General features: G+C 46.7%; 3 protein-coding genes, 1 long non-coding RNA gene and 3 other non-coding genes across 10 annotated transcripts; 5 read left to right on the top strand and 2 right to left on the bottom strand.

Annotated features, from left to right (window-relative positions):
* Positions 1 to 11178: 11178 nt before the first annotated feature.
* On the top strand, positions 11179 to 16666 carry LOC123950352. Its single transcript, XR_006820224.1, has 4 exons — positions 11179 to 11403; positions 12518 to 12604; positions 13929 to 14049; positions 14944 to 16666. It is a non-coding gene; the product is annotated as an uncharacterized LOC123950352 (long non-coding RNA).
* Positions 16667 to 47021: 30355 nt separating this feature from the next.
* Positions 47022 to 57095, top strand: NCL (nucleolin). The gene is made up of 14 exons (XM_046019476.1): positions 47022 to 47184; positions 48318 to 48434; positions 49757 to 50246; positions 50833 to 51030; positions 51251 to 51337; positions 51536 to 51677; positions 52343 to 52467; positions 53052 to 53175; positions 54035 to 54192; positions 54609 to 54732; positions 54982 to 55115; positions 55724 to 55850; positions 56215 to 56438; positions 56619 to 57095. Exons 1-14 carry the CDS (start codon positions 47167 to 47169, stop codon positions 56693 to 56695), a joined length of 2145 nt encoding a protein of 714 aa, XP_045875432.1. The 5' UTR covers positions 47022 to 47166; the 3' UTR covers positions 56696 to 57095.
* Positions 51381 to 51449, top strand: LOC123951278. Its single transcript, XR_006820422.1, has one exon. It is a non-coding gene; the product is annotated as a small nucleolar RNA SNORD82 (small nucleolar RNA).
* Positions 55264 to 55344, top strand: LOC123951279. The gene has a single exon (XR_006820423.1). It is a non-coding gene; the product is annotated as a small nucleolar RNA SNORD20 (small nucleolar RNA).
* LOC123951274 lies at positions 55907 to 56041 on the top strand. The gene has a single exon (XR_006820418.1). It is a non-coding gene; the product is annotated as a small nucleolar RNA SNORA75 (small nucleolar RNA).
* Positions 57096 to 87801: 30706 nt separating the features above from the next.
* On the bottom strand, positions 87802 to 92555 carry B3GNT7 (UDP-GlcNAc:betaGal beta-1,3-N-acetylglucosaminyltransferase 7). The gene is made up of 2 exons (XM_046018063.1): positions 92337 to 92555; positions 87802 to 90290 (listed from the first exon to the last, which is right to left on the bottom strand). The coding sequence occupies exons 1-2, from the start codon at positions 92345 to 92347 to the stop codon at positions 89102 to 89104; spliced, it is 1200 nt and encodes a 399-aa protein (XP_045874019.1). The 5' UTR covers positions 92348 to 92555; the 3' UTR covers positions 87802 to 89101.
* Positions 92556 to 116624: 24069 nt separating this feature from the next.
* Positions 116625 to 275392, bottom strand: ARMC9 (armadillo repeat containing 9). 4 transcript variants are annotated; one of them, XM_046019594.1, is made up of 24 exons: positions 274990 to 275392; positions 260852 to 260939; positions 259149 to 259274; positions 254024 to 254194; positions 252111 to 252266; positions 245558 to 245650; positions 243832 to 243856; positions 236762 to 236919; positions 230343 to 230441; positions 218485 to 218519; positions 214977 to 215088; positions 211714 to 211806; positions 206787 to 206877; positions 205224 to 205347; positions 201453 to 201592; positions 200178 to 200254; positions 197463 to 197537; positions 192858 to 192948; positions 187455 to 187510; positions 146869 to 146973; positions 136468 to 136583; positions 130518 to 130654; positions 126125 to 126236; positions 116625 to 117410 (listed from the first exon to the last, which is right to left on the bottom strand). In XM_046019594.1, the coding sequence occupies exons 2-24, from the start codon at positions 260900 to 260902 to the stop codon at positions 117143 to 117145; spliced, it is 2511 nt and encodes an 836-aa protein (XP_045875550.1). In that variant the 5' UTR covers positions 260903 to 260939; positions 274990 to 275392; the 3' UTR covers positions 116625 to 117142. The 4 variants fall into 4 exon arrangements, with proteins under 4 accessions (XP_045875550.1, XP_045875548.1, XP_045875551.1 ...); XM_046019592.1 differs by lacking the exon at positions 274990 to 275392 and adding an exon at positions 270343 to 270410; XM_046019595.1 differs by lacking the exons at positions 146869 to 146973; positions 274990 to 275392 and adding an exon at positions 270343 to 270410.
* Positions 275393 to 287464: the final 12072 nt, after the last annotated feature.

Here is a 287464-nt window from a genome sequence, read left to right as displayed (position 1 = left end):
TTTCAATCATTTGCTTTACAAAACAAACTGCCTAGAACCATCAGGTAGAAAATCAATGGTTATAATGGATGATGAAGCTGAAAACAAACTGTCAGATTGGTTTTTAACATCACTAAAGCAGGACAACAAGATGTTAAATGCCCCCTACAGGGAGGCAAAAGAACTACATGCCACCAATCATGAATTCTTCCTGCAAAAAACCCCCGAGCTTTAATCTAATGGAGGCTCCAGATCTAACTACCAGTTTACAAGAACACTGAGGACGGACGAATATGTTCAAGATACCTTGAAGGGGTCAGCCAAATCCAGAATAAGGACAAATTCTACAGGACAAATGACTTGGTTTCTTCAATAAATAGCATTTAAAAGAGGTTCTCTACTTCCACCTCGGTGGCAGCAACTTCTCCCTAGACACGTCTCCAAAGACAAGAGAAACAAAAGCAAAAATGAACTATCCAGGACATCATCAAGATAAAAAGCTTCTGCACAGCGAAGGAAACAGTTGACAAACCAAAAGACAACTGACAAAATGGGAGAAGATATTTGCAAATGTCTTATCAGATAAAGGGCTAAGTATCCAAAATCTAGAAAGGACTTACTGAACCCAACACCCAAAAAAACAAATAGTCTAGTCAAAGAATGGGCAGAAGACATGAACAGACATTTTTCCAAAGAAGACATTCAAATGGCCATCAGACACATGAAAAAGTGTTGCACAGAACTTGCCATCAGGGAAATACAAATTAAAACCACACTGAGATACCCCCTCACACCAGTCAGAATGGCTAAAATTAAGTCAGGAAACGACAGGTGTTGACGAGGATGTGGAGAAAGGGGAACGCTCCTACATTGTTGGTGAGAATGCTTGCTGGTGCAGACCCTCTGGAAAACAGTATGGAGGTTCCTTAAAAAATTGAAAATAGAGCTACCCTACGACCCAGCAATTGCACTACTAGGTATTTACCCAAAGGATACAAACACAATGATCTGAAGGGGCACCTGCACGCCAGTGTTTATAACAACAATGTCCACAATAGCCAAACTATGGAAAGAGCCCAAATGTTCATTGACAGATAAATGGATAAAGAAGATGTGGTATATATACACAGTGAAATATTACTCAGCCATCAAAATGTGACATTCTGGGGTGCCTGGGTGGCTCAGTCAGTTGGGCAGCTGCCTTTGACTCAGGCCATGATTCCAGGGTCCTGGGATCAAGTCTTGCATCAGGCTTCCTGCTCAGTGGGGAGCCTGCTTCTCTCTCTCCCTCTGCCTGCTGCTCCCCCTACTTGTGCTCTTTCTCTCTCTCTCTAATAAATAAATAAACTCTTAAAAAAATAAAATCTTCCCATTTGCAACAATGTGGATAGAACTAGAGGGCATTATGCTAACTGAAATAAGTCAGAGAAAGACAAATATCATACGACTTCACTAATATGTGAAATTTAAGAAACAAAACAGAGGATCAGATGGGAAGGGAGGGAAAAATAAGGCAAAATCAGAGAGGGAGACAAACCATAGAGACTCTTAACTATAGGAAACAAGCTGAGGGTTGCTGGAGGGGAGGTGGGTGGTGGAATGGGGTAACTGGGTGATGGGTATTAAGGAGGACATGTGATGTAATGAGCACTGGGTGTTCTATGCAACTGATGAATCTCTGCACTCTACCTTGAAGCTAATAATACATTGTATGTTAATTAAGAAGCTAATAATACATTGTATGTTAATTAAGTGAATTTAAATAAAAGCTTTAATAAAAAGTTTCTCTATCATATATATATTTAAAGATTTTATTTATTAGAGAGAGAGAGAGGAGGAAGAGGGGGAGAGGGAGAGAAGCAGATTCCCTGCTGAGTGCAGAGCCAGCCATGGAACTGGACATGGGGCTCAATGCAGGGCTCATTCTCATGACCCTGAGATCACGACCTGAGCCTAAATCAAGAGTTGGACACTTAACTTCCTGAACCACACAGGTGCCCCCTATCATATATATTTTTAAGTTTATTTATAATCTCTACACCAAATGTGGGGCTTGAACTCATGACCCTAAGATCAAGAGTTGCCTGTTCTTCTGACTGAGCCAGCCAGGCACCCTGAGGTTCTCTATTATAGATTTTAAATGATTTAAGACATATTAACCAAATGTAATATGTGGAAATTTTTGAAATTTTTTTTTTGAAATTTTTGAATTCTAGTTCAAGAAAACTTAAGGTAAAAAGACATTTTTGAGAAAGGAAATTGAACACAGACTAGCTATTAGATGGCATCAAGCCAATAGCACTTTACCATACATAATAAAGTGTTTATAGGTGGAATGATAGGATGCCTAGGATTCACATTAAAATATTCAAGAAAAAAAAAAGGGAGAGGAGAAAAGTGAGGCAAGGAATAGTTTGAAATAAATTGGCAAAAATACTGAAGTTTTGAGCGCCTGCATGGCTCAATAGGTTAAGCGTCTGCCCTTGGCTTAGGTCATGATCCTGCGGTCCTGGGATCAAGCCCCACATCAGGCTCTCTGCTCCACAGGGAGTCTGCCTCTCCCTCTGCCCCTCCTTCCATTCTTTCTCTCAATCTCTCTCTCAAATAATAAATAAAATCTTTAAAAAAACCGAGGTTTAAAAAATAAATATTGGGGTGCCTGGGTGGCTCTGGGTTAAAGCCTCTGCCTTTGGTTCAGGTCATGATCCCAGGGTCCTGGGATCAAGCCCGCATTAGGTTGTCTGCTCAGCAGGGAGCCGGCTCCCCCCCCTCCCCCGAGCCCCCGCTGCCTACTTGTGATCTCTGTCAAATAAAATCTTTTTAAAAAATTTTTTTAAAGATTTTATTTATTTATTTGACAGACAGGTCACAAGTAGGCAGAGAGGCAGGCAGAGAGAGAGAGGAGTAAACAGGCTCCCCGCCGAGCAGAGAGCCTGATGCAGGGCTTGATTCCAGGACCCTGGGATCATGACCTGAGCCGAAGGCAGAGGCTTTAAATCACTGAGCCACCCAGGTGCCCCCAAATAAATAAAATCTTAAAAAAAATATATTGATGTTTTCAAGCTGGGTGATGGGTAAAGTGGATTCATTTTTTAGTCTACTTAGTGTATGTTTGGAAGTGTCCATAATAAAATTCTTTTTAAGTTTGCAATAAAGATTCACATATTTGTCTGTGAGTGTGACTGCTTCTCTAGGCTAGCTACCTGTAAGTGGAATTCCTAAATGTAAGGAATGAGAATTTTTACCTTGACTGGAAATTTCTCTCCTGGTATTTGTAATAAGAGGATTGAGGACAAATTACCCCCAAATATGGTACCTTGGCATACTGAATATTTTCAACTAAAGGAATTTGACACAAAGCAGGTGCAGAAAGGACTCTGACCTTCCCTGAGGCAGGTCATAGGCTCCCATGTGAGAGGTGCCCTCCCTATACCCAAAGGAAAGGAGCACCATTTTCTCCAAGACACGGAGAGGATTCTGAACCAACAGGCCTTGCTGTTTCCTCCAGTTTACTACACTGAGCTCATATTCCTTTGTCCCATCCCATGTTCCATAAGTCTTTACTCTTCATCAAACAGCATAAAAACACTCAGGCTTACCTCCTTCTTCAGGTGATCTCCTTTTGAAGGCTCCTATATTACATAAAACTTATGATAAGTTCACATGCTTTTCTCTTGTTAATTTCTTTTGTTACAGGCCCCCAGCCCAGAACTTAGAGGGGGTAGACCCCCCAAAAAAATCCTTCCCTACAGTAGCAATTTGCAAGTTTCCCACAATCCCAAAATACTTGTTTGATGTTTTAATTTCTGTTAATCTGACAGATACAAATAGTATATTATGTTATTTATATTTTTACAAAGATCATTTGAGAGAGAGTATACAGGATGGGGGAAGGGTCAGAGGAGGAGGGAAAGAGAATCTCAAGCAGACTCGCCACCCAGTTTGGGACCCCACTAGGGTTCCATCTTACAATTCTGAGATCATGACTTGAGCGGAAATCGATCAGATGCTTAACCAACTGAGCCACCCAGGTGCCTCAGTATCTTATCATTTTAAATTGTATTTGCCTGATAGTTGTATAGTTGAGCATTTTTCAGACCTTTACGTGCTACTTAAATTTCTCTGGAAAATTGCTTTTCATATTCTTTGCCCATTTTTGTCTTATACTGATTTATAGTTATTTCATATTCTGATACTAAGCTTTTGTTATGTATGTCATAAATATCTTTCCAATTTATTCCTTATATTTTAATTTTTTTAAAGATTTTATTTATTTACTTGACAGACAGAGATCACAAGTAGGCAGAGAGGCAGGCAGAGAGAGAGGAAGGGAAGCAGGCTCCCCGCTGAGCAGAAAGCCGGATGTGGGGCTCTATTCCAACACCCTGGGATCATGACCTGAGCCGAAGGCAGACCACTGAGCCACCCAGGCGCCCCTATTCCTTATATTTTAAATTTGTTTGCAGACATTCTTGCACCCAGAAGTTTTAAATTGTAATGTCAAATAAGTCTTAATTTCATTTACAGATTTTGCTCTTTGTTCCTTAGGAATGACATTCAAGTCCCAAGCTCTTATTACTGATTAAAAAACAATGATTATTTTTTAAATTTTAAGTAAACTCTAGCCCGTGGGGCTGGAATTCACTACCCAGAGACTAAGAGCCTCATGCTTTAGAGACTGAGCCAGCCAGGCACCCCTCTTATTACTGATTTTAATAAGAATGCTTCATAATTTGTAATCAAAAGTTTCATTTTTACAGATAAGACTTTATTTCAAATGACATGGTTTTTCTTCCTTCAGTCTGTTAGTTTGACCTATTTCTTTACCTTAAAACATCCTTGCACTCCAGAGTTAAAACCTACTGTCAATATTTTTTTTTTACTACACTGCTTGATTCAATTTGCTCAAATTGCTAATATTTTACTTGAACCTTGCATCTTTATGCATAAGTGAAATGGGCTTCTGCTGTCTTTTGAGTTGTCATTGATTGGTTTACTTCGGTAAGTCCTTAGTGAGGTACCAAATCTAAAATATGTAGGCAAAATGTTTTCCCGGTTCTCCTTCCTTCCAGTTTAGGACTTTTCTGAAGCTAGGACCAGCCCTCCCCACTCTCAACATACACACATATCCTAAGGCACCCTTTTACAATCCTAGTATGAGGATAATTCCTAGCATTTTGATCCTGCTGCCGGGCTTGCCGGTACTAAGGGTGATTGAAAGAGCACATTAGTGATGGTTTTAGCTCAAAGAAATATTAATTAGTAATTGAGGATGTCGGTCAATAGCTGTGAGGTTCCCTCTCTGTGAGCCTCGATTTCCTTACATGGAAAACAAAATCATTAAAACATCCAAGACAAGTTTAGAGACGTGCATAAAATGTGTGGAAAGCAACAATGCCTGAGACAACACAGGTGCTAACGACTCTGGCTATCACCGTCCCCGCTGTCACTGCTTCCGCTACAACGGCAGACGCGGGCGGGCGGCGAAGGCGCGGTGCCCACGGTCAGCAGCCCGACCCCCTAAGCCTTACTGCCGGGTCCTGGTCTCTGCTCTGACCGCGTTAGAAGACCCGTGTCTCCCTCGCGGCTGAAAATGAGAGGAATCCCACCCGCCCCACTGAGCGGGTGGCGGCCCAACCGCGTTCACCCACGCGAACGCCGGGAACCTATCTAGCCTCGCTCGCGAACCCGCGATGAGTGGCTGCTTTTACGACTGTTATTCACTTTCTCCAGGCCCACCAACAAAGGTGTGCGGACACAAGTGGCTGCCGACAATTTCCCTAAGTTATGGGAGGGAACTGCACCTGCCCGCCCGCCCGCCAACCCGGGCCGAACTGTACGCGGCGAGGGAAACGAGACAAGTCGACTAAAATGTCCGCCCTGTGCGCAGGCGTAGCACTGGCGGCCCTGGCTCGAGGCCCCGCCCCCAAGCTCGCGCTTGTCCTGTCCCTCCTCGGGTTTGAAGCTCGGGATTGGCCCAGAGGCGTTTGGGGCTCTGATTGGTCGAAGTGGAGACACGAGGGCTCCCTCTCCTTCCGGAGTTTGTGTGTGTTGCACGGACCTCAATGGCCAGTCGCGGTTGGGAGGGCGCTCTCGACGTGTTGGCGCCTCCGGGCTACTGCGGGCTGCTGCGGGCACCACTGGGACTTCGCGCCCCAGTCTGCAGAGCGCGGTGGCTCTGGGTGGGCGGGGCCGTACACCCACTGTCCCCTCTCCAGGCGGGACGAGGCTGTGCTAACGGGTTACTTTGAGAAGTGGCGGTTCTAGGTTCTGATGTCAGACTCCTTATTTGGGCAGTATATTTGGATGGCTCAGAAATGGGCGCCGCTCCGCTTAACCCCGAGTTCTCAGTCTGGAAAGGTAAAGACACTTGAATTGTAGGTAGTGATCTTTTAGCCGTAAGGGGGCTTTATTTTGGCTCTGTGTGCTTTCCTTTGAGCCGCTGGTAGTGGAATCAATTTTTTAAAAACCTCGAAATTATTTGAAAACGCGTGTTGAAGGGAACAGAAAGAGGGAAAGGGAGGAAGTCTTGCAAACTTGCCTAATACTTGGAGGAGTTAACCATTTCTAGACCGTGGCAAAAGGCAAGGTATAGGGCATCTGACCTACAAATAAATGCCAAAAATTATCTTTTTCTATGCATTTTGATATTCACTAGTGTGAGTAAAAGATTCCATATGAAAGTAACTTTAGGGTGAGGTTTGCCATGTCTATGACAAATAAAAACTTATTCCAGATACTAGAGGAAAAATACGCATAGTGTGGAATGTTGAAGGCCTTGTGATGACCCCAGTGGTGGTGTTCACTTTAAGCAGGGAAAAGGTCCAGGTAAATTGAAGAAAATGAGTCTTTTTCCTAAGGAGATAAAGGTGGGGAAGGTGAGACCCTGTAAAAGGACAGTGACTGTAGAGATGAGGTAATTGTGTATATACAGTGCGGAGCAGAATGACTTACTAATGTCAACAACCAAAATCCAGAGTAAAACAGTTGAACTGCCTTGTTTAATCTTAAGAGTGGTATTGTGAACAGTTTCTGACTTACTTTCACAAGTCCACCCTACCTAGACTCAATACCAAATTCTGACCCAGTCATTTTTAGGGGGAAAAAAATCGCAGACCTCTCCCATGAACATAGATTCAAAAATTCCAAACGAAGTGGTGGCAAATTAAATACCAGTGTCAACTGAAAAGAAGAGTACATTGTGAGAAGTGAGGTTTGTTTTGGGGGAATGCAGAAATATTTTTTGTTTGAAAAGTGGTATTGGTTGCCCAGAAGCACTGGTTTGATAGAAAATCTCTTGATTCTTTTTTTTTTTTTTTTAAGATTTATTTACTTGACAGAGATCACAAGGAGGCAGAGAGGCTGGCAGAGAGAGAGGGGGAAGCAGGCTCCCCACCGAGCAGAGAGCCCGATGCGGGGCTCGATCCCAGGACCCTGGAACCATGACCCGAGCCGAAGGCAGAGGCCCAACCCACTGAGCCACCCAGGCGCCCCCAAAATCTCTTTATTCTTAAAATTGCTTCATTAAATTCCGTTAGTTTGTGTGCCTGCCAGACATCTGTGTTTCCAGATTTATTTGGATAAATATTTAGGTCCCTACTATGTTCTCTGTTTCTGGTTGGGAGCCTCTGTGTGAGTATTTGAATATGGATAGGTTTAAGTTGACTCCTAAAAGAATTGAGGTGGATGAGTGGGTACACAGCCTATGGTAATAGGTGACAGAGAAGGGATTATACAGGGTTTTGCTGAATCCAAAGCCCCTACCCCTTCCTGATTCATTTTTTTTGTACCCCCCCCACCACCACCCCCACCCGCCACCGCCCCCAAGCAACTTGTTTTGAAAGACAGGCAGCCACTTGTATAATAGAAACTTTATTCAACCCTATTCAGGCTAGTAGTTGTTGTGTGTTTTTTTTTTTTAAGGATTTTTATTTATTTGACAGAGAGATCACAAATAGGCAGAGAGGCAGGCAGAGAGAGGGGGAAGCAGGCTCCCCGCTAAGCAGAGAGCCCGATGCGGGACTCGATCCCAGGACCCCGAGATCAGGACCTGAGCTGAAGGCAGAGGCTTTAATCCACTGAGCCACCCAGGCGCCCAGGCTAGTAGTTGTTTTAATCAATCAAAGGTAGATTATCCATACATACCTTTTGATTTTAATGTAAAACATGTTAAATGTGGGGGTGCTTGGGTAGCTCAGTTAAGCGTCTGCCTTCAGCTCAGGGCGTGATACCGGGGTCCTGGGATTGAGTGCCGAGTTGGAGGACTGCTTTGCTCTCTCTCGCTGTCAAATAAATAAAAATCCTAAGGAAAAAAAAAGTTAAATGTCTATTCATTTATGAATATTTTGTGTGGGACTAAGGCCTTGTTTTTGACTTTGGATTCAGTGTTGGAATAGTTTGTCTCCCAGTACAAAGTACTCCCGTAAGTGCAGCTTCTGTAATTTGAAATCTGTTTCTTTTTTTCTTTTTAAGTTTTTATTTAGGTAGTCTCTGTATCCAACGTGGGGCTGAACTCACAACCCTGAGATCAAGAGTTGTATTCTTTTCCAACTGAGCCAGGCAGGCACCCCAAAGTTTGTTTCTTTAAAGCAAAGCAAAACCTTAAAAACTGCTGGTAAAGTAATTTCAATACTCCTACATTTTTACCATTTTTTCCCATCCTTTTATGTTTGCTCACCCACACCTAATTTAACTACAGTTTGTGTGTGTTTTTTTTTTTTTAAAGATTTTTTATTTATTTGACAGAGAGAGATCGCAAGCAGGCAGAGAGGTAGGCAGAGAGAGAGAGAGAGGGGAGGAAGCAGGCTCCCTGCCGAGCAGAGAGCCTGATGCGGGGCTCGATCCCAGGACCCTGAGATCATGACCTGAGCTGAAGGCAGAGGCTTAACACACTGAGCCACCCAGGTGCCTCTTAACTTACTTTTTGCATTGATTTGATTGGTTCATATCATTTTATTATGTAATCGAAACTGCAAATACGACAGTCAAATATGGATTGGGAACAAACACCATCGATGCTTATTGGGGATGTACTTTAGCCTACGACAACAGACATGACCAGGTGTTCTGTGAGTACCATAGAGGAACCTGCTAGCCACACCTGCTTGGCATTTCATGGACCTCAAGTTAGTAAGTCCTGTTTGGAATGGAGACTGTCATTTAATCTAGCCATAGATCTAGGTTTGTATGTTTTGGTTAAGTAGACATAGTTAGACACAGTTATGAGAATATCTATTGTATTGTAATGTTCACTATACACTGCATTAGTTTATGTAGCAATAAGCCAGAAAATTCTTGGTGAATGCAACTTTTGCTTTAGAACTCAGACTCTTATTCTTGGAAGAAAACGGGAGTAGTCACGTTATATCCTCCCTAGGCTGATATGCATATGATGTGGTTCTGGACTGTTCACAGTGGTCACCCTTGGTCATTCCCTTTAAAAGTGTGATTGATTGATTTTTAAAAAGATTTTATTTATTTATTTATTTGTCAGAGAGAGCACAAGCAGGGGAAGCTGCAGCCAGAGGACGAAGCAGGTTCCTTGCTGACCAAGGAGCCCAAAGCAGGACTTGATCCCAGGACCCTGAGATCATGACCTGAGCCAAAGGCAGACGCTTAATGGACTGAGGCACCCAGGCATCCGTAAAATGTGATTCCTATAACAGTTTTCTCTGATCAGTGCAGCATATAGAAGTATGCTCACAGTTAGATGAACTTTTAGGGTATTCAGACCCTAAAATTGGCTCATCGAAATTATTTTGTTAAAACCCTCATCTCTTCGGATGTCTGGCTGGCTCAGTTGGAAAAGCATGCTACTTTTTTTTTTTTTTTAAGATTTTATTTATTTACTTGACAGAGAGAGATCACAAGTAGGCAGAGAGGCAGGTGGGGAGCGGGGGAAGCAGGCTCCCCGCCTAGCAGAGAGCCTGATATGGGGCTTGATCCCAGGACCCTGAGGCCATGACCTGAGCTGAAGGCAGATGCTTAACCCACTGAGCCACCCAGGTGCCCCAGATTAGGGCCTACTCTAAGGATCCCATTTTAACTTAATTGCTTCTTTAAAAGCCTGTCTCCAAGTACAGTAACATTCTTAGATACTGTGGATTAATACTTTGACATATGGATTTTAGTGGGATATAGTTCAGCTTATAACACCAGTAATGCCTTCCCTCCATTGTGACATTGTTCCTAGTTAACACTGGCAAGGTGAAGACATTTGTTTTATAGTTCTTAATTTTGTCCTTCTGTGTATGGTGAGAAATCATTCAATGTTTTGCTAAAATTTTAATCTTAAAAAAAAAAGATTGATTTATTTGAGAGAGAGATTGCGTGTGCTTGCACGTGAGTGTGAGGGGAGGGGCAGATGGAGAGAGAGAAAAACTCAAGCAGATTCCATGCTGAGTGTAGAGCCCAATGAGGGGTTTGACCTCACGATCCTGAGATCATGACCTCAGTCAAAACTAAGAGTCAGATGCTTAACTGACTATGCCACCCAGGCGCCCCTAACATTTTTATCTTTAGTTTTATAGTACCATACCCAGTTATCAGTAGCTGTGGGTTGGAATTGATGGTACAATTAGGAAGCATGAGGCCCAATCTTTGAGGCTTGGCTCTCACTCCTCTGTTTGTTCCAGGTGCCTGTTGTGGGGGGCTTTTCACTTAGTGTTTATTTGTATGTGAAGAGTTGGCACTCCGGGGGTGCCTGGCTGGCCAGTTGGTGGAGCGCGTGACTCTCGATCTCAGGTTTGTGATTTCAACCCCCACGGTAGGCGTAGAGATTACTTAAAAATAAAATCTTAAAACAAAAACAAAAGCAAACAAACAGAAAAACAAAACAAAGAGTTGGCCGTCTAGTGGCGTGTGGAACCACCCAAACAGTAGTTGACTTGGTATATTTTCCTAGGCCAGTAGTTTTGGAAACTTCTAGAAACCTAGTTCCTTCCCTCTAAAGGGTTTGATAGCTCTAAGTGTAGTCTAGGATTTTTTTTTTCTTTTCCTATTTCTTTAGACAAGCTTGCTAGGTGATGCTGGGAGCTCTCTTACTACATGCTGAGAAACTCGTCTCCGAGAGCTCAGCGTAGACACTGACACACGTGCGTGAATGAATCGTGTACTTGCTGACCGTACAGCATGGTGGTAACCTCGTGGGCTCAGGGAAGATGAACTTTCAGTGTTGCTGCTTCTCCTCTCCAAGTTGTCACCCTTCAGAAGAGCGGTGAGAAGATGACTACTGCTCCAGAGAAGAAAGGAGAGGAAAAAAGTCTGTGGTGCCGTGTTTGCTGAGAAACCAGTAGCACCACACAGGAAGGCGGCCACATGGGCCCTATTGCCAAAAGACAGAAGTGCCAAGTTCAAGGACGATGAGAAGTGGGAGTTATGAGGAGGAAGAAGATAAGAATGCTGAGTTGGGCCGGGATGAGGAAGGTGAGGAATCGTCTTCCGGGGGCAGCCCTTCCACATCGCTGCTCGAGGGGTTCTGGGAAGTTCCCACCCTGCAGAAAGTTGCCTTGGCAGTCCCTGGCTGACTTTTCCGGCATGGCCTCGTGGATGCGGAATCTCAGTGGACCTTTGACCTCTGCTGTCCACGCGACCAGCATCAAAGTTTTCTTTGACTGTGACCCATTGACTGGTTCTGTCTTGGGTCCATATGAGCCATGTAGGTTAGTGATCCCCCAAACATAATTGTACGTGATTTTTTGTCTTGACAGAGTCTGTACTGCTACCAAAGAAGTAATTTTTAATATTTTTATTTAAATATAATAGCAGACATTTAAAATTATTTCAAAATAAGTGGTTAAAGTGGCAAGTGGCATTGAATTTTTTCCTTTGGCTCGTGTATTATAGTCAGATTTACAAGCATTTCTCTGAAAGAAGAATTTGTTATGCTCATTCTTTTTTTTTTTAAAGATTTAATTTATTTATTTGATAGCGATCACAAGTAGGCAGATGGAGAGGGGAAAGCAGGCTCCCTGCTGAGCAGAGAGCCCGATGCGGGGCTCGATCCCAGGACCCTGAGATCATGACCTGAGCCGAAGGCAGAGGCTTAAACCACTGAGCCAACCAGGCGCCCCCAGGTGCTCATTCTTAAAAGTCTGGAGGGCAGTAATTGATCAGGTGGGTCTTCATTTAGATTCTGAAAAAGATGTGTATTCTACACGGGCCAAAGGAAGAACAGTTCCTTCCTTTGGGGGAGATGAGCAGGACAACAACAGTGATGACAAAGGCTGTGAGGAAGAGGAGGAGGAGGAAGGCCAGAACGACCTAAATCCGTTCAGTTGAGGGCTGGTCCATATCAAGGAATGGGAGTTGTAAGGGAAGTCCTTGAGCAGGGGCTGTGGGATTTCTTTTAGGAACCTGAAGAACGTTCTAATTGATCTTTGAATGCTTTTAAAAGTACTCTGACAGACCTAAGCCATAGGTCTTGTGAAGAGAAGGCACTGCCGTAGGTATGATACTTGTGGATGGAGTTAAAGCTCCCAGTTTACTCATGAGTGGTACAAACAGATATAAAGTACAATATTCTGGCTTTTGCCCACAGAGCCTGTCAAAAAACACCTGGTAAATGGAAAGAAGGAGATGGCCAAAAAGAAGTCTTCCCCTGAAACCAAAAGACAGAAATTGGAAGGTAACTTCTTTGCTGTGTTTTAAGGCACGAGACAAAACACAGAGAAATTCATACTAATAGAATAGGCGTTGTGTAGGTACGATATTTGGGACACAGTAAAAGCCCAAGTGGAAAACGAGGGGATTTTTACTGCCGTTTGGCATTAAACAATGCCAGAATTTCAGTGGAATTTTCTTTTAGCGTCATTGTTTCTGAACTGTTTGAGTTCTTTTTTTTTCTTTCTTTTTTAAAATTTTACCTTCTTAGATGGCTGCTGGTGGCAAATATCGGTCCTGAATCACTTCTGCTTTTTTGCCCAGTTGTGTTATCTCTTTCTCACTTCTTTTGTATCAGAAGAGTATTTCCGGGGTGTGAGCATATTCTATAGTACTCAGACCGTCTTGGTAAAAACAAAAAGATAATAATAATAGTAAACATTCATTGAGCACCCACTGTACCGGGCATTGTTCTTCGTTCCTTATTTAGATGAATTCATGGAATCTGTGAAGACAGCCCTCAGTGGTAATTATTGACATCGTCCCCATTTCACGATGGAGAATATTTAGGCACAGAGAAGTTAAGTGACGTGCCCAATATCACACAGTTAGAAAATGGCAGAGCTAGGATTTGAGCCCAGCACTTTGGGCTCAGAGCCTCTGCCACTGCTTTCGTCAGCTGTGTTTTTTGTGTTAACTGTATTTTATAATATTGTTGCAATTTCAGTAAATAAGATTTCCATTTGCATTTAAAAAGTCTTCTAGTATTAGCACTTGGGTTTGCTAACACATTCTTCATTAGGAGTGATTTTTTTTTTTTTTTAAAGGAGTGATATTTTTGTTCCTACTCACACGTGCAGATGGCTCTTTCTTCAAACAAAAAATTCCAAACCTTATAATTTTAAGCTTCATTTTCTATAGCGTTTAGTTAAATTCAGTCAGTTGCTGAGCAGAAAAGTGGTAAGGATTTCAGTAGGTGAATTTGCACTGACTTTTAGTCCTTGCTCTAGAACAGGGTTTCTTGATTTTGGCGCTATTGACACCAGATAATTCTTTGTTGTGGGGGACCATCAAGTGGATTGCAGGCTATGTAACAGCAGGCCTGGATTCTACCCATGGCATTCTAGACGCACTCTCTAGCCCTTCTCAGACTCACTCAGGGGTGAGAACCACTCCTCTCTGGTTACTTTATGGCATTTGTGTTGCTAGTAGCTGGAGCCTTGGTTTTAACTTGTGAATGACTCACTGCTGATTTCTACTTTCATATCTAGTAAGACTAGCCAACCCGAAGTCATGTGCCTTTTGATCTTACCTATGAGTTTTTTTCCTTTTCTTTTACATCTCTGTAGGAAGTTCGGTTATGAATTTTAAATTTGCTAATGACCAGGGAAGAGCCTTGAGACTTAGTGAGACAAACGTCCTTGGATATGAAATTAAATTGAGAAAACCGAAAAGAAGGATGTAAGAAAGGTATGCAAACAAGTTAATTTGTTGATAGATACCTGTGTATTTAGCCGACTCTGGGTCAGGAATGAGTCTCGGATTCTTACTCTGTGCAAGTAGTCTGTTACCACTGGGTCACCTCCTTGCACAGCGCAAACTTTGCATACATTACTCTCGCCCTCTGTGCTGGAGCTGCATGGCTCACCTCCCCTGTCATAATGTTCTTTGTCTCCAGGACTCATTCCCTGGCTACCTGCAGCTCATCCATAGAATCTCAGCTTAAGGGTCACTTCCTCAGGATCAGAAAAAGTTCCCCTTACTTCCAGACTAGGTTAAGTCATTTTGGGGCAGGGGAAGGGTGCTTGGGGGAACTTTTTTTTTTTTTTTTTGAGAGAGAGAAAGTGTGTGTGAGTGTGGAGGGGCAGAGGGAGAAGGAGAGAAAGAATCTTTAAACAGGTTCCACGCTGAGCGTGGAGCCCAACATGGGGCTCAGTCCCAAAACTCTGAGATCAGGACCTCAGCTGAAATAAAGAGTTGGATGCTTAATCGACTGAGCCACCCAGGTGCCCCTCTTCTTCTTTTTTTTCCACTTTATCTATTTATTTTAAGTAATCTTTCCACCCACCATGGGACTCAAACTCGACCTGGAGATCAAGAGTCTCATGTTCATCTGTCTGAGCCAGCCAGGTGCCCCTAGCTTAAGTCTTTACTGGGTGTTCTCATTTCCCTTTTTACTTTTCCTTCTTGGCACTCACCAGAGTTTGTAATTATATGACTATTTGCTTAATAGCCTTTCCCCCAACAAGACCACTTTCCTGAGAGTAGAGGCCAAGTCTGTATTTTCGTAGAGCATGTAGCACGAACTTTGGATACTTCATTAGATCTGAACTTGGACTAAAAATACTCTTTTGTGTTATGTAGATCAGAATGTCGGAACACTTTTGATCAAGAAACTGCCTGACAAAGTCACTCAACATGAGTTAAAATAAGTGTTTAAGGATGCCTTTCAAGTCAGATTGGTGAGCAAGGATGGGACAAATAAAAGGTGCGTTTTGTACCTATGTTGAAAAAGAATATATTTCTACTGGATTCAGACATAACAGAATTTTATTACATTCTCCTTAACCACTTAAGTCTGATTTTAAAGAAGGAAAAAGTAGTTATCCAACTTTTCTACCAGCAGGCATAAAAAAACTAAAGGGGGGGGGATCATAACTGGACAGCCAGAAGCTTCTAGAAAACTGTAATGGTGTCACTGAGAAATGAAGACTTACTCTACGAAGTTCAAGATTGAAGATTAAAAGAATTCAGCCATTCTTCTCTCACCAGGGTTGATTCTAGTAAAACAACACACTTGCTAACTTGCCTGGACAGATACCAAAACAGAGCATTGAATTGGTCTATTAGAACTATGTCGTAACAATTAATGGAACACTAGCACTATGTAGCAAGGCTTTGGTAGAGTAAGAGGGAGAATGTGGTAAAATTAGAAAGGATGGAGTGGGATGTATTTTGAAGAAGTTTTCTTTTCTTTCTTTTTTAAAAATATTGTACTTTTAAGTAATCTCCACACCCAACATGGGGCTCAAACTCACAACCCCAAATCAAGAGTTGCACACTGCACTACCTGAGCCAGCCAGGCACCCCTATTTTGAAGGAATTCTTAATGAGGTGCAGCTTGGATATCAAGGATTTCAGATACATTTGAGTGAAAATTGTTGGTGTAGGTGAACCCTAAAATAATATATGCCCGTATATTCTAAATAACGTAATCCCTAGAAAAGAATCCTGCCAATTCAGAAAACAAGCCTGAGAGGATAAATGGCATATTGTTAGCAATTTGCTATTGCCAGTGTTTCCGGTGAGGAGATTTGGGAGCTCTCTGCTGTACGGGTAGTCAGCACCACTGGAAAACGAGAAAACAAAAAATTGCCGCCAAAACCATAGAATTTCTCTAATGTTAATTAAGTTTGGATTACATATATTTAAGTCTTTAGAATTACTCCTTTACATGAGGAATTATTACAAAGGGGAGTTAGGAGATGCCAGGGAATCCATGACCATATTAAATAAAGCCTAATACCTATGTCAGAAGTGAATGTGGTGCATTCTTCAAGAATATTCTTACTCAACAGATCCTTACTCCATATCTTTCAGCAAAGCAAGTTACAGGTTCATCAAGGATTACAATGAAAAGATGAAAGAGGGAGACATAGAGATTGTTTTGTTTTGTTTGTTTTTAATAATCTGCCAGAGGGGGAGGCCTGTTAAGTGTGACAAATCCTGGAAGTCCTAAAAGAACAGGTAAATTTGACTGCATAAATATAAAATACTTCTACATGAGGGAGAAAAATCCCATAAGCAAAGTTGAAAAACAAGTGATAAACCAGGAAAAAAAAATTCATGATTTCTATAAAAACTGACGCTCCCTGGTGCTCTAGTGGTTAGTATTCGGTGCTCTCTATCAAAATTGAGGGCTAATTTATTGAAAGAGAAAGTGCATCTCACAAATCAGAAAGACCCAACAGGGGCGCCTGAGTTGTGCAGTTGGTTGAACGTCTGACTCTTTGTTTCAGCTCATGTCATGATCTTGGGGTTGTGGGATCAAACCCCAAGTCAGGCTCTGAGCTCAGCATGGAGTCTGCTTAAGATTTTCTCTCTCTCTCCCTCTGCCAGTCCCACTCATGTTCTTTCTGTGTCTCTCTTCAAAATAAATAAGTAAATCTCAAAAAAAAAAGAAAAGAAAAAGACTAACAACCCAGGAAAAATAGTGGCAAATTATAAACAAGTAGGTCACAGAAAAGGAATTTTCTTTTGAACATAAGAAAAGATACTTATCCTCACTCATACTAAAAGAATTATAAATTAAAATGCAATTTTAATTAATTTATTTAGATGTAACATTTTACCTATTAGATATTAACAATCAAAAAGTTATTCCAGCGGTGCCTGGGTGGCTCAGTGGGTTAAAGCCTCTGCTTTCGGATTGGGTCGTGGTCCCAGGGTCCTGGGATCAAGCCCCGCATCGGGCTCTCTGCTCAGCGGGGAGCCTGCTTCCTCCTCCTCTCTGCCTGCCTCTCTGCCTACTTGTGATCTCTATCTGTCAAATAAATAAATAAATTCTTTAAAAAAAAAGTTATTCCACAGTATCGAAGAGGGTTGGAGAAACTGGCGTGCTTGGACGTTTTTGGTGGAAGGGAAATTGCTGAAGTCTCTGTAGAGATGAGTTAGTATCTATCAGTTGTGTTGATTGTACCATTTTATGGGGCAGTTGCAATCCTAAGAATTTATCCCACAGATAGACAAGTGTGACATAATATATTACAGAGTTGGCTGATGCAAAATTAGAATTAGCCTGAATATCTATCAATAGAAAACTGGCTAAAATTTTCTGGTAGGTCAAAAAGACATTATACCATGCAGTTGTAAAAAGAAGTGAGACATCACTTTGTGTGCTGATGGGAAATAAACTCCAATATAAAGGCAAAATATAGAACAGTGTGTATATGATATTCTCTTTTTTATGTAAAAACATAACGGAGGACAAATCTACACAAAAATGAACTCAAAATAGATCAAAGACCTAAATGTAAGAGCTGAAACAAAACTATGGTGAAAACACAGGAGTAAATCCTTGTGATCTTAGGTTAGGGTGTCATGCAGGCAGTGAAAGATTGACAAGTTGGGCTTTATCAAAATTAAAAACATTTGTACTTCAAAGGACACTACACAAAAATCAAAACAACTCTGCAGACTGGGAAAAAATATGGCAAATTGTGTATCTGATGAGAGCCTTGGTTCGGAATATGTGAAGAACTCTCACAGCTCAGTCTTAAGGCTACCCAATTGAAAAATGGGCGAAAAGCTTGAATGGGCATTGCTCCAAACAAAGTATATGAATGGCCAATAAGAACATGAAAAGATGCTCCAGGAGTTGGTAAGGAAATGCAAGTCAAAACCATGATGTGATTCTCACTTCCCACCCATCAGAGTGGCTGATGATGAGGGAGGCAGACAATAGCATGTGTTGGCAAGGTGAAGGGGACATTGGAACCCACATTCATTGCCAGTGGGAACGTAAAACAAAATAGTGCAGTTGCTGGGGAAAACGGTTCAGCAGTTTCTCAAAATGTTAAATAGAGAGTTGCCATATGGTGCGGTAATTCTACTACCCAGTGTGAACGTAATGAAAACCTATAGCCACTCACTTCTACACGTGTTCAGATCACCTTCATTCGTAATAGCCGAAAAGTGGAAACAACCCCAAATGTCCACCAGCTGATGGATGGATAAATAAAATGTGTCATTTCCGTACAAGGTGACATTATCCTGCCATAAAAAGGAATGACGTACTGACACATGCTACATCTTGGATGAGTCTGGAAAACATCAGGCCAAGTGAAAGAAGGCAGGCACAAAAGATTGCACATTCATGTGATCCCATTTTTCCGAAATGTCCAGAATGGGCGAGTAGCATGGTAGTTGGGCCAGGCCATGGAAATGAGTTGGAGGGAATGAGGAGGGACTGCTGATGGATACTTTGGGAGAGGATAAAAATATTCTAAAATTAGATCGTGGTGATGGTTATAGAATTCTGTAAACATACTAGAAATCATTATACACTTTGTTTTTATTTTGTTTAAAGATTTCATTTTTAAGTAATGGCTACACCCAGTGTGGGACTTGAACTCACAACCCCGAGATCAAGAGTTGCATGCTCCACCGACTGAGCCTGCCAGGAGTCCCTCACTGTACACGTTAACTAGATGCATTTTATGATATGTAAATTACATCTCAGGCAAACTTTGAAAGGTAGAGTGTGTATGTGTGTACATTTATATGTATGGCGTGTTGCCTGTAAGGATAGAAATTGGGCAGAAGGCACACTTTACCGTATTCTTTTCTCCCTTTTGCAATGCAATCCTGCATGTGTATCACTAATTCAGAAGATGAAAGGACTAAATGTTGACTCTCTGTTCTTCTCTCCCCCCCACCATCTCCACAACTGCAGGATTGCATATGTTGATTTCAAGTCACAGGCTGATGCAGAAAGAGCCTTGGACTAGAAGCAAGGAGCAGAGGTCAGTGGGCTTGCCATAGTTCTGGGCCACGCTGGAGAGAAAAGCCAAGGCCAAGAAGGGAGAGGCGAGATGCACAGCACATAGAGAAGTAAGGGATGTTAACGTGCTGTAGACCGAGGCTTGCCAGGGTTGTCAGCAGGGTCCCCCAGAGAGGGGCTTGCAGGGGGAGAGGGACACTTCCATACAATGTCTCCCTGTATCAAAAATGTTTAAGTCATGCTCCTATCAAGCGAATGAGTAGTGTCCTAGTTAACTGTAACCACAAAATCTGCAAAAACATGGCACTTTGAGGTCCATCAGCTTAGCTCCCCTTCTTGGGTACCCTCTATGATTCTGTTTGGACAGGTTCTTAAACCTGTGGCTTTAGAATTCGAGATTTAATTCTCTTCAAGTAGAGTTTTTGTCTCCTTTAAACCAGAGATCCCAAACCAGTGTCCCTAAGCTGCCTAATTTGATGGGTAGATGCAGTATATATAATATTTTCAGGAAAAAAAAAATCTATTATGAATCATGAAATTTCACATTGGTAGTGTCCCTCGTCTGCCTAATCTGATGGGTAGACGTCGTAGCTTATCTAGCATTTACAGGAAAAAACCCCAATCTATTACTAATATTTTTAAGAATCAAGGACTTTCAGGTAGAAATCTGGATTTCCAGCTTCTTTTGCTCGGGCCTCAAAATCGATGGCCTGGGGCTGCGTTCCTGCGTGTCTGCTGTCGTCTGCACAAGGACAATCAGAGATTTCTTCTTAGTCGTGCCCTACAGCCCCCAAGCCCCCACAATTTACTCAGTTCTCCCCTACTTCGAAGGAGTGAGCTGCACGCTTCCGCTTTGCAGAAATAGTCTCTACGTTTCTCTTGCAAAGTACTTTTCTATCCGTAAAGGTGACATTTTAATATTTCTTATGTGTTTGTGTCTTCCAAAAGTGGGAAAACAAAAGCTAGAACAAGAAAGCCACGTGTGTCAAGAAAAATAGGCGTGAGCTTATTTCTTTGGGAGGTCAAGAATGTTCCTACGTGTTTAATATGCAAAGTGTGCCTGTGTTGATGGAATTGAACCTCAGACGCCATTATGAAACAACCCACAGTAGGAACCACGATGGATATACCCAAAAGATGTGTGCTAAAAAACTTTAATGAACTGAAAAAAAGACTGAAATTTCAACAAGACTTACTTTTGAATGTTAATAAAATAAACACCATGACTAAGAAATGCAGTTATATGTTAAGTGAGAAAATTGCCCAGGCATCGAAACCTTTAACAGATGGTCTAAGTTTTTTTTAAGTTTTTTAAAAAAATTTATTTGACAGAGATCACAAGTTGGCGGGGGTGGGGGGGTGGGGTGGGGTGGGAAGTAGGCTCCCTGCTGAGCAGGGAGCCTGATGCAGGGCTCGATCCCAGGACCCTGAGATCATGACCTGAGCCAAAGGCAGAGGCTTAACCCACTGAGCCACCAAGGCACCCCCAGATGGTAAGTTTATAAAGGAATGTCTGTTGAGTGCCGCGGAACAGAGACAAGCATTTGCCAGTCTAAGACTAAGTGGTAATACTGTTAAGCAGCATGTTGACAGGCTCATGAAAGGGGATGGAGATAATGCCCCCCCCCCCCAGTTGGCTATATTTATTTGTGCTGTTGATGACGCTTTCGATGGGACGGAAGACCTTTTGGATGTGGTTCCCATGACAGGGACCATGTCAGGAAATGACTGACTTGTCTGTATTGAGGAAGGTCTTAAAAAATTTAACGTAGCCTGGTCACAGTTAGTAAGCATTAGCACAGATGGCAATTTGGCACTGGTCGGTGTTGAGCAACTTGTTACGAAACTTAAAGCTAAAGTGTCCAGGCTCTGCAAAGACAAAGAACTGAAGTCCATGCATGGCCTCATTCTCCAGCAATCACTTTGTGCTAGGAAGTTAAAAATGGATCATGTCGTGGACATAGTGATTCACACCATAACCTAGGTCTGTTCCCATGGCTCAGACCACAGAAAGTTCAGTGCTTTGTTCAATGACTTAGATGCTCAGTATGGAAGCCTGTCATTCTCCATGGGACATAAGTGGCTGACTTGTGGCATGGTGCTCAGGTGGTTTTTCAAACTGTTGGAAGAAATTGATTTTTTCATGTCTTCTAAAGGAAAATCGGTTCCTCAGCTCACCAGCAAAGATTGGGTCTAAGACTTAGTCTTTCTGGTTGACATTATGACTTGCCTAAACATGTTGGAGATTTCCTGCAAAGGCGCTCACAAGTAGTTACACAGATGTACGATTCAGTTCTCTCCTTCCTGATGAAACTGTGTCTTTGGGAAGCTCATTTGGCAAGGAACAAGCTGGCCCACTTCCCTACACTGAAATTAGTTTCTGAAAATGAAAGAGATGGCCTGAACTGTATTTCCTGAATTAGGGAGTTGAGACTGGATCCCAGAAACGGTTCTCCGATTTCAAACTTAACGAAAACCAACTGATGTCGTTCAGCTCACCTTTCTCGATCAACATTAATAATGTGAAAGAAGAGCTACAAATGGAAGTTCTTTTTTTTTTTTTTCAAAGATTTTATTTATTTGACACAGAGAGACACAGTGAGAGAGGGAACACAAGCAAGGGGAGTGGGAGAGGGAGAAGCAGGCTCCCTGCAAAGAGCACCATGCAAGGCTCGATGCGGGGCTTGATGTGGGGCTTGATTCGGGGCTCGATCTCAGGACTCAGGGATCATGACCCAAGCCGAAGGCTGATGCTTAACTACTGAGCCACCCAGGCGCCCCCAATGGAAATTCTTGAATTGTAGGGCAACACACGACTGAGGACGAAATACGATGGTGTTGGGATCCCAGAATTCTACAAGTATCTTCGGTACGGTTACCCTAAATATAAAAACCACTATGCAAAGATTCTGTCCATGTTCAGAAGTACCTATGTTTGTGAGCAGCTTCTTTCTGTAATGAAACAGCATAAAACTAAATATTGCTCCTGGTTAAAGGACTCAGAGGTGAATTCCCTGCTGCACGTCACCGTGCAAGATTCCCAGCCTGACCTTGCTTGACACCTTGGGGCTTAAGAAGGGAATATCAGGTGTCAGGTTTCAAATCTAAGGACAAAAATATTAGGAAACTTTAAATATTATTTCTACTTCCAAATTATATTTGTTCAGTGTGAAATTTGAGGTACAATCTCTGGGATCCTGTTTGTTTGTTTGTTTTTAAAGATTTTATTTATTTGAGAGAGAGAGTGAGAGCATGAGAGGGGGAAGGTGAGAGGGAGAGGTAGACTCACCACAGAGCTGGGAGCCTGATGTGGGACTCAATCCTGGGACTCCAGGATCATGACCTGAGCCGAAGGCAGTGGTTTAACCAACTGAGCCACTCAGGTGCCCCTGGGATCCTGTGTTTGTATTTGTCAAATACGAAATAAAGTTTGATAATACCTTGGCAGTTTCTTTTTCCTATACTTGGCCTTTCTAGCCCTTAGAGCCATTCAAGTAGATAAACCTCTGCTCTAAAAGCAACCACACCTTTCCTAAAGGCACTCATGAGCCAGGGATGTGAACCAGGGAGGCAGCTGGATGAATGGGATGTTGAGATGCCTCTCACAGCTCTGTCCCCAAGGATGACAGACCTGCCACTCTGATCTTAGGACTCAGGCCAGGATAACCACCGCCGCCCTGGACAGCATGGGGTCAGCATAGCCAGCGCTCACCCCTGGGCTTCTCTTTTGGTGTTTCCATTTTGGATTTACACATTTTGAAATTTCCACATTGGTGGTCAACATTAGGACAAGTTGTGGCTGGCCCCAGAGCCATTCTGCCTCCGGCAGGTGGGGATGGGTCACCCTGAGGGGGATGCAGAAGGAGGCCCATAGCTACCTTCAGAGTCTTAAAGAGCTCCGTGATCTGAAAGGTGTTTTTCCACTGTGAAACTGGGACATGACTCTCACTGTCACAGAAACTGTAGCTTAAAAAATCAGTCCAGTTATAAAAGTGATATATACTTATTGTAGCACATTTGGAAACTATACAGAAATAGGAAAATCTATAATCTCAACAACCAGAGGTTATCCTTATAAATATTTAGGTATGTTTGTTTCTTTCAATTTCTTATGAATTATTTTATATGGTCAAATGCATTAAATCTGAATCATTTTGTAATCTGCTGCCCTCCTCCCCTCCTCCCCCACTTAACAGTGAGATCCTGGGGTGCCTGGCTGGCACTGTCAAGTTGAGCAAGAAACTCTTCATCTTGGGGTTGTAAGTTTGAGCCCCACATTGGGTATAGAGATTACTTAAAAATAAAAAATAAAATCTTAAAAACAAAACCAGGGAAATCCTAAATACCGGTCAGTCTTCCAAGCTCAGGGTGAGTATATTTGATTGCATCAGGTGTGTACTGATGGGCCTTTGCCGACCAGCGTGAGTTCTCTTGGCATCATAAAAGCCATAGGCTTGATGTCCAGGTGTGGGATCTCTTTTCTGTTCTGCCAGGTTCTGAGAAGGCCAGAGAAAAACCCTGCTGTCCGGGGAAGGAGAGGAAGAGTGCATTGATGACACTCAGGACAGCCTTTTTGGACAGAGGTTCTGAGACCATTAATGAGTGTGAAGAAGCCCCACTTTTTAGATCTGACCTTAATCTCTGCAGCATTTGATGCCACCGCCCACCCCTTCCCTCCCTTGAAATCTCATTCCCATTTTCTCCTTCCTCTGTGAATTCTTCTTCTCAGGCCCTCTGCTTCCTCTGTCCCTTAAATGTTGATTTTCCTCCTATGACTTTTTCTTCCTACTGCTTACCAGTGACTTTGAATCTTTTTGAGTGGAAGGGGACAGGGAAGGTCAATCAGGGCTCTCTTCAAGCAGCAGTTAAGATACACCAACCCTCTTCCAAGAATTATGCACATGTGTACCTACACCTGTGTTTTTATTACACTTTCAGGAAGTCCCCAGACCCTAGAAGCCCACATTGGGAACATCAAGTCCCATGGCTTAATTATGTGCAAGTCTTCCATCATGGAATCTCCAGCCCCGCACTTCCTTCTTCTTCTTTTTATTTTTTAAATTTCCTGTGTTATTTATTTATTTATTTAGAAAGATTTTATTTATTTATTTGACAGAGAGAGAGAGATCACAAGTAGGCAGAGAGGCAGGCAGAGAGAGGAGGAAACAGGCTCCCCGCTGAGCAGAGAGCCTGATGCGGGGCTCGATCCCAGGACCCTGGGATCATGACCTGAGCCGAAGGCAGAGGCTTTAGCCCACTGAGCCACTCAGGCGCCCCTTTCTTTCTTTTCTTTCTTTTTTTTTTTTTTTAAGTTTATTTATTTGAGAGAGAGAGTGAGCAGGCAGGAGGGGCAGAGGGAAGAGAGAGAATCTCAAGCAGACTCCATGTTGAGTGCAGAATGCGACACGGGACTTGATCTCACAACCCCAAGATCATGACCTGAGCCAAAACCAAGAATCAACTGCTCAACCAACTGAGCCACCCAGGTGCCCTGGCTCTTCCTTCTAAATGCCAGCCTGGAAACTGCTAGACCTCTCCACTGGGATGTCCCATAGGCCTTTCTCAATGTATGGTGTTGATGATTGAATTCATCATTTCTCTCCCCAACTACTAAATCAATTCACCCCTGGTTTTCTTTATTTTAGTGAATGATACCATCGTCCACCCAGTTCTGGCTCAAGCAGAACCCTGACGGTCATCTTGGACTCCTTCTTCTTACTCATTTCCCATTTCTATGTAGTTGAAAAATCTTGTTGATTATACTACTTAACTAAGGTTTCAAATCTTCCCACTTCTCTACAATCCTATTTGTAGTGAACACTCTTCTAACTGGGACCATCATAACCTCTTGCTTGAATTTCTACAAAAACCCCAAAATGGTCACCCTTCTTCTAGTGTCTCCTTCTACAACTCTCTGCCTTCAAAGCATTCTCCACCCAATAGAGTGACCAAAAAATAGGGCAAAACTAAAAGCTCAAATTAGGTCCCGTTACTCCCCTGCTTAACATTCTCTGCTACTTCCCTTCATCATTTATAATAAAACCCCAACTCCTCTAACACGACGACAAAAAAAAAAAAAAAAAACAATTTAAAAATGGGCAAAGGATTTGAATCGGCATTTCTCTGAAGACATACAAATGGCCAATACACACATGAAAAGATGCTCAGCATCACTGATCAATAGGGATATGCAAATGAGATACCAACCACCTCACACTCAGTAGGTGGCGACTATCACCCTTGTTCACAATAGCTAAAGCGTGGACACAACCCAGGGATCTCCCCGCAGATGAATGGTTAATCTACTTGTGGTATAAACATACGACGGAATATGATTCAGCCTTAAGAAAGAAGACAATTCTTACACATGCTGACACATGCTAAAACATGCATGAACCTTGAGAACATTATGCTGATTGAAATAAGCCAGGCGCAAAACAAACATACAGGATGTTTCCACTTATATGAGATACTTAGCATAGTCAGAATCCCAGAAACAGAAAGAATGTTGGTTGCCGGGTCTGTGGGAGGGGGGATGCGAACTTCATGTTTTTTTGTTTGTTTGTTTTTGTTTTTTTTTTAAGATTTTATTTACTTATTTGACAGACAGAGATCACAAGTAGGCAGAGAGGCAGTCAGGGAGAGAAGGGGAAGCAGGATCCCCGCTGAGCAGAGAGCCTGACTTGGGGCTCGATCCCAGGACCCTAGGATCATGACCTAAACCGAAGGCAGAGGCTTTAACCCACTGAGCCACCCAGGCACCCCTGTGAACTTCATGTTTAACAGGTATAGAGTTAGCTTTACAAGATGAAAAGGGTTCTGGAGATTATTGGTGGTAGTAGTTGCCCACCATGATGAATATATTTCATACCATTGAATTATACACTTAAGAAATAATTAAGGTGGTCAATGTTGTTATGTGTAGTTTACCCAGTTATAAAAATTTTAAAAAAAAAGGAAAAAAAACACCACCAAGCTCCTCACCTACCATGGGATTACAAAGCCATATGTAATAGGAGGTCACCAGTCTCCCTGATCTCTTACCCACTTTGCCTGATACTTGCCTTCTTTCTGTGCCTTGAGTCCTTGGACAGAGCTGTTTCTGGAATATTTCTCTCCAAGTCTTCTGACCAGGCAGGTCAGAGCTTCAGTGTTGCCTCCTCAGAGAAGCCTCTCCTGACCCACCTTAGAAGAACCACCTCCCCAGTCAACCCTTCTCTCTCCTCTTTTGTTTCCACTTACATGATATCCTTACCCCAAAACGTTGTATCCTTCTGGGTATATCATATCAGGAGGCATGTGATGGCCATTTGTCCCATTCCTGGGGATGTAACTTGGATCATTTGCTTAAGATGGTTTTGGTCAGGTTCCTTCACTGTAAGATTACTTGTTTATAAGTTCTCTCATGGAGAGATACTAAGAGACTCTCTAAATATCCTGTTCCTTATCCTACTTTCCTCTAGTAATTTTAGCATCTATTGCTGATTCTTGCCAGAAACAATTATTACTAGGGTGTCTGCCAAATGGCAGTTTTCAGTTTTCCTCATTCTACCTTGATTGGTTGGAATTCTGTGGGGAAGACTTTTCTCTTCACCCTCACTTATTTTTTTTCTTCATTCATCAAGCATTTATATCTGTGTGGACTCACAGATTCTTGTTTTATTCTGTAGTTTCTCTTTCTATGGTTTATAATCCATTATGACCGTTATTTATTTGTCTGTCAGATTGTCCCGGATTTGGCATGGAAGCCTATTCAACTTGCCTCCTATGCCCATTGACACGGGTCCACATGTCCCTGTTAGGATTTGAACCCTTCCTTACCTTCTAGCACCACAAAATGTGGGAGCCTCATCTTGTAACTTCCTTGCTGGAGCCCTGAGGATATGGCTATTCCCCAAGAAGCCTTGGTGCCTCTCACTGCGGAAAGGCAGAAGACACCAAGACCTGGGGGCCAGGTGAGGGCATTGGTATTGGGCATTAGGATTTTCAGACTCTCTCAGTGGACAGTCAGGAAATAGACGTACGTCTGAGTGAAATAAGTCAAGCAGAGAGAGTCAAGTATGATATGGTTTCATTCATTGGTGGAGCATAACAAATAACATGGAGGACATGGGGAGATGGAGAGGAGAAGGGAGTTGAGGGAAATTGGAAGGGGGAGATGAACCATGAGAGACTATGGACTCTGAAAAACAACCTGAGGGTTTTGAAGGGGCGGGGGGTGGGAGGTTGGGGAACAAGGTGGTGGGTAATAGGGAGGGCACGTACTGCATGGAGCACTGGGTGTGGTGCAAAAACAATGAATATTGTTAGGTTGAAAAGAAATTTTTTAAAAAGTGAAAAAAAAAAAAAGGAAATAGACGTACATACGCATGGGTACCTACCAAAAGCTATTTGTTTGTTTGTTTGTTTAAGATTTTATTTATTTATTTGACAGACAGAGATCACAAGTAGGCAGAGAGGCAGGCAGAGAGAGAGGAGGAAGCAGGCTCCCTGCGCAGCAGAGAGCCCGATGTGGGGCTCAATCCCAGGACCCTGGGATCATGACCTGAGCTGAAGGCAGAGGCTTTAACCCACTGAGCCACCCAGGTGCCCCTACCAAAAGCTATTTGGACACGTCTATCTGTGTTTTGAAAACGGTAAGTTCACAATGATGCCCCTCTCCTTCCAGTCCAACCCACAGTGTTTATTCTAGCTGACCCCTCTCTGTATTTATAACTGATTTTTCTGATAGTGAGAAATCTGGCTTTCATCACAGTATATTTACTTATCTCTTTAATGCTGGAATACACATATTTTCTGAATTTATTTTTTTTAAAGATTTTATTTTAAAAAGATTTTATTGATCTATTAGAGGGAGAGAGAGACTGTATGTGAGTGCAAGAAAGAGCAGGGAGGAGCAGAGAGAGAGAGGGAACAGCAGAGTACAGAGTGCAGAGCCTGACGGGGTTCAGTCCCAGGGCCCTGAGATCATGACCTGAGCCAAAATCAAGATCAAGAGTCAGACGGTTAAAAAAAAAAGGGGTGGGGCACCTGAATGGCTCTGTAGGTTGGGTCTCTGCATTCCTCCAGGTCATGATCTCAAAGTCCTGGGATTGAGCCCCACATGAGGCTCTCTGCTCGGCGGGGAGACTGCTTCACCCCCTTCTCTCAGCCTGCCTACTTGTGATCTCTCTCTGTCAAATAAATAAATAATATCTAAAAAAAAAAAAAAAGAAAAGAAAGAAAGAGTCAAATGCTTAACCAACGAAGCTACCCAGGTGCCCCCAAAAGATTTTATTTTTTGAAAACTTTTTAAAAAAGATTTTATTTATGTATTTGACAGAGGGAGATAGAGCACAAGCAAGGGGAACAGCAGAGGGAGAAGCAGGCTCCCTACTGAGTAAGGAGCCTGATGCAGGGACTTTATCCCAGGACCCGGGGCCCATGACCTGAGCCAAAGGCAGACGCCCAACCACTGAGTCACTCAGGTGCTCCAGAATATTTTATTTTTAAGTAATTTGTATACCCAACATGGGGCTTGAACTTATAACCCTAGGCTGAAGAATTCCGTGCCCTCCCTACTGAGCCAGCCAGGCACCCCCAATATTTTTAAAATTTCTAACACACACTTCTCTGAAAAATAACCTACTACTTAGAGTACAATACTGTACAGTTTTTCTCCTTTAGTCTTAGAGTATATGGTCAACAAACTCTTTTCTAAAGTTGCTTGGGTGACTTTCCCCCCTGTCTTCGGGGCTATCATTCATTTATAGTCCACTTGGGGCTGTTTGTTCCTGTTTATATTCCTCTTCAGGTCATCTCCACTCCCCCTCTTCCCCAGTTCCTTGTGGATTAAAAAAATGTGTTCAGAAGGATGAGATGTAGTCATGATCTTAAAAGTCAGAACCATACAGCTGTGTCCAGAGAAGGCCTCCCCAGGCCTCCTGTTCTCTCGTCTTCATACTCCGGTTGTCTGCCGTGTAACCAGTCTCAGTGTCTGCTTTAGCTCTACTGTTTTTCTTTTTGCACGCCATGTATTTTCTGGCTCCCCTTCTTTACATGGGAGGGAGCCTATTACAGATCCCTTTTGCACTTTGCTTTTTACACTTAACCGGTTTCTCGGAAATCACCAGTGGGCATTTTGCGCTATTATACTGTGGTGCCACTTACCCACCCACAGTGTCATTTCATCAAGTTCACTGTCAGTTTGTGAAGTTGTTGAATAGTCTTGCCTCTGGCACAGGAGAAACAGCACCGACTGTTTGGGGGAAGTGCAAGGCCCTGAGGAGGGGAGGCAGAGGGAGGGGAAGCTGGAGAGACAGGCAGATGCAAGACTGGCTGACTGCCCCCGCCCAGGTGCTTGCAGTATTGGGGGGTCCATACTGGCAGACTGGACTAAGGCAGGGCCAGGGCGGGAAGACAGGGAGACCAGCCAGAGGGATTCCTGCTGGGGTGTGGGTGGGCAGGGCCTGAAAGGAGGCCTTACAGGAGGGGACAGAGGAGGGTGACTTCTGGATATGGAGGGACGCCAGACAAAGTCAAAGATGCCTCCCAGACTTCTAGCTTGGTGACCAGTGGGGAGAATGAGGGCAGAGGAGCTGGTTTGAGGGATCCCGAGGGGCCTCAGTGGTCAGCGGTGGGTGTCCTCAGCAGAGACTGGTGTTTTCAGCTATGGCTGTGCCTGGAACACCAAAAAATAAGATTCAGCAGTGGGAGTGGCCTGCTGGTAAATGAAAGAAGCCAGACCCCAAAGGCTACCTGCTGTATGGTTCCATTTCTGTGACCTTCTGGAAAGGCAAAACCATAGAGACAGAGTAGAGCAGGGGTTGTGGGGGCTGGGAGTGAGGGGAGATGGACTATAAAAGGGCGTGAGGGAAACTTTGGGGGGCAGACATTTTTCTGTCTGGATTATACTGTGACTGTACGTGTTTACTAAAGCTCTTTGAATTGTACGCCCCAAAAGGTTGAGTTTTACTGTATGTAAATTACACCTCCGTAGGTGACTTTTTGAAAAAATGAAAGCAGCCCAGGGGACACTGATGGCTGTGAAGCAGTGAGGAGGGACCCAGGGGAGAATGAGGTTAGTCCTGAGACTGGAATAGAGTCAGATTCCAAAGGGTCAAGTAAGATAAGACCCAGAAGGTTTCCAGCAGCTGTAACAACCAGGAGGCCATGGATGACCTCACCAGAGAGATTTATTTTTTTCCCCATGTAGGGTCCCCATCCTCGCCCTGTAGGGCTCTTGTCCTTTTTAAACTTCCCAGTAGATGGTGAATGGCTGCAAGCAAGCACAATCAGGAGCCCCAAGAAGGCGAGGAAAGGCCCAACAAAGGGGGGGACCCAGCACACTCCTGAGAAATAGCAGTGATGATGATCCCCGAGGCAGTATGAGTTCTGCCAACAGCACGACAATTGTGGGGCCAAGTGCAAAATGAAAATGCAGGGCTCCTATTTAACAGTTGTTAAGGATTTCAAGACAGCAACTAGCAGAGCATGGAACCAATCCCAGTGCCCTTCAAAATATGGGCCACACACCCATGGAGCTGGCCCTGCTGCCATCTGAAAGTCCGGGTTCCCAAGAAAATACAGCAGCTATAAGATGTGCTGGAGAAACCGGCCACTGTCTCTCCAAAGAACAGGCTCACGGCTTGGCCAGAAGCAGGATGTGTCTTGGTGCTGACACCTGCTGGCCACATCATGCCACTGCGCCTCCCTTAGGAGAGCTGGACCTTGGAGGGTGGGAACGGTGGCTCTAGTGACCAGGTGACCTAGCCCTTCCTTTCACTGAAGAGAAAACATCCCCAGTGGGCATTCTGCCCAAGGTCACACCAGCCACAGCACCCAAGTGATGATGGTAGCATTTAACTGTTACATTTAAGCCTCTCAGTTCTTTAAAATCCCAAAGTAGAGATGATACCCCTCATCGATTAGTAAATGAAAGTAAGAATTTGAGTTTTCAGCTACTGTGGTTGTCTCCCATGACCCTTCTCTGTTGTCTTAGTCCCCTGATCACTTTTGAGGGTACCCACTGGTCCAAGTGCTTACCCACCTGGGCCCAGGTGGCCCAGGCGCACACAGATCAGTATCGTCCCATTACAGGGCCACAGGGTGGGCCTCCAATCCCAGGCCGGTGGAGATGAATTTTTTTTTTTGGCTGGGGCTGCTGGAAAAAATGTTTTCTAGTGCCTTCTGGACCCTAGGGTATATAGACATGAGGCTCATTGCTTGACTGCTACAAAAGACACTTTGCCACCATGATTAAAGGTACCACCATGATGAAAGCTGACATGGAAAGCTGATAGGAAAAGAAAGACAAAAAAAGCAGATACTGGATGCCATTTCTGAGCTGCTGGATCAAGCCAGTCCTGAAGTACTGAGAGTCAGGGTACCCAGGAATTTGTTGTGCTGAGAGCCAATGAATCCCCTGGATATTTAAACAATTTTGAGCAGCTGCTTGCAATGAAAGTTGTCTAATCCCTATCTGCCTCTCCAGCCCCATCTGCTGTAGGTTCTCTTCCTCTCCTCTTGATCAGGAGTCTTCAAGTCCCTCAGTCTCCCTTGAGTCCTCAGCATGGCACTAGCCCTCTCTCTCCAGGGCCTTTATACATGCTATTGTCCTATCCAGGCCACTCTCTCCTCACCTACCTGGCTGATAGATCCCACAAGCCCTTAAGGTCTCAGTCTAGATGACATCTCCTCAAAGAGGCTCTTCCTAATTCTAATTCATTCCAGAAACATTTGTTGAGCTCCCGCTCTGCCAGGCACCAAGCTAGGCCCAGCACCCCGTGGCAGCTCTGGAGATGCTGATGATTTTAGCGGAGGCAGCATGAATCAAAGGCTCATGCTTGGGGCACCTGGGTGGCTCAGTGGGTTAAAGCCTCTGCCTTTGGCTCAGGTCATGATCCCAGGCTCCTGGGATCAAACCCCGCATATGGCTCTCTGCTCAGCAGGGAGCCTGCTTCCCTCTCTCTCTCTCTGTCTGCCTCTCTGCCTACTTGTGATCTCTATCTGTCAAATAAATAAATAAAATCTAAAAAAAAAAAAAAAAAGGCTCATGCTCATGTCCCCAGACAAAGAGGAAACAGATCTGGACCAGGAAACAAGAGTGTGGCTAGGAGAGTCTGGAGATTTCATAGAAATCTGGAGCTGGAGAGCAGAGTTGGGGGGCTGAGAGTGGATTTTACTGTCATGGGAGTGTCAACGTGGTGAGGAGGGTTAGGATTCTAGACATGTTGTGAAGGGAGTCAACAGGACTTCCACGTTTGCCAAGCTCCCTTCTGGTTTAGCTCCCATTGTCGGTTGACAAACAATACAGTCCTGGTCCAGTGAGAGCTGTAGTTCTCCTTGAAGGTTCATGTATTTTTTTTTTAAGATTTTATTTATTTATTTGAGAGAGAGAGCTTGAGAGCACGGAGGGTCAGAGAAGCAGACCCCTTGCTGAGCAGGAAGCCCAATGCAGGACTCATCCTGGGATTCCTGGATCCGCTTGTCAATTTCTACAAAAATAGCTGGAACTGCTTTTTAATAGCTGGCATTTTGGTAAGGATTGTATTGAATCTGTATATCAGTTTGGGAAGAATTGCCTTCTTAATAAAACTAAGTCTTCTAATCAATAAACACAGGGTTTCTTTTTTTTTTTTAAGACTATGTTTATTTATTTAACAGACAAAGATCACAAGTAGGCAGAGAGGCAGGCAGAGAGAGAGAGAGGAGGAAGCAGGTTCCCCACTGAGTAGAGAGCCCGATGCGGGGCTCAATCCCAGGACTCTGGGATCATGACCTGAGCTGAAGGCAGAGGCTTTAACCCACTGAGCCACCCAGGTGCCCCAACACAGGGTTACTTTTAATGTTGCTTTGTAGTTTTCAGTGTACAATCTTACCCTACTTTTGTTAAACTTACTCCTAAGTGGTTTCTTTTTCTTTTGAAGATTTTATTTATTTATTCATGAGATACAGAGAGAGGCATAGCAGAAGGAGAAGCAGACCTTCCGCTGAGCAAGGAGCCCAAAGTGGGACTCGATCCCAGGACCCCGGGATCATGACCTGAGCTAAAGGCAGACACTTAACTGACTGAGTCACCCAGGCGCCCATGTTTTATTTTTCTTCATGTCAGTGTAAACAGAATTGTTTTCTTAATTCCATTTTTGATTGGGGTGCCTACGTGGCTCTGTTGGTTAAGCATCTGAATCTGGGTTTCGGCGTAGGTCATAATCTCAGGATTGTGAGACTGAACCCTGTGTTGGGTTCCTCACTTAGCACAGAGCCTGCTTAAAATTCTTTCCCTTGGGGCGCCTAGGTGGCTTAGTTGCTAAGTGTCTGCCTTTGGCTCGGGTAATGATTCCAGGGTCTGTTCAGTGAGAAGCCTGCTTCTCCCTCTCCCACTCCCGCTGCTTGTGTCCCCTCTCTCACTGTGTCTCTCTCTGTCAAATAAATAAATAAAATCTTAAAAAAAAAAAAAGATTCTCTCCTTTTCCTCCTGCCCTCTACTCTGTCAGCCCATGCACTCTCTGTTTCAAAAAATGGTTAATTCCACTTCTTTTTTTAAAAAATATTTTATTTATTTAACAGACAGAGATCACAAGTAGGCAGAGAGGCAGGCACAGAGAGAGAAGGGGAAGCAGGCTCCCCGCTGAGCAAAGAGCCCAATGCAGGGCTCGATCCGAGGACCCTGAGATCCTGACCTGAGCCGAAGGCAGAGGCTTTACCCACTGAGCCACCCAGGTGCCACTGTAATTCCACTTCTGATTGTTCATTGTTATTTTACAGAAATAAAATGGATTTTTGCACACTTACATCTTATAATCTTGCTGAACTTTTCTTTAGCTCTAATAGTTTTGGGGGGAATCCTGTTGGATTTTCTATATATCACATATTATCATCTGCAAGTAGAGGTAGTTTTATTTCTTCCTTTTCAAATCAGATGCTTTTCTTACCCCTATTACCTTGGATCAAAACTCCAATACCATGTTGATAGAAGTGGTGAGAGTAGACATCGTTGTCTTGTTTCTCTTAAGCGGAAAAAGCTTTCAGTCTTTCACCATTGAGTGTGATGTTAGCGGTGGAGATTTCTAGGTGGCTCAAGTAGTTACCTGTGCAGGATAGAGGAATAGGAACCAGGAAATTTTTTTATTTTTTGGTTTCTTGAATGTATTTCTTCTTTAAAAAATCAAATTATCTTTTTAAGGCGGCTTAAAAAGTGGCTCAGTTGGTTAAGTGACTGCCTTCGACTCGGGTCATGACCCCAGGGTCCTGGAATCAAATCCCGCATCAGGCACCTGGCTCAGCGGGGAGCCTACTTCTCCCTCTGACCCTCTCCCCTCTCATGCTCTTTCTCACTCTTTCTCTCTCTCAAATAAATAAGTAAAATCTTCAAAAAATAATAAAAAATTAAATTATCTTTTTAAAAATTGTGGTAAAATAAACATGAAATAGAATTTACCATTTTAAACATTAAATGTATGGTTCAGTAGTGTTAAGTATATTAACTTGTTGTACAACCAAACTCTGGAAGTTTTGCATCTTGCAAAACTGAAATTCTATACTTATCAAACAGTAAGTCTTATTTTATTTTATTTTTAAAAATTTTTTAGTTTTTATTAACATAAAATATATTATTAGCCCCAGTGGTACAGGTTTGTGAATCGCCAGGTTTACACACTTCACAGCACTCACCATAGCACATACCCTCCCCAATGTCCATAACCCCACCTCCCTCCCCCTACCGCCCTCCTCCTAGCAACCCTCAGTTTGTTTTGTGACATTAAGAGTCTCTTATGGTTTGTCTCCTTCCTGATCCCATCTTGTTTCATTTATTCTTTTCCTACCCCCCAAACCTCCCATGTTGCCTCTCAACTTCCTCAAATCAGGGAGATCATATGATAATTGTCTTTCTCTGATTGAGTAAGTCTTTTAAAAAAAAAGATTTTATTTATCTATTTGACAGAGAGAGAGAGCAAGAGAGGGAACACAAGCAGGGGGAGTGGGAGAGGGAGAAGCAAGCTCCCCATGGAGCCGATGTGGGGCTCAATCCCAGGACTCTGAGATTGTGACCTGAGCTGAAGGCAGATGTTGAAAGACCGAGCTACCCAGGTGCCACGTGTGCATCTCAAACAATAACTCTCTATTTCCCCCCACCTCCCAGCTTTTGGTAATGGCCATGCTATTTTCTGATTCTATGAGTTTACTCCGGATAACTCATGTAAGTGAAAACATACAGTATTTATCTTTTTCTGACTCTCCTATTTCACTTAACATAATGTCTCCAACACTCATCACGTTGTAGCATGGGTTAGAATTTCCTTTCTTTTTTAGAGCCTCAATAATATTCCCACTATAGGTATATATATGTGTGTGTGTGTGTATATACCACATTTTGTTTATCCATTCACTTGAAACATTTCTTTAACATTTATTTGAGATAGAGAGAGCATGAGCAGGAGGAAGGGCAGAAACAAACTCTCCACTGAGTGGGGACCCCTGACTTGGGGCATGATCCCACGACCCTGAGATTATGACCTGAACTGAAATGAGACACTTAAGCAGTCAGACACTTAACTGACTAAGCCACCCAGGTGCCTCATCTGTTCACTTGTTCATGGACATTTGGGACATTTTGGCTCTTGTGAATAATAGCCAGACATGATTATTGAACATGAGTGTGCAAATGTCTTTGAGACCCTGTTTCAACTCTTTGGATATATACCCAGAAGTGGTATTGCTGGATCATATGGTAATTCTATTTTAATTTTTTAAAAACATTTTATTTATTTGACGGGGAGAGAGAGAAAGCGCACAAGCAGGGGGAGTGGCAGGCAGAGGGAGAGGGAGAAGTAGGTTCTCCGCCAAGTAGGGAGCCCAATGGGGCTCAATCCCAGGACCCTGGAATCCTGACCTGAGCTGAAAGCAGATGCTTAACCAACTGAGCCATCCAGGCACCCCTCTATTTTAATTTTTTCAGGAATCATCACACTGTTTTCCATAGCAGCTGCACCATTTTACATTTCCACCAATAGTGTACAAGGGTGCCTGTTTCTCCATGTCCTCTTTAAAAAAAACAAAAAACAAAAAAACACCTTTTTTTTTTTTTTAAAGTGTGAGGTGTAAATTATCTCTTTAAAGTTCAGGTTTCCTAATCTACAAAGCTGAGGTCTAGACCCTCATCTACTTTCAACTTTACTTTTTTTTTTTTTTTTAAGATTTTATTTATTTATTTGACAGAGAGATCACAAGTAGACAGAGAGGCAGGCAGAGAGAGAGAGAGAGAGGGAAGCAAGCTCCCTGCTGAGTGGAGAGCCTGATGCGGGACTCGATCCCAGGACCCTGAGATCATGACCTGAGCCGAAGGCAGCGGCTTAACCCACTGAGCCACCCAGGCGCCCTCAACTTTACTTTTTTTTTTTTAAGATTTTATTTATTTATTTGAGAGAGAGAGTGAGAGAGCGGCAGGAGGGGGAGAAGCAGGCTCCCTGCTCAGCAGGGAGCCTGATGCGGGGCTTGATTCCAGAACTCTGGTATCATGACCTGAGCCAAAGGCAGAGGCTTAACCAGCTGAGCCATCCAGACACCCTGTGAACCTTACAGTTCAATCATTTGACAGGGCAGGGCCCTAATTCCAGGAGGACAACCAGAGGACTGGACAGGGACAGAGGCTGAGGCCAAGCCAGGGACAGCGGAGAATCAGGAGGGAGAGTACCTGGCTGGGAAGGGTGCCACTGGTCTGACAAGGTGGGCATGGGCCGGGGTTAGACTGTGGGACCTGGAGGCAGCTGCCTGGTTCTTCGGCATCTGGGGTGTCCAGGGTCTCTGGAGCACCGGTCGGAGTTCTGGGGCTTTCCATGGCGAGTCATGAAGTCCCTCCCGTAGCTCTACAGCATGTGGGTATCATTCGTGGAATCAGTATTTATTGAGAACCAATAAAAGGATGAATCCTTTTAGGGTGAATTGTGCAGAACCCCAAGAAGCTCACTGCTGTAAGCATACTCACCCATATGTGTTGTGACTGGTGTTTTAGGGGCAAAGAAGGGCACTCAACCCAGTCTAACAGGAGGACTCCTGGAAGAGGTGGTTGAGTCCTAAGGGTTCACCAGGAGGCCAGGGATGGGGAGGGTCACCTCAGGCAGGGGCCAGTAGTCCAGTTGGCTGAATCCTGGAGATCATAGCAGGGCACAGGACCATGGGTAGAATGAGGGCAAACAAGGCAGTTTGGTGCAAAATTTAAGGCCAAAACCTCAGTAATCAACATGATATTATAATGCAAGATTTAAAAATCAAAATTGATATAAGAAAATACATGAACGGGGTGCCTGGGTGGCTCAGTCAGTTAAGCATCTGCCTATGGCTCAGAGCACGATCTCAGGGTCCTAGAACCAAGTCCTGCATTGGGCTCCCTGTTCAGCAGGGAGCCTGCCTCTCCCTCTCCCTCTGCCACTCCCTCTGCTTGTGCTCTCTCTCTCTCTCTCTCTGTATCAAATAAATAAGTAAATAAAATCTCTGGGAAAAAAAGAAAAGAAAATATGTGAATGAAATATCAATTTATTTTTATTTTAAAAATTTATTTTTCAAGTAAGCTCCATGCCCTGCATGGGGCCCAACTTGAGACTTGAACTCACCACCCTGAGATCAAGAACTGAGCTGAGACCAAGAGTTGGACACTTAACCTACTGGGCCACCCAGGCACCCCCAAAATACCTCATTTTAAATAAAGATGGGATCAGTAACAGTGCCGTACCAGCCATAGTGGAGCCCGAGGCAAAAGTAATATCAGTATTACCGATCCTGTGTTTTCAGTGGTGGGCTAAGGCACTGGATTTTATCCTGCTCCCTATGAGAAGTCATTGGACTCTTTTAATTAGAAGAATGTATTTGTATCTGTTGATTAAACAAGTGAGGTGGCTACTGTACAGATAAATCAAGATATGGGGCAAGACTGGTGTCAGGGAGGAAGTGATAGGGCTTGAAGAGAGAGAAGCTGTGGGAAGAATGCGGACTGATTACAAAGACCCGTGAAGGCCAGGCCCTGGGGGGCATCAGCTGCTGGAGAGGAGGGAGAGGGTCTGGTCGACCACATGTCTGCTTCTTGGCCGGGAAGGTCGGGAGGGGGGTGAGGGCAGGGGCTGCTGGCTGTGTCCCCTTGTCTGAGCTATGAAAGACTGCCGTTCAGCATGTAGGGAAAACTGACTTCAGTGTGTGGCACTCTACATTTGGAGATTTATAGGACACCAAAGGGTGATGCCTGGCAGGCCAAATGGTTAAGGAGTCTGGAGCCCAGGAGGAAGTTGCTCGTGGAGAGATCCTGGTTTGGGCACCATCAGATGGCCGTCATCCACTGGGGGGTGGAACCATGATGACGGAGTTGTGCAAGATGCGGGAGTATCCACAGAAGGGAGCTGAGGCCATGGGGACACGGAGGTGATCCCAGGAGAGGATGAAAAAGAGGAGGAGGGAGGCAGAGGAGAAGATGTGGTCAAGAGAAAGAAGCCGCAGAGAGGTCCAGAAAGATAAGATCTGAAGTGCCCTTTGGGCTAGCAACCAAGGGGGTACGTAGGGTCCCCCAGAGTGAGGGTCTGGACACCCCTGTAGGGTCTGAGAGTGACTGGTGCAACTTCTCTCAAGGATTCCAGAAGCTTCCTCTCGTGAAGGGTGATAGAAGAGAGGAGGTGTTGAAATGGTAGGGGTGGCTGAGGGAGATCACTGTGATGGGCCCCCAGGAGCGGAGGGGAGGGCTCAGGAGAAAGGGTGTGGTTTTAGAAATGATTCCAGCTTCCCCAGATCCTTGAAGGGGAGCTAGGGACTTGGCTAGGTGTAAATCAGGCTGGAAGAGTGCCCTGGGGAGGTCTGTTTTCCTCTGTGAAGTAGAGGGTAGTATAACAGTCCAGAGGGAAAGGAGGGGGGAAGGGAGGGGCCCCTGGAGAGAAGAGGCTGGTTAGGTGCTGGGGAGGTGGGAGTGAGAGCCATCCCTCCCTGGGAGCTCAGGGAAGGCTTTCTGGGCCCCTGCTGGGAGAAGGATGGTTGTCATTCAGGATTTCTCGGGGGGGGGGGGGGGGGGGGGGGGTGGGGGGGGGGGGGTGGGGGGGGGTGACAGGCCTGGCCGCTGGTGCGGTGGGGAGCTGAGGGCTGGCTCTGGGCTGCAGACACCCCAGGCTTCTGGGCTCAGGCTTCTGGAGTTGAGGCTGTGAATTCCTCTCAAGGCCAGTGGGGTGCCCTGGCTGCCTCCCATCCTTCCTTCCCCTTCCCCTGCCCAGAGCTCTGACCTTCGGCTTTAGGTAGCTGCCCCGGAAGCAGCCCCCAATTCCTCCCCCGTGGCCTTTCAATGGACTAGTCTTCCATGGGACCACAGTCTGAGGGTGGAGGCATCTTTCTGCCTGTGCCTTATGCCCCACTTGGCTTCCCAGCAATTCTGGGCAATTCTGTCAACCAACTCCTTGCTTTAAACTCCCTCTGTTTTAGATACCTGAGGCGATTTTTCTTTGCTGGTTGGAGCCTTACTGGGGCATTGCTTCCTGGAAGTCTGGATCTGGGAACTGGAGTCTGAAGATGCATAGACTTCCTCCAGTGGGCTGTGGGACCATGCTGGTGTGAGGCCCACTGTGGCCGGCTGGGTCTCAAGGGTGCAGAGGTGCCCTTGGGGGCCCAGAGTGGGCCCCTCAGTGCAGAAAGATGTAGTCCATAGTGGGGGGTGACAACAGGGCTGGCAGCGGGGAGAAGAGGTGGCCAGTGGCTCTACAAGACAGTACCAGATGGAGGCCATGGGCTGGTGTCAGAGGCTGTTCAGACTCCCAGTATGAAAATTCGAGGGAAAAAATGAGAGCGATACCCCAGCGGATGTGGTGACCTCACACGCCTCCCCCACCACTCCTCCTCTACAGAGATGTACAGTGCAGTCTCAGCCTGGAGCTCTGAGGGCAGCGGAGAGCAGCAGCAGCCAGGGCAGGGGGGATCACCCTTGGCTGGAGCTGCCACCGGAAACCCCAACCAAAGGCCACACTTGGGAGAACATTGATGGAGATGTGAAAGCCATAACCTTTGACCCCACTGTTCTCCATTTAAGTATTCTACAGGTATAATTAGATATGTGCAAAATAAAGTGTGTAAAAAGTTTATTGACTCTGGCAGTTTGGAGAAGCAACACATAGCAAACAAACCCCAATGCCCAGAAGTAAGGACAAATAGTGAAATAAAGGATCCTTCCACATGAGCAACGCTCTGTAATTATTAAAAAGGACGATGGGGCGCCTGGGTGGCTCAGTGGGTTAAAGCCTCTGCCTTCGGCTCAGGTCATGATCCCAGGGTCTTGGGATCGAGCCCTGCATTGGGCTCTCTGCTCAGCGGGGGGCCTGTTTCCCTTCCTCTCTCTCTGCCTGCCTCTCTGTCGACTTATGATCTCCGTCTGTCAAATAAATAAATAAAATCTTAAAAAAAAAAAAAGGACGAAACAGCTGATGTGGAGTTCCAGGATAAATCTAGTCGATAAAAAAGAAGGGCATATTCCTATGAGTGTACAGAATGTAAATAGCATTTGTGTTCAATATAATAAATACGCACATGTCTAGTTGCAAACGTGATGCCTGAATCTGGAAGTATACGTGAGAGACTGCTGCTGGCACTGTCCTGGGACACGGTGGCCAGGGGACAGGGAGGGAGGAGACCACTGACTGTGTCTCTTTTTGAACTGTTTGTACTTTATACCATGTGTGTGCTTTGCAATACAACAAATGAGTCATTTTTAGAAAATTAAAAAAAAAACCAGGATTTGGAAACAAAATTCCTATGCTTCTGCCACTCTACTCTGCATAGACTCTGTAGTCCTAGTTATAGACCCTGCAGTCATGGTCATCCCTGTACAGGGATAGAGGAGAGCACTGGAATCCTGGCGGCAAAAGAACCACACTGGAGGGAGACTTACTTAAGTTTCTGGGCATTTGGGTAAGCCACCTATGGTTTCCTTTCTAGAATCTCTGATTTAGAACCCCGGAGATTGTGGATCTAAGTCATCTTGGCTTTACTCTTAATACTCAGCCATATCCTTGGCAAAGGGAAAAATAATTCCCGCCTTCGATTCATAGATGAGAAACAGAGAGGCAGAAGGGCACTGAGTGGAGAGGTAGAACCTCCTGTCCCCCCCCCCCCCCATTAGATGCTAGGGCAGGTTCACACTAGTTTCCCCTCCTCCAAGGTCTAGTGTATTTGGACCTTGCGAGGGAAGTCCACCCTGAAGGACGTCATCTTGTTCAAAGGCATCGTCTGCTCTTCCCTGTTTTGGTTACAAGCAATTTATTTCATCTGGCATTTTACTTACCTTTTATTTATTTTTAGATGCTCTGCATTTGTCTTTTAAATTTCAGCTTTGAGGTACAATTGGCATTTAAAATTGTCGGATATTTAAAGTGGATGTGTCATGGTGATTTTATATATGTAGACACTGAAGGGGTTCCCCCCGTTAGTTAATTGACACATCCATCACCTCAGACACTTATCTCTTCTGTTTTGGTGAGAATGCCGAAGTTCTTTTTTTTTTTTTAAGATTTATTTATTTATTTATTTGACAGAGAGAAATCACAAGTAGCCAGAGAGGCAGGCAGAGAGAGAGAGAGGAGGAAGCAAGCTCCCCGCTGAGCAGAGAGCCCCATGCGGGGCTCGATCCCAGGACCCTGGGATCATGACCTGAGCTGAAGGCAGAGGCTTTAACCCACTGAGCCACCCAGGTGCCCCGAGAATGCTGAAGTTCTACTCTTAGCAAATTTCAATTCTACGGTATTTTTTTTTAAGATTTTATTTATTGATTGATTGATTTGTCATAGAGAGAGAGCACAAGCAGGCAGAGTGGCAGGCAGAGGCAGAGAGAGAAGCAGGCTCCCCACTGAGCAAGGAGCCCAATGCGGGACTCAATTCCAGGACCCTGGGATCATGACCTGAGCTGAAGGCAGATGCTTAATGACTGAGCCACTCAAGCACCCCAGGAGTTAAAGATTTTTTTTTCTTTTCTTAGAATTCCACATATAAGGGACAACATGCAGTATTTGTTTTTGTCTGGTTTATTTCACTTTGCATAATAACCTCTGGGTCCATCCATGTCATCCCAAATGACAGGATGTCTTTCTTTCTTTTGTCTGAATAATATTCCAGTTGTGTGTGTGTGTGTATCATCACATCTTCTTTATCCATTCACCCATTGCTGGACAGTTAGGTTGTTTCCGTATCTTGGCTATGGTGAATAAAGCTTCAATGAACATGGGTGTGCAGATATCTTTCTGAGATCCTGTTTTCATTTCCTTTGGAAATATACCCAGAAGTGGATTGCTGGATCCTATGGTAGCTCTATTTTTTAATTTCTTGAGAAACCTGTATATCATTTTCCATAGCTGCCACACCGATTTACATTCTCTTGGATACCTTTTTTTTTTTTTTAAGATTTTTTTTAAAGCAATCTCTACACCCAACATGGGACTCAAACTCACAACCCTGAGATCAAGAGTTTCATACTCCACCAACTGAGCCAGCCAGGCACCCCAACCTTTGCATGCCTTTAAATTCAATCCTTGGGCATTTAAGAGTGTCCCCTCCTTTTCCCCTACCACTCTGTGCTCATTAAACTCCCATCCTACTCTGTCCCCTTCCTTCTGGAAGACAACCTCCAATTCTCCCAAAAGACAGGAGCTACCATGATTCTGACGCCAACACTCTGTGCAACGAGTGGATGTTTACTAAGCACCTTTCATGCACCAGGCACTGTCTGGGCACTTGGGAGACACTTACTGTGCTAGACTGACAGGTCAGTCTTGCTACCGCCACCCCCCCGGCCCACATTCTTCTGGGATAGACTTACTGGGAACTACACAGGTACTCTTACCTTTAGTCTCAAATTGGTCTGGACCTTTATAAAAGAATCCTTCCTCACTTAATCTGTCCTCTCGTTTTCTTTCTGACCTTCCAAATCTCCCTCTACTGGCTCCTTCTCCACAGGCTATCCCAAAGTTCATCTTCCTCCTTGGACAGCGTCAGTAGAGGGAACATTCCCTCTCCCAAGGGCGCTTTCTCCAAGGGCACCCTGTACTTAGCACCACTGCTCTCCGTCCATGGTCAGAGTGACTTCTACCCCATCACAAGAAAACAAGCCTTGACAGCATCTCCCTCATTTCTCAATACCAAGTCTAGAAAACCCTCTGGGACCTCACCTTATTTGACCTTCTTATGACAGTGAACACTGTTCTTTCTTTCCTTTTTCTTGAAACCCTCTCTTTTCTTGGCTTCTGAAACTACCCTCTCTGGTATGGCTCAGTCAGTTAATTGTTTGACTTTGACTCAGATCATGATCTCAGGGTCCTGGGATGGAGCCCTGCCTTAGCAGGGAGTCTGCTTATCCCTTTCCCTCTGCTCCCACCCCTCACTTGTGCTCTGTTTCTCAAATAAATAAATAAAATCTTAAAAAATAAATAAAAAATTAAACTCCCCTCTCTGGCTCTGCTTTTGCCTCTGATCCTTCTTCAACTTCCAGATATCTCCCACCAGGCCTGGGCTGCTTCCTCTCCTCACTCTGGCTATTCTGGGCGGTCCGCATACAGCCTGTGGCTGTGTTGACCGTCTCTGCAGGACCAATTGCTCTAAGCAGTGGGTATCCCTCATGCACTCAGCATGTCCAACACGGAGCTCATTAGTGCCTTCCAAGACCTGCATCCCTCCTAGGGTCACTCCACTTACATACAAACTCAGCAGATACTGGAAGTAAATTATCCTTTCTCCCTCTTTATCCAAGTCACCAAGTCTGTCAATAGTAACAATGGCTAAAAATTAATTGAGGGCTGGGAGACTTGGGTGGCTCAGTCAGTTGAGCGTCCGACTCTTGATTTTGGCTCAGGTCATAATCTCAGGGTCATGGGATTGAGCCCTACATTGGGCTTCCCACTCAGTGGGGAGTCTCCTCGAGATTCTCTCTCTCCCTCCGCCCCTCCCCCCATTCCCCTGTGTACTCTAAAACGTAAATATTTTTTAATTTTTTAAAAGATGTTATTTATTTATTTGAGAGACAGAGAAAGAGAGTGAGATAGCATGAGCTGGGGGTGGGAGGGGTGGGGGGAGAGGGAGAGTCTGGCTCCCCACTGAGCTGAACAGGGACCCTGAGATCATGACCTGAGCCGAAGGCAGACACTTAACCGACTGAGCCACCGAGGTGCCCCAATAAATAAATCTTCAAAAAAATTAATTCAGGGCTTAGGGCTTATTATGTGCCCTCAAAAAATACATGCAGCATCTTACTTAATATCATAATGACCCAAGAGGTTGGTACTATTATGATCCCCATTTTATAGATGAAGAACCTGGAAAAACAGAGTAGGGTCCTAGCTCCTCTACTTACTAGCTGTGTGACCCTGGACAAGTTAATTTACCTCTAGTAAATTAGTTCTGTAAAATAGAGGAAGCTTCTTGTAAATGAATCAATATGTAAAGAAACTAGAATACTGCTTGGAACATAGTAAAGTGTTATATAAATGTTAAGCATTACTACTTTTCTATCCCAGACTGACTCCAAAGCAAGGGACTTGAACATTAAACAATACTGGATCTCCCAACTACTTCTTTTTTTTTTCCCAACTACTTCTTTTACCTAAATCATTTTTTTTAAGATTTTATTTATTTGACAGACAGAGATCACAAGTAGGCAGAGAGGCAGGCAGAGAGAGGAGGAAGCAGGCTCCATGCTGAGCAGAGAGCCCGACGTGAGGCTCGATCCCAGGACCCTGGGATCATGACCTGAGCTGAGGGCAGAGGCTTTAACCTGCTGAGCCACCCAGGTGCCCCCTAAATCATTTTCATTCATTCATTCATTCATTCAATAAATAATTTTCACCTCTATTTGTGTCTGCTAATGCTTTAGGTGCCAGGAATATAGCAGAGAACAAAAACCTATGTTCTCATGGCTGCGGAGGGAGCAAACAACCAATAAACAGTCAAGAAACATGCCAGGCAGTAATATGTACCTGCAGATGACTCAGGGTGATGTGATAGGGAGTCCCTGGGTGGCATTTTTCATTAGAGTATCAGGGAAAACCTCTTAGGAGGTGATATAAACAGATCTGAACAAGATCTGCCAATGTTTCTAGAATATTTTCACTCGATCATGCCTTACTGCTTATCTCTCCAGCCTCTTCCTATGAGTGCCCTAATCTTACTCTGTGCCAAACTGCTTGAAAATATCAGAGTCTTCGGGTGCTGGTGGTGGCTCAGCCCGTTAAGCATCTGCTTTCTGCTCAGGTCATGATTTAGGGGTCCTGGGATCAAGTTGCTCATTGGGTTCCCTACTAAGCAGGGAGCCTGCTTCTCCCTCTCTCCTTGCCCCTCGCCCCATGTTCTCGCTCTCTGTGTCAAATAAAGTAAAATCTTTAAAAACAAAACAGAAACCAAAAAAACCAAAAACCCACCAGGGTCTTATTCCACCATGCCTTGGCCCATGCCGTTCTTTCTGTCCCCCATAACCCAGGAAGTGTCTCCTGGTCCCCATCTCAGGTTCAGAAAATTAACTTCCTCCAGGGATCTCCACCGGTCAGAAAGCAGGGTGCTGACCCCAGCACTGGCCCCAGCTTCGTCCCTGATCAGGGCCCCCATGAGTAGCTGTGGATTTCCTATATACTCAAGTCCCAGGAGTATGCTAGTTAAGAATTGCAAAATAACTTGATTGCTCACAAGAAAACCCATGGGCCCTTGTTAAAATACAAAATCCTGGTCCCCAGCCCAAACCTCTTTAATTAAAAATCTCCAGAGGTGATTCTGAACAGCAGTTCAATTATGGAAATACTGTCATAGCCGAAGGTATCGGGCATGGTTTTGTAGAAACATTTAAGGTACCAGATGCCCAGGATATGCCCTGGGCAGTCTCTATACTGCAGGAAGTGCTCTGCGTTAAAGTTGGCACGAGTGAAGTTTGCCCACAGTGGGCCCATCAAAGTAATCGGCAGAAGCACAACGCAAAGAACCCTCTGTGCCTCTGCCATTGAGGGAACTTTTCCTTTGGCTCTTTTGACCGACTCCTATCGGTCCTCCTATCACCATTTGGTGATACTGAATTCAGTCACATTTTAATGTATGCTTTAGTTTCAAATAACAAAAAGGGAACTTGTGAGTGGTCAAAGGGTTGGCTCTGTGCTTGGTCAGGTTCCTCTCTCCACCCCAGTTATGACACCTGGCGATCACCAGAAAGTTCTTTCTCTGGGCCGGCTCCTCAATGGGAGAAATACCTAGTGCGTGAGGTTACTTGACATTAAATGTGCTATTTGTGCACCAGCTCAGACATCCGCGACTGTTTTTATTAACGGCTCTCAGGAGGCAGTTTCGGACACGTGGCCCGGGAGAGAGCCACCTGCAGACGGGGAATTTCTGGTCCCTGGTTCGTTGGCGGACAGGGCTGACGTGGGCCTCCGACCAGGGCGCTGTGAACCTTTGCGGTCCCCGAGTTTCCGAAGATCTCGGGCTCATCAGCGGGGAAACGGGGGACGAACGGCTCTCTCCACGGCCGCCGGACGCCTCAGCGTGGAGAGCGGGCCGGAGCCGCGCAGCATCTCCAAGGCCTCCTCAGTCGACAGGACCTCGACATATTCGGGAACCCGAAACCACCCCTAGTCAGCCGCCCGGGGCTCAGGAACAAGCGGCGCCAAAATCTTCAGTGCCACCGCGCAGACGCCGGGAGAGCAGGCCGCGGAGAGGCACTTCAGGAACCGCGCGCCCACTACCCAATCGGCGCCGGCCTTGCACAAAGCGAGACCCGCCCCCAGGGCGCCGCTGCCGAATCCCCTCCCCACTCCCCTGCCCGCCTCGGCCCGCCCTCTCCCGCCTGCGCCCCGCCTCGCGCCGTTCTGGGGTAGAGGCTCCCGATTGGTCCAGGGGATGGACGCAACCTCTGATTGGCCGACACGGAGTCACGAGGGCTCCGTCGTCGCCTTTCCAGAGGCGATTACTGGGCAGGCTCAGTCTTTCGCCTCAGTCTCGAGCTCTAGCTAGCAGCCAAGGGTACGTGCTCCGGGATCTTCTGTACCAGCGGCCGCCATCGACGTCGCTTGGGCTCCTCTAGGCTCCTCTGCGCCACTCGCCCGCCACACACTCTGCCGGCATAAGCCGCCATCATGGTGAAGCTCGCAAAGGTAAGAAGACGGCTTGCGCAAGCATGGACGTCGAGGCCTGCTTTCTGAGGAGCGCGCGCGCGGCGCCGCGAGGAGGAGGGCCTGCGCGCCGTCCCGGGCGCGTTCGAGGGCGCCATGCTGCGGGAAATCTCGCGCGATTAGTGGGAAGTCTCGCGGCCTTTGGCTATTCGGTGGCGAGGTGAAGCGCTTCGGCAGGTTTCGCGGGTGGTTGCTGCGGCGCGGAAAGACTTCGGGACTGAGTGGGGAAGGGGCGCTGGGCCCCTGGATGGAGGGACGATGCCGAACTCTTGCGACGGGCCCAAGCGGGGCCCCGCCTCCTGACGCACGTGCCCCAGTGCGCGGCCCGCCACGTGGGCCGCGCCGCGTGTGTCCCGGCGTCTGCGGAGGGGACCGGGCGGTGAGGTGGGGAGCGGTGGGATTGCTTTAGATGGAGGCTCTGCGGCCCACGGGATGTTGGCCCCGGCCAGTCGAGCCGACAAGAGGTGGGCTGCAGAAGGAGGCTCTTCCTCGTGCTTTCTGTGCCGTGCAGCGCGCACATGGTGACCTGCGGGCTATCCCCACGTGGCTCCGCCGGGCCTGGAAGGGGCGGGGTTGTTAACCCCCGGGAAGAACTTAATGGGAGGACCGAAGGTAGTAGGGTTGAGGTCTGATTTTTTTTTTTTTTTTAAAGTTGTCTAAAAGATCCTCCTCCGAATGTGGATTCAGGCGTTAGTCTGGGACCTGGTGCCAGAATTTACCGGAGGCTTTTTCAGGTGTAGTTCCCTGCCCCCGGTGAAGGGCTATGTGTTGGCCGTTGAAATTAGATTCATGCGTGAGGTCATGGTTGATTTTGCAAGTATAGTTTTAAAAAGCGGATGTGCTTAACGAAGGCAGAAGGAGAATGGACATAATTCGTTGTAGCTGCTTTTTCATTCTTGGGTTTTTGTAAAACCTGTCAGGAATAATGGGGTGGGGGTTGACAGTTTCTGTTTTAACATTGACCTCAGTAATGGGTTTTCATGTTAATTTTTATATCCGGCAGTGGAAAAGACAGGGTTTTAAGAAAGGGAGGTGACTGCTTTTTACTCTGCAGAATGATGGCAAAATATGAATGGTCTGAGATGTACCTGTAATGTGCTAAATATCTCTTTTAGGCTGGTAAAAATCAAAGTGACCCCAAGAAAATGGCTCCTCCCCCAAAAGAGGTAGAAGAAGACAGTGAAGATGAGGAAATGTCAGAAGATGAAGATGATGATAGCAGTGGAGAAGAGGTAATTATATGCAACTTAATGCAGATTTGTGTTCCACTATGAAATGGAGAGTTAAAACAGGGTGTATTGGATGTCTAAAAATAGTGACAAAAGTAAGATTACATTCATTCATCCACGGCCTGCTGAGATGATTGTTTCCCAAGCTCATCCTTGACCTTTTAATAGAGGTAAGTATTTGAATTTGAGAGAAAAGATTGGGAGTCTCCTTTTCATGAGCACTGTGGAGGGCTTGGTGTTAGTGTTGTGTCAAGTTGTGACATTTAGTTTGACTCTGTTAATCTAACATACTAGATGAGTAAAGATCCTGTGACTGTTAACTGTTAAGTGAGTGGCTTTGCTGTGCCTTGTATTCAGGTTTGAGGTTAGCTTTACCAGAATAATAATAATAAGAGTTGTTATTGTTGTAATTATTTTCCCAGCCTCCAAGTAGGATTTAGTCTCTATTCCATTGTCTATGAGTTTTCTGATAACTGTTTACTATACCTCTTGGTGTGGGTTGAGAGTTGCTACCTCTCTGTGTTAACCTGTTACCACTCGTGGCTACTGTTTTCTCACCTGTGAAGACAACTAACTAGTATATTTGTGCTCAGATTTCTTGTGTAGAGTTTAATCAAGGTTTTACTGATAATACATTACCCAGTAAAACTGGCAGTGAGCAAAAAGTATAACTTAGATGTAGTATATTAGATGTAGATAAATGATTTTTATTAAACTTAAGATGCTCACTCTTTGCATTAGTTTTGTAAGGGCTAACTGTCCAGTATATTTGATACTCATTTTCTGGTTTTAAGAGCGAACCTTCAGTGAACTTCATACAACACTGCCCACTGTAGGACCTCTAAATGATTTAGTAGCACTTAACAAGTAGAGCTTTTTATTTGGAAGACTTTAAATTACATCTGTCAACTCACAATTTCTAACAATATGTGAGGTTGGTGCTGTTACCCTTTAAGAGGAGGGAAAAAGTTAAGGCTTAAAGTGAAAAGCCTTGCCTAAGGCTGTCACACTGTGGCAGGTGGGATGCAAGCAGTCTGTTGTCATAGTCCATGTTAGGCTGTGCTGCTTTAAAGATGGGGTTATAATGTATGAGATATTTTAACTGTTAGGAGGCGTTCCTTACGCTTGAGTATTTCACTTGAAGATGAAGGCTGTGATTTCAGGCACATGGAAGGACCCATGTCATGGCCCTGTAGTTTAACATACATCCAGTGCATGTGGTCTGGAGCCAAAACCAGTTCCAGAAGTTATTACTCATTCATGAAACCAAGGCCGTCTTTCTGGGTTTGGAAACAGCCTTATGTTTTGTTTTATTTATTCTTCAGGTTATCATTCCTCAGAAAAAAGGCAAGAAGGCTACCACCACTCCAGCAAAGAAGGTGATGGTTTCCCCAACAAAAAAAGTCACAGTTGCCACACCGGCCAAGAAAGCAGTTGTTACCCCTGGCAAAAAGGCAGCGGCTACACCAGCCAAAAAGACCGTTGCACCTGCCAAAGCAGTAGCAACACCTGGCAAGAAGGGAGCCACACCAGGCAAGGCATTGGTAGCAACCCCTGGAAAGAAAGGAGCAGCCACCCCAGCCAAGGGAGCAAAGAACGGTAAGAATGCGAAGAAGGAAGACAGTGATGAGGAAGAAGACGATGACAGTGAAGAGGAGGACGAGGAAGATGAGGATGAGGATGAAGATGAGGATGAATTTGAGCCAGCGGTGATGAAAGCAGCTGCTGCTGCCCCTGCCTCCGATGATGAGGATGATGAGGAGGAGGAGGAAGATGAAGACGATGAGGAGGATGATGAAGATGAGGATGAAGATGGTGAGGAGTTCTTTCATTAGTTCCTGGGCTACTTTTGTAAGATAGATTGGGGTGAGGTTTTGGCAGTAATGCTGTGTATTCCATGACAATCTGGAGTTAGATGAAAGCCATTCCAGGAGTTTCTGTGGTGTTTGTGGTACACTAGACTTAAGTTACCCAAAATGATTGCCTGCCCCTGAGAAAATGCTTATTAAAATGGCACATTTTGTGAGTATTTAAATGGCAGGTTTTGCTTCCAACCAATCTGTTAATTTCCTTCCATAATTTGTTAAGCACAGTGGTATTAATAGAATTATATTTCCTTTAGATTTTCTTTTTTTTTTTTTAAGATTTTATTTATTTGACAGAGGGAGAGAGATCACAAGTAGGCAAAGCAGAAGGCAGAGAGAGAAGGGGAAGCAGGCTCCCCGCTGGGTAGAGAGCCTGACACGGGGCTCAATCCCAGGACCCTGAGATCATGACCTGGGCTGAAGGCAGAGATATAACCCACTGAGCCACCCAGGCGCCCCTCCTTTAGATTTTCTTAGAACTTATAATGTTTTGGTAGAATTCTCTTGAGTTTTTTACTAAGTTGCATCACTTTCAGACTCTGAAGAAGAAGCTATGGAGACTGCACCAGCCAAAGGGAAGAAAGCCCCTGCAAAAGCTGTTCCTGTGAAGGCCAAGAGCACAGCTGAGGACGAAGATGAAGAGGATGATGATGAGGATGACGATGAGGAGGAGGAGGAGGAGGAAGATGAGGAGGAGGAGGAGGAAGATGAGGAGGAGGAGGAGGAAGAAGAAGGTATTCAAGTTAGATTCTTAAGTACACCCTAAAATTTTTATTTGAAGGAGACAACTTCAGGGCATCTGGCTGGCTCAGTTGGTAGAGCTTGCAACTCTTGACCGTGGAGTCATGAGTTGGAGCCACTTTGGGCACAGAGGTTACATTATCCAAAAAAAGGGAGGCACTTCATTATGTGTGGCTATTGACTGGTAACCAGATTGTTTGAAATCCTGTCCAGAGCCTGTTAAAGAAGCACCTGGAAAACGAAAGAAGGAAATGGCCAAACAGAAAGCAGCTCCTGAAGCCAAGAAGCAGAAAGTAGAAGGTAACTGGGGAATGGGAGATTAGGGAGGGTTAGGACGCCTAATAGCACAAGTGATGAACAACAAAGGGACTTAATACTGAAACCTGATGTGATATTGTGATATCTGATGTGCTCTGTAGAAATGGCATAGTGGAAGTTTAAGTTCTTGCTATACTTTACAGATGGAATAGACTAATTTTGAGTTTATTTTTTGTATAGCTACAGAACCAACTACATCATTCAATCTTTTTGTTGGAAACCTGAACTTCAGCAAATCTGCTCCTGAATTAAAAACAGGCATCAGTGACCTTTTTGCTAAAAATGATCTTGCTGTTGTGGATGTCAGAATTGGTGTGTCTAGGTGAGTATGAGGGAGTTCTACACATTGCTTCTGGGTTTGCAAGTCTTTTAAATATTAGACACAAATGAATTAAGCTACTAGATTATCAAAATATAAAATCCCAAATTGAAGTTTCGAAAATCTCCTTTAAATATTGTTAATGCACTAAATTCTGAATAAGTTGACGCTTATGTTTCTAGAATAATCTAAAAATACTGGAGTTGGGGCACTTGAGTGGCTTAGTCTGCCTTCAGTCATGATCCCAGCATCCTGGGATCCAGTCCTGAATTGGGCTCCCTGCTCAGTGGAGAGTCAGCTGCTTCCTCTGCCTCTTTACCCCATGCTTGAGCATGCGTGCTTGCCTTCTGTCAAATCTTTAAAAAAGAGAAAAAATGGGTAGTGGATTTGAAGAGCTATAATTGTTACTGCTTTTAGATAGGATCTTCTTAGTGCTCAAAACAGGTTCTTTTGACAGTTAATATCAGTTGTTATGAGCAGTATGGTTACTGTGACGTCAAAGGTGAACTCACATCCCTTCCCCATATTTACACTTGCACTGTAGGTGCTTTTTTACTTGTTTGTTTGCTGCCTCAAATTAGTATTACTGCTCTCCAGTATGTGTTCTGTAGTTTGTGTTTTTATGGGGTTTTCCCCCACTCATACTTTTTCACCTTACCACCTTAAAGGAAGTTTGGCTATGTGGATTTTGAATCTGCTGAAGACCTGGAAAAAGCTTTGGAGCTCACTGGTTTGAAAGTCTTTGGCAATGAAATTAAACTAGAAAAACCAAAGGGAAAAGACAGTAAGAAAGGTATGTAAGGCTTCAGGTCATTGTGATAGTGCTCTCTCCTTAGTTTTTAATGGGTATGTATCTGGTCAGGATGTAAGTGGCCAGACTAAGTACTTCAGCTTTCTTCCCTTGGTTTCCTTATAATGTGAGGAGTCAGTGAGTTCAAGTGTTAACATCACTGCTTGCTGGTGATATAAATTCCCAAATCTCAGGTAAGCAAGAAAAGACTTCGATAAAAAAAAGAATTGGTTAAGATAGACAGTTCTTTTCCTCACTGGAACTAGATTAGGTCCCCCAACTACTCTTTCGGTATCCTTTACCTTTTCTCTGTTCACTTGTCTTGTTTTAAAATGTTCATAATTTTTTAATTCAAAAAATACTGAGCACCTGTTTTAGTTTGAACTGTGTTCTAAGTATTGAATATATAATTTGCTTGAATTATGATAGCATTTTGTTGCCACTGCTGCATCTCCATACTGGCAGAGTGCCTTGTGTGTTGTATCTCAGGTTACTTGTTGAAAAGAACTTTTCCATTAGCTGATATTTGTGGGTTAAGGGAATGTCTTTTAGGCCATACGTTTCCAGTTTTTGTCTTTTTTATCTAGATCGAGATGCAAGAACACTTCTGGCTAAAAATCTGCCTTACAAAGTTACTCAGGATGAATTAAAAGAAGTATTTGAAGATGCTGTGGAGATCAGATTAGTCAGCAAGGATGGAAAGAGCAAAGGGTATGTTTTGTGTCTGTGGAATGTTGAGTTTTATTAAAATAATTGCATTTCCCTGGTTTCGTAATTTTGATCTCACTTTCCAAGGCATGTGATTTTTGGCAAATTAACCTTTAATCAGTGCCTCTTTCCTATGTGTACAGTGGAGATAATATACTTAATCCATACCGTGATTTTAAAAGGCGAGCTCATGTATAAAGTATTGTGCAGTGTGCTTAGTTTTAAAAGTAATAGTAGTTATGCAGTGAGGTGGGGTTATCGGGAATAAATTTTCTAGGTATACTTGGCAGTCTTTTGTAGTATGGGAAGAAAGTTTTCATTGGAAAGTAAAACATGGCAAAAAACAAGAACATTTCAGTTTGAAACAATGCTTTAATTGTACTCATTTGAAACAAGGTTCTGTTGCTGAGATTAAAACATTTGTGTTAAAAGAATATGGTTTTTAGGGGTGCCTGGGTAGCTCAGTCGTTAAGCATCTGCGTTCGGCTCAGGTCATGATCCAAGGGTCCTGGGATCAAGCCCTGCTACACGGGAAGCCTGCTTCTCCCTCTCCCACTACCAGCCCGCACCACCCGCTTGTGTTCCCTCTCTTGCTGTGTCTCTCTCTGCCAGATAAATAAAACCTTAAAAAAGAAATAACGGTTTTTAGGGACATCTGGGTGGCTCAGTCATTGGGTGTCTGCTATCAGCTTGGGTGGTAGTTCTAAGGTCCTGGGATCAAGCCCTGTGTTGGGAAGCCTGCTTCTAACTCTCACTCCCTCTGCTTGTGTTTGCGTGCTTGCTCTCTGTCAAATAAAATCTTAAAAAAAAAAAAATACAGTTTTTAAAATCGAGTTTTTCATGATATCCCCCATTGTTGCAGGATTGCTTACATTGAATTTAAGACAGAAGCTGATGCAGAAAAAACCTTGGAAGAAAAGCAGGGAACAGAGATAGATGGGCGATCTATTTCCCTGTACTACACTGGAGAGAAGGGTCAAAGTCAAGACTATAGAGGTGGAAAGAATAGCACTTGGAGTGGTAAGAATTTATAGGATTCTGGGATTGATGGGTTGAAATCTTTGTATTTTAAGTTAACTAATCAGATGTAGAAAAATATCAAACAAGTTATGCCTCTATTTGTAATAATTCAGTGTCTTGAGTGAGAGCTGTACGAAGTCATTTTGCATAAGAACATAGATGAGCTTCCTTCGTGTGTATGCTTTTTACTTCAGCTTAGTGTGTACTGATAAATTAGAATCTAGGAAGATGTAGACAAGTAGCGTTTATGTCTCCAGGTAACAGGACTGAAACAGTGCATGATTAGTGCTCAGTCTGAGTAATAGGTGGAAGTCCACCTGTGTCACTGTTTAACTCTTCCGAGGTGTGGAAGGTATTGTAGCTGTGACTAAACTGGTGACCATTGCTTCAGAGTCTTCATTTGTTGTTTTTTGTAGGTGAATCAAAAACGCTGGTTTTAAGCAACCTTTCTTACAGTGCAACAGAAGAGACCCTTCAGGAAGTATTTGAGAAGGCAACTTTTATTAAAGTGCCCCAGAACCAGAATGGCAAATCTAAAGGGTAAAATAACTAGTATCTGTAGGTTACCCATTAATGTGCTTGAAGAATGTCTTGCATAGCTCTAAAAAGGGGGGTAAAATTACTGTTTTTCCTGGCTGTTACTGGAAGCTGAATCGTCTTAGCTCCACAAATTTGTATAAAGAGCATCATTTAGTATCTCCTTGAGGTAAAAGGCTTGGTGGTGGTAGATGACAGCATAGGAGCCATGTGCTTGGTGACTTGATGTAAGTATTGATTGTTTGTCCTCAGGTATGCATTTATAGAATTTGCTTCATTTGAAGATGCTAAAGAAGCTTTAAATTCCTGTAATAAAAGGGAAATTGAGGGCAGAGCAATCAGACTGGAGTTGCAAGGACCCAGAGGATCACCCAATGCCAGAAGCCGTGAGTTATATTTAATAGGGTATGGTGTTGTGGGTCAGCAGTTCTTGGTGTGTTGCTATATTGGAGTGTTTTGTTTTTTGGGGGGTTTTTTGGGCCCAATTTAGAGATGAACGTTTTTGTTTATCTCTTGTTGCTGAGTGAAGGATACTGGATATGATGACTGATTATCTGAGAAAATAATTGATGAAATCTCAAGAAAATTCCTCTAGATAGTCAAGTTCTGATCCAGCTGTCTTCTCCAAGCAGCACATCTGCCCTGGTTACTGCCCTGTGTGATCATTGTAAAAAGCTTCCTGCTTAGGGATTGCTCTCTGTCTGGTTTGCATTGCTTCTTCTGCTTTCCATAAAGGATCTGAGACAGGATCTCAGCTGCTCTGGTAATCAGTGTAAGTTTAAGATGATGCTTGATGTAGGTCTTTTGTTTTAATTCACGAGTTTACTAAGTTGCTTTTACCTGCTTTTCTTTCAAATAGCCTTTAAGTGAAGGGCTTGCATCTGCTAAGATGAGCATTCTTGGCCAGTAGTCTCATACTGGACAATATTGAAAGCCAGCATCTGGTAATTGTGAATTGTGGCTTTAGGTAAAATGTACAATTTTTCTTCCGTAGAGCCGTCCAAAACTTTGTTTGTCAAAGGTCTGTCTGAGGATACCACAGAAGAAACATTAAAGGAGTCATTTGATGGCTCTGTTCGGGCAAGGATAGTCACTGACCGGGAGACTGGGTCCTCCAAAGGGTAAGCTAAGCAGGGAATGTTCAGCGTCTGCTAAGTGGAGACCTCCCATGTGGCAGATCTTCTCATTGAGCTCCTTTCTGTCGATCGGTGGCAGTTTATGGATTCGCACGAGAAGAAAAGACAATTCACAGTTAGCATTATTTTACCTTCTGTCTTCTCAGAGGTACATTTTGCTGTTTTGTGAGACATTTCTGAGGTTCAAACAGTAAAACCAGTTTCCGCCTTCTGGGGTAGCTCCTATTACTGGCGTCTTTCTCCGTTGATCACATCTGTTTCTTATGGGATCATTGTCCATCATGTGAGGTTAATCTGGGCACTTGATCAGTAGGTCTTCTGTAATGGGCAATTTTGTTTGGCCTTTTAGGTTTGGTTTTGTAGACTTCAACAGTGAGGAAGATGCCAAAGCTGCCAAGGAGGCCATGGAAGATGGTGAAATTGATGGAAACAAAGTTACTTTGGACTGGGCCAAGCCTAAGGGTGAAGGTGGCTTTGGAGGCCGCGGTGGAGGCCGAGGTGGCTTTGGAGGCCGAGGTGGTGGCAGAGGTGGCCGAGGTGGATTTGGTGGCAGAGGCCGGGGAGGCTTTGGAGGTAAGGAAGCTGGGGGCTTCGTTTTGTATGTACTGGGCACTGTGGCACATGCACTAAAGAATGTGCCCAGAGCCCAGGGTCCCTTGTCTCAATCTCCAGGTTCTCACTGGTCACTCTGGGGAGGGGAGGGTTCCTGGCAGCTTTGCACTTGTTCTTTAATGATGTCTTACCTTCCTATAGGGCGAGGAGGCTTCCGAGGAGGCAGAGGAGGAGGGGGTGACCACAAGCCACAAGGAAAGAAGACGAAGTTTGAATAGTTTCTTCCATCCCTCTGTTTTTCCCTCTTCTGTTTGAAAGAAAAGGACTCTGGGGTTTTTACTCTGTTACCTGATCAATGACAGAGCCTTCTGAGGACATTCCAAGACAGTACAGTCCTGTGGTCTACTTGGAAATTCGTATAGATAACATTTCAAGGGAGATACCCTGTTGGTTTTGACTGGATATTCATATAAACTTTTTAAAGAGATGAGTGATAGAGCTAATCCTTATCTGTAAGTTTTGAATTTATATTGTTTCTTCCCATGTACAAAACCATTTTTTTCCTACAAATAGTTTTGTTTTTGTTTTTTTGCGTTGGGGGGTGTAAAGGAAAGCAGAATGTTTTATCATGGTTTTTGCTTCAGCAACTTTGGGACAAATTAAAAGTCCTAAACTCTGGTGCCAGACTTGTACTTCCTAGAGTGTTTCTCCTGGACTATAGTGAAGGTGGAGCATGGCAAAACCAGCTCTGCCACTCCAGGTCCACCCTGCCACCCCTCCTGGAAGTGCTTGATAAATTGGTTTCAAGTATCCTGGCTACAAGTTGTGGTGAAATGGCTGGTAAGGTGAAATCAAAGGCTTGTTGGAATTCTGCTGTGCCTTATCCTGCTTGTAGGAGGCCTGAGAATATCAGGTATCCTGAAGAAGTCTGGAGAGGGGCCAGGAGCTGATTGGTCAGGCCTCCTGAGGCATGCCGCAGAGAGCGTGGACTCTGGAATTGGCAGTGACTCAATAGAATTTGTGCCAGATGACTGGGCCATGGGGGCTTTGGGACTGTGAGTGAACCTGAAGAGGAAACTACCAGTGGGTGGACCTCATACCTTTTCTAAGTCCTCCAACAACCTCAGGTTAAACTGATGAGAAAGGGCTTTGGTATTAGCCTATGTTCGGTAGTCCCTAATTTAAGTACTCCTTGTTCCCTCTACCTCTAATAAAAGTTAAGGGACATATGAAAGGTCTGTGCCAAGGGATTAACAGGATTACTTAAACAATGCCCCAGATGCTACAGAGCAGAAATCTTTTAACCTAGCCATCCAAATCCAAACACCACATGGACTCTAACCACCCGTTTCCATCAGATGTAGAAGGGGCACCTGGCTAGTGGAGCATTCAGCTCTTAGCTTTAGGGTTTTGAGTTTGAGCCCCACATTAGGTATAGAAATTACTTAAAAATCTTTAAAAAATTATTTTAATTAACCTATAATGTATAATTTACCCCAGGGATACAGGTCTGAATTGTCAGGCTTACACATTTCACAGCACTCAACTATATATCACATACTCTACCCAGTGTCCATAACCCAGCCACCCTCTCCATACCCCCTCCCCCTAGCAACCCTGAGTTTGTTTTGTGAGCTTAAGAGTTTCATGGTTTGTCTCCCTTCTGATCCCATCTTGTTTTCATTTTTTTCTTCTCTACCCCTCCCCAACCCTACCTCTCAAATTCCTCATATCAGGGAGATTGTGATAATTGTCATTCTCTGATTTATTCCACTCAGCGTAATACCCTCTAGTTCCATCCACATTGTTGCAAATGGCAAGATTTCATTTATTTTGATGGCTGCATAGTATCTCATTGTTTAAATATTTTTTAGAAATTACATACATACACATACACACTGGAGAATTGTTTAGGCTTAGAGGGCAGCCTAAAGGAAATCAATGGACAGTTTAGTTTTGTCCTGTTTGAGTTGCATTATGGGGTGAGGAGACCTAAGTTTCACATATCTGTGACCTGAACCAGTCCTGTTGCATGTACTGTGGATGGAGAGGACAGATGGCCGCCTTGGAGGGTGGGCTTGCCAGTGGCAGTTTGGTGCTGCTGTGAAGAAAACCACCCAGCAGAGGCATGTTCTCTGACCAGTCAAACCTAAAAAAATGTTGGCATTCTGTTGCTTTAGAATCAAAAGTTTGAGTTGGAGCACATGGGTTTAAGTCTGTTAGCTCTTAAACTACAGCAAAGATGAGTGGCATTCAAAGTTTTTATCAGTGGCAGGTGAGTGTCCCAGCACTGGACTTGCAGGAAGGCCCCTGAGGCTGATGTTAGGCTCTCTTGAGACCCAGCAAAGGATCATCTAGGGCCTTCGTGGTCCTACAGCCTTTTCTTACGGAGGTGCTTATCCTGGTTGTCTACTCTCATGCTCTCATAGGTCTGCAGGTTTAAGTAAACCTGAAAACGGTATTTGGCCATTAGGAACATGAGTTGGGGTTGCTGTTGGCCAGGCCCAGCACAGCGGTGCCCAGGTACTCTTCAAATGCTGTGAAAGAGGATTTGACTGCCCCAGGCGTCAGATGGGTTTGTCCCTTTCTTGCTGGAGGGAAGGGAAACTTAACTCCCACCATTAAGAGTTGCTCTTCTATGTATATTTCTTAATTTGAGAGAGTACAGAGGAAGGGGAAGAAGCCAATTCCCTTGATGAGCAGAGAGCCAGTCCTGCGGTTTGATTCCAGGGCCCAAGATCATGACCTGAGCTTAAGTCAGATGCTTAACCAACTGAACCACCTATGTATACTTTTTAAATTTTATTTTTAGATGTTATTTGTTTGACAGCGAGGGAGGGAACACAAGCAGTGAGAGTGGGAGAGGGAGAAGCAGGCTTCCTGCCAAGAAGGGAGACCGATGCGGGGCTCAATCCCAGGACCTTGGGATCGTGACCTGAGCCAAAGGCAGATGCTGACGACTGAGCCACCAGGTGTCCCAATATACTTTTAATAAAAGAGTGAATGTTCTGGGGCGCCTGGGTGGCTCAGTGGGTGAAGCCTCTGCCTTCGGCTTGGGTCATGGTCTCAGGGTCCTGGGATCAAGCCCCATGTCCAGCTCCCTGCTCGGCGGGGAAACTGCTTTCTCCTCTCTCTGCCTGCTTGTGATCTGTCAAATGGATAAATAAAATCTTAAAAAAAAAAAAAAAAAAAAAGAATGTTCCTGACACTGCCTGGGGTGTACCAGACATTTTCCTCAGCCCCTCTATAAACCTGCTGTGGGCAGAAAATTAAGGTTCGTTCTCATTTTCTGCTACTTAGTTCATCACCATTAAGGAAGGGTGACAGTCCAGCCCTGTTACTGCCGGTAGTTCCAGAGGTGGTCTGACTTGGGTGGAATGGAAGGGAGATTGGAGGGTTGTCGGTAGCCCTGAAAGGCAAAAGAGGAACCTTCAGCTTTCTATACAGGGACGAGAATCCTTCAAATAAACGTTTTAATCCTAAACCTCCCTGACAACTGGTTTTGGATTTCGTTGGTTGGGGGAGGATTTTGCAGCCATTTTAGAAAAGCATGTTCCCTTTAGCAAATGGTTGTCGCTGCTTTTGTCATCCTTCCAGCAGGTGGCAGCACATCCACAAGGATGTGGAACCCTGAGGGTTCGTTTCAGGCCAATGTGTTTTTGACTTCAAACTTACTCGGGTTAAGTGCTGAGGCTTGGGCATCTTCAAGGAAGTCCACTTAGCACACTTGAGAGATGCTATAGAATCAACAGACAACTCCATTTTATTGAACCCTCGTCTTGTGCTCTTTCTCAGCGTTAACCCCATTTTTCTGTGCTTGGTTCACTTAATGATCTCTTTTGGTTTTGTTTCTTTGCTGTAAAGATTTTTATTCATTTATTTAATAGCACAAGCAGGGGGAGTGGCAGGCAGAGGGAGAGAGAGAAGCAGGCTATCCGCAGAGCAGGGGGAACCCGATGAGTCCGGGACTCAATCCCAGGACCCTTGGGTCATGACCGAACAGAAGGCAGATGCTTAACGACTGGGCCACCCAGGTGCCCCTAATGATCTCTTATATCTCAGTCTCTGTCTCCTCTCAGTCTAAAATAGTCCCAAAACTTCTCATTAAAAAAAAAAAAAAAATTGTCCCCTGGGGCGCCTGGGTGGTTTAGTCAGTTAAGTGTCTGCCTTTAGGGTCCTGGATAGAGTCCCATGTTGGGCTCTGCTCAGGAGGAAGCCTGCTTCTCCCTTTCCCTCTTGTCTACTGCTCCCCCTGCTTGTGCATGTGCGTGCACTCGCTCGCTCGCTCTCTCCCTGTCAAATAAATTTAAAAAGATGGTCCTCTGACCTGACCTCCCCACCCAGTTATTTTCATTTCCTTTTATTACCAAACTTTGAGAAGAACCACACTCCTGCCTCCACTCCTTTTTCCCAGCATTGTGGCTTCTGTCCACCTGCTTACCTGCAGTCTCTGATAGATGATCGCTCCTACCATCCTGAAAGTCCCTTCTCCACCCTCAGAAAATGGGCAGGCACAGTAGTGTGGAGGCTTTGTGATACCGGGCTGAGGTGGAGAGGGAAAGAAAAGAACAAAGAGTCCTGGGATTAGATCCTTTCAACAGACTCTGCAATTAATAGCTGTGAGTCAGTGGCTGTCCCCCTCAGGTCAGGTAACCCAGCCACTGAGGGCACAGGCCCAGAGAGTTCCTCTATTACCAATCCATCCACATGGAAACATGAAAGGAACACATAAGTCCCTGCCAAGCTCTGAGTAGAGCGACTTGGTTTTGTTCATTGTTCTGTCTCATGGGCCTAGGACGGTGCCTGACATGCAGTAGGTACTCAGTGATGAACAAAGGAAGCCTGGAGAAACTCTTTCCCCCAGCTGCAGGGAAAGCTGTGATCGCCGGAGATAACCAAGGCCAGATGTTCTTGTTCTTAACATGTATTTTTAAAGTTCTTCACATTTGTGTATAGGGTTTCTGGTAAAGCCTTTGAACCTCTTAGAATAATCTCAAGATTATTTATTTAAAAAAAAAAAAGATTATTTAAAAGAAAAGAGTACAGGGGTGCCAGACTGGCTCAGTCAGGAGCATGTGATTCTCAATCTCAGGGTTGTGAGTTTGAACCCCATGTGGGGTGTAAAGATTACTTTAAAAATCTTGAAAAAAATAAGGATTACAAAAATCTTGAAAAAAATAAGGATTACAAGGGAAACCAATTATATTGAGGTAAAATCATTAAAATTTTTATTTTTATTTTTTTAAAGATTTTATTTACTTGACAGATCACAAGTAGGCAGAGAGGCAGGCAGAAAGAGAGGGAAGCAGGCTCCCTGCTGAGCAGAGAGCCCAGATTCCGGGCTTGATCCCAGGACTCTGGGATCATGACCTGAGTTGAAGGCAAGAGGCTTTAACCCACTGAGTCACCCAGGCATCCCCATTAAAATTTTTTAAGCACAACTTTTGTGATAGAATTTTATGTGTGTTCACTAATGCATTAGATAAGATGTCTTTGCATTTGAAATACAGTTAAGTGGGGTGCCTGGGTGGCTCAGTCTGTTAAGCAGCTGCCTTTGGCTCAGGTCATGATCCTAGGATCCTGGGATCAAGCCCCGAGTTGGGCTCCCTGCTCGGTGGGAGGGAGTCTGCTTCTCCCTCTCCCACTCCCCCTGCTTGCATTCCCTCTCTTGCTGTCTCTCTGTCAAATAAATAAAATCTTTAAAAAAAAATACAGTTAAGTTAGGGAGTTTGGTTCTGGTAATGACGGAGTGGCTTAAAACAGACTGACCTTCCTGTTGATAACAACTATAAACTCTGTACAAAATATAAATCAACTTTTAAAGATGTCGGACAGGGGCACCTGGGTGGCTTGGTGGATTAAGCCTCTGCCTTCAGCTCAGGTCATGATCTCAGGGTCGTGGGATGAGCCCTGCATCCAGCTCTCTGCTCAGCAGGGAGCCTGCTTCCCTCTGCCCCCCACCCCGCGCCCCCCCCCCCGCCCCCGCCGCCTGCATCTCTGACTACTTGTGATCTCTCTCTCTGTGTGTCAAATAAATAAATAAAATCTTTAAAAAAAAAAAGATGTTGGACAAATCATACCAGATAGAAACTGGAGCAGATGTCTGTCATCCTTGAAAGAAGACAGGAGTACTTTGTCTTTCCTGGGATAGTTTTCCTACCCTCTGAGGGTATCCCCAGTTAGCATGACTCCTCAGACATAGTTTAAGCAGAAAGGAGTTCTTACTGCACTGAGGAGTCAGTTTGGAGTTTGAGTCTGGAAATTTTCCTGAAAATACAGGAGACACAGAGCCATAAAATCTGCATACTCAATAGCCTTCAAATTCTTGGCCAAGTCCTAAATCGTCTATGCTTGGGGAAGTATCTCATGAGCCCAGGGGAAAACAGCAGAAAGGTAAAAGAGGAAAGAGCTGGCTACAGATGCCAGCAGCTGCCTGGGGCTAGTGAGAGACAGTTGGGAGTTCAAGTTCTGCCCAGTTAGAAGGTTTTGATGAGCACTTCAAGCTTTTCTTCAAAACTTTGAAGGGCTATACTGTAGAAGTAACAGCCACATCTCAGGCATAAGGACTGAGCCTAGGACTAAGAGCCAAATGCAAAACCAAAATAGGTCCACCCTAACAAAGTCTAAAGCTTGAAACTAAGCCTCCACATTATTAAGGTGCTCTGCTGGGAATTCAGTTGCCTACTAGAACAAAATAGTGTTCAGAGGAGGATAATGGAGTTCAGACTCTACAGAGCAACGTGTCATGTCCAGTAAGAAAAAATTACTAGGGGTGCCTGACTGGTTCTATCTGTAAAGCATGTGGATTTTCATCTCAGGGTTATGAGTTTAAGTCTCATGTTGGGCATAGAGTTAACTTAAAAAAAATTAAGCATGCAATGAAGTATGAAAATGTAGTCCACAATCAAGACAAAGTGTCAATCAGTAAGCACAACTCTCATGTTGAAATTTGTAGGAAGGACTTTAATCATTACAAATATGTTAAATATGTTAACGACTGAGCCACCCAAGTGCTCCAGAAGAAAGGATCAGTTAACCAGAAAACAGATCAATAGAAAATATTGACAGAGTTCAGGACATGCTACCCCAAAACATAACATCTTGACATACTGAATATCTCAAGCTGAAGGAATTTGAGAAACAGCAGATGTAAGAAAGACTCTGTGGGGGCGCCGGGGTGGCTCAGTGGGTTAAAGCCTCTGCCTTTCGCTCAGGTCATGATCCCAGGGTCCTGGGATCGAGCCCCGCATCAGGCTCTCTGCTTGGCAGGGAGCCTGCTTCCTCCTCTCTCTCTCTCTCTGCCTGTCTCTCTCCCTACTTGTGATCTCTATCTGTCAAATAAATAAATAAAATCTTAAAAAAAAAAAAAAAGACTCTGTGACCTTCCCTGAAGCAGGTCATAGACCCCCAAGTGCAAGGTGCCCTCCCTGTAGCTAGAGGAAAGGAGCACCTTTATCTCTGAAGATAGGAACACCAAGAGGAACTTGAAGAACAGGCCTCACTGACTTCCCCAGGTTAATGAACTTAGCTCATACCTTCTTCTTGGTCCTATCACGTGTTCCCACAACTCTCCACTCATCATTGAACCTAACAAAGACACTCAGTTGACACTACCCCCCACAATATCCAAACTGAAACTCAAAGAGAAAAAATATCGAAGAAAAAAATGAAGAGAGCCCCCATAATGACAGTATCAAATTGCCTAATGTGTAACTGAGTCCATGAGGGAGAGAAGAGAATGAATGGGGCTGAAAAACATCTCTTTGGAAGATAATCCTTGAAAATTTCTAAATTTGATGAGAAACAACCCACAGAGCCAAGAAGGAAGCCACATCTCTGCACATCATAACTGAGTTGTTGAAAAACAAGGAAAAATTTTAATACCGCCAAACAAAAAAGATTACCTGCAAAGGAACCGCTGTAAGAATGATAGCTAAATTCTCATAAGGAAAAATATAAGAGAATAGATTTTTTTTTTAAGATTTATTCATTTATTTTAGAGAGAAAATGTGAGTGAGGGGAGGAGCAGAGGGAGAGAATCTTCAAGCAGACTCCCTGCTGAGCATGGAGCCCAGAGCCCAACAAGGGGCTTGATTCCTTGACCCATGAGATCATGACCTGAGCTAAAACCAAGAGTTGAAAGTTTAACTGACTGAGCTACCCAGGTGCCCCAACAATGAACAGTATCTTTAAAGTGCTAAATGAGAAATATCAATCTAGAATTCTGTATCTACAAAGTATTCTTCAAAAGTGAAAGAGAAATAAGTCACTTTCAAATAAATAGGGATGAGTGCATTCATTAGCACACTTGCAGTTCAAACCACAGGGACACTTGGGTGTCTCAGTCGGTTACATGTCTCATTCAGCTCAGGTCATGATTTCAGGGTCCTGGGATTGAGTCCCATATTGGGTTCCTTGCTCAGTGGGAGGCCTGCTTCAACCTCTGCCTGCCATTCCCCCTGATTGTGCTCTCTCTCTGACAAATGAATAAATAAAATCTTAAAAAAAAAAAGTAGAAACAACCAGTACAATTATTAAAAGTGAATGATAAAACATTTTGGGATGTAGCTAAAGCAGTATTTAGATGGAAATTTATAACTCTAAATGCTTTATAAAAAAAATGGAAAAGAGGTTTAAAATGAATGATCTATGTTTTTAGCTTAAGATAAAAAAGGAAGAGGAAATTATGCTTAAAATATGCAGAAAAAGAAAATAATGAAAATTGATAACAGAAAAATCAAGGTAAACTAGTTCACTGGAAGGATTAAAAGGATTAGGACAATAGGTAGCAAGACTGATAAGAAAAAAGAACTGAAAACACAAATAGCCAATGTCAGGAATGAAAGAGGAAATATCACTACAGATTTTGCAAATATTAAATATGATGAGGGAATATTATGGACAGCTCTGCTCCAATAAGTTTAACAACTTAGCCAAAAGGAACAAACCCTTGAAAACACAACTCTGCAAAACTGACACAAGAAGAAATGGAAAATCTAGGGGTGCCTTGGTGGCTCAGTCATTAAGCATTTGCCTTCTGCTCAGGTCATGATCCCAGGGTCCTGGGATCCAACCCTGCATTGAGCTCCCTGCTCAGTGGAAAGCCTGCTTCTCCTTTTCTCACTCCCCCTGCTTGTGTTCCCTCTCTTGCTGTCTCTGTCAAACAAGTGTAAAAAAAAAAAAACTTAAGAAAAAGAAAGAAGAGGGGCACCTGGGTGGCTCAGTGGGTTGGCCTCTCTGCCTTTGGCTCGGGTCGTGGTCTTGGGGTCCTGGGATCGAGCCCCGCATCAGGCTCTCTGCTCAGTGGGAAGCCTGCTTTCCCCTCTCCCTCTGCCTGCCTCTCTGCCTACTTGTGATCTCTGTCTGTCAAATAAATAGACAAAATCTTTAAAAAAAAAAAAAGAAGGGGCGCCCGGGTGGCTCAGTGGTTTAAGCCGCTGCCTTCGGCTCAGGTCATGATCTCAGGGTCCTGGGATCGAGTCCCACATCGGGCTCTCTGCTCGGCAGGGAGCCTGCTTCCCTCTCACTCTCTCTGCCTGCCTCTCTGCCTACTTGTGATCTCTCTCTGTCAAATAAATAAATAAAATCTTTAAAAAAAAAAAAAGAAGAAGAAATGGAAAATCTTGAATAGCGAGGCCTGCATCTATGAAGACATTGAACTTATCATTTAGGACACTCCCACAAAGAAAACTCTGGGCTCAGACAGCTTTATTAGCCAATTCTATCAAGTGTTTAAGGAAGAAATAACACCAATCTTACACAAACTATTTCAGAAAATAGAGGAGGGAACACTTTCCAGTCTGTTTTATGAGCACGGATACCAAAATATGACAAGGAAATTACAAGGAAAAAAAAGGCTAATGTCCCTCATTAACAAAAACAAAAATTCTTTTAAAATATTAGCAAGCTAAATCTGTCAATATATAAAAATGATAATATGTCATGACTAAGGGGTGTATATCCGCAATTCAAATTTGCTTAATATTTGAAAATTGGTGTAATTCACCACATTATAGAATAAAGGAGAAATACGAATGTCAGAATAAAAATAGGAAAAGCATCTGTCAACATTCAACAATCAATATTCATAATAAACAAAACTCAAGAAACTTAAACTGATGAAGAACACCTATGAAAAACCCACAGCTAGCATCACACTTCATAGTGAAATGTTGAACCTTTTTCCCCCTAAGACAAGGAACACGACAAGGATGTCTGCTCTCACTATTTCTCCTTAACACCATATTGGAAGTCCAGTGCAATAAGCCAAGGGAAAGAAATTCAAAAGCATAAAGTTGGGGAAGGAAGAGTTAAAACTCTTGATTAACATATGATATGATTTGTCTATGTAGCAAAATCCTAAGGAATCTACCAAAATAACTACTAGAGCTAATAAGCAGAATTATAAAGTTTACAAGGACATAAGATTGGTATAAAAATCAGTTCTATTTATAAACAAAGCAGCAAGCAATTGGAAAATAAAAATTTTAAATTAGCATAACTGCATTAAGAAAAAATACTTAGAAATAAATTTTGTGTGTGTATACAGACACATTTTCTTTTATTGTAACAAAGACATTTGTACAATTTTTTTTTTATGTAGACTCCACGCCCAGTGTGGAGCCCAAAGTGGGGCTTGAACTCAGAATCCTGAGATCAAGACCTGAGCTGAGATCAGGAGTTGGATATTTAACTGACGGAACCACCCAGGCACCCTGAGACACTCGTACAATTTTAATTTTTAAAACTGATCATCCTTGGGGCACCTGGGTGGCTCAGTCATTAAGCATCTTCCTTCAACTCAGGTCATGATCTCAGGGTCTGGGATGAAGCCCCCCATCAGGCTCCCTGCTCAGTGGGGAGCTCCCACTCCCCTGCTTGTGTTCCCTCTCTCGCTGTGTCTCACCCTGTCAAATAAATAAAATAAAAAAATCTTTAAAAAAAACAACAACTGGTCATCCTCTTTCCAGTTAAACAAAAAGAAAAGTTTTAAGTAAACAGGAACGAACCCATAATAGAGAATGTCAGTTCCAAGTAAAACCTACAGGTTCTGCTGTTTCTCTTACCAACTGGCAGGGCTCAAGTTATTCTCTGGAGAAAATTTCATTTTATAAGTGTCATTTTAGGGACTCCTGGGTGGCTCAGTCGTTAAGCTTCTGCCTTCGGCTCAGGTCATGATCCCAGGATCCTGGGATGGGGCCCTGCATTGCGCTCCCTGCTCAGAGGGAAGACCGCTTCTCCCTCTCCCACTCCCCCTGCTTCTGTTCCCTCCCGCTGTGTCTCTTTCTGTCAAATAAAAAAATTAGTAGTAAACTAAAAATATTTAAAATTGTTTATATAATTTATATACTATATAACATAATTATATTACATAATCTATATAAATATTTAAAAATATTTAAAAATAAAAGTATTTTTAAAACTAAAATTAAAATAAAACTGTCATTTTAGACTGCAAAGACATCCATTAAACATTACAATTAAACATGCCAAAGGAGAAGTCAAATGTCAAAAATGCCTGCTTAATTCACCGAACCATCTCAAACCCACCTTTTGCTGACCTTTCATAGCCCCATCTCTTTAAAGTTAAACAAATTTTTTTAAACAGGAGAAAGTGGATAGATACATGTCAGTAAATATCACATGTCCATATTCACATGGAAACAGTGTAATTTCTCAGCCCATATACAGAGATAGGGAAAACACTAGAATTCTCTGCACTGCTACCCAGGGTCCTAGCACCCTCCAGCTTCTGGCGAACTCAGGGAGGGGAAGGTGGTTTTGTTTTGTCCCCCCCTCCCGCCCCCGCCCCCGCAAATGGTGGTGTTCATTCCATAAGTTTTTGTTGAGGCAGGAAAGGATGAAAGTGAATTTGGAACAGAAAGGAGTAGAGATTTTTTTCCCAATGTGTTGGGCTCAAGGTTTTTTCCTCCCAAGATAGTTGAGAACCTTTCCTGGTATAAAAGAGACTTCAAAAAACAGGGCAACAGAGGCGCCTCGGTGGCTCAGTAGGTTAGGCCTCTGCCTTTGGCTCAGGTCATGATATCAGGGTCCTGGGATCGAGCCCCACATCGGGCTTTCTGCTCAGCAGGGAGCCTGCTTCCCCCTCTCTCTCTGCCTGCCTCTCTGCTTACTTGTGATCTCTCTCTCTCTGTCAAATAAATAAATAAATAAGTAATCTAACAAAACAAAAAACCAGGGCGACAGAACACAAGTGGGGGTGGGGGAGGGGTGGGGGAGGGGTGGTAAGAAAGACGGCAACTTGCTCCCAGGGACTGGAGAAAACTTAAAAAGGAAGGCTGGAATCTGTGTGTTCCATTACTTCTATTCTCCTTCAACTTCCTCTCCTCCCTCTCCACATCATCTTCATCTTCTTCACCTTCATCCTCATCCCCTTCTTCAGCAATATCTTCCCATCCTTTTTTATCATCATCGCCTTCTTCTCCTTTCTCATCCTCATCGTCCATGTCGCGAGCCATGGAGCACTGTCATGGACCGGTCAGGTATCCTCTCCTACGACCTGTCCGCCCTCGCCTGCGCCTGTGTCTGGGCAGCCACCCGGCGCAGCCGCTCTCGGGCTCCCCACGCTGTCTCTTCCCGTCGGCTTTATTCTGCGCCAGACTCGATCGTTTTGTCAAATCCTTTCCAGATTTCCACTTGACTTCAGTAGGCTTTGAGGGTGGGGCAACACTCATGAAGTCCTTGGAAGGAACTTGGTTTTCGATGTTAGGGTTTTCACCAAAATTAAAATCTATGCTGTAACTGGATTTAATATCTTCAAATTCTGTCCATTCAACTCTTGGCAAACAATGCAGCGCCCGGCCACGATCCTCCCTGAGCCAGGGCAGATGGCCGCCAAAGGTTGTTACCCGCAAAATGTGCGATCCAGGCCATCATCTCCAACCTCGTGGAGAAAATGGTTGGTAGGGTTTGTTATATTTCTGTTCTCCTTTCAAAGGCTCACTGGTTGTGCAGTAAGTGCCTATTGCATTTTGTGCTTTATCCATATGTTCAATTGCTTCTTGCTGTTTTTTTTTTCTGAGGGCTCATGCGCCCCGTCGTGGTTGGTGTTGGTTGCCGAGCCCGAGGTACTGCTCTGGGTTGGGGATAGGGGAGGGGAAGAGGACATACAGAAGGGCATCAACCTGGCTCACTGGCCCATCTCCAAGCCGCCCAGCTCTCTGGCGCCGCCCTGGCGGTCACTACTCACGGCTCCCTCCCTCCCTACCCCCACCGACCGCCCTCCCTCCGGAGCTTCCTCTCTCCCCTCTTCCTCACCGCCAAAATATATTCAGCAAAAGATGAGGAAGACACTGTGGGTAGAAATGAAATAACTAAACTGGAGAGACAAACCAGTTTGTGGGTGAGAAGACGCAATACTGTCAAGATGTCGTCCTCTCCAAATTTATAGACAACCCAATCATCATAATCTCAGCAAACTTTTTAGTAGAAATTGACAAGATGATTTTAAAACTTCTATGGAAATGCAAAGGAGTAGACTAGCCGAAACAATCTCAAAAAATAAAGAAACAAAACTGGGGAACTTACACTGAATGATTTCAAGATTGATTATAAGAGTAATCAAGGCTGTGGGCTCTTGTTGTAAGGATAAATATGGGATCAATGAAACAGAGGAATCATTCCTGAAGTAATCCCTCATAGACACAATTAGTTGTTTTATAATGGTACTTAGGCATTCTATGGGGAAGGGACAGTCTTCTCAACAAACAGTGTTTATTTTTTATTTATTTTTAAAGATTTTATTCATTTATTTGACAGAGCAACAGCCAGAGAGGGAACATAAACAGGGAGAGTGGGAGAGGGAGAAGCAGGCTTCCTGCTGAGCAGGGAGCCCGACTCGGGGCTCAATTCCAGGACACTGGGATCATGACCTGAGAGGAAGGCAGAAGCTTAATGACTGAGCCATCCAGGTGCCCCAAAAAATAGTATTTAGAAAACTAGGTATTCGTATTTTAAATGAACCTTAGGGCACCTGGGTAGCTCAGTTGGTGAAGAGAAGCGATGGGCTCTTGGTTTCAGCTCAGGTCATGATCTCATGAGATCCAGCCACTTGGAAGACTCTGAGCTGAGCATGGAGCCTGCTTCAAAGTCTCTCTCTCTCCCTCTACCCCTCCTCCTCCCCTCAAGCACACGTTCTGTCTCTTTTGAAAAAAAAAAAAAAAAAAAAAGAGGGGTGCCTGGGTGGCTCATTTGTTAAGCTTCTGCCTTCAGCTCAGTTCATGATCCTGGGGTTCTGGGATCGAGCCCCACGTTGGGCTCCCTCCTCTCCTGGAAGCCTGCTTCTCCCTCTCCCATTTCCCCTGCTTGTGTTCCCTCTCTCGCTGTCTCTCTCTCTGTCAAATCTTTAAAAAAAATGAACCTCAACTTTTACTTCACACTATATACAAAAATTGATTCAAGATGGATCACAGACCCTAAATACAAAATGTAAAACTATAAAGCTTCTAGAAGAAAACAAAGGAGACTATCTTTATGATTTAAGGGTAGGAAAAGATTTCTTAGGATACCAAAGGCATTAACTATAAATGGGAAAAAATGCTAAATTGGACTTCATTAAAATTTAAGTATCTGCTCATCAGAAGACACTGTAAAAAAATGAAAAGACAAGCTACAAGTTGGGAGAAAATATTCACCAATGTATTTCTGATAAAGGATTTGCACACATAAAATATAAAAGATATCAGATCCATAAGAAAAAGACAACCCAATAACAGGACTAGTTTTAAACAGACACTGTATAAAAGAAGACATCTGGATTTGGAAGAAAAGCATGTGAAAAAGTGCTCAAAGTCAGGGGGCCTGGGTGGCTCAGTAAGTAAGCCTCTGTCTTCGGCTCAGGTCATGATCTCACAGTCCTAAGATCGAACCCCGAATTGGGTTCTTTGCTTAATGGGGGGCCTGCTTCCCCCCTCTCTCTCTGCCTGTCTACTTGTGATCTTTCTATCAGATAAATAAATAAAATGTTAAAAAAAAGTGCTCAATGTCATTAGTCATCAGAGAAATACAAATCAAGACGACAAGCAGATACCACTACATATCCACCAGCATGGCTAAAATTAAAATGGCTGACAGTCGCAAGTGTTGCCAAGGCTGGAGAGCTGGACCTCTCGTTTACTGCCGATGGACTATAAAATGGTACATCCGTTTTGGAAAGTGGCTGTTTGTTATAAAGTTCAACATCCCGCTACACCAACAGTTTATGGTACTGTAAAGTCAAACATATACCTGCCCTGTGACTCCAATTCCACAGTATCTACTCAGGAGAAATTAAAACATAATAGGTCCACACACACAAGAAAATTGTATGAAAAGGGGCACCTGGGTGGCTCAGTGGATTAAAGCCTCTGCCTTTGGCTCAGGTCATGATCCCAGGGTCCTGGGATCGAGCCCCGTATCGGGCTCTCTGCTCAGAAGGAAGCCTGCTTCCACCTCTCTCTCTGCCTGCCTCTCTGCCTACTTGTGTTTTCTCTCTGTCAAATAAATAAATAAAATCTCAAAAAAAATTGTATGAAAATGTTTGTACCAGCTTTCTTTTTTCTGGTGTAAGTCCTGAAAATCTTGATTTGCATAGATACTTATCTAAGCAACCAGCGCTTGCTTTGCTAGGTGAAGACATGGTTTTCTCGAAGAGTACTAGAATTCTTCAAGGCTCCTTTTGTTAAATTCTACTTGTAAAAAGTATTTTTGTCCTAAGAACAGTGAGTTCATCCTTAGCTGGGTCATAACTCATAAACACATTATCTCAGAGAGGAAAGAATTATGGCTTTATGGCTCGATTTCGATTGAAACTTACAGACTTCGGAAAGAGTTATGAAGTATTTCTGGGAGTTGGCAAATGGCTCTCTGTGAGGAAGTTGGTAGAGCCTTTGTGTCTATATTCTGTCCTGGTAAAACTCTTCCCCAGCTTTTGATCATTTGCAAGGATATTGCTGGCTCTGTTTTCTTCTTCTGTACTGGGCAGCTCAACAAGAAAACTTGTAAATTTTCTAGCAACATTACAAATGTTCATTTTGGGGCGTTGGATAGGAAGACATCTCCCTCATATGGCTAAAAAATAGCTGCTAAGTAAGATAACCCAAGGATAAAATCTTTTCCTTCAAAGGATTTCCAGAAGTGGCGTTGCTTTCTCATTCAGAAAGAGTAAGACTTCCATGGTTAGTTTGAACAAATGCTTTAGGACTTGTCCTTTGACAGCCAGTGAGATGTTTAAACCTTTCATATACAGCTTTCCCATTTCCTGGTAAAGTTTTACAAATGCAGTGATTGCGAGACCTGCTTCTGAAAAAAATTGATGACTTTTATGAATGTTGATAGAACCTCTTGCAGAGATGTGGGGAACGTCTTTATTGTCTGTGCCTGTCTGTGTAAAAGGCATTGAATGACAATGACAATGAAGAGTTTTCTTTATCACTTAGGTTCACAAAATCAGCTTTGCAGGAGGTCCATCTGAGCAGAGAATGAAGCATTTCTTTCCAGGCAAAATGTATCTGGCAAAAGCCCTTTCTACGATTTCCAGAACTGTCGACAGCCTTTGTAGTCTGCATGGGCGACTTGCAAAGTAAGAAAGCACCAGCACACCCATAGGGACCCCAAGCAACTCCCTTGAGAGGTGTCTGTGGTTTCCTCCAGCATGCAAGTCTGTTGTTTCCTCAACGACCTGCTTCCAATGTTAAAAGAAACATCATCTTTTCTAGAACATATCACACCACTTGACAAGGGAATGGCATCCACTCTTTTCCTACTGTTTCTACCCACCCCAATGAAGAAAGTCAGTTCTTTACAATAGATCTCAGTATAGATACAGCGATCGTCATTATTCTTGGATTTCATGTTTGCAAATTCAGCTACTTGCTAAAATTTAGTGTATCCATTCAATGAATAGGAAATGAAAAGGAGCTATTGAGTGCGCCTGGCCAGCTAAGTGGATAGGTCATGTGACCCTTGATACTCAGTTTGTGAGTTCAAGCCCCACGTTCAGTGTAGAGCTTATTTCGGGGGGAAGAAAAGACTGAAAAGGAGCTGTTGATGATAGGAAGCAGATTAGTGGTTGCCTGAAGAGCAGGGAAGGGGAGAGGTATGCAGAGAAGGAAGAAGAGAGAGATTCGATGGGGGTACGAGTGATGGATAAGTCCACTGTCTTGATTGTTGTCATGGTTTGACATGAGTCTGTATGTCACAGCTAGTACCTTATACACTTTCAATACATGAAATTTATTACATGTCAATATACTTCAATAATGATGTGTCTTGGTGGGAATTATACTAAGGGGGGGGCCTAGGTGGCCCAGTTGGGGAAGTGTGTGACTTTTGGGGGAGTGGGCTCAGGTCCCACACTGGGTGTGGAGATTACTTCAAGATAAAATCTTTAAAAAAAAAAAAAAGAATTGTATTAAAACCTGAACATTACTTTGGAGAGATAGACATGGTTCCAATACTCTGTTCTCCACCCCGGAACACGTGTTTCACACTACTAAGAAAAACATTTACATTATTTCACGTGTTTCTTGCATTTATTATTAAGGCTACTCCTAATAATTTTTTTGTTTTTTACTCCTTTTTTTCGCCCCAAATTTTTATTTAAATTCTAGTTACTTAGGGGCACCTGGGTGGATCAGTTGGTTGAAGGTCTGAGTTGGTTTTGGCTCCCATCATGATCTCGGGTTGTGAGATCGAGCCCTGCAACAGGCTTGATGCTCAGCAGGGAGTCTGCTGAAGATTCTCTCCCTCTTCTTCTCCCCCACGCTTTTTCTCTCAAATACATATATAAATCTTTTTTTTTAAGATTTTATTTATTTATTTGACAGACAGAAATCACAAGTAGGCAGAGAAGCAGGCAGAGAGAGAGTAGGAAGCAGTCTCCTCACCAAGCAGAGAACCCAATGCGGGGCTCGATCCCAGGACCCTGAGATCATGACCTGAGCTGAAGGCAGAGGCTTAACCCACTGAGCCATCCAGGTGCCCCAAATCTTTTTTTTTTTTTTTTTTAGATTTTATTTATTTATTTGGCACAGAGAGACACAGCCAGAGAAGGAACAAAAGAAGGGGGAGTGGGAGAGGGAGAAGCAGGCTTTCTGCCGAGCAGGGAGCCTGATGCAGGGCCCCATCCCAGGACCCTGGGATCACGACCTGAGCCAAAGGCAGATGCTTAACGACTCAGCCACCCAGGTACCCCTAAATATACAAATCTTTGAGAAAAATTAAACTCTAGTTAGTTAACATTTTTTTTTTTAATCCTAATATTTTTTTCTGGTTATTTTCATAGGGTCTTTCCCACCATTATATAATCTAATCGATTGTTATTAACACATAAGAAAACACATCTGTTCTTCCTATGAGTGCTGGTCTTGCATTCAAGCCTCTTTGCCCCACTGTCATAAGAAATATTGCACTTGGTTTGGATTTTTTGGAGTAGCCAACTGTATCATCCTCAAATCATATAACCTCCTTTTCACGAGTCATATTTCTCGTGGCTGTTTTACTGTTTCGTGTCTTTTTGCTTCGTGAGCTTCCAGCCCTAGTTAGGTCATGATTGTGGGTGTGCACGAGTGTTTTCCCCTTGATCATGATGAGAAGCACCCTAGTGTTTTACCATTACATAGGATGCAGCTTTTAAGTTGAAATTAACATGTTTTTTCCCTAGATTTTATTTATTTGTCAGAGAGAGGGAAAGAGAGCAAGAGAGAGCACAAGAGGGGCAGCGGCAGGCAGGGGGAGAGGAAGAAGCAGGCTTCCCTCTGAGCAGGGAGACCAATGAGGGGTTTGATCCCAGGATCTTGGGATCATGACCTTAGGCGAAGGCAAACGGTTAACTGACTGAGCCACTCAGGTGTCCCTGAAATTGATGTTTAAAAAAAATCTGTTATGGGGCGCCTGGGTGGCTCAGTGGGTTAAGCTTCTGCCTTTGGCTCAGGTCATGATCTCAGAGTCCTGGGATCTAGCCCCACATCAGGCTCTCTGCTCAGCAGGGAGCTTGCTTCCTCCTCTCTCTCTGCCTACTTGTGATCTTTCTCTCTGTCAAATAAATAAATAAAATCTTTTAAAAATGTAAAAAAAGAAAAGATCTGTTATTAGGGACATTGTCAAGCATATATTAAAGTAGAAAGACTAGAATAATCAACTTTCTAACCCACACCCCCCAGCTTTGTTCACCTTTGTTTCATGTGTCCTTCTTCCTTCTCCCAACTGCTGGAAAATTATGAAACATATTCCCAATATTCCCAATATTATTTCATCCATATTCCTAATTTCCCCAATATTTTGCCCATATATTTCCAACATTATATTGATTTGTCTGAGATATTTCAATTTTTATCTTTGAAAGTTAATGATTCTTTAATAAAAAAAAGTAAGGCTTTTATCACATGGTAGAAATTGAACATAATCCCTGGATATCACCAACCATTCAGTGTTCAGATTTCCTTGATTATGTTTTTTTTTTTTTTTTTTTCACTTGGCTTTAACAAATCTACATTCAAAGGAGCCATACATGGCTCTGGAGTCTCTTTCAATCTGTGAATTTTCCTTCCCTCTTTGCATTTTTCTTGCTGTTTGTTCACTGAAGACATCAAGTAATACGCCCTGCAAAATGAACATCTTCTTGGTTTTGCCAATAACAGCCCTATGGTGTATTTACCATGTTCCTCTGCCCCTCCTATTTCTAGAGAATAGATCAGACTGAGGTTCAAGTTTGGGGGCAAGTGTAGGCAGTGTTCAAGGGCAGGTTGTGGGGACCCAAACTCTGAGAGGGAGACTTTGCTGAAGGAGGTTTACTGGGCGGGGGTCTCAGGCTCAAAGCCTCTGTGGGAGTGGGGGACGCGGGAGGTGACAGAGGAGCCGCTGGGCAGGGATGCAGCTAGGACAGAGGTCTCAACGCCCATGGGAGCTCTGGAGCTGGGACAACACCCAGAGTGTTCTGGAGGGAGGTGATGGGCGGGGCTTTTGTACCCTCTCATTGTCCTGTCTCGGGGCAGGAGTACAACCGAGGGACACCTGCAGGAAGGGATCCAGGTGTCAGCCGCAGACCAGACTGCACTTCAGCGGCTGGGGGAATGCCTGCTGCAGTCCTAAGGGCGAAGCAAACCTGAGCAGCATTTGGATGGACACTCCCTACCGCATCACACGCAGAGACACCCCGCCTGGTTGTCTCTCTTAGGATATCAAGATTAACCAGTGGGGTCAGCTGTTGCTAACCTGCCTGGTCTAGCTATTGTAGGCGGCCCCATCGGCGTTTCCTTAGTTTAGACAGCCGCTGATGATCATATTAGATCCATTTTTTTCTTGACTCACAAAATCATGATATTCTAATTCTACTATTTGTTCCTTATTTATTAGCTGGAAGTCTATAAGTAACTTTTTCTCCCAGACTCTTTGGTTATCCTGAGGTACAGTTCCTGCGGCAGAGACAGAACACATGCTTGATTCTCTCCCTTGATTTTCCAATTAAAACATATCTAGTGGTGCTGGGGCGCCTGGGCGACTCAGTCGGTTAAGCAGCTGCTTTTGACTCAGGCTGTGATGGCAGAGTCCTGGGATCCAGTCCCAGGACAGGCTCCCTGCTCACCTCTGCCTTTCCCCCAGCCCTCAGTGATGTCCTGCTCAGCGGACTGCATTCTCTTCGCCATAAACATCGCTTCCGGCTTAGGCTTATGACACATGCCATCCTCATGAGGATCTCTCCTTGAGTTTTTGCCGGGAATATCACAAAGATACTCATTTTGTTTTGTGTGTGTGTGTGTGTGTGTGTGTGTGTTTTTAAAGATTTTATTTATTTATTTGACAGACAGAGATCACAAGTAGGCAGAGAGGCAGGCAGAGAGAGAGGAGGAAACAGTCTCCCCGCTAAGACAAAGGCAGAGGCTTTAACCCACCGAGCCACCCAGGCGCCCCAAAGGATGAACATTTAGAAAGGGGAGCTTTGTCATCGTGGGTGGAGGCCGGCACAAGGTCACGCATGAGTCTTAAGGAAACATGCATACACATAGGATGTTATGTTAATGACCTTGTGAGCCTTCTTGGGTGGAGATTTGACCTCTTCTTTGGGCAGAGGTAACAGTTGGACAAGAAGGGGCTATGGGCAAGCTCCAAGAGCGGAGAGCTGGAATAAACTGGACGGGGTCTTGGGGTCCTTATCTTGGGTAAGGAATGCAGGGCCTTGCTTACCTCTGGAACAGCACTGGGAGTTTTACCACTGATTGTCTCTGGTATGGTAACGCTATTTCCTGGCCTGGTAGAGACTCTTAGTTTTCGCATTCCTTTTAAATCCTTAACTACTGAGTTTTTGCCTTTTTTTTTTTTTTTTAAGTTTTTTGCCTTTCTTGCAATTCTGACACCTCATAGGAAGTTCTGCAAGAAGGGTGTTTAGGTGAGAAGGGCATACATTACGGGAAATAGCTGGGGGTCTTAAATGACTTCTCTTGTGTCATGAAAGCCTTCTTTTTCTGAGGACACCTAACTCCTTCTGTTTATTTATTATTATTATTTTTTTTTACTTTTGGGAGTGTGATCTGGAAAGACCATCTAAGTCTGAAGCTGCCTGCTAGAGAATCAAATCGACTCAGAGAAAAGAAAAGTTAACAGGGGGGCGCCTGGGTGGCTCAGTGGGTTAAAGCCTCTGCCTTCAGCTCAGGTCATGACCTCAGGATCCTGGGATCGAGCTCCGCATTGGGCTCTCTGCTCAGTGAGGAGCCTGCTTCCGCCTCTCTCTCTGCCTGCCTCTCTACCTACTTGGAATCTCTGTCTGTCTTTAAAAAAAAAAGAAAGAAAGAAAGAAAAGAAAAGAAAAGCTAACAGGTGAAAAAAAAAAAAACCCCACAATCATTTAAGCACCTGGACCGAGCCATGCCTGAAGCTCTAGAGATCTGCTACATCCAGGAAAAGTTCTTTTTTTCTTAACCTAGTTTGCAGCTGGGTTCCTACCACTTACCTACAAACGGACTAGGGGAAGTCTTTGGGGCAAAACTGAAAGAACCATATTCTTCCAGGGACTTGAGAAATCTTACCGTGAGACCCACTCCCCTGGTAAGAGAATAGGATATGAGAAGGGGAGATGTGTCTCAGTTAGGTGCAGATACAGAGGTGCTGGTGTGAAAGCTGCAGGATGGACTGAGAGGTGTGTGTGTGTGTGTGTGTGTGTGTGGAGGGGAGCAGTGACAATCTCCATAAGGGGAAGGATGGACACTGCCTAGTCCACTCTCTCTAGCAGAGACCCAACAGCAGCAACCCTAGCTTGCAGAAGGTCCCCAAGGGAGCCTTCTGGTCCATAGCCTGTCAGCAATGCCCAGGAGTTGCTGGAGAGTCAGAGGCACTCTGTGGCACTGTGGGCACAGGGAGGAGAGTGAATAGCCATGTTTAAGTCAATAAGAGTCTCGAGGAAGACAGCAAGAAAATCCAGCTTTGGTAGAATGGTCCAGAACACCAGCCCTTTGGGGGCCCCAGAGATAAAGTGAAGGCTGGGTCTTCCCTGGATAAGGACTATTGATCAAGAGGATTTAGGGACAAATGGGAGAGCAAGTACCTGGTAGTTCCAGTTCAGGAGCAGGATGGGGGTTCTTTTTTTTTTTTTTTTTTTTTTTTTTAAGATTTTATTTATTTATTTGACAAAGAGAGAGACAGCAAGAGAGGGTATACAAGCAGGGGGAGTGGGAGAGGGTGAAGCAGGGAGCCTGACGCGAGGCTCAATCCCAGGACCCCGGGATCATGACCTGAGCCAAAGGCAGATCCCCAACAACTGAGCCACCAGGCACCCCATGGGCAGGGCTTCTGACCGTGTGCAGCCTGCAGGAGTCCCAGGCCAGGCAGCTGTGTCCTTTCTGCTGGGTTTGGCAACCAGCTTATACTAACTTCATACAAGGAGTTGGGGAGTTTGTCCTTTGCCATGGCTTACATAGGCTGGAGCGACTTGTTTCTTTGGAGTCTGAAAGAACTTACTGCCCAAAGGATCCCAGAGATTCTGGGAAGTTGATTCTTTGATGATGCTTTCAAGTTCTTCCTCACTTGTGGGAACATAAGGATTTTTGGTTTTTTGAATCTGTTTCTTTTATTACTTTGAACCATAGTTTTCAACAAGATTTAAAAATCTATTCACATATTCCTATGGGAATTGTAATTCTTCTAATTTTACATTATAATCTGCATTAACTACCTCAACTTGCTAATTATATTTGAACTTTCTCACCTTTTATTAAGTTTGGCATAGATCTAATGCTTTTTTTTTTTTTTTTTTTTAAGAATCTACCTTTGGGGGGCGCCTGCATGGCTCAGTGGATTAAAGCCTCTGCCTTGGGCCCTTGTCATGATCTCAGGGTCCTGGGGTCCAGCCACGCATTGGGCTCTCTGCTCAGCGGAGAGCCTGCTTCCTCCTCTCTCTCTCTCTCTGCCTGCCTCTCTGCCTACTTGTGATCTCTGTCTGTCAAATAAATAAATAAAATCTTAAAAAAAAAAAAAAGAATCTACCTTTGGGGCACCTGGGTAGCTCAGTCATTAAGCATCTGCCTTAGGCTCTGGTCTTGATCTAAGAGTCCTGGGATCTAGCGTCAGGCTCTCTGCTCAGCAGGGAGGCTGCTTCCCCACCCCCCTCTGTCTACTTGTGATCTCTGTCATATAAATAAATAAAGTCTTTAATAAATAAATAAATCTTTAAAAAAAACTCTACTTCTGGATTTCTTTATCAATTTTACTGCTTTCACATTCACCAAATTTAACTTTCATCTTTATGATGCCTCTATGATTTCCTTCTGGCTTTGCTTGAGTCTGTTTTACAGTTCCCTCCCTGAAATTTTGAGTTGAAATGTTAGATCAGTTAGGGTTATTATTTTTTTCTTACAAAAGTGAATGCATCAAAAGTTGTTAAATTTTACAGTGTTCAACAGTCACCGCTTTTGGACCAAGTCCTGACACTTAACACCTTTGAATCATAGTGAGATCAGTTGGTATTATCCCATAATGATATGGTATTCCTAATTCAAAACAATCAGCCATTATAGTTTCTATTTTCTCTTTTTTTAATTTTTTAAAGATTACATTTATTTATTTGAGAGAGAGAATGAGCAGTGGGGAGAGGCAGAGGGAGAGACAGACAGACAGACAGACAGACAGAAGGAGACTTCCTGCTGAACAGGGAGCCCAAAGTGGGACTCGATTCAGGATCTGGAGATCATGACCTAAGCCGAAGGCAGACACTTAACCAGCTGAGCCACCCAAGTGCCCCTCTATTTTCTCTTTGGCTTTACAGCTACTTAAGAAAGAGGCTAGGATTGTTGTCATTATTCTTCTTCTCCCCCTGCCTATCCCTTCTTGTCAATATTCTTGTTGTTTGCTTTACTTTTTGTGAGTATTTTCTGGTTTATTTTATCACGGACCTAGCGTTTGGTCTGTCCAATTTCTGCTTTGGAGAAAATTTGGTGTTTTCTTTTATTATTATTATTATTATTATTATTTCTTTATTATGTGTTTTCTTGCCTCTTAATACACATAGGTGGTGAAAGTTTCATGTGCAGAAGGAAGGTAAATGCTGTGCGCGGTACAGAGTTCCGTATGGATCTTTGATTCAATCTTATTCACGAAAATGTGGCATCTTTGATATCTTTAATTTTTGTCCGTTTACTTTATTCTGGGTCGTGTATTTAATCACACTTTTATAAAAAAAATCACACTATTTAGTATGTGACAGACTCTCACTACTTTTGTGTTTTGGGCAACAGCTGGACTGGTGCAGGATGTCCGGGTCCTCTGCTCGTGCCACAGTCAAGGTGTTGGCTGGTTGCATTCTCATCTGAAACTCAGGCTCCCGCCCCAAGCTTATTTCTGTTACTGGCAGAATTCAGCTCCTTGGAGTTGTCGGACCAAAGTCCCTAGTTCCTTGCTGGCTCGCCACCAGGGGCTGCTCTCAGCTTCTGGAAGCTGCCCTCATTCTTGGTCACTTAGCCCTTCCATCTTTAATCTGCAATGGCATCTGGAATCCTCTGCCAGCTTTCAATCACTCTGACTTCTCCTTCTGCCACTGGCCAGGGAAAGCTCCCTGCTTTGAAGGGCTATGGGATTAGATAAGACTCACCTGGATAATCTCCCAGTCTTAAGGTCCACTGGGCCATACGGTGCAACAGAATTAGAGGGGCGATGTCTCATCACAGGCACAGGTTCCTGGGAAGCAGGCAGGTTGTCCGTTGCGGGGGGGGGGGGGGAGGGGAGGGCAGGGTGTGTGTGTGTGTGAGAGAGAGAGAGAGATAGGCATACTGTCCTGCATAATGGCTCTTCATGATACAAGATATATTTTATGAGAAACTTTCCATTTTTCAAGTGCCAAACAGCACAGCTTTAAATTACATAAAACAAATCCAGCAAGAAATGTTAGATCAGGTCTAGGTGAGCGGGGCTGATGGGAGTCCTGCCTTTCACCTGGAGCTGGTTTTGTTAGCTACAGGTGGCTGTCGTGGATGGTCAGCTGTTTGGCGACCTGCCTCTGTCTTCCCAGATCACAGGCCTAGCTTCTGGGGGCAGCAGTGCTGAGCTTTGGCCGCCCAGCAGCTTGAATGCAAATCTCTTGGGATCACCTAGGGTGGCCTGCTTCAGCAAGGGGCCACGACCCTTGTCTCTCCCAGCAGAGCAGCCGGATCAGACAAAGCCTGCCACAGGAGGCCCATGGTGTTTGACTTGAGCTGAATTTTATGTCACTTGCAACCAAACATACCCTGATCAACGCTGGTTATACCCAGTGTTAGCTTTAATATAAAAATTAGAGTACTGCATCCTGTCTGAAAGGGCTCAGACGCTAAAGAATGACAAGGACAGCAAACTCTGCCCTGATTATCCAAGACCTTCGTTCAGACCTCAGAAGGCCCAGGAGGGTGGGGAGGCCAGCCAGCGATTTCCGTCCACCAGGAGGGGCTGCACTCATCTCCTCGGTGGGTAAAGCAAGAGTAAGTCCTCCTTCCCCTGAAAGAGCCTCCCTAAGGTGGCCCGGAGGACCTCAAAGCCACCACGTCTGTCCGGATGTTGGCACACTTCTGCCTCCTCAACTGTGCCTCTCAGCTCGGTGAGACACGCTCATGGGCTCATGGTAGAGAGCCTTGTACAGGGGCGCCCGGGTTAAGTCTGATTCTGGATTTCCGCTCAGAGGGGAGTCAGCTTGTCTCCCTCCCCCTCCGCCCCTAGCCCTGCTCGCAGGCTCGCGCTCTTTTTCTCTAGAATAAACAACTCTTGAAGTTAAAAAAAAAAAAAAAAAGCCTTATACAGATAAGCCAAAAGGAAAGAACAAACCCCAGGGAATCCCACTGCCAGCAAACAATTCCTGTTAAACAGTTTGGTGGGGATTTGGGGTCCCAGTAAGGCAAGTTACAGATTTCCACAAAACCAGCTCCAATCCTCCCTCTCCTCCTATCGTCACGCTCTCCTACGTGGTCAGTAGGGGGCGCTCCCCGCCCTCTCTCGGGACTTTCGGGGAACCGAGGACCCCTTTGGCCCTCCGGCCCCGCCCCGCGCGCTCGGTCCCCGCGGGGCCCCGCCCCGACCAGGATACGAGAGGGAAGGGCGCTGTCCCCCGCCCCCGTCTCCCGTCCCCCACCGCAGCCGAGTCCGCAGGTGCGCCGCGCTAGACCCCCAGGATTCGGCGGATTCTATCACCACTCACCGCCCTCCGCCCCGCCCCGACGGCAAATTGCGACTGTCCCCACTAAAGCCCGGGGCCGTTCAGGGATGGCCTCTGGGGCGCCGATCAGGCTGACGGCCCTCGGACTCCCGCGCCCTCCAGCACCTCCTTCCGGAACCGCGATTACAAGCCCTGGGGGGCAGCTGCCCAGCCTAGGGGCGGGGGCAAGAATTCCAGGCATTCCTGCTAGATTCGGATTAAAACAAAGCCCGAGGAGATTCCTGATAGGTCCCCTGCTGCCCTACAGGGTCAGTAAATCCCTGCCCGGGCCTCGGGTTCCCCGCTGGGCCGCTCGCCCGAGCAGCGGGGGACGTTGTTTAAAACAGTTGGACTCGCGCCCCCTGCGGAGGGTCGCAAGTAACCAGCCTGGGTGCGGGCCTGGACGCGAACATTTTTCAGAACTCCCTGGGGAGCTTTTCCTCAGGGACTTGAGTCGAGCTGTGGGGCTTGCGTCCCGTCGGAAGGGACTGAGCTTTGTGCGTGGCCTCGCCTGCAAGGTGTAAAATTGGTCCCAAGAGGCGAATTTTGTCGTAGAAATACATGCAAAAATGTCATTCCACCCCATTATATGTCTGTGTTCGTTTTGATATAAAAACAATTGTTAAAAGAATCTTCAGAAAGATTTAAATGTTATAATTCGTACTGATATAAAAATGACCTTGAGGTAAAAATGTATCTTATTCACCTGAGGGCAAGCACATGCAACAGCAGGTTCACAGGAGACGTTAAAAAGCACAAATTTATATGGAGTGAAGGAATTAAATTCCAAGCGGAGGCAAAACTGGTTTTTCCACAGGGGGGAGAGAAGTCACTGGCAGCTCCTGGGGCCACCTGTTTCCCTAGCCACCAGAACCTGCAATTTAAAAAAGGTGTAAAATAGCTCATGGAGAATGAACCGGGCTAGGAGCAGACAGATTGGGGGTTGTGCTTTAAAGTTAGTGTAATTTTGAAACAAGTTTTTCTTCGTAATATTTTAAGTAACTATCTGGAAAAAAAAATTTTTTTTCTTTACAGTGCTAATACTGCTGGGCTCCCCCAAATACCAAAATATTAGATTTCAAATCAGTCACTGGATGTAATATGTTTCTACTCTTTGGGTTTGGGGGCAAAAATCCACAAATACACCCAGAAGTTACTCCTGAGGGAAAAAGGAGAGCTTGAAGCTCTTGGGAGACTGTAGGGTGACGGGTTAAGGAGCACAGACTTAAGTTCAAGTCCCGCCCTGTCAGAACGTAGCTGGGGACCCGTCTGGGAGCCTCTGTTTCTTCACTTGACTGTGGCATATAAGGGGGTTCCAGAAGCTTCCCTCCCCGCTGCTCCTCAGCCTGACTGGATAGAGTAAGTCACCTGGAAACAGGCTTTCTTTGTTCAGGCTAGGGTTCTTTGAGTGGTCTGTGGCACCCATGGCTACCCCTCCGCACATCCCTTTGTAAGGCAGAACTGGTGGCTGGGGACAAAGTGGGAACGAACATGAGAGTGGGGACGAAGCTGGTGGATTGTATTCGAAGCCCAGGGCCTTTGAGACCCATCTCCCTGTCAGCCTGCTCCCCAGGATCAGGTTGAGGACGGACTAAAATTTAATGTCATGGTTAAGAGAAGGACCTCTTTGTGTGTGTGAATTGTGGGCCCCTCTACAGCTTGTAAGAACGCGCGGAACTGCGCCGGCCCACGTTCCACAGCGCCACCGTGTGGACAGACAGGCAACAACTGAAGAGGGCGGATCCCAGGCTTTCCGGAGTCGCCGGACTTGTGGACTTGGCACTTTGGAAGCCCTTGAAGTTCAGTAGTTTGGTAGTGAGTGGGCTCCAAGAGGGAGAAAACATAATTTTTCTGAGACCTCCCTGGACTAAAAGACAGACGCTTATAGACCTGTATACCTCCTGTATGCATGGATGATACCCAGGAAAACGGAAAACTCTGTAAAATGGAGGAAGCCACCACTGATGGGTGGATGTTGGGGTGGAGAGAGAGAGAGTGTGTGTGTGTGTGTGTGTGTGTGTGTGTGTGTGTGTGTGTGTGTGTGTGTGTGTGTGTGTGTGTGTGTATACGTGTGTACGTGTGTTGGGGGGGTAGTCACTTATGGGATTTCAGACCCTGCCTTCTGCATTGATGCTTCCCCATCCTCCTCTTCTCCGCATAGAGAGGGAGACCCAAATGGAGATTTCTTTTACAAGGTTCAATGCCCCTTACAAAAGGGTCACATCTAGGGGCACCTGGGTGGCTCAGTGGGTTAAGCCTCTGCCTTCCGCTCAGGTCATGATCTCAGGGTCTGGGATTGAGTCCCACATCAGGCTCTCTGCTCAGCGGGGAGCCTGTTCCCCCACCCCTATCTGCCTGCCTCTCTGCCCAATTGTGATCTCTGTTAAATAAATAAATAAACTCTTAAAAAAAATGGTCACATCTAACAGTTTTCAGAGCTTCTCCTGCATCTGCTGTTTCTTAAAAATAACCAGATCAAGATAATTCTCATGCCACAGAGACATTTTGGAGTGTCATATTCTTTTTTTTTTCTTTTAAGATTATTTATTTATTTATTTGACAGAGATCACAAGTAGGCAGAGAGGCAGGCAGAGAGAGGAGGAAGCAGGCTCTCCGCTGAGCAGTGAGCCCGGTGTGGGACTCGATTCCAGGACCCTGAGATCATGACCTGAGCTGAAGGCAGAGGCTTTAACCCACTGAGCCACCCAGGTGCCCCTTGGAGTGTCATATTCTACTTCAATTTTCTGCTAACGGGGTATAGGAGAGACTCGGACTCCAACACTCAATGAGAAACATTAAAATATATAGGCCTCAGTGAAGGCCTACCCGTGCCACATGTGAAATGCCAGGCAAATTGAGTAAGTTCCATAAAGTGGCCGTTGCCATCATTGTTACTGGGAAGCAAGATTGTTAAGACCCGAAAGGCCTTTGTGTCTGTTTCCCAAAATGATCAGCAGCAGCCCTTAGAAAGGCCGAGGTCACCCTCCTTGGAGGCAGCCAGGTTATACTCCCAGGCAGATGGAGGAAACGAAGGCCAGCTGGGTGGAAGGGTATCCGCAATTTTCCCAGTCACTAACCCCTTCTTTCTTGAAGCCCTGTTCCCAGGGAGAGGAGGCAGAGAGAGTGGTGGGGAGGACTTGGGCTCATGTACCACGTTCCCAGCTGATGTTCCTGGGGCCTGGGACTGGCCGCCTCCCCATGCCCCACAAGAGGGTCTGGGGTCAAGGGCATGTTTCTAGGGTTCCCATCTGATCTTGTTTGTTTCTGGCTCTGGAAGCTGGAATGAGTCCTCAGTGCCTGCAGAAGGCATCCTAAGCCTTAGCCAGAGGAGCCTTTTTACCGGGACAACCCCATCCCTGGCCCTCCCATCTCTACACTGTCCACACCAGGCAGCAGGCGCTTCTCCTGATGTCCCAGTGTTCTCACTCACTTCTGGGCTGTTGCACATGTTCCCGGCCTGGGAACCATCCTTCCTCGTCTACCAGGGGAGTGCTACTCCTCCATTAAGACAGAGGTGAGACGTCAGGCCCAGGGCTGAAGCCTGCTCTCCACCCTGTGCTGGGGGTGCCAGTTACATGGGTCCCCTTCAGAGGGATCCCTGACCTTCCTCCCTCCTTCTGGGGAGCTAATGCCAGCACCCCACCCCTCTGCCAGCTCTGTCAGCCCAGGCCTGGGCCCTGAGATCTGAAATGGACTCAGGAGCAAGGCTGCCCGTGAGGCCGGATGCTGAGGCTGAGGCAGTTTCCATGCTGGGAATGTGCAGTCTCTCTGCTGAGAGCTCCTAGTTCATGGGGCCCAGCTGGAGACAACCCAGTGAGCCCAGAGGAAGGGGGTGCACACCCAGGGCCCCTGTTCCTTGTCCCGTTGCTCTCTCAGGATCAAGTCTGAACACCTTCCTGAAAACCAGAGGGCCTCACAGGCCCTGCCTCCCTCAGGGGCTCCTGTCCCTTCTCACACCGGGGCCCAAACACCCTCCCACGACTCCCCACCCCTGGGGAGGAGCTCTTTTTCGATTCAGCCTTGCACCTGCCTCCTCCAGCCCTTTGTATGAGAAGTCCTTCCTTCTGCCTCCCTGTTCAGCCCTCAGGGCACAGCTGAACCCAGCACTGACCCTGGAGCCCCCCACCATTTAGTCTCAGGCTCCCTTCTGCCCTCTAAGATTATATGAGGACCCAGCCCTTCCTTTTACTTCTCTGAAGGAGACCCAGTGTAGACATCTGGGGGCATCTGCCCTACTCCGTGATGCCTCGAGCTGGGCGCAGGCGGGGAGCTTGCTCACTCCGGCCCCAGTGACTCTTCTGGGATAGCTGTTCTCCCCACGCTGGAGGTAAGCAACTTAGGCCGAGGCTCCCTAGCCATGGCAGTCCCCTGCGACTCCCAGCCCTGGACCCCACTGAACTGCTGTTTCGGTGCTTCTTGTCAAGCTTGTCAACGCTTCCAGGTTGACTGAAGGGACATCAGGGAACCCACCCCCAGCCTGTAACATCAGGCTCCCCGGGAATGCACCGTTAGCCGCCCTGTTTCTCCCCCATACCGCCTCCTCTGGGGGGGCAGCTCTCCAGACTCTGGCCCCTGTGGTGTCTGCTTTAATCCTGGCACCCACAGACCTCTAAAGCCCTTCAAGGTGTCCTTGTGCACCCACCGGCCAAAAGCAAGGAACAAGCTGTGTCTTCAGAAATCTCCGGTAACCCCGGCCCCAGACTCTCTTTGATGGAGATGGTGACAGAAAGTCGCACACCAGAAGAAAACCAGCCCCCTTTTATTGAGAAAATAGAGTTGATCCCTCCATCTTTTCCTCGGTGCCTCCCCACTGATGTGAGGGGGTGTCCTTTGGCACCCGTGCCCAAGTACACCTGAGGGTTCACTCCATCCCTTTACGGGGGCCCACGTTGGTCTGCTCAGGCCCTGGAGAAGTAGGCAGGCAGGGAGGGCAGGGCTCCGGAGGGGGACTGGAACAGGCGTGGGGGTGCCCTGGGTGGAGGGTGAGTGGCCGCGGAGGTGGTATCTTGCTGGAATGAGGGAAGGGAGAGGAGGAACACCACCATCTCCCGAGGCCTGGCACTCTCTCCCTCCAAATTCTTCATAAATAAGACTTCACAGTAATAGAGGAATGTCCATCTCCAGGGCCAAACCGGCTGGTTTCCGGGTGGGGAGCCAGGCCTCGGGGGCACCACACCCGTCCCTCGGAGGGCTGGGCAGCACCGCGACTGCAGGGGCTGGAGCACTGCTCTCTGGCCCTGGGTTGGGGGGTGGGAGGGCGCTGCAGCCCATCAGAGGTTCGGAGCATTGCTGAGGTAGTCAGGGCGGCCAGCCGCGCTTTCAGATGGGGCGGATGGAGCATCACAGGACACAGCCGGGAGCAAACCCTCCTGTGAGCAGAGACGAGCAGCAACTCCAGGCAGGTCTTGTGGTGGTGGTGGTGGTGGTGGTGGTGGTGGTGGCGGGGGAGTTGTTGCCGAAGGTCTTTCCAGCTTCCATCTCCTGGAGGCCCAGGGGCATGGGCTGCAGGGGTGGGGGTCAGGGGAGGGGCCTGTGAGCCTGCACAGGGTTGAGCTTCTCCTGAAAGGGCTGCCTGGGCCCATGGGGGAGACTGAGGCATTTCGCGGGAGGTGGAGAATCTTCTCTGTGAAGATGAGAGGGTCACCCCTGTCCCATCCAGGGCCAGACCTAACCCGGGTACCTGAGCACGGGGGTTCCTTCAGAGGTCACCAGGGCCTCTCCCCAGGTCACAGGGAGCCCAAGAGAGAACCCAGGTTAGGAGGGCTACCAGAGGCCACCCGCCTTGCTCCCAAGATGACCTTCCGCAGGCGGGGAAGGACCACTTTCTGGGTAAGGTCCACGCAGTGAGGGCCCCTTCTGGCTCACCGCGCCCCATCACGCCCAGGGGCCCACAAAGCCCCATGCCCCCCACCCCACCTCCCTGGGGGGGTGGGGAGCAGGGAACCACGATCTTTGCCCCGACATCGCAGCTCCAGCCCCAGGCCGCCGGGGGGCGCTCAAGAACGCGTGGCGTGGCCCCGCCCCTCCGGGGATCTGGCCGCCGTCAGAGCACCTGCAGCTTGCGGGCGCAGGTGAGGTTGCCATGCACCAGCCCCCACATGGCCAGCAGCTCGGCGGGCAGCAGCTTGTGCACCACCAGCATGGAGCGGAAGAAGCAGGGCTCCTTGTTCATGCGGCTGTTGCGGTTCCGGGAGATGCCGAATGTCTTGAAGCCCTCGTGGGCTGTGGGCTGCACGCTCAGCACCTCCAGACACATGCCCAGGAAGACGTCGTCGATGGGGTACAGCTCCAGTGTGTCGCAGGCGCGGTGCAGGCGCCGGGCCAGGCCGCCAGCCATGAGGAAGCCGCCCCCGCCCGCGTACGGCGGGTAGCTGGGCTTGCTGTACAGGACCCCCGGGATGTAGTACTTGTTGTCCTTCTTGCGGATGGGCCGGGCGTGCTGCAGGACATCGCCCACGAACAGGTCCTCCTGCGGCTGCCGGTCGGCCAGAAACTCTAGCAGGTTGGTGGGGTTGACAAAGACGTCGTCGTCGCCCTTGAAGATGAACTGGACGTGGGGGCAGTAGATGTCAAACCACTTGAGGAAGTGAATCTCCTTGAGGGTCAGGTTGAAGAAGCTGTCCAGGAAGTCCCACTGCAGGATGTCGCCGTATAGTCGGTCCTCGTAGGCCAGCAGCTGCTGGTAGTGGGCACGCTCCTCCTGCTTGGAGGCCGTGCCCAGCAGGAAGAGGGTGCGCACAGCGCCGCGGCTCCCCAGCTCCTGCTCCTGGCCCCAGGTCTGGCGGATGGCCTCGCGGCGGTCATGCTGCGTGATGACCGACTTGACCACCACCAGCAGGTAGACAGTGCCGCGGCACTTCTCCGGGTGGTTCAGCAGCATGGGGAAGTAGCGGCAGTGCCGGTAGGTCAGAAACTGCCGGAAATGGGGCTCCAGGCCCTGGAACCAGGGCTGGTGGGTCAGGTTGACGTTGGCTGAGCAGTTAGTGGTGCTGACGTCCCAAGTCTGGGGCCCTCGAGGGGCCATGGGCGTGGGAGCAGCCACATCCTTGGGGTTCTTCCAGAAGCTGTTAGGGTTCACCAGGTGTCCACTCGGGTTCTGGGCCTTCTGTGGCTCCCGGGTGGGCGGTGGGGGCTCTTGCAGAAACTGGTGGGGGGTCAGACTGCGCTGGAATACTGTTACCGCCACAAGCAGGGCCAGGGACAGGCACACGCTCTTGTAGACTGTTTTCTTCCTGGGGGCAGGGTGGGAGGGGGTGGGGAATAGAGGGGTGGGGATAGACGGTGGCATGGAGGAGAGAGGAAAGGATGAGTACCCTGTGACTTGTTGGGAGCTGCAGGGGGGGCACAGATTCAAGTCATGTGACCCCCCCCAGTGGTTAGAGGAGAGGCCTGCTTCCTCTCCCTCCCTGCCCTTCCTCCTTGCCAGGACCCAGGGACCCACATACAAGCAAAATGACTCTGACTGGGTCCCCCTTACAGTTTCCAAACTGTGATTTCTTTTTCCCCCCTCAATGAGGATAACAAGGAGAGAGAGCATTATCTCAGGAGTCCCGCTCCCAGTGGGTGTGTAGTCCGGGGAATGCTGTGAGTCTCTGAGGACGACCTCTGGTGGAGATTTCTGCTTGTTCCCCAACCCCAGCAAGCCACCCTGTTTGCTTTCATTTCCCTGTCCAAACCTGGTGAACCATTGGGGTGAAGCTTTGGGGTGAACCTTGGGCTGGGGGAAACATTGGGAGGGGTAGACACAGGGCTTGCTCTACAGCCGCAGAGCTCAATAACCTGGGGGGACACTGGGGAGAGTCTTTAACATGGGACCCAAAGAAGCCTGTCCCTTCCCCTTCCATCCCATCTGTCCAACCCAGTGCAATACTGCCCACATGGCTGACGGAGGCCTGAGAAGGGGGCAGGCGGCTCCTGGCACGACGGGCACAGGGCCCCTCTGTCTTAACATCCGCTTGGAGAGAGAAGTTCCCCCAGCTCTACACTGGGAAGGGGACACATTCAGATTTTATTTTTCAGGGACCCTCCTTGCCCAGATACCCCCTACCACACCTATTTCAGAAGAAGAAATTAAAGCCTTTTGCAGGAGGTGTTGGCAGACCCAGGGCAGAGGCAGCGGGGAGGGGGGCTCCCGAGGACCCTCTGTCCTCAGCTCAGACTCTGGAGGTGGCCAGGCCTTCGGCTCGGGTCTCTCTTGCTGAGACACAGGGGCTGGGGGCTATTGTGGAAGAGGCAGGCTAGAAGTGTGGCCTCACAGGACCAGGCCAAGAATGAGACAGCCCGGACCCCCAGGGGGGAGCTGAAGGGCCGGGGCTAACAGAAGAAAGAGACTGCAAAGTACGTCACAGGGACTCTGGAGAAGCCTGGGGTGGCCCTCAGGACTGGCTAGTTGAAGGTGCAGGCACCCAGGGCAAGTGAATGTGGAGTCCCCTTGAGCGACATTTCCCCATGGGGTCCCAGGGTTTCCCCATGTATGCGGTTGGGGGAAGACTGGGTCATCCCAGGTGCGGGAGTGGGGGGAGGGGGGAGTTGGAAACGGAGACTCGACCCTCCCAAAGGGGACAGTAGAATATTCCGGGGTCAGGGTCTCCTGGGGGTTTCAGCGAATCACCCCTTCCCCCCAGTTAGGGAGGTCCAGACTGGAGGAAGTGGGGGGGGTCACCCCAGGAGAGGGGGATGCGGCAGAGGTGTCCCTCCGCTCCAGGTCAGTCCACCTGCACCGCCCCACTCCATTTGCAGGACAAAAGTCCCACAGCGAGGAAGGAGAAAGGGAGAGGGGGAGAGGTGGGGGACCGGAGGCTCTAGCTCCCCGGGAGAAAGGAGAGCCTCTCGCGGGTGTGGTAGAGGACAGGGGTCGCCAAGGACTCAGGAGGTCCTCAGAATGGGGGACGGGACCCAGCTTCCCGGAGAGCCCTTGGGTCCCCAAAGCTCGGAGTCCCGGAGTGGGATCCAGGTGCCGAGGGGCCCGGGCCCGGGGGAGCCGAGGGGCGGCCGGCGCGGGCAGGGCGCACCGGCCCCGCGGGATCCCCAGCCCCGTCCGGCTGGTTCGGGCGCCGCGCCCCGCCGGGCATCCCGGCCGCCGCCGCCGAGCCCGTCAGTCCCGGGAAACTGAGGTCAGCCCGGGAGCACCGAGCGCGGCATCATCCTCCGGTCCCCGGGAGCAGCCCGGCGCCCCCCGCGCCCGTGAGTCCCCCTGACCTCGGGGAGAGGGAGCCGGGGGTCCCCGCGCCCCCCCTCCCTGGCCTCCCGCCCGACGGCCCCGCCGGGCCCCCACTCACCACAGAGACATGGCGGCCCGGGCCGGGGCGGCGGCGGAGCGGGGCGCGCGGGTCGCAGCTCTGGGCGCCGCGGCTTGGGGACGGCGGGCGGTGACGGGGACTAGGCGGGCGGGAGCGAAGGCCCGGCCGCGCCCCCGCCGCGACTTTCCTCTTCCCAGCGGCCGGAGGAGGGGCCGGGAGGGGCCGCAGCGGCCCAGGTGCGTTAACCCCTTCGGCGCCCCCGCCCTCTCACCCCTTGGCGGGGCGGCCCGCTGTCCCACCCCTCCGCCACACCTCCCGCCCTCCCCTCTGCGGCCAGTGGCCCATTTCGCGGAGGCGGAACCCGAGGCCCGACCCGCCGTGGCCCAGTCGGAACTTCCGAGCCCGAGAGGGTCGCTTCGGCCCCCGACTACTGGGTTTGCCCCGCGGAGCTTCCCTGTGGTCGTCCGTCCCTCTGGACGCCTGTGAGCCGGGAGACCACTCACCACCCACTTTCCACGGGCCCCCAGGTCCCCACCATCTCCCTCTGGTCCGGTTCAGGACTTTTCTTCGGTAGTGGGGGAGGCAGAGGAGGACAGGGCTTGCTTTTCCCCTTCTGCTTTCCTCTGCCTTCTTCCTTTTCTCCCCTTCCCAGGCAGACCACCCTGCACCCAGCTGTTGGGGACCTTGGGCCAGGTACCTAGGGCTGGTCTACAGGGAAGAGGGACTTGGGGGGAGCAATGTCCCTGGGGAAAGAGGCCCCCAGGAGGCTGGGCTGCCGGTGTCAGGGGCCACAGCTCTGGAAGCCTTCTCTGGAAGCCAGCCCGAGGCCCTCCTCACTACTAAGGGAAGGCCTGCTTGCCTGGCTGCGACCTCCTCTCTTTTCAACCATCAGCAAATATTTCACTCAAACCCTTTTTGTCCCCAGCCTTTATTAATCTGCTTACATGTGTGCCAGACCCAGCCCTTCCTGGGGAGTGGGCTCAAGCAGATGTACAACACAGATGGCCAACCTTGGCCCAGCAGGGTCTGGGGTGATAGGTGTTTCCATCCCGGTGACTTCCAGAATCCTCTAACCAGTAAAAATCTCGGCTGATCTGGCTAGTTGTTCATGTGTCTGTTGTAGTTTTGTTCCAGGTCGAGGTCCCATCACTGAGATGATAGGAGGACCTCAAAAATGCCCAGAGAATTGAAATGGAAGCATTTCACAGTCCAAGAAATAAAAGCTAACATTCATCAAAGAGTTACAATATGCAAAGCCCGATTCTAGGCTCAACCATGAATCACTTAATCCTAGAGGCACATACATTTAATATTCTTACCTTACAGAGGAGGAAATAGAGGTGCCCAGAGTAGAAAAGCCCTGTGGGCCAGGTATCATAGTAAACAAAGCCAGGAGGCCTGCCTGGCTCCAGAGGCAGGCCCTGAGCCCTTGGAGGATGGCAGTGACAGGGAGGTATTTTCCTGTCGAGGGGTGCCTCGGGAGGTCAGGAGGTCCCTGAGTGTAGAGGCTGGTGGTAGAAGCCTAATGAAGCTTCTCCTACTGAGCTGGGCCCCAGGACCCTGAGCCTGAGGCGAGGAGCTTCCTCAATTCTTTTTCTTTTTCTTTTATTTTAAAGATTTTATTATTTGTTTGACAGACAGAGATCACAAGTAGGCAGGGATACAGGCTGTGGGTGGGTGGTGGGGTGGGCGTGGGGGTAAGCAGGCTCCCTGCTGGGCAGAGAGCACCATGTGGGGCCGGACCTAGGACCCTCAGATCATGACCTGAGCGGAAGGCAGAGGCTTTAACCCACTGAGCCACCCAGGCACACCTCCTTAACTCTTTCTTTAAGGCTCAGAGGCCCCTTGGAAGGGGAGGAAAAACCCAAGATGCACTAAGAATTTGCTGGGATGTTGTAAGCTCAGCTCAGGGAAAGTGAAAGTTCTTCTCTGTAGAATTCCAGAGAAAAACCCTGGGGCCAGTGCTCTTTCTAATGGCCCTTTCCAAGTACCAGGGCTGGAGGAAGGTCTGACCAGTAGACAAAAGCCCCCCTTGGCTTGGCTGCCTGCCCCTGAGGGCCACCACACCCCCATAGGCTGCCTATCCCAGCTGGCACCGGCACTCCACTCCACTGCCCAGGTTTCTGGGTTCTCCCCCTTCACCCTGCAAGCGTGGCCTGGAGAGAGGGACAGGGCTGCCTGGCTGGGGTCATCTCAAGGGACCTCAGCACTGACCCCTGACCTGGAAGCTGTGGGGTTTCCTCAGGTGCCAGGAAGGGGCAGACACGGCTACCCCAGGAGGGGGTTTGGAGCCTAGACTGGAGCCTCTAGGGGCCTGGGGGTTGGGTTTGGTCTCTGCATTTCCGGGCTGTCAGTAGGGGCAGGTGGCTTATCCCCTCGAGACCTCAGTTTCCTGCCACTACAGGGTGACGTGGGATGACGCTTGCGAAGTGCATAAATTAGTGTCTCCTACACGGTGGCGTTAGGACAGGTGGGCTGCTGTTGATGTTATTATGATTGTCTACATTTGGCCTAATAGGGGCCCCAGAACCCACCAGGACAAGAAGGTAAAAGGGGGGAAGCCACTAACAGCCAGCTGAGTGTTTACTGGGGGAATTGGGTCCCCTGAGAGGAACTGGTTGTCTTCATGGGCTCATTTGATCTGGGTCTGGGCAAATGGATGAAAATTAAGTACTCGGTCCCTGACTGCGGCATGGGGGTGGGGTACGTGGGGGCCGGGCGGGACCCTGGACCGCTTTCACTGTCACTCTGACAGGTTCCCCCCGCAGGGTGTTCGGCTGGGCCCTGTCCTATCAGGAGCGTCAGGTCTGGCTCCTGCCACCTGTCCTGCCTGCAGGCAGAGCCCAGCGGATTCCTGCTCATTATTATCTCCAGCCCCAGCTGGGGTGGTTGAGTAAGGCCCCTGAGGACGGGGTGGTGGGGCTGGAATCCGGCCCTGCCCAAAAGGGCGGGCCCTCGCATCCCAGGAGGTGGGGAAGGTGGGGGAGGTGGGGTTGGGAGTGGGGAGAGGAGGGTCTGGAGCCTGGAGGGGGGGCGGAGGAACAGGAAGAGTAGCTGGGTAGGCCACCAGCGTCCCAAGCCCTGGTGGATTAGAGGTCCTTGGCACTGGTTATCCCCTCTTCCTCTCAGGCTAACGGGCTGCCCTGGGACAGGGAGCTCTCCTTCTGCCCAGAAGCTCCCCATCCCTCAGTGTCTCCACCTTCCCCACACCTCCTGGGCACTTTCTCTTCCCCTTTCGGTCCCTGCTCCCTTGTTCCTGTCCCCTGTCCCTCTCTCCATCCCTCTCCCCATTTTCTCTTATAGCTGCCCACCACCCCGAGAATGGGTTGGAATCCAGATCCTGATGCTTTGACCCTAACACAGTGTGGGCTTTCACGGGGAAGGAGTGGCCTGGGGGTGGGGGGCTGTGGGGAGACATCTGGAAGGCCAGAGGTTGCCCCGGGTCAGCCTTTGACTGGCCAGAGTGGGGCTGACTGGGGTCCCAGAGCACCTCGATGCCGGATGCCAGGTGTGAGCCGGGTGGTGGCCGAGGGGTAGAGATTAGCTGTTGGCTGTAGTCACGTCAGAGCAGCCCCACCATGTTGGTGAGTGTGGGTCGGAACTCAGTTTGGTATTTAAAGACCCTGAGGAGATGCCTACACTCCAGGGCAGTTACAAGACTTGGGCAGCCATGGCTGGGGCTTCACTGCATGGCCGTCTACACTCTCAGAGGGCCTATTCATTGGCAGTGGAGTGTCAGAAGTCCCTCTTTAGGGAAAAGAGTGTCCCTGAAGATGTGTGCTTGGCAAGAAAGACTGCACAGCCCCCTCTCCCTGAACAAGTCCAGCAACCCAGCAGAGCAGTACCTTGGATCTGGAACTTTCTCTCATTGGTCCTGGATGCCCCACACAATGACCTGACTGGAGGGTTGCCCCGTCTTTGTCCATCACGGCCTCGAATCCACCCAGAGAGAAGCTTTCCCACACAGGACGGAGAGTGGGACTATGGTGGGAAATATGTTTCGTGCTTCTCGGAACTGATGCTTTAAGTGGGGTAGCACTGATTTCATTGTAACCGGCCATCTGGTGAGGAGCTGTAGGGGGAGGCCTGCCATCTACTCCCACCTCTGGTCGTTAGATGCCCCCCACCTCCCCTGCAGAGAATGACCCCCCTGCAGGGCACCCTGGGAAGAACAGCCCAGTCAGGAGGACACAGCACCAAGAAGAGGGAAAGAGACCAAGAGGAAGCTAGCAGAGAGGTGGGAAGATGGAGGAAAGTCTGGGATCTGCTGGCACTGAGCCCTCCCATTCCAGCCCTTTGGTCAGCAGCAGGCAAGGGGCAAAGGAGGGATAGGATGGGGAGGCAGCTATGGAGGAAAGTGGGGACAGAGTGGGGGAGAGGTGACGAATTCACTTTCCCAGTCATGCAGTCGGCAGCTGAGAAAGCAGGGGTGGGTTTGTGAGCTTGGCAAGAGATGGAATGAGTGGCACAGCCTCTGCGGGAGAGACAGTGAGGAGTGTTTAGCCTCAGGCAAGGGGTTCCTGTGCACCCAAGTGCAGGTGCCTGTCAATCCTGATCCAGTGATTATCTAGGGCTCACCGGGTATGAGTGACAGAAGCCCGACTCACAGCAGCTCAAGCAAAAGAAGTGGATTTGCTCCTGTGACAGGAAACCCTTGTCTCTTGCTCTCTCTCATTCTCTCTCCACAACCCATGCCCCTGGATAGTCCACCTATCTCTTGGCTCTTCTACAGCCAGAGGCTCCGTCCATGAGAAGGAGAAGAGCAGGTGTGGTTCCCAGAGGAAATAGGTTTTTTCCTCTGAACTTCTCAATTCCCAGAGAAAGGACTCTTATTGGTCTTGCCTCAGTCACATGGCCAGACCTGGGCTGGTGCTTGTGTCTGGGGGCCTGGGTATGATGACTGGCTAGGTCTGGGTGTTCCCTGTACTGCTTGGGGCAGGGCCCTGAGACTAGCAGCCCCACAGAAGCTCCCTGGAGGGGGCTGATCCCTCAAAGGCTGCTTCTGTGATCAAGAAAGCTGGGGAAGGGACGCTGGGCCAGTCCCCCCACTCATGCCAAATCCCACTGGTCTTTCAAATTGCCCTCCAAAACAAAGCCCTAAGACCAAGAGCCCCAGAAGGAAGAAGAAAGGGGTGGGTGGCTGTGTGGGAAATGTTCCCACATGTTTTCCTGACAAATCTTCTCTCCTGGATGGGAGGTGCCCCCAGGTTGGCCAGTGGAGGGCTGGCCACTCTCTGGCCCTTTTCCTTTGCTTGGGCCTCTGCTGGCTGGTCTGGGGGCGGCCAAGGCCACCCACAGCTTTGGGGGTGTGGGAGCCGGTCGGGTGAAGGTTGGAGCTGGGCAGCTGGAAAGAGGAGCCAGAGTTCAGCAAGGCCCAAGAACAAGGATCTGGGCAGTCTTGGGAGAAGTTGGGGAGGGGAGGCTAGGCAGGACGGGCAGACGCTCTCCCCAGGCCAGTTGGGCCACACCCAGTCTCCCATCAGAAGGGTGTGGGAGACACACATACAAACAAACACACACTTTCGCTCACAGACACAGACAAATGCACACTCATAGCCGAGCAACCCAGGCGTACGGATGACACAGACCCAGGCATGTACACATGCACCCAGGAACACACACACACACATACACATACCACGACACTCATACACACAGACACATTCCTTCAGAAGCATGTGAATTCAGGGACGTGCACACATCACACTCATACTCATACGCACATGAGATGTACGTTCACCCAGAAGATACAGACACCCCCCCACAGAGATTCACATTTCTAGAGATGTGCGAGCACACGCGCGCATACACACACACACACACACACACACACGCCCTTAGACATACCCACGGTCACACATACACAGATACTCAGCACACAGGGAGACATACCTAGAAAGACACATACCTTCACCCACATACGCACACAGGCCCAAGGTTTTCCCCAGGCAGGAGGGGCCTTCCCTGACCACCTCGTCTGCTACCAGCGAAACCCTACCTGACGGCCCCTGGGAACAGGCTCGGGACCAGGCAGGTCCCAGGGTATCCACGAATGGCCTCTTTTGATCTGCCCCAGGGTCCTCAAGTCTGTGCCCATCCTTACCTCCAAGAGCCTCTGGGCACTGCCCACAGGCCCTTGACACCACCCACATCTACCCCCAACCCCTATTCCGGCCATCCTGGCCTTCTCCCATTTACTGAGATCCCAGCCTCCTGCTCAAAGGCATCCCCCCTTCTGAACCGAGTGAATTCCTGTTCATCTTTCAAAACCCAGCTCAAATGTCCCCTCTCTTGGCTGGCATCACATCTGTCTGTCCCTCCTCCATCTGTCCCACCAAACTGAACACGACGAAGAGCAGGAGACAGCCCTGTTTCCCTGGCAGCACTGGGGCGGGGAGGCGAGGCACTGACGCCTATCAGTTGACTAGCCCGGGGAAAGAATCGCTCGCATCGGCCACCTGGAGGAGACCCTGGCAGGGCCGCCTCTTGCCTCAGTCATATTCGGAGGATAACTGGGTGTGTCTCCCCCAGGGAGGCGGGGGCATCCCAGACAGTCGTGCGAAGCCCCAGCCCCGCCCCCGGCACACACGTTGGAATGCACACTGACACGCATTCACACGCAGGTGGGCATCGTGCCCCCTTGTCCTGGGCAGCTGGGCGGCCCCTCCCCCCTGGCCACCAGTGACTCACATCCCCACCCGCCAGGCGGTCTGCTTGGGCACACACAGCCTCCTTTCAGCCCCTCGGCCTCAAACACTAGCTTAGTCTTCCCTCCCCGGCACCTCCCCTTCCCCAGAGCCGGCCTGCCCTCCCAGCCTAGCAGCATGGCCCCACGGGGAGGCCACGCAGAGGCCTCCTTCCTCTCCGGAGCACAGGGCTCCCTGTCTCTCGTCACCCGGCTCCTGTCCAAGCCAGCCTTGAATGGCTGCCTTTTCATGGCCCGGAGCCTGGCCAGGTGCATTCTGGGCAGCCCCGCGCCTGCCTGTGTCTGCTGGGAAGCTGGAGGGCCTGGTGTCCCTACCACTGGGGCAGGAGAGCCAGAGGGGCCGGCGATGCTCGGCTTCCGGTCACAGGCCTCCTCACACTTCCTCCTGGCTGCCCTTTCCCCTGTGCCAAACACTCTAGGCACAGACTGTTCTCTTTCCCATTTTATCGAGGGAACAGCTGAGGCCCAGAAAAAGCTCAGCCTGCTGGTGAACAGTGGAGTCGGACCACAGTCTCGGGGGAAGAGGGTTGGTAACCCAGTGTACCTCATGGGATGGCAAGAGGTGGCCGAGCCAGGCAACCTGAAGGGTTCCTCGAGTCTGCCGCACGTGATGATGGGCACAAAAGTGGTTCTGGGTTTTATGCCCACCACCCTTCCCTTCTTTTGGTGAAAGACGTCCCTGTTTAGTTTTGGGGTGGGCTCGCAACCAGGCTGGGCCAGTCACCGTCCCCGAAGCCTCTTCCTGCCCCAAGGGTGGGCTCAGTCCCAGGGATGGGCCTATGACCTGCACTGGGCCAATGAGGTCTCTCTCTTCGGGAGTTTCGCAGTGGAACGAGGAGAGGGTCACCTACCCTCTGACTGTGGGGATTTTGAGGGTGCGACTCAACATTTTGGGCACCCCATGCCCCCTACACTCATCAGCAGGAGAGGACAAACCACCCACAGAGTGAAACAGAAACAAAGTCTGAGTGGGGCCAGAACCATGGTTCTAGAGGCTTGCTTGTCAGCGAAATTGAGCCCCTCCCTCAAAGATACGCACGCCCTAATCCCCAGAAACTGTGACTCTGGTGGGTAATGACAGGCAAGAAGGATGCAGATGTAAGTTTACAGACCTTGAAACAGGGTGACTAGTCTGTTACCAGATGGGCCCGATCTAACCACAAGGGCCCTTGGAAGTAGAGAACCTTCTCTGGCTGAAAGCAGAAGAGAGGCAGCAGAAAGCAAAGTCGGGGAGCTTCCGGGCCTGAGAGAGATTTGGCGTATGCCTGTACTGGCTCTGAAATCTAGGGAGCCCCTTGCAGCCCAGAGACCAGAGTGGGGTCTCCAGGGGCCAAGGGCAGCCCCCAGCCGAAGTCCGGAGCTGTCAGCCAGCAAGGATACGAGGACGAGGACATCGGTCCCACAGCCACAAGGATCCGTATTCTGCCCCGAGGCTGAATGAGCTCAGAAGCAGATTTTCCCCAGAGCCTCCCAATAAGAGCCCAGATGGCCATCACCTTGCTTTTGACCTTGTAAGTTCCTGAGCAGAGAAACTAGCTGAGCCAACCCAGGCTTCCAATCTCCAGAGCGTGAGAGGATAAATCTGCACTGTTTCGAGCCACAGAGTTTGTGGTCATTTTCTTGCAGCAGCTTTAGGAAGATAATATAGGCCCAAGACCTAGTGTGACAGAGACTGCCTCCCCCGATTGGGTTAACAGGTGTCAATAATTTTTTATTGGTGTTTTTTGTCATGCAAAACCAAGGGCTCCTAACGAATGCCCCCACTGTCATCCCAGTCAGGTAGGAGACAGGGCCCCTCAGACTTGAGACAGCTGCCACCATAGGCTTGAGGACAGCAGAGTGTAGGAGGGATAGGCCCTCTGGGACCTCACAGTCTGTAGGGGCTGGCTTTGCCCCTTCCTTGCCAAGCCGGATCCCATCCTTCCCCACAGCCTGGCTGAGGTTAACGGGGAGGAAGCCAGTGCATAGAAGCCAGGGAGGAGTGAGTTATCTGAAAACTTTCTATGTGGCTTGGTCAAAGCTTGTAAAAGCTGGCCGGGTCAAAAGACATATGGGTCTGTCCTGGTCCAAGATGGCGACCTAGGAGACTCCTGAACTCACCCCCTCCCATGGACACACTGACTCTCCAGCTATACAGGAGCCATTCCCTCTGAAGGAAGTTTTGAGACAAGCTGAGCAGTAAATACACATCAGGGGAACAACAAAATATCTACACTGAGGCAGGAAGGTCTGAGACACACTCTCATTATATACCTGACTGCCGGCACAGTAACAATTGAGAAGGAACTCACAACTCCAGCTTCTCCCTGAGGAGCCAAGTGGTTTGAACCAACATCTAACACCCTAACCTTTAGCACCTGAAGGATGGGCCCCCAAAACATCCCGGAGACCCACCAGACTATAGCAAACAAAGAAAGAGTTCTTAACTGGCTTCCCCCCATCCCTGATTGAGGTCTCTACTATCAAAATCCCAATGGCATTTTTCATAGAAATAGGAAAAGCAACACCAAAATTTGTATGGAACTATAAAAGACCCTAAAATGCCAAAGCAATCCTGAGAAAGAAGAACAGAGCTGGAGGCATCACCCCTCCCGATTTCAAACTATGTTACAAAGTGATAGGAATCAAAAGAATATGGTATTGGCATAAGAACAGACATTAGCTCAATGGAACAGAATAGAGAGCCCAGAAATAAACCCATGTGTGTATAGTAAATTAATTTACGATAAAAGAGCCAAGACTATACAATGGGGAAAGGATAATCTCTTCAATAAATAGTGTTGGGGAAACCGAATGTTCTCATGCAAGGGAATGAAACTGGATGCTCATCTTACATTGTACTGGAAGTCAACTCAAAATGGATTAAAGACTTGAACGAATTACAACCTGAAACCATAAAGTCTCTAGAAGAAAACATAGGGGGTAAGTTTCTCAGCATTAGCCTTGACATTTTTTTGGAGTTTTTTTGGACTTAACACCAAAGGAAAGGCAACAAAAGAAAATTAAACAAAGCCGGACTCCATCACACCAGAAAGCTTCTGCACAGCAAAAGAAACAACCAACACTGAAAAGGCAACCTGTAGAATAGAAGAAAATACTGGCAAATTCTCTATCTGGTAAGAGGTTAATATCCAAAATATATAAAGAACTACAACTCAACAGCAAAAATAATCTGGCTAAAATAGGCAAAGGAAATGAATAGACATTTCCCCAGTGGGGTCTACCTCACTAATCATCAGGGAAGGGAAAATCAAACCATAATGAATTATCACCTCCTACCTGTTAGAATGGCTATCATCGAAAGACCAGAGATAACAAGGACTGGTGAGGATTTGGAGAGAAGGGAACCCTCGTGCAGTTGGGTGGGAATGGAAATTGGCTTAGCTACTGTGAAAATACGGTGGGGGACCTGGCTGGCTCAGTAGGTGGAGCACGTGACTTTTGATCTTGGGATTGTGAGTTTGAGCCTGATGAAGGGCACAGAGATTACCTTAAAAAAGTGGGAGTACCTGGGTGGCTCAGTTGGTTAGGCATCTGCTTTTGATTCTGGTCATGACCCCAGGGTTCTGGGTTTGAGCTCCATGTCAGGATCCCTGCTCAGTGGGGAGCCTGCTTCTCCCTCTCCCTCTGCCCCTTTCCCCTACTTGTGTGCTCTCTCTCTCAAATGGATAAGTAAAATCTTTTTAAAAAATTAAAAAGAGGGGCGCCTGGATGACTCAGTTGTTAAGATCTGCCTTCAGCTCAGGTCATGATCCCAAGGTCCTGGGGTTGAGCCCCACGTCGGGCTCCCTGCTCGGCGGGAAGTCTGCTTCTCCCTCTCCCACTCCCCCTGCTTGTGTTCCCTCTCTGCTGTGTCCCTCTCAGTCGAATAAATAAATAAATAAAATCTTTTAAAAAATAAAAAGGAAGGGAGGAAGAAAAGGAAAACAATATGGAGGTTTAAAAAAAAACATAAAACATGGAACTACTGTTTGACTCAGCAATTCCACCTCTGGCTATGTATTCAAAGGAAATGAAAACAGGATATCAAAGAGATAGATACAGGCCCGCATTCGTTATAGCGGTATTCACAGAAGCCAAGACATGGATACAACCTACGTGTCCATCAACAGATAAGTGGGTAAGGGAGAAGTTGTAGAGGTCTACAATTGGAATATTATTCAGCCACGAGAAAGGACATCCTGCCATTTGGGACAACATGGTGGATTTTGAGGGCTTTACACTAAGTGAATAAGCCAGGCGGAGAAAGACAAGTACTGCATCGTATCGCTTACTATGTGGATTCATTTTTTTTTTTAAGATTTATTTATTTGATAGAGAGAGACACAGCGAGAGAAGGAAGCTGGGGGAGCGGAAGAGGGAGAAGCAGGATTCCCGCAGAGCAGGGAGCCTGATGCGGGGCTCGATCCCAGGACCCCTGGACTATGACCTGAGCTAAAGGTCATAAAGGTCATAAAGGAGCATAAAGGTCATAAAAGATGCTTAACGACTGAGCCACTCAGGCACCCAATATGTGGATTCTTAAAAAAAACAAAACAAACAAGAAGAACCCTCAGAAACAGATAGAAAAGTGATTGCCAGGGCCTGGGGAGTGGAGGCAACAGGCAGAGATTTGTAAAGGTGTACGAACTTCCAGCTGTCAGATGAATAAGGTCTGAAGATCTAATGTGCAACGTGGTGATGATAGTGGATAACACTGTATTGTGTAACTGACATGTGCTAAGACAGTAGAATATAAACGTTCTCACCAAAAAAAGATAAATACATGAGCTGATGAATGTTGTCAATTCGCTAGATGGGGGTAAGCCTTTCTCAAGGTCTACCGATACGAAATCATCATAATATACACTTAATTTCATTTATTTATTAAAAAGATTTTATTTATTTATTTGAGAGAGAGAGAGAGAACGCAAGCAGGAGGAGCTTCCGGCAGAGAGAGAGAGAGAAACAGTCTCGATCCCAGGGACCGTGGATCATGACCTGAGGCGAAAGTAGACTCTTAACTGACTGAGCCCTCCAGGTACCCCTATTTTTTATTTAGAGAGAGAGAGAGCTTGTGAGCTGGGTGGGGAGGGAGGGGCAGAGGGAGAGAAAGAATCTTAAGCAGGCTCTTGGTTCAGCGTGGAGCACAATGTGGGACTCGATCTCCTGACCCTGAGATCATGACCTGAGCTGTAACCAAGATTTGGACCCTTAACCGTTGGAGCCACCCAGGTGCCCCAGTGATGTATGCTTTAAATATTTTACAATTTTACATCATCCATTTACTTCGATAAAGCTGGGGGAGAAAAGAGAGGAAAGGGGGAAATGCCAGTTGTCACTGAATGGAGGGAGATAGTGACATCTGAGTCCCCAAGTTGCCCACTTCTCTGTTCCAGGTGCCCAACTGTAGCTTCAACCTGGTCCCCCTCGGTTCCTTCTAGAAAATCTCAAGGTACCACCAGAATGTTTTGGTTGTTATTCCCAGTGGATCCTTAGCAGCTTCCTGAAGTCATGTTTTCCAGAATCTACTTCTGGGGCCAAAGCTCTTCAGCCTACTGTCCTCCCCCTCCCTGGCTCTGCTTTTCACAAGCACTGATTGAGCAACGAGGGCATACAGGCTGACTGCCAGGCCCTGGGATGGGAATGAACATTTCCTAGCTGCAAGACCAAAAGCAGGATCCATAAAAGGAAAAATTTGATAAGTTGGACTTCAACAAACTTAACTTCCACTCTTTGAAAGGCATTTGGAAAAGAATGAACATAAACTAGGAGAAACTCTTTGCAAAGCAGGTTTCTGATAAAGAACTTGGTGTGGGGCACAGAAAGAACTCTCAAATGTGATAATTAGGAAACAAAGAACTCAAAATAAAAAAAATGAACAAAAGATTAGAATGGATTTCTCACCAGGGGAGGTCTACAGATGGCAAGTGATGACATGAAAGATATTCACCACCATCACTGCGGAACTGTGAACGGAGATCATGGAGAGATACATCTAACGGAATGTCTGAATTACATACAAGACCGGCCTTCTCAAGTGTTGTTGAGGATACGGAGCACCTGAAACTCTCCCACATTGGTGGTGGGAGTGGACATGGGGGCGTCCACTTTGGACAACAGTTGGACATTTTCTTTTCTTCATTTCTTTTTTTTTAAGCTTTTAAAAAAGATTTTATTAATTTATTTGACAGAGAGAGAGAGAGAGAGATCACAGTAGGCAGAGAGGCGGCAGAGAGAGAGAGGGAGGCAGGCTCCCCGCTGAGCAGAGAGCCCTATGTGGGGCTTGATCCCAGGACCCTGAGATCATGACCTGAGCCGAGATCAGGTGTTGGATGCTTAACTAACTGAGTCCCCCGCCAGGTGCCCCCTGTTTCTCAATAAGTTAAATATATACCTAGCCCCGACCCAGCCATTCCACTCCTAAGTATTTCCTAAAGAGAGATGTGTCCATATGAGGATGTAGAGGTGAATGTAGACTCACAACAGCTTTATTTGTAGGAGATAAATATGCCCGTGATGGTCAGGACAATGCAGTCGTACTCAAGAATAAGAAGGGCAAAGTTAGTGATAGATGCCACAGGGGGATAATCTCAAACTAAGCATGCTCGAAACTAAGCATGATCTCAAACTAAGAAGCTCGAAGAAACCCATACCGTGAGATTACATTATATACATAAAATTCTAGAAAATGCGAACAGATCTATACCGACAGAAAAGTAAGTTGCCTAATGATGGGGGAGAGGCGGAAGGGGGAGATTACAGGAGAGGGCCCGGAGAGGGTGCCTGGGTGGCTCAGTTGGTTAAGTGTCTACCTTAAGCCCAGGTCACGATCCCAGGCTCCTGGGCTCCCTGCTCAGCGGGGAGTCTGCTTCTCCCTCTCACTTTGCCTGTGCTCACTTGCAGGCTCCCTCAAATAAATAAAATCTTAAAAAAAAAAGAGGCCACGGAAATTATTGGGGGTGATGGGTTGCTCACTCCGTTGCTTGTGGTGATGGTTTCATGGGTGCTCCCATCTATCAAAGTTTATCATGTTGTACCCTGTCATGATACCACAGGAAAGCTGCTGTGTATTTATTTTTTTAACTAGGCTCCTTTCCCAACCTGGACCTGGTACGCATGACCCTGAGATCAAGAGTCACGGAATGCCTGGGTGGCTCAGTGGCTTAAGCCTCTGCCTTTGACTCAGGTCATGATCTCAGGGTCCTGGGATCGAGCCCCGCATCAGGCTCCCTGCTCAGCGGGAAGCCTGCTTCTCCCTCTCTCTCTGCCTGCCTCTCTGCCTACTTGTGATCCCTCTTTCTCTCTCTCTCTGTCAAATAAATAAATAAAATCTTTAAAAAAAATCACACGCTCTACCGGTGCCTGGAGTGATACCTCCGTAAAGCTGTTAAAGGGAACAAGGGATCAGCTATGCACAGGGTCCCCAAGGGAAACTGTGGTCTGGGGGGAAGGCAGTGGGCTCCCAGCAGCGGCCACAGCCGGGAGTTGCTGCAGAGTGTGGGGCGCTCAGGACGGAGGCTGGAATTGAGCCCTGTAGCTCTGGTACCCAGCCCGCCCTCCCTAACTGGCCAGACAGGACACTGTCGGGAGTAGCCCCACCCTTCCTACCCTCCTGGCGCTCACAGGTGAGGACCCCACAGTATGGCTTTGCTGTGACAGGGACGCTGAAGGATCTTGGGAAGCAAGGACAGAGAGGGACAGGAAAATCCTCCCGTGAGTTAATGTCCCAGCAGAGGTCCCAGGAGGAAAGGGGATGGGGGTGGGGAAGGGCAGGCAGTGTTCTGGGCAGGGAAGGGCCACCAGGGAGATGGAGGCAGGAGCTGGAGGAACCTGGCCATGTGTCTCCTGGGGGCCAACCCCTCCCCAGGAGCCTGCAGAGCCTTCCTTCCTTGAAGGCATGGGCCTCCCTGATCTCAGCTGGGGGTCGGCTCCGTCCTCACATCCACCCGCACACCATGGCCTGGCTGCTGGTCTTGCTTCCCCCCACCCTCCACAGGGCAGGGTCTCAGAAACGGGACTGCCCAGAAAGTGGTAACGCAAAGGGGCACCCATGCTTCAGGGGCTGTGCCCCTGCCCCACTGGAGACCTCAAGCTCCTCTGCTCCTTGTGGGAGACCCTCCCTCGGCTAAGGATAAGGAACTGATAGGATGGTGTCTGGGGGCAGAGAGGTGAGATGTACACAGAGTTCAAAGGCACCCGGTGGTGGGCAGTGAGGGAAGAGGGGATGAGATGGACCCTGGGGAGCTGGGACCCACTCTGGCACTCCAAGAAAGCTGGGTGCAGACCCAGGGTGCCATGCACCGGAAAGGTGTCCGGGCTGTGGGCTGCTGCCCGCCTGGGGGGCCTCCTGGCTGTCCTTGGGTGTGAGCTTCAGGTTTTTTTTTTTTTTAAATTGACAGAGAGAAATCACAAGTAGGCAGAGAGGCAAGCAGAGAGAGAGGAGGAAGCAGGCTCCCCGCGGAGCAGAGAGCCCAATGCGGGACTCGATCCCAGGACCCTGGGATCATGACCTGAGCCGAAGGCAGAGGCTTTAACCCACTGAGCCACCCAGGCGCCCGGAGCTTCAGGTTTTTTAAGGGATGAGGCCGTGAGGCGGTCTCTGTGGACCAGGCAAAGCGGAGTGTGGTGCTGACTGCCCCGCCCCCTCTGAGGTAAGCCTGCTTGGGGAGGAGACATCCGCACACCCCATCCTGCCTGACCAAGGAAGCTTTCAGCCGCAGACATCCATCAACAGCCCTGGCTCCCTGTGGAGGCTGAGCCGGTCCACTTCCAGAGGAGTTTTGGGGCCAAGGGAGGCCACATCTCCATCCTCCTACCTTCTTCTGCTCTTCCCACCAACACGGGGAAAGGATACCCCAATGGGATCATTTTTCCTTTGGGAGCTTCTCTCTGGATTTGTGGCTCACTGCACTTTTGCCCGATTGTGGACTATAGCTCTAAAATCCAGTTTGGTCTCCGTCTAAGGCTGTCCTTAGACATGGGGGGACGTCTCTCTTCCAAGACTTAATGGAGCCAGAAGCACCCAGATAGAATGAGGAGTGCAGGCTAGGAGGCCTCCCCTCCTCTCTACTTAGACCCTCTTGTCTACGGGTGGAGTCCCTGGAGCCCTCCCTTCTAGAACTTTCAATTGGAGACTGGAGTGGAGCCTTGGGTAAATGAGAGGTGAGGGGCTGGAAGGAAGCAGGTCAGGGAGTGGATGAGATGAAGGGCAGGAGCAGGAAAGGGCAGAGACAGGACACCTATGATTCTGGAGACTGGGACCCAGGATCTTTCCTTAACATGGGATGATCCCTTCCGGTGTGCATGGGGGTCACTGGTTATAGGTGTTAAAGAACCAACAGAGAACAGAAAACCCGGTCCTGGGTTTGAGGCTGCAGCGGCCCACCAACTGGGGCTTGAGTGAGGGCAGGGGGCTGGGGCACCTGCTCTGGGGCACAGAGGGGAGAAGCCAGAGCCGTTCCAGGTGGGGCAGATTTCAGTACTGCCGGTCCCCCCCTTAGTCAGCAGTCACGGAACCTCGAGTTCTGGCAGTAAATTTTTTTTTTTTTTAAATTAGGCATCTGACTGTAGGAAGAAGATGGTGATATATTTCATGCCTGGGACAGATGGTTTCTAAACAGTTGTATTTAACTGTTAACTATAATCGTGAACTTTTTGGTCCAGTTTGTTTACCCTGCAGCTGCTCCTGTCTCATGGTGACCTCAGAATCCTCAGGAGCCCTGACCCCTCATGACAGAGGCTGCAGGGTGAGTCTAGTCCCCCAGCACAGCCCAGGACTGATCTGACCACTAGTGTGGCTCTGCAACGTCACCGTCTGTCCTGCCTTTCCCCGGTCACCTGGTCCCCAGGTCCCCTCCCTTGTCCCTTCTCAGTCTTAGATTTACATGTATCACAGACCATTTTGCAGTAACAATGAAGGTGGAAAGTTGTTCTCACAAGCGTGAAGGATGGAATGGTCTGGAACTTCGTGAGACAAGGGTTCGTTGCTAATGCATCAGAAGGGACCCAGCCACACGGGGTTTCCCCAGGATGGAGGGAAGACAGAGTTGCCGGCACTGACATAATTCCTTCTGGCCGAGGTAAGCAGCACGTGTGTGGGGGGTGGCGTGGGGGGTTGTCTGCTCCACACACAGGAGTCACACTTGGGCTCTGATGGAAGGTGCCTTTGGAAGGCAGACACCCAACACCCCAGACACCTGGGAGTGCCCGCCATGACTTCATTTGCAGGTGTTTGGGCGACTAGGGACATCCAACTTCAAGAGTCATTAGAAGGAAAAAAAAAAAAAAAAAGGAGTGGGGAGGGATTTATTAGCCCAGATAAGCAGAAAAGGTCCAGGCATGGGTTGGAGACAACTGCCATCAGGGGTCCCACCCAGGCCACTGCCGCCTCTTCCTGGGGGGCACCTTGTCCCCACCACTGCTCCCCACAGAAGGGGACGGGCCACAGGCAGGCCCATTCCAGCAGCCCCAGGGAGAAGGAAGGGGGTTCCCAGCTCAGCATGGCTCAATGGTACCTCCCGCCCTGCAAGCCCTTGGCAACCTGGCGAGGCAGGCATGGGGAGCGGACCCGAGTTCCTGTTCGCACCCCATGGTGAGACGCTGGCAGCAGCCTGTCATCGGGGCGCTGCTCAGAAAGGCCCAGCCTGGCTTGGCCTCCTTTGCTGTGATGGGAGAGTTGGTCTCCTTGGGGTTCTAGGACAGGCCAGTGATAGCCAGGTCCCCGCTTCCCTCGCTATTTCCATGTGTTCCCTTGCGGCAGGGGTGGGGGTGTCGCACCAAAGCTCAGAAATCCTCTCCTCTTTTGCCTGCTTTTTGTGTTTTCCCCCCTGCTGGCCACTCCATGCCTTCAGCAGAAGAAGGGCTCTGGCCACAGATTCCCTGTCCCGAGTTTGCTCTCCACTGTCTCCTGAACCTGTTGTTGGTCCTCTGGGACTCCCCTAGCCTCTGGTCCCTCTGCCCTGGGCCATCTGGCATGCTGTTGGTGATGCTCTGGGCACAGAAATCGTCTTCTCCCGAAGTGACCCACCAGGAGACTCCCAATGCCGGCTCCAGCTGGGCTCCCTGTGCCAGACCATTACTGGATCCTCAAGCCTCAGGGACCTGAAGTTCCTCTGAGGCTCTGTAAGCTCTAAGATCACGTTGTTCCCCAGGTGGGCCCCCGAATCTGACCAGGGCCAGGGTCGCTCACCTCACACCCCTGCCACTTCTGCCCCCACTCTTCCTGCAGGCGCCGCATCCAGGCTCTCTGGATGTAGGCACTCGATGTAGGCTGCTGGAGGCCTGACTTTCTCTCAACACCACTACTTCCTCCAGGAAGTCTGCGGAGGCAGAAGCTTATAAGATATGATTCCCCTGCCTTCTGCCCTTAAGCCCAATGTCCCCAGTAAAGGCCTTGCACTTCTGGACCTATTAAGACCCTGGGGCCTCTGCCTGGCTTTTCCCTAGAAGATGCTGCTTCTGGAGTTCAAGGGTGATGGCGGCACTGCCTCGTCCCCGCTAGTGTGAAGAGGGCACCCCCTTATCTCTGCTCTGCCCTGTCGGTGCCCCGCCCTGAGCAGAACACAAAGTCCCAGCAGCCCCGCAGTGTCTCCAGTGAGCTCTCAGCCCCGGGGACAGGCAGGCAGAGCAGCACCGTGTCCTTAAGCAGGTGGAGCCAGCACATTTCCGGGCAGCACAGGAAGCGGAGGCGTGAGTGGCAGCAGGACACCAAGTGGCAAGATCCAAGGCACACCCTGGGTACCCAGAGGCCATCCTCCCTGGTCACCTGCTCCAGAGGCAAAGGCTCTCGGTTGCTTCCGGTGGGGTGAGGGCCTGCTAGGGAAGTGATGCTCACACTCTGGGCCAACACCGGGATCCAGGGCCATGGGGCAGCAGGTGTGGACGGAAGCTTCTGGAACAGCTGCCACTTTGGGGGCACACACTACCCTGTTGCTTCCGACGCCCTGCGCCATCTCTGGTCCAGCCAGCATTCTGTCTTGGGCTGCATGTCTCTGCACACTCCTGCCACTGGTGTGCTGGCCGTTGTAACAAGCAGCTCTCTGGTGGGGGGAACCCTGGAGGGTAGTGTTTCCCAGTTTTTGGGGTGTACGTATGCCCAGCATGGCCAATTCCGAGCCATCAACATGATGTCCCCGAAGACAGAGTTGAGAAGAGACGCACCGTAGCCTTGATTATATCCTATCTCCCCCTTACAGATACGACAGATGCGAATAACGCCCAGGACGTAGACAATAATTTGGAAGGGATGAGTTTTAAGTATTTATTACCTTTTTAAAATAGAATTTATTTAATTGTAAGTTTCTATAATTTCAGTTTCATTGATGGTTATGTTTAAAGGCCGCTCACAGAACTCACGAAAATTTAACGATCAGCTCTTACGAGTGGGTACAAGGTGGGTTGGGGACACCATCGCCTCCGGCCCAGGATCCAGAGGAGGGCCTGGTGGAAGCCCTCCTCCTCAACATCCTTTGAGGTCACTGCCCCATGGCCTTCGCTCTGGTCTCCCCTCCTGAGAGCTCATGCTGTTGCCTTGCCGCCCCTTCCCTCTGCAGGACCCCCTCCTCCCACAGCCCCTGGTGCCTTCCCAGCCTCTTTCGGGGCCGGGCTGACCCCTGGCCCTACAGCTCTCTGGAAGGCGCCTCAGCAGTCAGGCTCTCCTCCATGCCCCCCAGCTCAGACAGTGGTGACCGCCCCGATGCCCTGTTCTGCTCCCTCCAGAGTGCAGGTTGCCTGTCCCCCTCCCAGGAGAGGGTCTCCTGCACCAGTCCCTATTTTTTCTCTCACCCCTCGTTCTGCCCTCACTTTCTCACTTCCCTAGTGCCCTCCTCTGTGACCCCATGCACACTCCCATTTCGTCTACCTTCTTCAGCAGGGCACTCGATGTAGGCTGCTGAAGGCCTGACTTTCTCTCAACACCACTACTTCCTCCAGGAAGTCTGCGGAGGCAGAAGCTTATATGATTCCCCAAAGCCCTGGCATCTCCTGCCTCTCAGCTCCTCGGCTGGTGTGCACCTTAGAGAAGACTCCTGCAGAGTTTACCAAGCCCTCCCCCTCTCCCCTGCTCCCCGCTCTTTCTGGTTTGGATTGACCAGCATGGTCGTAACCCAGGAACCCTAGAAACACTCCCCTGGCACCCCTATTGTGCTGTGGCTCCCACTCCGCCTGCACCCTGCCATGATCACCCCCACCCCGGGGAGGGGACTGTCGAGGCGAGAGGACCTGTGAGAGACAGCCTCCCCCACTTCACTTGCTCCTGCCGGTGGAAGCCCCACCAAGCAAATGGGATTCCACAAAATCACAACACTCTGCGTCCCAGCACAGAGTGGTCCCAGAGGCTGTTTGCTGAACTGAATCAAAATGTCACACCATGGTGGGGGGAAACCACCCTGAAAGGCTTGGTTCTGAGCAGCGAGGTAAGTTCTGAATGCCTTGACGTCGTGCATTGTCTGGGTTGGACCCTGGGTTTGCTCAGTGCCCCCGTAGTCTCATCTTGCCGCACGGACTGTTGGCCTTGGTGGTGTGACCGGCTTTGGCCAACGGGAGAAAAGTAAACACGATGCAGGTAGAAACCCCGAGCAGCCCTGGGGCTTCATGTCTCTTTCCCTGCAGCTGGAGGCCTGAGGCCACCGGGGAAGGTGTCCAGGCCAGCCGGCTGCTGCGGGACGAGAGGCCTCACGGAGGACAACTCAGGACCCAGCCAACAGCCAGCTGCCAGACGAGCGAGGCCCTCGATGGCCCTCTGAGCACAGACACACATCTGGGTCCAGCCAAACCCAACAGAAGTGCCCGTTGGAGCCCAGCCCTATTGCAAAGCCACATAACCATAAAGCTAATAAGTTGTTTTAAGCCGCGTGTTTTGGGTGTAGTTTGTTATGTGCAAAGCACAGTGAACCACTTCTCAGCCCGATGCACCACAAATGGTATCTGGACAGACGAAGATGGCCCAGCGGGCAGGCAGGCCAGCCATCTGGCCGTGAGGCTGGGTCATTGGCACACTGTGAGGGGCCCAGGAGGACCCCCTAGATCCTGGGCCAGGATGTGGGTAAGGCAAGTGAGGCATTCACCTTGCACACAAAATGGAAGGCACTATCCCAAAACTTAGGAATCAAGAAAAGAGATATTTTAATGCAATATTAGAGAAATCAATCGGTGAACTATGGCTCATGAACTGGCTGCCCATTTCTGTAAAAAAAGTTTTATTGGGATTGGGACCAGGATTAGGATTTGGCAAGCCAGGTAAGATCCTATAAGCACAGGGTCAGCTCTTGTTTTAATTTAAAAAGTTTGTCGTGGAATTTTTGCATTAATCCTATCTGTGCCTTTGTTTCTGGTTTACTTCTTTTGATTTGGGCTAAATCCTTCCCAACCTACTGAGTGATTGACCTCTGGGATCTGACTGGATCTCAAACCTCCACCTGTCTATTATATTCCCACCAAGGGTCATAATTTAAGCTGTGGTCAGGCATTGACACCTTGCTGTGAAGGAAGCAAAATGAGATCGAGTTCTACTCAGGAGAGATTAGGGGGCCAGGAACCTGGAGAGCTGGGGTCAGCTTCCGGGGGAAGGAGGGATCTTCCCGAGGGCCCACCATTCTCAAAATTTCCACAGGCTCTCCACCGTGGCTCCGTGGGTGGGTTTCATGGGCAAATCCTAGCAGCCGGCTGTACGACCAGATGTCCAGATGACCTTTGAAACCATCTGGGTTTACTCGTGTCCTTTATTCTCTCCCATAGGTCATGTTCATGTGCGACCCCAGCCGACTCAGCGAAGCCAGCAGACAGCCGGGATATTTATGAAGAAGCTGCTGGTGTTTTACCAAGGCTCTTGCTGGCCATCAGCCTGGGGATGTGGACACGTGTGTCGGTGAGAGGAGTCTCCCAGGGCGTGGTGTGGAGACGGGGCAGTATTTACTTAGCCCGGAGAACCACTCAGGCTGTACCTGGTGATTTCAGTGTTGTCTGACACAGAGCCGGCTACTTCCCAAATCTCTAAAAGACTTTTTTCTTCTCCTGAAGTGGCCAGACGTTTACAAATCAGGTTTTTAGCCCATCCGTAGTTCTGGGGGAGAAACAGCAGTTGCCTTGATACCATGGAGACGAGGAGGAACCCATTACTCTTCTAGTCCCTCCGGATTTCTGGAGATGGGAAAGGCCGTGCCAGTCAGCGGCATCTGAGGAATCTGAAAGGGAGTGGATTTACTGGGGAGAGCAGGAGAGATTTTTCCATCACATTCCCCTGCTGTTCATCTGCAGCCACCCTTTAAAGTCTCACCATAGAGTGATCCCATCTCAGGGACCCAGTCTCTGCTTTTCCTGTGTGACCTTGTCAACAGGTACTAGTGATAAGCCTTGGCGTTTTCTCTTAGTATCTCCAAGTCAGGAGGTGGAGAGAGCCTGGAGGTGGACATTCCCAAGAAGAAGGCAGGGCCTTGCTCTCCACAGCTTTCTTCCCCAGGAACACGGAGGGGCTCAGACATTTCTAGAGAATCTGGATGTGGCCTCCGGGCCAGTCTCAGAACCACAGAGTTCTCACGTGCCCCCCTTCGTGCTTCGTGCCGAGAGCTCACAAGATTAACCTAGGGTCCTAGCCTCTGATGGGTTTATAGACATCTTGGGGGTGAACCGGCCACTTGCCTGCCCTAATGTTCTTCGGTTTACCCCCTCTGCTGGCTTTTTTGAGGAGCGAGGAGGCCACTGGAAAATGCAATGCTTATCTTCTATTTTTGTCCTGTTGGACCACAAAGATGTCTTCACTAAGGGCATAGTCAGGGCAGATGGAGTGCCTGGGGGATAATACCCAATTAATTCACACACACACACACACACACACACACACACACACACACACACCCCATACCACACACAAGTACCATCTAAATATTGATAGTTTTATTTCAATACTCCTATTTTAGGAGAGGTCAGATCCTGCTCCTCGCTTGGGTGACATTGCTGGCTCTGTCCTCAGACACGGGCTCTGACGTCACCCTCCGCAAAGGGCCAGCACAATCCTCCCCAGCGGGGACCAGTCATTTTGCCATCGGAACTTCTTGTGTTTACAATCTTACAAGAGGAGGGCGGGTTACGCGGTCAGCCCTAGGAGGCCTTTAAAACACGTGTGCAGAAGATCGAGAGCGGCTGTGGCTTCCAAGCTGTATCTGGGACTAGATCATAGTCTTACCAGATTTCAGAAGAGGACGAGAACATCAGATCTGGTGCTCAGGAATATGGCTTGAGGATGGGTGTCCCTTGTTCTAAGTCCCCACAGTTTTTCTCCCAGCTGGCCGGAGGGAGGAGTGCTGGTTTCAAAGAGGCCGAGTCCTGCCCCCGCCTTCCCTGGCTGGGTTTTCAGGCACCCCCCACCCCCCCGCTCCTCTGCACAGACTCCTGAGGTGAAGAGTTCACTGGTGGGGTTCGCGCTGCCTACCCAGCCACATTCCTCTGTGCGTGAGGGGACAACCTGAGAAGGGCAGCAACAGGAGCCGTAGGGGGGCTGCCGGGACAGCCAGCCTCGCCTCAGCTCCCGAAGCCACCTGGGGGCTCATGGACCACCGTCTCTCCACATCTGTCACCTGCAGCAGCCCGCTGGGCCAGAGGGGGAAGCTGGCTGTTGCTCAGGCAACGGGATGGTGACACTGGGGAAGGAACTGTCCTCACTTCCTGTAAGATGGGCTCCCTGGAGAAGAAAAGCCAGCGCCAGCTGCCAGCACGGAGGCGGCATCTGCACAGAGTCCCCTCTGTCTCGTATAGGCCCTTCTTTCAGCTGGCTCTGTGCAGACAGAATACAGAGAACCCTCCCTTCCCCCAGGTCACCTGCTCTGCGGCCGGGGCATGCCTCACGTGGCCATGCTCTTTCCTCCCAGGAAGCAGGCAGCTTGGTGGGGGGTACTCGCTGAGTTTGCGGGCAATGGTTTTGTTGTTTGTCGAGGCCACGGGACACGGGTCTGCTGCTAGCTGAGCTATCAGGCTCGGGCAGGGCCCGGAGGAGCCCGCAGGGTCCCAGCTGTTGCTGCTGCGGTTACTGCCCGCCAGGGCCGGGCCCGGCCACCTCTCTCTGGCCATGCGCTCTCAGCATCTCGGCACCTGCGGGTGTTTCCTTCGGCCTGTGTGAAGCAGCAGCAGGAACTGCATGGCTGCTGGGGACCCGGTGTGGGGGGTAGCGGGGGAAGGGGCTTGGCTCCGTGTTAACCCCTAGAGAGGCGCCGGAGAAGAGGGAGGGTTGGGCCGGCTTTCCAGCCACGGCCCATTAACCACATGGCTAGCCCAGCAGGTCTTGGGTTGACCAGAGTTCCCCGGGGCTCCGGCAGGAAATGATGGGGTCAGGGAGAATGGGGGGCGGTACAGTGGCAGAAATCCTGAGTGTGACAGATTTTCTGTTGCTTGACATCCTCTTTTTCGCTTTTGTTTTCCTTTATTTTGATTTCTTTTATTTATGTATCTTTTTAAATTTAATTTAATTTATTTATTTGACAGAGAGAGAGGTCACAAGTAGGCAGAGAGGCAGGCAGAGAGAGAGGGAGAAACAGGCTCCTCACTGAGCAGAGAGCCCGATGCGGGGCTCGATCCCAGGACCCTGAGATCATGACCTGAGCTGAAGGCAGAGGCTTAAACCACTGAGCCACCCAGGTGCCCCTCTTTTTTTTTTTTAACATTTTATTTTTAAGTAATCGCTACACCCAGCCTGGGGCTCGAACCTATGACCCTGAGATCAAGGGTCGCGTTCTCCTCTGACTGCACCAGCCAGGCCTCCCTCCCTTATTTTTAGTTAAGACTCTTTAGAAAGGTCCAGGCTCGGCTGGGGAGTGGAGGGGGTGGCCAACTGGCCCAGGCTAGGAGGTGATAGAGAGAGGAAGTGGTCTCTCCAGTGTCCAAAATGGCAGGAGGGAGGCCCCCAGGGCCCCCCTACCCTCAGTCACTGGGGTGGCCCCGCCTCAAAGGCACCTGCTCTGGTTTGGTTTCCAGGCTGCCTGAGTAGCTGTCGGCTGCCCCCCACCAGAAGGCAGGTCCAGGTTCCAGGGGCAGCCACACGAGTTCCGCAGAGGTCGGGGGAGTCTTCTCTCTGAGCAACACTGCTCAGATGGTACCTGTCTGCCGGGCTGTGTGTGAGCCCCCAAGGCCCATGGCAATGGCATACATGGGAAGATGAGTGAAGAACTGGTTTCTAGGGCAGGAGGAGACACTGGCGAGGGCCCTGGCTTTCCCTTTGGCCTGCGGGGCCCAGACAAACACAGCGCCCTTCCCTCTGGTCTGACTTACTCTGTGGGCCCCTTGTGGAGGACAACACGGAGCCAGGGCGGCTGGCCTGCTGGGGGCCGCAGGGAGAGAACCGAGGGGCCAGAGTGGATGCCTTGGCCTTGGGTGGGTTCAGGTCCAGGATTGCCGGGGTGCTGGGGGTCCGGGGCTCGCAGGGAAAGGCTGATGTAAATTCCCTGGAAAGAAACGCACAGTCTACAGTCACGGCTACTGCATACTTAGGGGAGTCGCAGAAGGAAGGAAGGAACTCCCCGTCTGAGCACAAAGAGGCCAGGCAGGCACGGCCCTGGGCACGGGTAGGGGTGGGGTAGGGCAGGGCACCCGGCGGCATACATCCCTGCCCCCACAGAACACACACTCTACAGGAGGAAGAAGATTTAAAAAAAAAGGAATTAAAGGCTAAGGAGGAGATGAAGCCGAGAAGGGGGACGGGGAGCCTGGGGGATTCTTTTTTTTTTTTTTTTCTTCTTAAGATTTTATTTATTTATTTGACAGATAGAGATGACAAGTAGGCAGAGAGGCAGGCAGAGAAAGAGAGGGAAGCAGGCTCCCCACTGAGCCGAGAGCCAGATGTGGGACTCGATCCCCGGACCCTGAGATCATGACCTGAGCTGAAGGCAGAGGCTTAACCCACTGAGCCACCCAGGCGCCCAGCCTGGGGGATTCTTGAATTGTGAGGTAGGATGGCCGGGGAAGGTGTGGCCGGCAGAGTAACTGTCCCCCATTCTGTCCTATTCCTTGGGACCTTTTATGACAAAGGAGAATGTAACTGTGGTGGAACAGAGGTTGCAAATCTTCTGACTTTGCCACAGGGGATTATTCTAGACTATCAGGGTGAGCCCACAGAAACCAGAAGGGTCCTTAAAAGTGGGAGAGGGAGGGCCACCTGGGTGGCTCAGTTGGTAAAGCGTCTGCCTTCGGCTCAGGTCATGATCCCAGGGTCCTGGGATTGAGTTCCACATCGGGCTCCTTGCTCAGTGGGGAGCCCCTTGCCCCCCTGCCTGCCACTCCCCCTCCTTGTGCTCTCTCTCCCCATCTCTGACAAATAAAATCATAAAAAGAAAAAGTGGGAGGGGGGCAGAAGAAGAGAGAGAAGGAAGTATGACTGGAAGAAGGGCACAGAGATGTCAGCCTGCCCGGCTTTGAAGACGGTGGAAGGGGCCGGGAGTCAAAGAAGGCAGATGGCTCCAGAAGCCGGAAAAGGCAGAAAAGAGATTCTCCCATGGAACTCGGGAAGCTGTGTGTCCTGTGCACACTTCTATTCCAGCCCCATGAGAGCGGTGTGGGGCTTCTGACTGACAGGACTGTGAGGCCATACCTTTGTGTGTTCAGGTTTCTATGCTTGAGGTCATCTGTTACAGCAGCAATAGAAAACTAACTTTAAATGTGGTGGCCAGGGAAGGCCACGAAAAGAGGGTGACATTTAGCCCCCAAACATTCCTGTGGGTGGTGGGGGCAGGCATTACTTCCCTATTTTTCAGATGGAGAAACTGAGGCCCCAAGTTTGTGAACTTTCCCAAGGCCACACGCATAATGCGCAGGTTGTGAGGCCAACATCTGAGCCCAGTGGGATCTCCTAGCCAGCCCTTCTCCATGTACCACTGGGCTGCCAGCCCCGAAGGGCAGCCTCCCAGAGATGTGGTGGGCTAGTCTTGGAGCTGGCACCCTCAGCTCAGCGCTGTTAGACAAGAAGTCCTAGGAGGGGGGCCTGGCTCTGTGGGATCCACCCTGCCCAGCCCTTTGCTGTCTGGCTGTCATGGAGCTGTCTACACCTTGCTCCCACCTCGACTTCTGGGGTCCCTGCTATCTACACGCCCATTTTCCTGACTGTAACTCCAAAGACCGGGGTTGCCATCCCCAGTGAATGGACACATTCATTGGACACATCGGCTCAGCTAGCAGCTGGGCATGTGCTCTGTCCATGGCAGGTCCGTCTCCCCTGCCCTAAGCAGGTCCCTTAGTCCGTGGGCTTCACACAGTTGGTGTGCAGCCAAACAGCTGTTGACCTAGGAGAGTGAGTCAGGCCCCCCTTGGTGAATGGTGGGGGAGCGTGCCTGTGCGTGTGTGTGCACACACAGAGTGGGAAGTGGAGGCAGGTGTGGGGGGCAGGGGGTGTTCTCTCTGGGAGGGCCCAGACCCTCAGTCCTGCTCTGCGACTCTCCAGCTGGTGACTGAACGTAGGCAAGTATGCCTACCTTTGGAGAGCCTCTGTTTCCCCACCTGTCTCTCAAATAGCTGTGATGATTCTGCAAGGGAGGCTGTGCTGAGGTCAATTGCGGGACCCCTAAATGGGGGTTTTGGCTCTGGGGAGTGGGACCTGGAAGGAAACTAAAGATTTTATTTATTTATTTGACAGAGATCACAAGTAGGTAGAGAGGCAGGCAGAGAGAGGGGGAAGCAGGCTCCCTGCTGAGCAGAGAGCCGGATGTGGGGCTCGATCCCAGGACCCTGGAATCATGACCTGAGCTGAAGGCAGAGGCTTTAACCCACTGAGCCACCCAGGTGCCCCAAAACTGGAATTTCTTATTTGAATCAATTCTATATTTCCATATGCCCTTTCCTTCCATCCTTCTTTCCCTCCTTTCCTCCCTCCCTTCTTTTTTTACAGGGAGAATATTTTAATCATTAGAAAAATAAAACTTAAACATCTGAAAAATTTCCAAATTCAAATTTAGGAGAAAAGTGGCATTAAAAAGTGCCCATACTTTAAGTAGGAAATCCCTTTTTTTAAAAAAAATAAGTTGATTATTTATTTATTTTAAAAATATTTTATTTATTTGACAGAGAGAGAGAGAATGAACACAAGCAGGGGGAGCGGCAGAGAGGGAGAAGCAGGCTCCCCGCTGACCAGGAAGCCCAATGTGGGGCTCAATCCCAGGACCCTGGGATCATGACCCGAGCCGAGGGCAGACGCTCGGGTCTGCTGAGCTGAGCCAGTCAGGCATCTCTTATTTATTTTTTTTTTAAAGATTTATTTATTTTAAGGGTGTCTGAGTGGCTCAGATGGTTAAGTCTCTTCCTTCAGCTTGGGTCATGATCCCAAGGTCCTCGGATTGAGTCCTGAGTTGGACTTTCTGCTCAGTGGGGAGTCTGCTTCTCCCTCTGCCCCTCCACCTACTCATGCTTTTTCTGTCTCTCTCTCTCAAATGAATAAATAAAATTTAAAAAAAAAAGATTTATTTATTTTAGAGAGAGAGAGTGAGCAGCAGGCTGGGGGAGAGGGCAGAAACTGAGGGAGAGGGAGAATCCTGAAGCAGATTCCTGCTGAGTGTGGAGCCCAACATGGGGCTCAATGCCAGGACCCTGAGATCATGACCTGAGTCGAAATCTAGAGTGGCTACTTAACTGAGGCACCCAGGCGGCCCTAGGCAAGAAATCTTTGATACCAGATTGAAAAGGATACTCGTCCCCCTGCTAGTGCTCTCTTTCACACTCTAATAAATAAATAAAATCTTTTAAAAAAAGAAAAGAAAAATGATATGGGAGATTAAACCCTACAGCATTTTATTAAAGTTTAAAATGATTTTTTCTTTATTTAAAAAAATGTGCGTATGTATGTATATGAGTAAGTAAGCTCTAAGCCCAGTGTGGGGCTTGAACTCACCAGCCCAGGATCAAGAGACGTGTGCTCTACTGACTGAGCCAGCCAGGTGCCCCAAGGTAGTTTTCTTTTAATATCATGTGGTTCAAATGACTTTTCGCCCCTCTTTTGTTATTCTAATTTTGATGTTTTAATTTTTGTTATAGCAGTTGATTATTACTTGTACATGGCCCTTAAGAAACAAAACAGGGGAAGGGAGGGGGAAAGTAAAATAAGACGAAATCAGAGAGGGACACAAACCACAAGAGACTCTTAATCATAGGAAACAAACTGAGGGCTGCTGGAAGGGAAGGGGTGGGAGTGTGGGATAACTGGGTGATGGACATTAAGGAGGGCACATGATGGAATGAGCACTGGGTGTTCTATGCCACTGATGAATTACTGAACTCTACCTCTGAAATTAGTAATATGCTATATGTTAATTAATTGGATTTAAATTTAAAAAATTAAAAAATAAAGTAATTCCAAGAGAAAAAAAATTACCATCTTGACCATTTAAAAATTAGACTTATTGGGGTCGCCTGAGTGGCTCAGTCAGTTAAAAACGCAGCCCTCTTACATTTCAAGAAGGAATCACTATGAGAGTCTAGTACAGACTACTCAGGGAGCACTGGCAGCTATTCCTGGCCGTGGGTGGTAGCCTTGGGTCTCCAGTGATGTCCATCACAGAGTCATGGGACAGGGAGGCCAGATTCGAAAGAGCTAGTTGGGAAGGCCCTGGACGGTTGGGCAGCTTCACTGCATGGGGCCTTAGAGTCAAGGGGCAGAAAGGTCCGCTTGCGGGGATGGAGGACGCTGAGGTGAGTGGGCAAGAAGTGAAGGGAGAAAAGGTATGGGTCGCAGGGCTAGGAATCTATAATCTCCGACCCCCAGGCAACCAGAACAGGGCTCCATCCTTTGGGAGAGCGGTTTGGCGATGTGTTATGAAAACTCTTACATGTGTGTTCATTTTATGAATCAACTTTGCTGGGCCACGGTGCCTAAATTTTTGGTCAAACGTGATTCTGGATACTTCTGGGCAGGGGTTTTTTGGATGAGATTAACATTTAAATAGGTGGATCTTGAGCACAGTACATTGTCCACCACAGTGTAGGGTGGGTCTCATCTAATCAGTTGAAGGCACGAAGAGCCAAGGACCCATCTTCTCTGAGTAGAAAGGAATGGTGCCTGCAGACGGCCTTTGGACTCCAATTGCAACTCTTCCCTGGGGCTCTAGCTTGTGGGCTTATTACCCTGTGGAGTTTGGACTGGCCAAGTGTCTACTATCATGTGAGCCAAATCCTTACAACCACCCCCTCCAGCCCACTCCCACCCTGTTGGTTCTCTTTCTCTGGAGAACCCTGACTAATACACCTTCAAAGTCAGCCTCTTCTTGGTCCTGGGCATGACCTTTGTTTGGCCATGGTAGCCTTGCTGCTGGGAGAAAAGCACTCTCAGACAGGGGCTCCTTCTGGCTCCTTCTCTGGGGCTGGAGGGCACCAAAGAGCCCCTCCTTGGCTTGGTGGAGCCCAAACCATGTGCAGGGCTGCTACAGCAGGTGGTGCTATTGACTGAGGTGCTGGTCACTGCTCCTGACTCCTGCAGGGGTGAGGACCGTGGGAGGTGGGGTGGGGGGGGCTGGTCAGTGTGGCCTCCAGGCCCCCAGGCCCCTCAAAGGGTGAGCTCAGCAGTCTGAGCAGCAGGGAGCCAGAGCCAGGAAATGGTGATGGTTTAGGAGGAGATGAGGCCGGATTAGGGAAGGGCAGGAAAAGCACGTGGACAGGAGATTCAGGATGGCAATGACCTGTGACGGGGGAAAGTCAATTGCAGTGGGAATAATGGTGCTGAATAGTAGGTAAACTTCACGGTATGGGTAAACTGGGAGGTGGCCTGCAAGATAGACAAATTATTTATTAGAGAGGCAGGGCCCATGGAGATGATCTCAGCTCATCAATGGGAGCATTGTGTGGAGGGGAAGAGCAATCAGAGGCTTCTGGAGATATTTAATCTGTACTTGTGTTTGGAATGCTGCTGAGTCATCATCTCCCAGCTGAGCGTTCCCCAGGGCAGGGGTCCCTTCAGCTCTCTGGGACCATTGTCTGGAGGAAGGTACAGATGGCGTGTGCTCTAGGGTCCCCTCAGTGGACTGCTCATCGGGGCTCGCCAAGGGGTCTCGGTCACAGCCATGGAGATTCTGTCCACGCTACACCAGAGCCCAGAAAGCTGTGAGGCATGGGGGACACCGGATGAAGGCAAATGCACACACCGGCCAACAATTCACATGTGTGTGAGTGTGCACACATGTATGTGTGCACGTGAACACACAGGGCTCCCGTCCTCATTCCCCCGACTTGCTTGTTCTCAGTTTCCAGTTTCTTTTAGTGGGAGGCACTGGAGGGGTCCTCACAGCTGCCGCATGCCCTCTGGGGACAAATGCGGGGGAATAAAGCATACCTCGATGTATGTAAAAATCTCTCTTCTTCACGTTCTAAAAGCCGTAATACTTGCCGAAGAGTCATTTCCTGTCAGTGGCACGACGGGAACTCTGTCCCTGTCTGTTTCGGAGCTGGGACCGGGCCTGGATCGGGGAACCTGCTCCCCCATGGCTCCCTGGGACAGAGGGCCAATGCCTGCCAGCCGGTCGGGCGGGCTCCTCTCTGCAGGGCCCTGCTTAACATGATGGTTCCCGAGCTACTCGATGGTAAGGACTCTGAGAAGCAGACAGGGAACGTGGGAACAGGAACATTTGGGTGTATGGAAGGGGACGGAGGCAGTGAGCTCAAGGGGCCTGAAGCTTTTACCCTCTGCCTTTTAGGAAGGCAATTTCCCAACAAGACCAGTGGCTGGAAGCCAGTGCAGTGGAGCTGGAGCTTCAGTTGTCTTTAAGCCACATCCTCTCTGGGGTTAAACAATGAGAGTATGGTTCAACCTACCATTTCCCCACACCCGCAGCTCCAGGGCCTTCCATGGGAAATGGGCAGTCAAGCAGCGCCCACCCACTGGCTCGTCTTTTGGGGCAAGGGGCTGTCCTCACTCTAAGGACAAAGAGAGAGAGGAGCTGGGGAAAGCGGAGGGACAAACGTCCCCCACTCAAGCCACGCACAGGGCCATTCTCTCTCCCTTTCTCCTGATTCATCCACCAGAGATTTTGAGAACCTGCTTGGTGCCAGGTGGGGACAAAGGGACAGACACCTTCCCCATGGCCCTTGTCTTTCAGGACAGTGGGAGACACTCAAGGACTGGGGAGGGAAGGGGGCTGTGTGACTGGACTTGGGTCAGGAGGGAGGAAGGGGTGCTTAGCCGAGACCTGGGGCAGCGGGCGAGGGGGGAGGAGGCTGGGGGTGGGGAGAGAGTGTGGCAGTGGTCACATAGCCAGAGGGGAAGCAAGGTGGGTGGACCAGCTCTCTACTTCTCCCCCTTTCCATCCTCCTCTTCCTCAAACAGAACTCACTCGCGCTCCTTCCAGACTAAAAATAAGAGTTGAATTCACATGACAGCCATTAGGGCAAGAGCACCCACGGACAGAAGCCCACGGGGGATTTGTGCCAGCAGGACCTTGGAGGGCCAACTGGGTCACTCCACTTGGTGTCAGCAGGGGGAATATTTCTCAGGAGAGCCTTTGGGGGTCCCCTGCTCTGAAAACACTTGCTCTGGGGGGAGAGGACTGTCTCTAGTAAGCCTCAGAAATGAATTCTGCCTTTCAGGAAGGCCACAGACCCGGTGCTCGCGGTGGGAGGGCAGGTGTGGCCTGGCTGAGACGGGGGACTGTTTCTAGGTCCCGATCCGGGCTCAGAGGGCAAGCGCCGCAGGGGCCCAGCCTCAGCTCTGGCCCAGCCCTCCGAGGTCTCTCCTTTTAAACCCCCCACTTCAGGAGGGTGCCAAGAGCCAGAGAACCCTTGACCTGTGGGCCAGCCTGTGGGCCTCGGGCACTTCCAATCCCGGGGCACAGCTTTAGCCATTCTGCCAGGTGGGGATGGTGGCTCCCTGGGTCCCCAGCTGGTCAGGGGGCCCCCCACCCCAGTCCAGGTCCCAAAGTCCTCTGGCTCCACCCCACAGAGCTCTGCTGCCCCCTGGGACCTTCGACTGCCTTGGTAAGCAGTGTCTCTGCCTAGCCTCGTGGGAAAGGCAGGCCGGGGGTGCTGCCTGCTGGGAGAGTGGGAGCAGCTGCATCCCCCTCTCAGACTTGCTGCCCTGTGGGAGCCGGCTCTGCTAGGCCTTCTGCCTGTCCCGGGTGGCCTTGGCAGCTAGGGGCTCCTGCGGCTTGAAACTCAGCAGGAACTGCTGTTTCTGTGGCTTCCCCCCGCGGAGTCCGCAAGGAGGGCGGCCAGGCCTGAGTTAGGAGAGGCCCCGTGGGCAGGTTCCATTGGGTCCTGCACACCCGGGGGGAAAGAGCTGCAGGTGTCAGGGGTCTGGGAGGCGGCCCTTTAGCCCCACAGCGCTCCAGGTGGGGCCAAGGTCAGCCATCACCCCAGCGGCCAGGGTCCTGCTCACCGCAGACACACTTGTGCCAACACTTGCCAGTTCTACAGAAAGGTGGAGGCACAGGAGGCCTGGCCAGTCACCATGGCAAAACCCCTCTAATTCAGGGACTCTGAGCGTGTCACCATGGGAAACCGGCTAGGGTCCAGGGCTTTTGTGCAGGAGGTTGGCTTCGCCATCTTGGAAGGACTCCGGCGGCAGGACACCGCGTGGCCAGGAGGAAGTGGCAGGGGCAGTTGGGGAGCCTAGCCCTGGGCTTGGGTCTGACACCAGGGCTAGGCCCCTCTCTCTGAGCAGTCTGCCTCAGATCCGAAAGGAGACCCAGACTTCCTAGCTCCTAAAGAAAACCCCAAGTGACCTTCCGAGGCCAGGCCACATTCATTTGGTGCAGAGGAAGAGAAAACACCTTTTTTCCCATGTGGGATCCAGTTTCTCGTTTAGGAGGGTGACATCGGAGCAAAACCATTTCACTAATCCTGTTCGCTGTCTTTCCCCTCTATCCCACCTTCTCCAAAAGCAAACAGTTGGGATCGGACCCTGCTCACAGGTCACTCCAAATCATTCGTCCCCATGAATGTGTTCAGCCTGCAGTTCTTAAAACAAGTCCCTTGGGCATGTTTATGAGTTTCTTCTCCTTTCTGTCTGAAAACTGGTAATACCCAGGGGGCAGGTGCCTCCCCTTGGGCTCTGAGGTTAACAGGTGTGGTGACCTCACCCCCCCCCCCCCCCCCCCCCCCCGCAGGGCTTCAGGCCCCGGAGAAATACTCCTTTGCAATCAAAGTCAGAGGCTGGACCAGAGAGGAGCCCTCCCAGGACAACCCCCATCTTTACCTGGTGGTCGCTCCACGGCCTGGGGCCTGGCTGGGGACTTCTGCAGAGGACAGGTGAACCTCTCCCTGAGGTCCTGCTGGCAACCATTCTCCTGGCCTGATGTCTGTGGTGGCTGGAGGAGGAGAGAGAGGTCAGTCAACTCTGCTTCTGGAACCTCTTTGAGGATGTTCCTTACTGGGCTAGACCAAAACACTAAGAAAAGCACGTGCCCAGGCTAGCCCCTGATAGCTCCCTGGAGCTTACGGATGAGGACTTGCTTCCTTGCACAGCCTGAGAACTTTCCAGGGGGCCACTTGGTGGACTTATAACTTGGCGGTGCAGCATGAGTGGTCTGGCTGGAGCACACCAGCACCAGGAAGCTGAGACCTCTGGCCCTGTTGCTTCTCCTGACACCCCCCCCCCCCCCCCCCCCCCCCCCGCCCCGGCCTCTCAGACGCACAACTCCAAGATCAACACCTGTGCTGAGATCCAGAGTCAGATGCTTAACCAATGGAGCCACCCAGGTTCCCCTGGGGTGTCCTGTATTTTTATCTGCCTAATTCAGCAACCCCAGGGGTGGGGCTCTTTTCCCCCTGAGCTGCCCCAGGCCTCTTCAGGCCTGAATCCCTCAGCCCACCCACAGGGGCAGGAACAGCCCTTATTCCCAGCAGGGATCCTACAGACTTCAAGGCCAAGGACGGGGTCATCCTGTAGACCTTCACAGGGGAGTGACAGAGAAGTCCCTGATGACACTGTGAGGGAGCTCTGCCGAAAGCCTCTTTTGGATTTCAAATGCCATGACCCCCTTCTCTCTGGCCCCACTTCTCTTCTCTTTAACCAGCCAAAGGGGTCCATGCCATGCCAGAACCATTCTGTGACTGAAGTCCAGATTTGCTGCTTCCTTAATCCAAGCTCCTTTCCGCTCTTTCGTTTAAAAATCTCCCTGGTTCCTTTGCAACGTGGCCTCTATTTTATCTTAAATATAATCTTTCCTCTTTGCAGCTTGGACTCCCAGGTAACGGTCTTACTGGAATAGGGAATCTGTTTCCAGGATGGAACTCAATGGGTGGCTTTAATTACAAACCATACCGACAGTCTCCTCCTCGAGCTGGGACTGGAACTGGAAATGGAGACTTCTCTCACCCGATGTCTAGTGGACACTGGCCTGCTTGTCTGTGCTCTATGCTCCATGGGCTTCTAATCGGACCCAGGAGATAGCATTCAGGTGTACGGTTGTGTGCTGGGCTATATACAGAGAAAATCCTACGCCAGGGAATGGAGCCAGGGACAGACAGTCCTCCAGGATCAGGAGCTTTCCCAGGTGGGTGTGGGCAGAGGGCCAGGTTAGGGGGTGGGCGGGAAAGCCCCCTGGCAGGAGAGAGGAGGAGCTATGCTGAGCTCTCCTGAGACCCTCTGACATCTTTTCGGTTCTGTCTCCAAAGAGTAGTCATCCCCTATGCCCCTTCCCTCTCTCTCCACTGAACATCACAGTGCTGGCCTTTAGAACCCCAACCACTGGAAGCCGGGGACTGGGGGGGACCCAGCAGCTCTGTGCACGTCCTGGAGGCTTCCTGGGACAAAGTGTACTGTTTCCTCACCTGTGGATCCATTTCTGACAGGGCTGGGCATTTTCAGTCCAGGCCACTGACAAAGCATGCGACTTTGATATCCAAGATACCCCGGTTGATGGGGGAATGAGACTTTCTTGAAGCCAGTGTCTTAGAAAATTCGAAGGCACGTTCTTGGCTTTTTCCTTTTGCAAACTAGTTCCTTTTGGCTCTGTGGGGCTAAAGTCCTCTGCTTAAAAAGAATGTACTTTCTGGCCCCGCGGTCAACTGATAAAGCGGTTGGGGGGCCCCACAGTTTCCTCATCACAAGATTTCACCTTCACACTGACCGAACGCAGAGTTGTGAAGAGCTTCCTGAGCAAATGGGCTGGAGGCCACTGTGGCGGCTTCTCACTGGGTCTGGGGTGGGGCAGGAGTTCCCAGAACCAGCGCAGGCCAGGGGGCCAGACTCAGTCGCAAGTCACATGTGAGGGGCCTCTGAGGAGTAGCTGGGTGAGGCCAGACTGGGATGGGGGGACAGGTGAGCGAGAGCACAGAAGTGGGAAAAAAGGCCAGAGAAGCAGGACCATATGGATGGAAGGGTCTGCAGGAAGTCAGCTCTAGGCTTTTTTTTTTTTTTTTTTTTGAAGATTTTATTTATTTATTTGACAGAGAGAGCCCAAGCAGAGGGAGAGGCAGAAGCAGGCTCCCTGCAGAGGAAGGGAAGTCCGACATGGGACTTGATCCCATAATTCTGGGATTATGACCTGAGCTGAAGGCAATGGCCCAGCCAACTGAGCCACCCAGGCGCCACATAGCTCTAGGCTTTTGACAGGGAGGGAATATCACAGAAGACAACGAGGCCACCTGGCCCACCACTGTCTTCTTCCTCTGGGCTGTCTTATATCTGCTGAGCCCAGAGGCAGCCTCAGAACTAGTCTCAACCCTGTTTATGTGCATTCTAAGCACGTAAGCCCAAGCCTACTTGCTTTCCATCCTCATGTAGAGGCTGGATCAGAAGAGGGAGGGATAGCAGCAACAAGATGGGCTTGGGGGGTTGGTGAGCGGAGGGTAAACACTGGCCAGGGACACATTGGTTCTGGGGCGGCCATAGCTGGCCAAGCCTGAAAGAAGGTAGGAGGAGGAACAGAATCTGTTCCAGAAATGCTCCCGAAAGGCTTCCTAAGTGACCGAGGGAGAGCCACTAACCCAGAGGGTGGGCTTCTCTAGTAGAATGATTGTAAGGGAGAGGGAGGAGAGGGAGTGCTGGCCTGAGGCAGAGTGCAGGCTGGGCAGGGCTGGGGAGAGAGGTTAATACGGCTGGTTTCTGGCTGGTGGACTGAAGGCAGCTAGTTTGGAGCCCACTGAGGTGGCGGAGGGTGGGGAGTTGATGGACAGAGTCGGGCAGAGGGTCCCAGCCAGGCTTAAGTAGAGAGGAACATGCAGGAGGAGGGGACATAGGGAATATGGTCTCAGCGTTCAGCGACTTGGGCCAAGCAGCTGCCCTGCCTCCAGGTGGCCCATGTAGAGGGCTGCTACCTCCTCAGGGAGAGGCACTGGGGCCTACCGCTGATCACCAAGGCTGCTCACTGTTTTCACGTGAGGAACCAGGACTGGCCAGCGCCTTGACTTTGTCAGGGCTACCACGAATTGTTTTTGAAAATCACAATGACATCACCATCTCCAGGAAAACCAGTTGCCACGCAGCTACTCCATCTGTGGCAACCTCAAATGCCTCCCTGCTATAGGTAATCCATGCTAAATCTTTCCAAAACACAGGACCATACTGAGAATTGGTGTCAGATGGAGGACCGTCCTGGTGGTTGCTTTGGTAAAGCAAGGATGTACCTGATAAATAAATTACCCTAAATGCAAGGAAGTCCAGGCCTATAGAGCTTGAAATCACCTTTTAACTCAATGGCATTTGGTTAAATCGGCAAAGGTGGTTAGACCACCTAAAACTTCCATCCTGGCAGCAGAAATTTCTGGACAGATGGTGGAGCTAATCACCCTTCAGTGAAGGCATATTAATGTTTACAGCTCTAATAACACATGAGCCCAGTTGGTGAACCTCTAAAACTGTGCCTAACCAGGAGACTGTCCCCCAGACTCAACAACTGGACTGTCCTCTGGTCTGTGACCAGCCTTCTGCTTTGAACCGGGTTTGGAAGCGCTGGAATCCAACAGTGAGCAGATTATAGAAGTTCGATGTTTCTCATCCCGGAATCTGACCTGCTCCTCTGTTGTTTTTCCTCTTTCAATGGAGATTAGCCTTATCTGGCCTGCTCATATCCTTTTAATTTCCTCTTGTGAATTAAAAAAAATACTTTGTACGTTTCTGATTCAAAGCATCTCTATTTTTTTCTGGCATCTAACACAATCCTTTTATCCCCCATCAGTCTCCGGGGAATTCAAAGAGATGTGTCAAAATGTTTTGGCTCTTGCGGCCGTTTCTCCTGGCTTCTCCTGGCATGTTTCTGTCTCAGACCAGCCAGCCCTTGAACAGGTGGCCGACTGCCTCAGCGCCACCGCTGGACGCACCAAAGTCTCGGCCAGGAATGTCCGTTTTTCTGAGATGACTACTTTGAAATTGCACATCGAACGCAGCTTTCTGTGAGCAGAAATCTCGTCAGACTCATCTGTGGACGTGCGCAGCACACATGGTGCTCTGAGACAAGGGGCTTGAGAGGAAAAGCCGGCGGTCATGTGTGGTTGTGGGCCTGTGGGCCTGTGTGACGCAGTGCAGTGGGAGATCAGGTGCGAGGCTGAGGCCTTTCTGGGTCTCTAACTGCTGCTGCTTCCTTTGATTCTGATTCTGGGCATCATCAGCCCCCCAGCTGCCTCCCAGCCCCTGCGCTGTTTCTTACCTGAAGCAGAGATGCCAGACTCGGAAGCACCGGGCTCAGCCCCATTGTAGACGGGAGGGCGGGCGCTAGTCAGGGATGGGAGGCTACCGTTTCGGGAGTGCTGGGTCATCTGGGGAGAAATGGGACAGTCTTCCAGTCTGGAGGAAAAAAAATGAGAAACAGCAATAAATACAGATAGCCAGGAGGTATTTGCTGACTACTGAGCTGCATCACAAACAGACACAAGGAAGTAGAAGTACCTGAAATTCCTAGCAGACGTTAAACATATTTGAGGGAATTGGCAGAAATTAGAAAGTACCCTGTTAGCTACTATTCCTTTACAGGGATATATGGCTTCATGTCTTTCTAACACCTGAACGAGATCTTCTGGCTTTAGGGGACATGGGAACATGACATTTCAACCAAACAATTCAAGGCACCAGTCTTCTGGTTTTTCCTCGGAGATTGGAGCAGAGGAGCGAAGGGACGAATGCAGTCAGAAAGACATGACATGTCATGTCAGCCATGACAGGAAGAGTTAGGCCGGCCTGGGCCCGGGAGCTTTCTCTCCACATCACCCGCTGAATGGTGCCCACACACCTGCCAGCACCCGGGTGGGTGGAGACCCATTCACGCAGCAGACACGGACTGGGCGCCTCATTGTGCCAGACCCCCAGACCGGGAGCTGGAGACAGGGGGCCTGGGCCAGCAGGGAGGTGGCGGGATGGACGGTAGCTCCTCGTTTAGCCTCGACAGCAGATCCTGAGGAAGGCTCTCCAGATGGGCCCAGCACTCGCTTCTCTTCAACGAGGAGACACCAGCCACCTGCCCAGCGAGGGCTTGGTGGGAGACACGGTGGGGCGGGCCTGTGGCGCTCTGCCCAGGGTTGGGCCCTAGGAGATGGCGGTTCTTGAATGTCAGTTCCAGTGGCAAAGACAAATGACGCTAAGCCACCCTAAAGGGCAGGAAAGGGTGTGTGTGTGTGTGTGTGTGTGTGTGTGGCTTTAGGGTGTGTGTGTGTGTGTGTGTGTGTGTGTGTGTGTGTGTCTTTCAGCCAGTCCTGAGCTCTGAGCTAGAGCTGCCTGGGGCCAAAAGAGGGAAAATTTTCCAACAGAGGTAGTAACATCGTGAGGCAGATACAGAGGCGGAAACAAACAAAATGCTGCATTGTTACAGAAAGATTTAAGGCACCACAAAAACTGTGGGCTAGAGGGGAAAGGGTGTCCTGGGGTGCTTTGAGGCCCGAGGTGTGGGGGGGCTAGGTGGGGGGGGGAGGGGGTCGACTGACAGGGTCAACTGTCAGCCAGGGTTTTGTTAGATTTGATCCCTGAGGGAAACAGGAGTCACCGAAATGCCATTCTATGGTGATGTGCTAGAAACCTCATTCTAGCAGAGCGTGGAGGGGGCACCATTGTGGGGGAAGATGTGGCTCTGGAGGGCAGAGGGGAGGCCAGAGCAGGGAGAGCAGAGGGAGAGGGTTGGTGGGTCATGGGGTGGGAGTCTGGATCGGGTGTTTGGGGGTGTTAATGCCATTCCCTGAAGCAGGGGGCTCAGAAGACAGTGGTGTTCCCCAAGGAAGCGCTGACTTGGGTGTTGTGGGGACACCCCTCGGGCTTGGGGCAAGTCTAGAAAGGAGTGAGATCTGGGTGTCAGCAGTGTGCAAGGAAACCCGCGGAGAGGCGGGATGGGTAGGAGCCACAAATGGGGCATTTTAATTGGCAGAGGGGGAGTTTGGGGCCAAGCCTACATGACAGCAGGGTGTGGGGGTAGGAGGGTGACCAGGAGGTGGGTTGGCAGTGACAACCACGAGAGAGACACTGAGCATCCTCTAGGGTTGGAAACTGCAGCTGATGAGTTACTCAACTCTACAGCTGAGACAAGTGATGTTCTAGATGTTGGCTAATTGAATTTTAATTAAAAAAAAAAAAGGAAGCTGCAAGGTCATGGATAGCTGTGGCAGGAGGAACTTGAGGTCACTGCATGGGCCACGAAGGGAGGGAGGGGGCAGGGAAGCAGGCAGAGAGGCCCTGGCCAAGGGGGGCCGGGGACCTGGGAGCCCGTCTGAAGGAAGGCCTGGGGAAGGAAAGTAGTAGGAGGGGAGGGTGAAGGTGGAGGAAATGAGGTGTTAAATGATGGCGCCAATTTTGGACAGTGGGTGGAGGAGAGGGATCCAGAACCCACAGAGGGGGTGAGGTGAGGGGGTGCGGTTTGCAGAGGAAATAGGCTGAGCGAGGGTTGGGGACGCACATAGGATGCTGGGGTGAGGGAGGGCCCTGAGCTGTGCAAGGTGACCGTCTTTTTATTTTCAATCTTTTTTTTTTCTTTTTTTAAGGTTTTATTTATTTATTTGACAGAGAGACACAGCGAGAGAGGGAACACAAGCAGGGGCAGTGGGAGAGAGAGAAGCAGGCTTCCCACTGAGCAGGGCCAGATGTGGGGTTTGATCCCAGGATCCTGGGATAATGGTCTGGGCCAAAGGCAGACAGACGCCTAATGACTGAGCCAACCAGGCGCCCCTCAACCTTTCTTTTCTTGATTTAAAAAAAGCAGTAGGGGTGCCTGGGAGGCTCAGTGGGTTAAAGCCTCTGCCTTCGGCTTGGGTCATGATCCCAGGGTCCTGGGATCGAGCCCCGTATCGGGCTCTCTGCTCAGCAGGGAGCCTTCTTCCCCTTCTCTCTGCCTGCCTCTCTGCCTACTTGTGATCTCTCTGTCAAATAAATACATAAAATCTTTAAAAAAGCAGTAAATGTTTATCATGAAAAATTAGGAAAATATATGAACTATATCTAGAACGTCCTGCCCTCCCAGTACCTAGACACAACACAAGCACTATTAACATCTGATATCTTTTCACTTTATTTATTTATTTATTTTTAAGGTTTATTTATTTATTTGAGGGAGAATGATCATGACCTGAGCTGAAGGCCGTTGCTCAACCAACTGAGCCACCCAGATGCCCTCTTTTCACTTAAAAAAAATGCAATTAGGGGCACCTGGGTGGCTCAGGCCTTAGCGTCTGCCTTGGCTCACCCTGGGATCAAGCCTCCATGGGACTCCCTGCTCAGTGGGGAGCCTGCTTCTCCCTCTCCTACTCCCCCTGCTTGTGTTCCCTCTCTCGCTGTGTCTCTCTGTCAAATAAATAAATAAAACCTTTTAAAAAATGCAAATATGTACCTTAAAAAATAACTTGGGATCACTGTAAGTGACCAGCAGGCTGGATCTATCCTGTTTTATAATTAGCTTTTTCGGGGCACCTGGGAGGCTCAGTGGGTTAAAGCCTCTGCCTTCGGCTTAGGTCATGATCCCAGGGTCCTGGGATGGAGCCCCACATTGGGCTCTCTGCTCAGCGGGGAGCCTGCTTTCCCCTCTCTCTCTTTCTGTTTGCTTCTCTGCCTACTTGTGATCTCTGTCAAATAAATAAATAAAATCTTTTTAAAAATTTGCTTTTTCACTTAGCAATATATTGTGAGGCTCTCCTCATGTATTAAACATTCTTCAAAAACATCATTTTCAATGCTGTGTTGTATGAATATATAATTATGTAAACAGCCTCCTATTTTTGGCATTTATTCTTTTTTTTTAGTGAGTAACGTTTTCTTTATTTTTTTAGAGAGGGGCAGAGGGAGAGAGGGAGAGAGAGAATCTTAAGCAGGCTCCATGCGCAGTGTGGAGCCCAACATGGGGCTCGATCTCATGACCCTAAGATCATGACCTCAGTTGTAATCAAGGGCGGATGCTTCGCCAACTGAGTCACCCAGGTGTCCCCATTTAGATTTCTTATGAATACTGCAATAAATGCCCATGTATATATATCTGTGAATTTCTGATTGCTTCTCAGCATCAAATCCTAGAAGTAGGATTACTAACTCCAGAAGTACTAGTACCTCGAATGTGCGTGGTGTGTGTGGTCAGTGTCTCCAAGATCCCTGAGATTCTCGGTCAACACTCCTGGCAACACTAGATGATCAGAGCTGGCTGGCTGTGTGGAGTCACAGACACTTTTTACAGGATCTTTACAACTAAAGATCCTGAAAGTTGACTTTCTGCCGAGAGCAGGGAGCACCCAGAGTCTGCCACCATTCACTGACCACAGGACATTGACGATGGCTCTCCCCCAGGAGGCGGTTGGCTCTGTGTGCTTCTGGGGACAGAAATCACATCTCATTGATTCTAGTTTCCCTAGCAATTAGCATGCCATCTGGCACACAGAAGCGATAGAAATGTTTGTAGAATTGGCCCAATGGAGCGAGCGGCCATGGGCAATTGGGAAGGTCCAGTTCCAGGAAAATGAGGTCCTCTCAGTCCTTGCAGGGACCACTTCCAGGCATGGAAAGACGTCCTCTTCTTCCTCTCCACAAGGCAGAACACCTGACCTCAGAATTGATGGTGCCCACTGGTTAGATCTTATATTTATTAGATTCCCTTTATCCTTATTTCTAACGAAATAGCCTTATGTCATGGTTGTCTCTCTGGGTTTCAAGAGCTTTAAAAGATAATCTTGAAATAATTTTTGAAGGTGATGATTTGGCATCCTCTATTCCACGTTAAGCAAGATGAATTTTATCAGCTCCTGTTACCACTTCCATTTAAAAAGATATAAACTAGATTTACTAGTAGTTGACACTTGGCTATATTCCAAAGCAAACGAGCAAACAGAAAACCTGATATAAAGGACATTTTGGGGACAGTTAGGGAATACTGATATACTATATAAAGTTACATGAATGTTAATTCTCTTAGGTGTGATATCGCCGTTAAGTACAGGATGTCCTGGCCCTCAGGGGATGTGTGCCGCAGGTCTGCAACCTTCTTTCAAACGGTTCAGCAAAACAAAGTTTAAGTGTATAAATTATACATCATGCACATAAAGATGGAAACTGAGAGAGGCTGCAGAGGTGGCAAAATGTTCACAGCTGGAAGCTAAGTTAAAACATACTGATAGAAAGTTTAAGAGAAAAATGCATATTAGCAATTTAAAATAAGAACCTTGAAATATGAAGCACGGGATGACTAGTTTGGAAGCCAAATCAAACAGATCACCCACCAGTCCACGGCGTGGGCCTGCAAATACTTATAGGTCAAGTCCCAAATGGGCAACAGCACTTGGCAGGATCTCTGGGTGCAGGGGGGCTTGGCCTCCCTAGCAACCATGCAAGGAGCTCCATGGGGGCAGCCCTTTCCAGGCTCTGTTTGGAGCTGTATCCCAGGCACCTGGCTATTCCTATAGAGTAAAACTGGAAACAACCAAACTGCCCGGCTATAGGGGATAAATCCGTAAAATACGTCCTTTTCATCTGAAGTATTCTACGGCCACTATCTGTAGGTTTTTCTCCTGCTCTCTATAACTCCCCGGCTCGTACCCATTTCTCTCTGCCATTCTCTCTGGACAGCTGGACTGCCTGGTCTGGGGCTCCCTAAGAGCCCACAGGGATCTAGGTCCCTAGGTCCCTAGGTCCTCAGGTTGATCCGAGGATCTGGGTAACCCCACTACAATTTTGGTCACATCAGTGGGGTAGGAGCAAGGCAATGAAGAAAGCTAGGCCACTAAACATGCATAGATTTGCCTTAAAAAGTGAGTGTGTTTATCTAAAAATAAGTGGATTTGGTGTCTTCATCTGTGACACTCCACCCCAGCAGAACAAAAGCAACCCGGGGGGCTGTTGGGTGGATCCACCGCTGCTCCTTCTGGTCCTTTCCTTTGAACTACATTGGCTGACACCTGGCTTCTTCTGGGCTAGGGCTGGAAGTACCTGGAGATCCTGAAATCCAACCATTTCATTTTTGGAAGAAGCAAGCCAGGGGTGAGGGAGACAAGTCTTTCCCCTCAAAAATCTCCGAGAGATAAATAATAAAGAGATAAATGCTTTCCAATGTGAATGTTTTATTTTGAGTTTTTCAAGACAAACATCTTACACTGCAGTTAAAACAAAGCTTAAGAAAAGAAATCCCGCCTCTGTTAGCCCGGACTTACACTGGGTACCCGGTCCTGTGGCCGCCGGGGGTGACAGGCCGGCGCAGGGGCTCGTCAGCACTCTGCTGCACACAGGCCAGGCCTTTCCGCCTCGCCTTCCCCGTGTTCGTCATAATCTGGCAGAAGGAAAGAGGAGACATCACCTACTTGAGAGCTGACCTTGAAGAAGTTCCTACATGTAATACATTGATCTATAGTAATAAGAGGCTTTGCAAATAAATGAGGAAGGATCATGACACGGATTATTCAGATAAGCAGAAATTGGGGGAAAATTCCTTTAGGTTTGCATTAGGCCACTTAGCAGTATAAATTAAAAAAAAAAATCAGGCCATGGAAAAGAGGAGAAGAAAACAGTTTGAATACAGTGACAATCACATCTCGGGGAAGACTGAGTTTTAGAAAGTGAGAAGGGAAAAAAGATGGGCAGATTTGGTTTCATAAAAATTTTCCACTTATATATTAGAGATAAGCCAAATGAACAGGTAAATAACCAACTGGGAAGAAATATTTGCGCATACTTAACTGATGAAAGGTTAAGATTGTCATTAGATAAGTAGCTCTTACACATATTAAAAAGTAAAACAATAGATGATTGAGCAAAGAATTCAAATAGCTAAGTTACACAATAGAAAAATCACTGATAAATACAAGAAAAAAATGATCAATTTCACAAGTAATTAGAAACTACAACTTTCGGGGTGCCTGGGTGGCTCAGTCGTTAAACGTCTGCCTTCGGCTCAGGTCATGATTGCAGGGTCCTAGGATGGAGCCCCACATCGGGCTCCTTCCTCTGCAGAGAGCCTGCTTCTCCCTCTCCCTCTTCTGCTCCCCCTGCCTGTGTGCTCTTTCCCCCTCTCTCTCTGTATCAAATAAATAAATAAACTCTTTAAAAAAAAAAAGAAGAAACTACAACTAAAAGGTATCATCTTTCAATGATTACAGGATCATTAAAGAAATGATCCCGTGGCTGGCAGGAGTCAGAAATGTTAGTGGCCCAGCAGGCTGGGTCATTTCTAATTATTGTAGGAAGTAATCTGGTGTTTTCTATCAGGAGGGTCATAAAAATGTTCACATCCTTGGGTTTGAATCCTAGTGAAAGAACCCCAAATATGGAAACGTTAAATAAACAAAGTTGTTTCTTACAAAATTGTTATAAAGTTGGAATAATCAAGTGTCTGATAAGAGAGGAATAAATAAGTGAAATATGGCAAATTCATTGAAATATTAAGTGGCCATTTATAATGCTAAAGACTAGGTTATGAAAAAATGCTTTTAAAAACATTTAATAAGAGGTTATAACACTGCATATAAATGATGCTTTCCATTAGGCTAAAAGTACACACAAGACCGGAAGGAAATGAACACTAAAATGCATACAGTGGGAGGCAGGATATCAGAAGCAGGAGGAACTTTTTTCTCCCCTTTATTTTCCAAGTGTTCTGTAATATGATTAGATTATGTTCACAATTGAGACAAATGGTTTACGGAAGACATGACTGTACAACTGGGGAAATGGGGCCAGAGTCTGGATGGTCCCAGTGCAGGCTGCCTGTGTGACCTGGTGCCCGGTCATGCAAAGCGGGGCCACCACGGAAACCGAGGGAAGGGCTATGGACCTCTTGACATTATCTTTTCAAATTCTTGTGAATCTAGAATTATTTGAAAATAAAAATTAAAAAGTTGGCTTATACAACAATAAAAACAAACCAGATTTTTTTTTTAATTGGAATTACATCTTTGATTCCTTGATTTTTGCTGAGAGCTTATTCGGGTTAATCTAGTGTGTGAGGTAGGGAAAAGAAAAAAGGGGCCTCCCCGTGCTGTGGGGATGGCTGCCAGCTAGGGAGGGTGGGCGGAGGGGGCAGAGGGGAGGCCATGGGAAGGGGAGCAGGGTCGGAGGACAGAGAAGTTGTGAGGCCTTCAGCTTCTGGGGAGGAGACAGCACTTGACTAATCTTCTAGGAAGAACTAAAATGCAGTTCCGCCTCTCTCTGTAGCCCTCGTGAAGGCTATTTTCACCGAAATCCCTCCACACTGTTGGCTGCTGTTACACTCCCCTCTGGTCACGCTGCCCTGACCAGCGCGGAGGCTCAAACTTACAGCCTGTGCTGCTCATCAGGCAAGCAGGCCCCTTTCATCCCATCCTCAAACGCACCCCAGAACACCCCCGCTTCTCTTTCTCCCTCCATTATGACAGACAGACCACCCGAGTCCTTCCAAAGATGGCTCAGAAGGTGGGTCCTAAGATATTGGAAAAGCAGAGACAGTGAACATATGCCTTCTAGCATCTTGTCCCCTACCCCACGCGCCTCTTGAGCTCACCCTCCCAGCTCCTTCCTAGAGGACACTTACATGTGAGTGTTTCAGCTTTTAGAAAACACAGTCAGCCATACCATTTCCTTTTTTTTTTTTTTTTTTTTAAGATTTTAAGTAATCTCTGCAATCAATGTGGGTCTTGAACTCACAACCCCGAGATCAAGAGTCGTATGCTCTATGACAGAGACAGCCAGGCGCCCCTGCCATCCCATCTTCTTAGATCCTTAGAGGCCTAGGAAATAACTTCTTCAGGTGGGTGGTATTTGGCCTCTCCAGGGGATGAAGAAACCGAGTCTGGCCTGTGGGCCTGAATGTCTGGTCTGTTACCCAGACACCCTCGGTGCAGAGGGGTAAGTGTGAGGGTCCCAGTACTGTGCTGGGCACACCCAGCATCTCACAGCAGCCGCCCCCTGCGGGCCTGCCTCCCACTCATCTTATGACCTGTTTTGCCTGCAGAGTGAACCACGTAGCCCACGAGGTCTCACGCCCCTCTCGGGGCCCCTCAGTTTCAAAGCAGCCTTTTTGGGCTGGAAAGATCTGAAAGGCTATCTCGTCCAACAACCCGTGACTCTACCGAGTTCCACAGAAACGCCTCAGGGGCTATCGGGAGTGAGGAGAGAAAGGGTTCCTGGCGGCCACCTTACTGGTGGCCGAAGGCTGAGGGACTCAGCCTTCATCTGTGTGACAGATGGGGCTTTTGTTTGAAAGAACGTTCTGCTACTAAAAAAATGCAGCAGATGATTTAGCAGAATGTAATTTATTCAGTAGCAGAAGATGGTCAACACATGTCAATTTAGACAAAAAATGTTATTTCCCATTGACTAGTTTTCAAGGATTGGTGAATCACGTAAGGAAACTGTGATATATTAATAAAACAGTATAAATTTTTATAAGAAAATATAGGTATTCTATCATCTATCAGTCCATCCATCCATCCATCCATCCAACCACCCATCCATCACCCACATAGGAATAATACAGGAGCTGAAGCAGACCCCGTTTGCTGCCCACCCAACAGTCAGTCTCTCTTGACCAACAGTACTCTGATTTTGTTGGCAAAGAAATGTTTCCACTTAAAAATACTCTCTTACCCAGATTCCCTTGCAGCTGGGGGTCCTGTGACCCAGTTCTGACTATAAGAATGGAGTGGAGTCGGGGCGCCTGGGTGGCTCAGTGGGTTGAAGCCTCTGCCTTCGGCTCAGGTCATGATCCCAGGGTCCTGGGATCGAGCCCCACATTGGGCTCTCTGCTCAGCGGGGAGCCTGCTTCCTCCTCTCTCTCTGCCTGCCTCTCTGCCTAGTTGTGATTTCTCTCTGTCAAATAAATTAAAAAAAAAAAAAAAGAATGGAGTGGAGTCACCAGCAGGAGCTTTGGGGACAAGCACTATTGAGGAGGTAGCTGTGGCCCTCTTCCTGACTTTCTCACGGGTCTGTGCCAGGGGCTGTATTGGTCCCCTCATGACCGACAGGCAACACGTGGGAATGAGGGGCGATGCGCAGAGGCAGGCCTGCTGCGGAGCTCATGAAACTGGAGCTTCAAGGCCCAGAAGGGGCCCTTGCAATGTGGTTGTGTGGTCACATGTTTTTGTAACATTTGCAAAAGTAGGATATTTTCATTGCAAGCACTTGCTACTACTGTTTTTTCCTACTCTGACTTCCCTCCTGCTGTTTCTTCCTACTCTGACTTCCCTTGTCCCACTTCCTGTCATGCTGGGGACATGATGCTAGAATTTAGGACTTAGGTAAGGGGATGTTGGGTCCAAGTGTCATTTAATGCAGGTTTTCTGGGATATATTCATCTGATTCCCACTCACTTCGGGGCACTGCCAAACAGTCGCTAGCTGTCTTGGGGTAGGAAGAGCTTCTAGGACTTCCCTATGTTGTCAGAGTATTTATGAATAATGAGCATGCAAGAAAACTAGAAATAGCTTCAAATCTTGCAGCTTATTTGTGGAAGAAACTTGCGGATGGTGTTCTCAAATTTAGTGACAATCCTAAAAATGTATACAGCATTATCAAAAACTAAATGTGAGACCAGATTTTCTAATCTTGATCAAATTTGATTAAATGTGATCAAATACATTACAAGAAGGACTAATTTCTTTTTCTCTCTGTAGAATATGTTACAAACTCATGGTCATCTATGTAGAGGCAATCAAAGGCATAAAACAAAAATTTTTAAAAAGCCCCTATGAGGTGTGCAAAGCAGCTAATTAACAAAAATACTACTGTTCTGTTTGTGGCATCTGTCAATTATTAAAATTTGAATTCACTGTGATTTATTTTCTCATTCTTATTCTAAAGTAGATGTTCACTTTTTTCATAGCTAGCTTTGTATTCCTTTATTTAAAGAAGGCCTCCCGTACTTGGGGCTCCTGGATGGCTCAGTAGGTTAGGCCTCTGCCTTCAGCTCAGGTCATGATCTCAGGGTCCTGGGATCGAGTCTCAGATTGGTCTCCCTGCTCAGTGGGAAGCCTGCTTCTCCCTCTCTTTCTTTCCCTCCCCACTGCTTGTGCTCTCTTGCTCTCTCTCTTGCTCTCAAATAAATAAAATCTTAAAAAAAAAAATAAAGAAGTCCTCCCAAGCCCTGTAAACCAGAGGTCCTACAAAACTTCGGTCTTCCCTTTATGCTGACAGCAGGGTGTAGCACGACATGGACAGAGCCTGGGGTCAGATGTCCCCCAGTATCATCAGAGGGACTGATAAGGCAGGACTCTGCTGTTTGCAGTTGATAAAGGAAAGATACAATGCAGAGATAAATGGAAGGGAACAGTGCTTATTAGGATTATTTGTGCTGTTTACTTCTGACTTCGAGTAATAAGCATTTCTTTTGTAATGAGAAAGAAGAATACACAGGGCGCCTAACTAGCTCAGGAGGTAGAGTGTGCAACTGTTGATCTCAGGGTTCTGAGCTTGAGCCCCATGTTTGGTGTAGACATTAATTAAAAATAAATAAATAGAGGCACCTGAGTGGCTCTGTCAGTTAAGTGTCTGCCTTCAACTCAGGTCATGGTCCCGGGGTGGAGGGATCACACCCGCATCCGGCTCCCTGCTCCGCAGGAGGCCTGCTTCTTCCTCTCCCACTCCCCCTGCTTGTGCTCTTTCTCTCTCTCTCAAATAAAAAAAAAAAAATCTAAAATAAATAAATAAATAAATGTAAAAAGAAATATAAGAAATAAACTGAAAAAGAAATGCATTTAGTATATTCGGGGGTTGGGGATCTTTTCGCCCTGCTTGTTTGGTTGTGTTTTCACACAAAAGAAATGTGGACTTTTTTTAAGTTTTTTTTTTTTTTTTTAAATTTATTTATTTGACAGAGAGAGACCACAAGCAAACAGAGAGGCAGGCGGAGAGAGAGGGAAGCAGGCTCGCCGCCGAGCAGAGAGCCTGACGCGGGACCCGATCCCAGGACTCTGAGATCATGACCCGAGCCGAAGGCAGCGGCTCAACCCACTGAGGCACCCAGGCACTGAGTCTTTAACCATTAGGCAGAGCAGGAAGAACGGATTGGAAAGGGACTGGAAAAAGCTCCAAAGTGGAGACACATTTGAAAGAGAAGATCTAGAAGCAAAAATTGCAAACTGAGGCTCTTCTTTCTCTGGTTGTGGTTTTTGCTGCCAGAACCTCGTGCTCCCTGAGGACAGTGGGATGACGGCACCCGGAGCCCAGCTTCCCCCAAGGGGCCCAGCCCTGCACCCAGCCAGCTGCGCCCACTGCCCCAGTGGCAAAGTCTCCATGGCCCAGACTCCAGCTTCAGGACCACTGGGGGCAGGAGGGAGGTGAGTTGCAGATTCCCAGGCTTATGTGCATATACACATTCTCTGGAGACAAGGCTCCAGGGAAAACTGCATGAATTTGGGCCTTCATTTGACAGGGGGAAGAAAGTGTGGAAAGCAAGTAATTAGCTTTTACAGTCGGTGTTCCCCTCCAAACTGAGTTTATGCTTACAACAGAGACCACTCGGTGGGACTTCTCTCAGTTTTCAAATATAGCATGCAATTCACTGGAAAATCGACTGCTCTTGAAGGTGGCACAGCTTAGTGGGAAAGAGCAAGGGCAAGCAGGCTCAAATCCACTTGAGAATGTTCCTTACCCTTCCTCAGCCTCAGCTATCCTATCTAGAAAATGCTACACAAACAGAATTTCCCTGTAGTTTGCTGGGAGTCAGATGTGCGAAGTGGTCAGCACAGGGCTTGGCCTGTGACATGGGCTCTGCTGACTTAAGACACGCCCATTACTATTGTTAAAGGTAACAGTAAGTTTAAACTCTGAAATAAAAACAAAAAACTGAGATGCTATGATAAATATCTATGCCCCTTTAACCAACATGACAAAGCTATTTAAATCAGGGCATTCCTTTTACGAAGAATTAAATGATTATTCAGCATAGTATGGGTGATACAAAAAAAAAAATTCAGAAATAACCAAGCAAGAAGAAGTTGGCAAATCATCAGTCTTGCCCTGCTGACGGTCATGGACTCAGGAAGACACAACGCATGCTGCTTTTCCCCGGAATTACGAGTAAGCAACACATTTCATGTGACCACTGCCAATCTCATGCAAGCTTAGGAAAAGGGACCTGTTCTCCTGTTGCCAGTTTTCTGAGCTCTGTGCCCTGCAGCATTTTTCAAGGCCAGGAGTTTGTGATGTGCAGGAGGTCTACACTTACACCTGGGACAGTGAGGACCCAGGCTTGGAGGAGGGAGGGGGTGTGGTGGGGTGGCATGGGTGTGGCCTCCCAGGGAAGGGTGTGGCTACGAATGCCCAGCAGGAGGCTTCCACTGCCCCCTGCTACCACTTTCCACCCGCAAGCCAGTTTCCAAATCACTGGTGTGAACAGGAACAGATTCCTGGGATTACCATAAAGAGATCTGGGGCGGGTCCTAGGCTCTACCTTTGAGCCACACTAGAGGGTCCAGGGCTTTGTGGAACGCTGGGCTGGCTCTGTTGCACAGGGGTCTCTGCCAAGCGACTCACCATGCCTCCCTCCTCGCTATCCTCTGCATCCCTTGCCAACAGCGTGTGTTTCATTGGCTCTGTGTGTTCTTTTGTAAACTCGGAGGCAACAGCTCAGTCTTATATTTTTCAGCATTCTGCTTTGTGTTAGGCAAGTGCCACGAATTCAATAAAAACTTTTTGAATGGTCAAATACAATATTTCAAAAAATCCGCAACTTTCAAGTGACCTCGACAAAGCTACCATCTACCTGGTGCATCTGAATAGGAGGCAGGAGTCATGAACTTGGGCACGGAGGTCCCAGTGAGACGTCTGCTGTCTCAAGCAGGTTCCCCGACTGGCACAAGGTGACATGATGATGTAAACTCAGAGCCCTGCCCGCCCGAAGCGCACGCGCAGCAAGGGACACCCGTCATTGAAGTCGGTGGCCCCTGCCCAGAAGCTGGCAGGCTGTCCGTTCCACATCAGGGCCAGGTGACCGAGGGCAGCCGGGCACGACCAATGGACGCAGACGGCGACACTGGGGTGTACACAGCCCCTCAGTGAGGACTGTGCCACATAGTTTTCTAATGAAACTTTAAAATTGCTTCTACCGTGAGCTCCTCTGGTGACCTGGTCCAGAGGGTTGACGGGAGGCCCGAGAAAGATGTCCATGTTCTAACCCCAAGAACCCGTGAACAGGACGTTCTTTGCAGTCTTTGCAGATGTAATTAAGGATCCTGAGGCGAAGAGAGCATCGTAGATTATCCTAGACCCAATGACAGGTGTCCATTCCAGGGATGAAAGAGAGAAGGGGAGGAGGCCCTGCGGACATGGAGGCAGAGCTCCGGAGGGACGCAGCCACAAGCCAAGGGGCCTGTGGAGCCCCAAGAAGTTGGGGGAGCATGAGAGCTTCTCTCCCAGGACCTCCGCAGTGGGCCTGGCTGTGGGGACATCTTGGTTCTGGACTCCCAGCCCCCAGAGCTGTGAGAGGATATGTGTCTGGTGTTTTAAGCCATCCAGTTTAAGTTGCCCTAGGAAGCATTTGTCATGGAGTCCCCAGAGCGCACGGCTGCGTGCCTCATGGCTGTTGCTCCCCCTCTTCCGAAGAAGTCCCCCCCCCACTCGCCTCCTCTGTTCTCCTTATCTCCAGCCCATGATTCAGGAGAGTCTGCCTTTCACAAATGTACATCCTATCAAATGGAGCCCAGTCCTCTCCTGACAAAACCAGTGTTCTTCCGAAGGGAAACAAAGCCACGTCAGGGCTCTGGACTCCCATCAACAGCATGGAACCCGACCGCCTCACTTCTAACCTTCCCTGACCTAATGTAAACAGAGCTTCCACAGTCCATTAGACTCCTTCAATCCTGGAGACATTCTAAGTACTTGACCACGGCCAGAGGCAAGGTGGAGGGGGCAGGTAATGGTGGCACCTCAGCCCAGCCTTCTTCTTCCTTTTTTTTAATTAAAAAAATATATATATATGTATTTGTCAGAGAGAGAGAGAGAGAGCACACATAAGCAGAGGGAGTGGCAGGCAGAAGGAGAAGCAGGCTTCCTGCTGAGCAAGGAGCCCAATGTGGGACTTGATCCCAGAACTCTGGGATCATGACCTGAGCTGAAGGCAGAAACTTAATGGACTAACTAAGCCACCCAGGTGTCCCTTGGCCCAGCCTTCTTGGGTCATTCCCCTTTTTTCACTCCTATGCACTATACAGTCCATTCTCCATGATGTAGCCAGAGTGAAAATAGTCATATATTAAAACAAGTCAAACAGAGTCACTCCCCTGCTCCAGAAGTCTCCCAACTCATGCTGGATAAAATCCTAAATCCTTGCCTACAAGGTCCCCAACTGGGTCTCTGGCTGTCCTCTACCCTCATGTTCTACCAGTAGATTATGTACTCCAGCCCTGGGCCCTGGAAATTCCTCAAAAGGTGAGGAAGACCAGGGCAGGTGAGCAGGGAGACCAGTGCCCAGGGTGAGATGAGGAGGGCAGGCTGGAGGCGGTGGTAGGGAGGCACTTTCTGCTTCCAGTCACTCCTACAAAGCTCAGGCCACCTGCACCCACATCCTTTAACTTCGCCAGTCGCTGTAACCACTGGCCGATCATTGAGAGACTGGCTCCCGGCCTTCGGCTCCAACAATAACCTGACTAATTTGAGGAGATGTCAGGGTCCATGTGACAGACCCAGTCAACCACCAGCTTCAAAATTCCAGGAGCTCCTTTTAATGCCAATGGCCTTGGCTCTGTCCTCTGTTGTCCGTCAAAGGGCTTCAACCCTGACTGGCCCCTGATCCCTTGCAGTTGCTACTCCGTTCAGAAACCTCACACTCCAACTTTCCACCTGATCACGGGCATGCCTTCTGATCACGGTTTCGTGAGACCCCTGCGGGCCCCTCACAATGCCATCCTCGCCTGGGACATTGGCAACCCCCTCTTGACTCTCGCCCTCCCCTGCTTAGCTAGTGGGTGGTAACCAGGGGCTCCCAGAGCTGGCTGCGCATGAGTCAGCGGGGAGCTTTCAGAGCTCTGATCATGGCCCCATCTGGGATGCATGACCCCACAGGCCTCCTGGATGCTTGGACTGACCACTCAGTCCATCCTGAAACACTCCTCTCTTCTGTTTCCCAGCACACTACAGTCTCTTGGTTTTCTTCAAGCCTCTCTAACTGTTCACCTTCTGTCATTCTTAGAAGCCCCTCTTCTTGCTCCACCTCCTGACATCTGGTCCTCCTTTCCATTCCCAGCGGCTCACTCTCTCCCCCTTCACCCTTCGCTTGGTCGGGCAACCTCACGTGTGTGCTGATGGCTTCCAATAATGTTGCACTCTTCCCCTCTACTAGATGAGGCACACAAAAATTCAGAAGCTGGACAGGCAGATGATTACTACTAAAGATGGGCACACTTCAGATGCTAGGAAGGCTCCTGGCCTGTGTCCTCTAGTTCTATTCTAATCTCTTTCTGTTCCAAAACAGCTCTGGGATGGGTAGCTAGGACCACGGTGCAGGCAAACTGGCCAACACAGAACCTCCCATAAACACAGGATTATAACAGATCAAACCAAACCACTATGTGTCATTGCAAGGGCTCAATGCATCAATGACCCGTCTTTCCTTTCCACTTCTCCCTTGCCCCTCACGTGGTACTTACTCCCAAGTACTCCGTGGTCAGAAGCTTCTCGCCTGACAGCTCTCCAAGCTGTGGCTGGATCAGCTCATCTTTGTCCAGATCAGCTTCCATAATGTCATGGTCCTCCTGTTTCAAAGGACACATGGGGTGAGTGCCCTGGACCCCCGGCCATGCATTCCCGGAGAGGTGGCTCCCCTCGTGGGCACCCGCTATGGAAAGAGAAGGCCTTTGCCCAACCCCGCAACTGATGGGTTTGCATTTCCAAGGGCTTCGGGGGCAGTCTATCCTTTGCTTATAACATCTCCGTGAAGAGGGAAGGGAAAATGCCAGCCCCCCTCTTTTGGAAGCTGGCCACCTAGGGAGCGCTTCTATGACCATAGGTGTGGAAACGTTCCATAAGACACGCAGAGGTCTCTCCTAGTCACAGTTCTCAGAATTGCTTTCTGTGAGGTCTAGGTACCATATGAACAGCCAAGTCAGCCTACCAATAACTACTATGTGCCTTCACATGCATAGGCCTTACAGGCCACACAAAACTTGTTCTTCTCTAGTAGTTTACAGTCAATAAGTAAAAAGGTTCATCAAAAAGAGAAGAGCTGTTTTGCTTTTGGGAAGACGGAGTGGGTAGACTTTTCCCTATTCCTTCCTCTAAACACAACCCAAACACTGGGCATTATGGATACAAATAAACAGAAGGGATCCTGATAGAAGGCAAGGAGGGGGCAGACTGGCTAGGTGGCTGAAGACTCAAGGAATGAAAGGTGCTGAGTTCCCTGGGTTTCGTTTGTTCCTTATAGGTTCCACACTAGGAGCCAAAGAAGCCAGCAACACAACTACATCAATGGTGAAGACAAAAACATTCCCCCCCAAAGCCCACTCTCTCTAGCCAAAGGACCAGGAAAGGGATAGCCCAGCATGACAGAAGTTTTAGAAAATAATCTGACTCCACAGAAAATAGCGTGGTGCCATCCAGCATAGGGCCTCAGGGAGCCCAGACTTCTCCCCTCACTAGGCTGTCATCAGGCACCCCCACAACCTCAGCTGGGGTGATATGAAAGAAGAGCAAGTAGGAAGGGGGACTTTCATCCCTGCTGGGCAGTAATGAGGTCTTCCATCCCCAGGTGAGAGTGGAGACCACGTGGAGAGCCTAGCCTTCCACTAGGCGGTAACAAGATGTCCCCCTCCCCATGCTCTGGTGGGTTCAGAGGAGGCCGGTTGAAGATTCAAGGCCTTCACCACTGCCCACCATGTCCCTATGGTGTCAGGCGTGGCAATGTGGGCCATACTAATGAGGTGCTCCTACCTGTTCTGGTTAGGGAGATACTAAGGAGGCCTAGAAGGCATCCAGAACTCCCATCCTTGCCCTGCGGTAACAAGGAGTCTCCTTCCATCCCCCACCACCAAGGCATGTCAACGGAAGCTGAGTGGAAATCCTGGACCGCTACTCACACCTGCAGTAATGAGGAGGCCCTGCTCCCCCTGCCAGAGCTGTGTCAGAAGCAGCCAGTTTAAACAAAAGCTTTCAATTAGATAAAAAAATCTTCTTCTTTTTTTTATTATTATTAATTTATTTATTTATTTGCAAGTCTTCTTCTTTTTAAAAAGATTTTATTTATCTGCCAGAGAGAAAGAGAGTGAGGGAGTGTGAGTACAAGTAGGGGGAGCACCAGGCAGAAGGAGAAGCAGAGAGGGAGCAGGGAGCCCGAGGAGGGAGCAGGATCTGAGGACCCTGAGATCATGACCTGAGCTGAAGGCAGACACTTAACCGACTGAGCCACCCAGGTGCCCCTAGATCAAAAGTCTTAAAATACTCAAAATAGAGAGTTCTGGAGGACAGGAATGAAAATGGCGGCCTCCCAGCCTCTGGCCCGGAGTTGCCGAGAGCCCGGGGCCCCACTCCTCAGTGCGCCCCCAGAGAACAGCACCCAATCACTCCCGTATCCCCAGCCTCCAGCCTCCAGCCGCGCTCCGAGCTCACCCAGCCTACGACCGGTTCAAGGACTCATCAGGAAACTGACCTAGAGCAATCATGAAACTGACTCACAGACCCAGAGTGTGCATTTAGAAATTACATTGAAGAGGCCTGATTTCATTGCCAATGTCCTTAAACTTTACCCCATACTACTTATTCCCATTTATAAACTGATTAAGGTTCCTGGTGCAAGCATCTACATGATGATGTTTACCACCATAAAGAAGTACTAGCATTTTGGCACAGAGGAAGCAAAAACTAGATTGGAAGTTAGGAAAGGAAGATATTTGCAAATGACAGTACAGACAAAAGGTTGATAGCCAGGATCTATAAAGAACTCCTCAAACTCAACACACACAAAACAGATAATCATATCAAAAAAATGGGCAGAAGATATGAACAGACACTTCTCTCCAATGAACACATACAAATGGATATCAGACACATAAAAAAATGCTCATCATCACTAGCCATCAGGGAGATTCAAATTAAAACCACATTGAGATATCACCTGACACCAGTTAGAATGGCCAAAATTAGCAAGACAGGAAACAACGTGTGTTGGAGAGGATGTGGAGAAAGGGGAATGCTCTAACACTGCTGGTGGGAATGCAAGTTGGTGCAGCCACTTTGGAGAACGGTGTGGAGATTCCTCAAGAAATTAAAAATAGAGCTTCCCTATGACCCTGCAATTGCACTACTGGGTATTTACCCCAAAGATACAGATGTAGTGAAAAGAAGGGCCATCTGTACCCCAATGTTTATAGCAGCAATGGCCACAGTCGCCAAACTGTGGAAAGAACCAAGATGCCCTTCAACGGATGAGTGGATAAGGAAGATATGGTCCATATACATGATGGAGTATTATGCCTCCATCAGAAAGGATGAAGACCCAACTTTTGTAGCAACATGGACGGGACTGGAAGAGATTATGCTGAGTGAAATAAGTCAAGCAGGGAGAGTCAATTATCATATGGTTTCACTTATTTGTGGAGCATAACAAATAACATGGAGGACATGGGGAGATGGAGAGGAGAAGGGAGTTGGGGAAATTGGAAGGGGAGATGAACCATGAGAGACTATGAACTCTGAAAAACAACCTGAGGGTTTTGAAGGGGCGGGGGGAGGGAGGTTGGGGGAACCAGATGGTGGGTAATAGGGAGGGCAAGTATTGCATGGAGCACTGGGTGTGGTGCAAAAACAATGAATACTGTTAACGCTGAAAAGAAATTAAAAAAACAAACAAACCAGTATGTGCAAAAATATTTGTCTATATTCAAATTAATAAATGTATAAGAACTATGAAAAAAAATACTCAAAATATCTGGGTTTAAATAAAAAATCACTCATCCTACCGGGAACCAGGGAGCTCTCAAACTGAACAGAAAGAGACAATCAGTAGATGCCAAGATCAAGATAACAGAGTTGCTAGAATTATCTGACACGGATTTTAAAGCAGTCATCACAAAAGGGCTTCAGTGAGCAATTACAGATATTCTTGAAACAAATGAAAAAATAGGTCTCCAGAATACAGAAAAAGAACAAAATAAACTCAAAGCAAGCAAAAGGAAGGAAACAATAAAGAGAAGGGCAGATATCAATGAAAAGGAAAGCAGAAAAACCATAGAGAAAATCAAACAAAAAGCTGATTCTTTGAAAAAGATTAATAAAAATGCCAAGTTGCAACAAAGCAAGACCAACAAAGAAAAAGGTAGAAGACACAAATTGCCAATGTCAGAAATGAAACAGAAGATATCACTACAGATCCTGCAGATATCAAAGAATAAGGGCTTACTATGAATAACTACACACACATAGGTTTGACAACTTTGATAAAAACACAAATTATTGGGGCTCCTGGGTGGCTCAGTGGGTTAAAGCCTCTGCCTTCGGCTCAGGTCATGATCCCAGGGTCCTGGGATCGAGTCCCGAACTGGGCTCTCTGCTCAGCGGGGAGTCTGCTCCCCCACCCCCGTCTGCCTCTCTGTCTAGTTGTGATCTCTCTCTCTCTCTGTCAAATAAATAAATAAATCTTTAAAAAAACCCCAAAACCAAAAAAACCCACACAAATTATCACAAGCCTCTCAATATGAAATTGCGATATAGGACTATTCAAGTAATCTTAAAAGTATGACTATGAAGGAAATTGCTTCATAATTTAAAAATTCCCTGAAAAGAAATCTCTAGGCCCACATGGTGTCCCTTTGAGACTTCTATCAAGCTTTTAAAAAAGTAACACCAAGTCTGTATGTCATCAAGAAAGCAAAATAGGGGGGCGCCTGGGTGGCTCAGTGGGTTAAAGCCTCTGCCTTTCGCTCAGGTCATGATCCCAGGGTCCTGGGATCGAGCCCCGCATCGGGCTCTCTGCTTGGCAGGGAGCCTGCTTTCTCCTCTCTCTCTCTGCCTGCCTCTCTCCCTACTTGTGATCTCTGTCAAATAAATAAATAAAATCTTGAAAAAAAAAAAAAGAAAACAAAATAGGAAGGAATACTTCTTAATTCATTTTATAAAGCTTTTATGTTACCCAAACCAGACAAAGACAGTACCATAAAAAGAAAAATACAGACAAATGTCCTTCAGAATAAAGATGCAAAAATCCTTAATAATCAAGTTATAAGGGGGAAAAATCTTTAACAAAACCTTAACAAACAGAATAGAGCAACAGATCAAATATGTTAAAAGAACTATATGCTATGAACAAGTGGGGTTTGCTCCATTGATGCAAGTTTGGTTCAATATCTAAAATTTAGATATTGTAATCCATAAGATTAACAGGTTTGTGAAGAAGAAAAATCACATGATCATATAAATGGATCATATAAGTGGGTGATCATATATGGATCATATAAAAAGTTCAGCAACATTCATGACAAAAATAGGAACAGAGGGGTAGTTGATAAAGAGCCTATAGCTAATATAACACTTAATGATGAAAGACTGGAGGCTTTCTCCCTATGACTGGGAACAAGGCAAGGATTCCTGCTTTCACCATTCTCTTCAACACAGTGCTAGAAGTTCTAGCTGGAGCAATAAAGCAAGAAAAAGAAAAAAAGGGAATAAAAAGCATACAAATCAGAGAGGAAGAAACAAAACTGACTCTATTTGCCGATGCCATGGTTATCTATGTAGAAATCATGTAGAAATCCCAAGAAATCAATTCCTCAAAAATCCTAGAACTAAGTGAGTTCAGCAAGGTCACAGGATACAAGATAAATATAAAAAATCAATTTCTATGTACTAGTGATGAACTTAAGACACTGAGATGAAAATACATCATTTACAATTGTTCACAAAAATAAAAATAAAAAAAATACTTAGGCATCAATCTGGCAAAAACGTGTATAGGACTTGTATGCTGAGAACTATAAAACACAAATGAATTAAGAAACTAAAGATCTAAATAAATGAAAAGACATACCTTGTTCATGAATTGGAAGGCTCAACAGAGTTAAGACATCAGTTCTGTTCTAAGTGATATATGAATTTAATGTAATTTCTATCAAAACACCAGCAAGATTTTTCTGTAGATATATACAAGATTATCCTAATATTTATGTGGAAAGGGTAAAGGGACGAGAATAGCTTAGAAAAGTTTGAAAAAGAGTAAGGTGGGAAGAATCAGTATACCAGATTTCGAGACTCACTATATAGCTACAGGTTTAAAGACTAAGTGGGGTTGGCAGAGGAACAGACATATAGATCAACAGAACAGAATAGAGAACCTCAGAACAGGCATACACGAATATATCCAACTGATTAAAAAAAAAGATTTTATTTATTTATTTGACAGAGATCACAAGTAGGCAGAGAGGCAGGTGGGGGGCGGGGGGGAAGCAGGCTCCCTGCTCAGCAGAGAGCCCGACTCGGGGCTCGATCCCAGGACCCTGAGATCATGACCTGAGCTAAAGTCAGAGGCTTAAACCATTCAGCCACCCAGGCGCCCCTATCCAACTGATATTTGACAAAGGTGCAAAAGCAATTCAATGAAGGAAGGACTCCCTTTTTGGTAAATGGCGCTAGAACAAGTGGATATGCATAGGGAAAGAAAAATGGACCTCCATCTCATTCTTCTGGCTTATCTCAAAACTAATTCAAAATGGATCATGGACTTACATGTAATAGTATCCAATTGTTAGAAAAAATAAGAGAAAATCTTCAGGATCCATGGGGAAGCAAAGAGTTCTTCTACTTGACACCAAAAGCACAATCCATAAAAGGAAAAATTAGATAAATTGGATTTTACTGGAATTTTAAAATCTTCTGCTGAAAGACCCTGTGATGAGGACAAAAAGCTAGAGACTGGGAGAAAATATTTTGAAACCACATTTCTGACAAAGGACTAGTATCTAAATATATAGGACATAGAAAACTGTTCTCAAAACCCAACATTAAAAAGTCCAAATAATCCAATTAGAAAATGGGCAAAAGACCTGAAGGACTAAAGAGGAGCTATGGGAGGCCAATAAGCACGTACAGATGTTTTACACCATCAGGCATCGGGGAATGTACATTATCCGAGTCACACCGAGATCACTCCACATCTGTCAGAAAGGTAACAGAAGAAACGCTGATGGGGATGTGGAGAAACTGATCACTCCTGTGTCACCGGTGGGCACACAAAACTGGTCCAGCCACTCTGGAAAACAGTTTGGCAGTTTCTTCAAAAGCTAAGCCTGCACGTACCTAAGACCCAGCAGTTACACTCCTGGGCATCTAGCCCAGAGAAAGGGAAACTGATCGTCATATAAAAATCTGTACATGAATGTTGACAGCAGTTTTCCTTGTAATGACTCAAAACAGGGAACGAGAGATTAAACGAACCGTGGTACCTCCATTCCAGGAGCTCCACACACACACAAACCTGGAGGCATCTCCGGTGACTTGTGTCGTGGGAAACAAGTCATTCCTCATGGTTATAACCTGTAGGATTCCATTTACACAACATTCTCGGAATGACAGAACTGTGGAACTGGAGACCAGATTAGTAGTTGCCGGGGGTTACAGAGGAAATGGGGGTGGGAGGGAAGTGGGTGTGGCCATAAAAGGGATCCTGATGGTCAGGGAAATCCTCTGGACCCTGAGTGTCTCAGTGTTCATGTTCTTTCTGCCTGTGATACTATACTATGGCTTTGCAAGATGTTAGCCCTGAATGGAACAGGGTGACAGGGGGACCTGCAGTCCTCTTTCCCACTCTCTGCCACACTTCAGAGAGGACGCTGTCCTTTGAGGTTAAATTATAAAGATCGGTACAAAACAGTCCAGCCCTTGCCCTGATAGGTACTAACTAGGTAAAGAGTGTATCTATGAGAGGAGCCCCCTGGCTATGGAAGTGAGAAAGGGCGAGGATGGGGCCCTGAGGAAGCAGGGGGGAAAATGCTGGTCCCGCCCTCAGGGTGTAAGGGTGTCCCAGGCTTGGTGCCAAGGGTCCCTGAGCTCATCTAAACAATCCTTCCCCTGATTTCCTTGCCCACTCGACAACCTGTAATTTGGCTCCTCTAAACTTGCCAACAGGAAGAGAAAGCTCTATTCTGCAAACACGTGTACTCCGTCCCTGTTTTCAAACTAACTTCTCATCATTCTGGATGCCCCAGTCGTTTGTGAATTTGATTTACCTGAGTCAGTTTCCAAGGGATCTGAAGGCTCACATTCCTGTGGGGCCTGTCTCTGGGCAGGGCTGTTGCAGGAGGACAGGTTGTGTCCCCAAGCTCTCTTTAGCACACAGATGGATAATGTTGTCTGCCACAGTATCACCCAGCATGGGCTGTCTCAAGAAAAGGGAGTTTGGGTTATTCTAAGTGGTCCCCAAAGGAGACTGAGAGGCAGGCCCCAGACCAGCACACGGTGCTCTGACCACAGGCCCACTGAGGAACCCCCCTCACGCTGATTTCTGTGGTTCTCTGCGTCTTAGCCTTCCCAATGGCTTCGTGGAGATTCCTTTTACTCCACCTATTCCGTCTCACCCGGAGACCAAGCCTGAGAGAAGTGACCAGTCCACAGTGACAGGCTGGCCTGGAGGTCAGGAATCTAGACTTAAAGCAGAGGGCAGCGCCTTTCTGTCCAGATCTTTCTGACTCGGCCACTTGGGACCCGTGAGAAGCCTGTGTCTGAGGAGGCCACAGCTGATCGGACTGGGTCTCCCGAGGCCCAAGGGCCCCCACACTGGGCTCAGATGGAGCTCAACAGTGCAGAGAACAAAGAGCAGGGCCACAGGGGCATTCTGGAACCCTTGGTCTCATCCCTCTCCTTCCGGTCCCGTCGAATACCAAACAGAATCTGCTCTTGTCCTGCTAGAACACCAGGTTCATGGGCACTCAAACACCCTATCCTGACTCGGCTGCTGCCGTCTCCTCCCCCTGCTTCCCCGAGCCTGCAGCTCGGCCAAGGGCTCGTGCAGCCGCCATCCTGAAATTTCACTCGGGGCTCCTTCCCGGTAATGCTATCCGCGAGGCCCTGCCTGGGGTCAGCCCCGGGACAGCTAGGTATGAGCTATGGTGTGGCTGTGGCTTAGCATTTAGTTTATTAAAATGCCAACATCTCAGAGATCAAATAGTGTGTGTATTATGGGATTATTTTAGGAAAACTACTGCTCTTTGTGAACAAAAGCGGCAGGCTCTGTGGTCAGAGTGAGTGGCAGGGAGCTCTGGGTGGCAGGGGTAGTATTTCAACCCCTTTCCAGGGGCCGAGGCCTTGGAGGCACGGGCAGGAAATGGGCATATGAATCACAGTTTCACGGAGGGACTGGTGATACATCACTTCCCTGCCAGGAGCATAAAAAACTAAACAAATGTCCACATTCCATTTCGATGAAAAAATGATCGGTCCGGCTCACCTCAGCCAATGCCCGCCAGAATTCGTTCCTTACCCTGGACAACAAGCACGTCGGGAAGACACGATGCACCCACTAGCAAGTACTTCTCACCCAAGTTAAAGCCTGATTTATTAACTCGTTGCAAAACTAGGAAGAAATTCACTGAAATATTTATTCAATATTCTTTTTTTAGTTAAAGCAAGTTAGAGCTTTCTTTCTTTTTTTCTCTTTCTTTTTTAATTACAACTACTTGATAGTTAAATTCGTTGATAACCGACAGGCCCTCCCTAACCTCCAAAAACACAGGATGTTTTCTGCATTTGGTCTCTAATAGAGATAACCGCTAATGAAAGGGAACTCGAATCGCAGGGGTTCCTGGGAACATGGGGCCAGAGAAAGCACCAGGGCACCACGGCCCATTTGCTGACACCCTGGAGAATTGGCTTCCTTTGCCACAGCTGCTTATGGGCAGCACGCGGACGATACTCGGTGCTTGTAAGAATACGATGTTAGTGCAGAACGCGCGAAGGCAGGAAAATGGATGTGAAAATCATTATTCAATTGACAGTTCTTGGTTAGGAAAGTTTTGTGCTGAGGGTGTCATTTGGAATGACAGGGGTCTTGTCGGCATGTCTCAGTTTCTCCATCCAGCGGGTGAGATCATCTTGCTGCAGCCTTGAAAATCCTGACTTCCTGCCTGAGGACATTGCTTAAGCTCTCTGATTTTGAAAAGCCATATACTGTATAGATCTAGACAAGTCACAGCCCTGGTTTTCCTAAGAGACACTGGTATCAGTGGAAGGGAAATGGAGGCATGTTAGGACTTCTGAAATGTAAAGAGCTAAAAGTAAAATGAGCTGCACGAGTTGAGTTGGAAAATGCAATGTAACAAAGAGAAGCAAGGGCTTAATTCAATACTATTCAATCTGCTTCCAGCAGCACTTGGGAAACTCTGTGCAGAGGGAGGATTGGGAAGGCAGAGGAAAGCACTAGATGCGGTGGGAAATGTAAGCAGAGAGCCTACCAGAAATGATGCTTGCTGATAGCGGGGCACTTGCTCCGCTTTGATAGCTGCTGCCAAATGGATTAAAACCACTGAGGATGTAGAAGAACTTTCTGAAATGGATGAACCTAGGAGAAATTTCTTGAAAATCAGAGTTTATGCCGTCCATCTGGGAGAGACGTGACTACTTTCCAACAGCCTCCCCCGGTTCAGCTGGGAAGAATTTTCCTCGCCATGCTCAAGGGCAAGTGGCCGAGCGCGGTGGCCCCTGGGACCAGAAGGTACTGTGTGAAAATAGCACCAGCCACCTTAACTTTCCCCAGCTGCTTATGAATTCCAAACGAAACATATTTTGAAATCTCTGTGAAGCAAGGAGGTGACGGATAAGGAAATGGTTCAAGAAGAAATGCCTCCGAAGGGTGGGTTTTAAATACCATTGTTGGGAGGAATTTTACTAAAATTACTGGTCTTTATGTACTCAAGCAAAGTGTATCAGATTACTAAAGGTACAGCTTGGTGATAAGTGATTACTTCCAGAAATTAAGAATGCCTCGTAAAAAAGGCACTTGAGCTGAGACGAATTTAGATGTTCCAATACGAAGCTTCCCTGCAGCAGCTTGGTGATCTTATGACACGACAAGATTCTTAACCGGAGACTTTAGATACATAATACTCCAGACAAACCAGATTCTAAGCAGTTGGCCTGAAAACAAAACGAAGGTTGACCACTAAATGCATTTGAAAACTCAGATTCTTCCAGATAAAACGCGGGGAGCAGAATGTATTCAAGTGGTTTTACATACGACAAGTGAAAGTATTGAGTGTTTTCTCCACTTCGAAACAATTACAAGACTTCTACCAGTCGTTTAAATTTGAGACACTTTCTCAGAACACTGAATTGTCAATCACTCTTTGTAAAAATAAGGGAAAAACACTCCACATGGGAGAGAAAGGGTGGACCAAGGTGAGCTGGCAGGGAGTATAACCAACAGATTTCCCCATGGCATGGTTCCTTCCCACGTCCGCAGCTCTGAGCGTATGCCCGGGAGCACGGGGGCAGGCGGGTCCTGGACCCTGGAGGACTCATGGTGATGCCGAGAAGCTGTTTTAGACTGCAACTTTCTCATTCACAGAAGGCATCCCAGGGTAATGACAGGTGGTCTGACCACCAGCCCAGCTCAAAACTGACCACATGATAGTAACCAGCAAAAACCCCACAGCCCTTACTTTCCTGATTCTTTTCATTTTTATTTTTTAAAAAGATTTTATTTATTTATTTGACACACTGTGAGAGACTGAGCACAAGCAGGCAAGGGAAGCAGCAGAGAGGGAGAAGCAGGCTGAGCAGGGAGCCCGATGTGGGTCTCGGTCCCAGGACCCTGGGATCATGCATGACCTGATCCAAAGGCAGATGCTTAACTGACTAAGTCACTCAGGCACCCCTTCCCTGATGCTTGTAATTCATTGCTTTAGCTGCTCAGTCTACTTGCTTAAACTTTTTCTGAAGTCTAAGTGAAGATGTATGGAAAAGGTGGCACGGTTGTCAAAAGTGAGTGTACTACAATTCGGAACACGCAGCATTGGAAGAGACGAAGGCTTCATGGGACCAGAAGTCAAAGATAGTAGCCAACAGCAGAGCCGGGTCCAGAGACCACGTCTTATGCAGACAAGAGGACTCGTGTAACCTGAATTGTATTTCCTCCTAAACAGAGGTCCCGTGAGGAGATGGGGGCTAAGGGGAACACCAGACCCCGGGACCAAGCCTGGGTGTGCTCCTCACGCAGGAGTGAGCAGGGGTAGGGCGAGCTAACAAGAAACCACCTGAGAATGCCCCTGACATAATGAGGGTATTTTCTTACGTGCCAGCAAGAACGTCATGAGGGAAAACTCTTATTCTATAAACCACGTACGTTCTGGACTTCTAGATGAACCTCAAAGACCTCACTGAGTCTTGATGAAGGAGATCTGAAAAGTAAGCCTCTTGTATTTCTCAAGTCCACAGGATGGGGTGGGAATGGAAGGCAGGAATCTGATTGAATTCACTCGGTTTTCCAGGAAAAACGTCATGGGCCTGCTGTTACTGAAAGTCTGCACAGCCAACAGCCTCCTTCCCTTCCTTCACCCTATGAGGGAGACCAACCTCTTTTCCTCTTACTTTTTACACGCCCAACCCCCAGCACGACCCTGGCCACCCGATCACTGGCCCTAGTTCCAGCTCCAGCCAGGCAACATGGGAGGAACCTCTACTCTAGAAGACTCTGGATTGCTCCGATCTAGCCTGGCTCTGCATTAAGACATTAAAACCAGCTCACAAGCATTGAATCCGCACTATCATTTTACTGGGATTATGTCATTCGATTCTGGCAACCACCTGATGAAATGGGCATTTATATTTCTGCTTTCTAGATGAGGACACTGAGGCCTAGAGAGGTTAACCCATTTGCCCAAGCCCACACAGCTGGCAATTGTGGGGGCAGGACCCAAACCCAGGCAGGCTGATTCCTTAACCACTTTCTTGGTCGTTAGATTCAGCCAATCATTGTCCAACAGTCAGCAAAGGGTCTGTCATTTCTCAGAGTCTCTGGGGGAGTACAGAGAGCTTCTGTGCTTGGCCCCACCTGTTTCCTGTCACCTTGGACTTGGAATGAGGATGTGAGTAGCACACGACAAGAGACAAGAATTTGACACAAGAGCCCAGTGAGCTCAACAGTAAACTGACCTGCTAAGGAGACACCCATGGAGGTAAGATAGTGTCCTAGCCTTGGCTTTGCCCCCTCACTGCCCCTGCCCCCGCTCCCCCGCCCTACCCGCTTCAGCTCTTCTTGATAAGACTTACACTGCACTGCTCCAGAAGGAGGAGCAAGTGGATACTAGCTGGACAGAAGAGATGGAGAAATAAATCTAGTCATCTGAAAGATAAGATAAAGGTAGGGAGACTCAGTCTGTTGGGTGTCTGACCCTTGGTTTCTGTTCAGGTCGTCATCTGGCCATTATGAAATCAAGCCCAGGGTCAGGCTTTGCGCTCAGTGCGGAGTCCGTTTCAGATTCTCTCTCCCTCCGCCCCTTCCCCCACTCATGCTCTCTCTCTCTCATAAATAAATAAATAAAATTTTAAAAAAGAGATAAAGGTAGATTGGGGTCTCACTGAGTGGGGCTTTGAATGCCACCATTAGCCAGTTAATTTTGCTAGGTGCTGGGGGGCACAGAAATGTTTTTTTAAAAAGGAAAGGATGGGGGCGCCTGGGTGGCTCAGTGGTTTAGGCCACTGCCTTCGGCTCAGGTCATGATCTCAGGGTCCTGGGATCGAGTCCCGCATCGGGCTCTCTGCTCGGCAGGGAGCCTGCTTCCCTCTCACTCTCTCTGCTTGCCTCTCTGCCTACTTGTGATCTCTCTCTGTCAAATAAATAAATAAAATCTTAAAAAAAAAAAAAAAAAAAAAAAAAAAAAAAAAAAAAAAGGAAAGGATGAATGGGCTTAGCCACCCAGGAGAGCAGCACGACAGGAGCTTGTACACCTGTGATGCAACAAGCCCAGGTCCAGGTGTGCACTCAAGAGAAGCATTTACGTGTGTGAGGAAGTTCCTCGCTGCACCGTGGAAAATGCAGGGACGACTTGCTATCTCTCAGGAGAGAATGGATCCAGGCCGTATGGCAGTCAAACAGATGAGCTTGGGTGGCACGTATAGGTCTTAACACATAATGTGAAATGGAGAAGGCAAGTTGGTAAATGATTCATGGAGCACCATGCCATTTAAGTAAAATTAAAAGTTTTATAATAATAGTGTATTTGCTTTATGGAAACATAATATTATAAAAGTATAGAATCTTCCCTGACATTTTATATACCAGCTTTGGGACAGTGGTTGATGCTGGGGAGGAAGGGAGGGCTGGAGGCTGAAGGGACAGAGGCACAGCTGTTATATTATTTTCTGTACTTTCTGGAAAGATTAAAACGTTCCCCAATTTGAAATGAAGAGCTCATGTCCCTGCGTGCCCCTAAGCCCTGCTGTGGGAAGGTGGTCTGGTGGCCACATGCTGGAAAGGCTGGAAGGGAAGGGCCTGGGCTGTCGGTAGGGCACGGAGATGAGCCTCAAGTGTGGGTGTGCAGCAGAAAAGGAAATGAATGGGAAGATGAAAGTGACTTTCAGAACGATGAGCTCCAGTTTCTGGAAGACGATGACAAAAGTATGAGCGGCAAGGAAGGATCGCAGATCACTTAGCAGTTTGAAGAGTGTGTGTGTACTTTGCTGGCCTCATGGTCTGCTAGTGCCCACGTGTGGCTTAGATGCACATCCTGAATGTGTATCACGAGTGAGACACTGGCTTGAGCACTGCTCTCGTGAGGGGCAGTTAGCAACTGGCCTGGTTGGAGAAAATGACTCTTGTCTGTGGCAGAGTCAGGACCCCAACAAGGGTCCCTGGTTCTAAGGTGGGTGATTTTTTTAAAGCCTCAATGCCTCCTCAGCCCAGAATTCATGAGGTCCAAGGGCCACCTGGTCTCGGCATGTCAGAGCTTAGTTCAAGTACAGGAATGTAAAGCCCCATCAGTGACCAACTGAGTTCACTTGGCTGTTCTAGATCTCACTGGGAAGCAGCGCTTGCATTCAAGGCAAGAGGAGCGAAGATGTCACTTCTCACAAAATCCCTAACAGCTTCCTTTCTCTCTCAGAATAAAAGCTCATGTTCTTCTCAACACCCCAGGTGATCTAACCATTGCTATATTCTCTGGTCCCTATCCTCTCCCCTCCACATTTCTCCTTGTTCCTAGAACACCTGAATATGCTTCTACCTCAGGGCCTGGATGTCTGCTGTCCCCAGTGTCATGGGGCTCGTTCCCTCGTGCCCTTCCCACTTGAGTGTTCTTCAAGGCACTTACTATCATCTGACATATTATAGTTCCAGCTGCTTGTTCTCTTAAGGTCTGATTTCTCCTGACAGAGTATCTATTTTACTTACTGCTCTAACCCAAGGGCCTAGAACAGTGCCTGGTGATGTCTGGTCAGAGGAATATATGTTGCTCAGGCAATTCCCCTCTACCAAAATTGAGTACAAAATGTGACACACTTATTAAGAACAATCATTTCAGAACACTGGAAAATGACCGATGGCAGTCAGCAACTTGAGAAGTGTTTGCTTGTCGGGGAAGCGCTCTGGCAGCTGGGCAAGGATGGCGAATTTATGGTCCACTTGCCCAGGGGGAGTTCCCGCCTATTTCGAGCAGTGAAAACCCACAGCTTTACCAGCTGAAGGGGTGACCTGGTAGCAAGCAGAGCAGCCAGAAGCAAGAGAGCCACAGAAAGACTGAGATAATAAAACCTACATGCATCCCTGACTGACTGCTAAACTGTAGACACAGGCAGAAAACCCCAGAGGGCCCAGAGAAAATGAAAAGCTCGGGGTGAGGTGGACTTGCACATTTTCTGCTCATTTAAATGTATCCCTCAACCTACACATGGTTCAAGTGGCAGCAGGTGGAAATTCTTCCTGACTTGAGGTATGTAAATGTAATCTTTGCCCGTATCGCTGACTGGCTGGCCAATGAAGTTGGGAAGTGGGGGGCTCTAGGGTGGGGAACAGTGAGCAGGGCTGCCATTAGCTGCGTAGCATGGGGGAGCGAGACTGCCCAGTCAGAGACCAGGCCTCTTAGCTGTTTGCTAAAGCCAACAAAACACCACCACTCGGGAGAACAAAACATAAGGAGAGTCACCAGGAGAACAAAACACAAGCCAGAGTCACCACAACAGACTATCTACAAGGCCTAGTTTTCAACCAAAGGCATTATTAGACGCGGTGAAGAAAGAGAAAAGCCTGGCCAGTACTCTGGAAAAACAAAGCCGTCAACAGAGCGAACTGTGAGGAGGCTCAGGTGTTGGACTTGGCAGACAAAAACTCCAAAGCAGTGATCAGAAAAATGTCTAAAGAATTAAAGAAAAGCATGCTCAGGAGCTAAAGGCAAATATGCTAAAAATGAGTTCAAAAACCCCAGGAAATCTTGAGTGGCAAATGGACACTATAAAAAGGAACCAAATGGAATTCCAGAAATGAAAAGCATAATAACGGAAATGAAAAATGCAGTGGGTGGGGACCACATCAGACATAAGAGCCACTTAACTGTAAGATGGGGCAACAGTAACAGCTGACTCAAAGAAGAGAGAGAAAAAAAGAAAAAATAACTCTGAAGAAAAATGAAGAAAGTCTCAGGGACCTGTCAGATAATATCAAGAATTCCAAAATATGTGTTGTTGGATTTCTTGGAGGAGAGGAGAGAAAGTGGCATAAAGAATATGTGAATAAATAAATAATGGCTGAAGAATTTGTTAACAGACCTGAACTACCAGAAATGCTAAAAAGATAGAGCTGTAGGTGAAAGGGAACTGACGACAGATGGTAACTTCACACCAGGAGTGAAGAGCTCTGCAAACGGTAAACATGTGGGTGGAGATACAGATAGATTCTTTCCCCGAATTTCTTTAAAAGATGTGTGACTATTTAAAGCAAAGAGTTACAACACTGGGTTGATAGTAAATATAGACATAGTATATATGGCAACAGAGCACAAAAGAGGAACAGAAATGGAGCCATATTGGTGCAAAGTTCTCCTATTTTACCAGAAACAGACAGTATTGACCAGAAGTAGATTGCGGTAAGTAAAACGCACATATAGTAATCCCTAGAGCCAACTTAAAAGGAAAAGGGCAAATGCAGCTAAAAAGCTAAGGGTCATGAAAATGGTATGCCAAAAAAATACCCGTTGAATACCAAAGGCAACCCAAGTGAAGAAGGCAAGAACAGAGGAATAAGAAGAGGACATACACAGAAAACAGCAAATAGCAGAATTAAACCCAAGTAGATCCATGATTACATTAAATGCAAATGACTATTAAACAAATTTAAAAATTCTGAAAAAGAATAAAGCTGGAGGACTCAAATTTCAAAATCTACTGTAGAGCCACAGTAACTAAAACCATATGGCCATATGGTGTCAGGACAAAGACAGACAGATATCAAGTGGACAGAAATAAGAACCCAGAAATAAATACTACTGTTTATGCCAACTGATTTTTTTAACAGAGGGACAATTTGACAAAGTAGTTCAACAGGTCAAAGCATATCTTTTCAACAAATGGTATGAGGCTAATTGGAGAGTCACACGCAAAACGATAACTTTAGATCTTTACCTCACACCAAACATAAAAATGAACTAAAAATGGTCCTAGATCTAAACGCAAGAGCTAAAAGTTACAAAACTCTTAGAGGGCACCCTGGGAGAAAATCTTGACAATGTTGGTTTAGGCCAGTGGTTTTCAACTGGGGGTGAGTCTGCCCCCTCCCAGGGGACATTTAGCAATGTCTGGAAACATTTCTGGTCATCCCTACTCTGGAGTGGGGTAGGAGGAGAGGTGAAGGGCGCTGTTATATACCCCATAACACACAGGACAGCCCCCACAGTGAAGCATTAGCTCTCCCAAAATGTCAACAGTGCCAAAGCTAATAAACTCTGGGTGGGGCCAAGAGTCCTCAGATGTAACAATAAAAACAGACTGTGGAAAAAAAAAAAAAAGTAAATTTGACTTTATTAAGATAAAAACTGTTGTGCTTCAAAGATGCCATTAAGAAAAGGGAAAGACAGGACACCTGAAACTAATATGACACTGTATGTTAATAACACTGGAATTAAAAGAAACAATAAAATAAAATGAAAAGACAAGCCACACACTGGGAGAAAATACTTGCAAATCACGTATCAGAAAAAGAACTTGTATCCAGAATATATGAAGAATTCTCACAACTCAGTAAGAAGACAACCCAGTTTTAAAAATGGGCAAAATATCTGAATCGATATCTCACTGCAGATTCCCTACGAATGGTTAGTGTCATGGGATGAACTGTGTATCCCCAAAAGATATGTGGCAGTCCTAACCCCTAACACCTCAGTGTGATGAGAACCATGTTTGATTTTCTGAGTTGCTGCCTATGTATCTTATAGTATAACAATCCTACTCATACCCAGAATCTGGACATTTATATAAGGACTCAAGTTTAAGATTCCTGTGATAAATTCCTGCTTTTGCTTTTCCTTTTAAAATAACCACTTAGAATTAAGTCGGAGAAAAGTTAGTGACCTCTGCCCCAAGCACCTTACAAGTAACAGCTGCTTATAAACCTGCTCTCTATCCCCTGCCCTCTAGTGACCTGGGATAGAGAATTGCCTCACTGTCCAACCCAACCCTGCCCCCCAGCTCCCCAGTTTCTGGAATTTTTAAGCAATAAATCCGGTGACTCTACTTCCTTGGTGTGTGTGTGTATTAAAATGGTGTCTTCAATCAAAACAACCCCATGGGTTTCACCTCCCTGAAGTGGGAGCTCGGATGCTGAGGGAGCTGCCTATGCATGGCTTATGTCCCCTCGTTCAGCGGACTATAGTCTGTATATTCTTCATTCAACATACCAGTTTCAGCTTCTCAACACACTCAGAGGGTGACCCTAACTCGAAATAGGGTGGTTGTGGATGTCATTAGTAAAGATGAGGTCATACTGGAGTAGGATGAGCCCTGATTCCAATATGGCCGGTGTCCTTTTAAGACGTGGAGACAGGGGAGGTGTGCGTGCCACAGAACAAGGGAGGCGGAGACTGGAGGCACACAGCTACAAGCCAAGGGCTGCCCAGGACTTCTGGTCACATGAGGAACTAAGAGAAAGGCCTGGAACAGATTCTCCCCAAGAGCCCCAAGGGAGCACAGCCCTGTTGGCACCCTAACTTTGGACTCCTAGTCTCCAGAACTGTGGGACAAGACACTTCTGTTGTTTGAAGGTACTAGTTTGTGGTGCTCTGTTAGGGCAGCCCTAGTCAACTAATACAGCGGGCAAGGACATGAAAGTGCCATTACTTATTACTTATTAGGAAAATACACATTAAAAACACATTGTCATATCAGTTCATGCCCACTAGCATGGCTATACCTAAAACAACAGACGACAACAAACATTGGGGAGGATGTGGAGAAACGGGTGGGACTGTAGCAATGGGCGTGGCCATTTTGGAAGAACAGTCTGTTCCATTCCATCAACAGGTAAACATAAATGTGTCAAACCACCCAGGAATTCCACCCTTGAGTAACTACTCAAGAGAAGTGAAAATGTAAGACTACACAAGGACTTGTACACAAATGTTCACAGCACTTTTATAATGGTGAAAAAAAGTAGAAACAATGCAAATGTCTATCAACCAGCTAACAGATCAATGCAAAGAAAGGGGTATATCCCTGCAGCACAATACTAGTTACCCACAGAAAGGAATGAACTACTGCTGCATTCTATAATAGGGCTAAACCTCAAAAGCATACTAAATGAAAGCCACCAGATGCAAAAGACTGCATACTATTAGAAATGTCCAGGGGTGCCCAGACGGCTCAGTTGGTTTAGTATCTAACTCTTGATTTAGGCTCATATCATGATCTCAGGGTTGTGAGATCGAGCCTTGGCTCTGTGCTGGGTGTGAGCCTCCTTGAGATTCATTCTCCTCTCCTTTTGCTCTGAAACAAAGAGAAAGAAAGAGGAGAAGGAAAAAAAGAAAGAAGGAAAAAAGGAAGGAAGGAAAAGAAAGAGAGAGGAAGGAAGGAGGGAAGGAAGGAAGGAAAAGAAAAGAAAGAAAGGAAAGGAAAGGAGAAAGAAAGAGAGAGAAAGGCAGGGAAAGGGAAGGGAAAGAGAAAGGAAACGGAAGGGAAGGAGGAAGGAAGGAAGGGAGGAAAAGAAAGAAAACAAAGAAAGAAATAGAAGGAAAAAAGAAAGAAGGAAAGAAGGAACAAAGAAAAAGAAAAGAAAAGAAGAACGAAGGAAAGAGAAAGAAAAGAAAAGGAAGAAAGGAAGAGAGGGATGGATGGAAAAGTAAAGGAAAGGGAAAGGGAAGGGAAGCAAGGAGGGAAAGAAAGGTCCAGAAAAGGCAAATCTATACAGACAGAAAGCAGACTGATAATTGCGTGGGGGGAGGGGAAAGGTGGATAAAAATTCCACCTTTGGGGATGATGGAAATGTTCTATGGCTGAATTATGGGAATAGTAGTACAGCCCTGTAAATGTATTAAAAATCATCGAATTGTACACTTAGAAAAGATGAATTTTATGTTATATAAATTATACCTCAATAAAACTGTTTAGCACTAAATAAACAATCTAGTCAAAGGCAGAGATTGTCAGACTGGATGAAAAAGCAGAATCCAGCTACCTCCTGTCTCAGAGAAGCACTTTATTAGTAAGAAAAAATTTTTTAAAGTTTACTTAAGTAATCTCTTTTACCTAATGTGGGGCTTGAATTCTTGGCCTCGAGATTAAGAGCTGCATGCTCCACTGATTGAGCCAGCCAGGTGCCCCTAAACAAATGTTTTTAAATTGAAGGACAGTTCACATATAATATCAAATTAGTTTCAGGTATGCAACGCAGTGATTCAACAATTATACACATTATAAAATGCCCACCATGATAACTACATTATAGCATTATTGACTATGTTCCCTATGCTGTACTTTTATCCCCGTGACTTATGAGAAGGCAATTCAATTTTTTTTAAAAGACAATTTATTTATTTGCCAGAGGGAGCGAGCACAAGCAGGAGCAGCAGCAGGCAGAGGAAAAGGGAGAGGCAGGCTTCCCTCTGAGCAAGGAGCCCGATGCTGGACTCGATCCCAGAACCCTGGGATCATGACCTGAACCAAAGGCAGATGCTTAATGACTGAGCCACCCAGGCACCCCAAGAAACCGCTTTAAATTTAAAGACACAAATAGGTTGCAGGTAGAAGAATGGAAAAAGCAATATACCAGGTAAACAGTGCATATAAGGGAACTGGCTATATTAATATCAGACAGACAAACAGTGTAGGAACACTAAGACAAAGAGGTTATTTCATAACAAAGGGGTCAACGCTATGGGACGACCTAATAGTTACAAATATAGAGGCTTAAAACAAGAGAACTCTAAATTAGATGACCCAAAACTGATAGAATTGAAAGGAAAAACAGGTAAATCCACAATTATAATCAGAGACTTCTATATTTCTGGTTTCATAACTGGTAGGAGAAATGGACAGAAAAATCAGTAAGGATGCAGAATAGGCCCAGACGTATAGTGGGTGCTCGACAAACATTTGTTAAGTAGATGAATTCCTGCCGAATCTGCTCCTAGGAAGTTCCCAAAGCTTGATCAACTTGGACGACGTAAGAGAAAACAGAAGAGTTATGCTCACTGACCACAGACGGTGTGGGCCAGGCACTCAGCTCAGGCTACACACAGTCATCTACCCCTTACTGCTCTCTGATTATTAGAAAAAAATGAAGTTTCTGAAATTACAACTGAATGTGAACCCCAGGAAAAGTGGAAAAGTGTGAGATTCAGACTGTCATGGGCGGTTGGATTTTCCCACGTGGGAAAGGTTTAGATGGTAATAAAATGTCCATTTAGACTGCTAAAAACTCTTGACTTCACTTGGAAAGAACTTCTTGGTTATTGCCCTTTTTGTTTGTCTTGTGAAACCACAAAAGGTTATTTTGTTTTAGTGCACAAAGTCTATCTTAAAATGGTTTGTTGCAAGATGAATCTCACTGGGGTGGATTGTTCCAACACAGCTACTCTCCACTCCAGCAAGCACTCCAGTTTGCAGGGTGCTCTGCAAACCCTCCCCTGTGGGGGTGGAACGTGCATCCCTAACCCCTTTAGGTGCGGCTGGCCGGCAGGACTCTGACAGTAGGCTGTGGCAGAAGTGAGGCCCAATGGTTCCAAGGCCTCATGAGGCCTGGCAGCGTCTGCCATCAGCCTCTGGGAATTCGGTGACACCGTGCTGTGAAGAGGCCCAGGGAGCTCACCGGAGGGGTGGCCACACAGAGGAGGAGGAAGACAGGCTCTTCTGCCAGCACCAACTGCCAGACTGTGAAACCACCCTGGCCCTTGTGCCCAGCTGACCTCCAGCCAGACACAGCCTTGGGAGTGAGGCCGGGTGAAACCAGTTTAGCATCTGGCTAGCCAACACCGGATCATGACTGTGGCTTTTTAGGCCACTAAGGTTTGAGTTGCCTTGTATCAGTTAGCAAAGCCTACCCAGTATGCTCCCAAATGTAACACTGAGCAAATGAGCCAGACTCAGAGGACGTCATACTGGATAATTCCATTTAGATATATTTCAACAACAGAGCCGGAAGCTGAGTGGGCCAGCTGGAATGGGGGTTCTAAGGAGATGAGAAGGGGGTTCTAACGAGCTGGTGGGTTCAAACAGGCATGTGCACTTTGTGAAAATTCTCCGGGGCCCGGGGCAGGAGCCTCTGCCTGATTACATTCTTCTGGAGAATTCTCTGCAGGGAGACTGTGAGCACTTGCACAACTGTCCGCTGTGAGCACTTACTCCCTCAGTGGGTCCCTGTCCCGCCACCTGCATGTGCCACGGATCATGCTAGGTGGTGGGGGCGCCCTGAGCCAGGCTGACACTGTCCCTGCCTTGGTGGCACTTGTAAGGTCATTACTGGAGAATAAAAGGCAGTGCAAATAAACAGCAATGACAAAAGATGAATTAGAAAAAAAAAAGTGAATTAATCATGAAAGATAGTATCAGAAATAAATATCAAAAAGTAGCACACAGGGGCGCCTGGCTGGCTCAGTCAGTGGAACAGGTGACTCTTGATCTCAGGGTTGAGAGTTCGAGCCCCACATTGGGTGCAGAGATTACTTAAAAACAAAATCTTTAAAAAAAACTCCAGTAGCATACAGTTGGTCACTAAATGAATTGTGTAACTAATTCTCTGTAGTGTGGCTCCCACAGAGCAACAATGACTTTCATTTTGCTTGTTTTTTTCTATTTCAGGTGAGTTTGCTTGGCTTTTCCCTTTAAAGATCTGACTGACAGCCATTCGACTGCTCTCAGCAGCAGATCGTTAATACACCAGGCCCAGCAACTGCTTACTATTGGTTCCATACTCTTGTCATTCTACACAATTGAGCGTGGTGCACAGAAGATTACCTCTATTTCTATGTTTTACATAGCAACTGTATTCAATATTTTATAGAACATACATATACAGAGAATTTAGACAGAATCTGGCTTACCTGGAGCCAAACCTACCCTGAGCCCTTGCAACCAAGTCCCAGGAATGCAGGTGCGGGCCTCAGTTACTACCTGGGACACAGAAGCCTTGAACTGTGAGGAAGCCATAGGAGATCAGGCACTATTTTGTCCTCCGGTCACTCTCCCAGACCCAATACGCTAAGTGTTTCTTGAATGCCAAGTGATAGTGATTTCATGGGGTAAGTAAAGCAAGTTTATTTATTGAATAAAAATTATAAAATGAAATAATGAGGAGCGTATTTATTATAAGGATTTATCCAATAGGTCAAGATTCGAAATCTACTTGCCTCATCATAGTAACACACTATTATTCCAAAACTGTGATAATAGCAAAAAGCCATGCACTGTTTCATTATTTGTAAAGAAAACTAGATAAGAGAGAAAAAAATTCTGTGGTGGAGCCCTGGTTGACCCTCTCTGCATCCGTTTCCATGGCAACAGAAGTTGGACAAATAGGGTTTGTGAAAGCCCCAGAATCATGAGATGTCTCCAAGCCCTCACCTTGTTTTGGGCCTTCTGATGTCTATTTCCATAGAAACCAGAGTGGAAATGAGGGCAGGAGCCATGAGTCAGCCTGTTGGGTGGTTCATCCCAGCCAAGGTCTGAGCGCACAGGAGCCGTGTTAGAGAAATGAATGAATTTAGAACCAGAAAAAAGCAAAAGCCTTCATGGGGAAACACTGGTTTCTTTCTTGACTTGGTTCAATAAAGGAAAGGCTCTGCCAGTAATACCCCCATAGACAGACACATTTCTCTGCTAATTAGGTAATGGGGAATGGAAAGCACATCTGCACCAGGCCCAGCAAGCTGACCACTGTGGGCGACCCAGCAGAGGTGGTTCATGGAGAGCAGCTTGCTGGAGGCTCTCTGGAAGGGTGCAGCTTCTGGCGGGTCTGCCATCTCGCAGGTTGTACAGGTTGTACAGGAAAGTGACAGAAGAGAAAGGAGGTCATGGCCCAGGCACGCGACAGTGTGCCTTTGTCTGCAGAATGCAATGCCACCTGAGGGATACCTGCGTAGAAATGGACTAGTTCTAGGCCCCATCACTTTCTGTTGTAGCTAGATTGTGGTACGTACTGCTCCATTTAAAACCAAGTTTCACCCTGCACAAGATATGCCCCCCTAAGCCTGTGTGCCCCAATTCTGCTAAAGGCATCACCATCCTCCACAGGTTACCCCAGCCTTCAGCATCTTGTGACACACTGAGGTAGGGCACACTCAGGTGAGTTCGGCCCGCAGAGCACCTCCCTGCCACTGGCCTCTCCCCACTGAAGCGCACAGCAGAAAGGGGGTCAGGGCCCTGGCTGTCCCACCAGTTTGGGTTCAAGCCTCAGCTCGACCAGCGACTATGCCTGTAACCTTGAGCAAGTTCCTGGGCCTCTCTAAGCTTGGGTTTTCTCATCCAGTACACATAGGGCTGATAACAGAACCTTCCTGACAGCAGAAGTATGATGAATAAATGAAAAAAAGCTTGTAAAGCTCTTGGTCCCAGCCGTCACATGATAACCCCTCAGAAGATACTGCCTGCTGAGTAATTTTGAGCCTTCTGGATCTGTAGTTCCCTTGAACACCAAGGCCAGATGAATCTTCCTGGGGCACAGCACTGTTCCCACCCTTCCCCGGCCTGGGACAATTCAGTGGTTCTCCATTTCCCGCAGCCCGGGTGCAGTGTGCCACTCTCCTGCTTTGCACAGCCCGTGCCAAGGCCACAGTGAACCATCCTGGGCCGGGTGAGGCCTGGGCTCAGGGCTCACACCACTCCTCTGCCTGATGCCCACTACTCTGTAGTGGAGCTCTGGACCCTAACTGATACCTCTCTTATTTGCTAAGTTTCTTCTTCTGGTTTTTAAATAAAAGTTCTTTTCGGAAGACTCTAGCCTTTATCAGTTAGGGTGAATAACAACGGGATCAGGGTGAACCATATAATCAGATGCAGTAACTGTCCCAGGCCTGGAACCCTGAGTGGGTGCAATGAGAAGTGGGAAATTGGGGGGTGGGGAGGTTTGAGACCATGTAATGTCCCCAGAGCTCCTCCGTGCTTGGAGAGTCCATTTCAGGGAGAAGAGGGAGAGGGGGCTAGAAGTTCAGCAGACCCAGAATGTGGAAGCCTTGTGCATTAACTACATCTCCTGTTTTCTCTATCTGATGCTCTAACATCTGGGGCCTTGCTGGCCCTCAGAGGACTGCCTCTCTCAGGTCTAGCCAATTCCTACAGACCGTGAACAACTCGCTTGCAAGCACACCTTTCAAAGGCAAGCCAGCCAATCCACAGCCCACGCCCCAACCACCTCCTGCCTCAGGCTCTTACACTCAGGACTATTACCCACCTGCCCCCATCACCTCAGGCCCAGGTGCCAGACAATTAGGGACAGCCCCTAGGCCGCAGAGGCCAGGGAAACTATTCAAAGTAGCGGATCCTAAACCTGCTTACCCTTCACTCATCCTTTCACTCATCCTTCCTGCAGAAACCACAGTAAATGCTCTGGGCCCCATTTCCCTTCCCTCCCTCTGTCTTCCGACTGACCCTGGTGCTCCCTGTGTAGTCCCCCAGGATGTAGCTGCCCTTGACTTTTGGGAACTTTGAGTAACAAGCTATCTTTTTCTTTAAATTTAGATTCAATTAAGTAACATATAGTGTACTATTCATTTCAGAGGTAGAGTTCTGTATTCATCAGTCTTATATAAAACCCAGTGCTCACTATATCACATGTCCTCCTTAATGCCCATCACTCAGTTACCCCATCCCTCACCCCCCCCCCCCGCCTCCAGCAACTCTGTTTGTTTCCTATAATTAAGGGTCTCTTTGGTTTGTCTCCCCCTCTGATTTCCTCTTGTTTTATTTCTCCCCCCTTCCCCTATGCTCCTCTGTTTTGTAAATTCCACATATGAGTGAGATCATATGATAACTGTCTTTCTCTGACTTATTTCGCTAAGCATAATACCCTCTAGTTCCATCCACATCATTGCAAATAGCAAGATTTCATTTTTTTGAATGGCTGAGTTATATATATATACCACACCTCCTTTATCCATTCAGCTGTCGATGGGCATCTGGGCTCTTTCCATAGTTTGGCTATTGTGGACATTACAAGCTATCTTTTCAAAGACACCTGTCTTCTGATCTGTTAGCCTTACTGAATGTCAAATTTTCTATTAATACACTATATTTTAAAACACCTGATGCTATATCCTTATCTAGGGCCTCTCTATGGTATCCACACAGCCACAAGGGCCAGAGATGGGACACTGGGTGCAGAAACAGTATATGTGGTTCTCCACAGCCAGGCCTGGTAGGCCTGGAGCTGATGCTGGAGGAGATACTAATGATGATGACCATAATCATCACGCCAATAACAATGAAAGCTAACATCACCAAGGGCTTAGAATATTCCAGAAACTGTGAAAAGTGATTTGAATTTAATTATTCCTTAGTGATCATAATATACACGGATGTTATAAAAGCTACTGATTCTGTTCTACTGCCTGCCACTTTCTTTGGATTTTCTTTGGATACTAATGTTTCCACCCAGGGCTTGATTTGGTAAAATGCATCGAAAAAGAGTGTCATATTGAGTTCTATGTTGAAAATTATATCAATTTTTATTTTAAAGGAATAAGACCCAATTTTCTTCATTGATGTTGTAGGAAATATGATCTTTAAAAAAGAAAAAGTCTAGCTAGCCCTCCTGTGTCGCAGTCAACAACATGAGATGGCCACTGGGTCTGAGTTGACTGCAGCCACCTGGGTTGGGAGGTCAACCACAGACCCGCCCACTAGCCATCTCCTTCCTGCACCTGACCAACTTCATTTCCTTAGGAAAGAGGGTGCATGTGTTATTGGGCCATAAGGAATGCATGGGGAAAGAAGAACTGATAAGACTGTAAAACAAAACAAAATGAATTCCAGACCTTACAAGAGATGAAAAACCCTTGTATCCATTTTATAAAGTCAAGAGTAAACTATAATACTTAAACTCATAAAGATTGTACAAAACTGCAAACCAGTGGTTCTCAGAGTGTGGTCTGGGGAAACTTTGGAGGCCTTAAGACCTCAGAGAGTGTATGAGGTCAAAGCCATGTTCACAACTACAATATACTTATACACTATAATTTATAAAATATAAAAATAATATATAATTATTTCAATAGCAATAATACTTGCCTTTTTTACTCTCATTCTCTTATGATACAGTGAAGTTTTCTAGAGGTTACATGATATGTATCACTCTGATAGCTAATATAATGTATGCTTGAGTATTATATTTTCTAGCAACTTCTAAGATTTAGGATATAAACAAGTGTCTTCTGTTCTTCTCTTGTGCTTTTACTAGCTATCTTGGTTATATCTACTATAACTGATATAACTTCATTATTACTCAATATATTATTCTCAATATATTATTATTTTGAAATCAAATCTTTTCTTGCTCCTCTGTGGAAACAGACTATGAGTACACTTAATAAAACAATAAGTGTACTTATTGTTACATAAGTGTGGCTCAGTCAGTTGAGCATCTGCCTTTGGCTCAGGTCATGATCCCAGGGTCTTGGGACTGAGGCCCACACTGGGCTCCCTGCTCAGCGGGAAGTCTGCTTCTTCCTCTCCCTCTGCCCCTCCCCCTTGCTCCCACTTGTGTGCACACACGCATTCACTCTCCCTGTCTTCCAAATAAATGAAATCTTTAAAAACAAACAAACAAAATCTGTTATTTTAAGATTTAAGAATCATTTATCCTAAAATAAAAGATAATGTTGTTTATGGTATTTTTTCTTGTATTTGTAAGGATAGATCATTGGCTTAAAAAGGAAGATTAGAGAACCCCTTTCTCAACCCAAAGCTGTATCATTTATATGAAAAGATGCTGAGAAAAATGAAGCTGACTTATCAGGAAGTTCTCTGACTCATGGAAGGAAGGGATGTTTTCCAAAGAAGCTGAGCAAATAAACAAAATTACACAGAAGCTATCTTTCCCTCAGTTTTATAGATGTCAACAAGTTGCCTTATTGTGTCTTATGGAATAAAATCTTTGTGGATAACATTATGATGCCAATTAAGCTGAGGTATAATTTTGAGACCAATCATCGTGAGTTGAAAAGAAGCAGGATCTGAAAAATTTAAACATATATGCGATAAATTCTTTAAAAGTCAAAAACTAAAAACTTGTTTTAACTTTCTTTCAAACTAGAAATTAAAAAGCTACTTAAGCTGTGTGATGAGTATATGGGAACTCTATTTTTTTCTGCCAATCTAAAATTATCCCCCCACCCGAATTATTAATAAAAACAGAGCCACTGAAGAATCCTGACAGGTAATTATTGTCTTGGTTGAAGAAACATACACAACAGCCTCATAGAGCTTACACTGCTGAATGCCTGCTGAAAGGAAGGTTAACAAAAGAAATTACAACATGCTACTTTGCAATGAAACAGTAGCTTGTTGAAGCACAGATTAAGCGCAAACCTGAATGCTGAGTTAAATATCTCACCCGCAGAAGTATGCCTGGACTTGCTATTTGGTTGGTTTGTCTTTATCCAGTATCAACAGCAACTAGTCATCAAAGATTGTTTGCATAAAGTTTTGTTGTTGTTGTTGCTTCGCAACAAGACACAAGAGTTGCTAGATAAAATATTTAAGGTATTGACTTTTGTGGTTTATCCTGGAACAACTGTGCTGACAATTTACACTGATGGTACAGATGCAACAGAGGGTAAAACCACTGGGGCCTGGGTGTCAATCGGGCAGTGCTACCAAACCTGAGTAGCAGTCACTGTCTTCTCTGCTGCGACCATAGGTAGACAGATGGATAGATGGATGGAGAGACAGAAAAATGACAGACAGATCAGTGACAGAAAGATGCTAGATAGAGTTTCATTTAAGAATGTCTTTGATGAGGGCTACCTGGGTGGCCCAGTCGGGTTGAGGGTCCGACCCTTGATTTTGGCTTAGGTCATGATCTCAGGGTTGTGGGATTAAGCCCCCAGTTGGGCTCCGTGCTGAGCATGGAGCCTGCTTAAGATTCTCTCTCTCTCCTTCTGCCCCACCTCCCAGCTCATACATGTATGTGCTCTGTCAGAAAAAAAAAAAAAAAAGTCCTTGATGAAGCAGCAGGAATTTGATTAAATCTCAACTCTTGTCTCTTTTTAACATCTCTGTAACAAAATGGGATGTACATTATGGTCATCTTGAAAAAGATTTATAAGATTATCTGAGTTGCAAGCCTAACAAGGCAATTTTTTCAAGGAACAGTATTTTTACTTGAGAGAATGATAGACAAACTATGGGTCTTCAGACTTGGGTGTTTAGCAGACATTTTCTCAAAATTTAATGAGATGAGCTTGTCACTTCAAGGAAAACAACTGATAGTATCTATTACCAATAATAAAATTTGAACTCTCAAGAGAAAACAAAATTAAAAAAAAAATTTTGTTCCTGCCACTGTGAGTTTAATAGTTTTTCAATAACTAAAGACTTTTCTGACAAGATCAGTGGCAATATTAACTAATGAAATACTTGGATGGTTTATAATGAAATACAGCAACATTTGGAAGGAATGCAAAACCGAAAAACCTTTATTTCTCAAATGATCAATGTATGAAAATACAAAATCATGCCTGGGTAAAAGAGCTATTCAAAGTATCAAATAGGATGTCAGCAGGAATTGTGAAAGGAAAACTTTTGAAAATCCATTCCATTACAAAAGTGAGGAAAACCCTAGCAAAGACTGTCCAAATCAAATTTTTCAGAATTCTGGAAATTAACCAATGGTCTGTGACAATTTGAGGGGTGCTTCTTCAAGAAAAAAAAAATAATTTTCAGGACAAACAGCAAATGTTGTGGCATATAAAGTTCCCTATTCCTCTCTCTCTCCATCTCCTTGAAAACCACTATTCTTGCAATCAAAGTGAAAAGCAGCAGCCAAGCAGTTCCCGGAGGAAGCAGATGGGCTTTGAGTTCCCCAGAAGCCCCATTCCAAGAGAACTGTCATTATTTAGCCTATCTGGTAAGCCCCTGGGAACCCCTCTCGCTGGACTTGTCTTTATTTGATCTGAGATCTTGTTCAGTTCTCAACAGCCTTGTCCTCAAGGGCTTGTTGAGAGCACACTCATAAATAGCCAATGGGCTGAAGAAGAAATCACAAGGAAAAGTAGAAAATATTTTGAGATAAATGAAAATGAAAACACAACTTTCCAAAACCTAGGGGATGCAGCAAAATCAGTAGTCGGAGGGAAATTTATAGCACTGGTGGAGATTTATAGCACTGATAACACACATTACATGTTAGGTAAGCTGGGCATGCACCTGCCAGGTGTCATTCTCTCTCTCTCCCTCTTTTTCTGTTTTAAATTCCAGCTAGTTAACATACAGTGTAACTTTAGTTTCAGGTGTACAATATAGTGACTGAACTATTCCATATATAACCCGGTGCTCATCACAACAAGCGTGCTCCTTAATCCCCATCACCTCTTTCCCCCATTCCTACCTTCCCCCTCCCTTCTAGTAACCATTAGTTTGTTCTCTCTAGTTAAGAGTCTGTTTCTTGGTTTGCTTCTCTCTCTTTTTTCCTCTTTGCTCATTTGTTTTGTTTCTTAAATTCCACATATGAGTGAAATCAGAAGGTATTCGTCTTTCTTTGACTGACTACTTTCACTTAGTATAATACTCTCTATCTCCATCCATGTCTTTGTAAATGGCAAGACTTCATTCTTTTATATGGCTGAATAATATTTCATTATATGTGTGTGTATATACACATATCTATATACACATCACATCTTCTGTATCCATTCATCAATCGATGGACATGTGGGCTGCTTCCAAATCTTGGCTGTTTTAAATAATGCTGTAGTAAACATAGGGGTGCATGTATCTCTTCAAACTAGTGTTTTTTGTTTGTTTGTTTGTTTGTTTTTTTTTAAGATTTATTTATTCGACAGATAGAGATTACAAGTAGGCAGAGAGAGAGAGAGAGGAGGAAGCAGGCTCCCAGCCAAGCAGAGAGCCTGATGCGGGGCTCGATCCCAGGACCCTGGGATCATGACCTGAACTGAAGGCAGAGGCTTTAACCCGCTAAGCCACCCAGGCGCCCCTCAAACTAGTGTTTTTGTGTCTTTGGGTAAACACCCAGTAGTGCAATTATTGGATCCTATGGTAGTTCTAGTTTTAACTTTCTGAAGACCCTCCATATTGTTCTCCACAGTGGCTGCACCAGTGTGCATTCCCACCAATGGTGCAAACCCATCACATCCTCCCCGCTAGAGTGGTATATATTTAATGTATGTATTTAATGCCTACATTAGAAAAAAAAAAAAAAGGCTTTCAAGTCTATAACCTAACTTTACACCTTAAGGAACCAGAAAAAGAAAAGCAGAAGGAAGGAAATAATAAAGATTAGGGCAGAGATAAGTACAACAGAGAACAGAAAAACAACAGAGAAAATCAACAAAATGAAAAGTTGGTTCTTGGAAAGACCAACAAAATTGACAAACCTTTAGTTAGACTGACAGTCAGCTTGGGTTGCCACAACAAAATACCACAGATTGAATGGCTTAAACAATGGTAGTGTATTTCTCATCATTCTGGAGCCTGGGAAGTTCAAGATCAGAGTGTGGGCTGTTTTGCTTCCTGGTGAGAGCAGAGCTTTCTTCCTGACTTGCACAGAGCCACCTTCCCTGTGTCCTCACATGGTGGTGAAAGTGTTCTATAGTGCCTCTTGCCATAAGGGAACTAATCTTATCTGATCAGCTATGACTTCCTTAAACCCGAATTACTTCCTTAGAGACCCTGTCTCCAAATATAGCCACACTGGGGGCCAGGCCTTCCGTATGAGAATATGAGAGGATGCCATTCAGTCCATAGTGCTGACCAAGAAAAACAGAGAAGACTCAAATTACTAAAATCAGGAATGAAAGGTGGGACATTTCTGACCTTACAGAAAGATAAATGTTCAGAAGGCAGTACTATGAACAGATCAAGAAATCAGATGTCTTGGACAGGGTGAACAAATTCCTAGAAAGACACAAATTATAGAAAGTGATTCAAGAAGAAGTAAAAAAAATCTGGATAGACAGACCTATAACAAGTGAAGAGATCAAATCAGTAATAAAAAAAAACTTCCCACAAAGAAAAACCCAGGTCCAGAAGGCTGCACTGGTGAAGCCTAACATTTGTTTAAAGAAGAATTAATACCAGCCCTTCACAAACTCTTCCTCAAAACAGAAGGAACGTGTTCCAACTCACATTATGAGGCCAGTATTATCCTGATATAAAACTAGAGCAAGAGGTGTATATAATTGTTGATCACTATGTTATATACCTTAAACACGTATGCTATTGTACGTCATCTATATTTCAAGTGAATATTAAAAACTAAAGACATCATAAGAGAAGTCAAACTGCAGTCCAATATTTATTATGAATATACATACAAAAATCCTCAACAAAATACTAGCAAACCAAATCCAGCAACATATAAAAGGGATGGATATCAATCAAGATAAAGCAGGATTTTTCTTAGAAACTCGAGTGGTTTAAAATATGAAAACAATCAATGTCATTCACTGTGTTAACAGAATGAAAGAAAAAAACCTCACATGATCATTTTAATGTGGAAAAAGCATTTGGCAAAACCCAACACTTGATAAACTCTGAAAAGGAGGGCAGTGTCTCAGCCTGAGAATGAGCCTCTGTGAGGAACCCACAGCTAACATCCCACTGGACAGTAAAAGACAGAAATTTTTCCCCCTAAGATCAGGAAAATGACAAAGGTGTCCCCTCTAACCACTTGTAGTCAACATTGTACTAAAAGTTGTAGCCTGGGCAATTAGGCAAGAAAAGAATATAAAAGACATCTAGATTAGAAAGGAAGAAGTAAAATCATCTGTATTCACAGATGACATGGTATTGTGTGCAGAAAGTCCTAAGGAACCCATCACGAAACAAAAGAAAACAAAGCTTCTTGGAGCTAATGAAAGAGTTCAGTAAGGTTTTAGGTCACAGATAAAAATCAAATGTATTTCTATACACTAGCAATGAACAATCAGAAAAAAAGATTAACAAAATGCAAAACAGACTAACAGATTTTAACAAAATAAAAAAGATTTGTTGGTATTGGTGTTTGACTTTATGTTGCAACTAACCTTTAATAAACTATCGTCTGTCCAATTTTGAAGTAGTATCAAAGAAAAAAATGTCTATGCAAAAAGGCTACTAAAAATATTCTACCCCTTTCAACTACAGCATATTTCAACAGACAGAATCCAGAAGAGGATTTGAGAATCCAACTATTTTTTAATCCAGACATTAAAGAGATTTGCAAAAACAAAATACAATGCTACACTCTTCTTAATACATTTTTTGGGGAAAGTAGTATTTTTTATAAAAATATCTGGGGCTACTGGGTGACTCAGTCGGTTAAGAGCTGCCTTCGGCTCAGGTCATGATCCCAGGGTTCTGGGATGGAGCCTGGCATCAGGCTCCTTGTTCAGTGGGGAGTCTGCTTCTCCCTCTCCCTCTGCCCCTCCCTCCATGTTCTCTCTTGCTTGCTCTGCTTGCGCTCTCTCAAAGAAAAATCTAAAAAACAAAAAACAAAAACCAAACAACCTTATTTTGGGGCACCTAGGTTGCTCAGTTGCTTAAGCATCTGCCTTTGGCTTGGGTCATGATCCTAGGGTCCTGTGACCGAGTCCCACGTTCGACTCCTTGCTAGCAGGGCCTGCTTCACCTTCCTCTGCCTGCCACTCCCCTTGCTTGTGCTACTGAGGTGCCCCTTCAGTAATTTTTAACTGCGTAAAAATGTTCTGAAACCAAAAATTTCATAAGTTACTTCAAGCCTCACATAAATATTATATACATTTTTCTATGTATAAAATATTTAAAAATTGGGGTGGCTGGCTGGCTGAGTCAAAGGAGCACGAGACTCTTGATCTCAGTTTTATGAGTTCAAGTCCCATGTTGAAGATATACTTAGTTTACTTAAGAAACAGCAAAAAAAAAACCAAAACAACCGGGGCACCTGGGTGGCTTGGGCAGTTAAGCATCTGACCCTTGATTTTTCCTCAGGTCATGCATGATCTCAGGATCATGGGACTGAGCCCTGCATTGTCCCACTCCCTGTTCAGTGGGGAGTCTGCTGGAGATTCCCTCTCCCTCTCCCTTTGCCCCTCCCTCCGCTTGTGCGCTCTCTCATTCTGTCTCTCTGTAAATAACATCTTTTAAAAAACCAAACCAAAACAAAAAATACATATTTAATAATTGAAATTTAAATGAAAAAATTAAGTCCTAGGAGAAAATCTAGGAGACTACACGTAAATTTAAGGTTCAGGGAAACCCTAATCAGGACAGAAACCCAGAAGCTGTAAAGGAAAAGTCAATTTATTTAGCTTCTTAAAAATTTAAAAGAGTTTTAGCAAAAGATATAAAAATACGGCAATGAATAAAAGAGGCATCTTCCAGTTTTGGGCAGTGAAGTTGAAAAAGGACCTGTACCTGTAGTGAACAGGGAATTCACAGAAAGTGACATGGAAAGACAAACCCACTCTTAAAAATGGGGAAAGGCCATGAATAGGAAATTACAGCATGGCCAATCCAAATACCCAATAAAATGAACATAAAAGACACTCATACTATGCAATGGAGATGCAAATTAAGATAACGAGACAGCACTTTTTCACTGAGAGAATAGCAAAAATAGAGTGATTTCACCCACCACTGGTTGGAGATGGAGAGAAAAGGCTCCTCCCCCACTCTTATTGAAATCTGAACTGTTATAGCCTTTTTGAAGAGCAATCTGGAAAAGTCTATTACAATTAAAAACACACATACACTGCAACCCAGCCACAAAAGCCCATGTAAATAAAAGCACCGGGTACATAAGCACAGAAGTACAAAGATATATCTCTGTATCTTTACAAAGATATTGACTGCAGGATTGTCTGACAAAGCAAAAGTCTGGAAAACTGTACATCTATGTATGGCATTTAAAAGAATCAGTTTGCTCTGCTGGCTGACTTAGAGATTTCCAGAAAATATTAACAGGAAAAAAAGGCAACACTGTGTATGTGTGTGTTTGAATCTGTATCTATGCTATCTCATTTTGTAAAACCAGTATTGATGAAAACGTACATGGACATGTGTACCTATATGTATACTGTGTATATGTATTTTTTTTTAAGATTTTACTTATTTATTTGACAGAAAGAAGGCACAAGCAGGGGGAGCAGACTCCTCTCTGAGCAAGAAGACCAACGCTCGGCTCCATCCCAGGGCTCTGAGGTCATGACCTGAGCCAAAGGCCGATGCTTAACCGACTGAGCCGTCCAGGCTCAGTCGTATGTATATATCTTACAAGGAAAATAAGAAAGCATATACACACACTGATGTGGGTCATGGGAGCAGCAAAGGGTAAGCTGATGCTCTCTCCCCCGGAAAATACCTCTCCTGCTTTCCTGACTGCACCTTCCTCTTCATCCATCCAGTCCTCTCCCCTTTCATCCTAGGCTTGGGAAGGCCTGTTGAGACAGTCATGTTCCAGGACTCTCACAGTACTCGGAATTTGTACGTACTTCCTGTTTCTATCACATCTGGGAACTGATAATCATATACTCATTTTCTATCATTTGTTACTGTTTCTCTGTGTTTACATCTGTCTCACGAGAGACAAAATTGGGCAGTGGTTAACGGCATGGACTGGTGAGTCAGCCCAGCTGGGTTTGACTCCAAGCTCTGTTGCTTACTTATTAGCAGTGCGAACCCCAGGGTGCCCTGGGTTCGGCACCCTGGGGATATTCTCTGTTTCCCCATCTGTGAAATGGGACCAGGAATAGCTCTTGCAGAGTAGCTCTTGCAGGCTTGTTGTGAGTGGACGAGTGAGCACGCGTACCACACCAGTGATGGTCTCGCTTAACCAAATTTTAAACTCTTGGAGGTATTATAAGCCACCTATATTCTTCTAGATTTCTTTTGTATCCCCTCCCCATTACTCCCTAGAATAATGTTATTTCAAAGCGCTCAAATATTTGTTGACTAAATAAACGAATGACTCTTATATTTGAGAAATCTTCAGAGAAGGAAATTGCTGAGTATTTGATTGTCACTTACGTGGCAACCAGCAAGTAAATCTCTTTTTACCAGGTGGCTAATCTCACCTGGCACTTACACCTGTTTTGTTAAGAGGGGAGAATATTTGTCTTAAAATCCATCTTCTCAAAAGCACAGGAAAGCTTTTCTTTTCCACTTATGAGCCGGACACCTCACCCTAAACTGTCGTAAGGAAATGAGCCGTTTGTGGTAGAAACACAGTTTCTGAGCCCTGTGATTTACTGGCAGCTCTTGGGGAACACATGACATACACTTAATACAAAAATAAAATGTATTATTGTCTAATGGTGAGATATGTTCAAGCCCTTACACTGTCATGGTCACCTGCCTATTCTTCCGTTTGTATCGTCCAAGCTTATCTAAGGATGGTTTTGTTTCTCTGGAGGTTTAAATGGGTCTGGGGGCTTGTGGACCATGAGAACATAAGAAGCAACTGTGAAAATAATGAAAACCCCTGTCCTTCTGATGCCACCCTTTATCTGTCCTCCTGCCTCTCTCCCCCTCTCAGCTGGATCCTTCTCAGCAGCATTTTAGCCTGCTTGGGTCTCTCCCAGATTAGAAGAGAGCAGAACAAAACTGCCCTGCTTAGCCGCTACCCCACTCTGTCTTGCTTACACCCGGATTTGTGGGAAGAGCTGCACATACTCACTGGCTCCCTTCTCCCACTTCCCACCTGCTCCCCAACTACTCAGTTTGGGCTTTTGCCCCATCAGTCTTCAGAAAGCCTCAGCACTGGCCCTCTGCCCACTAAATCCGCAGCCTCTCACTTCTCACTTCACAGGCAGCTCTCTCTGGCTGACCCAGGCCTCGCCGCCACCCCCGCCCCCATTTCCTCCTCCTACCTACCCCCCCAGGTAGTTGCCAGGGTCAACAAAGAGGGCTCGTAACTTTCCATGCCCGTCTGCTACGCGTATACAGAAGCATACACATCATTCATCGGGGTGGGTATTTATGAGTCTTTTTTCTGAAACTGAATTATAGTGCTCACATCACTTTGCGATTTCCTTTCCCTATGTGACATTATACTCTAGACAGTCTTGAAGTTGGAAAAACATTTCTAACTCTACACTTTTTTATTTTGGCATATAAATGTATATAGTGCAGATATCACTAAGTGTCAGCACATCAGGGCAAGTCATTATATTTTTAGAAATAAAAGAGAAAAATTGTATTTTGCATATGGGGGTTCTCTTGAGTTTCTAGGGGGGCAGGACTCAGGGCCGTAGTCACAAGTCACAAGTCACAAATGTTAACTCAACAGAAAGCAAAATGAGCATAACTCCATGTGGCTTCTGGCCACACCCTAGTAGAGACATTTTATTTTGAGAAGCATTGGGCAGCTCCTTGAAAACACTGGCTCTTTATCTGTGTTTTGGGTTTAAATATTAAATTAAAAAATATTTTACATGGCTAAGCAAAATGACATATGATCAGAGGCTTTGAAAATAATTTTGTTTGGGAGGTGGCGGCCACATTACGGCAGCAGTGCGACATGCTCCAATAAGCTCTGGAAGTTTCCTTTAGTCTAAGCCTGGGCATCTTTCACAGTCCTTTCTCTTTCCAGTTTAAAAAGTCACACCGACCCTTGGTGAAGGCTGAGTGAAACACAGACAGCTCAGCTTTCCCCGGGGTGCCCTTGCTAATGCTCTGCAGCGGGGCCATCAGGGTCAGGGTCACGGGGGGAGGCAAAGTCCAGCACCTGTGGACCAGAGTTCAGCACTAAGCGTCAGGTTCTGCCCCAAATGCTGGATCCTTTCCTTAAATTTCCCGAGACACTCCTCCTAGAATCTTCTGAAAATTCTAGTTATCACTGTAAGGGCCTATTCAGCCAGAGCAGCCCCACCCTGGTTGAACTGTCATTTTGTTGTAAAACTTGGATTGACCTTGCCCCCCCCCCCCCCCCCCCCCGCCCCCCGCAACTTGCTTAGAGGCAAGTCCTGGAAACCAGTCCCAGGTAACAAAGTCCAAGTACAAGGGTGGGTAAGGCCAGGTGGAGACATTCAATCAGTGGGGGCACCTACTGTCTCCTAGCTACCAAGGTGATGGGCTAGTTTCCATGGCTACTGTGGGGTGAATTGTAATTCAATTGGCCACCTGTGTGTGGCCAGGCCCAACCACATGGTCTTTGCTCTATAAAAGTTAGTCTGGAAAGCAGGGAGGGGTCATCCTCTGTAAGGGGCATCCCCAACCGGTCTGTTTGATGGTTGGTCTGATTCTTGATGCTTGGCGCGAAATAAACCTTTGCTTGACCTTCGCTTTGATTAGTCCCGCTCCTTTAATCACGGACCCATTATTGGGGGGACCTAACAATCACAACAAATACTTTCAAACACCAGCCTCTTAAAATAAAAGTCTGCACAGGATAGCCGAAAGTCCGGACAATTAAAAGATCTTTATAGGAGTACCTGGCAGACTTAGTCGGTGGAACATGCAACTCTTGATCTCAGTGTAGTGAGTTCGAGTCACACACTGGGTGTAGAGATTACTTAAAAATAAAATATTTAAATAAACAAATAAATAAATAAAACTCTCCATATTCCTTCATTTTTAGTAGACTATAATTGCTTCCGTAAGGATATTTCCCAAAGTTGGATTCCCATCATTAACAGAATAGTTGAATCAAATGAATTTTTCTTCTCAATACAAAGGGGTCAACAGCAACAAGACAAAACAAAAAGTCCAAAGCAAACACAAAACCCCAAGGAGGTAACACAAGAGGAGGAAAAGTAGATCTTGAGGTGAACTTTTGGACATAATGACAAAAACTCACTGGAATTAAATAATTAAGACAGTAACTCAAAATATAATTTAAAACAGTACTGAAGGGCCAGACACAAACCAGGGGTCTTATTGCAGCACTGAGAAGACTAAGTGGGGGAGCTGGGTTCCCTCTGGCAGGTGGCAAACAATGGCCCACAGGCCAAGATGCTTTTGGGTTTTTTTCTAATTTTACTTTATTTAAATTCTTAATTAACGTACAGTGCAGTATTAGTTTCAGAATAGAGGTCAGTGACTGATTCATCAGTTGCATGACTCCAAGTGCTCTTTATATCATGTGCCCTCCTTAATGCCTGCTTTTGAAAGGTCAGCAAGCTGAGAGTAATTTTTACGTCTTTAAACATTTGAAAACAAATGTTTAGTGAAACGTAGGAATCAACTGGAATTCAAATTTTAGTGTCCATAAATAAAATTTTCTGGGAACACAGCCGCATTTGTCCATTTGTGTGTTGCTGATGGCCACTCTGTGTTACAACTGCAGAGCTGAGTGGGTGGAACAGACCCTGGCAGCCTACAAAGCCTAAAGTATTTACTACTTTTCTCTTTACAGAAAAGCCTGCCAATCCCCATCATAAACCAGGTTTTACTGCCAACGACTTTGTGTGACCTGAGGCTGGTCCCCTCCCCTCTCTGGGCCTCCCTTTCCAAAGTAAGGGGTGGAAAGGGGGCCCAGAGAAGGTGCTGGCCAGGAGCCCCCTGCCAAGGTCCAGAGCTGCACTTGCCGGACAAAGGCAGACTGAGCATGAGCACCAGCTGCTGCCACCTAAAGGTCAGGAAGAAAGTGGCAGGCAGGAAGCAGCCTGTGTGAGGGACTGTCCCTGGCAGACCTCCGGGAGGTTGTCCACTTTGGTGGAGGGCTCCTAACTGAACTCTCTTCCCCAGCTGGTGCCACCGATGGACAAAGTCTGGATTTTGTATACCTTTGGGACCGAGAGACCACAGCTCCAAGGAGAAACCTAGCCTCCACGTTCACTTCAGGACTAACTGAAGGACTGCAAGTCAATCATTCCTACAGAGAACTGGAGAGGGTCACGTGGATGTTTTTTTCTAGGTCTGAAGGAAAAACAAGGAAAAAGCTTGTCAGCTGGGAAACCCGTCTATAGCGCAGGAGTCCCCAGTCTCTACACTACTTCATGAGACTCGCCCACGCTGTTTCTGAAGCTTTGCGCTTTAAAACACCAGGCAAGCAGATTTGTCACAGTTGTGGAATCCCATATGAAAACAATGCAATTAAAGGAGTCCAGTGAACCAAGCCTTTGACCCTAGAGGTTCTCACAGTGAGCTTCTGCGCCCAGCATTCCCAACCACCAGGAAGACCAGTGGAGGCTCACGCCCCTTTGAGGCACAAGATTCATGCTGAAGAACTGTTGTCTTTGAACTTCCCGTGACACCCGAGTGCTGTGGAGCACGGCGTCTGTGTGCTGGCTGCAGCGAGCCCACCCAAGGGGCAGCCACCTGTAAGCGCTCCCACCTCGAACCATTGCCTTGTTGGGGTCTAACTGCCACCCCCCAGGGATGTGCCCTGAGTGGGAGCCTGCAGGAGTGATGCTCTGACACCACTGAGCCTGGAGAGGATAGGAAGCGTGGGTGAGACCACTGAGTGATGAGAGGCCACGCGGAGAGGCCATGGAGGACGCGAGGGCAGCTTGGACACAGAAAGCAGCCCCAGGACATCCTATGTGAGACCAGCAGACACCCACCCAGCCAAGCTCTAGCCAACCCCCAGAACTGTGAGAAATGAGGCAGGAGGGATTGAAATCTCCCTTTCTGGACTAACTCTTCAAGACAAGGAAGAGACTCAGTAGTTTGGGCCAAGTTTTTTATGTGGTGTCAAGAGCCTCCTACTTACTTCATCTTCTTCATCTTCATCATCGTCAGACTCAAGAACTCCATCCAGTAGCTCTTCTAAATAAAGAAAAAATAAACGAGTGAATAACTGTGAACACAGCGGGAGCCTTGGCAAAGAGAACCCTCCAGCTGCTGCAGAGACGAGAATGAGGAGGTATCAGAACAATCGGGCGGGTTCCTGGTGCCCACGCAGCCACAGACTCAGATCATCCCAAGCAACTTAAATCTCTCTCCCTCTTTGTGCCAGAATGCATGGGCAGTGGCATGAGAAAGGTTAAAAGCTAGTATACAAATCTGAGAAGAATTTAGAGGAAAGAAAGTCAACAAGTACTGCTAGGTACCATGCTGGATACTGTCCCTTGTGTTGTTTATTTACTCCTTACAAAGATTTTGTTGACTCTTATCCCCATTCTATAGCACACAGCGAAGACACACATAGAGGGGATAAGAGACTTGTTTATGGTCACATTCCCACAAGTGACAGAGTTGGGATTTGACTTGAATCTATTTCTAAATCCATGATTTGTCCACCGAGGCCAGGAGAGTAGCCATGGCAGGCAGGGTTCCCGAAGGATCCATGGTTCACTATAGGCTGTAGAAGAATTTATAAAGGGGATAACAGCACATTGGAATCAGAGAAAGAAAAAGCCTGTTTCTTCATCAGTGAAATAGGTATCAGGCCACCTACTTCTCAGGGTGTGTGGGGGAATTTTATAACTATACACCACCTGGCCCAGGGACTATACCACCTGGCCCAGGGCCATGTACACAGCAGGTATTACATAGACATTTGGTTACCTTCTCCTCCACGAAGACTTCCCTGATCCCTCACTGAGTAGTCACTTCTCTCTCTCTGCTGAACACACTCAGCATTTTCTCTAGATAGCACTGTACTAGTGTAGTACTAGACAGTACTATAGTGTAGTACCAGACGGTACTATAGTAGACAGCAGTACTAGACAGTACTGTAGATAGTAGTACTAGACAGCGCTGTGGTAGACAGTAGTAGCAGACAGTACTGTGGTAGATGGTAGTACTAGAGTGTACTGTGGTAGATAGTACTAGACAGCACTGTGGTAGACAGTAGTAGCAGACAGTACTATGGTAGATGGTAGTACTAGATGGTACTATAGTAGATAGTACTAGACAGCAACGTGGTAGACGGCAGTACTAGACAGCACTGTGGTAGACAGTAGTACTAGATGGTACTGTAGTAGATAGTACTAGACAGTACTGTGGTAGACAATAGTACTAGATGGCACCATGGTAGACAGAAGTACTAGATGGTACTGTAGTAGATAGTACTAGACAGCACTGTGGTAGACAATAGTAGCAGACAGTACTGTGGTAGATGGTAGTACTAGATGGTACTATGGTAGATAGTACTAGATAGCACTGTGGTAGACAGCAGTATTAGATAGTACTGTAGTAGATAGTAGTACTAGATAGCACTGTGGCATATAGTAGTAGTAGACAGCACTGTGGTAGACAGTAGTAGTAGATAGTACTGTGGTTGACAGTAGTATTAGTACCGTGGTAGACTATATACTAGATGGTACTATAGTAGATAGTACTAGACAGCACTGTGGTAGACAGCAGTACTAGATGGCACTGTGGTAGATAGTACTACCAGACAGCACTGTAAGAGATGGCAGTACTAGATGGTATTAGAGTAGATAGTATTAGACAGTACTGTGGTAGGCAGTAGTAGCAGACAGTACCGTGGTAGATAGTACTAAAAGCACCAATACTGTGGTAGACAGCAGTATTAGACAGCACTGTGGTAGACAGTAGTAGTAGACAGTATTGTGGTAGATGATAGTACTAGATGGTACTGTGGTACTAGATGTGGTACTAGATGGTACTGTGGTAGATAGTACTAGACAGCACAGTACTGTGGTAGATGGCAGTACTAGATGGGACTGTGGCAGACAGTACTCTGATAGTGCTTGCCACTTTGGGGTGATCAGTGTTTCCTAATGTATGAATGGCCTATGGACTGTCTGGGAATTGTTAGTCCGTGGGGAACAAAGCGTTGGGCTTATTCCTCCCTTTATTCATTATAGATCTCTGGATCTCCCTTATGATCATTCACTTACTGAATAGATGATGTGAAAGTAACGAAAGCCTGAGAGAAGAGGCTGGGAAGTCGAATATGAAGTTGGAGGAGAGGAGGGAAAGGCAATTCTTGAAGAGGTCACTCAGTATACTACGAAGGTGGCAGATTCACCCAGGCTGAACCCCCAAACCATTTCACAGGAGGGAATATATAACACCCTATTATCCTTGACATGACCCTCATTCTGAAGGGAAGGGCTCCACTGATATGGCTGGACCAAGGACAGCAGGATGCAGACTCCTGTTCCCACCTCAGAGAGGCCTGTACGCCTCCCTGCCTATCATGGCCCCACTATGGTCAAGGAAAGCCCTTCACAGATGGGGGGATAGTCACGTCCTCCTGCGATGGAGCCAGTGCTGGGTCCTCTCCCACCCCGTGAGGAGCACGACTCTGCCCCCTGCGGTCAACACCTATCAGGCAAGTGCCTTTCAAAATGGACTTGCGGCTTATTCATCAGTTACAAACCTTTGCAAATACAGAAATGCCCTCCCCACATTTTAAAAAAAGATTTTTATTTATTTATTTGACAGACAGAGATCACAAGTAGGCAGAGAGGCAGGCAGAGAGAGAGGAGGAGGCAGGCTCCCCACTAAACAGAGAGCCTGATGTGGGGCTTGAGCCCAGGACCCTGGGATCATGACCTGAGCCGAAGGCAGAGGCTTTAACCCACTGAGCCACCCAGGTGCCCCCTCTCCCACATTTTTAAAGAGAATCTTTGACATTTTGTGGGGCCACAGGCTGGTCTGGCCACACCTGCTCCCCCGAGCCCACTGGCTCTGAGGCAGCATCTTCCCAGAGCAATCCAGTCCTGAGAACAGAAGAACCTTATAAACCTCAGCTCTTCTCTCGGGCACAACAGGGGCACCAGCCCAGTCTCCCGCATTGCTCACCTCCTGTACTGCTCGCTGGGCTCCGGCACAACCCAGTCGCCCCCACTCCGGGAATGAAGGGGTGTGGCGGGGGAGCTGCTAGTCTCCTCACGGTGGTGGTGGGGGGGGCGGTTGGTGAAGCTGACTCTGCCCTGGCCCCTGTCCTCTCTTCAATGACTGGCTTGTCCCTGCCAGTCCTCCCTCGTGGAGGGCTGGTATTCGGGACAAACCTCACTGCTGTCACTGCTGGAAGTCATCTCCTTCTTGTCAGGTCAGCTTTCCCATAAGCTTCCCCAGAGCAGTCCTTCCCCACCTGTGGGGTGAGGTTCCTACAATATACTAGAAGTTTTGTATTTGGAAACCTTAAAACTTTATAAGACAATAGTGCTAGAGAATTGAGATGGGCTTGAATGTCTGAAAACCCACTTACATGTTTTAAGTGGATACTAAGCTAAGAGAGTCAAAAAAGAAAGACTGTGGCAATGCCATTTCACATATCTTAAACTAGTACGCTGCTAATTCATACTTTCCTGTTACTGTCCACTTGAGGGCGAAGCCTGGACTAGGTGGGACCTCCAGCCCGGCCCTCTCCAGCTTTCCTCACCATGCTGGTACATTTGTCCAGTCTGACTCCTTGCTCATGACACATAGCCCAAGTATGTGTGTGCGTGTCTGCTCCTCCATCCGAATGTTCAGTGACTTTCTAGTTTTGTTTCAAAGTAGCAGACTCCCTAGGTAATCGTCTCTGGGGACTGGCCACTGTCCCATGAATACAGAATAACTCAAGTGCTTGAGATCAAAAGAGAAGTACTTTTGACACTCTTTATTTAAACTGGAACTTACTGAGAGAGCAGGTGTATCTCAGGCCTTTCCTGGACACCCAAGGCTATAAAGCTTGAGCTCTCCCCGTGGTAACTTCCGGCAAAGCACAGCTCTTATGGAAGTGCCAACTGACCCTCCCTCTTCACATTTGTCAGCATGCTGGCTCAAGGGCTGGATTTACGTAAGAGAAAGAGACGGTTTTGGCCAGAGAGTAAGGGGGACCTCCCCTGTGTCTGGGCTGCCAGGAAGGAGGGAAGACTGACAAAGAAATGGAGGTGGCTATGTCTCGACATACTGAAACACAGAGTTAGTCCTCAAGAAGATTTGCAGCCCTGATGTGACCCTGAGGCCGCAGAGGAACCCTGGCCTGGGACTGCGGTCTCAGCATGGCTGATGAGCACAGAGCAGAAAGGGACCAATGTTCCCTGCCTTGTCCTGCTTTCCAAACTGTTGCCTACCCAAAGGAGGTTAGGGAGCAAGCTCAGCCCCGACTGAGGTTAAGGTTTTCTTTAATGTTATTTTGTAAATATGTCTTCCTGCCAGAACTGCGGCTCGAAGTCAGAAATGAAGCTGCTGCAGGGGCGCCTGGGCGGCTCAGTCGGTTAAGCATCTGACTCTTGACTTCGGCTCAGGTCATCATCTTAGGGTCCTGGGATCGAGCCCTGTGCCAGGCTCGGCGCTCAGCAGTGAGTCTGCTGGAGGATTCTCTCTCCCCCACTCCTTCTGCTCCTCCCTCCACTTGTGCATGCATGCTCTCTCTCTCGCAAATAAATAAATAAAACTTAAAAAAAAAACTTTACTTTCTGTTGCAGAAAATAAAGTTCTATTTCTTGCTCACCTGAATTTGGGATGAATCACATTTGCTCTGTAAGAGCCACGGGAGAGGATGTTCAAATGGAGACGGGCCCTAGCCTGAAGGGAGCCAAGGTTTCACACCTCACTGTCTGCTCTCCCAGCTGCTTCCTGTTGATCGGGAGCCTCTAACATCCTCTTTCTGCCAGGCTAGGTGTCAGGGGTCCCCAGAAAGAGCTTCCCCTCCATCCTGGTCCCATCCAAGCCTTCCAGTACCTTCCTTTCCTGCTTACTATGGGATGTAGGTTGTCATGGCATTGGAAGAAGCCAGAGAGAAAGAGGATCATATCCTCCCATGGAGCCAGTAGGCAATATACATTTTTCTTCAAAGAATGAATGCATGCGGGAGAATGACCTTTTCTGCAGCGGAGCTAGGGAGACTGGAGTTTGTTTTCCTTATCGGACACTGGGAACCCAGGGAAGCCTTATAAGGTGGGGGAAGAATAAAGGGGGACGTGCACATAAAGAGAACATAAGGTTAGAGCAGGGTGTTTGTGATTGCTTTTGAATTCTTTCTGTTGCCTATAAGCCTGAAGTGTGATGAGAGATCGCTGGTCTTGGGACAGACTGGCCTTGACCATCTGGTCGAACTTTCGTTGGTGGGTTTGCCTAGGTCTCCCCACCTCCCTTAAAGCTTCATGAATGAATTCCAGGACACAAGCCTTTTAAGAAAACCCATGGAACTTTTTAGCCTATGTGGAAGTAGCAAAAGATAAATCACAGATTCTTGCAATGAATGGACCTGAATTAAGCTGCTTGATGATGAATTCGATCTGGCGGACCATTTCAGCATTGCCTTCCTTGATGAAGCAGCGAAGGATGTCCTCCATTCCCTGTGGGCATTGGAGAGAGTAAGAGTTAATATTTCAGGGTTTGTTTTTTTTTAATGAGGTGAAAGTAGTTTTCAACAGAATAGTTTCACCTAATCAAAACCAAACGAAACCAAACAAAAACCTTTATTTGGGGGAGGGGGAGGAATAGACACAATAAAAATTCCTCTGCTCAGTATTAACATTCTTTTTGTTCTTTTTACAATTCACAGTGGAATTATTTTCCTCTTGGTTGACTATCCAACCTAATTATAACACATTTGGCTGGGGCGCCTGGGTGGCTCAGTGGGTTAAAGCCTCTGCCTTCAGCTCAGGTCATGATCCCAGGGTCCTGGGATTGAGCCCCACATCGGGTTCTCTGCTCAGCAGGGAGCCTGCTTCCTCCTCTCTCTCTGCCTGCCTCTCTGCCTACTTGTGATCTCCATCTGTCAAATAAATAAATAAATAATATTTTAAAAATATATATATAATAATAATAAAAACATTTGGCCAACAGAAAAGCCTATTGTACAGAGAATTGAGGGTTGTCAGGAGGAGGTGGGTAGAGGGAAGGGTGAAATAGGTGAAGGGATTAAAAGGTACAGACTTCCAGTTAGAGAATAAGGAAGTAGTCATGGAGATTAGAAAAAAAAAAAAGTACAATATAGTCAATAATGCTGTAATGATGTTGTATGGTGACAGACGGTGGCTGTCCTTATCTTTATGAGCGCTGGGTAACATATAGATTTGTTGAACCACTATACTGTACACCTGAAACAAATATTATACTGTATGTCAACTACGCTCTGATAATAAGTGAAAAAAAAAAAAAAAACAACCTGTAAAATTTTACAGTGTAAGTAAGTATTCCCTTTAGTTTGGGCACTATGTTGTTTTGGGAGGTGGTTCCTTTCTTGTGACTTCTTCATACTCTTCCTTCAGGATTTTATTTTATTTTTAATTTAATTTATTTATTTGACAGAGATCACAAGCAGGCAGAGAGGCAGGCAGAGAGAGGGAGAAGCTGGCTCCCCGCTGAGCAGAGAGCCCGATGTGGGGCTTGATCCCAGGACCGCGAGATCATGACCTGAGCCAAGGCAGAGGCTTAACCCACTGAGCCACCCAGATGCCCTTCCTCCCGGATTTTAGGGACAAAATCAAGAGTAAAACTATATGTGTAGAGAAGTAGATGAATAAGCAGAATCTTTTTGAACAGCTATCGTTCTTTGTCTATCAAAATAATTACAAAGTCACCATAATGTACATTATTTACTTTATTATAAAATGCTTAAGTCAGAATTTTCGATGTTGACTAAGAGAAATGCACAGAACTGTAGAGGTAAGTCACTGACTCGAGCACAGGTGTCTGGCCCCCCTCCTTCCTCTTTCCTTGAGGGATGTGAAGGAGATTTTGTGGCTGGAGCTGGTGTGGCTTCTTGCCACTACAAGGGGAACATATATCTCACAATGACCCCAAAACACAGGAAGCAGAGAGAAATGGGTCTACTAACATATGAACTCTGATCAAGCTCTGCCTGAAGCTGATGCCTGGACTTCTCGGTGATGAGCCACTCACTATTTCCCTCCTTTAATGTAGGACTGTTTGGAATCAATAGCTCTAACTGAATCAAAGAAGGGCCAAGTACAGTTTTGAACCCGGAGAATTCCCATTGTCTAGAGAAGAGCACTACCTTCTAGAAGGTTAAGACTGGATAGTATCCGAGCTCCCTCATGAACTAACTGTGTGACCTTGGTCAAATTGCTTAGTTCTGCTCAGTCCTCAACTATGGTACTCAACTATAAAATAAGGATGGCAACTCTAGTTAATGTGACATTTTTAAAAGATAAAAGAATGTAGGGGTGCCTGGGTGGCTTAGTGGGTTAAGCCTCTGCCTTCAGCTGAGGTCATGATCTCAGGGTCCTGAGATCAAGCCCCGCATCAGGCTCTCTGCTTGGCGGGGAGCCTGCTTCTCCCTCTCTCTCTGCCTACTTGTGATCTCTCTCTGTCAAATAAATAAATAAAATCTTAAAAAAAAAAGAATGTAAATTGGGCATCAGTTATACAGATGTATGTTTGTCTAATGCACTGACCTCTGTGTGGAAGGCCTGTGCGTTTCACTGTTCATGAGTTATACCTAAAAAAACAGCCTCTAGTCCAGCAGTTGGCACACAATAGATGCTCAATAAATGGTTAAGATTGTGTTTGCTGTGTTTAAAAGGGTTTTGTGGCTCGGAAGAGAGATTCGGTAGCTGAAGCCAAGGGAATAAACAAGGTTACAGGTGACAAAGAAGGAGAGGCTTGGGACAGCATCATCTTTGAGAACAGTAACACTGAACTGGTGGGCAGAGATAAGTAAGCGCACAGAGGAGACCCAAAGGAGTGGTCTAGAAGGGATGAACAACTCTGGATAGACCTTGGATTGAGGAAGAGGGTGCCAAGAGGGCAGCAGTCTGCTCCAGCCCAGGGCAGAATGTTTGGCTGGGGTCTAAACCCCACGGAATAGCTTCATGGCTGCAAGAGGCTCTGGGGTAGGTATGAGGACAGCCCCACTGATCTAAACCGCTCTCCTGCCCTAGACCTTGGCAGTCTCTTCAAGTTCAAATGGGGCTCAGTGTACCCATTTACCGTTTTCTCCACTTTGGGGGGTATTATTTTGAGACCACCATAACAGCATTTGGTACTGATATAATTTTTAGGTATTCTTGGTCACTTTCCACGAGCACACAAATGTTTTACCAGTTGCAAAAACAGAGTTCTTATAACGTCATATTCTCCTCTTGTCTCCTCTCCTGGGACTCCAGTTACGTAAGTGTGAGACCTCTGGGTATCATCTCCCAGGTCTCTGAGGCACTGTCCCTTTCCTTCACATTTTTTCTTTGTGATCTGGATGATCTCTAAGGGTCACATCTCACATCCTACAACCCCGAGTCTCTCCTCCCCATGCAGTCCCTGTCCCTTTACTGCCGTTCCTTCCTGCCTTCTCCACCCCTCGCCCCAGATGTCCTTCCTCCATACTGCCTTTCATGCTGCTTGATCCATATCACCTCTGTTCCTTCTTTTTCTTCAGCCTACATGTCTTCTTCCTTGTTTCTCCCTTGGTTGACAATTCCTGTCACTGGAATGACCACAATGCAGAACTTATTCAAGTTTATTTTCCCCGTTCTGTATTGAGATAGCAAATTTTATTATTATTATTTTTAAAGCAACAGGCAGTGAAGTTCCATTTTTTACTGTGACCACACAGAATTGTTCTTGTTTAAGTTTTTCTCTCTGGCATAACTGCTGATGTAATTTTAGATGACTAATTAGGAGATTTAGCAATTCTTCTGAGTAAGTGAAATCAAGAGGAGGAACATGTTTCATTGGTCTCCAACTGAATTTGGCCTGTGTTTTGACTGTGGAAATACATTTAATCTCTTCATCATAGCAATTTAACCTGTTAACCTGGTTTCACATGACAGGGAAAAGGACAAAACTCCAATGCTTTTGCTGATTAGATCTAGAAACACTTGTCATCACCAAAGATGCTAACCGCCTGAAGCTTGTTTTATGCTTCCAATATAAACACTAATGTAAACACATTAAACACTGAATTCACTATTTGCCAACCAAAGTAGATATTTTATCATCTTTGGTAGGGTTTCTGTCCCCTTCCTGGCTATCAGGGCGCCTGCAGGTTAAGTGTCTGGCCAGCACCGGTTCTCACTGCTGCCCCAGGCCCTCCCGGAATCCTGGGGATGCATTTCAGTGGGGATTTACTCCATTTCACTGTTTTCCTGCTAGGCTTCTCCTACTATAAAATCCATAGGCTTTCCCAAAGCCCCAAATTAAAATGAACCATTAAAAATGTTCGTAACTTTCCAAAATAAGCCTGTTGGGAACTTTTTAACACTGTAGTTTTTTTGTTGTTGTTGCCAGAGAGAGACAGAGCGAGCGAACGAGCAAGAACAAGGGCAGGGGCAGAGGGAGAGAAAGACTCTTACTCAAGCTCCACACCTAGTGCAGGGAGCCCTTTGTGGGCTCACGACCGAGATCATGACCTGAGCTGATCAAAAGTCAGATACTCAACCGACTGAGCCATCCCAGCGCCCCCTAACACTGTAGTTCTTTTTCTTTTAAAGATCCCCCCACTTTTTTTTTAAATTTGAGAGAGAGTGAAAGAGAGCATGAGAAGGGGGAGAGTCAGAGGGAGAAGTAGACTTCTTGAGGAGTGGAGGCTCAATCCTGGGACTCTGGGATCATGAACTGAGCAGAAGGCAGACGCTTAACTGACTGAGCCATCCAGGTGCCCCTCTAACACTGGAGTTCTTAAGATTTAGGAGTTAGGGATCCTTTAGGAATCTGAAAAAAGCTACAGATTCTCTCCCCCAGAAAACTGCAAATGCGTATCTGGTGTACAGTTTCGGGGAGTTCACAAAGCTGTACGAGTCATGCAGCCCAAGTGGCCTGGAGCCAGGTCTAGGAGCTCCCTGCTCTAATGGCTTCCGAACCGTGCCACTCACTGAAGCTTACAAACTGCTCAAGCCCTTATTCTTACCATTGCTCTTGCCTCCTCCCGAATGGATGGAATAGAAAGGATGCTGTACAGAGCTCCGTTCACATACGGCTGTATCTTTAAGGGGAAGAAAAAACAGTCATTTGCAAGTTCTCAAATTCTGTACAACTCCGTGATCAAACACCCCACTCAAGAATCATCTGGCTAATGAGGAGAGTGAGGCTTCCCATCTTCCTGAGCTCCAGGATGCATGTTTCCAAATGACCGGTATCTCCATCTGCATGTCCCAGTGACAGCTACAACTAAGAGTTCAAAGTCAAGTTCATGACTGGCTCTCAAAGCTCACTCTTGTATTTCACCACTTAACTAACATCATGCTGATCACTCAGGCTTCTACCACTGCTGGAGTCATCATTGATTACACTCGTCTTTGCTTTCCGGGTTCAGTCTCCAAGCTGCCTCTGACAGGAACCCTTCTTTCCCACACACTCCACCACTGTCCTTGCTCAGACATCGTCCGTGACCTAGGTGACACTGAATCTCCAAAAGGGCTTCTCTCTTTGATGTTCACACTATAGTCTAACAACCATATCATTGCCAAAATCCTACAACATGGGCCAAATCATCCCTCTTCCTACCTCAGAAACCTTCCCTAGAGCCTACCTGGAAAGTCCTAACTTCTTAGTATAGCACACAGGCCCCTTCAAGGTCTGGCCTCAACATCATGTCCCCCTGCCCATCCCTTCCTGCCACCATAAGGTTCACACTGTACAGACTGATCTCACCCTACTTACAGGGCCCCCCGCCACACCATACACCCTGCTCTGCCCCCTATACATCCCTCCGCTGTCATACTGGATTCAGTCTACGTTTGCATTTATACTTATGTCTCCCCATGTTTTCCTCACATATGTAACCCCAACATCAAGCCATACAGGACACAGAACATGGCAGGTGCTGGATAAATGGGAGCTCCCCTTTGAGTAGATTTTGTGTGACACTCTCCACACTAATGGAGGAGGACCTATTCCCACCATTCTTTTCCAGCACTGGACTTTATTATCCCTTAATTTTTGCCAATCTAATGGGTAAAGAGAAAAAAGGCATCTTATGGTTGTTCTTACTTTCATTTTCCTGACTATTGGCAAAACTAAATATCTTGCCTTTGTCTATAGGTCATCAAGATTTACTGTTCTGTGAACAGCCCATGTGTGTACTCTATCCTTTTCTTATGTCTTTTACTTATCAATTTATAGGAGCTCTTCATATATAATGGATATTAAACTTTTATCTTACATGATGCAAATATTTCCTCAGGCTATCATTTGTCCACTGACTCTTACTGTGGCCTCTTTTTCCATATAAAAAAAATTTAATGTTCACCGAATCAAATATGTGCACCTTTTTCTTTATGGGTCCTGGTTTTCATCTTTCATGATCAGGACTCTCTCACATAGGACGCATGTATGTAAGATTTATTTGTGAAGTGAACACATTTCTAGGTTCTAACATGTATACAGGCAGATTTTCTAGCTCATCTTCAAAGCAGATATATTTGTAACAATTATGACAAGATTTAAATCCTCTGGTCTATTCTGTCCTCAAAGGTAACATACTGGTTCCAACACTTGAAACCAACATTTACTATTAGAGACTGAATATATTTCCTATGTATAGGCTCCAATTGCTTTAGTTGAATAAAATGGGAAACAGAAGTAGTTAAGAGTTCTTGATTTAAAAAATATAAAAAGCATGGCACACACCATAACAACCACCAACCCTTCACTTGCTGAAGCCACCCAGGTCACCGAGCTGGTGGGCCCGGGGGATGGAAGATACAAGAGAGATGAACAGAAGGGGAGCTGTCTGCAGCTAAGTGCCTCGCTCTGACCCAGTGGCCCCCAGTTCTGTCCCGCTAAGACACCGCTGCACCTGATTTGGCTAAAGAGGTCAGGCTTCTGTTGAGGCTTTGGCTTCACGTGCAAAGTGATGCCACAGTTTCTGCACAGGCATCTGGAGAGAGCCGGTGAGAGCATACGCACACCATTTTGAAGTTTCTGTTAATTAGTTTATCAAGACCTCTACTTTATTTTAAAAGGGCTTGTGGCCACAGACTAGACAACAGAAAATCCCACCATGCTGGGGAGGACATGGGGGAGAGGAGAAGCCGGTACAGTCATTGTGCGGGACAGAATGGCGGGACCCCAACCCGACACTGACACTCGGGGCAAGCCAGCGGTGACGTGTATGTCTGCACTCCAGGGGCCCTTGGAGGGCCAGCATGGTGATGTCTCTGAGACCACTATGGCGGCTAAGGGCTGGAGGCAGCTGGACAAGCCTGGGGGACTTGAGGGGAGGGCCGTGAACAGGGGCTGTTTCTGCAGTGGCGAGATTAAGGAATGAGATGTATACAGGGCAACACAGGAAATTTCTAAAAACACAGTGAAAAGGTAAGAAAAGAATGAGATCTAGAGCAAAATACTAATGACACATGCAACACACAACAGTAACTAAATTTGCAGGCCACGCACCACCGCAGGGAGTGTCGACGTGGGAGAAGAATGAAGCAGGGTAGGTGACAAGGAGGAGAATAAGGCCTGGGAGGGAGCTGGCACAGACCAATGACAGCAGGGCAATAGGAAATGGGGGTCAGGGATCAACCTCCGGCTTCCCAGTTCCAGAATCTGGAGGAGGGGGTGCACTGACTAGCAGGGCCAGCCTCCCCCAAGCCCGGGGCTGGCAGCGCTGGCCCAGTACCTCGTGGTTCTCATGGCCAAGCAGATCCGAGAGAACTTTCAGCACCAGGCCTGCCACCTTGGCACACATGTTCTTCCCTTTAGAAGAAACAATGAAACAAAACATGACACGTCTAAATGCGGAAGCACAGTTTCAGGTCAGGCAGACTTGATTCAAACCTTGGCTCCTCTGCTTATGAACTGTGTGACCCCGGGTGAGTCATTTGGCCAATGTGGTCCCCAGTTTCCTCCTCCTGGGACTCCTCAGGGAAGGAAGGAACTCAGTGTAGGCCGTGCATTCCCAGCACTCGGTCAATGGTGCCTCTGAGAGCCCAGAGCTATTCAGGATAGTCAGTGGAAGCCTGGGCTATCAGAGAGCAGTGCCCTGCCCCCCAGATGCGCAGACCACCAAGGCAAACACCACACAGGTGTTCTAGCCAATTCAAACATCATAACGACCACTGCAAATAAATCATAAATCGATGATACTAAGAAAAGCTGGTTAGAGCCTGGTAAATGTTTCAACGCTAAGATACTTGCATATGCTGCTCTCTAAGAGAAGGTTGAAATCCCATTTACTCAGTCAACAACACATGAGTGGTTCGGATTACAAAGCAGCCAAAGGCAAAGAAGCTTCTCACAAATACCCCTGAGCTATTTAATCACATGAGCTGCTTCTCCCCAAACTGGGGCTGCCCAGACCAAGGCGAGTCACAGGCTGGACTTGGCACCTCTTCTAAAGAAAGCTCTTCCATCTCAGGTAACTGATCATGTACACGGGATGGAACCTCTAGAAAAGCTGCGATCACTCTCTTTATTGAGCAAACGACTAGATGCGCATGGGGGAGTGAAGTGGGAGAGCAGGCTGTGGTGAGGAGCGGGGAGCATGGGCTGACATCCTCGCTCTGTCACCAGCTTAGCCCTGCAGAATCTTGGAAACATATTTCTCTGTCCTTGGATACAATGGATCATAATCCTTAACTTCCTACCTTTGAATAAGGCAATGAAGATGAAGAAAAATGTAAACTAATTTAATTTCCTCTTCATCCAGGCACTGCATACACAGAAAATGTTCTTTTCCAAGGCCAGAATGGTATCTGGTTTCAGGGATTCAACAGCTGTATAACTAGTTGGAAATGTTTTACGCTCTACTTCTGTTTCAGTTTTCTGTGAGGGAGACTGAAGACACACCGCATCAGGCTGGGTGGTCCTCCAGGTTCGAGGGGCAGGCTCTCTGCCTTCCCCTCCCCTCCCCCACACCAAAGCCAGAGGGCCTGGGGATAGGGGGTTGTGAGACCTGCACTCCTGAGGCAGAGGTTCATGAGCAAGGCCACCGAGTACTCCAGTGTGTAGTCCGACAGGCAATCGGGGTCCTTCAGAATATCAATCAGCCAGAAGATGAGGCCATCTCGAATCATCGCTGTCTGCAGCGGGCGCCTAGGATGTAAAAGTCTACAGGTTAGCTAAAGCCGGCAAGCAGCTTTCCCTGTAAGAGCACGTGGTGATGTGCACGCTGGTTGGAAAAGACAAACTGATGGGGCACCGGGGTGGGGGGGCTCAGTCTGCTGAGCGTTCGACTCTGGGTTTCGGCTCAGGTCATGGTCTCAGGGTCCTCGGATCAAGCCCTGGCCGGGCTCTGCACTCAGCAGGGAGTCTGGTTCAGATTCTCTCTCCCTCTACTCATCCCCCATACATAAATAAATATATTTTAAGGAAAAAAAAGAGACAAGACAAACTGTGTGGAAGATACCGACTCTAAAGAACATTTTGCTGTTAGACCCACACAACTGAAACAACAAATTTTTTACCTTCTGCAGGTATTCCTAAGGATTTAGAGAGCAGCTAGGTGGTCAGGAGCTCTTCTACTCTGAAAATTTCTTTTTCAATATTTAAAATTAGCAGAGTAGTATTTCAAATATTTAGTAAATATTTACTGATAGCTTTTGGTCCACTTCACCCAGGAGACAGTCATAGAAAAAGTTCATTGACAAAGAGATTTTTAGTAAACTTTAGTCCTGCTTGGCACTTTGAGCTGTGTAAAAACAAAGAAAAGCCAAAACCAGCTCAATCCCATCTTGATTCAGGTCTTTGTAAAGTAAGGGTAGTTAAGGACATGGACAAAACAATTTATACAGAATTATTTTCCGCCCAAAGTCTGTATGAAATCTAACATCTCATCCAAATGTGTTTGAGGAATGTCTTCCTGCCAGCCTTAAGAACTGATGAGATTGGGGCACCTGGGTGGCTCTGCTGTTTCAGCATCTGACTCTTTATTTCAGCTCAGGTTATGATCACAGGATGGTGAGATCAAGCCTCGAATCCAGCTGTGCACTGGGCATGGAGCCTGCCTAAGATTCTCTCCCTCTCCCCTTGCCCCTCCCCCAAGAACTGATGAGATGAAGCATGATGGTATCACCATGAGAATTCATGTGAATTCTTTGACAGTCAAAACACCATGGAAGGGGGTGCCTGGGTGGCTCAGTGGGTTAAAGCCTCTACCTTCGGCTTGGGTCATGATCTCAGGGTCCTGGGATTGAGCCCCGCATCGGCCTCTCTGCTCAGCAGTGAGCCTGCTTCCCCCTCTCTCTCTGCCTGCCTCTCTGCCTCTTGTGATCTCTCTATTTCTGTCAAATAAATAAATAAAATCTTTAAAAAAACAAAACAAAAAAACACCATGGAGGAACCTCCACCGAACATCTTCTAATGAACAGGTTATGGTAAAACTCCCACCCAGAACAGTATCTGTGCTATACTTTTGGGTTTGTTTTTTTTTTAAGATTTTATTTTTATATAATTTTTTTTCAAGATTTTATTTATTTATTTGACAGAGAGAGAGATTACAAGTAGGCAAAGAGGCAGGCAGAGAGAGAGGGTGGGAAGCAGGCTCCCCACTGAACAGAAAGCCCAACGTGGGGCTTGATTCCAGGACCCTGAGATCATGACCTGAGCTGAAGGCAGAGGCTTAACCCACTGAGTCACCCAGGCGCCCCATTTTATTTACTTTTTTTGACATGAATTCTTTTTTTTTTTTTTAAGATTTTTATTTATTTGACAGAGAGACACACAGTGAGAAAGGAAACACAAGCAAAGGGAGTGGGAGAGGGAGAAGCAAGCCTCCTGCAGAGCAGGGAGCCCGAAGTGGGACTTGATCCTAGGATCAAGACCTGAGCTGAAGGCAGATGCTTAACGACTGAGCCACCCAGGTGTCCCTAAGATTTTATTTTTTTAAGTAATCTCCACATCCAATGTGGGACTATAACTCACAGCCTGAGATCAGGAGTTCCCATGCCCTACCCACCAGGCCAGCCAGGCTGCCCTTTGTGCTATTCTTAAACATCACACTCACCTCATGAGTGAAATTTGTTGGAATACAAGGAAGGCTACACTCTCTTGGCAATCCTAAATATTTCCTACATTCATTGTACAGACCCTAGAGCATCAAAAACATTAAGCATATTTCTAGAACAGAATAGCTTATTACTTTTTGAAGCACAAGAAAAAAACTGGCAAAAATATCTATATTACCACGAGGAAGTATTATATCTTATCTCTGTTACTATAGTTACTAAATTTCAAAAAAATTTTCCAAGCCACGCTCAACATCAAGCTAAATTATCTTTATAAACAAACAAAAATCAAGTGCTCATATGATCTAAAGAAATAAGAACTCTGGAATTTACTACAGTTCCTTTCAATTCACACATAGTTCGGACAAGAACTTTTCATCGGCAGGGACCTGACAAGTAGTAGGAACTGAATACCTACTGCTTTCTCTCACTAAATGTGCACACTTAGAATAAGTCATTTTGCAGGCTTTAGGTTACTAGTGAGAGTCAATCACATGTCAACCACATCTGACAGGAAGAAAGTATGCCCGGAAGAGGACGGTCAGAAAAAAGCTGAGAACTCAAGATTACAATTCTTACTAAGGCAAAGAGAAAGTGAGGTATTCCTGAGGGAAGCCACATGCTGGAAGAATTCCATACAACTCAGCAACTCCACTCCTAGGCACTGACTGACTCATGGGAAGGGAAAGGATGCGTCCACACAAAGACTTGTAGGCAAATGTTTGGAACCCAATTATGCATGATAGCCAGAGTAGACCCAATCCAGCTGTCCATCAGCTGATGAACAGATAAACCAAATGTGGTCTCTCCACGTAATGGTGTGTTCTTCAGCATCACAAAGGAACAAAGTATTGACATAGGCTACCACACAGACAGACCTCAAGAACACCATGCTGAGTGAAAGAAGCCAGCCACAACGGAACACACATTATATGAGTCCATTTACCTAAAAATGCCCATTACGGGTAACACTACAAAAAGCAAATCAGTGGTTACCTGGGGTTGGGGGGAGGGGACGAGGGCTGGAAATGGGCATGAGGTTTCTTTGTGTGGTGATGCAAATGTTCTAAAATTAGCTTGTGGTGATGGTTGGGCAACTCTGTAAATATACTAAAAATCACTGAACGGTACATTTAAAAGGGGTGAATTTTGTGCTATGAGGGTTCACTTCAGTAAAGCTGTTCATGAAGGAAAAAAACACTCAAGATGGATAGAGGATGCAAGTCATGACAGGGTCCAGACAGAGACTGCACGGTGAGCTGCTGGGACGTTAGCACAAGGAAGCAGGAGGCTCCTGGCCCGCCTGCCTGCCACAAATGACCCAGTGCACCGACGTCACTGCTCCTGTACGTGCACCTCCCACAACGCGCTGTGAGCTACGAGCGGTTTAGTCCTGTCAGATTCTGCACACGCGCACCTCTCTACCCCGTGTGCATGGCCTGAAACACGATCCAGCCCCTGCTAGCACCAACTACCATGCACGAGGACAGCGTGACAGCACTTCCCCCTCCACAGCAGCTTGAGCAGGACGGTTTTGGGAATTTGAGATAAGCTTTCTAGCACCATCTCGGAAAGTAACCCACCGTCTCCTAAATATTAACTGAAAGTATCATTAGGAAAATATCATTTGCCTCTTGGGCTGCCACTGGGGCTAAACAGTGGCTCACATGAGCCCTATGTACTTTTACAGGGACCGCCGTGACCCACTGCATGGTCAGCACCTGAGGCTGAACTTCTGCAAGGCCCCGAGAACATTCTCGCGGGTGATGATGTCCTCATCCTCCTCCTTCAACCTTTCCTCCAGCATCCGCAGCACCTTCGTGTTCTGGGCCAGGTAGAGGCGACCTAACAATATAACCAGAGATGCATGGGTGAGAGAATTTATCTTGTGTTAAGTTCATGCCACAAAACCATTCTCTCTGAACACTTTACATGTAATGCATGTAGAGTTTGGGGGTAATTTCAGGTTCTAAAAAAACTTAAAATCTATTTCTTCTGCAAAGTTGGTTTTATCCAACCAACTATCTAATGAAGAGAAAATCACTCTTCTTATAATTGAAACATAATTCATCATGGGGCACCTCGGTAGCTCAGTTGGTTAAGCCTCCAACTCTCAATTTCAGCTCAGGTTGTGATCTCAGAGTTGTGATATCTAGCCCTGTGTCGGGCTCCGTGCTCACTGGAACATCTGCTTCTCTCTCCCCACCCCCAATTATTATATCTCTATATTTATTATCATAAATAATCTATTATTAAATAAATAATCTTTAAACATAATTCATCACTATGTTTTTGTGGGGAGCACTTCCAGATCTACAGGGAGAAAGAAGGTGAGGAATCTATATGTTATGGGCTCCTTAGTCTTTATAATAGAGGCGGCCAAACAGTAATGCTTTCTGGGCACACTCCTGCCTCCTTCTAGATGTACCTGTGGCCTGGAGAAGGAGTTGGGAACCATACATGGGACCCTATAATAAGCTCTGAGTTATCATTAGCCCCCTGTGGACTTGTGTCTTGACACAGATAATGTTAGTGCATGTACCCTTGTTCATAATAAAAGTCTGCTAAATGGTTAGAAGAACAGGCAAATGAGCGAGTGAACCAACTTTTGGAGTATCATATAGTCATAATTCGAGAACTCCCTTTATTCACATTTAAAAAGCTGAAACAAAGTAGAACATACGGAAGATAATAATATTTTGTAAAATCATTTTGAATTCAGCTTTGGTATGTATTATCTTTGGAATTTTAATATCCTGGTGGTTTAAGAGGTTATCCAGTTTGTTTGTTTGTTTTTATGATTTTATTTTTAAGTAATCTCTACACCCAATGTGGGGCTTGAACCCACAAACCCGAGATCAAGAGTCACACGCTCCACCGACTGAGCCAGCCAGGCACCCCAAGAGGCTGCAACCTCTTGAAGGAAACGATGTGGTGCTTATTGGGATCAGTTTTCATTAATTAACTAACCTTGTTTTGCCTTCAGCGGAAAATTACAGAAAATGCATTACCTGTTATATACTTGAAAACAATCTAAAAGGTACTGCTACAAAACCAGAAAGCTTGTAAAATAAAACCAGAAGCCTTATAAAATAAACTCCAAGACCATCAAAATTGACTCTGACATAAACTAAGCCATACAACAATAACCAATTTGCACAAGGTCCCTTCAGTGCACTGAACAGGAATCTACTGAGGAAACCGAGAGCTCCTTTAAGAAACGTTTCGAAGAATGGCCACTTCCAAAGGAACAAAGCATTGAAATAGGACCTTGGCTGACTCACCTTCGGCCAGGGACGCGAAAGCATTGATGAGCCGGGCCATATACTGTCGCACCACCTCGCTCCTGGAGTGCAGCAGCTGCAGCACGCTCCTCTGTGGGCAGAACCATCCAGAAAGGGCAAGGATGAGGTTAAAGAAAACAGAGCTAAAAACACATCTCCTCTATGGGTCTGCTGTTCTCTGCCTCTGCGTGGATTTATTAGAGGTGAAATAAACAGACTAAAGTCAACACTTCATCTGGAAATCTCAATTTCCAACGGATTTTTTTAATGAGGTTGACAAAAATAATTTATTCAGACTTCTGAGCCGAGAGACTGAATTACACAGAGCATCTGCCTGTGACTGGAGCAAGGGAGGCCATGCTGTTTGTGATGCTTCCCACTCCTGTTTTTCCAGGTTAGTGACAAATCCAATACGCAGATCTAATTTTGCTCCTTTCAAACCCCAGTAGAAGTACAGTGTGTAGATTAAAAAAAAAAAAAAAAAAAGATATAAATTCTGAAGGACAGAGAGACAGCACAAGAGCTGTTAACAACATGATTTCGGGAGTCAGGAAGGCCAGGTGGTGACAGACGTAGCAGACCCAAGAATGCCAAGTCTTGAAGGCAGCAACAGGCAATGATGAGTTACCCAATTTACAGCATGTAATCCTCCAAAGGAAAAAAAAATGAAGAATGAATGAAAGCTGTTAAAGCAGCAGCTGGATCCCACTCTTGCCGCTCCTACACCACTGTCCTCCTTCAGACTCCCCACCATCCATCCGGGGGGCGTTCCCTTGCGAAGGTAACACGAAAGGTCTCTGGAGGTGGGAGGAGTTAGCTGGACAGGTAGGAGGTCAGGGCCAGGGTCCCCAACAAGAAAATATGGAGTCAGGACAGCTAAGATTGAACAGCAGTGACATCCTGTTTTGCAGCTGAGACAGAATCACACCTGCATTCTTTTCTGCAGCCTTTGCAGAAATGACTTCTGCAGAATGTCCTAAAATAAGACAATTAACCACAAAGCCTTTGTCAATACCAAGGGCAAGGTGCAGTTAAGACCTAAGCCCCAAGATATCATAAAAAAAGACGATCAGCAGACACGTTAACCTAACAGGTAGACAGACATGTGAACAGAGCCCTGATTGGCACGACTCAGCACGACCTTGACTGCTGAAGATAGTTTTGAAGAAATGCTGATAAAAACCCCTAAACTTAGAAACTTTAAAGGCAACACTTTTAGGCCCCCCTTGCTCTCTAGGAGCTTTATACTCTCGCTCAATCAACTTTGCTTTGCTGTCCACCACTCTTCATTTGGTCTACCTCTTCATTCTTCGAAGTGGTGTGATCAAGAACCATGGGCACTAAAGGGAACAAAAATCCTGTAGCAGAGGGGGACACCTGGCACAGGTGAGCAGGGCTTCTACACCCAAATGGGACGAAGAGACAGTGCCTAAATGCAGAATGAATGCTAAACAGAGAGCACCCCATCTTCTTCTACCTGGATCCCAGAAGGTTGCACCCAGATCCCCACCCTCTAGGTAGGAGATCAGAAGACTCTTCTGGGATGAAAATGACCAGCCCAAGAGAAAAGAGCCAGAGATCCTAAAATCAGAGGTTTCTACTAGAGAGACCACTTAGATAACCCTTAGTGGAGCTCTGCGTCCACAAGCCCTACCCTCAGCCTCAGAATTTCCAATTGGCTTTCATTCCCCCCACTCAAAACATTATGAGAAAACCAAGGTCTACCAGAAACCCCACGCAAGTTTCCAATATGGGAGATAGGGTCAAAACAAATGGTGGGGGCAACTTGAAGAAAATGGGACTGTGTAGGGAGAAGAAAACCAGAGATATGCAAAAATGTGTTACTCACAGTAGCCTCAGAGACACAAGAGGCATATCGTATCCATGAAAAAAGACTGCCATAAAAAGGGGGGTTAAAAACTCGACAGAAGTGTTGGAAAAAAAGGTGAGGAGATCTCCCAGAAAGCAGAGCAAGAATAAGAAAAATATGAGAGAAAAGAGAGAATCAGTTCAAGAGGTCCAACATTCAGAGAAAGAACTGAGAAAACAGAGAGGAAATCATCAAGAAAATAAAATCAAGAAAAGTTCCCAGGACTGTACTTGTCAGATGAAAGGGCTCACAAAACACTTAAAACAATGAACCAAAATACACCTTAAGAAAGACATCAACAGGACATTTATTAACACTGGTGATAGAGAAAAGACTAAGCTACTCTGAAAAACAGTATGGAGGTTCCTCAAGATGTTAAAAACAGAGTTATCCTATGACCCAGCAACTGCACTACTAGGTCTTTACCCCAAAGATACAGATGTAGTGAAAAGAAGGGGCACATGTATTCCAATGCTCATAGCAGCAATGTCCACAAGAGCCAAACTGTGGAAGGAGCTGAGATGCCTTTCAACAGAGGAATGGATAAAGAAGATGTGGCTCATATACACAATGGAATACTACTCAGCCATCAAGCCATCAGAAAGGATGAATACCCACCATTTGCATCGACATAGATGGAACTAGAGGGGATTATGCTGAGTGAAGTAAGTCAAGCAGAGAGAGACAATTATCATATGGTTTCACTCATATGTGGAACATATGGAATAGCATGGAAGACCACAGGGGAAGGGAGGGAAATCTGAAGGGGAAGAAATCAGAGAGGGAGACGAACCATGAGAGACCATGGATCCCGGGAAACAAACTGAGGGTTTCAAGGGAAGGGGCGTGGGGGCATGGGGTAACAGGGTGATGTAAGGAGGACATGTGTTGTGATGAGCACTGGGTGTTATACACGACTAACGAATCACTGAACACTACACCAAAAACTAATGATGTATTATATGGTGACTAACTGAACATAATAAAAAAAATTTTTAGTGTAAAAAAAAAAAGAGAGAGAAAGAAAAAAGACTCCACAGGCTGCTAGGGAGAAAAAACCTGGCCACATACAAAGGATCAGGAATTAGAGAAGCTTGGACTTCTCAACAGCAACACTGGAACATAAAGGACAATGGAGCAAGATCTTCCAAATAATGAAGGAAAATTATTTACAACCTAGAGTTCCCGTACAAAGAATAAAGACATTTTCCAACATATATCATCTCAAAGAATCTACTGCTTACCTGCCTTTCTCCAAAAGCTATTAACTATAGGATATGCTCCCCCAACTGACAGAACAAGAAAGAACAATGATTCTTGAAAGTGTGATCCTGGCCCAGCAGCCAGGCATCTCCTGAAAATTTGTTGGGAATGCAAACTCTCACCCCCATCCTAGACTTACTAAGTGGAAACTGCAGGGGCCCAGGAATTTGTGTTTTAATGAGCTTCCCAGGTGATAAGACTGCACGCTAAACTCCAAGAATGGCTCAGCTAGAACTCACTAAATAACCAGTCCAATTTCCTGGCAGAAAGGGCCAATCTCTCTAGTGTCATGGTGACACGGCAACCACTATGCTCGAGTTTTCCTGCTTTGCAGATTCTCTGACATCTTACGATAGCTCCGCTCATTCCTTGCTTAAAATAAACCATGGCAATTAAAAATAATGACTTGGGGAAAAAATGACATGTCTTCGATGGCTATAGAGATCAGAGGATTGTGACAAAAATCACAAAACCTAAGACATCTTTCATTAGAGAACATGTTGCTTTTAATAAATACAACCAAGAAAGGCAAGAAGCCAATTAAACTGTAACAGGCCATCGACTACTAGATATGCTTTCATTTCCCAGAATCCTAAAATGGGGGGAAAATGCATCTCAGATGCAATGAAATAAGACACTTTTAGAAAGGTTCGATATTGAATTTACTCTTTGAATTTGAGCTTGTAAAATCACGGATAATCTATTTTTCAGCCGCTTCATGCCTGATAAGTTGGTTTCAGATGCCATTACAAAAATAAGCAGAAATAAAAGGAAAAGGAAATAAGTCAAAAATTTGAGAGAATACTTTTCAAACTTAACTCGCACATGAACAATAAGACTACATTCAGAGAATAAACTAGCAACTCAGAATTCTCGAATGCTACTGTCCGTGCACAGGGGAGCCTAATGTGTGCTTAGCTTCTGTGGGGGGCTGTTTCATCGGTGACCCTAAGGGGTGCTGCTCTTCCACCCAGCGCACACCCTATGAAGCCAAAATAGGGAGGTGAAGTATTTAAATCATTCTGGATAACACTGATGGAGATAATGAAATGCAGTGTCTTATATATGTCATGTTTTAGATCTCAGTCCGCCTCTGTCCAGCGAAGCCTGGAGTTGATAACAGTAAGGAGGTGAACAGTGGGGAGGGAAACCACCACATATTGGCTACTCTGTGCTGGGCACTGGGTTAAGTATGTCCCACGGGTGACCAAACACAGTCAACCCCACAACCTCATGAGGCAGGTGATGGCTCCTTCTCCAAGGTGGGACGTGCTCTGAGACCCAATAACTTACTCAAGGTTGTCTGGCTCATGGGCCATAGGGCAGAGGTTTGAAACCAGTTAACCTCACTCTGAATCCCATACTTTTCCCACTGCATCATCAGACCTATGGTCCAAAGCTATATATAAATATAGTGTTAACATATTTTAGGTGAGGCCCAGGTGAACAACAATCGAATTGGCTTACTTGCCCTGTCTACTGTAAGTCACGCTGAGCTTGCAGGACTCATGGTTAAGCAGTGGAGTGAGGGAAAGAGTTGGGATTTGGGAAAAAGGAAGAAGGACAGGAAAGAGCTCCAGAGTTGAATCAAGCAGTTCTAATCTGTTTAGGACTCTGTTAGAAGTGAAAAGCAGGCCAATGTCTTGGGTGAGTAGCAGACCTCACCAGCTAGCAGAAGGCTGACATACAGTCACTAGGCTGAAAATACCATATAAAGTAAAGCCTTCCCCTACTGCTAAGATCATCCCCTTGAAATGAAGGCCCTGGCTGGGCTCTGGCCCATCTCTCACAGACCTGGCCATGGCTGTGACAATCCAGGAGGTCGTTGCCAATGTAAGCTTCCAGAACAGTCTCCCTCTGCTCTCCAGGATGGGACGTGGTCAAGCGCTAGAATTAAGAAAAAGAAAAGTAAGAGACCCAAGTTTTAATACGGAGAAATATGTTCATCGAGCAGGAATCTTTTAAATGGCAGTAGTAATAACTACATTTAACCAAAGCAAATAATACCTGGGCAGAGGTGGGGGGGGGGGGGGCGGGTAGCTACCCAGACAGCCATTCAACTAACAGGGAGTTATGATGTTGTATTTCCTAATGGGTGATATGCGAGTCAGCTCACCAGAGAAGGGAAATGATAAAATGCCCAGACAGGGGGTGCCTGGGTGGCTCAGTGGATTAAAGCCTCTGCCTTCGGCTTGGGTCATGATCCCAGGATCCTGGGATCAAGCCCCACATCAGGCTCTCTGCTCAGCAGGAAGCCTGCCTCTCTCTCCCTCTGCCTGCCTCTCTGCCTACTTGTCATCTCTGTCTGTCAAATGAATAAATAAAATCTTAAAAAAAAAATGTCCAGACAGTAAGTGTACAGATAAGGGAGAGCCCACCAACACCTAGAGAGTTTTCCTCACAAGAAGGGGCTCTAGAATTGGTCTCTGAAGGATGAGCAGACTATCAGCCAGCATGGGGGAATGTGAGTATGGTGGGTAGTGGGGGGAGGGCGGGGGAGGAAGTGTGGTACTGGTTGAGGAGGCGTGAAAATGCAAGGGGGCATGTTGGGGGAGGCCAGTGGGGGCTGGGCACAGGGCAGGCTGTGGAGGGCTTGGAGCCAATGCATCACCAACAAGTTAGACTTTATACTATAGGGACTGATGCAGCAATACTGTGTGTGTTTGAGTGTGTATGTGTGTGTGTGTGTGTGTGTGTGTGTGTGTGTGTAAGGGGTAAGTGGGTAGAATTTTGTAGATTTTTAAAGTCATAAGTCTCTTGCATTTTGTTAAGGATAAACTCACTGTCCATAGGGCTAGGAAAAAAAATGTTGTATGGAGAGTGTGTGAAATGTGTGTGTGCATGTACATATGAGTGTGTACAGGTATGAATTATATGGGAAAGTCACATATGAAGTGAGATGTCCTTGCTTTCCCAGGAAAATTCCACTGGAGACCCGAGACCATGGGCCCTACCACTGGCCAAGGAGGAGCCGGACGTGTGAAGAGCCACATGGCAAGAAGACAAGAGCAGGAGACCCCCCGCCAGAACTGACAGGCGGAGGCCTCTAGAGGTGGGTATTGCTGGCAGACTGGATGCACTGTGGCCAAACAGGAAGGCCCTGAGGGCAGAGGGCACTTAAAGGAAGGTGTGCCAAGAGTGTCACAGGTGGGGGCTGCCGCCCTTCCGCCAAGTTCCCTGAAGCCAGGGCCAGGGTGCTGGAATGGGGTGGAGGGGTGACAAGCTGGAGGGGGACACAGACAAGATCTTAAGACACCTGTTTATTCTTCCTGGTTAATCTATGACAATGTCATTCGTTCGGCAAAGGAATAGCCTGCCTCCCCAAGAGGTTCCGTAGCATGGACTGAGAGGAGGAGCTGCTGGATGGACAAACTAGGAGCCAGAGAATGAGTCTGCTAAGTTGAGCGGGCAGAGACAATGGCCCCTGCGACTCCTCACGGTGGGCACCCACGCTAGTCAACTGAAGCAGACATTACCCATCGGCCACAGTACTCCTGTCAGTCTGCTGATCCTGGATGCATTCTCAGAGCACTCCCCGAGACCATGTTCCAGGAAGCATGACCAATCTTCCCAAGTACAAGAGAGGAGACCTTTGTCTACAGGGATGGGGAAATTACTCAAAGCCACTTTGATGCCAATACCCTGAAATTCAGGGAGCCATGAAGGGGTCTGACACTATTACAGCCCAAGTTAGAATGGATTATTCAGTTAAAGGGCCAAGCAGTGTTGGCCTAGACATGCAGTTCTCAAGTGTACTTTGGGGAATCCTAGGAGTCTCCAAAGACCTTCCAAGGAGTCTACAAGGTCATGATTATTTTCATAATAATACTAAGGTATGATCTCTCTTTTTTTAAGATTTTATTTTATTTCTTTTTAAGATTTTATTTTATTTCTTTTTAAGATTTTATTTATTTATTTGAGAGAGAGAAAGAGAAGGTGCACAAGCAGGTGGAGGGGCAGGGGCAGAGGGAGAGGGAGAAACAGACCCACTGCTGAGCAGGGAGCCTGAGGCGGGGCTCGATCCCAGGACCCTGGGATCATGACCTAAGCTGAAGGCAGATGCTTAACTGACTGAGCCACCCGGGCACCCTTAAAGATTTTATTTTTTTAAGTAATCTCTGCACCTGGTGTGGGGCTCAAACTCACAAACCTGAGTCAAGAGTCGCCTGCTCTACTGACTGATTCAGCCAGGAGCCCCTGTTTTATCTTTGTCATGGTCCATCTCTCAGAGGCTATATGAAGTATGACACGGTGATGACTCACTTGGGGAGGCAGATGTGAGAATCCAGCTGTCCTTCCATCAGGCCAGACAGTAAAGAAATTTGCCAAAATGTATAACAATGCCACTTTCCTGATTTTTTTTTTTTTTTTGGTTTGGAAAAGGGTTATTTTTTTATGTATAAAAAATACATTATTTATGTTATGTTCTGGGTTCATAATTGTTCATCTTAAATGAATTAATATTTAGAAATGTTCTCGGTTTTTAATTTCTAATACTCTAAATAGTAGAAGATAGAATTCATATAAACTAAAGCCTTTAGGGTCCTCGGTAATTTCCAAGAGTGTCAACAGGTCTGAGACTAAAAACCTTGAGAACCACTGACTTACCCTCCCAATCTGAAGAGTGGGAGGAAAAGCAGCTATCAGATGAGGCTTGATGTCTCTTAAGACTGGTTCATCAGGGTCCACCCCCACTGTCTGCTCGAGTGGCTCCACATAGCACCTGAATGCAGAAGTCTTTGCGAAGCTGTCATAAGAGAGTGACCCTGGGCACTCCCGCGCCGACCCCGCTGGCTGTGAGGGTGGCTTACAATGGGTGACGGGTGCAGGCTTAAAATGGCTCATGGCAAACGAGTGAGGGGAGGCAAAGGCAGCTGTGAGGTCCACACCTGGGTTTTTACCAAGAGGCCAATGCTGTCTTCAGAAGCTGTTTTTACCTTTAGCTCTAGGTGTCGGCAGGCAGCATGAGGAAAGATTTGTAGTAGATGGGGTATAAGATACAAGCAAGGTAGCCAGCCAGGAAGACCGTGTCTTAACTTCCAGGGAAAGGTACGTACCCAGCGAAGAGCCTGCAACAGGAAGGCTTTCAAGCGGTCACTCCCCAAAATCAAATCCTTCTTCAGTTTCTCATAATCCAAGGAGGGCAGTAACGGGACATCCTTCAGTTTCCTACTCAGCCACACAAGTTCGAAGAGAGAAAAAAGGGCAAAGGGCACATTCATTACACTTCCTGAGTTTCCGGACACCAGCAGTGGCCCGGCTGTCTTCTCCACTCCTGGAATGAAGTCCAGGCCCGCTGCCCCCCACCCCCACCCCGTGTCATTGAGTTCTGCTCTGCCTTTCCCGTGGAAGTACTGGGGCTTTGTTGAATGTCTTTCCCCACACAAGGAGTCCCTGCCTGGCCAGGTTTAGAAACTGCTGTGCTCACACAGGGCCAGGGCTCCGTCGGATGGGGATGGAATCATCCTGGAGGCACCAGAACTCGCGGCACCACTCCAGTCTTATTTAGCATCCGGAGCAAAGCTGGAGACCAGCAGCAGCAGCAGCACCTGCGAGAGTGCTCCCTGAAATCCTGCAGCTGCTACCTGCTCAGGCCCGAGGCACCGAACTGGGGGGACACAAGGGACAGACCAGGGTGAGGAAACAACTGTGAAGAGTGGGAGCACAGTCGACCCCAAGGAGGTAAAGGGCACGTCAGGAAGTAGCACGGGTTCATATCTGGGAGAGAGGAGCAAGTAGGGCCGTTTGCAAACCCTCCTCAAGAGGACCCAAGTGGAGCCCTCGGGGAAAGCCAGGTCTCCCCAGAGTCTTCAGTTTGTTTTGCTCCACAGTGGGGGCTGGAGCATACGGGAGAACCAGAGCAAGGGAGCGAGGCCTGCGATCTGGCTAACAGCACTGTACCCGTGTTAACGTCCTCCCTTTGATGTTGTACGTGGCACAGAAGATGTCACCACGGAGTTGGGGGGGCTGGGGGGTCAACTTCCTGTGACTCTATTATAATCATTTCAGCATAAAACAAGTCAAAAACAAAAGTAAAACAACAGTATGGTCTTCCTGAGACTGTGCAGAGAATATTAAGATCAGTACTCTGGGCACAATACTAAATGCGGGCTCATGAGGACTTGGGTGAAAAGAGGCACACGAAGGCTTCTTGGGGCACCCGACTGGCTTAGTCGGTAGAGTGTGCAACTCTTGGTCTTGGGGTTGTGAGTCTGAGCCTCAGGTTGGGGGTAGAGATTACTTAAAAAATAAAATCTTCAAAAAAAAAAAAAAGATGAGGGTTCTTCTGCTTCCCATTGACGTATAACCAAGCTACATGATGTTAGGTGCGGCGTCCGGCATCATGATTCGCCATCTGTGTACAGATGGTTAAGTGGTCACCACACTGAGTCTCTTTACCCTCTGTCACCACACAAAGTTCCCACGTTTCCTTTCTTGGGATGAGAATTTTTGAGATTTACTTTCTCAGCAACTTTTAAATTTGCAATACAGTATTACTGACTACAGTTCCCACGCAGTCCACTGCCTCCCAGGAGGCAAACTTCTAAGTGGAAGTGTGCACCTCTCGGTCTCCTTCACCCATTTCACTTGTTTCATTAGTTTTAAAGGGTGGAAGAGAGATAAGGGTGGGTGGAAGGTGGAAAGGAGGTAAGACTCTGGGGGGCGCAGCATTTAGGGTACTGTAAATTTTCTTCATATATGCCTGTAGCATTCACCTTTTCTGTAATGAGCATGTATTACACTATAAAAAAAATTACATGCTAGTTTTCTTAATGTTAGTTTTTAAAAGACAAAAGGCGATCTTCTCACAGGGCCCTGGAGAAAAAGGCCAGAGAAGAGGGCAACAAATGAGATCTCAGTGAACACTCTGGGAGGAAGTTCTAGTCTGCACGTCACACAGCGGAGTCCTGCGCACGTGCGCACTGATCATTCTGGCACCTATTTTCCTGAGGCCAATACGGTTGTGTTTAAAAATGAACACAGATACTTTAGAAATCCCCACTACAAATAACTGGCCAGTATTCTTCAAAAGTGTCAAGGCCATGAAAGGGATAGAGGAATGACTTCAAATGAAAGGAAACACAGACATGACAACCACGTCAACGTGTGATCCTGGACTGAACGCTGGACCAGACAAAGGGCAGAATGGAGCAGCTGCTAACATGTGAGGAAGGCCTGCAGGTGAGATGATGCGGCATCAGCATTAATTTTCTGACTCTGACAACTGTACTGAGCTTACAAATATATCAACATGGAGAATCTGGGTGAAGGACATAAGGGAATTATCTGTACAGTATTTGTAGCTCTGAAATTATTTCAACATGAAAAAAAGATTTTTTTAAATTTAAAATTTAAACAAGGTCTTCTTCTAGACAAAAAGTTCCATGTGTAAAGCGAAGTCTAAAATTATTCTATAGCTGGGGCGCTTTTTCTGGAGGGAAGAGACGTTGTCAAATGCGGGCCATAGTTACTTGTCCATAATGGCGATACTGGCGACTAAATATATCGCCAACTAAGTTGCTCAGCCGCCCCACACTTCTGTGGTCCGGCCACTCTCCTGCTATCCGAGAAGACTGTGGCATACCTTCTCCTTTGCCCTCCTTAGCCCCTCCACCAACCACCCCCTTTACTCTCTGCAGGTGACCTTGCCTCTTACACCCCAGGGGACATTAGCAAACTGGAGAGTTTATTAAGTCCCAGCATTGTACTAAGTGCTTTATACACAGGAACTCATTTTTATCCTCACAATAATCCTATGAGAAAGTTATTATTATTATTGTCTCTTCTCAAGGAAAGAAACTGAGACACAGAGAAGTTACAGAAGAGGTCCAAGGTCACAGAGCCGGTGGCAGAGGTGGGATTTTAACCCCAGCTGTCTGTCTCATCAGCACTACGTTATACAGCCGTCTGTAGAGAACAAAGTGCAGGGTCAGTGTCAGACTCATGCAGGCCTGAGGGAGGAGGCAAGCTGTACCTCTCTCAGGGGTTGGAATGATCTGACAGCATCCTCTGAACCCCTCCAACAAGGTGGGGGCGGTACTCAGAGGGTCATCAGAACCCACCCTAGTCCTTAAGCCTCTGTCAAAGGTTCTCAACTTCCTTGTTACTGCAACATACACACCGGATGAAATTCCCGAATGCCAGACACCCACACGGGTGACAACCTAATCGATATGGATAGGAATGCTCAGGCATCCACAAAGCTATCCTGTGGTCCTGGTCACAAGTGAGTCAGCAGAGAACATAAAATTTAGACATTGCAGCCCTCTGATGACTGTCCAACGACAGAAGATTAATTTCTACAGAATATCATAGGAACAATTCAACAATTTTTTCTCATTTGATGCGAGCTCTCCAAAATAAAGAGAATTAATACTAGAAAGTACTTTAACAGTATTATTTATAATTACTGGTATTTCCTTTATATCCACATGGAGCTCTAGCTAATCAAAGACACTTCTCTAGGCTAGACTCTTAAGATGAATGTCCATGAAAGTTACTCTGAATTCTAGTTTTACCTAGAGCTGTCCTCCATCCTAACAACTCCTAAAAGCAATTACTTACCCAGGTGCCAAGGAGGCTCTCAACATGGTTGAAGCCTGAGGATGGGGGGCGGAAACAGAAGAAGAGAGGCCGTGTTAAACAGTGAGAGCAATGCATTAATCCTAAATCACTGTACTCGCACAAAATCAACAGATTTGCAAGGGTTTTGATCTATCAGGATTCTTCTATCATAATATATATGATTTAAAAATTTGTCCAAACAGGCATGCCTGCATGGCTCAGTTGGCTAAGCATGTGAATCCTGATTTCAGCTCAGGTCATGATCTCTGGGTCATGAGATGAGCCCTGCATCAGGCTCCGCGTGGAGTCTGCTTGTCCTTCTCCCTCTGTTCCACCCCCACCCCCCATGCTCACATACACACTCGATAGCGCACTTTCTAAAACAAATAAAGAAAATTTAAAATAAACAATATAAAATAAAAATAAAAATAGAAATAAGATAAAAATTAGCCCAAACTGGGGCGCCTGGGTGGCTCAGTGGGTTAAAGCCTCTGCTTTCAGTTCAGGTCATGATCCCAGAGTCCTGGGATCGAGCCCCGCATCGGGCTCTCTGCTCCGCGGGGAGCCTGCTTCCTCCTCTCTCTCTGCCTGCCTCTCTGCCTAGTTGTGATTTCTCTCTGTAAAATAAATAAAATATTTTTTTAAAAAAATTAGCCCAAACTGAAGTTAAGCAACACACTACTCAAGTAGTTTCCAAGACACCCACCACCCTTGGTTTGTTGTTACTCTGCTCCAAGGAATGCTCCATAAAAAAACAAGTGGGTCCTCCCCAACCAAACTCCCAGAGGCACTTAAAGCTGCCTGGTCAGATGTCACAGAGAACAAAAGCAGTGGAGATCACCTTATTATGCTGACTTTTTTATTAAGATTTTCTCTTTGTGTATAACAATAGTATACACTTTGTACCAAGTCAAACCCTATAGAGGTGTTTACAGAAAAATCCCCCTCCCTCCCTACTCTGTTTTAACCCTATTTATAGGCCAATCCACTGCGCACTTTATGGATATTCAGTGTCCTACTTATTGTTTTGTTTTTGCCACTACAAACAATGCTGTATTAAACATGTACTAAAACTGACTCGAGAAACAAAAAACAAATGCTGTGTGTGGTGCTTGGTTGGGCCAACTCCAGTCAGCTATAAAAGATGTTTTGAGGGGCGCCTGGGGGGCTCAGTGGGTTAAGCTTCTGCCTTCGGCTCAGATCATGATCTTAGTGTCCTGGGCTCAAGCCCCACATGGGGCTCTCTGCTCGGCGGGGAGCCTGCTTCCCCCTCTCTCTGCCTACTGTGATCTCTCTGTCAAGTAAATAAATAAAATCTTTTTTTTTTTTTTTAAAAAAAAGATGTTTTAAGACAATCAGGGAAATCTAAATAGGGACTGCACAGGGAAGTATGATACTGAGGAACACAGTGCTAACTGTATTTGGCATTGCAGTTGTGTTTGCTTTTAGTTTTGTAAAGGCCTTATCTGTTAGATAAATACATTGAATGATTTATAGGTAAAGTGACAGAATGTTTGAGATAGGTTCTAAGAATTTCAGGGAAAAAAAGTGAGGAGAAGAGAAGAGATCTTGGGTCTCTGTGGAACCCTTCCAAAAGTGGGGGTAGTGGGTCTCCGTCCACTCTGTGTCACCACAGCTCTGGAATGGTCATTACCCACGCTTACCGCATTGAACCGTGATGATTTTGCAATGATTTCTGTGCTTTCTCCTTTAGCAGACACTGAGTTCCATAATGAGCAGAGACACATTACTCTCTATATATGTACCTAGCACCTGGTACAGTGCCAGGCAAACAGAGGCACATGATCAACATTTGTTGAATGAATGAATGAAGACTGACTTCCCAAGATGGGCCCTCCAGAATCCTTGACCAGTTTAATAAACTGGCCCTAGGTGATGGCTCCATTCCCTACTGCTTCTGTCTACAGTATTTACAGGCCACACAGATTCCCACCTTGGAGACAGCAAATCTCACTTTTAAATGGCTCATGACCAAGTATGTTTTTATATTTTTTAATCTTTGACTTTTAAAAAAAAGATTTTATTTATTTATTTGACAGAGAGAGAGATAGCAAGAGAGGGAACACAAGCAGGGGGAGTGGGAGAGGGAGAAGCAGGCTTTTTGCTGAGCAGGGAGCCCGATGCAGGCTCGATCCCAGGATCCTGGGATAATGACCTGAGCTGAAGGCAGAGGTTTAATGACTGAGCCACCCAGGTTCCCCCAGCCCTTGATTTTTTTTTTTTTTAATTAAAGGAAATGCCTGTTCCTATTATTGACTTAAATAGCAAGGAGTTGAGAAAACAAATTTGAACTATACCTAAATTACTCATCTAACACATTCAGAAGACCAAGAAGCCAAGATAATAAGTTAAATGAGTCAAATAAGGGCAGAGACATATTAAAATATTAGCCAAATATAAAGACAAATAAAAAATACTTTTAGGGGTACCTGGGTGCCTCAGTAGGTTAAGGGTCTGCCTTTGGTTCCGGTCATGATCCCAGGATCCTGAGATTGAGTCCCGCATCAGGCTTCCTGCTCAGTGGGGAGCCTTCTTCTCCCTCTGCCTCCACCTGCCCCTCCCCCTGCTTGTGCTCGCTCTCTCCATCAAATAAATAAATAAAATCTTTAAAAATATGTATTTCTAAAGTAGTGTTATTGGCTAGTTCATATATTCACAAATAAAATCCATCACATCCTTAAGAAAATTTTCCTATCATTCATTTATTTATAAAAGAGCTTATTTATTTTTTTAATAGTATATCTTTTTTAAAAAAGATTTGTTTAGGGGCACCTGGGTGGCTCAGTCCGTTAAGCATCTGCCTTTGGCTCAGGTCATGATCCCAGGGTCCTGGGATCAAGTCCCACATCGGGCTCCTTGCTCAGTGAGGAGCCTGCTTCTCCCTCTCACTCTGCTGCTCCCCCTGCTTGTGCTCTTGTGTGCTCTCTCTCAAGTAAAATCTTTAAAGAGAAGATTTATTTATTTTAGAGAGTGTGTGTGTGTGTGAGAGCATTGGGGAGGGGCAGAGGGAGAGAGAGAGAATCTTAAGCTCCATACCTAGTGCAGAGTCCACAGAGCCCCATGAGGGGCTCGATCCCATGACCCTGAGACCATCACCTGAGCTGAAATCAAGAGTCAGATGCTCAACTGACTGAGTCACCCAGGCGCCCCCAAAAGATTTAATGTTTAAGTAATCTCTATATGCAACATGGGGCTCAAGCTTCTAACCTGAGACCAAAAGTCCCACACTCCATCAACTGAGTGTGCCAGGTGGCCCGTTCTTTTAAAACACTACCTCTGTTTTGCTAAACTCCGTGTCATTCTATTTGTTCTGTGAAGAAATTAATTGAAAAGCACTAACAATTAACCCTTTCATGAGAAGAGGCAGTATGTTAGACACTACTGAGCTTTGATTATCCAGTCAAGTAAAAAAACCAAACCAAACCAAACCAAACCAAACCCCAGAGCTGAGCTGTGGGAGGAATGGGCCGGCACCATCTTCCTGAGCGAGAGGCCTGTGCTCTTCCCCTCAGCCTGTACTTCCTGATTGCCTCCCATCTGCCAGGTCTCTGCAGGGCACGGTGGTACCAGAGTGACCAGAGCAAAGCCCCTTCTCAGAGAGCTTACAGGCCAGTGGGGAGAATCAGTGGTCAGAGAACTCTCTGTGCCTCATCGGCAAATGGTGGCAATGACAGTACCAGGGGTGTACCAGGGGTGTGGACCCCCGTGAGAGCACCCGGAGTGTCAGCACCTTCTCTGTCCATCCGTGCTGAGCTCCCCCCTTCACTGACGGGGCTGCTGCAGCTGAAAGTAATGAGCTCCATCTTCCATTAGGAAGATGTGGACTTTAACACTGGTAGCTGGGTATAAACCGCCCCAGAGAACGGAGAACTCATGAGAGCCTCTATCTATCTATCTATCTATCTATCTATCTATCTATCTATCTATCATCTTTCCACCCATATTGCTACTGTATGGAGGCGTCAGTAGTAATGTCTGAGCCCTAAGGGGTTTGCTCCGATCTTCTGACTAAACTTTACTTTGGACTAAATTTCTAAAAGTCATTGCCACCAGCTGCAGGCAGCGTGGACAGAGCTACAATAGGCTGACAAGGAATAACTCAGGAGAAAGATGGGAGAAGCTCCAAGGTCATTAGTCACAGTCAGGAATATAATAATTCCTCCTCCACCAGAAAGAAAAAAATTTTCTTTTTCCCTCATGAGCTAACTGTGGATTTTGAACATGGGTGAATCAGCCCAGACTGGATCACCTCACAAGGGGGCTTCCGAAGGGGCCCTGCCTGCGGCCCCAGGGGCACAGTGTGATTTTGGGATCAAACGAGGGGTGCTTGGGAGAACCTCACCGTGGATACATGACTGGACAGGTAGGTGCTTTCCTGCCTGAGGAAGGCAGGGCAACCTTTCAAAGCACAGGTAGAAGACAGGACGAATGTACACCGACCCACCAGTGAGTAACTGAGCACCTACACAGTGTCGGGCTGGGCCCAGGCTCCCTACGCCACCTGGATATGGGAGAGAGGAATTTCTCCCTGAGCAGAGCGTGAAATGGCAGCATTACACCTCCTCGGCCACTCACTGCAGGCCAGGTACTGTGCCTGGCCCTCAGCCATCACTGCTCCCCGAAGCCAGTGGTCGTTGTGGGCGGACAAGGACGGATGGGGGCACAGGAGCAGGCCGTCAGCGAGCTGAGGGGCTCTTCCCATGCTCTGTGACGTCAGAAAGTGTTTGCAGAGCTCGGTCTCAGGTGTACCATGACACAGGGTCCCTTGGTCAGAGCGTCTGCATGTGTATGGGGGTGGGGAGGGATCTCCGGAAGAGACTTCAGTGCGCTGCTGAGTGTTGTGCATCTTGGAGCATGCCACGTCCCCTACTTCATACGACAGTGGCTGGCTCTGGGGACGGGAGAACCCACCAGGATCAGGGTCTGTAGGCATGGGCTGCACAGGACAGTTGCAGGTGTGGGCAGCCCCGGATGGTCAGAGAGAAGGAGCTGTGGCTTGACATCAGCAGCAGCGCCCGAGCCCCAAGGCTGTGGCAGGCACTGTCTGGGGCCTGAAGCCTAAGCCCAGGCCCACCTGTCACCAGCCTCCCCCCTGGCCTCAGGACATAAGCTGGACCACTGTGGCTGCCTGTGTTGTGTAGGAGAGCAGGGGAACAGAGAAGGCAGGCCCCCTGGCAAGCGAGCTCCAGGACAGAGATGACCTAGAAGAGGTTAAATAACCACAGTGGGAGGAAACGCGCCTTGGCCACGGGGCAGAAGAGACCACAAAAGCCAGGGACCGGAAGCACAGCCCCACACACAGCGAAGGGATGTTGCTACTGCCAACTCTGCAACACAGAGGGCTGCTTGCAGGACATGGATGGCAGGGGTACGTGCGGGGGACGGAGGAGGGCTGAAATGGGACACTGCTCCCATGGCATTTGGAAATGAGGCTGAGCCAGTGTAGTGCGAGTGCCAAGTTCCCAGATATGCTTCCTGGGCAGGCGTCTCTCTGGCTTACCAGGTCCCGGAGGGCCCCATGCTGGGCCCTGCCTCTGCCCTGTAGCCTGCAGGCATCTGAGAGCCTTAGCCAAGGAAAGAAGCAGCAATGGGCTTACTCTGGGAAGTGCTAGTGGCCGGGGTGCTGAGGCCTCTTCTGCTTTCTGTGACTATCGCTGAGTGTGGGGATGGGCATTAGATCACAAAAGGCTGTGGACTCCCCACTGAGCACTTCAGACCTGGAGTGAAGACAGGTATTAAGCAAGACAGTAACCTGATCAATGCTTGTACGGACTGACATCCCTCCCGAAACTTGAGGGCATGAATAAATAAGACACAACCGGAAAGGTCATCCTTGCTCCCGTGGGCATGAGTAAGTAATCGCACAGGTGAGAGCTTTAAGACAGAGACTGGTTAGGAAATGTTGCTTTAGCCAGGACAAAAAGAGGAAGAGCCTCAATGAAACACAAAGCAACAAGGACATGGGTCAGGAGGGAGGAAGGCCCCCAGATCCCTAGGACGGCCTGAACATAGGGCCCCAAAGAGGGAAGAGGCTTGGGTGATTCGCAGGTGTTCTCTGGAGCGTTGTTTCCCAAGACAGGAAGTGCAAGAGGGGAGAACACCTGTTTGGAGGAAAAGATGAGCCCGTTTTTGGACGCAGAAATGATATGCCGATCAGACATTCACAGGGAGAAGGTCTGGAAGTCAGAGGAGAAATCCGAGCTAGTGGTACAGTTATTCTCTGTCAATCATGGTCCCACCAACTGGCTGAGATCAAAGGTGGTCAATCCTTACATCACCGGGGTGAGATCAAAAACGTGACGGGCACTGGGGTAGGAGGCGCAGCAGGGGGAGGCGGGCTAGGTGTGCAACTCCTCCTCAGGACAAGGATACGAGACCTGGGAAAACTGCCTTCAGACACAGTGGTGAGGCCGACAAGGAGCAGACATCTCACCAAGACTTAAGAAAGCAACGCAACAGACAACATAAGGTCAGAAGGCGTTGAACTTCAAGCCAGAGCCGCCGTCCACACTACAGCAAAGCTTTAGGAAGAGTCCTCCTTGGCAGAACAGTGCCAAGCAGTGTCTCCTGAGCAACTGCACAAGGCCACCCTGAGAAACGGTCCCCACCAGCCCCAGCCCCAGGCCCCTGCAGGTTTTTATTGCTAAGAAGGACGGCTGGTTGTTTTGTTTGTTTGTTTGTTTTAGGACGGCTGGTTTTAAAGTAAATGCTCTGTAAGATTCGCAGGTCGTGAGCCTTAAGTATATATAATGCAATCACACCTGGCAGTATTTTAACCTATATTCCCAATGGGGTCTACCTGGGAGTTGCTGAAAAAGACTTAATTCCTAAATGGCCATTTTCCCAAGTAAGGATGCATTTAAATGGAAACTTCTCCAGCCAATGAACCAACCCTGAAACCCACAGGTACCACGAGGTGGGACTTGGGATTCACCCATGGAGCTATGCTTGGATTTCCACCTTTGGAGTCAGCATTGGACTCCGTACCATGGTCAGCCTTCTCCCTCCCCACTTCTGTCCATCCTAGGGCAAGTAAAGATGGTCACTCTCCTCCATCAGACACTCCTTCCCTGGAGTGTCTCTGCATTTGTGTTTGCCCAGCACAAACCAAGGGCTAAGAAGAGAGACAAACTATGGTTCCTTCCCGTGCTATCTGTGCATACAAGATGTGTGCTGCATCATTATGAGATACAGCAAAAAACTGAAGAGCCACTTAAAGGTTTGCTAGAGGAATGGTTAAAGGAACCATACTGCTCTTAAATTAAAACTCTAAAAGATAAGGAAAATATGAATAAATCCAGAAGTACATAAAAAACTCTTTAAAATGTATTAAGTTCAAAGAGATAGTTGCAGAGTGATGTGTATAATAAAAACCTTGATTCTATATAAATTTTAAAGTCTGGAAGGATGAGTATGAAACAGTCACCAGGATCCCTGGTGGCGGGAGAGAAGATGGGGCTAGTGTAATGGAAAGAAGGGATTTGTGTTCACTTTATTATTAAATTGTTACATATTTTCCAGTGAGCACATTTGTGTATTACTTGTACAATCCTAGAAAACAAAAAATCCCTACCTCTTGTGCCCTGAGGGAGAAGCTTCCCTTCTTAACAATGATCAGATTGCTGAAAAGATAAACTCAGATTTCTCTTGTCTCCCAGGAGATACTAATTCGTGGTCTGGAGGCTGAGCTGGTAAGGAATGCAGGATGATAAACCAGAGGGGACAGTGGCGACAGGCAGTCTAACTGGAAGGGGCCACCTGAGAGAGTTCTCTTTTCAAACAATCAATCCCGTCATTATTGGTCCTTCTGCGAACACTGGAATTTGACCACCCGCTTCGCTCACGTGCGTGGAGATCTGGACACAGTCATCTGAACGTGAACTAGGCCCCGCTTGTGGGATCTCCTCCACAGGGCCCTGGGCCAGCATACTCCCCCCTGCTCCAGGCTTTGTGGGTTTGGGAGAGAACCAGGCACACATCGCCCTGCTCCCTGCTTCCCTGGTGGGAGATGATGAGTGCTACTGGGGTCAGGGGTCAGTCCTAGAGCCCTTAGGCCCTTGCTGCCAGAGGTGCCAGGGGAGGGGAGGGGCTTGGCCACCATGATGGGTGGGGGGGCATTTCTTGAATGCCAGGATTTAAATGTAGGAAACCCATCTGTCTATAAAGACAATCCACATTCTCCAATATAAGCTTCATCAGAGTTGATAGCAATATTGTCAGCTCCTTTCTCCTTTATTCGTTTGTCTTATTTTCCAAATGGTTCAGAACTCGGGCTTTAGAAGGGTGTTATTTACTGAGTCCTTCTGAACTTTCAATAGTGAGTGAGGTCGCAGATGGCCAGATTCTTAACAGCCAGTTTTAAAAAACCAGTATCAAACATACTAACTTTATGGATACCAGCAGTGTTCTTATGGGCCCTTTATAGGGTACAATGAATTGGAACACTCAAGGTCAACAGCACAGAGGGGAGCTGATACAGGACTACACTAAAGGATGTGCTGGGCCGTGCCCACCTCTTTATCTTGAAACTGATGGCATTGTGTTTGGACCTAGCATTGGACTTAAACCCCTGGCAAATAAGAAAGCAGTCCTCCTCTCCTAAATCCTCAATCCTACTGTTCAACCACCAGACTTCCTATCTAAACTGCACTCTAATTTCCTCTTCACACATTATAAATCCGATAACATACACTGACTATTATATTTTCACAAGGATGTTATTTTACAATGACTCATATCCACTTTTTATCATCTTAGAGAGAAATCTATGGGACTAATAAAAGATTGTTTGCAGATTTTATTGCCTGTTCCTAAGTTAGTGACTCAGGAGAAAGAAAATGGTCAGGAACTAAGATAAACAGAGCTCATCCTCTCGCCTCTGGCTTTGAAGGCCTAGAATCTGTACCTTAATACCACTGTAACAGAAAGAATGATAGCACTCATCTCTTGACAAAAAACATTCATGTCTAATGGGGTAAAATACCAGATGTGTTGTGCTCCCCTCCCTTTTAAACTGCTCCTTATTCACACGGTATCCATTTTAAATAAGCTGGGAGCATCACTCTGCCAAAAGAAAGTGAAAATATAAGGATGCTTGTATATGCAAGATAGGATGAGATTTTATAGCACAGACCTGAAAAACACTTAAGTATTTACTGAACTAATAAATAAGTGTAAGGGAGGGAGGAAAGGAGTAGTCCTAATAGACAGATCCCGCTATGCCAATTACTGCTAGAAAGCCATCATTTTTGGGAAAAACACTCCTTAACTGACTTATAGATAAATGTACAGTATACACAGAGGGTCAACTCAGTCAGTCCTCGGGGATGTGGCCTGAAGCCTCTTATCCTGGAAGGTCCACAAGGAAGTTACTTTTCTGAAACTTGGATGTCTCTGTGTGCTTTCCTGACATTTAAAAATGGCCGATTCCCTAAGATTTCTACACGCTAAAACTGTTGTGGCCATATCCTAAAGTAATGACCATGCAGCTTCTGTTTTTTTTTTAAAGATTGTATTTATTTGACAGAGAGAGAGAGAGAGAGCACAAGTAGGGAAAGCAGCAGAGGGAGAGGGAGAAGCAGATTCCTCGCTGAGCAGGGAGCTCAATGAGGGGCTCGATCCCAGGACCCTGAGATCACAACCTGAGTTGAAGGCAGACGCTTAACTGACTGAATCACCCAGGTGCCCCCCCTGTGGCGCAGCCGTCACCACCCACGGCTCTACAGTGCTCCTGGGAGCAGCCAAGTAATGCAGTCAGGGACATTTGCTCTCCCCCACGTTACTGTGTCCTTTCTGTGAAGATCACAAAAGAAACTGGCAGTCTAAAGGGCCCAGGGAGGGCAACTGTGGCCCGGGAATGGTCTGTCTGGGGGAATGTGTGGCGGGCTCGGCGTCATTCAGCTCACTGCTGTGCTTCCCATGTTGTATGTGTGGCACATATTTTGTTTCAGATTCATATTTTGTTTTATCTGCAGTGAAACGCAGATAATAAACATCAGGCAACCGTCTCTCTTCCCTTGGGAGTTAGTCACACTTACTCCCAGGCCCAAGAGGTACAGACTACAAAGAAGCTCAGAGCCAGGCCAGGCCTGCCTCTGCCGGCATCCAGCAGCTCTGACATGCCCTGGCCAGGGCTCACTTGCACTGTCCTACGCTCATTTTCTTTTAACCACGATTTCTTTTCCCCCCAGCATTACTGAGACATAGTTGACAGGAGACACTGTGTAAGTTTAAGGTGTCCAAAGTGCCGCACCAATACATGGACATATTGTGAAATGATCACCGTGATCAGGTTAGTTAACATGCCCATCACCTCGATTACTTTGGGGGGCAGTGAGGACATTTAAGATCTACTCTCTTAGTAAACTTCAAGTATATGATATTGTTAACATTAGCCACCACACTATAAAGTCCCAGGACTTATTCATCTTATAACTAGAAGTTACACCCTTTGACCAACATCTGCCACTCCCCCTACCTCCCAGCCCTACACAACCACCACTCTACCTTGTTTCTGTGAGTTTTTTTTTTAAAGATTTTATTTATTTATTTGTCAGACGGAGATCACAAGTAGGCAGAGAGGCAGGCAGAGAGAGAGGGGGAAGCAGGCTCCCTGCTGAGCAGAGAGCCCGATGTGGAGCTCAATTCCAGGACCCTGGGATCATGACCTGAGCTGAAGGCAGAGGCTTAATCCACTGAGCCACCCAGGCGCCCTGTTTCTGTGAGTTCTAACTACTTGAGAATGAGGTAGGATATACATTTCTCTTTAATACTAAAAAAGGCCCCTGTTTATGAAGACCCTAATATTAATGTGCAAACCCTTCCCCTTAATTAAAAGCCATGGCTCTGACCCAGGGGGGTGCCTCAGGACCCCCCGGTATTTCCTTCTGAACTGAATACACCTGGCTCCACTATTTAGCAGGTGGCTCAGGCAGCAGGTAGGAGTGAGCTCCTGGGACATGGGTTCAAGGGCTTTGGAAACATCTGCAGGGCACACAGGTGTCCTTGCTCCCCAAGTTAAGAACCCTAACTCAACACTACAAGCCTCTGGGTGAGCTACCCTAAGAAGGACGCAATATCCCCTAAGTAATATTTCACCCTGGGATGCAAACCCTGAATCTAATCACGAGGAAATATGAAACACAAAAGAGAAATGCTCTATTTCTTCAATGAGGGAACAACTATAAGGAACATGGTTCAAGTGACAAATTGGAAAATGCCCAAATTAGATAAGAATATCATAAAGACATTAAATTTACTCAAGTGATCACTGTATGGCTAGGTAAAAGGGCACTCCTATTAAGAAAGGAATTCTACACTGCAGCAAAATGCCATAATATATGTGATTTATTCTCAAATGGCTCAGAAAACAGACTGTGTGTGCGTGTGTGCACGTGCATGCATGTGTGTGCAAAGTAAACAAATGGGTAAAATGCCAACAGTTGTTGAATCTGGGTAACGGGTATACAAGTGTCCCTTGTGCTATTTTTATGACTTCTTTGTAAGTCTGCAATTATTCCAAGTAAAAAGTTAAGAAAAAAAGAGAGCGCCTATCTTTGTAAGGCTTCAAAAACAGAATGAATTTCCTTTCTTTCCTATTGATTTGCTAATTGTTACCAGGCCTGGGCACCGAACAGCCCCAACGGGAAAAGCAGACTGTGCCTCTCTCCTGCCACCCTCAGGACGCCAGCTCCCAGCTGCTCACTCTGCAAAAACAGCTTTCTTTCCTTGTGGAAACTTCTAGACCTCCAGAAATGCAGACTCCTGCATGTAATTTGCCCTTGCTCTTTCACTTTTCCAGTTAGGCTATGTTTAAATTGGGGGGGGGGGAGCCTCACCGTCCCAGGCCTCGTGAAGTCCACGCTGTGGGCCAGGCTCTGTCGCATCTGGTCACTGAAGAGGCGGACACACACGCTCTGCAGGTACTCCGGGGTGATCTGCAGAGAGGACATGAGGGTGGCTGGTGAGAGGCCCAAAGCCCCCCCAGGGATGTCACGGGCCTGGTGATGAGCAGAGCTCTCACCGGTCTTTCTGCAAGGTGTGCGGATGGAATTCTGCTTGAACACAGGAGCTCTGGGAGCTAGAGCACTGGGCCTGACAGAAAAAACCACTAACACCCTGCTGCTGTGATCGTGGACTGTCATTCTAAATTCTTTAAGTGCATGAGATGTACTCTCATGGGCATGTGAAAGAAACTGATTTTAAGCCAATTCTCTGTGTGTGTGGATTCAAGCAAGAAAGTCAATTGGGTGGCCAACGTGTGCTGGAAAGGACGGTGGGCGTGACATCTGAAAATCTGGGCTTCAGTGCTGGACTCGAGCAAACCCACAGCTCTGCCCCTTGCCTTCTAACCTGTCAAGTGAGATGAACAAGGTCTGCTCTGTTGGTCACAGTGACAGTGGGAATGAGATCCCATATTCGCCTGGCGCAGGCCAGGTCGTCCGGGACGTGCTTGCTGAATGAATGATGGAGACATTTGATGATGGAGCACCTCTCCCGCCCTCTGGCTAGCTACTGTAATTCAGGACTGGCATACCGCATCTCAGGTGGTAATCTCTGAATTTTTTCTTTTCATTTTGTATCTTTTCTTTTTATAAAAAGCATGCGCATTTAAATGTGCAAGTGCCCCAACCTCTCCCCGGTCCCATCCTTCCCCATATGCCAATCCCCGGAGGTAACTATTAACCATTTTGCACCCTTCCAGCCCTTTTTCTATGCCTGATTGCTAGAGGGGAAGCTCCCTTTCCCCGGGCTCATGATTCCCACATGGTTATGTCATAAGCCCCTCTCTGCACCCTCACTCACTCATGAACCGAACAACTGATTCATGAGTCAGAAAAAGCTGTGTCCTCTTCTCTCCTTGGAGGACTCCATTGACCCACTAGAAACTTCTGGTCTGTTTCAGACACATGAAAGGCTCAATGTGTCCATGGGCGATGTCTGTGCTCATTGCTTGACACTCAGCTCCTTATGAAGCGACTCAAAGAAGAGTCCCTTCTCAGGCCCACACTTGCCACCTTATCCTGCATCCATTTCCTCTGAATTTCAATAGTATCAAAATGTAAACACTTCTTTCTCCTCCTGTGTTTTTAACCTTTCCCTTTACACCTCTTCATTGTCTATAAACTAAAAACACATCCAAATACAGTTCATATTTAAAAAGCACCTTCCCCTTCCTCTAAACTAGGTCTTCACCTACTGACCACTAGCTCAGTATTCTTCCTTCACAGCCGAGGTCCTCGAGGGAATAGCCCTCGTTTGCTGCCTCATCCTCTCTGGACCTCCCAACACACTGGAGGCTTCCAGTCGCATCACTCCATGGAAACTCACACGGTAAAGGCCACCACCACTGATCTTCTAAATGTCAAAATCACTGGACACTTTTCAGTTCTAGTCTTTTAAAGTTTTCTGGGGCTTCTGAGACTTTGCATCAACCCCTTGATCCTGAAACTGTTTCCTCCTTTAACTTCTGAAACTGCTACCAGAACCATTTCTTTAACAAGAAAATTTGACTGTGTCACTTTCTTGCTTAAAACGGGAATGAGGAAAGGATGCAAATAATCTGTAGACTGAAAAGCAATGTATAAATGGCCAACAAACATGAAAATGTATATTCAGCCTCATACATAATTACAGAAATCTAAATTGAAGCATTCAGAACACCAAGTTCTACTTACCAAACCGGGAATGAGTTCAAAGTATAATCAAGTATAATAGTGTCTAGAGTTGGCAAGTATGTGGACAAATAAACACCCTGATACAGATAAACTCCCAGGATGGTTAGGGAGGCATCACAGGAGGAATCTCAGGAGAACTCATTTGGCAACATCTATCAAAATGTTAATGCCCATAACCTTTGACCTAATAATTCCACTCTTAGGATCTTACCTTACCTGTTTTCCAAGGTATACAGTACATACAAGAATGTTCACTGCCACATTTTTTTGTTCTAGTAAACAAAAAAATCTACATGCTTACCATCAGAGATCCGACGAGTTATGGTTCACCCTTACAATGGCATAACGTACAAGCCCAGAAAAGAATGAGGGTAGTGTGGTCATGTGGAAAGATCGCTAAGATACACTGAAAGTAAAGCAGCAAGTTTCAGAAGAATAATGGGTCACAGGATCCCAAGCGTATGTAGGCCGCAAGCACACACACATGCATGCATAGAAATGTTTGGAAAAAATACACAAGAAAATATCATCCTGAATACCAACATAGAAAGGACACTAAGAAACTGTGTATGTCAGGGAGTGGGGGTTGCTCTTTAATACAGCCTACTCAGATGTGTTCCAATCTGTTACCAAAAACGTGTATTTTTTTATATTAAAAACAAGCCAGTTAAGAGTCTAGTCCCTAGCCCTACCAGCTTGTCCCCTCTTTCCTTGTAAGGTGGCAGTCAGAGCTCACGCGCCTGTACGGGCATGCCACGCCCAAGGCCACGTCGACTCTGGCTCTTCTGGTGACTGTTGTTTAACAGGAGAGAAGGCAGAGGAAAGCATATGCTTTTCTTTTTATATATTTCCGTATTGTCTGAACCTTCTAACCATGTGCCCAGGTTTGTTACCAGAGGTTACAGAAGCCATGTTCGGTTTCTTTCTGATACTTTTCTGATTTAAAGAAAAGGCAACACATGCTATTTTTAAAACTAGAAAAAAGCTAATTAATTTGAAAAGTCCAATTTTTAAGGTACATATTTCAAAAGCTCGTCGCTAACAACAAACATAGCAAAAATTCCTAAGCCTGGTCTCTTGGTGTCCACAGTTCACCAATCCATCTTTCCTGCCTCCCCCGCCAGCAAGTGGCCACCGTTCTGGCCACACCAGGCCGTGTGGGCTAAGTTTTCATGGGAGCAAAGAGGCTTTCAGTCCAGGATACCGAAACATACTGAAAACTACTGCAGTTAAAACAAAAAAGGCATTACTAGCTTAGGAGTCAGAACAATGGAAAAAAATTAAAATCCCACTACATGATAAAGGTAGCCATTCAAATTAGTAAATTAAGACAGAAGTCAACAGTCTAGCCCAAATGGTTTTTGGGGGTACGTTTCTTCCTTATATCATCTATTAAAATAAATTCCATATGGATTAAAGATTTAAAGGTAAAATTAAAACAATCAAAACCAAATAAAACGACCATGAGAAAAAAATTAAGGTGAATGTTTATTTTGGCTCCCTTAAGTGGGAAAAATCTTCTTTTCACTTCAAAGCTTCAAAGCACTTTGAAAAGGCAGAGTGACTGAAGGGAAAACTTGATAAACTGATTTGACCATATAAACATGTAAATTTTACGAAACTAAGAAACACTACTTTAAAAGCCAAAAAACAAACTATGGAAAATATTTACAAAAGATGAATTCTGAATGGCCTGTGTCTTAACAGTGATGTCCAAAGCTGTATTCCTGCTTTCCCCTAAAACCTGTTCCACCCAAGGCCTACTCTCTCAGCTGGTGGTGCTGCCGCTGTCCTCCCACAGCTGAGGCCAAAAACCTGGAGTCATCCGTGCCCCTCCCCCAACCCCTGTCCAGGTCTAAGCCGGTATGAGACACTGCTGGTTCTTTGTCCTCACACACCCAGTGGAGCATCTCTCCGGCTCTGCCTACTACCTCCTCTACTACAGGTCCGCCCTGGTGACTGCAAGAGCCTCCTGCTGGTCCCTCTAGTTCCACTAACCTTCCAAGGAGCAACAAGAGGGGATCCTTCCACAGCATGCCAGACAACACCGCCCTACTGCTCTGCTCCCCAGTTTACTGCAGCCCTGGGACCTCCAATCTGCTTGTGCCGCTCCTCCTCCCTCGCTGGGCTCCTCAGACAGGAGAGGCACACTTCCACTTTGGGTCCTTTGCATCCTCTTCCTTTCGCCTAGAATTCTGGGGTACATCCCAGAGGACGGCATACCTAATTCCCTTGCCTCTTCCAATGAAGCTCAAATCACGCTCACCCTGACTGCCTATTTAAAATTGCCCCCTGCCCACATACACACACATGCCCACCAACTCTGATCCCCTTCACCCAGGTCGTTTTCTTCCCCATGGCAAGAAATGACTCACGACATCATTTATTATTTGCTTGTTTATGTGTAGGTTCATTAGCTCTTGCCCCTACTGGAATGTATGCTCCCTGAGGTGAAGGATCCTTGTGTTGCTGCCCAATAGAGCCCACACGCCTAGAACAGGGAAGGCCTGGTGTGTAGTAAGCATGCAACAAATCTGTGTTCAATGAATGAAAGAAGCATATAAAAAATGTTCAAAGTCATGTGTAAAGAATATAATGTATATTTAAATCCTGAGATACTATTTCTCATTGATCAAATCTGCAAACAAATACAGATGTTAATGCTAATAGCCAGGACTGGAAGGGGTATAAAGATAAGCACTGCCAGGAGACTCAGATGAGCAGAACCTTCCTACTGGACCTGAGTATAGACTTCAACCTAGAAAACCAACTTCTAGAAAATGAAATAGAACAAACAAAATCTTTAAAAAACAACAAATGAAACAGGGGCACCAGGCTGGTTCAGTTGATGGAGTGTGTGACTCCTGATCTCGGGGTTGTGGGCTTGAGCCCCAAGTTGGGTGTAGAGATTACTTACATAAATAAAACTTTAAAAAAATAAATAAAATTTTAAAATTAAAAATGTCACAGAGGCTCATCTCCTCCCATTACATTTGTAATTTATGACAGTGAAAAGCTGGAAATGACCTAGATGTCCAAACGCAGTGAACAGACACTAAGGGAAGTATGACACTGCCGAGCGATGGGATTGAAGCCACCACCAGTGAGACTTGTAGAATAATGACGTCAAGAATGCATGATTCAGTAGTAAGGAAAAAAGATTAGAAAACTCTGGGTGAATTAGAGTCCATTTCTGTAAAATACATGTATCCATGCACTGAAAAAAATATGGAATGTTAAGTGTTATTACTAAGTGACACAATTACAGGTAATTTAAATTTCATTTTTGCAAAGTTCTCTATTTCTAAAATTTTCTATAATACATATTATTTCATAATCATATTTTGAAGTCACTAAAAAATTTACATTTTTTAAAGTAATCTCTATGCCAAACATGGGGCTCAAACTCACGACAAGATCAAGAGTCACATGCTCTATCAACTGGGCCAGCCAGGCACCCCACTAAAAACAATTTTACTGCACAACCTTACATTTGTGACAAAATCATACACAACTCAATACATGCACATGCGTACCAAACTGGGAAATTAGAATAAGGTCAACAGAACTGGATCAACGTCAGCGGTTTGGTTGTACTACCGGACGACAGTTACACAAAATGCCACTACTGGGGGACACTGAGCAGCTGTGCCAAGAGACTCTCTTTGCGTTATTTCTTAAAATTGCATGTGAACTTACAATTATTCCATTTTTAAAGAAAATGTGTATTTCCACAAAGAAATTTTACGATACTTTCTAATTTTTTAGTAAGCAAAACACTAAAATCATTCCCATAAAAGTCAGGAATAAGACAAGGAGGCCCATGACCACATTATTCCACAATGTTGCACAGTCTTAGACAGTAGGCTAAGAAAAAAGAAAAGTCATTATAAATAAGGAAACCAGAGGCGCCTGGGTGGCTCAGTGGGTTAAGCCTCTGCTTTCGGATCGGGTCATGATCTCAGGTCCTGGGATTGAGCCCCCGCATCGGGCTCTCTGCTCAGCGGGGAGCCTGCTTCCCTTCCTCTCTCTCTGCCTGCCTCTTTGCCTACTTGTGATCTGTCTGTCAAATAAATAAATAAAATAAATAAATAAATAAGGAAACAAAACAAAAATATCATTATTTGAAGATGATATGACTGCCAACCTAGATTACAGGAGAATCAATCAAAAGAATCTATCAGATTAAAAGAGTTCAGAAGGATAGCTGGATATCAAATCAATATGTGAAAATCTGTAACTTTCCTCTACACCAGTAGCATATTTCCCCCATTTTTATGCCACTGTGTATTATTTTTTTCTGTTGCCAGACAATTTATGCTTTGGTAATGTAAAGAATAAGGCAGAGGAATAATGATGTGGTCGACAGCGTGTCAGGAAAAATGGATAAAATACTGCAAGCAGCACAATAACTGGTATGAGATGTCGGTGTGGTCTCCTTTCTGCACTTGGCTTTGTGAGGCAAAGGGGCAGGTGTCACTGGCCGGGAGAGGCCGGGAATCCCATTATCAACAGAGTCCATGCTCTCAGCACTTCTTTAGCTCCTAACAGACACACGAACAACTGGGGATCTTTCTTACCATCTTGCCACTGACTGTGGCCTCCAGAGAATCCACCAGCTCTGCTGTGACCCCAATGAGATTGTGGTAGTCCGCCTGGATCTTATTGTACCGCTTCAGGTACGTCATGGACCTTCGTTCAGCTTCTACCAGCTGCTGGTGGAGCTGCTGTGACACATCTAGAAAGACAATATATATTCAAACAAAACAACAGTACAAAAACCCCACAAAAATACAAAATAGTCATATTCTTCTCAAGGGAATATTGTGTCTACTTTCAGAATATTTTGCTATCACAATGAACTTGACATTATTCGTGGTTAACGCTTTGCTGCTATTTCTCCACGTGTTTAATTACCAAGTGCTCTGTAACCACTGATTTTCAATTTCTTATCTCTGGTAGTTCAACGGACCCATCACTGGTTTTCCTCACAATCTATTTCCTTGACTGAGCTCCATGCAATTTCTTTTAGTTGTTCTATGAACAAGAAACAAACTCAGTGTTTCTTTCTATAATCAGCTCACAAACTGGATGAACCAGACCTGTGTCTTTTCCCCATTTTGTCCCATGAGGTTGTGTGGGGGAGAGTAAGTATCTGCAGGACAGTTCTCATTTTAAATAAAGGTTAGGCTACTTGACTAATGCTGAGAAAGTGAGAATCCAGAATTAGGTAAGGTTCCAGGTGCTCACTCTGCCAGCTTGATACAGCATAAACCACCCCACTGGGCCTTAGAGCAGGCAGCTTTGGAAGGTGCTAGGGCTCTCTTCTTGGACTCCCCAGCAGGGGCAGCACTTGATGGCCATACCACCCAGGACACAGCTAGAATAGCAAATCTTCATCAGTGTCAACACTCCTTTGCCCTATCTTACTTCCCTCTGTCCCAGAAAGCTAAGTTTGCATCGAAGGAAATGATGCTGCCCCCAGACCCAACTTTAACTCCCTCTTGTCCCAATCCAGGGACTGTGTAATACTTAAACGTCATTGTTTTAGAACACATTTCATCCATACAGAGAGAGATTTTAAAATCATAAAGGCTTGGGCTCAAGCCCCTTCTCTATCACCTTCTTGCTGGATACCTGGGGCAAGACACAACTTCTGTGATACTCATTTCTTTCTCTTTTTTTAAGATTTTATTTATTTATTTGGTAGACAGATAACAAAAGTAGGCAGAGCAGCAGGCAGAGGGAGAGGGAGAAGCAGGCTCAAGCTGAGCAGGGAGCCCGATGCAGGGCTCGATCCCAGGACACTGGGATCATGACCTGAACTGAAGGCAGACATTTAACCAACTGAGCCGCCCAGGTGCCCTTCTATTTTTTTTTTTTTTTTTTTAGAGAGACAGAGAAAGGATATGCACACAAGTGCACATGCAAGGGGGAAGCGGGGCAGGAGGAGTGAGAGAATCCTAAGCAGGCTCCATGCCCAACAAGGGGCTCAATCTCACGACCCTGAGACCATCACCTGAGCCTAAATCAAGAGTTGGACACTTAACCAACCCAGCCACCCAGACACCCCTGATTCTCATGTCTTAACCTCTGAAATTGTGATGATAGTAATGACCTTGAAGAGTTATTGTGGGATTGTACAGCACAGGGAATACAGTCAATAATATTGTAATAACACTGTACGGTGACAGATGGGGACTACACCTATCCAGGTGAACACTGCGTATTGTACACCTGAAACTAATATAACACTGTATGAATTTAAGAAACAATGTATTCAATTTTTTAAAAAGCACACATACAAAACCAAATCATTGGGAGGATTAAATGGACAGATTTAAGTGCCTAGTTCACCACTGGCCCATGGGAGGTAGTCAATAAGTGGTAGCAATTACTATTATTTCCTCTATGCGAAGGGCCCAAGATCTTCTAAATGTATTTCTATGCAAGAAGAGAACTTGAAAAACCCAGAAGTTACACTGGAAAACAGCAGGACACAATGTTTGAAATATGTCAGAATCATCCAAAAATAAAGATGATCAAGCCTCACTTCCAGAGATTCTGATTTTGTGGGTGTGGGCTGGGAGCTGAGAAACGACAGTGTCAACTAGTCCCCATGTGGCTCAGACACAAACCACACGTTTGAGAACGGCCTTCCTAACTCATCTATTCCTCTTACTGTTCTAAAGAGCCATGAAGATCGTGCACAAACTTTATTTCAAACACTTTATTTCATGATTATGTGTAGAAGTAAAGTATCTTAACTATTAAAACCCAAAATATTACATAATAATGAACTAATATTATTATTATTGTTTAGCATCCTTCAAATCTCAGTATTGAAAGATAACTTTAAAAACTCTTCCAGTATGAATTTACATCCAGTATTCAATCTTTGGAGAACATCTCTGGAAATCATTTATCGAGTTTTTACTTAAATATTATTAGAGAGAAGGAGTCACTATCATCTTCCTATGCTAAATATTTTTAAGGATTTTTAAATGTACAAAATTCTCGATTACATAAACTAGAACTTCCAACGATGAAAATTCTATAGGTTGGTTCATAATTCTATTAGTAATGACTATTAGAGAGCATCCGTGCGAACTTTCTCAATGCATACCAAGTGGCAGATGATGAATGAAATACAAAAACCCATTAACTGGGACAAATGACCTCACAAATCATCAATTTTTATATTGAGGATAAGTTTTATATTGTCACCAAAGTCGTCCTCTTGAAAGGAGACTGCAGAAAGGAACACTCCTGCTTGGAAACTTGGAAACTCAAAAACTCACTGTGCCATTAGCTAAATGTAAGGGACTACTGCGGCACTTCTGCCTTGGGATCCCAGAATTGGAATTTATGACAATTCCAAAGTATGGTACATCTGAGGGCAGAGAGACCTAACTGCCAGCAGCCACAGGAAGGAGAAAAGTGGGCCACTGGGCTGAAATATTTGTGACCAGTTCAAATACACTGGTCAGCAGAAGAGCCTGCTGACCATGCAGACACCTTAGCTGCCTGCAAACAGGACCTGACTGTTAGTGGAAGCTGGTGGGGTCACAGCTCGAAGATCTCAACTTTATTTCTGAGCATTAAAAAGAACTTTGACTCTTTTTTCCTTTTCAAAAATTTTATGAGATAAGAACATCTGAGCCAAGATCCCTTGCCATGCAAGAGCTCAAGTTTTTAGTGGAGAGGAGTCATTATAAATTCCATGTTATATTAATGAAACTGTCTTAGTCATGCCAGTGACATTTACTGGGACTCTTCGTATTTCAAAACTTACATAATTTGTACCAAAATCCAAAGAACTACACCTCAAGTTTTAAACAAAGAGATATATACAACTGAAAGAATGTGGGTTAAGGTCACAGAAAGGTTCTGGATCATTCCTGCATGCATTGAAACAGTAACAAAAGTGATGGAGATCTTCCCTGCGGCCAAGCCTCAAGCTTTCTCTTAACATTTCCATTTTAAGTACAATTGCTTTTTTTTTTTAAAGAGTAGGTGAGATTTAATTTTAGAGATCACTTTGTTGCTCAAGACAAAATGATACATTTTAAAATATGGAACTCTTTTTCCAACATCTAAAAATCTATAATCAATCACTCTAACTTTACAATACAATATACTCTCTTCCTTGTATTCAGATATAAATCAGCTCTTTGCTATTCTGCTAATCCGTAAGTGCTGGATTAAGAAAGTTATGATGTATAACCATGAATATAAGTCATCATTTTAAAAATACCATTTAGGGCTCTATGCTCTAGAAAAATAGTCAGCTGATCATTTTCTGAAGGAATCAAATCGATCAATGGCAAAAATGCTAAAAGATACTATTTCTCTACCTTTTTTAGATGGCCAGGTAAAATAATAACACAATATGCTGTATTTCCAACCTGAATTTTTCTTCTAAACTCCATTTTAAAATATAATTCCTTTTGAGAGAATTTTCCACTCCAAGGACTTTTCTTGCCTCCTTCAATGCTTACGGAAATCAGCTTGTCCATGAACCCTTCCTATCAAGATACACAGCATAATGACTTGCCCAACCATTCAATGTAAAAACAACACCTAAGTCCACAATTAAATTAAACTGGTGGCATGTCTGGGCTTTGTGACCACTGCAGCCATAAGTGTGGGAGGAGGGGACAAAGTGCAGACACCGGCCAACCTGGAGCCCCTGGCACCAGTGCCCAAGGGGGCTAACCTTTGGTCTCCATGGCAACACCCACTGCGGGGCTCATTCAGCCACAGACACATGCTGTGCCTGCCAGTCTCAATTCCACACACATTCTGCTTGGCTTCCTGAGAAAACTCAATTAAAATCAAACCAAAAGAAGGCTCAAACACCCTGGTCTCCTTGCTGAAATCCAAAGGAAAGATCTATAGAAAAACACAGGCTCATCCCCTCGCAGTTTGATTTTATCTGTGAAATTGGGCCACTTCTCAGTGGTTCCTATCTGGCTAGCCTCCAAAGCCGCAGGGTATGCTAGGGTGACAAGGGCTGGCTGAGGCACAGGAATCCGGGAGGCTTCCCACCACCTTTCCCTCCACCAGCACCTAAGAGCTCAAAGACAGAATCTGAGCATAGACCAAACAGATTCAGTCAAGAACTAAGGCAATTTTCTGAAACTCAAAGGACACAGGTGGGGTAGTGGTTTTCAAATGACTGCCACGTCTCTGACACTCCTTTCTGTCCAGAGGCGGAAGGCCATCCTCCTTCCCTTGAATGCAGGCTGGCCTGGGAATTGCTTCTAATGAGGAGAATACAGCACAGATGACACTGAATTCCTTGATAGGCTGGTTTAGAAAAGGTGACACGGCTTCCACTGGCTCTGTCGGGGGACATTTGCCCTTGGAGCTCGGCCACCATGCCACAAGGAAGCCCAGGCCACACAGATGTTCCAGACAAGGGCCTCAGACTTGCGCGCGTGGGTGAGGAAGCCTTGAAGATGGCTCCACCAGGCTCCGCCTGCATCCACGAGACATGGAGGGAGAAGCGTCTGAGCACACAACTCCCACACCATGCAAGATGATGATGACGATATAAATGGACATTGTTGTTTTAAAGCCACGAAGCCTGAGGCGGTGCACTAGCTTGTAACAGAAACAGAAACTGCGGGGCGAAGGTGCATTTCCGGGAGTCACAGGGCAGGACCCAAAGGCCCAGTGCAGTGTATGAATTCCCACTGCTCTGGGGGCACCTGGGTGGCTCCAACGGCTAAGTGATGGCTCTTGGTTTCACCTCAGTTCATGACCTCAGGGTCCTGGGACTGAGCCCCGCACTGGGCTCTGTGCTCAGCACAGAGTCTGCTTGAGGATGGGAAAGGGTACATGATGTGTTTCACACCTTTGGTAAATTCTGGTGGCATAATCCTCAGTCCCTCTCCCTCTGCCCCTGCCCCCACTCACATTCTCTTTCCATCTCTAAAAATGGATAAATAAATTGTTTCTTTAAAAAAATTCCCACTGTTCCTAATATGAGAAAACTGGCAAGGGACCCATGCCAGCCAAGACCTGGGAACTGTTTTAACCCCTCAGGGAGCAAGCCTGAGGAGCTGAGGAAATCTCCTGGGACTCATCCTTGGGCACAACTACCCTGCAGGCAGAGCAGCCTTAGTGAGCCCCAAGGCTACGGGCGGGGTGACCCCTGGAGTATTCCATGTTGACCCCAGAAGGCCAAATCTGTGGCCCAGCTCTTCCGTGTTCAGGCACGGACCGATGTTCCCCTGTGAAGGATCAGTGGGTCCTGTCCCTCTGAGCTATGGGGGGTGGGGGGTGGCAGAACCGCTGGGCACATGTACAGCCACACAAGGCAGAAACAGGCATTCAGACTTCCCAAATCTAAAGCTACTGCCTCCCTCCTTGTGTGTCAAATGTAAAACGTTCATCTGTCAACTCCCTGGAAAGCAAAGAGCTAAATAATTTACTAATGTTTCCTTTTTTTTACAAAACTTTAACTCTCTTAAAAAAACAAAACAAAACAAAAAACCATGGAGAAACAATGGCAGGAAGTTTTGCAATCCCCTCTAATATCACCCTGCCTTGGGAAGGGCCAATGTGCTATTTCACGTGGTAAAACTCCACCTGCTGGGCACTGACTCCAGAACTTAGACAGGCATGAAACACTTCACACACCCTTTCCAACATTTCAGCAGTTTCCTAATTGTAGCATCAAAGCCAAAGCTCAGGCAAAGAGCCACAACTGTGGTCACTATTTGTTTTGTTGTTGTTCTTTTTTTTTTTTTTTTTTTTAACAAACCCTTGTGTCAAGGGCTGACCAGCTACTGACTTCATATTAACTAACATTTTTCTCACTTACTGAAAAATGAACAGTTCTGGTATTTAAAAAAAAAAAAAAAGCAAAAAAAAAGCTAATAATGGAAAACCATCACTTTATGCTAAAAACTTAATGTTGGAATTCCTACTTTGAATGCAAAAAATGGAAATGCTTCTAAGATGGTGCTACATATTGCTATGGAAGTAAGACCCCGCACACTAGTTCAAGAAGATACTAAAATGATTCCTTCCCGCCCCCCACCCCAGGATGCACAGGGTCTTCTGGCTGTGCTGCTGCAGTTCCGTCCCTTGGGGCAGGGCCTGGATTCCCTTCATCTCTCAGCATCTGGGTTACCTGATCCACCAGCCCTCCTGCAGACAGGCCTCAAGGAACCTCAGATAAACTTGACTGCAAAGCACTTCATAAATACTTAGACTTTTTTAATTAAAAAAATAATTTTAAAAATTAGACTTTTAAAGCCCTATTCACCAAGTTACATTTTCTCCATCTCTGTTCCTATCTCACTACTCAAAAGTGAGTCAAAACTTTTGAGTTGGGAAAACTGTTCTTTAAAAATGTTAATCTAGGGGCACTTGGGTGGCTCAGTCCAGTAAACAACCGACTGTTGGTTTCAGCCCAGGTCGTGATCTGTGTCATGAGATTGAGTCCCAATTTGGGCTCTGTGCTTAGCTTGGAATTTGCTTGGGGCTCTCTCTTCCTCTCCTTCTGCCCTTTCCCCTGCTTGCTTGCTTGCGCGTGCGTACTCTCTCTCTCTCCCCCTCCCAAAATAAGTAAATAAACAAATCTTTAAAAAAAATAAAAATTAAACAATAAAAAATGTTAATCTAGATGATTTACCTTTGTTACCTTGTCCGTTCTCCTTCTGGGATGAGAAAAAAGTTGAGGAAAACAGGCATTGAGGATAAAGTCCTCAGGGTCTCTCACACTGTGTGGCCAGTCTGAGAAAGAGCCTTACCAAAGGTATAAGGGAAAATTCTCAGGACAGTGAAGGCTGATTCCTAATGTAGCTGTAAGGAGCTGAGACAGTTACAGACTTCTCAGTACTTGGATGCCTCACTCTTAAGTGATTCCTCTTCTCTCCAGCTCAATTCCTGCTGCGTGTGTGCAAGTCTTGTGCTGTTTCAACAGTCCCCTAAGCAGCCTCCCTGCCCCCTTTCAAAGACCGTCCCCACTGCTACCAAACATTCTACTAAAAATGCAAACTGAACTTACACCCTGCAACTCTGTCACTTCCATTTTAGAGCTCTACCCTAAGAAAACTGAGATCGGGATGACAACAGCAAAACACTGTAGCTGAGATCACACTCTGGAGCCAGACAGCCTGAGTTTCAATCTCAGCTCCCACACATCGGGCCACATGACTGAAGGCAGAGTACTTAACTTGTTTGGTTTGGGTTTTCTTAATTTTTTTTTAGTAACAGCTTTACTCAGATATAATTCACATATAACTCACTCATTTCAAGTATGTATTTCATTGGTTTTCAGTATATTCATAGAGTTGTGCAACCATCACTACAATCAATTCTAGAACATTCTTATCAACCCCCCCCCCCAAAAGCCCTGTACCCATTAGGAGTCATCCCCATTTCCCCTACCCTCCCTGGCCCTAGGCAACCACTAATCTACTGTCTCTGGTGATTTGCCTCTTCTGGACCTTTCACACACACGGAATCATGTAATACGCAACCTCTCATGTCTGTCTTCCTTCCCTCAGCACCATGTTTTCAAAGTTCATCCACATTGTAGCGTCTGTCTGTCAGGCCTTCATTCCTTTACACATCTGGGTGATATTCCATCATACCGGTATGCTGCATCTTAGCTATCCATTCACCCCTTGAGAGACATTTGGGTTGTTTTCGCTTTCTGGCTCTTTGGAATAACACGTTGTCATGTGGACATAGGTTTTCAGTTTCCTTGGGTATAAAGCTATGAGAGGAAGTGCTGGGTCATATGGTAACTCTATGTTTCAGCTTTTGAGGAAACAGTGTATTTTTGAAGAGTACTTAATGATATGGAGAAATGCTCTCTTCATTTGATAAAAGTATTTAAAAACACACACATGTACAGGTATCTGTGTTTATGTAAACATTACATACTTTTGGGTGTATGTACATATACAAATGCATTTCTGTGCTTTCTAAATTTTCTATGAGGAATATGATCAATTTTAAAATCAGGAGTAAAAAGGAGTGATTTTTTTTTTCACATGTAAATATGAGCATGATATTCTTCTACTAAAAGGCTTCAAAGGCTTCTCTTGACTTACAAGACCTCACACAAAGCTTTGTGCCCAGGGCCCTGCCTAATCTCTGATTTTCTATTCTTCAGGTCCAGCAATACTGAATTCCCAAATATACTGTCTCAGTCCTTTTGCATGAGCTATTTCCTCTACCTGGAATTCTCTTCATGGGCCTTGACACACTCTCCCATGAATGGCTCATTCACCTCGAAAATATGAAAGCAACACTAACAGTTAAATCCCCATCTCAGTGGCGCCTAAGCCAGCGTGCCCCTCCTGCATCACAGGTGGTCTCCATCGGCTTCAAAAGGACAGAAAGGATACGTATAATGTTAAAAGCTTCGGCGTGTTACTGGCTTTAAAAATTAAAGCCAGAAACTTTTCCAACTTCAACTTTAATTCTGGAGTCCAAGAATCCTGAAATAAAAAAAGAAAAATGATAAAAGCCCTAGATCATTAAGTGCCAAGAGCACTGGCAAATTGTGGCCTTTGGTTTAAATAACCCCATCCAACAGTTAATGAAATCAAAAGCTCAGTGCCTTGTCGGTGGTGCAATGCTGTGAAAACTAGGTTTTCGGACATCTGACCAATTCGTTTATAAAAGATTCAAATACCCACAGCAGGAGGAAAGAACAGAGTTCTTTCATAAACAAGGAAAAAGGAGCCCTGTACGTGATTTGAACATTTCATGTGATTTAAGCACAAGCAGGACAAATAAGCTTATTAGGTGGAAGGCTAAAGAGAATTCAGAATCATTGAAGCACACACAGTGCTGGCAGGCACACACGGTTATCACTCAGTTCCTGAGTTTCCCAAACAGAAAGACTCATTTCCATATCTATTTCTTCTTCTTCTTCTTTTTTTTTTTTTTACGATTTTATTTATTGGACATAGAGAGAGACAGCAAGAGAGGGAACACAAGCAGGGGGAGTGGGAGAAGGAGAAGCAGGCTTGCCGCTGAGCAGGGAGCCCGATGTGGGGCTCCATCCCAGGACCCCGGGATCACGACCTGAGCTGAAGGCAGATGCCTAATGAATGAGCCACCCAGATGCCTCACCATAAACCTCATCTAGGTAAGAAGAAAAAAAAAAACAGAAGCTGTTATCTGCCTCAAATAACCCATCATGTCAAGACTTATGATATACTTTCAGTTTGATTTGTCTTTTAATAATAAATTACTTATCTCAAACAATGCTCATTGAGAAGGAAAAAATAATGACTTAACTAGTAAAAGAAAAATGTTATAAGCAATTATCTTTCTCAGGACAATTTTCCTTACAGTCTTTGTATAGAAGTATCTACACCCAAACCAAGAAGTTCCACAAAAAAGAAGCAAGATCTTTAAAAATTCCTTGGTACTTACCTCTTAGGCCCTGCCCCCCACCCCAGACCCCGGTCCTTCCCCACTTCCCCTCCCCAGCTCTGTGCCCTTATCCATGCCCTCACACCACCTGTTCTACCCAGGGCATCATCTGGATTTTTGAAAAAATATTCTAATTTTTTTTTTTAAGATTTTATTTATTTGACAGACGGAGACCACAAGTAGGCAGAGAGGCAGGCAGATAGAGGGGGAAGCAGGCTCCCTGCTGAGCAGACAGCCTGATGTGGGGCTCAATCCCAGGACCCTGGTATCATGACCTGATCCAAAGGCAGAGGCTTTAACCCACTGAGCCACCCAGGTGCCCCAATACTCTCATATTTTAAAAAGATTGTGTAATTCCCTGATGTGGCATGATAGCTTTAGTTACAATGTGTGTGTGTTATGGGTTGAATTGTGTGCCCTAAAACGATATGCTGAAGTCCTAGCCCCTCTGAACATGATGTCATTGGAACAGGGTTGTTGTAGATGTAATTACTTAAGATGAGGTCATGCTGGAGTAGGGTGGGCCCTTAGTGCAACATGACTGGAGTCCTTCTGAGAAGGAAAATTTAGACACAGACACAGAGAGAAGGTGGACCCATAAAGACAGGGGACTGGAGTTATGCTGCTACAAGCCAAGGGACATCTGAGGCTACCAGAAGCCATGAGAGGCAAGGAAGGATCCTCCCCTAGAAGCTTCACAGGGAGCACGGCCCTGCCAACACCTTGATTTCAGACCTCCGGCCTCATGAACTGGGAGACAGTAAGATTCTGTTGTTTAAGGCACCTGGTCTGTGGCTTTTGGTTCCAGCAGCTCTGGGAGACGAGTACAGCACGCTACCGCTCATGGCTTCTGCGCTCAACCATTTAAAGAGAACTGCAGGAAAGGACTACTATGTTGGCTAACAGAAATGAAGATGTCTTAAAAAAACAAACAAAACAAAATATTTGGGACATGCAGACTTTCAGTTAAATTGCTCTGTTGCTGAATACTATGTTGTATAACCAACAAGCATATATTTTCAATTTAACTGTTTACCTCATGACGCTCTGCTAATGACAAGGGGAAGACTGGGATAATATCTCTCTGGGCATTGAATCCCCCTCACCTTTTTTTTTTCCTTGACTGCTCTTATTTTTCTGTGCTTTCAGCCTTGAGAACAAGAACATTTCCCAAATCTGCTAGGCACCTGACTGCCCAGCTCCCATGGGGCTGGGGAAGCACTGGGCTGGTTCTCCATACTGCCTGCACTAAGTCACTCCTGCTCTTTATATCATAGTGTTTCCACTTGTAGAATGTAGACTTTACACTAGATGAGTGATTGTCTGACTTGTTTTCCAGCAGCAAAATGCTTCTGATCATTCAAAATCTTGCCCAGAACCCTAATATATGAAATAAATAAAAGCAGGGTATTCTTGTGGAAAGGAGGCGAGAGCTCCATGCTTGCCTCTCTTGGCCTACCCACTGCCTCTCTCTCCCTCGCAGAGCCCACAAGAATTCCTTCCATTTCTTTCCATTTTGCTAATTAAGCTTGACTTCATCCCTGGCACCTAAGTGCCCAAAAGTTTTTCTGGAAGTGATCAATACCTAAATATTTCTTCAAGGAGATGCTCACTCACAAATAATTAACCATATTTTAAAATCCATCCTCAAGTGGCAAGAAAGGAAAAGCAGAGACTAAAAATGACAGTTTTCACTCGAAGGATAACTCAGAGTCTAGAAGACCTTATACCTCAGTTCTATATACCTTAGTTCTTATACCTCAGCAGTGGTCATGGTACAGAAGACAGAAGACACTAGGATCCACTCATAGTAAGCAATCTAATAGGAGACCCTGGAATAAAACTGGGATCCCAGGACATCTGGCTCAGTTGGTTAAGTGTCTGCCCTCGGCTACGGTCATGATCCCAAAGTCCTGGGATCAAGTCTTGTACCGTGCTTCCTGCTTAGCGGGGAGTCTGCTTCTCCCTCTGCCCTCCCCTATTTTGTGCACTCACTCTCTATATCATCAGGAAAAAGTCTATACCATCAGGAAAAAGCCAAGGACAAACAAATTTACTGCCTAGAAGGCTATAGCAAGGAAATCTACCTGTCTTGACATTGACATTAGGTAGAAGGGGGGAAAAACCTCATTTGAAACCTCATAACCACACACACACACACGCAAATTGCAGCCCAAACTGAAATTATCTATGTGGTTCCCAAAGCCTTGAGCAAAGAAATTTAATTTAAAATGATCCTGGGTTAGCAATGCCTTAGATGACTGAGAGATGCAAATGCAGATCTTCTCTGAAAGAACCAAACTCCACTCAGGCCTCAAAAAACTCCCACAAGTCCCAAGTAAAATAAACTCATTGTCAAAACTCAAAATAACTTTTTTTTTTTTTCCAAAAAGAGATATAAGGCACAGTGGAAGAGAACCAGCAGATATTAAACTCAGCAGGAACAAATCTACAAAGGCTGCTGATGTATAATATGGTAAAAAAAAAATAAAAAGAAAGGCTTGAAAATATGAGCAAAGAATAAGAGACTACAAAAAATGACCCAGGGGCGCCTGGGTGGCTCAGTGGGTTAAAGCCTCTGCCTTTGGCTCGGGTCATGATCCCAGGGTTCTGGGATCGAGTCCCACATCGGCTCTCTGCTCAAGAGGGAGCCTGCTTCCCCACCTCTCTCTGCCTGCCTCTCTGCCTATTTGTGATCTCTCCCTCTGTCAAATAAAGAAATAAAATATTTTTTTAAAAAATGACCCAGTAAATTTGAATTAAAAAACAAAAAGAACTTCCATTAATAAAAGTAACTGAAATTACAAATTCAAAGAAGAGATTAAAGAACAAATTAGACTGTCTGAAGACAGGTGTGAATAAATCACCCAGAATACAGTCCCAACAGAGCTTGAAAGATGGAAAATACAAGATTTTAAGAGACATGGAGGGCACAACAATGGGAACATCCTTGACTCTGCTAACCTGTACACTTCACAATGGTTGAGATGGTAAATTTTATTTTTGCGTATTTTACCACAAATTTTTTAAATGGAAAAAAAAAAGGACAGAAGAAGCAAGTCTAATACATATTTAATCAGACATGTAGATTAAATATAGATTTAATCAGACATACAAAAAAAATAATAAGGAGGAGAGGCAATATATGAAGAGGAAACGGAATTTTCCAGAGCTGTTGAAAGACACAAAACGTCACATCCAGAAAGCTCAGCAAATCCCAAGTGAAAACAGAAATCTACATGCCATAGTAAAATTACACAACCTCAAAGGTCAGAGAAACAAGACAGATTACCTACACAGGAAGAGCAATTAGACTGATGGCCAACCTCCAACAGCAAAAACGGGAGCGAGGTGATAACATCACCTTCGATGTCATAAAAGAAAATAGCTATCTGGGGCGCCTGGGTGGCTCAGTGGGTTGAGCGTCCAACTCTTGGTTTCAGCTGAGGTCATGATCTCAGGGTTGTGAGATCCAGCCCACACTGGGCTCTGAGCTCAGCACTGAATTTGCTTAAGATTCTCTCCCTCTCCCTCTTCCCTCTGCCCCTCCCCACCCCACACATGCTTACTTGAGCTCTCTCTCAAAATAAATAAATAAATCTTTTAAAAGCAGAAAGAAAGGGCACCTGGGTGGCTCAGTGGGTTAAGCCTCTGCCTTCGGCTCAGGTCATGATCTCGGGGTCCTGGGATCGAGCCCCGCATCGGGCTCTCTGCTCAGCAGTGGGCCTGCTTCCCTCTCTCTCTCTCTCTCTCTGCCTGCTTCTCTGCCTGCTTGTGATCTGTCAAATAAATAAATAAAATCTTTAAAAAAAAATTAAAGAAGAAAGAAAGAAAATAGCTGTAAGCCTACCATTCTGGACCCTGTCTGAGAAAGCAACAGAGACATTTCAGACAAGCGAGAATGGGAAGAAGGATCTCCAGCTAAAGGAGACTCTAAAGGGGTGTACGTAAGGCAGAGAAGATGATTACACATGGAAGGTCCTTAATGCGAGACGGAACAGCAAGTACAACTATGGATAAATAGAAGGGTAAATCCATACACACTCAGATCGCATAAAGTAGTAAGATTCTGTAGCATGTGGGGTTAAAGTACGAGTGTTAACACTTGACAATAACAACATGTGAGCTGGGAAGGGGATGAAGGAGGCAAATGCATTCTAAGGTCCTTGTAACTGTCAGGAAGAGGAGGAAGGTATGAGCTTTAGATTTTATTATGTTTACATACTCAAGGACCTAAGATGGCTACTGAAAGAACATATATAGAGAGTAGCAAAAGGAAAAAAAAAGGGATAAAATGACCCCCCCATGGGGGTGACCTCTGAAGGCCAGCCCTGTGGCTGTGACATCATCTTCATAAACAGAAGTCTTCACGGTGACAAAGCCCAATATTTCTTTTCAAGTTTTACCCCCTTCCTTAAACGCTCTATATTTTCAACCTTCTCAGAGAGGAAGGGGGCGAAACTAAATTTGAATGGACAAAGAAAACCAAGCACAGACTTAAGCGTCGGCTACTCTAAGCCAACCCTGCTTTGATGAAGTCAATTAGCTCGCTGGCCTTCAGTTTCGGGGCTACTATTCAGGAAAGCTGACAGGTGTCTGACTAAAGGATAACAGAACAGGAGACGGAGATATGCCGGGTCTGGAAAGAAAGGAGCTTCATCCGTTGTCCCGTGTCCCATGAGCACTCTCCAGAGAGATGCTCGGAGACTGTGAGATCTTGCTTTAGAACAAGAAACTGTATCAGTCCTTCACGTCAGTCCTCCACGTTCTCATAAGCCTCTCAGGGGACACCTTAATTTTGTTAAGTCAATAAGAATTACTATAGTGGGGGCGCCTGGGTAGCTCAGTGGGTTAAGCCTCTGCCTTCAGCTCAGGTCATGATCTCAGGGTCCTGGGATCGAGCCCCGCATCAGGCTCTCTGCTCCGCAGGGAGCCTGCTTCCTCCTCTCTCTCTGCCTGCCTCTCTGCCTAGTTGTGATTTCTCTCTGTTAAATAAATAAAATATTAAAAAAAAAAAAAGAATTACTATAGTGGATAAACACTGATAATAAATAGTATGCTGAAATGTCAACTATGGTGAAATAAAACAATGAAAAGAGCTTAGGCAAGTAGTCTGAAGGAAGTAATAGTCCACAACCAGGTCCCAGACATGTGCCAAGTAAGTGAGACTCCTAATACAAATTAAAACATATATAGCCAGCAATTACGTAAAATAACCTAGTTCTTTTCAGGCCACCGATTTGCACTATAATTAAATAAAACTTACCTTTCGATACTGAAAAAGTATGCAAGGAATGCTTCAAGAAGTATACTTAAAGATAGTTCTGTTAGTATGGGTTAACAAGTCTCAATGCAACCAAAAAAAATCACATTTTATGGCACAAGAAAAGTTCGCCCAAGAAAATTATCTGAAAACAGAAGCGAATTTTCAGTTTTTTTACAGCATCATTCAGAAACCACAAGCATTGACAAGGTGAAACCGCAACGCCACCGCAGATCAGGTCGGTCACTCACCTGGAAGAGCTCTTTAAATGAGGGGTGTACCATGGGGTTGGGAACAAAAGGCAGGGCATAAAATGGGAGAAACTCCGTGGTCTGGCTCAACGCTGCCCCTTTGGTCTCCAGGTAGGTTTTGAAATAAGAAATCCTCTCATCCAGATCCTCTTTGTCCTGCAAAGAAGGAAAGATGCTCGCTTGGGGTCTTATGCTGGTCGCCCAGTCCCCCGTCCATCCCATCCTCTCTTTGTGGCTCCTCCAATTCCAGCCACGATGCTGGCTTCCTCCCCACCCGGCCTAGCAAGCACGCTGTCTCCGGTCATTCTAACACCACCCCAAATGTGCTTCTTGACCAAATTTTGTCATGACTCTCAGAGAACTGGATATATAGTTCTGCTTGCTGCCCTTTTACTTTGTAATTATCATGTTCTCAGATCTTTAAAATTCTTCATAACCATCATTTCGACCAGCAGGACAACATATCATCTTGTGGGTCTATCACAATTTACTTAACCAATTCCCTATTATTAGACATGTGCATGGTTTCCACTTGTCACAGATCATAAACATGTGGCTGTGTCTCCAGGATTCCCTCAGGAGAGGTGTCTACAGGTGAACAGGTGGACCTTTATGGTTTTTTGAAACAGATGCTTCCATGGAATTCCTCCTTTCCTTTGCAAAGTGAACTAAGGACTGATCTTGCAGACTTCACTGGTTCCATGTATGATCCAAAACAACTTTGATTTCCTCCAGCGCCTCAGTGAGGTAGGAGGACTTGAGCTACTCAGCCTGGAATTGAGCACTCTCCCTCCCTGACCACCTACCTGGCCACACCAGTTATGTGCACCCTGTGGATGTGTGTTCTTCTATTCAACACATCTTACTCCAGCTACACCGGGAAGCCCTCTTCTGGCCACCGGGCTTAAAAAAATATATGTTTAATGGTTTGGTTGTTTTTTTTTTTAATCTTATGTCAAAATTAAAAAGTTAGAAAACAGAAGTAAAGAAAGTGAAAATCTCCCATAATGTCACCCCCCATGCGCCTTGTCCTCAGGAACAGGAATGGTTACCACAACTTACTGTAAAGCAGTTCCCTCCGCTGCTGACCCCTCCTCTGGCCCCAATGACATTGTAATAAGTGAACACAGGAGCTTGGGGTGGTAGCTAATGCAAGGAGAAGCCACTAAAGAAAGGCATGTGGTCAGGACATCTGGGTGGATCAGTGGGTTAAGCCTCTGCCTTCGGCTCAGGTCATGATCTCAGGGTCCTGGGATAGAGCCCTGCATCGGGCTCTTTGCTCAGTAGGGAGCCCACTCCCCCACTACCTCTGCCTGCCTCTCTGCCTACGTGTGATCTCTGTCTGTCAAATAAATAAATAAAATCTTAAAAAAAAAAAAAAGAAAAAAGAAAGGCACGTGGTCAAATGTCAACACGGCACTGCTCCCTTCTGTCATTTGCTTTGCACTGGGAGGCTTGACGGCCACAGTAGCAGCCACTCTCAGCCACGCCCTCTGCACTCCTGCAGAAGGACTGACTGCTCAGACAGACCTTCACAAACAGGTATCTTTCCACAGCTTAAGCTTAAACTCTTCTGATAGACAGTCTAATATGTGGTCTCATTAGGTATCCTCTTAGACATATGTGTATTTATGTTAAGTTGCCAAACAGGGAAACTTTATTTTGCTGGGTTTTCAAAAAATTTGAGACATTGAGGAAAACCACATAGAGAAATTATTAAATCTCCGTATAAACTACAAAATAAACTGCTGGGAATGAGATAGAAAATCATGCACAGGGCACAGGACACCAACTCCTTGGAAATATATGAGAAAATGGCCACAAAACTAAATTAATGCTCATTTACAAAACAAACAGCTAACGTTCCCCTTGAACATACCACTCAGACCCACCAAATCACAAAGGGAACCTACAGGTCTCCCTACGGAGTGTTTCAGAAGGTAGATGGCAAAATGGATGTGAAGATAGAATTCCAACTTCTGGGCAAGGGAGTCATGATCTCGAATGGAACTGGGAACGTGCTCCTCCCACAAATCGAAGAACACCTTCTGGTCTCCGTTGTCAAATGCAGTAACAAGGTCCTTCTGTTGGAGAAGACATAAGACTGAACCCTAGTCGTAAGGGATGCCCGTTCTTCCAATACCCCAAATTCTCACAAGTTACCTAATACCCTACAGATTGCATATGCTCCAGTAATGAAAACTCAGTCTCCTCCCTGAGATAAGGGACAGAAAAAGGGAGAGCTAGAAGGCTTCAAGCATCTTGGGCTGAGATTCGCACAAACCAACCCTGGCTGCAGTATCAAGTCTTGGCTTTACAAGAAACAGATGAAACATTTAACTCTCTGAAGTGAAGGAGCCAGGCACAGGCCCAGGACTTGAGGCCAGGAAACTCACGGGCACATAAATACACGTGGACTTGCTGACCCACAGCATGTGATCTATAAAAACCAGGCCAGACCCAAAGCCCAGCCAGGCCTCAGTGGAACTCACCCCACACACGGAAGCTTACTGACTGCGCAGCTGAGTTCTGGAGTTGCTCCTCCCACATACTGCTTGAGTCAATCCCATGCCTGGGCGGGGAGGTGCTGCCATTTGCTTCCTGTTGCTAACGCATATCCCATTAGGATGATACTTGGGAAGTGACGACAGATCCCAACGCACCATAGAGTGACTGTCTATGACCACCAACTACAGAAACAGGGACACACAGGCTGGAGATGGAGGAAGGATCACAGGCCTGGTGCCCTTCCAGCCTCAGGGCTGTGTGAGTCTGACCATGGAGGGCAGACAGTTTCCCAACCTATCATGCAAAAGCTGAAATAGAGAATTCTGGGAAAGGAGGTGGCGATTATCATGCCACTGGCCCCACAAGGAGAATGACAACTGACCCACTGCAAACACCTGCTGCATAATTTTGCAGATTCAAGCATAAGGCAGAATGGACAGAACTTCCCCAAACCACATGATTCATATTGCTTTCCCTACTATATCAAATGCCCAACATACTAAGACCTACATTTTGCGCTCATTTGCAGAAGCTTTTCTTGGATTGGATTTTCTGTAGAATCTTCAGTCCCCCCCACCCAACACCATTATTCATCACCGTTAATTGATTATTGTTTTTTTATACTTTTAAAAAATGGCTTTAGGTTTTCCTCTTTTTTAGGTTGTTCAGAAATAAGCTTGTTAATACTATAAAATGGGAATGTACTACACAATGTTGCACTGTCCAGTTATACTTAAAGACATTCATTAATAAAGAATCTTCGAGGAGCGTCTGGGTGGCTCAGTCGGTTAAGTATCTGCCTTTAGTTCATGTCATGATCTCGGGGTCCTGGGATCGAGCCTGGCATCAGACTCCCAGATCTCTTCTCTGCTTCTCTTTCTGCCTCTCCCCTGCCTTGTGCTCTTCCTCTCTCTCTCTCTTACCCATTCATTCCCTCTCAAATAAATAAAATTTTTTAAAAAAAAGGATCCTCAGGGTACCTGGGTGGCAATCAACTCTTGGTTTCAGCTGGGGTCATGATCTTAGAGTCTTGAGATAAGCCCTGCACCAGGCTCCACACTCAGTGTGGAGTCTGCTTGGAGTGTCTCCCTCTCCCTCTGCACCCCAAGCTGTACTCTCTCTCAAATAAATAAATAAATCTTTAAAAAACAGAATCTTCTACTGTGCTTATCACAGAAATGTTCTCTATGTCATGTGGTCAAGAATAGCTGATGATCACCTTACTCTGGAAGGTCTTGGCTCCTTGGCTTTGGAAACAGAAAAGGACAGCCCGTCAGCAACCACGGGAGGGGAGATGCCCAAAGTACAAACAGTCAAGAACTGGAAGTCAGTCCATTATGAACTGGTACAAAGGTGCAGGGGATCTTCCCAAGGGCCAGTGCTGCTAAAGCCTGACCCCACTCCATGCTCCCCGCTGCTGAGCTCTCAGCCAACCCTGCCATCCCTGCAAGCCACTCCAGGGGAGGCGTGCTCCCAGGAGAGGGCTGGTGACCAAGAACTCTTTGTGTGAAAGAATTGTATACAGATTTGTGAGTATTTTAAAGCTTCGAGTCAAGGTACTTTCTTACGTGGCTTGGCAGAGTCCACATGTTCAAATGGGCCACATACAGTTTGTTCTAAATTCTTCCTTTGTAGATCTAGGACCACAAACCTTTCCTGTATCGTTATAATCACATCTAAAATCCACCCTAACTGGTGATTCATATCCTGTACTTGGAAATAGTCCCTGGATTTAATGCCAACATACAAAGCAATCCAGTGTTATAACTCAGTATAGTCACAAATATTAATGATCTTCTCTACTATAAACCAAGATCCCAGCCAGAATCACCAAGCTCAGAATATTTATACACCATCCACAATAACCTATAAACACAAACATACACACACAGACCCACTTCTTACAGAAGTGTGCTTCGGGAAATTCTCCATTTGTCGAGTGCCACTGACACTTAAGATATTTTGCTAAGATGCTGTTCCAGGTATTTTGTTTGAAATCGCTATCACAGTGGGCACAGCTACTTATTGGATGAGCAGAAAAAATATGCTTGTGGCAATCAGAAAGTTTCGAGGTCTTTCAAGTTATAGAAAAAATGGACCGAGGTACCTGGGTGGCTGAGTGGGTTAAGCCTCTGCCTTCAGCTCAGGTCATGATCTGAAGATCCTGGGATTGAGCCCCGCATCGAGCTCTCTGCTCAGCAGGGCGCCTGCATCCCTTCCTCTCTCTCTGACTGCCTCCCTGCCTACTTGTGATCTCTTTCTGTCAAATAAATAAATAAAATCTTTAAAGAAAAAAAAAATGGACCTGAATACATCTGAGAAATGTGAACCCAAATCACAAGATATCCTTTCAAATCCATTAGGCTGACTACTGTCAAAACAAAACAAAACAAAACAAAACCAGAAACAAGTGTGGGCAAGGCTATGGAGAACTTACACCCCCTGCACACTGTTGATGGGAATGTAAAATGCAATAACAATGAAAAAGAGTATAAAGGTTCCTAAAAACTTAAAAATAGAACTACCATATGATCCAGTTATCTACTTCTGGGTATAGATCCAAAATAACTGAAAGCAGCATCTCAGATATTTGTACTCCTGTGTTCACAGAAGCACAATATTCACAATAGCCAAGAGGTGGGAAAAACTCAAGTGTCCACTGATGGACAAACAGATAAACAAAATGCAGTAGACATATATATAATGGAATATCCTTCAGCTTTAAAAAAGAAGGAAATTTTGTCACATGCAACAACATGGACAAACCTTGCTCCCTGTCCCCTCCAGCCTCCCTGAACTAGAATGCAAGCGCCTGGAGGGGGTGAGCTTTGGTTTGGATTATTGAGTACCCAGTGCCTAAAATGCATAACCTAAAAATTCCTCAGGATAGGGAACACATTTGTTTCAGTTCCTAAGCAACTGCACAGTATCCTTTTTTTCCTCTTCCCAAGAAATGTACACTAAGGAGGACACCTGCTAGAATGAGCACTGGGTGTTATATGCAACTGACAAATCACTAAACTATACCTAATAATACATTATGTCAACTAAATTGAATTTAAATTAAAAACTTAAATAAATAAATAAAATAAACAAAAATGTACTTAGTGGAAGATATTACATCACAACCCATTTCCTAGGGAAGGAAGATGACATTACTGGAGTGCCTGGGTAGCTCAGTCAGTTGTGCACCTGACTCGTGATTTTGGCTCAGGTCATGGTCTCAGGGTCATGAGACAGTGCCCGTAGTGGCAGGCTCTGTGGTCAGTGGGGAGTCTGCTTCTCTCCCTCTTCCTCTCCCTCTGCCCCTCCCCTTACTTGCAGGCACTCCCTCTTTCTAAAGTAAATAAAGACATGACCAGACATTTCTGCAAAGAAGACATCCAAATGGCCAACAGAATATGAAAAAGTGCTCAACATCACTTGGCATCAAGGAAATACAAATCAAAATCACACTGAGATACCACCTCACACCAGTCAGATTTGCTAAAATTAACCAGTCAGGAAACGAAAGGTGTCAGCAAGGATGAGGAGAAAGGGGAATTCTCCTACACTGTTGGTGGGAATGCAAGCTGGTGCAGTCACTCTGCAAAACAGTATGGAGGTTCTTCAAAAGGTTGAAAATAGAGCTATCCTACGACCCAGCAATAGCACTACTGGGTATTTACCCTAAAGATACAAATGTACTGATCTGAAGGGGCACATGCACCCCAATGTTTATAGCAGCAATGTCCACAATAGCCAAACTATGGAAAGAGCCTAGATGTCCATCGACAGATGAATGGATAAAGATGTGGTATATTTATACAATGGAATACTATGGGGCCATCAAAAAAACCCAAATCTTGCCATTTACAATGATTTGGATGGAACTAAAGGGTATTCGGCTATGCGAAATAAGTCAGTCAGAGAAAAACAATTATCATATGATCTCTCTGATATGAGGAATTTGAGAGGCAGGGTGGGGGAGTTATGGGGGGAAGGAAGGGAAAAAGGGATCGGGGAGGGAGAAGAACCATAAGAGACTCTTAATCTCAACTGAGATTAAGAAGAAACATAAGAGACTCTTAATCTCAACTGAGAAACAAACTGAGGGTTGCTGGAGCAAATGGGGGTAGGAGGGATGGGGTGGCTGGGTTATGGTGAACTCTGTGAATGGTCTAAGACTGAAGATTCACAGACCGGTACCCCTGAAACAAATAATACACTATACATTAACTAAAAGAAAGAAAAAAAAGATATTTCTAATTCATGCAAAAACACCTGAGCATCTACAGGTCACTGTGGGGTGCCTGGAGGCCCTTGGCTGGCTCAGTCACTGGAGAATGTGACTCGATCTCAGAGTTGTGAGTTCTAGTCCCACGGTGGGCAGAGTTTACTTTAAAATATCAATTAATTAATTAATAAAATAATAGCCATTCTGACCAGGTTTCCAGAAACAATTCCAATATTCTCCTAATAACAGCATTTTTTACAATTTGAGAGTATCTTGATTATTGACAGATATCCCAAAAAAAAGCAAACTATTACCTGGATGATCAGTGATCTGGAGTCCCTTAAAGAGCCACTTGCTGTTTGAGATAATGGCTTTCCTTTCATTTTGCATTCTTTTGAAAACGTTTTCAAGGTGTCCTCAAATTCGGCAAAATCTAAATACTATAAAAAAGCATAGATGTATATTTATTTCTCTATTTTAACATCAACAAAGCAACTGTCTTTGATGTAACTGTACCAGCTCAAAGTTGTCACCTATTTATAATGGGGTTAACGAACTGTCATAGTTGGGAGAATTCAGGATCCAGCTTAGAATTTACTTACTTGACATACACCCGCAGAGCCTAGAAAGACAGTATCATAGAAAATGCTTATTTACAGAAAATAAATTTGCTTTCAGAAAGAAAATGTGAGCTTCATGATTTGTGATCATTGTTAATAGAAGCAAAATGATGTGTGCAGCATTCCGAAAAAGGCAGAAGTGATCCTTGGCCTGACGGCTTTGGGTCTGGTAGGTCTCTGGGAATTTGCCACCTGGAACTGGCACTGGGAAGAGTGGCTGTCCTTCCTTAAGAGCAAAAGACCAGCTGTTAAAAGATGGGCAATGTCATCAATGATCCTCGAGCACAGCACTCCTGCTCCCCGCCCCTCCCAGACACCCCTCTCCTGGCTTTCCCTACCATGTACTCTACTGCTGTTCTCCCCTCCTTCTCAGTCTGTGGCAGTCACGTCTTTTGGTTTCCACCTCCTGTGGGCGGGCTCTTTCCCCAGCCCTTTGCTGGGCTGGCTTTAAGAATGCATTCAGAATCGCACCAACGAATTCCAAAGCTGCATTTCCAGGGCAGATGTCTAGCTCCCCGGCCATGGCTCACAGTGCCTGATGAATGGTTTAATCACAGACTTAAACAGCAGCCATGGTTTCTTGAGCACCAACTATGTGCTTGCCCCACACTAAAAGCAGCAGAGAATATAAAAAAGCCTAGGGTGTGGGTCCTGTCCTTCAAAAGCTTTCAGTGTAGGAAACCTAAATGTCCATTAACAACAAGTTAAGTAGATACAGCCACTCAGTGAAATAGTCTACGGCCTAAGAAGTATGAGGCAGATCACAGGAAGATATTCATGCCATATTACTGTCAAGGGAGAGAAGCCAAGCTTTAGAACAATGTGTATGCCATCGTTCCATTTTGCAAAACAAACTACAGACATGCAAATATATTTTGAATAGTCACAGAAAAAAAGTCTGGAAAACTAGGCTAACCCATTAACAGTGGTTCCTGCAGGATAGGAATAGGGAAATGAACTTTTCATACTTCCACTTCATTTGACTCTTTACTGTGACCATATGTTATTATAATTTTCTTTTTTTTTTTTTTAAGATTTTATTTATTTGTCAGAGAGAGAGAGAGAGCATAAACAGAGGGAACAGGAGACAGAGGGAGAAGCAGGCTCCCCGCTGAGCAAGGAGCCCGATGTGGGACTTGATCCCAGAACACTGCAATCATGGTCCGAGCCAAAGGCAGACACTTAAGTGACTGAGGCACCCCTGTGTCCCTATTATAATTTTCTTTAAAGAAATTTTTTTCAAGTGGCTTTAGGATTTCAACTTAGTTGTGAAAACAAAAAATCATATAATGGAAAACACATAACTATAATGTAAGGATGCATATAAGACACTATAAAATTTGCTGCATTATAAAATAGAAGATCTCTTTCTGCGACCCATGTGTTGTAAAACATACCTCTTTCACAAGTCCAAGTAATTCTGATTCATGAGCCAGAACATCTCCCATAGTGAACGGTTACTGTTATTTCACACAGCAAAAGTCTCTACAAGACAAAAACAGAAGATAAATGCTTTCATTTCAGCCATCTGTGAAATGATAACAAGGTAGCTGTGGTGGGCAGAATAAGGCCTCCATCCAAATCCCCAGAACCTGGGAATATTCTAGGTTGCATGGCAAGAGGGAATTAAAGTTGCACGTGGAATTAAGGCTGCTAATCAGCTGACCTTAAAATAAGGAGAATATCTATGATTATCTGGTGGGCCCAGTATAATCACAGGAATCCTTACAAGGAGGCAAGAGGGTCAATGTCAGAGTGATGCTTCGCTGGCCCCGAAGGTGGAGGAAGGGCCCCAAGCCAAGAAACGAGGCAGGCAGCTTCTAGATGTTCAAAAAAGTAAGGAACAGATTCTCCTCTGGAGCCTTCAGAAATGAAAAAGCCCTGGCAACACACTGATTTTAGCTTAGTGAGACCTATTTTGGACTTCCGTGTCATCTTAGGCCCCCAATTTTTGGTTATTTATCATACAAAAATATGGAGGCTCACGTTTAAAGTAATTCTTTCTTCTATGACAACTACTAAAATGAATATGAATATGGGCTAGAAGGTGGTGTAAATGAGCATTGAGGATTGCTAGAGAGACTGGGAAAGATTAATCTTATTTGGCTTTCTAATGTGCCATAATGTGGTATCTGTAATTCAAACAGTCAAGCCCACAAAGTACATTTTAGAACAAAACAGAATTTGATAGGGTTCATTCATTTACTTTAAAGAAGGATATACATTAATATTAACCTGATATAAATGAACACACCAATCCTCACTCCGCCTCCAAATAAAAAATAGTAATCATTCACACAAACATATGGAATACTATTTGCAAGAAAATTTTTTTTAAAGATTTTATTTATTTATTTGAGAGAGAGAGATCACAAGTAGGCAGAAAGGCAGGCAGAGAGAGAGGGGGAAGCAGGCTCCCTGCTTAGCAGAGAGTCTGATGTAGGGCTCGATTCCAGGACCCTGGGATTATGACCTGAGCCGAAGGCAGAGGCTTTAACCCACTGAGCCACCCAGGCACCCCTTGCAAGAAATTTTTGATGTTTCCTGAAGACCATAATCATTTAGCCTTACAGTCAGTAATGGAGGAGGTAGTGGTGTGCATTTACACATGTGTTAACACAAGCTCATGCACTAGGGAATATATTAGGTCAGTTTTTGTTTTGTTTAATTTAGAGAGAGAGCAAGCAGTGTGGTGGGGGGAGGGTGGTGTGGGGTGCACAGAGGGAGAAGGAGAGAATCTTAAGCAGGCTTCATGTCCAACATAGAACCCAGCATGGAGCCCAACACAGGGCTTGATCTCATGACCCTGAGATCATGACCTGAGCTGAAATCAAGAGTCAGAAGACTGAGAAGTCAGAAGTCAGAAGTCAAAAGACTGAGCCACCCAGGTGCCCCATGGTCAGGTTTTTCATTACATTTAAGAATGCACAGTATCTATGTACATTTCCAAACATTTAAATAAAATATTGCAAACCTTTTTAAAAAGTATTTTCTACTTTTTCTGTCCCCAGGTGTGCCCAAAGAAGCCACTCCCTGTGCCCCACTCCCAGGCTCTTAAGCCAGATTGGCTGTCCATAACCCCAGGGGAATGACAAAGCCTGGGCACTAATCCTAACTGTGTCATCGCTGGCACCTGATCCAGGGCAAATCACTGAAGCTCAGGGCCTCTTTTCTCTATAAAAGAAAGTGGAGAATTGACGTCTTCTAGTTCTAGGAACACGTGATTCTGTAACATTACATTTTGATCTGCCCATTCCGGTGTATTTGATTTCAGTTATTTGAACACAAGTCAGGAAGATTAAATGTAGTCATTTCCCCCTCTTCACTCTCTTCTTGGTCTCACCACCATCTTGTGGCTTCATCTCCCCCGAGGTACAGTGACACAATCTCCCATTCTCTCTCTCTCTCCACTTCCATTTCTATCCTATTAACAAGTGATCTTTGCCTTCCTGCTCACGACCCTCCCTTGGTTCCACCACCCTCCGGGGGAAGGCCACACTACTTAGGCCCAACTCTCATAGGTCACACAACATGGCCTCCCACACTCTCTCCTTCATTCTGTTAACTTGAGCCATGACGGCCACTGCGCGGCCACCCCCACCAGACACCCACATCACAAGCCTGCCCTCTCTTGAGGACTTTGCACTTCGTGCAGATACCCTCTGACATCCCTGTCTCCTTCAGTCGCTTAAATGTCACCCCTTCAGAAAGACTTGCCCCGACTACCCTTTGTACAGGGTCAGCCCCATCACTGCTTAGTCTTTAGTCCTGTTTTATTTTCTCAACAGCACTAACCACTACCTGACTTGCATGTCCCTACATCTAAGTACTGCTCGCTGTGGATTCAGGAGAACACCTGTTCCCCTGGCATCCCCAGTGCCTAGGCCAGTGCCTGGCATGCTGCAGTTGCTCAAAAATGAATGGAAGTAATTTCAGGTACAGGGGAAATCAAGCAAGGAAGGGGACAGGGCTTGGAGAAGAGGCAAATGGGGCTATTTTAGATAGTGGGGGCAGAGAAGGCCTCCCTGGAAACATGTGGGCAGAGATGAGAGGGCGGAAGGGAGGGACAGGGAGATCACTTCCAGATCTGGGGGACAGGGACTTGCGAGGGCAGGGGCTGTGGAGTGCTGAGGTCCTGGGGGTGAGGTGAGAGAAGCAAAGCAGACCCAGGAGGCCTTAAGGTGCCAGGCCGGGTCCAACAGGCCTTGTGTAAACAAGCAGCTTGCATGTACCCGGAAGCCTAGACAGGGGACCGACAGGGGACTGCCACCACCCTAGTTCCTAACAGCGGGGTCTGCTCTATGGACGAGAGACTGAAGGGACAGAGCGGTAAGGATGCCATGGCAAAGCCCAAGCTGGTGACTAGGGAAGTCTGGATGAGCAAAAGGAACCTTGGGAAGGGCTCGGCTTCTACATGTTAAAGGGAGAGGTGGCAAGACCTGCTAATGTGAGGGGAAAAAGTCAAGGGCGACGCTGGGGCCTAGGCAGATGACATCTGCTGAGGTGGGGGAAACTGGGGGCGGGGGTGGTGGTGTCTGAGAGGTCAGCTTGAGTGCCGCCCCAGCCATAAGTGTCACAGGCCCACAAAGCATCCGAGAGGGGTACTGAGAAGGTTGGTGCGTGTGAGTTCAGAGTAAAGGAAAAAGTGATTTTCTTTTTCAACATTCCTTTGGCTATTCAGGGTCTTTTCTGGTTCCCATACAAATTTGAGGATTATTTGTTCCAGCTACGTGAAAAAAAGTTGATGGTATTCTGGTGGGGATTGCATTGAATGTGTAGATTTCTCTGCGCAGCACAGATATTTTAACAATATTTGTTCTTCCAATCCATGAACTTTTTCCATTTCTTCCTCAATTTCTTTCTTGAGTGTTCTATAGTTTTCCGAGTATAGATCCTTTGTTTCTTTGGTTGAGTTTATTCCTATGTATCTTAGGGTTTTTAATGCAATTTTAAATTGGATTGATTCTGTAATTTATCTTTCTTCAGTCTCAGTGTTAGTGTATAGAAATGCAACTGATTTCTGTGCATTGATTTTATATCCTGCCACTCTGAAGAGTTCCTGTATGAGTTCTAGTAATTTAGGAGTGGAGCCTTTTGGGTTTTCCACATAGAGTATCACGTCATCTGCAAAGAGTGAGAGTTTGACTTCTTCTCTGCCGATTTGGATGCCTTTAATTTCCTTTTGTTGTCTGACTGCTGAGGCTAGGACTTCTAGTACTATGATGAACAGTGGTGATAGTGGACATCCTTGCCATGTTCCTGACCTTAGGGGAAAAGCTCCTGGTTTTTCCCCATTAAGAATTTTATTTGTTGGGGCACCTGGGTGGCTCAGTGGGTTAAGCCTCTGCCTTCAGCTCAGGTCATGATCTCAGGGTCTTGGGATTGAGCCCCGCATCGGGCTCTCTGCTCAGCAGGGAGCCTGCTTCCCCCTCTCTCTCTGCCTGCCTCTCTGCTTACTCGTAATCTCTCTCTCTGTCAAATAAATAAATAAATAAATAAATAAATAAATAAGAATTTTTTTTGTTAATGTTGAAAAAGAAAACCAAAGCTGGTGGCATCATAATTCCCAAACTTCAAGCTCTATTACAAAGCTGTGATCATCAAGACAGTATGTACTGACACAAAAACAGACACACACATAAATGGAACAGAATAGAGTCCAGAAATGGACCCTCAACTCTATGGTCAACTAATCTTTGACAAAGCAGGAAAGAATATCCAATGGAAAAAAAGACAGTCTCTTCAACAAATGGTGTTGGGAAAATTGGACAGCAACATGCAGAAGAATGAAACTGGACCATTTCCTTACACCACACACATACAAAAAAGACTCAAAATGGATGAAAGACTTAAATGTAAGACAGGAATCCATCAAAATCCTTGAGGAGAACAGAGGCAGCAACCTCTGTGACCTCAGCCGCAGCAACTCCTTTCTAGACACATCTCCAAAGGCAAGGGAAACAAAGGCAAAAATGAACTATTGGGACTTCATCAGGATAAAAAGCTTTTGCACAGCAAAGCAAACAGTTATAAAACCAAAAGACAACCAACAGAATGGGACAAGATATTTGCAAATATCTTATCAGATAAAGAGCTAGTCTCCAAAATCTGTAAAGAACTTATCAAACTCAACACCCAAAGAATGAATAATCCAGTGAAGAAATAGGCAGAAGACATGAACAGACGTTTCTCCAAAGAAGACATCCAAATGGCCAACACACAAATGAAAAAATGCTCAACATCACTCAGCATCAGGGAAATCAAAATGAAAACTGCAATGAGACCATCTCACACCGGACAGAATGGCTAAAATTAACAAGTCAGGAAACAACAGGTGTCAGCGAGGATGTAGAGAAAGGGGCACCCTCCTACGCTGTTAGTGGGAATGCAAGCTTGTGCAGCCACTCTGGAAAACAGTGTGGAGGTTCCTCAAAAAGTTGAAAATTGAGCTACCCTATGACCCAACAATTGCAATACTGGGTATTTACCCTAAAGATACAAATGTAGTGATCTGAAGGAGCACATGCACCCAAATGTTTATAGCAGCAATGTCCACAATAAACAAACTATGGAAAGAGCCTAGATGTCCATCGACAGATGAATGGATAAAGAAGATGTGGTATAGGGGCGCCTGGGTGGCTCAGTGGATTAAGCCGCTGCCTTCGGCTCAGGTCATGATCTCGGGGTCCTGGGATCGAGCCCCGCATCGGGCTCTCTGCTCCGCAGGGAGCCTGCTTCCTCCTCTCTCTCTGCCTGCCTCTCTGCCTACTTGTGATCTCTCTCTCTGTGTCAAATAAATAAATAAAATCTTTAAAAAAAAAAAAAAAAAAAGAAGATGTGGTATATATACAAAATGGAATATTATGCAGCTACCAAAAAAACCACAAAATCTTGCCATTTCCAATGATATGACTGGAACTAGAGGGTATTAGGCTAAGCGAAATAAGTCAATCAGATAAAGCAATTTTCATATGACCTCGCTCATATGTGGAATTTAAGAAACAAAATAGAGTGGCATAGGGGAAGGGAGGGAAAAATAAAACAAGGTAAGACGATACCAGAGTGGGAGACAAACCATAAGAGACTTCTAATCTTAGGAAACAAACTGAGGGTTGCTAGAGGGAAGGGTGGTGGGAGGGGAGGTAACTGGGTGACAGACACTAAGGAAGGCACGTGATGTAATGAGCACTGGGTATTATACAAGACTGATGAACTCTACCTTTGGAACTAATAATACATTATATGTTAATTAAATGAATTTAAATTAAGAACAAAAAAAGGAAAGGCGGGAGCTGGTGGTAAGCATTTGGTAACTGTCAGCATAAACATGGCATTTCAGAAGATCAGGATCCCAAACAGACAGGACTCCTAAGGAGAAGGTCTAGAAGAACACAGCTCAGGCCTGTACCTGAACCCTGGAACACTCAGGGACCAAGGGCTCAGGGAGAGGACAAGCAGACAGCAAGAGACAAAACAAGAGCAGGGACTTGTCAGTGGGACACAAGCAGGAGATTGTGGCACCTGGAAGCCACGGAAGGTGTCCCCACATCGACTGCAACTACACATGGTCAAGTAACATGGGGCAGACGACTTGAGCCCTGGATTTGGCAACATGGAGTTTGACAGTGACATGGACAAGATCAGTGACAAGGGGCGCCTGACTGGAAAGGGTTAAAGAGAGGCAGAGAAGTAACAAAGGAGGGACCGGGAGATCTGTCACAAAAAGGAGAGGAGAGAACCTGTGGTGTCTAGAAAGATATGGGAGATTTAAGGAGGAAGACATTATAAATAGCAGGTCTGTAGGTTGGTGGGAAGGACCTAGTTAGAGAACGACAAATTGAGGTAGAAGAGAGAGAGAGTTAAGGAAACAAGGTCCCTGCCACACCCAGTATCCCACTGGAGAGCTGGGCCCTAGACAGGGTGAGGACAGTCCATCCCCTGACACGGAGGGAGGGCAGAGGAGATGGGTACTGACCAAAAAAATAGATTCAGCAATGAGTAAAATAAGAACCAAGGTCATCAGCTGGCAGTAAGAGGCGTGTTGATAGCTGGAAGAGAAGAGCAGGCGGGAACCAAGCTGACTACTGACCCGTGGCACGATTTCCAATATTGAGAGTCTGCTTAAGACAACATGGTCTCAAATCCAAAACGGAACCAGTCTACACAATTCTGCAGTTTCTCCAGCCACTTCCAGCTGTTGGAGTTAGATTAGCCCAGGTGAGGTTTTTCCAGAAGACAGGGAAAAGAGAAAACAAGTGTAATAGTGATGGAGCAGTAGGGCTGGAGGAAGGGGGTGCCTGGGGGGTGGCAGGGCAGCGAATGAGCAACAGGGTCCAACATACGCTGAAGGCGGCATGGCGCCTAAGATCCACTTCGGAGGTACATTCCCGGGAGCTTGAAAGATAAAAAGTGTGATCAGAGCAGAATGGGCGCTTGACTCTGGAAGTGATGCAGTATAAAATGTTCATGACCCTGGGAGTGGTGGATAAAGAGAACGGACAAAAGACACACCTAAAAATGAAGAATCTGGAGCAAGCAGCCAGGAGGTGAAATCTCCAGTAGAGGAGGCAGAGGGGTAGACAGTGAGCCAGGCGCTACAGCCTTCCCGGGGTTACACCTGTGCCCCCCTAGGTGATGGCTCAAAGAAGGGCAGTGAGGAATAAAGGCCCGGATGTGCACATCAAAGGAGCTGGGGGTTCTGAAGCAGGGAGGCAGTGGTCTGGAAGTAGCGGGGAGGATAGGATGCCTACCCTTCCTGGCACCTGCAGACATGCCGGACTCATAAGGAGGAGAAAGACCACCTACTGTTAGGGACCAGCATCTCTGCAGCCCTTCTCTGGACACACCACCCCTGCCCCTTCTCCCCCTTCCCCACATCAGGCCCATCAGTGGTAAACCCCAGGCATTCCCCAGTACCACATGTTCTTTCACAACCCCAAACCTTCTGTTTGATGTTCTCACCCCACCACAAACTTGACTCATTGTGCTAACTGAACCTGGAATGGACCTCCTTCAGGAGGTCTCCTATGAACCCCCTCCCCTTTCTTCCCCATCAAGACATTCTCTCTCCTCTGGGGTACCTCTGAACTCTACCTTTACTTCTACTGCTACACTTATTACCCTGTTTACGAAGGCAGTGAGGTGGATTTATCCCTCCAGGGGCATCTGGGTGGCTCAGTTGGTTAAGCATCCAATGCTTGATTTTGGCTCAGGTTATGATCTCAGGGTCATAAAATAGAGCCCTGGATCGGGCTCCACACTAGGTGTGGAACCTGCTTAAGAGCCTGTCTCTCCCTCTCCCTCTGCTCCTCCCCAAGCCCCCCCCCCATCTCCCACCCATGCACTCTCTCTCAAATAAATAAAATAAAATTAATTAATTTGATCCCTTCAGAACCTAACACCCAAGATATTTACAAATAAATGAAGTCCAAGCAAAGAGAACAGGATTTTTGTGAAGGCCCTATAACAAGAAAACTTTGTTGTTTTTGAGAACTCCAGCTCCTTCCTACCTCAGAGCCTTTGCACATACTCTTCTCCCTGCTTGCAATATTTTCCTCCTCTTTCTTCACCTGGCTAACCCCTGTGCTTAATAAACATCACTTCCTCAGAGAAGTTCTTCAAGGCTGTCATTTTTTTTAGAGACTTTTTTTTAAAAAGATTTTATTTATTTATTTGACAGACAGAGATCACAAGTAAGCAGAGAGGCAGGCAGAGAGAGAGGGGGAAGCAAGCTCCCCGCCGAGCAGAGAGCCGGATGCGGGACTCGATCCCAGAACCCAGAGATCATAACCAGAGCCAAAGGCAGAGGCTTAACCCACTGAGCCACCCAGGCGCCCAAGACTGTCATTTGAATAAGAGTCTACTGTGATGGTCTCTCAGTGAATGTGAGCCACTGTTGGGCAGTCTATTATTCTGACATTCTCAGAAATTAGAATTTTTTCTAACCATTTATACCATAAAAGTTCATTTATTAAGAATTTATTGTATGCCAGGCAGTATGCAAAATGCTTCACATTTAGTCTTCACAATACACCTGAGAGATGAATATGACTTACATTCTTTTACAGATGAGGCAACTGAGGCTCCAGAAGCCTGAGATGCTCCCCAAAATCCAGGCAGTAAGTGACGAAGGTCAAAATTTAAATCCAGACCAACCCTAATCACTACACAGCATTATGCCAAATACTAGGACCACCTCAATCAGAATCAGCCGGGGTGCCTGTGCAAATGAAATTCTTAGAACCACCCTGATCTTCCTGAACACCATAGCAGGCACGATGTCCAATGACTGCTTTAAACAAGGTCTCCGCATGACTTTTACACACACTCCAGTTTGAGAAGCACTGCTCTACTTTATGCAAAAACTAGAGAAAACTTCTTCAGCCACTCTTGGAGGTTGCAGTGTGGCTGCTTCATATTTTCTGTATAAAGGGCTTTCGGACCTACAAGCTGGCTGAGTAACGGGAAGGCTATGGGATTTGTCTGCAAGACAAATGGCTAGCATCCTAGTTCTCCTTGGATCGGATGAAGTCTGGGGAGGAGGAGCTCGATCTAAAAGCCCCAGGCTACCCGCTCACGCCGTCATTACCCAGCGGGACGGCTTGCGCCCCCCTCCAAGTGTGGCCCACTGAGGCACAGATCAGCGACTACTTGCGGGAAGCAGCTGGGCCTGTCCTCGGTTTGTCCAGAAGGCCGCCTCGGGCCCACGCCAGAGTAAGCGCCCAAGGCTGCTGACCAGAAGTGGGGGCGTTCGGCAGCGGCTGCCAAGCTGGCTCTCCTCCGGGACGAGCGCTCCACAAATCCTCTGCCCTCGGGCCCCACTACAGCTCCTTCCGCGCGGGGGCTGCGGGTGCCGGGGCAGCCGGGCCGCGTCGGGGGACACGCTTACCTGCTGCACCGCCGCGGGAACCCTCCACAAACCCCCTCGGCCGCCACTTCTCCAGCTGTCGCCCTGGCAACAGCCGCCGCCAGCCCAGCAACACGTGGGGGAGACGCAGCCAATCATGGGACGCGCTGGCGCGGAGCATCCTGGGAGGAAAGGCGGGCCCTTTCGGAGCCCAGGCTGTGAGGATTCCCGGCGGAGAAGATGAAGCGGGTGTTTGCTGTTTGGTGGGTTCTGCGGGTCACCTCCTGCGGGGAGGCTTCCTGGTCTTCCTCTCCACGACCTCCCCATTCGTTCATTCCACAGACATTATGCCCGGCTCTGGGGATGAGCCGACAGAGCTCAACACCTAACCTCAAGGAGCTCGTTCTATCCCAGGGAGAACAAGCGGCGAGAGATCCCAGTACAGGGTGGCGATCGTGGGAAAATAACCTGGGCGTTATTATTCCCATTTTACAAGAGCGACCTTGGAACCAAAAATGACGCCCAGAATCTGCCTAAAAGCTTCACACTTACACCCTACTGCAGCAGTTTCCTGGAATTTTAGAGAAACTTTTTTATTTTTCCCCACACGTGAAGTTTTGGTTTTCAAATAATACAGGAGCACAGATCCTTCCTCTCCTTGTACATGGTGCTTTGGAGCTCAAATTAGACAGCAGTGAAAGAGCACCTGCCAGTCCCCAGCTCAGCTGGAGATGGGGGAGCTAGCTAGGGGCAATACCCTCCTTCCAGGCACTGAGGCTCTGTAATGGGAGCCTCTGTTTCCATTTGATGCTTCCAAAAGGTGACCAGGGCCAGGGTCAGGGAAGAGGGCATGGAGAGAGTAGGTGAACTTTACTTTGAAGAAGCCCTATGATGTTCTGTGGCCACCATCTCCCTGGCCCCCAGCCCTGCCTTTTCTCTTCTGGGACTTGAGATTATCTTCAAAGAAAAGCTGTATTTATCAGGAAGAGAAATCCTGTCTTTGGGATATGCATTAAAAATAAATCTAGGACAGCTTTGTAATCATGTCCTTTATCACATAAAAACGCCTGAGAAAATAAAGCTGTCACCCACAGAGATGCAAAGAAAGCAAAGTTGGGGGCTTCAAATCCGAGGGCCCAGTCTCTGAGTTCTATGAGGGTGCTCTCCTTCCTGCGGCTGCTCTGTCCTCTGTGTAAGCCACACCCCCTTCCCCATCATCCCTCTAATTAACCATCTTTTTTTTTAATTGATTCAAGTTGGGTATCTGTCACTTGCAACCCGAAGAATCCTATTGCAGACATAATTTCTATATATGTCATACCAACTAAAAATGGCTTCAACAATGGGATTTATTATTAATTTAAAATGTTACATTAATTTTTCTTATAATAAATCCAGAGGTAACTTCTTACCAGTACCTCAAGTTGTCAAAGATCTAGGTTGGCTTCGGACTTGTAACACATTTGTGATTGTGGATGATACTGGAACAAGTAGCTATAACTTGATAAAGTTAGTAAATAAACTATCTTTTAGTTATAGTTTAAGAATTCTCCAAGTCCTTGAACATGTGGGTGATACAAGCATTAAACTGGAAAAAATCTCTAAATCAAACTCAGTATATTTAACCCATTTGATATGTCCTGGTATAGGAACAAAGAATATTTTTGTCACCAAGGCAAACTGCTTCCGTCCGAAGCTTCATCTGGGCTGTGCTTTGTACACCCATAAGCTCCCAGCAGTTCACTGAACCAACTGCCTTGCCCTCCCAGTTCTTGGGCTGACCAAAGCACCCCATTGGTTTTTGCATGACAACTCTAGTTTTCCCAAAGGGCTGATGGACCCAAAATGACTTTCTAAAATGTTTAAGTATGAAATTTTCAAACATTTGAAAAAGTAACTCATTTAATAAATCCCTGTAAACCCATCACTCAGATTCTAGGATTTTCAAAATCTTGCTGCTGGGCAAAACTCAACCCCAATTCAGTACTTGGACTATATGCACAATACTTCCAGGGATCTACCCAGGCTTTCCCTGGAAATAAAAGGGACTGGCTGAGTTCTGCATTGAAGGCACAAATCTGAATCTTAGGCAGTCGACAGCCCTCTATGGGCCTCAGCCTTTGAGTACCTTGGAGGTGGGTACCTAGAGTACCATAAATCTCTGTGGCATGCTTTATAGCTTTTTTTTTTTTTCAGTTTTAACATTTTAATTTTTATTGCTTTATAATCGACATACAAGATAGTGATTCGATATTTTTAAACATTAGAAAATGCTCACCACAATAGGCCTAGTTACCATCCGTCCTCATACAAAGTTACTACAATATTTAAAAAAAATTTTTTTTAAGTAATCTCTACACCCAACGTGGGGCTCAAACTCATGAGATCAAGGGTTGCATGCTCTACTGACTGAGCCAGGCAGGCACCCCAAAGTTACTACAATAGTACTGACTATATTCTCTATGCTGTACATGACATCCCTCTTACTTATTTTTTTTTTTAAAGATTTTATTTATTTATTTGACAGATAGAGATCACAAGTAGGGAGAGAGGCAGGCAGAGAGAGAGAGAGGAGGAAGCAGGCTCCCTGCCAAGCAGAGAGCCCGATGTGGGGCTCGATCCCAGGACCCTGGGATCACGACCTGAATGAAAGGCAGAGGCTTTAACCCACTGAGCCACCCAGGCGCCCCAACATCCCTCTTACTTATTTTGTAACCGGAAGTTTGTACTTCTTAATCCCCTTCACCTGTTTGGCCCATCCCCCCCACCTACCTCCTCCCCATGCAGATGCCAGTGCAGGCTTGATCTTACACCTTGAGATCATGACCTGAGCCAAAATCAAGGGTTGGGATACCTAACCAACTGAGCCACCCCCTCACCCCTCTGCCCATTTTTTTTTAAATTTTTTAAAGATTTTTATTTATTTGACAGAGATCACAAGCAGGTAGAGAGAGAGAAGGGGAAGCAGGCTCCCTGCTGAGTAGAGAGCTGATGCGGGCTCGATCCCAAGACGCTGGGATCGTGACGTGAGTCGGAGGCAGAGGCTTTAACCCACTGAGCCACCCAGGCCCCCCATTTGCCCATTTTTTAATGGTGTTGTTAGCCTTCTTATTATTGAGTTGTAAGAGTTTTTATATTTTTTGAATATCCCCGCCTTGTCAAGTTTGTAAGTATCTTCTCCCATTCCGATGCCCTTTTTGTTTTGTTAATTGTTTCCTTTGCAGAAGCTTTTTAGTTTGAAGTAGTCCCGTCTGTTTATTTTTGCTTTTGTTGCCCTGGCCTGGGGAAGCTGATCCAAAAGTGACACAACTCTCAAATGAAGTCATCCTTGCAGCTGTGGCAGGCAACCGCCTGGTCACTGTTTCTACTGAGGGGCAAAGAGCCGAGACCACACACACAGAATAGTGTGAAAACCCAGCCCAAAATGGGTTGGACGCGAGGGTGCAGCCCTTAAGGCTGGGACCCACTCAGACAAAGTTGGCGGCCAGCTGCACTGAGCTGACCTCGAAGCTCCTACAGGGGGAGTTCAGAGCAAGAGCTTTTCTCTGAGCAAGCACAGGGCCTGGCTCTAATCATCAGGTCAGAAGAAGAACACACTGAAATGCCAGGCACTAATCAGAAGAGGGACTGCTGTGAGATGCTGCCTAGACACATATACACACACACTAAGTCCTTCTAGGAAAGCTGGGTTTTGCTCACTGTCCAAATCTCATGATGTGTGGGGGATTCAGATCCATCTGACTTCCTAGCTCAGAGTCCATGCAGAGGTGGAGGGACTGGATTTTGGTCTCCCAAGGGCTGCTTGATTTCGTGGAAAGAGAGCATTCCCCGGGGGGGAATAGCCATCCCCCAAGGGAGCTGTCACTGAGCAGAAAAGCAGGGGAGGCCTGAAAGTGCTGGAGGCCAGGGTCTTGGAGCCCATCTTGGCCACCAGTGCCATCCTTCCTTGCCCTATCCCGGAGATGGGAGTCACATCACAGCCCACAATGGTTTTGTGGCCTCGATGAAGTTGGCAGAAAAGACCCAGGCCTTAAAATGGACTTCCAGAACAAATCTGGAACCAAAACCTTAATTTTTAAAACTTTTTTTATTTTGAGTAGGTTCTGTACCCAACATGGGGCTTGAACTCACAATCCCAAGATCAAAAGTCAGTTGCTCTGCCAGCTGAGCCACCCAAGTGCCCTACGGAACCAAGATCTTTCCAAAGCAAGTATACCACTACAAAAGACTGGTGGGACTCTAAGGTTTTTAGTGAGGAATATTGCTAGCTTCTAAGCTGGCTTAAAAATACCCATAGTGTGGCATGTGCTGTGAACCCAGAGGAGCGAATTCTAAAGTGGCCACATTTGAGTGGCTTCCTGGCGGGTGGACACATTTTGAGGACCAGCAAGACAAGACACATAAAGAATGTCTTTAGGGATGTGGCTGTCCCTGGCTTGTGGACAGGATGCTGCAGAAGGAATTCCTGTGAGCCACTAAGCAGGTCCTGGCCTCACGTTGTCTTTGCCTAAGCACGAGGGCTCCCTGGTAACCAGCTTCACCCAGTGATTGTTGTCCTCCTGGTGAGACCTCCGGGAGACTAGAAAGGAGTATGATACCGCCATAACTGGGTTTGTAAATACAGTTGATTAATCTTAATAAAAATAATTCCCAATGACGGAAAGTGCACGTAGTCACATTAGATCTTCCCTTTTTTCCTTATTCTCATCATTAGTGAGTGTTCATGAGGTCAGGGGCAGGATGTAGAACTTCTTTATGGCCCCGGGATGAAGCCTGTTTCACCGTTAACAGACCCATGAAGCCAAAAGTGAAGCTAAGCGCAGCGAGGAGAGACTCTAGAAGGCCTGGCCACTCGCTTTCCAGGTGTGGTCCGCAGGGTGGCCTCAGCAGCTTCCCCTGGGAACTTGTCAGAAACGCACATTCTAAGGCCCCACCCAGACCTGCTGAATCAGCTGCAGCCGGCTGGAGTAGGGCTCTGCCATGCGGAGGACTGGGGTGGGCGCCCCGAGGGCGCCAGCGGGGAGCGCAGGGGTGGGGAAGAGCGCGCAAGGTCCCCCGCTCCCCGCGCAGTGGAGGGGGTCTCCCCCCCCGCCCCCCGCCCCCCCCGCCGGCTCAGGGAAGGATGGGGTCAGCCGGAGCTTCTGGGCGGATCCGTGAGAGAGCAGCCATCCCACCCCGACCGGAAAGCTGCCAGCCTCCGGGCGGCCCCCGCCCCTCCGCCCCACCTTGGGCGGTCACTTCCAGGAACCCGGGCTCCGGCTGTGCCAGCGCGGCGGTCAGAGAGCGCAGAGGTTCCCAGAAATCACGCCGGTGGGGGATCGCTGCCTCCCCTCCCCCCATCAGCAGCCCCGGCCACCCTCCCAACGCCACCCCCGGTCCCCGCTCCTGGCCAAGCCTGGAACTATCCCTGCCCAGAGGCAGGCTGGCCTCGGTGGCAGCTCCCGGGTCACTGCCAGCTCTCTCCCTCCCCCTTCTGCCTCAGCTCCCTATAGAGTCAGACCAAGACTCCTTTAAGTCCAGTGACAGGAACGCCTCCCAAAACAGCTTAGGGAAGGGGCACCTGGCTGGCTCAGTGGGTAGAGCCTGGGACTCTTGGGGTCCTGAGTTTGAGCCCTAGGTTGGGTGTTGAGCTAACTTAAAAAAAAAAAAAAAAAAGTAAAAACCAACAGCTTAAGCCAAAAGGCCTTTGTTGTCTCCCATCACAGGTAAGTCAGGGGAGGAGCTGGCCTGGCTGGAAGCTGGAAGGAGGATTCCAGCAAGGAATACCTCGAGCGCTGCCCTTGTCCCCTTTCCACGGCCTCTTGCCTTTGGCTCTGTGTGGGAGAGACTGGAAGTCAGTTCTCTCTGGCGCCAGACCTGAAATGGATGGTCTGTGTAGAATGAAGGGCTCTCCAGGGCTCTCCCTGGAGTCTGGAGACCCTGGGTGTCTGCTTGCAGTCCTCCCAGGGTGGCTCACGCTGCCCTTGGTTTTCTAAAATACCCCTGTGTGTATAGGGTCAAGGCTCCTTGTTTGCTGAGCATGTTCACGCTGATCACTTTACTTGCAAGGAAAGTCTGGGCTCACACAGTCTCCCTGGGAGGTTGTGACTTAATTCCAGGCCACCCAGCCTGCCCATGAGGGGGAACTCTCCAGGAAGGAGGAAGGGTGAGGGGCACAACACATGCCCCAGGTTCCGGCTCTGTGACCCCCCGAGGAGTGCCCTGCTTCTCTGACTCCAGGCCTGGACCAGATCCCAGGAGCAACTGCCAAGAGCCTGGGATGGAGGGTGTGGGGAAGTGTCAGAATAGGCAGAGAACTGGAGTATCCTGCAGCAAAGCAGCATCGTGCCTGGGCTCAGAAGTTTCTGGCAAATAGAGTTAAGTCACCCCTTCTCCTGAGTATTTGCAGCCCCTTGGGGCTGAAAAGCTGCCCAGGAAAAGTGACATTGTTATGCCCCAATAATGGGTCCGTTATTTAAGGAGCGAGACTGATATAAAGCGAAGGTCAAGCAAAGCTTTATTTCACGCCAAGAATCAAGAATCTAACCGAACTTTCTGGGCTGCACCTCTTATGAGAGAGGGCGACCCTTCTCTGTTTCACAGTCTAGCTTTTAAGGGCAAAGGCCGTGCGGTCGGGCCTGGCCACGCACAAGTGACCAATGAGATTGTAACACACACAGGAAACTCCACAGTGATGCTAGGTGACCAATTGAGTTACAATTTACCCTAGTAGACATTTGAACCAGCCTATTACACCTTGATTAGGATTGGCACCAAAAAGGCTCCCAGAGGGCGGGGGTCCCTACTCCTTGGTAACCAGGGAGACAGTATGCAACCCCCCCACTGATCAGATGTCTCCACCTGGCCTGACCCACCCTTGTATCTGGGCTTTGTTACCTGGAGCTGGTTTCCGGGACTTATTTCCAAGTAAATCCCCCGGGGGAAGGGGAGCAGGGACAGTTTCTAAATAGGTCCTTATAATATGAACCTAGTCCATCCCTTGGGCTCAGGCAACAATGGCCCACCTGAGCACCCAGGGCAGAGCCGACAGAGGTAGCTCCAGGAGCCTGACTCCAGAGCGCTGGGTGCACCACTGCGGTATTGTCAAATACTGCAACAGCTTGAGGCCTGGACAGCCGCTCTCTGGGCCCCTCAGCATCCTAGCCGTTGAGACTAAACACATCAAGACTGTGCTGTCCACTTCGCAGGTGACACTCAGCAGCCACCTTCCCGTTCCACCAGCTGCAGGGTATAGCAGTCCCCGGCTCTGAGAGGCTTCCAACACCAGAGTCCCAGAGTCTTGGAGCCAGAGCTTCCTGGGACTGCTGAGTGGGGGCTCTGGACTCAATGGGACCACGTGAAAAACACGGAGAGTGAGGGAAGTCCTTGGGAGGGGGACTTCCTGCTGTCAAGGGACACTTCTGTCTACCCCCTCTGAAGCCTCGGGTGGGCTGAGGAAGTAGCTGCTTCCGTACCCTGGGCCTACTGGCTGGTGACAGGGAGGGGGAGATGCTCATCGTGAAAGATGAGCTTTCACGGCCAGACTGTGAGCAGTGACCTCCACCTAACCACAGCCAGGCTGGAAAGATGACGTGATCCCATTTGTACTGAGATGAAGGAAATTTCTTTCTCCAGGTTTTCGGGTAGGCTGAGCACTGGACTCGTTTGGAAGAAATACTTGGATAAGTCCTTCAGGGTGCCCACTGGGTGGGGAGCAGACAGGAGCCCCGGGTCTCAGTAGTCTGCCTTCCCATGAATCTGGGTGCTGGCCCCAGGACCTTTGCCTCTGAACATGGAGATGGGTGTGGGCTGGTCTGTTCAAGGGACGGCTGAGCTCAAGTGCCCTGGCGGAGAAGGGGATTTGGAGCTGGGCAGGAAGGGAGCCCGCAGGGTGGGGGTGCCACTCTTGGAAAGGACGGTGACGCTGGCCCCATCAGCAGGGCATCTGGGGGCCAGAAACATCTAACAGAGGCGAATGGAGGCAGGTTGTTTACGGTGGAATGAGCAGTACTGTGCCCATGACCCTTCTCCCCTTTTCCCACTGTGATAAAAGCAAGCATTTTGAGTTGGCCACGTGCTGCTGGGGTTTCAACTACCGTCCACGGGAGAGCAGAAATCCTGCGACCAGCATCTGGGATGCGTCAGTCAGGAGAAAGTTGTATCTTCTTTGTTTCCTCCGTCCTTCCTCCTTCCCAATGGCGGGAATGCAGGGGGATTGTTTGAGGCACAGGATAACCACGTGAGACCTTAATGTGACCCTGGGAAGGACTCCGTACATTGGAGCTGTGTTAGTCTGGCGGGGCCAGCATGACAAATGAACACAGACTAGGCAGCTGAAACGGTAGTGTATTTTCTCACGGTCCAGGAAGCCAGCGGTCTGAAATCAAGGGGTCGGCAGGGTTGGTTCCTTCTGGAAACTGTTGCCTAGCTTCCAGTGGCCGTGGGTCACCCTTGGCTGGCGTGGCTCATAGGGACACCATTGGGTCGAAGGCCTCCCCCTGCTACAGTTTGACCTCGTCTTAACTAGTTACCTCCGCAAGGATCATATTTCCTGAGAAGATTACATTCTGAGCTCCTGGGGGGACATGAATTTTGTGGGGGACATGATTCAGTCCAGTACACAGCACAATAAGAGAGAAGGAAGGTGGGGGCCCTGTGTGTGTGCCCCAGGCCAGCCCTGTGCGGCCTAGCCACAGACCTGAGCAGCAGAGGGAAACGAGTCTCTTTCCTGTTGGAGCTGCTGTGGCCTCGAGTGCTGGGAGATCTGAGGTCACGTCTAATCTAGCCCCTGGGGACCCGTTGTGCCACCCGCACACTTCTCTGTGGGGTGTTTGCAGGTGGGGCACTTGAAGGGAAACTGAGCTCTCTTTAGGGTTGGGCACGGAGCGGGGGGGCAGGGACCAGAGGGCCTGGTTGCCAGAGCCCAAGGAGAAGGAGCCACTGACGTCCCCTGGGCCGGCCTGTCTGCCCGGCAGCACTTCCGGCACTGAGCACTCTGGTGTGGGAGAGCCGTGGAGCAGCCAGGGCGTGGGCCCAAGTGGTGGTGTCCAGGGAGGGCTTGGCATGGTGGTGGGCTTGGTGGTGTCCTGGCAGCGGGGAGCATCAGGAGGCAGGCGTCGCTCAAGGACCTGGCTGCCCTGGAGGCGGTGGAGCTCTGGGGTCCCTTAGCTCTGTCTCTGTTGTGACCTCCCCCACCCCAGTCCATATGGCCCCACACTGTTCTTTAACCTCCTCCATGCCTGGCATTGAGGGAGACAGATATTCCAGGCCCCTGTCCTCAGCCCAGGCTCTCAGGGGCCCAGTAGGCCCCAGTGTGTACCCTGCCGGTCCAGTCACACTGACTGGCTTACCTCGAGGTCAGCGGACCCGCACAGCCTGTCCTCGGCACTCGGCCTAGAGCAGGTCCCTGTCGGACCTGGCAGTCGGACCCTGCCTGTCATGTCTGTCCTGTCTTGACCCAAGGTCAAGGCTTACCTAGAGGGGGTCCAGCAAAGAGCCACAGATCCCCATTTCTCTGGTGGCTGCAGGGCTAGGCTCAGGGCAACCTGTTTTGGGGAACTTAACAGGGAGCGGAGGGGGAGGGTAGCCCAACTGACTGCTGGAACCCAGGCTTACTTCAATGTGATCTGGACCCGGGCTTCCAGGCACAGTGGGACTGGGCAATCACCACCCTGTCCGGTGCCTCGGTTTTCCCCTTCAGCCTGCCTGTGAAGATCCCTCCGTGGAAGAACAACAACAAGGCTGGGAAATAGGCATTTTTGCTTCCAAGAACAGCTGGGGAAGGAGGTGCAGAGGCAGGCCCTCCTCAGCCTTCTTCCTGGAGCTGGCCCAGAAGTGCCAATGGAGTGCCGGGGCCTGGCGGGTAGCCGTCCCTCTGGGAAGGAGGGGGTGCTGGCTGGCCCACCACTGAATCCAGGGGTGGAGGAGCACTATGGCAGCGCGGCCCTGAAGCGTGCCTTGTGCTGGATCCCAAAGCTCCCTGAGTCTAAGCTGTACAGGTCTTTGGAAGGCCAGCTCTCAGGCCAGGCCAGCTGGGGCTACACAGCTTCCTAAGCAGGCCTCTTGCCATGTCCACTCATAGCCCCAAACCCAGGACACAGGTCTGGGGAAGGAGCCAAGACAGATAGACTTCCCTCCCTGACTCAACCCTCCACCCCACCATCTTGGCCTCAAGAGACCTCAGGCCTCTAGTCTGTCGTCACATTTTCTGGAACCATCTGTGTCATGGAAATATGTGTGTACCTGTCTGGAGGAAAGTAACAGCCAATGTTCTTTACTTGCACTTGGAAGGCTGGCTGGTTCTGGATCCTCTCATCAGGGGCTCCAAGGGCCAGGGGCACAGTGGAGCCCAAGCTCTGGGAGGTGCCCTCTCCTGGGGGGCTGCTTGGCCCCCAGCCCTCCACAGCTCCCACTCACTCACTTCGGGAATCTGGGAGAGCAGCAGGCGCCAGGCGGAAGAGCCCATTCATTTTCTCTGCTTACTCAGCCCTCACATGTCCTTATAGGGTAGAGGCTGTCAACGATGCAGGCTGCAGAGGCCAGGCTGCTGGGACGAACAGACTGGGAGGCCTCAGAGGGGGCTCCCCTTTGAGGAGGCCCCACTGCCCCGAGTGGTGAGTCTCCATCTTCCCAGACTCCCTCTTGACTCACATATTTTGTAATATCCTCCTTTGTGTCCTAAAATGAAATTTCCAGATAATATAACCTACTTACCCCCATGATTTTAAAATGATCATTATAATGCCCTAACTGTAATACAAAGAAGAAGTCAAAGGAAAGCCACTTATAAAAAAAAAATAATTCTGCTTCCATACGTAAGGACTTGGGGAGGCTACACAAGCAGACATTGAAAGAGATCCGATACTCGTGGCCTAAAGGCAGCCACTGGCACGCCACGCGCCCACATGTGCAACTTGGTTTCACTGCTGGAGTGGCCATCTTTGATGTGGGTTTGCACAATGAAGAAGAGCAGTTCTTCACCAAGAACAGGAATAGCTCTTGGTAAAGTTCTGCGCTGGATCAAGGCCACTCTTATCCCTGCCACACACTGCAGGATGTCTGGTGTGGCGGGCTCCCACCAGGAATGCCTCTTGGGTTCCCTAATCATTGTGGAAACCAAAAATGCCTCCCCCCAACACACAATGTGTGACAGGCCTCCCTCCTTGGTGCAGTTGGGCCCCTGCTCTGGAACCCCCTGCTCTAGGCCATGGGAGTGGACGGCATAGGAATGTGAATCGACCAAGTCCAGCCCCAGGAGCTAGGATCTGGTGTGGCAAGAACATAGCTCCTCTTGAAGTGCTCTTTTGGTATCAGATGGCCCAAATTTAAGCCCAAGTGACTTGCTTTTTGCTTACACACAAGAAGAGAACTTGTTGCTTGTGGAATTTCAAAGTCTGGAAGGAGAGGCACAGATGGATTCAGGGATCACCCAATGCCCCTTGGAGCCGCCTCTCTGCTTGGCTTCCTCTGGATGGATGCCATATTCAGGACACACCAGAAGTGGAAGAGAGAGTGGTTCCCAATTCTGGAAGAGAACTGGCTGGGATTGCTTGGGATTGGCCTGATGTGAGTCATGGCTTCTTCTCTGACCCAGTCACGGTGGCCTGTGGATGGAGGGTGCTGACTCAGCATCTGGGCTGAGCCCTAGCCTCAAGGAGAAATGAAGATACAGGCATCTGTTACCAGAAGGAATGCAAAAGGTGGTTGGGCCGTGCAGCTTCTGGAAGTTCTCTAGAGGATGGGCAGTAAATGAGGGAAAGGGCTTCTCTGCTTTTCTCTAATGTGGTATCAAAGTAGGAGCTAAATCCGGTCATTGACAGATGGGATTTCCACAGTTTGGTTTGGGCCCCCTGGCATCCTCTCCAGTGTAGGGCTTTTCCATATTCCTCATTAGTATCAGCTCAACCACCTAGAGCAGGACTCTTTTAAAGCAGAGCTTGAGACTGTGAAGGGACCAAGCACAGATGACCTGCCCGCCATTGGGCCCGGATTAGACCTTTACAGACTCCAAGCACTAAAAAGATTACGGTGCTTCCACTTACCCCTTCCTTGCCCTCGTTAGAAATAAAAACATCTCTAAGCCAAAATAAATGGAAGGAAGCCTAACAATTTATTAATTTTTTCCGTAGAGACTATTTCATCTACATGTTGATCAAATTACTTTAAGACAAATGGAATGATTTTGTCCAGGACTTCTGCTATGTTGGCTCCAGCATGTGGTGGGAAATCTGGTGCTGCTGTCCCTCCCTGACCCGGGAGTCCCCTTGCTGTCCCCTGGCTGCTGGCTGAGGTGTTAGAGCCTGACCGCGGTGCCCAAGAGCCCTTGAGAGAGGAGAGGCTATTCAGGCCGCTGCGGAGTCGATCTGAGGTCAGGAGAAGCCAAGGCCGGGACCGCCCCAAATGGCAGCTACTCACAGGCTCTGTAAAGAGAGACCCAAAGGGATCCCGGGGACCACTGTAGGACAGCACTCCTACTTTTAGCCACTTGGTCAATTGGTTTGGTTTCTAAGTACCTTTCTGTTGGGGAGTACATTCTGTCTCTAGGTATGTTTACACTCTCTCACTAACGAGGTCCTGCATTACCCCTGGAGACATCCATTGCCTCGTGGGGAGGAGGTGGAGGGGGGTTTTGCTGATGGCTGGGCTGTTGGGAGGGGTCCTCACTATCCCGGTATCCACACCGCATTGAAGCCGCAAGGGGACACGGGCCTTTCGGAGGCCAGTGTTTCTCAGTGTGGTCCCAGGTCCGTCTGTGTCACAGTCATCTGAGTCTGAGCCAAACTTGCTGGATTCTGAGTTAGAGTTCAGAGCTGCTGAGTCACTGCCATAGTAACTAAAATATAAGTGGAAGCCAAAGAAAGAACAAAAAAAGAGACAGAATAGTCACATGGATCTGTGTTTGAATTCTAGTCTCTTAACTTATGAGGTACCCTGATCCCCTCTAAGACCCATTTCCTGTGGATAGCAATGTGTTTACCTCAGAGTAGAATTGTGAGGTAATAAATGGCAATGTGAATGAAGCGAGTGCTAAGTTTAGCCCCTAGCACACAGGAGCAAAACACAGGTTTGCCGTGATCTGTCCGTCTGCCTGTCCACCCATCCATCTAATACATACGGAGTGCCTGCAGCGAACCAGGAACAGCTCTAGGCCCCAAACATACAGCAATCATCAAAAACTAGCCCCTTGTCCTCATGAAGCTTACATGCTAATCATGTGTAAGGGCCATGGAGAAAAATTAGAATCACCAGACTCCCCAAGCTAAAGCAATTATAATTAAAGAAGTATTCAATCAGAAACCAATGGGCATTATTTATCAAACACAGTGACAGGGACTTTGGGAGATATTTGGATGTTTGTCATTAAGGAGCTTATTTATAGACTGGCTGGGAAACAAGCATCCTACAAACACAGGAAACCACCAGCGAACAGCGAATGTTGTTCTTGCTAACCTTGTGGTGGGCATGCCTGAGAACTGCTTGGAGGAGAGACTGATTAGTGAGGCTGGCAGTGAGTGTAAAGGAATAATCCCTCGGGCGCCTGGGTGGCTCAGTGGGTTAAGCCGCTGCCTTCGTCTCAGGTCATGATCTCGGGGTCCTGGGATCGTCAGCAGGGAGCCTGCTTCCCTCTCTCTCTGCCTGCCTCTCTATCTACTTGTGATCTCTCTGTCAAATAAAGAAATAAAATCTTAAAAAAAAAAAAAAAAAGAATAACGCCTCCCTTCCCCCCTCCTCCCCCAGGGTTCTAATCCATGAACGGAGGAAGGAATTTATTTAGGGACCCATCACCAACCCTTATTTTGGACAGGCTAATTTATAACCATCATAAGCCGATAGCCTTTGATGCTTGTAAACCTCTTAAATCTTTAGAACATGAATCAGGGCTTCCGAGAGATCATGGCGCAAGAGTCAGAGGCTGCTTACACCAGGTCATGGGAATATGACTTGATGGTAAATTCTTTATCTCTGTCCTCACTCTATGTAATGCCCAAGATCCTTGAAGGTAATTATTTCCTGGATGCAATTTATTATCAACAAATAACCCACTGATTTGGAAAGTATTGAGTGCATGCACCAAAGAAGCTGCCCAGAAGCCAGCAAGCAGATGGGAAGTGCCCATCAATAGCGGGCTGTGTTGTAGAGCCTCTGGGCATTAGACAATGCTACTTTTGGAAGACATCCAGATGGCCAACAGACACATGAAAAGATGCTCAACATCACTCATCATCAGGGAAATACAAATCAAAACTACAATGAGATGTCACCTCCCATTTATCAGAATGGCTAAAATGAACAACACAGGAAATGATGGATGTTGGTGAGGACGCAGAGAAAGGGGAACCCTCTTGTGCAGTTGGTGGGAATGAAAACTGGGGCAGCCACTCTGGAAAACAGTATGGAAGGTCCTCAAAAAGTTAAAAATAGAATTTCCCTAGGATCCAGCAATTGCACTACTAGGTATTTGACCAAAAAAAATAAAAATATTAATTCAAAGGGATACATGCACCCTGATGTTTACAGCACATTATCTACAATAGCCAAATAATGGAAATAGCTCAAGTGTCCATCAATTGATGAATGGACAAAGATGTGGTATATATGTACAACGGACTATTAATCAGCCATAAAATGAATGAAATCTTGCCATTTGCAATGACTCGGATGGAACTGGAGGGTATTATGCTAAGTGAAGTAAGTCAGTCAGAGAAAGACAATTATCATATGATCTCATTCATATGTGGAATTTAAAAAAACAAATGAACGAAGGGAGAAAAAAGAGAGAGTGAAGCAAATCGAGAAACAGACTCTTAATTATAGGGAACAATCTGTTGGTTACCAGAGGGGAATTAGGTGGGGAAAAGGGGGGAAATAGGTAATGGGGATTAAGGATGATCTTGTGATGATTACCAGGTGTTGTATGCAAATGTTGAATCACTATATTGTACCCCTAAAACTAGTATTACACTGTATGTTAGCTGGAATTTAAATAAAAACTTAATAAAGAAAAAAAAAGGAAAATTCTCCTTTTGCTGACAATCCTTTTCTGAAAAGGTGCAGTGGCTTGAGTATGGAGGAGGACACAAACCAGGACCAGACTCTGGATATAAGATAGGCAAAGAAATGGCTGTTTGCCATTTGTCTGTTGCCCCTTTGGATCAAATAAGGCCAGAAAATTAATAGGCCAGACCAGCTTCAAGGAAGAAGTGAACTGGAGACGTGGCGGTACAGATGGCTCCTGATGTTGAACAGGTCATGTCACTGTTACGAGTGTCCTCGTGTGTAAAATGAAGGGTTAGGCCGTACTGTTCTGATTCAACCCAATTTAGTTAAGGCCTCCTTAAGTACTAGGCTCTTTAATACAGAAGATCTCAAGATAACAGCATCTACCTCTAGGTTGGTTGTGAGGAATGAGTCTGTCAATACTTGTGATTCTCAGCAATGTCTGGTACATAGTAAGGATGTCATAATTAGCCATTATCATTTAATGCCTGTAACAACCTTGAGGTGAACGTTATTTTTTTCTGTACAAATAAGGAAACCACTAAGGGACAAGATCAGGATATGAACCAGCCTGAGGCCCAAGCCCACATTCTTCTCATTATGCAGTTTGGCTTGGAAGGGTCCTTATGTCTTTTAATTGTAACAAAGCAGAGGGTAGAAAAGGAGTTTGAACTTTAGAAACAATCACGCTAAGCACCTTCTAAGAGATTTTCTGTGCAAAGCGGAAGTGTTGTCTCATTTATGATGAGAATAAGGCGGTTGGGGAATGGTTTGGGACAAAGACACAAAAGCTGTTTTGCCCAGGCTCATTTCTTCTCATCTCCTGACAATGATAGATTCGGAGACAAATCTTCCCTACACACATGAAGAAAAGCCCGGGTTTTCCAAGAATAGAACAATTGAAAAAACAGTCCCTAGCAGGAACGTTTAATCGTTGCAGGAGAGGAATGGGAAGAGACATTTATAGATGCCTGGAGAAGGCAGCTCCAAGACAGATGAATTAATCACCAATCACTCCAGTGAGTTAATCCCCTCTTAAATACTCACGGATTCTGTCCCAATTGTTCTGCTAGTGCTCAGTTGTGGCTCTTACCATTCTCAATACAGGCAGTTGATGAATACATGATCATGCTCTGTGTGCTAAGGTGTATTATGAAGGTAAGCAAGACAAATGAGGGGGAAAATAAACAAGTCAACTAGGCAATAAATGATGGTGTGGTTAGGACAACAGGGGACAACACTGGAAACTGGGGAAGCAGAAGGAAGAAACTAGTCCTGCTCTGGTGAGGGAAATTGGGGTGGATTTCTTGAGGCAAGTCTCTATAAATCAAGACCTAAAGAACTAGTTAGTAGATTCACCGGACCTAGAGGGAGAGGTGGGAGTGAAGAGAGAAGGGTATTTCAGGAAGAGGGACTGATATGTGCAGAAGCGAGGAGGTGACGATAAGCCTGGATCGCGGGAGACATTGAACATGGTTGAGCATGAGGTGGGAGGAGTCAAGAGATGAGAGGCTGGAGAGGTGGGTTGCAACTAAAGCCTTGCACAGTTTTGTACACCAACTAAAGAATTTGGGCATTATTCAACAAAACTAATGAGGAATTTTAAGCAGGAGACGAGTATGACTTGCACTGTAGAAAGATCAATTTGGAGAATGGATTACAGTGAACTAGGTCTAGAGGCTGATGGAGAGTTAAGTGCTTGAACTAGGGGTAGTGACCAGTGGGGAGGAGGGTAGATGAACAGGAGAGATACTTGAGGTTAAACATTTGAGTCAAGGGTGAAGCATGTTTCTACTGTGAACTACCAGATGGAGGGGTTGTCATTAGCTCCAACCAGAGAAGGCTGGATGCTCTGGATATACCATTTCTAGTACCCATGAGGCTCCCGAATGGGGATGCCCAGTGAGTGGCTGGATGTGCATGCCAGGAGTGGCTGGATGTGCATGCCAGGAGCTCAGGTGAAAGGGAGGGGAGGGATGTGGACGGGGTAGCCATCTGTACAAAGACAGTGGATGAAAGTGTGTGATAGATGAGGTTGCTTTGAGAATGGACCACCTGAGAAGACCAAAGACCCAACTCTGAGGAAGGCTGGAAGCTCAAAAGCAATCAGAGGGAGGGGGACCTGCCAAAGAGCCCAAGAATCCTGCATAAAGAAATGCTCAAATTAACTTTTTTTTTCAATTTATAT

The sequence above is a fragment of the Meles meles genome, chromosome 9 (assembly GCF_922984935.1).
Source record: "Meles meles chromosome 9, mMelMel3.1 paternal haplotype, whole genome shotgun sequence".
NCBI classification, from domain to species: Eukaryota; Metazoa; Chordata; class Mammalia; order Carnivora; family Mustelidae; genus Meles; species Meles meles.
This window is presented reverse-complemented; position numbering and strand designations above follow the sequence as displayed.

What these genes read in the sequence shown, in the direction of transcription:
- NCL (XM_046019476.1), top strand. An exon ending in GGAGGAGGAGGAAGAAGAAG is followed by an intron (nt 51,031 to 51,250) that starts GTATTCAAGTTA and finishes AATCCTGTCCAG; the next exon opens with AGCCTGTTAAAGAAGCACCT. An exon ending in ATCACCCAATGCCAGAAGCC is followed by an intron (nt 55,116 to 55,723) that starts GTGAGTTATATT and finishes TTTCTTCCGTAG; the next exon opens with AGCCGTCCAAAACTTTGTTT.
- ARMC9 (XM_046019594.1), bottom strand. Translation starts at nt 260,902, where the DNA reads ATGGGAGATGTTCTGGCTCATGAATCAGAATTACTTGGACTTGTGAAA. An exon ending in CATTTAAAGAGCTCTTCCAG is followed by an intron (nt 245,651 to 252,110) that starts GTGAGTGACCGA and finishes TTTTTATTTCAG; the next exon opens with GATTCTTGGACTCCAGAATT. An exon ending in AGAGCCTCCTTGGCACCTGG is followed by an intron (nt 215,089 to 218,484) that starts GTAAGTAATTGC and finishes GTGGCTGAGTAG; the next exon opens with GAAACTGAAGGATGTCCCGT.